Here is a 260174-nt window from a genome sequence, read left to right as displayed (position 1 = left end):
TGGCAACGATGGCGACCCACTGTGCGCCGGCTGCGGCGGCGACAAACAAATTGATTCGAATTAAAATTACGCTCAAAGCTCCGAAGCGCTGATTTACGCGACGAGCGAGCAAATTTCCGAGCGAAACTCTTTGAGGAGTGTGAGCGAAAGAGAGAGAGAGAGAGTGTGAGAGAAAGAGAGAGAGAGAGCAAGAGAGAGAGAGCGATAGAGCGAGAAAGGAGGCGCGACGATGCTTCAAAGTTGATGTCCAAATGAAAATGGCAAAAGCGGCAACCGCAGACGATGTTGACAACAAACGGCGGCGTTGCGACGCTCGCTTTGCGCCACTTATGTATGTGTGTGTGTCGGTGTGTGTGTGTGTCTATTTGTTTAATAATTGCATGCATACACAAGCTATGCATTTATGTATGTGTGCAACAATAACAATAACGACAATAACAACAGCAGCAGCAGCAGCAGAAAGAAATGTCGCCGCTTTGGTCGTTTTGCTTGGCATTGGTGGGTTGGTGTCCATGCTAAAAAGTGAGATGGCTAGCGACACCTGCAAAACACCAGCAATAATACAACAACAGCAACAACAACGACACTTGTGAGCAGCTGGTGTTGTTGTTGTTGTTGCGCGACTGCAAGCAAAAATCATTAACGTTCAAAATTTATGTGCGCCAAAGCGAGAAATAACAAAACGAAGGCAGCCACAGCAAAAGCGAACGCAGCAACAGCAACAGCAACAGCAACGGCAACAGCAGCAGCAGCAGCAGCGGCAGCGATGCCGTCGTTGCAATAAAAAGAAAAATGGTTTCACTTAACAAAAACACGGCAAGGCGCTGCGCTCTCCCGCTCTCCCGCTCTTCCGCTCTCTCGCCACTCACACACATGCAGCGCAATAATGGTATTTTTCTGGCTCAGTGCGCGCATGCTAAAATGAGAGGGCTAAAGCGCCAAAGCGAAGAAGAGCAAAAGAGAGAGGCGCAACAGACAACGACAACGCCAACGACAACGACGACGACGACGACGACGACGACGACAACGTCGTGAAAATGAAATGAAAAACGCCAAAAAAATTGATTTAAAGTGAATTTGTGTGTGCGTGTGTGTTGAGTGCTTGACTCTGTGTGTGTGTGCGTGTGTGTGCGTGTGTGTGTGTGTGTGTGTGTGTGTGTTTGCTTATTTCTCTGCACCAAGACAGAGAGAGAGAGAGAGAGAGAGAGCGCGCGAGCGAGACAGGGAGTGCACAGCGCATTGCAATCGGCTAGATATGTGCAGCCGAGTGAGCAAGAGCGAGACAGCGCTATTTGACACAGGCGTGGCCAAAGAATAGTGGGAAATTGTTCGTTTCACACCGCTCGTTATGATTATGGGCAATTTGAGCGAAAGCAGCAACATCAACAGCAGCAGCAGCAGCAGCGGCATCGGCATCGGCAGCGCTGCCAGCGAGAACAGTAAGCGTTCTGCTTGGCGCTGCCAGCAGACATTTTATTGATTGTTTTATGCGATTATAATGTAATAATGTCTTAAATATGCAGCAGCCTGGGCACCAGAGCAGACCTCTTCCCCATCCACCCACCACTTACTGCCTTAGCTGTTGCACACTGCGCAGCTGCGACTTTTGCTTCTTTTAAATGAATTATGCACACACACACACACACACATACAGAGCTGTGTGTGGGGGAGTGAGTGAAAATTGCCGCTCTCGCTGACCATTTGCTGGGCTGCAGCGAGTTTCAGTCTTGTGATTGGCAAAACAAAACAAAAACAAAAACAAAAACAAAAAAAAGGAAAAAGGAGGCAAAAAGAAATCACACAGACAAGAAGAAGACAGGCAAATACACAAGCCCGTTACACTCTGCACTCTTCTTCTTCTTCTTCTTCTCCTTCTGCTTGTTCTTCTTCATCTTTGGCTGCTTTTGCTGCCTCTCCTTCTCCACATCTTGTCCTGTGTTTTTATCGGCACGCAAAAATCTATAAACGGGCAGCGGCCGCCGCACTCAACTCAATTCAATTAATTTTCACTTGATTTTTCCACACACAAACAAATTTTCATTTAATTTGCTGCGGGGCGTTTTTCTCTCACTCCCCCTCTCTCTCTCTCTCTCACTCTCTCGCTCTCTCTCTCTCGCTCTCTCTCTCTCTCGCTCTGCTATTTCTTTATTATTTGTCTTATTATTCCTCTTCTTCTTCAGCGTCGTCTTCTTATCGTGCGCCATTTTCTTGCGCTTGATTTTCTATTAGGTTTCTCGCTTCTGTCTCGCTGCCAGGCCACAAAAGTTTTACCACCCCCCTCCCACACACACATACACACACCACACATAGTACTGATACACACACAGATACACACTCGCCCCATCCACAATTCGCGTGCAACGTTGACATTTTTGGCATTGGCTCGCTGTCATTATATATTATTAAAATATAACTTATTTACGCATTGTCATTATAATGTTGATGAGTATTCATTTGTTCGCATATTATGATTAAACTTGTATTTGCGTTTCCATTTTCATTTTCATTTTGGGTTTTGGGTTTTGGGTTTTGGCTTCTCGATTTCATTTACATTTTGCCTTCCGTTTTCGTCTCTGCTGATAAAAACGTTATTATAAATTAATCAGGAATATCATTTGTGCAAATTATTGTTCATTTCGAATTATTCACGCCTGGATCATTTTGAATTGTTTCTGTATTAAAGGTAGTTAAATTCTTAAATTGCTACAGCTCACAATTTTCAAAATAAATTGCAGACTTTAGCAAAAAGCATATTGTAAGCTGACAACATATAATAATATTCATATTTTATATTTATAGTTACACAAATTATCGAAATATAATTCAACTTAAGACGAAATCCTTTTTCGAAATTCAACTAACTTTTCTGTACAAAACTATTCGTGGGAGTTATTAAATGTTGTTCCATTAAAAGTTGATTTACTGCTTTTTGTTGGCTAATTTTAATTGTCTCATTTCAACATTGTAATGTTTACAAAGCGAGTAATATACAAAGATATAATATATTCAATGTCTTATCAATAGATCTATAATTATTCTATAAAAGTTCCATTGTTGATCGAGTTCATTTGAACATGCGTTCATTTTTCGGTTTTTTTTTTTGTTTGTTTAATTTGGGTTTGGTTTATCAAATAGCTGCAATCATGAATCAATTATTATTAAAGACGCATTAGAAACAATAAAATTGTCATTAAAAGTAAAAAGTGTAAGAGCAACAAATAGAAACAACAAATAATACACATATAAAATTAATAGTAAATCAACGAAATGAATACAATTTTGTAATCATTTGCCATATACGATTTGTACAAATCAAGTTGCGAGTGCTTATCAATTGATGGCTCCATATCCCCAACCCTCCCATCGCCCCTCTTCAACCATCTACACGACCGCAATCCCAGCTGACAGCAGTCCCCCTGCTCTGATGACTGTGATTTTTATTACACTTTATTATTATTTACCTACTGTCGACTAATTTGTTTTTAATTTGTGCTGATAAAATTTATGAATAAATAAAACGACCGTCGAGTAAATAATGAAATTAATAACTGACTACGTGGGCGTGTGTGTACCTTTGCACCCAGCTCGGGGTACGTGTGGGTGGCGGGGTCGTTTGGCTGTTTGGTTGATGAATAAAATAAGCCCCCCAAATAAACAACTAAACGACAGAACATGCCACAATAATAATTACAATAACAAATACCCATACTCATAGTCACACTCACACTCACACTCATATCAACATTCATATTCACCGACCGACATATAATGACATTATTTGCCCCCGATTGATTTGTCAATTTGGATATTATTTGATATTTCCAATTGGAATTTGGAGCGCGTTGCGATATGCCAAAGTTTGGAGCATTTAGGGGGGAGGGAGGTGCGACTAGGAGAGGCAGGCGGAGGGAGAAAGTGATTTCAAATGGGGCCTAATAGACCGCAACGCGACGCTGCAAATCGAAACACATAAGTAAAAACGCTACCAACTAATATGGAGACAGAAAGAGACAGATAGCGGTTGAGTGAGTGAGAGAGAAAGATATATATATATATATATAGATATATAAGAGAATACTAAACATTTTAAAGTTGTGTATAGCTGAAACTTATTGCCAAATACCAAACTGTTATATTTTATTAATGTTTTATTCCACAAAAATTGAGTATTCCAATTTCATCAATATGGCTAACTTATAAGAGAATAAACAAATCGGACAATATTAAAATCATAATTTAAATGGCTTATGTTCAATTTGCATGTTGAATATTAAGTTTATGTCGATTCTTCATTCATTCACATGTTTGCTAAGAATAACCATAAAGTTCTGATGATGAAGTTGCTCGAGCAGAACTTAAATGCCTCCCACTAATTGTGTAGGGTGCTTATGTCCTATTCTTAATACCTAGTCGTATATTAACTGCTTTCTAGAATGAAATAATGCGTCTGATTGCTATCAATGAAGTCTGGAAAATATCTGTGGATGGGGCAAGGATGGGGGCATGGATTGAGGTATCTGTAGCCGGTGGGTGGGTGGGTGGCAGTTGGCGGGTTGCGGTTGGCGTTTGATGATTAAAGTAATGACTTTATTAGCTAAGCACAACTCATAAATGTACTGGTCGAAAGGCAGCGGACAGGAGATGGACAACGGGAGTGAAAGTAGAAAAACGAAGGCAGACAGCACAGATAGCAGATATATACAAATATATATATATATATATATATATATATATATACTGATATACAGCAGACATGTCTGCTCTAAAAGAGTTGCCTCGAATTCGAAAAGCGGGCAAAAAAAAACGAAATAAATAAATGAAACCAAAAACCAAATACCATCATCAGGTGTGTCAAGTTAAGGGGTATAGCTGTCACATTTTGTTGATTTGTTTTAGGCGATAAGCACTTAAATTAAGTCTTAATTCCTAATGCCTCTTGTGGCACACGTGTCGCTGCTGCTGTTGCTACTGCCACAGGGGGAGGCAGGCAGCCAGGCAGCCAGGCAGGCAATTTGACGTCGCTCTGTGAAATGGACATTTAATTATTTGCTGTGATTAAACACACACACACACACACACACACAGACACACACACACACACACACACACACACATACATAGAGCATAACACACCAAACGCCACCAGCCCTGCACAGCGCTACGTCACACGTCGTGTGTCAATTTTAGTTGTTTTGGGCAAGGGTAAGGGTGAGGGTAAGGGTAAGGGTAAGGGTAAGTGTAAGTGTATGGGAATTGCGGATAGCGACTGCTTTGCCAGCTTCATATTCCAATTATTTATCTTATCAGCGTATCTAGTTTTGATTTTCATGTTCAGCTATTGCCCGCAAATAGTAGTTGAACAAACGCCCCAGTTCAGGCCCACAACTCGCACCCTGCCCGATTCTCTTTCTCTCTCTCTCTCTCGCTGTCTTTCACTGTGTGCCTCTCTTTGTCTTTTGACAGTTGACAGTTGCATCAGAGTGGCGTCGATGGGGTGGGGTGGGGTAGGGTGGGAGAGGGGTGGTGAATAGCGTTTTGATATCTTTTTGGCATCTTTGGCGGCTATTGTGGCCCTACTTTAGCTACTATCTATGTATCTGTATCTGCATGTGTATGTGTATGTGTATCTATCACTCTCTCTCTCTCTCTCTCTCTCTCTCTGTCTCTATCTTTTGTATTATGAAAATATTTATCTTTCCCAGCAGCGAATGAATAGAAATTTGAGCAGCCCTCCCCCGCCCATTGGCAGCCTCTTGCGCATCTAAACACCACTTGCCGAATGAAGTGCAAAGTGTGATGAAGTGGTCTGTGGTGTGTGTGTGTGTGTGTGTGTGTGTGTGTGTGTGTGTGTGTGTGTGTGTGTGTGTGGTGTGGTGTGTGTTGTGCGCAATGCTTGTCAAATTAATGAGATTTACAGTTTTGATTTCTGATCGATCGATGTAGATAAGAATGCGGAACCGTAATGGGAGTAAGTTGATGATTAAAGACGCCTAACTCGAGTAGAGCAGGGAAAGCTCGAAAGCTACGAAAACAAAGCTAAAGGAATGAGAAAATGAGGAAAGAGATGGGGTCAGAGAGAGAGAGATAGATAGAGTTAAAAATGCTATTAAAACTAATAGCCTGTTTCTGCTTTATTATAATAGTTGGAGCTTAAAGGAAATTGTTTTGGGAAAACAAGTTTCATTAAGATTTTGATATTTAACGCCGAAAGAGTTTAAATTACATTCATTTGTGGCCATCGAATATTTGTAAGGACTTTGAAGGAGACTTCCGAATAATTCTCACAAATGGAATAATAGCGTATTCATTTGAAATTCACTTTATTACATAGTTGTTATAGCAACTATTGGTTTTGACATTTGGGTACGGTTCCAAACTACAAGTCTGTCACAACTTGGTCAAAAGTGAAGCAATTGTTTAAGGCAATAACTTATCGGTCATGGTTTGGCATCCAGATTAAAACTACATTCCAGCTTGCAAACACATCGAATTATCATGGAGAGGCTCTCTCTTCACAAGCCAATGTGAAGAGTTAGTCAACTATATAAATAGATAGATGGAAGTCGACTAAAGATGAGCATAAATTGATAAATAGCTTATAATTTCAAAGGCATCCAAAGGAACATATAGGTGGACGAAGATCTTAAGCTATAAAACAACTTAGAACAAGAGACTAAAGTAGCGATGCACTCATTTAGTATATAAAGATACAAGATACATAGATACAAAGTGGGATAATGTAAATTTTTCTTCTTTTTTTCTGTTTAAGCAAATGTAAAAATTCAAAGTTGAGAACAGATTTGCCTAATAGTGCATCCGTTTGCCCAATGGCCCTGAAGTAATCAAAGTGGCTCGCTCCTTTTTAGCCATATTAAGCCTTTGCCCGAAACCCGTTCGCATAGCACTTGGTCCGTCTCAAATGCAATCATTCTCTCAATGGAGTGTGTGGCTGGTGTGCGGGGAGGTGTGTAACTTGTAAATATGCAAATGCATATGTTAAATAGATGACCTTTTATTGTATTGGTAAGCAAAATAGACAATCATAACAGAAAAGTGTAAAAGTTGCCACATTGAGTCAAGAACCCAATGAAATACAAATTTATATATATATATATGTATATATATTAGGGCACGCGAGGGAGTGAAGGGTGGCAGGGCTGAGGGTTTAGGGTTGAGGGCTCGGGGAGAAGCAACTCAAATTGACTTCTAAAAGCAGCAAAATCAGCAAAAAATTTGCATTTCAATAAACGATTATCGTAACTTTGCTTACGGTTTTTGGTTACGGTTTACGGTTTACGGCATTTTTCTGATTTTCTGTTGTTTCCCATACCCACAAGCGCCTCCCCTCCTTTCCACACCCGTCAACTGCTCCCCAATCTACACCTATTGGGTTAGAGGTCGCCATTTTGAGTGTGTGTGTCTGTGTGTGTGTGTGTGTGTGTGTGTGTGCTTGGGGGTCGCAAAAAGGTTGCCATAGGCAGAACAATGGGTAAAGCGGGGGCATGAAGGGAGTGCATCGTCGGTTTACGACAGTCAACGGGCAAATTGTCGTTGTAAAAGTCAAATGTGGAAAATTTATTTTATATTTTTAGCTTTTAAATTAAATAAAGTTTTTGTCGCCGTCGCTTTATTTGCATTCGAATTTTGTCACCTTTTTCGCTAACACGACCGCATCCCACCAACAACAACACCAAACCAATCCCCCTCCCCCCCATCCCTCCCACCCCATTACCCGTTTCACCGCCGCTTAAAAAACTGTTCCAAATTTCCGCTCACGTTCGCTGTCGCCATCTCTCTTTTGGTCTATATGGATATATATATAGATATATATACATACATACATCTGTTTTGGTGTGTGTGTTTATTGTTTAGGCTTTTTACAGTACCAGAGGGTGTTGTGGTGCGAGATGCGGGAAGTGTTGGGGAGTGTGGAGCATTCAGACTGCTGCTCCTGCTTCTGCTGCTGCTGCTGGCATCACACAAATCACAGGCTCACGTACGACGCTTAAATATGGCGCTCGTTTTCATGTCCGTGTCCAGCAAAGCAGAAAAATAACAATAATAATAACAGCAGAAGCAAAAGAAAGAGCAAGAGAGAGCGAGAGAGAGAGAGAGAGAGAGCGAGAGAGAGAGAGAGAGCGAGTAGAGCAAGAGAAACGGAAACGGAAATGGCCAAAAACCCGTCCATTCTCTGTCCATTCTGCATGCAAACGCAATTTGATAACGAGCGAACGTATTAATATCATTGAGCCCCATTATTTGAGTAACAGCCCCATCAGCCACCCCTCAAAACCAAACCCAAACTCAGCCCCAATCTCAGCTAGAGCCATTCCCAATGCTTTCCGACAAAAAATGACGTTCATTTTGCTGGCGCAACCAAAACAAAAAATAAATCAGAAGATGCTCATCTGGCACAAGTCGCTCAGATGAATATACTACATGCAATGCACTATCAGATTTCTAGTTGGAATTGAAATTTTATGTACCCAAAAAAGAGAATAAAAATTATAATCAATAAATAAAAGATTGCCTTAACTTATGGAATGAATTATTTTAACTTACGATATTCTTATCAATAAGTTAAACGTAATGGATTAAAACAATATTAATATTATATTCATAAGCGAAATAATTTTGATTTATTAATTGCAAATGTAACTAAAAAAAACATACAAAGAAACTTGGTTGAAAGAACTTTCAAACAAATTTTAGATTTGATAACTTATTTATTTATGCATTTTTGGATTTATACTTACGTATAATAACTATAACTCTTATTGATTTAGTAACTATTGTTGGAAAAACCAAAGAGTTCACAATTTTTCGATTTTTTTGAAAGTGTTTGCATATATTTAAAATATTTTCCAGAAAAGAAAGAAGAAAGGCTTTTAAGGGCAATAAATGAGTGTATTTTGGATCTTATTTTTATCAAGAAATGCAGCTTTTTCGTAACTAGATAAGTTGAGAAATCTAATTTCTTTAACAGTCAAAAGTCTTACAGAAAATAGTCTATACATTTTTATAGAAAATCTTATTTTTAAGAGAATAGATGAATGTGGTTATATGCGCTAAAGAGATATAAGGACACAGAGAGAGAGAGACAGAGAGAGAGAGAGAGAGAGAGAGAGTCCCGAATGACTCATGAATATCTTTCAGCTAAGATTGGTGAGTGTCCCAACTGGAGACTGTGACTCTTGTATCCCCAACAAGAAGGATCTTGAAAGATAACGAGCAAATATATCAGACGGACAGCTGTGGATGACTGAAATGCAATGTTGCAAGCACGTCCAGCAATTTCAAGTCCGGGGCAGGGTGGACGAACGGGTGGCTAGATGCCATAGTCAGGATATGAATACTGGACATGGGCAACGTTGCCAGATCTGTGTGTGTGTGTGAGAGCTGCCACTCTTCTTCTTTATGCCGTTTGCCTTTTGGTTTGGTGGGGCTTATCGGGGCGCGTGTGCAACATATTGCCACCATTGGTTGCCACACTCGCGTTGGCAATTGTGACTGATGGCCAATAAATTTTTACAATCATGCACTACACACGGCCGTAGACACCAGAGAGGAGTGCAACGAACGTGGCAGCCAAGGGGGAGGGGGATGATGGCAGGCAGGCAACCAGGCAGGCAACCAGGCAGGCAGGCAGTACTGGGTGCAACATGTCGATTTCTTTATGTGCTCGCGCGCTCCGAAGCTTATTAAATAAATCACAAAATAAAAAAGAAAATGTGACTACCGAGGAGAGGCAATGGTTTGGGGTGCGAGGGGTCAAGGGGTAACAGGTTACATTGGGGTTGGCCACTTGTCATTGCTGGAGCGTTGCAGTCAACGGTGGCGCCATAAATTCATGCGCCCAATTATCTCATTTGTCCGCATAACGGAAATGTGAGACGAGCCAACTGATAGATAGACAGATAGATGAGCAGATAGAGTCTGGTTGGCTGGCTGGCTGGCTGAGTGGAGGGCCATAGCCAAATCCAAATCCAAATCCCGATTCCGATCCCGATCCCAGCGATCCTCACAGACATTTTAATTCATTGAATGTCATTTCAATTTCTCAGTTGACTCGAGTTCAAAGTTGGCCCACTCCAACTGCTCCCATGGGTCCAGCTCAACCAGCAGCAACAACAACAACAACAAAACAAAAAGCAACGCTTGTTCTCATCCAGCTAAAACTTCAGCTTCCCTGCCTCTGTCTCTGCCTCTGCCTCTGCCTCTGGCTGTGGCTGTGGCTCTGCTATCAGCGTCTACCGCTGCTCGCGTTATCAACACAAATGCCAACCAAGCATAAAATATAGTATAACAAACTCAAAAAACAAGACACAAAAAAGAAGAGGAGCATGGTGCAGAGGGTGAGCTGGGCTGAGGGGGGGCGGGGTCACGGCGGGGGCGCAACGCGTCTCGTTTCATTCTCAGCTCGACTCTTGCTGCCTTCAATAATAATTTGTGCATGACTAATTGGATTTATTGGAATCGAATTTATTATTATGTTATGCTTATTTAATATTAAATTTATGCGCTGTTTATTTTGTCTTTAGACATTTTTCTTTTCTTTTTTTTCATATTTTTATTAGCTGTGTTTTGCTTTGCCGCATTCAGCAGTCGTTGCTTAGTAATGGCTTAAAGTGGGCGGGGCTGTGAGGGGAGTGAGGGTTGGCGTAGGATCAACTGCCTTGAGCCATTATTACTATCAAATCAAAACTCGTCTAAGCCTCGACAAAGGCTCAATGGAATTGATCGAACAAATAATATAGAAAATAAAAAAATTATGGGTAAAATGAAAGGCTTCACTGAATAATTGTCTGGCTTAGCTGGAATACTTTGCCAGGGCATTCCCTGATACTTGGGAAGCAGCCATGCAGTAAAACATATCAGTTCCGCAGTTGAAAGCTTTGATTTATCCGACTTTTGGCTGCATCAAGGCAGAACATTTTGGAAACTTACAATTAATAATAATAAATAAAATGTTGTATGTATTATTTATATGATATAGACTCTTTCTTATATAAGCTTTCAGGATTTAAATATAAAGCCAATAAAATACATCACATTATTCAGTGACTATGTGTCGGGATCGGGACATCAGGATAATAAATCTATAAATATTATACAGAAAGCCATACAGATAAATCGAATCCGATTTGAATGCCGATTAAGAATATATATGTATATACTTCTATTCATCACAAAACTTCCTGATTTATAGTGCATTCATAATGAGTATAAGTTAGGTGTTAAATAAACGATTAATGAAAAATAAGGTACGCAATAATTAGATAAATGTTTCAAGCTGACATTGAGATTTCTCAAGATTGTCGCCGACATAATACGGTCACACTGTAATACTCATTGTGACCTCATTGTATGTTAAATCTCTGGCAGCAATGATGATCTATTAGCGCATTTAGAGATGATAAAGTTGCCTTTGAGGGCTGCCCCTGCCAAATGAATGGCTCGACTAAGAAGGACAACACCTGCTCACTCCGAGCACAATCCAAGGCAGGTCCTGTGAGCTCCTTGCTGCTACTAGCTGCTCCTTGAAGGGCTGAGAAGGCTCGTTGGCTCGACGAAGGCCGAGCTCAGAGGCGCCGCTAATGACCCTAATAAACAGTTTTGTGGGCGCTACGCATACTAATGAGCATCCGGACTAGTGGCAGTTATAGCACCACCAAACAATCCCCAGCACCGCCAGAGTCAAAGAGACACAAACAGCAGCAACAACAGTACAAAATGTGCCACAAAGTGCAGGACGTCAACACCTTGCACAGCTTTAGCTTGCTCTCTCTCGCCCCCTCTCTCTCTCTCTCTATCTCTCTCTCTCTATCTCTCTCTCTTTGTTTCTTTGTCTCTCTTTCTATGTTTCTCTCTGGCCAAGTCTAGGTCTGTTCCTCCTGCTAGTCGCTGTCTCTTGGCAAGTACATAATGAGCAATCCATCTGCACAACACCCGCACGTAGTTTAGTGAAATTTGTTGATTTACATGACTTGAACCACACAAACAACAGCAACCAGCAGCAGCAGGAGCAGCAGCACCCCTACATATACCCACAGACAGCCACAACTTGCCACTCCGCCTCTCAACGCTCCGCGTCCTTGGCTCAGCATGTGTGAGTCCTTCTTGCAGCTTAATAAATTGTTTGCCATTAATAACAATAAAAATAGATAATCTCCGTATAACAAATTAATGATGTGCGCAGAGAGAAAAACCAGAGAAAAACGGAGATAGAGACAGAGCGCCAGAGAGAGAGAGAGAGAGAGAGCGAAAGAGAGAAGTGCAGTATTATGTTGGCAAATATGAAAACTTCAGTTGCTTATTGCACTGCCCAACAAAAATTGAAATCGGCAGGAAAACTTTCAAGCTAAAACTTTTTTTCTCAATTAATTAAGTTTTATTTGCTCAAATCTTTATTTAATCAAAATAAATAAAGCACCAATCTTGATAATTCGAGTGAATTCTCAAATCAAATTTGCGTATTAGTTGAATGTCTGCCTGGAATTGCGGCGACTTGTTCATGATCAAGCGACGAATATTTTGAAAATTTCAAAGATATACAAATGCATGTATTATTTACTATAATAGAACATATAATATATATATATATACACATATATATATATATATACCACAAGCTTGTATGTTGCGAAACACTTGTGTTCCCCAGTGGTTTCCCAGTGTTTTCCACAACTATTTATTTAACATGGAAGGCTGACAATTAGAATTGAAAGAACATTCTGATTTGTCATTCTAATTCATTTAATTAAATTTTAAGTAATTGTAATTAAGTAAAAGTAATTAATTTTTTAGTAATTGCAAATAAATACACAAATAATAATAATAAATTAAATGTCATTAAAGAAGACCCAAAGTCTTCCACATTTGTGTTATTTAGTGTTGTTTGCTGGGCTAACGGTGTTTTGGTCCGTCGTCGGTGGTTGCACGTTGGGCCTGCCGCGGCGACCCGTTGGCCAAAGTCAAAACTCGCGCCAAGGTGTGTCTGTGTGTGTGTGTGTGTGTGTGTGTTATGCGGACGTGCCACTTGCCACAGGAACAACTCCCCCGGGTGCCATGTAGTTGAGTACGGATTTGAAGTAAATTAAAAGTCACTCACACCCTGTACGCGCACAGGGCACAGGGGTCGAGGGTTGTCTCCCTGCTCTCTCCACAGTCCTGCGTCCCTTAACTAACCCCCCCACCATTCCCGCTCGGCTACGCACTTGAGTTCATTATTATGATATTTGGTGTCAGCGCCATCCCCGGGACCTGCTGCCTGATTGCCTGACTACCCCAACCACTGAGTACCACTCAGTGCATCTCTGGTCTGTTTGTGGCTGCTGCTGTTGTTGTTGTTGTGGGCGAAAACTCAATTATAACAATATGCTCAGATTTATTTCAGCCCAACTAGGTTTTTAGCCTAATTTTGTTGTTGTTGCCCTTTTGGTGTTTTTCAAATTCAATTTGTTTGAAGCTACCTGGTCGACGCACCACATCGCACCACCGCAAACAATGCAGCGGATGAGGCAGCCCATTAAAAAATATGATATGAAAATCGAGTCGGCCATAAACTACTCGTTGGCCATAACTATGAGCTAATAAGCCGACTCAGTTCGCTGCTGCTGCTGCTGTTGCTGTTGCTGCTACGAAAATCAAATTCCAAATCAAAACAATGAAAGTGGAGCACAGCCAACAACGTCTTCATCAGACTCAGACTCCGACTCCGACTCTGCCCCTCTGCATACATCTCAATCACAAACTCAATCTTCATTTTTTTTCATCTATTTTTTTTTGGTTAAAGAAATGCCTGCTAATCATCGCACAATGAAATAAATTACAAACATTGTTCGCTTTTGTGGCCATAGTCAGCTCTGATCATGAGCTCCATTCTCCCCTCATCCCTCACCCGTCCCCCTGCTAGCTGCCTATCCTCGCCCTTTCTCGTACCCGCTGTGAAAATTGAAAAGCGCTCGAAAGTAAATAGAAAACGTTCAGATTCAAAACACTGAGGCGCAAAGATTAACACCAGCCTCTGGGCCAAGTTTCAAGCAATGATTCCAAAGAGTGTGAATAAATTAAGGCATCAAGATCATAATACCAAACGATCGGCCACGATAAACACTTTGATTAGCAATGTATGTGTATATGTGTGTGTGTGTGTGTGTATGTGTGTGTGTGAGTGTGTGTGTGTGAATGGCAACTCCCGCTGCGAAATTGAAATGGAAGCGGCAGCAAAACGAGCCAACAACAATAAGAGCAACAACAACGAACCAAAAAACCAAAACTTGAACCGAACCATACAAAAAAATAAAAGAAAATGACAAGAGTGTTGCAGTCAGCACAGCACGGCTAAGAGATACCCAGTACCCATTCCCAAAATACTTTAAGCCTGCTTCTATTCCAAAATCTCAATCATTTTGATGCTCTTCAAGTAACTTGTTCTTAATACAGAAATTGGATCGTTGATACCCTTTTATGGATTTGAAATGGGTGCAGGGTATGAAAGCCAAATAACAACAAGAAAAACAACAGCAACAACGGCAACAACAACAACAAAAAGACAAATTATGAAGGTTGCGGCTCAAGAGAGCGGCAAACACCAAAATGCCCCATAATTATGACAATCAGTTGTTGTTGCTGTTTATGATGAAGCGTTAATCCGCATTGTTGTTGCGCTGTTATTCAGTTGTTGGCTTAAGAATCTGTTACAGAAAACTTAAAAGCGTCGCTTTAATAACTTTATTGATTTCGATTAAGCGCTATAACGTAGCGTGCACATCATCTCGGCTCGAGCATATCAATATTTATGTTCAGTTTGGGAAATGGTCTAATCTTAATGCTTGGCATGCTACTTTTGGGTAATACACAATATACAATATAGATATAAATATTCATATATGTATATACATATATATATATAGATACATATATCATATAGAAGGTCACATACCTTCTGGTACATGGTATTCTTCTTTGGGAATTCGCATGGCCAACCTGGCAAATTTGATGGGGTACATAGACCAAGGCACATAAGAGTTATGTTTTCAACTTATCGAGTTTCGAGAACGCAGAGTATAATAGTGACAATAATTAGCTTAAGGTGTTTGTAAGCATTATGATATCGTATGTAGGTAGTCCGGTGAGTCGAGGCTGGCAGACGCATCGCCATACAGCGCTAAGCCCAATAAACAACAATTCATGAACAATAAGGCAAACAAAAATATCTTTTCAACTCAATAAAACCCCATTTACAATTCTCAGATACACAGGCAGTCCAGATACGGATACAGATACAGATACAGATGCAGATACAGCTACAGAAATACATGCTACATAAAAGGTGAATCCGTAAAATTATGAGTCAAAGCAGAGAGTTGTGTTGTTGTTGTTGTTTTTTGGTTTTTTTTTTTTTTGTAAGGAGGCAGTTGTGGAAAATATTTAATGAAAAACGTGTGAAGAATAGTTAAAAGGCGACCAATTTGATTTGCATCGAAAAGTAATTGAGCCACAAAAGTTATGGACGCTCGACGGGGGCACACGACCACGAGCACCAACCACACGAAAAGGCCCAAATACTCGAGGATCGCATCAAAGGGTTGCGGGGGGGGGCAGTGGGGTGAAGGGGGAGCTAGCCGAATGTTAAGATCTGGCAGCTGTAAGCTGTGCTCAAGCTGCCCAAGAAACCACACTCACACAGAAACACAGAGAAAAGGAGAGACAGATAGAGATAGAGAGAGAAAGAGAGAGAGAGAGAGAGAGAGGAAATCTTTCAAATCATGCACAATTATTAAAATACATAAACGTAATAATCATATCAACAGGGCAGCATCGACAACCACAAAGGGGGGCAGCAACACGCGGAATCATTAACAGCATGCAACAGCAACGGCAACAGCAAAAGCAGCAACAACAACAGCAACAATAACAACAACAATAACAAGCAAAGCGCGAACACTGAAAAATTAATAAGCAATAAAATTGCCATGAAATGAACTCCACAAATTCCCATGAAAGCGGCCGCAGTTGCCGTCAACGTCGACGTCACGCTGTGCAGCAGCAGCGGCAGCAGCAGCAGCAGCAGCAGCAGCAGCAGCACAAGCAGCAACAACAACAACAATAACAACGACGACAGCAACCAGTTAAACTTATCGGGCTTAAAGTTTAAACGGTTAATTGTAGTGTACCGCAAACTTGTGCCCCCAAAAAACTGAATGCAAATTCAATTGACACATTTCGTGGCATGCAACGTCGACTTCGGTTCGGTGTGTGGCAATAGGAGAATGGGAAGTTGGTGCTCAGGAGCTTGTTGATCAGCTGCTCCGCCAGCACGCCACCAATTAGTTTTAGATCCAAAATGTTACTTTAGCCACAGGATATTGGTCCTCTATAGGTAGTAGCAATTTTATCCCCATTGTTTAGATACAAGTAACTGTATAACGTATAAAATACTCCCTATATTCGGCCTCCCGACGAAACCATTTAAATCAGCTCTTTCTAAGGTTCGAAGAGGTGGGAGCAATTTGGGAGACATTGCCAGACTGAAATCGATCCAAATATGCTAAATTTTATGCTGATCTCACACTGACTATATCTAAATATCAATATCAGTAAATTAAGCTATACATATATGCATATATATATATAAAGGCAGGCTCCATCTGCATCTGGTCGAGGCAGTTAAGGCATAAGCCTAAAAGGTTGTCTTTAAGGGCTACGTTATAAAATCGTTTCAACGTTATTAAATCGTTTTTCTCACCATTTTTATGGCTATTGGGTATATATATATTTGATAGCGATTTGATTTTGCGGCCTAGATGAGCAGGTCTCTCACAATTTCGCCCTCCTTTCTCTCATTCTCCAGCGGGAACTTCATTTGGAGTTGCTTTGTGTGTGTCGAGTAATGTGGCATTTTTACAACTGGCAATTGATTTGTTTATACCATATTTATATGTGACAACTGACAATTCGATTTTTAATACGTTGCATAAAAATCACGACTCTATTAACGGCACATTCCGCTGAAATATTGGAAAAGTCTAACAGAAAAAATAAAAACACTTTGGTTTCATTTATGCGTATTTCTCATGACATTTTTATAATGTTTTTTTTTTCTTTTTATTTTATTTTATTGAATTCTCTGCCAATTTTATTTGGCAAAAAAAAATAATTTTTAAGTGATTTCTTTTATTTGTTTTGTTTTTACAATTGATTTTATATTTTTGTTGGACAATAATTTTTGTTGTTTTTTAAATACAATATATGTACTTTGCATTCTATTTGTAATATTTTGTTGGGTGTCTCATATGTGTTATATGTACTTCTTCATCTTCATCTTCATCTACTTCTCCTTCTCCTTCCACGAACTCATCAGTTTGCATTTCTTCTTGGTTTTTACAGCATAGTCGTTTAATTGGGACAAAAAAATTCATTTATTTTAATTTTTTTCCTCTTTGCTACCATATAGTTTAAATTACATTTTTACAGACACACTCACACACTAGCACACACACACACACACTCGCTCAGGCATACAGACAAAAAAAAAACTTATTTTCATATAGTTATTAAATATGTATATATTTTATATTTATCGTAAATATTACCATTTCATCTTATAAGCATTGCTTAGCCACACGACAAAAAAATACAAATAAAATAATAAAATAATAATAATGAAAAGAATACAATTGTTGCTTTTATTTTAACTTAAAAATATTATAAAATGCGCGCTACGAAGCTAATTTTAGTCTCTCTTGGAACATTACAAAGTACGAAAAAAAAATAACTTGGAATAAATAAAATCACTTAGCAATATTTAAGCTCGGAGCCCAGAACTGGAGTGCAAGTGGAAGATAAAAGAAATGAGCAAAAATAAACTCCTAGTCGATAGTCGATCGATTATGCATAGATTAAAGATTAAAGAACCCGAGAAAAACAAAAGCACGAAATGAGCAAAAAACACATTTAGGAACTCATAATTCAAATGACAAGGAAATATTTATAGTATCTTCATCTTCTTCTTCTTTTTTTTTTTGTTCTTTTTTTTTTTGTTTTCTTCATGTTTAAATTAAAAGACAGCTTCAACTGCGCCACCCGGCCAAGTTAAGATTGAGGCGAGCCCAGCTGCAGTCCCAGTCCCAATCCCAGTCGCAGTCCCAAACCCAGTCCCAGTCCCAGTCCCAGTCCCAGTCCCAGTTCCAGTTCCATAACCAAACCCAGTCTAGTTGCGGGAGTGCCTCACGTGTTGTTAAAGAGCAGCGATTCAATGCTGAACGGATTGCTCCGTCGCATACTGATGGGCGAGGTCTGGTGGACGAGATTGGCCGCTGCCGCAACTGCTGCCGCCGTTGCCGTTGCTGCCGCCGCCGCCGCTGCGCTGTGGTGCTGTGTGTTTTGCAGGTTAAGTTGATGGAACGCCTTGGCGGGGAACAGCAGCGATTTGGGTGATGCCGATTCCTGAGCCGACAACGAATCCCGCTCCTCTGGCTCGCCAGCCTCCGACGTCTCCGAGTGCATGTAACCACCACCACCACCTCCACAACCACCACCACCAGCAGCACCAGCACCACCACCTCCAACGCCACCTGCTCCATTACTGCTGTTGTGCAGCGTTGGTGGTGCTGCGGAACTGGGACTGCCCAAACTGCCGCCGCCACCAATATAGCTGCCGGCACGCGAACTATCCCCATCGGCATCGAGGCCGCCACAGTGGAGCAGACCATGATGGCCGGCGCCCAATCTAGGTGGACTGACGGCATCGCTGTCCAGTTCATCGTCGCTATCGGTGCCGCCAACCACATCGATCTGTATGCCATCATCCTCCAGATCGGAATCGGAGAACGTTCCATTCGCCTTATGCTGTGATATGTATTCGGCCTTAAGCGCCTCCAAATCCACCGTTATGCCCTTGGCCTGCAGCTTGCGCGCCTGCCTATCGATCGCCTTGGCCAGCTTCTTGCGCCGTCGCGCGCTGCAAATACAACACGGGAGAGAGAGGGAGAAAGAGAGAGTGGTAGAGAGAGATAGAGAAAGGCATAACTTTAGAATCAACCACAAATGAATCACAACAATTATATAATTATTATTTCTTAAATTCAAAACCTTTTCTAAAAAAAATAATATGGAAAACCAAAAAAATCATAAAAAAAATAACAATTCGATTTTGGATTGCTTCATCTGCCAAATTGTTTGGAAACATTTGTTTATTACTATGACAATAAATGATAACAATTAAAAGGTACTCAAAATCAAATTTGACAAATATCATTGTGTGAGAAGGAGTCAACTCTATAAACAAAATATGACTACAAAAATGATGAGATCAACATTGAATATTCACTAAGACTTTTGTCCCCATCTCAAGTCGAAATTTAGATGATATGTGTGTGTAGAAACTTACCGCTCCTTGGCCTTAAGCTCGTTGGGAGGAATTGGTTCGCCGCTGCATGTCTGCGGCTGTGCATTGTGGGCGGGTCGTCCTGGACCCTTTTTGGTGTGCTCACGCTTACGCACCTTGGCACGTCGATTCTGGAACCATACCTATCTGGAACAAAGCGTATAATCTCAGCAAAGATGCTCGCCAAATCAACCAATCAATCAATCAATCCATCAATCCATCAATTCAAACCAACGACAATTGCCCAACGGCTTTTCATACGTTTCATAATGTTTGGAATTGGCATTGGCATTGGAATTGGAACTGAACTCACCGCAACTCGCGACTCCTTGAGATCGAGTCGCATGGCGAGCGCCTCGCGCATAAAGATGTCCGGATAGTGGCTGGCGGAGAAGGCGCGCTCCAGTTCCTCCAGCTGCCACGAGTTGAAGTTGGTGCGCGAGCGTCGACGTTTTGCGGCGCTGCTGTCGTCATCGCCATCGCCTGGAAAGCCTGCAAGGATTCAATATTGGGCTAATTAATTAAAACTAATTGCGGTAGTCCAAACTAATAACTATGCACATCGAGTCCGAGATTCCCAAATGTGGGTTGGGCTGATAAACCGAAATTCGGGTTGTGTTTTGTGTTCTTTTAACATTAACCCTAATGGCAAACGCTTTGTTATCGCACCAAATAGCCCCCTAATTAAGTGTTGGAAAATTATTTAAATTAACTAAGACAACATACACACAACACAATACACACAACATACACACACAAACACACTCACACACACACACACACACAGATTGAAATATAGAAATACACATAAAATGCATAAATATTCATAATCATATATTTCAATTACAAACGCCCAGCATTGCCAGCAGTCCGAAGCGAGAGCTAATATATATATATATATATATGTACCAACACCCCTCGACGGTCCCCTCCCACTACCTACCAACCCCTCCCCTGTGCATTAACCCTTTATCCCATTTGGCCATATCCTGGCTGCAGTTCCCTTTGCCGTCGGCGGCTCGCAATAAAAACCAAACAATTTAATTACGTTTCTATTTCGCTCTTTCCCTTTGCCTCGCATAGTTTCCATTCATATATGCACATATATCTACCAAAACAGGGGGCGTGGAGCACACACACACACACACACATACACACACATACATACAAACACACACACACATGGAGACACACTCGCAGTTAAAGGTCCAAGCATGCAAAAGCTTGGCAATTTATCAAATTAACTGCGATCGGGCCAAGAGAATCGCTCGAAAGCCGACAAAAGCCAAAAGGTGTTGCTTTCCGAGACGATTTCGGACTGGCCAAAAAAATATATATAAAAAAAAAAACAAGAACAGCACAGGTCAGCTGCATAGAGATGCTGTGTGTCCCTTTTCAATAGTAGATGCAACAAAACAAAGAAAATAAATGTTCAATTCTATAATTTGTGACACAAAAACGTTTTTTTTTTTAACAAATGAATCCCAAGTATTCATTTAGTTTGAGTGTGAGTTCTACGTATTCATTTAGCCTGTGTTCAAGTTAAGTTTAGTTTTTGTTGTTGTTTCCAATGCAAAAGTTTTAAATATTTCTGAGACTTGATTCCAAGTTCCAGATGGGTTTCTCTCTACTATTCAATAGAGAAAGAGTTGCATTGCTTGCATAATGATTTAAATGCTACTCAATTGTGAATACACTCACTGTTTTTGGACACTATTCAGAGCGCGTGCCAACTTTCCCCAGGGCTAACAAATGAATGCACACAAATTCGATGCGATGATTCAAACGCATTCTGTTGAGACTGATTAATGTGCATATATAATGCATAAATACCGTTTGATATAAAATGCCAATAAATGCACTCATTATATTCATCTCAGTATGCACAATCATGTTGTATGCATACAACTTTTAATTATTCACACACACACACACGCATACACACGCATACACGCACACACTATGAATACGCCCGACTCATGCAATTTTGCCACTTTGTAAACATATCCTTAACTAATGCCAGAACCTCAATCTATACACACAGACATGCTCCCTACGTATAACATATACCCCCTGCCTCTGGGGCACGCCCCTAATGAATGGTTCTGTGCCGTTTGCTGTTAAGTGTATCTAATTATGCGCAAGGCGCTGTTACGTTTTGCCGCGCTTTGCAAAAGCGACAAAAAACTCGTTTGTTTTAATCGACGCGACGCGACGGTCAGCTTGAGTTTGTTGTGTGTGTGTGTGTGTGTGTGTGTGTGTGTGTGTATGTGTGTGTGTGTGTTAATAACTCAATAACAACACCAAATACACAACAATAATAGAGACATTAAAAGCAAAGCGACAAACGGCAAGCAAAACGTTTCGGGCCAACCGAAAGGGCGCAGCGTTGCCACATTTCACGAGTGTTTCGAGTGCGAGTGTGAGTGACTCGCATGCACACAAAGTGCATTCAAATGACTTAATAATAACCAGTCGGAGAGTTTAGTCTGACTATGTGAGTGCACATAAAGGGGATGTGTGGCTTGTTGGTTGGTTGGTTGGTTGGTTGGTGTGGGTGGGGTGGGGTGCGGGGGTCACGCCTCATTTGTGTGACTCGTGCTGAAAAAAGATAATTGATTTTGATTATGATTATTGCGCCCACCGTGCACCAAGGGCCAAGTGCCATGTGCAACGACCAATATGCAACGATGGAATGGCCACAATTTGCCACCATCATCATCTCTTGTGCAATTTGGCAACGCTGCTGCAAACTGAGAGACCTGAGAAATGGGAGCGAAACGAGTTGTGTATGTTTCGGTGTGTGTGTTGTGTGCATGCCACAAACACATTCCGTGGCATGCTACCTTCGTTTACAGCGCGCGTCAGCCAAGCAATATAACAGTTACACACCCCTAACCGACCTCACTCCACCCCACACCCCCCACGGACAAGACGCGCGGGCCACTTAAGTCATAAAAATTAAGGCAACTACAACAAAAACCAAAGCAAAACGGAAAGAAGGAAAATAAAAACAACAAAAAAAACGAAACTCTTTGGCCCTGTCCACATTGAAGTTAAACGCAACAACAACAACAACAACAACAATTTGAGGAAAGGGTGTGCCAACTTAAATGGGGATAGCGATAGGGATGGAGGTTGGGAGGTTTCGGGTTGGGAATGGTGGCGGCTTCCTGGTATTCGTAAGAGGCTTAAACTTAAATGTAGGCGAAAAGCAAATGATTATTGACCAAATTGTTGTTGTTAGAATTTTGAGCTTGCGGCAAGCTTATCAGAGCATGCCAATTGAATGGGCAACGAAGCGGGTACTCACTTCTATTCACTCAATTTTTGAATGAATGTGTTTTCTTAGTTTGCATCTGACTTATCTGAGCTGTCTAATAATTCTCTTAACTCCTTTATCCCAATTTTTGCATGTATTTCATGCATTTGAGTTCGCTTTATCAATTCTTCTTTGTTTGTTTCGTAAACGTTTCCACATTATGCTGAGTGACTCTTATGCATAGATCATATAAGCAGCTCTTAGCCCGCTTTTACAGTTTCTATCTATATTTGCTTATGTTTTCGTCATCAAACTCTTCTCAATCTCTACCAATCTCTTAGTTGTGGAGCATTTGCTTTGCTTTTTCTCAGGATTCAATACATCTCTGTGTCGCATCCGTACAAGTTTCTATCCGAAACCGATCGAACGAAAGCATTCTTGCATGCATAATATATAATTAATATAGTAAATTGTATTGCAGGTAAACTTGACTTCCGTCCAGTTGGGGGGGGGGGACCCTTCGCTTGACCCAAAAACCTCATTACGAGACGGAAATACTTTAAAAATTGAAATCAAATCTATTTGCCAGCAGCGATTCATCATCTGTCAGTCGTCGGTCGGCAGTCGTCAGTCGTCAGTGTTCAGTTCACAAGGCGGAAGTGCTTCTGCTTCTGCTGCTGCTGCTGCTGTTGCTGTTGCCAACTCCTTCAACTCATTTTGAATTCATTACGAGCGAAAAAAAAAACAACAATGAAAAGCAAACAGTGGCTGGGGCACAACAAGAAGACGAGGAAGAAACAAAATGGCGGCGCCAAACGAAAAATCGCATGATAAATGATTTCGATCGTTTTATGACAGTTTCTTCATTTCCGGCATGAAATGAGCAAAAGCAACCCAAAAAGAAAACCGGAGCATGGCCATGTGACTGATGGTGATGTGTGTGTGTGTGTTGTCGTCGTCACTACACCAACTCCGCCCCCCTCCCTCTCCCCCCTTCCCACTCCCTGCACCACCTACCGTATTTTAGTTAGTGTTTTTTTTCTTTATTTTTTTTTTAGCTGAGCAAAATGATTAATGAGCATTGGCAACGGCACAAAAGTGAAGCGAACCCCTGCACCACAATGCCGAACCGATCCCAACACCCACCCAACGGCAGCCACACCACACCACGCCCACAGACGTGTGTGCGCCCACGTCTGCGGCGCCGACTTGGAGTCCCACCAAGCGGGACTGACTATCTTCTGCCATCGCGCGTTGGCTAATCAAATTGAATCAAATCAAATTAATAATTGCTTTTTAAAATGGCGACGCAGGAAGTAGGCGCTGTCTGTCCCCAACACATGTCCCCCCCTCTCCAACCAATCTCTCTTCCCCTCTCTCTCTCTCTCTCTCTCTCTCGCTCTCTCTCTCTCTCTGTCTGTGTGTGATTCTATGTGGTGAGTGGTGCTTGGCTTGGCAATTAATTAAACATTCCCCCACAACCGTCGCGGCAAAGTGCAGTTAATAACCAGCAAAAAGCTGCTCACTTCAAGAGCGCACCTTGGAGGCCACGCCCACAGGCAAACGCCCCCCGTCGATGGCATTGGGCTTACACGACGTCGTATCAACGCATTGGATATGTGCATTACGACCATAATTACACCAACTAGCCATCATTTGTTAATGCTAATTGGCCAATGAGCCGCGGCTCTTGCTTTTGCTGTGGCTCTGACTTAAGGACGCCTCTTGGCCAGGCTTATTTGGCCCGCTGAGTGTTTGAGTTGGCAATCAAAACGCAACTAACTCAATTGTCGGGCCTGAGCTCATCAATTTGGCTCAGTGATTACTGTCCAGCAAATGAAATGCGTTCTTGAAGCCATGGCAAATCAGAGAAAGAAAATTGGTTTTCATTTCCCCACAACGAGACTTGGACGGGAAAACATTTGTTATGATTCAATAAATAATTAACCGATTATTAATGAATAACGATAATGATCATTTTTCACATTAAGCAACATCATTATTATAGAAATAACAAAGTTCAAGCTTATAATAACAGGTGTAAATAAGTCGAGGAATATCCAAAGTAAGGATTAAGCTAACCGAAGATGATTGAATTTATCACGAAATAATAACATAGAGTGGCAAAAGTCCAAATGTATATTGTAATTATGTATTTTATATTCATTATGGTGCACTCTAGCTAAAGCTTCCCAATCGATAGACTTAGATTGGATTCAAGGCGATAAAATATAAAAAATAGTCCAATGGCTATTCTTGGCAATCAATTTTCAAATTGGACTGATTGTTCCTATGAAAGCTGTGTAATATAGTGGTCACCTTACATGCAAGAAATCATATCATATCAGAATATAGGAAATGTGCTTAAGTCCTCAAATGTTTACAGTCTAACAAGAGATCCAAGATATTAAAAAGTTGACTGCAAAGAATATAGCAATAATTTTAAAGTTAAAGATCTCTAGTTGTCTAGTCTATAAAGTTGAGGGTATTCATTATAAACTGACCTAATTTGACATTTGATGATAGAGCTTAATTTTGAATATTGTAATAAATTCAACAATTCAGTATGAATCATTAATAATAATACTATTATAGACTGTCGCATATTATTTAAAGAATTCGAGATTCTTTGTGATTGTGAATGAGAAATGCTTGTAGACACTATACTTAAAATTTGGCTACCTCAGATGTGACCATTTCTATTATTGTCATTCATTCAGATGGCGATTCGATTTCCAATTCCAATTCCAATTTGAATTCGAATACCAATCTCGAATGAGTTTCAATCGCTCCGACCTTCAGCTCTCACAGCAGGCATCGAGGCATCGAGTCGGGCAGCGATATTCAGATCATGTAATAGTTCCCCGGGCCAAAGCTACTTTGTATGCAAAAATCAATCGGATTTTACATAATAAGCGCTCGCTGATTAGCTAAATCAATAAATATGTTTTGTAGGTAGCAAAAGTCAAGCGACTGGCAAAACTGACAATCCAAATACATTTAGCGCACCGACTAATTGAATGAATTAGCATATTGCGTCTCGCTATTGATAACGACGACCAGGAATAGTCTCAATCACAAATACAAATCTGTCTCTCTCTTTTTTTCGCTCTCTCTGTCTCTTTCTCTCTCTAGACTTCGCAATAAATTATAATGCGTTAGCCAAAAAGATTTGTGAATCGAACAAAAAATCCGCAAAAAATGAGCTCAAATAAATTTGGCACATTTTTTAATTAGGAGTTTGTCGTCGCTTGACCATGAATAGATACATAAATTGATTTCTTGCGAATCCGAAATATGATCAAAATCTGGGCGTGCTTCACTTTTGTCTAACTATATTTCTCAAGAATTAAATTGGATAATAATGAGCTATATTAAATTGATAAATTTCTATAGAAGAATTTCACTTAATTTTCTGATTCTAGTCTACTTTTGAACAGGTTCAATTTTTGAAAGTACTTTTTACGAGCATCTACATATAATCTTAATGTAGGATATATTGATTATTATGATGGAAATAGTTCATTATGATTATAATTGTGGAAATAGTTTACCAAAAATGTTGTAAAGGACCTGCGATTTGAAGTTGATCAGGCTGATTTCTAAGAAGAAAAAGAAAGATAAGAAGAATTCTTAAGGTCTTTTTGAATGATCATCATCATATTGGTATACATATGAGCATTTAAGGACATATGTATACATAGGATGTATAGAATGAAAACGGGATTTTATATGACGATCATAACATCTTAATTACAATTTGTCTTTCGACCTTTTTCTGCACCCAAGATCTCAAGCTAATAGAACACAATCTTGGGCTCTGTCAATGATCCTGTATGCAAATACAAATTCAATAATAAATAAATGCTAATACAAAGTTGCAAATATTTATTGAGAATCTAAACCTTAATCTTAATCATAATCGTAATGTTAACCTCAATTTAAGATCCGCAATCTCAACACAACAGTGTGCTCTTCAAAATGGAACTACAATTGAGAATATAAATCGATCGCACTTGATTGACTTGATTCTTCATTCTAGAATAAACGGACTCAATCTACGACTACGACTACGACTATATTCTTGGCTTAAGAGTGTTAACTTTGAATGGTGTTTTGCACTCGAAGCAGGAATACATTCTTCTGTCTCTCTCTCTTTGTCTCTCTCTCTCTCTCTATCTCTCTCCTTCTCTCTCTCTCTCTGTGTGTTTTTTTTTTTTTGGGAACTTACCGCCATCCTCGTTGGAACCCTCGCTGGGCGGTCCCGCCGGCGGCAAGCTCTGCCTATTACCGATCATGAGTCGATGTTGTATGGTTGCCACGGTGCTGGCAACGGCGGCAACCGCTGTCGTTTGGGCGGCGCTTACGTTGCGCAACGCTGCGGCACTGAGCCCGGTGAGATTTGCAAAGGCATTGCTGGCATTAACCGCTGCCATTTGGGTGGCAGCCGCTGCAGCAGCGGCTGTGGTGGGATGTCCGCCGGCGGCGGCCTCAAAACGCGGGCGGCCCAAAAACGGTCCGTTTGGTCCAAAGACGCCGGGCACCCCAAACTGCAGGAATGGTCCCCAGGGTGGTACGCGTACGCCGCCGGGCGCCAATTGTGCGGCGGCAGCATAGAGCTGCAGTGCAGCCGTCGGATGCAGTCCCTCCGATGGCATGGTGACGGCACTGCTGCTGCTACTGCTGCTGCTCGAGGCGCCGCTCAAACGTTGCTGCAGCTGTGGCGGCGTCGCTGCCAAATGGCTGTGATGCAGGAGGCTATGACTGTGATTCGAACTGTGACTCGAGCTGTGACTCGAGCTGTGACTCGAACTGTGACTTGTTCTTTGGCGCTTGACTTCCGGTGATGTGTTGTTGTCGCTGCTATTGTTGTCCTCCTGCTTCAAGCTAAAGTTGCTGCTGCTGCTGCTGCGGCTATTTTTGTTGCTATTGTTGTTGCTGTTGTTGTTGTTGTTGATGTTAGTGTTGTTGTTATTGTTATTAATATTGCTGAGCTTTTTGCTCTCCGTTGCGGCTGGTGTTGTTGTTGGCTGCTGTTGTTGTTGCTCTAGTACCATTATGGCCCAAATCTGCGGCAGCTGTTTAGGCCATGGAATGCCTTCAAGTTTTCAAAACGATAACAACAACAACAAAAAGAAGAAGAAGAACAACAACAACAACAACACAATTGAGACAGACACTCGCGAACTAAAAACCACGCACTAAACACTTAACACACACATACATGCATCAGTTGTGTGTATGTATGTGGATATGCACTTGTCGCACACTGGCGCCGCTTTACCGTTTACTTTCAGTTTTACGTGCTCAAAAAAAAATAAACAATGATGATGTGCAAGTTTTGCCGTTTGCCGTTTTTGCCGCTTGCCGTTTGCCGTTTGCCGTCGGCCGGCGTTCGCCCAAGGAATGCAAAAAACAAATAACACACACACGATGAATGCACTCCAACTAGTCCAACATAGTCTCAGAGCGCGCCTCTCAACTAAAAGCTTTAATAGTTGTCTCTGTGTGTGTGTGTGTGTGTGTGCCTGCCTGCCTGCCTGACTGCCTTCGAATGTGTATTAATGTGTGTGTGTGTGTGGGTGTTTATTTTTTTTGAGGAGAGAGAGAGAGAGAGTGCGGGGCAGCAGCAACAAGCAGCGGACGACGCAAGCGCTCGCAATGAAAATTCAATTTGAACTGAGCGCCGCTGACGACGCGCCAAGCGAGGAAACCAAAAAGGCGCACACACTTAGAGACCAGGCGTCAGCGTCAACGTCAACGTCAACGGCTGCGCGCGCCAAGCGCAGAGAGCGACACACGAAACGAGAGCAACAGCAAACAGCGAGAGCGAGAACGAGAGCGAAAGAGCGAGAGCGTGCAGAACAGAGCGAGTCAGACAGACAGCTGGGTATGCAATACGACAACCACCACCGAACCAACGAACCAACGAACCACCAACACCAACCCAAGGCAAGCAGCGGCAGAGATTGTTGCCATGTTGTTGCGGTCGCATTTAACTGTGTGCGTGTGCGTGTGCGTGCGTGTGTGTGTGTGTGTGCATGTGTGCGAGTGAGCTGGAAATTCATCAAAAAGCAACAACCACTTAATTTTTATATGCGCAGCGTCGCCTGTTTCAATTTTGATCAACTTGGCCACTGCTGCTGATGTTGCTGGCGTCGCTGCCGACGCTGCTGCTATTGTTGTTATTGTCCCTGGGTAATTCATTTCAAAGAATTGCTGCTATAACTGTATGCGTGTGCGTGTGTGTTGTGTGTTGTGTGTTGTGTGCTTGTGCGTCGCCATTTTCAATATGGAGTCACCAGTGGCTGGCGGCTGCAGTGAGAGCGAGACAAACAGCTGTTGTCTGAACACTTTCATTGGCTGTCGAAAGCTTTATGAATACTGGGAATTTTTCGCCAGCAACAGCGGCTAAGGCGCCATTGCCAAAAACGACTTGAAGAGTTTTCAATTTTCTTTGCATGTGAGTGTGCGCGCACATTTGTCTGTGTGTGTGTGTGTGTTTGTGTGTGTGTGTGTGTGTGTATGAGCAACTTTTCCAAGGGCGGAGTTATGCAGCATTTTTCAATTTGCGGCACATCAAATTATTATGCTCCACTCTGCTGCCGCTGCCAGCGTCGACGCAACGCAAAGCAACATTCAACTCCCAATCTGCTGCTACTGTTGTCCCCACACCCACCCATAAGCCCCCAACCCCACCCACCCCACGCTCCACCAGCTCGAACGGCAGCGCTTCGTTCGCTGCTCCCAATAACCATAAATGGCAATTTCGCAGCGCCAAATAGAAAATGAAAATTCGTTAACAATTAATTAGCAAACGATATTTTGAACTCAATTCCCCTGCCCCCAGCTGCCCCGTACTCCTCGCCCAAAAAACGCTGCCTTTCCCAGCATTTTTGGGGAGCGTTTAACGGGGGGCGTTTGTGATTCTTTTATTCATTTCAATTATATTGCGTGGAGACCTGCAGCTTGCATATACTAATATTATTATTATTTTTATTATTATTATTATTAACGTTTGTTTGCTTTTGCGCTCGAGAGCGAGCGAGATGGCAATAACTCGACACGAGGAGCAGACACAACGGCGACCAATTTGCTTTTAATTTGTTAACATAAACGCCTCGCACGGATCCCCATCCACCCACAGGCCCCCGGCCCTCCCTCGTCTACCCTTACTCCTGCTCTGCTGCTCGCCGGCAACTACAACTTCGGCTCCAGCTTCAAGTCGTGTGTGTGCCTGTGTCTGTGTGTGTGTGCGGCCTGCGCATGAATCATTCATTTTATAGCGCAGCTAACTGCGACGCCGACTGCAACATCAACAGAGCCGCTTCACTTAACCCATTTGGTGTACAGCAAGCCAACAGCATTCCCTCATCTCCAATTCCCCCACAACTACCCCCCCCCCCCACCGGATCCCTCCCCCTTCTGTCAGAAACGGTCAGTCGACCATCCAGCAAAGCTGGCTAAAAGCTGAGCAATCAATGTCATTGCTGCGGGGGTGTCTATAAAGCATATATTTTTTTCGTTTTGCCCCCAAATCTCTCGATAGCCACCCCCAAAAATAGCAGTGGTGCCACTCCCCAAACACACATAAAAATACATATATATATATATATATATATCTATAAAAACAGAAAAGAAAGCACATCGTGCAGCATCCCCTAAGCCTCCGCTCCGTTGCAGCACAGCCCACTGCAGTGTCAACTGTTTTGTTGGCAGGTTACTTAATTGCTCTGCTCTTTGCTCTGCTTCTCCACTGTCTCCCTCACTCCCTCTCTCCCTCTCTCTCTCCCTCTCTCTCTCGCACTCTCTCTCTCTCTCTCTCTCGATCCAGCTCTCCCACTCTCTCGCTGTGTATCTCTGTCGCTGTCAAGGTACGTTCCTTGTCACATGTGCGCCGTTGTCTGCTGGTGTTAATTTTATTAATGACATACAACGCCAGTGGTCCCCAACTCTCCACCTACACCCGCACTCACACACACACACACACAATCTTTTACCCACTTGCCTCACCTGGCAGTCCCTGTTTACGTTGTTAATACAATTTTCATGCGTACGAAAACTTAATTAATTCTGCTACAGTTTGTTGCAAAAGTTATTCCTTCCTTTTTTTTTGCCCGCAACTTTTCCCTTCTTTTTTTTGCAACCAAAATGGCAGCCGTCAGTTGCAATACCTTCCACTCGTCCACCCCTCCCCACGTCAAGTCGTCCAGCTCTTGTAGCAACGCCTTCGCCAAATCAAATGAATGAATTTTAATTATCTTTTGTGGTTGCCCTATCCTCACTGCCACCCCACAGCTCCCCCCCAAAAAACCTACAAAGCAAAAAAAAGAAGCCAAAAAAAAGAAGTGAAAAAGAAGAAAAGTTTTTGGTTAAGCGAAAAGTTTTTGGAGCAGGTAGCTGGCAAAGTTTTTCTGACTAGCCGGAAACAGGAACATAAGCCCTCGGGAAAGCTGCCTGCAAGAGCGGAAATAGTATGAAAAACAAGCAACAACATTAAAACATCAGAGTCGAGGACAACAGCAACAACAATAACAACAAAAAAATTAGCAGCAAAGGACAAGTTTCTTATAGCTTAAACCATATATATAAAAATACATATACATATATGTGAATTCTTACCTTATATATGACAAATATATGATGGGATACTGCTATTGGATAAGAAAGCATATGAGCTAATTTTAGGGACAGGGTTTCTTTTTAACTTTTTTAACTGGGCATAAGCAATTGTAAGATCTTCTTGGATTTAAGACAAAGATTAAGCGCATATACGATTTAAAATATATTTAAAAAATGAATATTTTATTATTATCTTTAAAAAGTGCGACATAAATCAGGAAAATATTCATTGAGTAGCTACAAACCTAATATATATTGTACATATCCATACAATAGACGTGCTCAACTAAAATACTGGGATATAAATGCCATGATATACTGGGAATTTGATGTTGCTCATAGTGGGACATTTGCCACAGCTAAGCACTGACTGCTAGCCTTGGCCAACTTGAGAGTGTTTGAACGAATTGCGGTTTGATTGTCACATCAAGTGTTCACAAGGGACGCCTAAGACAATGCTGATATATATATACACATATATATATATATATGTCTTCATGTATACATGTATATACAAATAAATATAAAGAAGAAGATGCTGATGCTGATGCCGATGCTGATAAGTCTACAGAGTACATGAAATTACAGAAACCATCAAGTTTTTGAACACAATTAGGATTAAGCATAGCCGCCTAATGGGGTGCCAAACAATGATGAGTTGATAAAAATAATAAGAGATTTTAATTGTTTTTGCATCCCAGCTGTACGAAATTTACAAAACTATTTAGAGCAGTATTCAGTCGAACATTCAAAAGATATTGGCTATTTGCATTTGTACTTTCAGTAGAAAAATCTATCTAAATTTTAGAAAAATGCCTTGAAAACTAGACAAATTTTCTTGCTTTTAGAAATAATTTCTAAATATACGAAAACAACAAATTTCCGCAAATCAGAAATATATTTCTTAATAATAGAAACTATTTCCAAAATGAAGAAATGCAAACCATTCATTTTATAATATAAAATTTGTGAAATTCAGAAAATAAAGTTTAGCTTCTGTCTGATCCGTGTAGATCAGTGGGAACTCTCTCAAACCACGAAAGAATGGTAGGGTTTTTATTTTAATTAAATTTATATGAATTTTGAAACTATCTAAAATGTTTGTATATGTGAAACATTAAAATACTAATGTTTAATATTAATATAAGTACACAAATAAAAAAAACACCTTAAAAATTAGACATATTTCTTCGGAATTTGAGAAATACCGACCATAGATTTAAGAAAAATAAACCTTGATTTATAGAAAAACTCAACATTTTATTTTCGAAATACATTTTTGAATAAAAATGTGAGTAACTCTTGGCGCCAAAACTATGGCGATATTCAAAAAACTTTTTCAGAGCGTATTTTCATGTATATGTAATTGATTTTTATAACAGAACTTTGGTTGTACTTGAAAATAATAAAGTTAATGATTTCATTTACAATATACGTATATTTTAATATTGCAATTGTTATACTTATAGAATTAGAAATAGGTATTTGACGATAATTTCGCGGATTGGCAATTTGAATTTTTGACTTGGAAAAATATGGAAATCAGAATTCGGAGGCAACTTATAATTGCAACAGTTGTGGTTTCAATTAAATATCACAGTTAAACGAGCGTGTTAATTGCTCATCAATGTGACAGAGAACAGATAAGCCATAACCATAATGTGACCGCAGCATATCAAAAGTCAATGCCACGCCCACTTGCCACAGAATGAGGCAGCCAAACAGGATCAACAGATGCAGCGCAAAATTTTTGTGTGTTATTTATATTATTATTATGTGGTGCTGCTTTCGAAAAACAAAACACATGTGTCGCTAATTTGCTACGGGATCTGGGCCACGCCCACTGGCCGACAATAACAACAACAACAGCAGCAACAACAACAACAGCAACAACAACAACAACAGCAACAACCACAAAAAGAAGGCAATTCTATGTTGCTGATGCTTCTGCAGTTGCTTGTAAAAAAAAATCGTTTGAATGCAGGCCAGGACAACCCCTCAGTGACTGTGCCCATGCTCTCCTCCTCTCCCCTCCCCACCGACATTCTTCCTCTTCTGCTGCTTCTTATTATTCTTGTGGTTATTGTTGCTGTTGCCAGTGTTGCCTGAATCCACCAGGCAAAAGTCAAGTCACACGAAATTATGGCAATTACGTTAAGCAGCCATTTATTTTTATGAGCCCACGAATTATGAATAATTGCGGCAACAACAATACAGTTAGTAACAACTATTAAGGGCGCTATTTAGCTTGAGTTTGGCATTGGAGCTGTAAAATATAAGCTAGAATAGATGCGATGAACTAGTTGCCACATGCATACAAGCATACATAAATCCACACATACATCAATGTATCGATGCATGTCAACCAAATCGTTAACACACAAGTTGGAAAATCCATTTGACACTCGACGTTCACATAATGAACAATTGGCATTGTATTTTCGCAAATGAACGACCATTTAATACCCTGTAAGCGTGAAAACTTCATCTTTTTCAGCACTTTTCCTGACCTTAATCACAAATGTAAGCATTGACTTCAAATTAGTTGAATTAAATTCAAATATGCACACATGTTGAGTATTTATAATTGTTTTTTGTTGTAGATATCTTTTATATTTTGGAGTTAAAATAGATGCACCAATATAGCCCTTATAATCGAATCGAGGGTGCGTGAATGAAAATTCGTCATTAGGCCCATAAAATTGGAATGACTTGGCATACATCAACACAAAATCTAAGCCACAGCGAAAAAGAAGAAAATAGAAAAAGTAACCAAAAAGAAAGCAAACGAAAAGCTTAAACTAGCCGAAATTTGAATACCCTAGCCAAGAATTATTTGGGAAACTGTGTGTTTCTATTGCCAAACTTGAATCGAGTTTTAATAATCATCGGTTCAGCGAGTAAAAGAGACAGAGCGAGAGAGAGAGAGATAGAGCAAGAGAAAGAGTATTTGAACTGAAAGTATCTATAGTCGAAAGCATGAAAATTGATGTCCTTTACAAACTACAAATGATAACGAACAAGCTCGACTCGAATGAAGGGCAAAACAACATTTGCCAGATAGATGGCCGGGCCAATTCCATAAGATGGTTTCTGGTTGCTTGGCTTGGCTTGCAGACGACAACAATTGACATTCATTGGCCAGTTTCATGGTCCTGCTACCACACAACTTGCCCCGTCCCCCCACCCCACCCTCACCCGCAAAAAAAAAGCTTTCTCGATATTGTCATTCTCGTTCTTCGTCTCCTGCACCTTCTCCGTGTCCGTGTCCGTCTCCGTTGCCTTCTCGTTCGTCTGCTCATTGTGGCTCTCATCGTTGTCTACTTAGCTGTCGCGATTGATTTTCTCTAACGCCAACATCAGTGGCATCCTTCTGCCCCTGCCTCTGCCGCTGCTGCTGCTACTGCTGCTGCCTCTTCCTCTGCCTTCGGCTGCTGCAGGACGGCCTTATCCTTGGCTGCGTCTCCTCGCAACGCTGGCGGCAAATAAATTACATTGTAATTTGTTTGTCCTCGTCGTGATTGTTGTTGTTGCTGTTGTTGTTGCTGTTGTTGTTGGCCGGCTAGACCATCCAACCCTCAGTTTGGGGGCGTCGACAGAGCTTCCTTGTTGCTGTTGTTGTTAGCTCGTAATTTGATTTCGAGTGCCTTTTGCCCAACGCCCAACGCCCACCGCCCACCGTTTTGGCATTGCTCATTTTTAGCTTGGCGACGTGCCCAGCAGCCCTCTAATGCTATCTCTTTCGCTCTCTCCCTCTCTATCTCTCTCTCACTCTCTCTCGGGCGCGCTCTGCCCTTGTGCTGCCATCACCCATCACCCATCACCTCCCGCAGCGAGAGCTCATTTAAAGTTGATGGTGTGTGAAAAAATGTGAACAGATTGTTATGTAATTGAGTTTTTAGGCAGCCGTTTTGAGGTCGCCTTTTGTGGCTGTGGCTGTGACTCGCTGTTTGGCTGTCTGCCTGCCAGCCAGCCAGCCAGCCAGCCAGCCAGCCTGCCTGATGTCCTTACTGTCTGTCCTTTATGTCCTTGCTGTTGTTTCGTTTCTCTGCTCTGTGGGTGTTGTTGTCGTATTTGTTACATTTATTTGTCGCTTGATTTGATTTCGTTCCCCAGCCGCTCGTTGCCGGCACGTTTTCCTTTTCATTTCAGCCCCTTTGCGGTTTATTATTGGCCATCACAACTCTTGGCTGCATTAGTTGGCCAATTTGTGGTCCGAATTTTAACTTGTTTCGCTGTTAAGTGATTGTACATTAACCTTATTATAAACTCTTACTTAAACACTTCAAGTAATGCATGTTTCTTCTGTACTCGTAGGACTTACATCGGTACATGGCTTACATGAATACCCCTATGCTTCTTTGACTTTCTTAAAACTTAGCTAAGAGAATATATTAAGAATAATTGAATGTTATTCAACAGATTTATAATAATGAATACATGCACATATATTAAAATATATGAATATTTCAAATAGCATTTAAATTTCACAGCTCTTTGTTCTGAATTTACTTGCTAATTAAATTAAAGTAAGAAAAAAAAACTTCAAAATATTATTAAATTAAAGTCAATTCTTGCTCTTTGTTTTTATCACTTTATGAAGTATTTCGCGAAAAGAAATTAAATCTGTTTAATAAGGAAATTAATTAAATTTCAAATGTTTAATGTTCCCAAGTCAAGCTTAATAAATAATCTATGCATACATATATGAAAAATATCTTAATATAAACAATAATAAATCATAAATGAAACTGATAAATTCAAATTGAATTTCGTTTGAATTAAACTTCGCTATAAATAAATATTGCAATCGATATGATGAATTTTATTAGACTAACATGTCGAAAATCCGTTTTTGAGTAAATTAGATGAGCTTGAACGCTGATTAAATCAAAAAAATTCACTTTGTATATTTGTATGCAGATACTTTGTATCCGCTGAACAATAAAACATGAGTATTCATTATGCTTAACGCTGTTGGGGTTTTTGTTTGAGCATTTCGGAACCAGTCATAAACATAAAAATGCATTTTGGCATCGACAACGATCCACACATTGGCTATGCTTGTCTGTTGGCCCGTTGTCCCGTTGTCCGTTGCCCGTTGTCTGTTGTCTGTTGTCTTTTTGGATGTTGCTTGTTGTTTGTTGCTTGTCGGTCGCTTGTAACGATCACGAACAACACCTTGAGAGATCTGGACTCGTTTCATGTTCATGTTTCGTACCCACAGTACCCCTATCTCTGCTCCTCCTCCTCCTCCTCCTTCGCCTCCTCTATCTCCTCCTACTCCTACTCCTTCTCCTCCATTCCCTGCCCCACCCACTGCTCCGTTCGTTGTCGTTCTCGTTCTTATTAGCTTGCATTTAAAACGCAGCAGGGTTTTCACACCTTTTGCACCCCACTGCGTCTGTCTACCTATCTCTCTCTATCTCTACTCCCATCTCTCTCTCTCTCTCTCTCTATATATATATATATATATTTTCTTCGCAGTCTCTGTGTGCCGACAATGAGTAGAGGCAGAGAGAGGGGGGCGCGGAGGCGAGAAGAGCGCACGCGCGGCACAATCAAATTCAAATCACTTTGCATCTTTGAGATCTCAATAAAAATCTTGTTCTTCTCTCGTCTTTTCGTTGCTTTGTTGGTTGTTATTGTTGTTGCTGTTGTTGCTGCTGTTGTTGCTGCTGTTGTTGCTGGTGTTGCTTTTGTGGTTTGTTGTTGCCGTTGACTTTAATTGTTGCCGCAGGAGCATTGCTCAAATATTAATTGGTTTTTGTCTGTATGCCATGCTGGAGGATTTCTGGCTAAAGATGCTGACGTCGATGTGAACGCAACAGCCTCTGCCTATGCCTCTGCCTCTGTCTCTGCCGCTGCCGCTGCCGCTGCTGACGCCTGACGCTTGACGCAGCTGCCTTTTGAGTTTTGTGTGTTGCGGCTGCAAAAATTAATTACGATATCATGATTTACAAAATTAGCCGCAAATGGCGCGGCCTTTTTTTTCTTCTTCTCTCTCTCTCTCTCTCTCTCTCTCTTTCCCTCTGTATGTGGCCAATTTGGAATTGGGCGTGGCAGTGTGGGCATGGCTCTTCTTCAATTCCTATGCCCTGTAGCCCTAAAATGCTAACATAAATATGTAGATAGATATATATTTGTATGTTTGCATGTGTGCAGCGTGTTGCAAGTGGCAAATGAATACGTCAGTTTGAACAGTAAGGGAAGTCTTTAAATCCTAGAGTCCTGTAGGTTTCCTGGCATGCAGAACCAATGCCTCAACAAAGTCTTCATTTTAGCTGAGCTTAAACTTCAATTATTTGATAATCTATAAAACATGCTTTATGTTAAAGAACATGTAAAATAAATACAAAAAACTAGTATTCTTTCTAGAGGTAAATCTTAGACTAATGCTAGGATTACCATAACTTTGGCAAAAGTGAAGCAATTTTCCATTTGAACTTCGGATTCGCTGTTATATTTTATGAAACAAAAGCATCCAAGTAACTAGATGAATAGAAAATCCATTCAAAAATTTCCCTGGAAGTATCATTTTGCTTATTATATGTGTGAAATATGTAAACAAAAAAGTTAAAAAGACTGATAAAAATGAAAAAAAATGTTCAGTGCCAATTGAAAACTTGTGTTGATTCCAAAACTCTTTTGAGGTTAAATCAGTGTAATAGATGCCATTGTTATTATTATTATGATTATTATTATTATTATTTTTATGGCAAGAATGGCTGCTTCTGTTGCTGTTCAACTCTATCAACCTTGCATCGCTGGCAACTCATCAAGCATTATATGATGGGTTTTGGGGTGGGTTGTTTTGCCACGCCCAAAGCCCACAAATCGCAACACTTGCCAAATTGCTGGCCCGATTTTGTGGCACAAATCATTTGGCGTCCAGCCGTATAGAGTCTACAATAAACCCCCTTGCCGCTTGCCGCTTGCCACTTGCCGCTTGCCACTTGCCGCTTGCCACTTGCCACTTGCCCCTTACCACTTGCTCCCGCCACTGTCCCTCACACGCTCCCATGCTCTCTCTCTCTTCAAGCAGCTTTTGATGGACACGTAGAAGTCATCAGTGGCTTTCATTATGGCTGCTTTAGTGAGAACGGGAGTGGGGGTGGTTGGTTAGTTGGTTGGTTGGTTGGTTGGTTGGTTGGTTGGTTGATTGTTTGGGTGACGCGGCTGCTGCCACAAATTGTGGTCTCATTCATTTTCATAAGCACTAAGCTACAACAACACACTCAATGGGTGAGTAGGGTGGGGATAGTATGTAGGAATAGGAAGGGAGTCACTCAATCGCTGTGCCGCGCTTTGCACTCTGAGCTGCAGCTTCTTTTTGTTGTGTTTATTGGCTCTCGACTTTTGGCTCTTGGACCAAGGGGCGGATGGCAATTAATGCTCGAACGTAGCAACTGATCGGCCTTGGGCCGTATTTTGCTGCTGCTCTACATCCAGATCCACTTCCATTTCACATTCATATTGCGGCGGCAGATGCCCAGTTTTGTGCAGTGCAGCCACGCCCATTTTGGGATGCCGCTGGCGTTGCCACTGTTACAATTTTGTCGCTTTGGCTTTGGTAATTAACATTGTTTCAGTTGCAGTTGCAACTTTGCCGCTGGTTTTTGTTGTTTTGTTTTTATTCATTCTTTTTGCATATGCGCATTGCGTTTATTAATGTCATCAACGCCCCAGATGCCACGCCCCGTCCCGCCCCACCGTCAGCCCCAATGGTTGACAACTCAATTGTTTGGTGCCCCGTTGCGATGTCATTAAAATGATTTCTGCGATCGGCAAAAAAAAATACAGAAACAACAACTCAGCAATAAACAAAAAAAAAACTTCGCCTAAGCCAAAGGCGAATGCAACAAAAAAAATTGGAGCTAATTTGATTAATATGCAACGCAATGCACCGTTCAATCTGCCTCTCTTTCTCTTTATCTCTCTCTCTCTCCATCTCTCTCTCTTTCCCTTAGCCAGGCAGCCTAATGATGGGAAGTGCGAACGCATTTTGGCTCCCAAGCCAACTTGGATGCGGACGCGGATTCACAATTCGCACGAAGCGTAATTGCAATTGTAATTAGTGCAAGTGTTCAATGCAGCGCAGGTCTAGCAATCAACTGCCCGCCACACGGCACCCTGCACCACACACTCTTCACCCTGGCACCCTACACTGTCGCACCGTACACCCTACCACACCCATAAGCTGCAACCTACATCCCAAAACACGCTACAATCGGCACCGCATAACAAACACTGAAGCCCTACCACATGTTATATCCATTTTATACCAAATATTAAATGTGGAACTGGATCTTTTAATGTCAAGTAGATTTATCTAAAATTTAGAAAAAAAAAAATACATTTTTTTGTGGGTATTTTACATATTATACAAACACTTCGAAAAACAAAGTACAATTTTGAGACTATAAACTGAGCTACGCCAACTCTTAATTATATAGCAGCTAAACTTTAATAAAGCAGCCAATTTTATGAATCTCAGAAAGGATTTCTTCTATTTGTTTCCGAGTTTTTACATCTACTTTTTAAATATGTGTTTCTTAATAAAACAAAGCACACACAATATAAAAAACACCATATTTTTGAGGGCAAGCTTTTCCAATATTAAGAAAAACATTTTCTTATACTTGGAAATTATTGAAAAATACAAAAAAAAAAACTTTTTAATTTTTAATTTTCCGATTTTTATTCTGATTATACAGCCTCGCATATTCCCTATCTGCAATTGCCTACAACGTGTGCCTTACCAGCTGCATTCTAGAGCCAACTTTATACATCCTATATCCTTTATCCTGCACCCCTTGCATACCTTATACGTTGCAGCCTACACTCAATGGTTTAGTGCTGGGCTAAGCTTCGCCCGCATACACAGCTCAAATTTGCGTAATCCTGAACGCATGCAGCGATTTCACGGCCAGCCACCGCAGTTGTTTAGTGGTGCTCCACTGGGACCAGGTCGTGCCACAAGAAACCTGGCTGGCAAATCCTTGCACGGCACACACGTCGAGGCTTTGCTGCTTCGACACGGCAACGGGCGTATTTCACGCCTCCTTTAGTCGGGCATCGCTGAAATATGTTAGGCAAACAACCACCAGATGCCCAGATGCGTATTCGGATAAGGATATGACAAATTTCATGGCAAGAGTTCCTTTAGGACACATACAGGAGTCGAGCTTGCCCCATGTTGCGAGCCTCGAGCGCGGCTAAGGTGGACGTCGCCAGCGGCTTAACTTTGCGACCCGCTTGAACGTTGGCCAGATTTGAAATTTTCCAAAAATTTCCAAAAGCCGATAATGAAGTCAAGATTACAATCCGTTCAACATGGGGGCGCAGAGTTAGCCGATTAGGTGAGGTGGCGGTGACGGTGGCGGTGGCGGTTGGTTCTTCTAGACAGGACACACTTTAATCAATCGCAACCGATTTGTCGGCTTAACATGTACAACATGACGTAAATAGTGAACCCGGCAATGGGTATGGGAATGGTAATGGGAATGTGCTTCGAAATGGCAAAAGCAATGGCAAACAAACACGAGCGCAAAATAGATGGGAAAGGGGATGCGAAGAACAGGACAGGGAAACAGGGGAAACTTTGCAGGGTGTCGCGCATTAAAGTGAGCAATCGACAAGGATTTGGGTCTCTGGAGTCGGCTCGGCATCGGCATTGGTTGCGGCCGCGTTTGTTGGTGGCTTGTCGGGATTAGCGCCAGTTGTCTGCCCAAAGTGGCCAGCTAATAGTTGTTGCTGTTGTGTTTTTGTTATTGCTGCTTTTATTATTATTGTTGTTAGCACAGCGTGAGAAGATGAAATGGCAGTTGAAAACTTAAGACTGAGTCCGGTGAGGCAGTAAGACACTTGAATAGTACAGATACAAGTTGAGTCAAATCAAGAAAATTATGACAAACTTAATTAGTATAACGATCTAGGATATATAGATACATATAGGCATATATATACTGAGAGGAATACGCAAAGGTTGAAGCTGAATAAATCGAAGAAATGATTAAAGATAAAACATATATAATGAATAAATTATACATCCTACATATGTCGAAATAAAAAAGCTACTCGATATTGATTAAAACTCAATATAAAAGTCCAAATCAAAGTTTAAAAAATAGGTAAAAATAAAGACCAGATGGCGACAATTAAGAAGAATAATCAAGGATTATTACGAGTAGCTTCGTCTAATCCCAATTGATGAGAAAATTTAGCCACATTTAAATGACAGGCTATGAAAACAAACTGGAAAAAGTTGAAGCAAATAAGAATCCAACTATAATATTTTAATAATAGATTAGAGTCTTTAGTAAAAACACCAGTTGAAGAGAAAATATAGCTCAATTTAAGTGATAATTATGCCAATGAAGACAAGCTGGAAATATGTACATACAAAATATACATCTAAGATACATTAATAAAAGATTAGATACATTAGTAAAACTAACGCTTAAGATACTATATACAAATAAAGTCGACGAAGAATAACATCTTATAATGCTACATAATTTTCTATACATTTATAATATATGTATATCGATTCTGGAGCTCAAAACATTATCAAAATGAATTGAAAATCGAATCGCATTTAACAAAGTTCTTCAGCTGGAAAGTTTTGAGCTGTCAACACTTTCGAAGTGTTTTTGTGTGCTTACATTTGGCAAGGCTTGATTTATAGAGAGAGAGAGAGAGAGAGAGAGAGAGAGAGAAACTAAGTGCATAACCATCAGCTTTAAATAGATGTTCGACATTTAATATCAGAGAATAGTTGGTGTCAACCTTAGAGGCGATATCAACTGGTTAAGAGATAGAAGATTTAATTTGACAGCCGAATAAAACAAATGAATGAATGACACTCGAAATTTATAATGGCTTAAATGCGACTATAATAACAACTAATCGAGGCTTAGCATCAGATCAGCTGCCTTTTGTTCTGCTGACTTTGCACATAGCTACAAAAATAAAAACAACCCCCAAGACAAACGACAGCCACCCATTTGCCACATTCCGCACAGCCAGCCACAGTTCTAGGATGGACCCTTGACAATGGCTCAATTTTTATGCGATTTACTTGTTTTGATAAACATTCGTCGTCGGCTGTCTTCTCGTCTCATCTCGTCTCGTCTCATCTCGTGTCGTGTCGTGTTGTGTCGTGTCAAACGACACCCTGGACAAGTTGAAATCAGAATGGGAAATCAAATTCCATTGGCAACCCCAAAGCTGCTGGAAATAATTTGAAAATTACTTTTGTTCAAAGGGCAACATTTTTATGAAGGTCGCGTGCGGTTTGAGTTTTGATCGCACCGATAAGCCAAAACCAAAATTGTATATAAATCAAGCAAATCTACATACAAACACACACACACACACATACATGCACATTACAGAGGGAGAGACTAGCGGCACGAGGCCTAACGCCTAACCCCAATGCCAACCCAAAATACCCAATACTCAAAAACACCCAAAACACCCGAATACCCCCCGCAGCACCAACAGCAGCAGCAGCAACCGCAGCAGCAGCAACAACAGCAGCAGTCGCCTATCTGCGCGTAAGTTTGCTTTATTGTTTGATAAGTATTTTGATAATATTTTGAGTGCTGTGCGAAAACAATGGACAAGAAATGCTTAAAGCAGCGCAACATTTAACACCCCGCCGACGCGTCGAGTTGCCTTTTAATACCCTATACCCATTAGATATGGGTCGAATGAACCCCAAGAATATATTCGATAGTTCGGTTAACTCAACCAACCAGTCTCTCTCTCTCTCTCTCTCTCTCTCTCTCTCTCTCTCTCTCTCTCTCTCTCTCTTAGGTTTGATATTATTGAACCCAGATTATGTTTAAGAGCTGCTTCTTCGAGACTTTAACTGTATTTAACAGTTTAACTTTAGTCTAACAATTCATGGCCCAAAATCATAGTGGTCACAGGGTATCTGTCAGTCGAGCACTCCCGACTTTAACCAAGCAGCTAGTCGAGCTGACAAACTGCTTGGGGGGAGGGAAGGGCAAACGGGTTTCTTTTCGTAAATTCAATTGAGATTTATGACTGGTTAGGCAACACTTAACTGCATGCGTAATTTACCAACACTGGTCCACTCCAATCAGATCCAGATTGAGGTGCACTCCTCTGCTTGGACAGTAATGAGCACCTTGGCACGCCAAAATGACAACCTTGCTCGCAAATTGGATTACTTCATTGCAATGCGGTCAGATAAGAGCAACCAACAACCAGCATCCAGCAACAACAGGCAACAACCAGCAACCCAGCAACCAGTCGGCTAAGATCAAGCGGGGCAGAAGCGAAGCGCAAGGATCTCTGCGAAAAGCAAAATACAAAGCACAAAACCCAAAATACCATAAGCGATATAAAATAAATACAATTTTGCGGCCAAGCATTTGGCCGATTGATTTCTCCGGCCGCACGAAAAATGCCAACTGCCAGCAACAGCAACAACAGCAACAACAGCAACAACAGCAACAACAGCAGCAACAGCAGCAGCAGCAGAAGCAGCAGCAACAGCAACAGCGAGGAGCTAAAGGCTTCTCTTGCTGGCTTACTCTCGCTTGAAGGCTTCGCAAATTGCCGCATATTTGTTGAGTAATTACGCTTTAACTTGTAATAAAGAAGACAAACAATAAAACGAGGATACGAACTCAACCCAACCCTACGCAACCCAAGCAACCCAAGCACTAAGGATGAAGTTTCTCTCTCTAGAGCTGTACCAAAACTTAGCCAGCACCTGGTGCCACAGTAAGGTTGATGATGGTAGGGGGCTGATGGCTGGGTAGGGGGGAGGGAGCGAGGGAGGATTGAGAGGTTAGCCGGGGTAGACATCTGTGCGGCGCGTTCTCAATTGAAAAGCGTGAATAACAAACGTGAACGGGCCGCAAACGCGCAAATTGGCTAAGAAGTCAGTCAGTCAAGAGACGAAGTCGATGTTTATAGCAACAAATTTGGATCATCAACATCGCTGTTTATGCGTATCTTTTTCGTTTAGTTGTGATTTGGCATATCGTAATAAGTAGCATAAGGATCAATCGGAAGCAGTAAGTTTAACTAGATTAATTTTCTTGTTTTTTTTTTAAAGAAAATACAACTGGCTAAGGAAAATGTACGGAAATGTTTATGGAAAAGTGCGATTTATACATTTTCAATAAAATTATAAAAATATGGTAGAAATGAATATTTTATTCATAAAACGACTACTTCTGAAGAAATTCTAAAGCTTTTTGGTTTCATTTGTCCCTTAAAAGCCTTAAGCTGAAGTGGAAATTAATTGTTGTCTATTTGGTTGGCAAAAAGAAAGTAATTGTAACAATCCAGGCTGCTGTATGAAGGAATTCAGCTGGGAAGCATGCTCTGCTATTAACTATTAGACGAACAGATAAATTGATGGCTCCGCACGAGTTTCTACACAGCTTGCTTTGAGTCGTGTTAACCTGCAATAATTGATTTGATCATCATAATAATACTGTACGCATAAACGTAATTCAGCTGGTTGGCTGCTCGCTCTCAACTGTTTTGGCTGCCATCTTCTCTTCTCGCGGTTAGCCACAAAACAAATCTTTGCACTAAGCAGGCACTCAAAGCCAAAAGAGCCAAACGTAGCATCGCTTAATTTACTGTTGAGACGAAGACGAAGACGAAGACGGAAACGAAGATGGAAATGGAAATGGAGCTGCGAGATGAGGCAGATGAGGCAGCTGGAAGACTGGAGACCAAAACTGGACGCAACGTGGCAGAGATTGGGCTAGCCAGCAGAGCAGAGCAGAGCAGAGCTGAACAGTGCAGAGCAGAGCAGAGTTAAGCTATATAGCTGTAGCTGTAGCTGTAGCTGGTTTGGACTCTGGCAGACCATAAAATGCATTATTATGCTAAATGACTATAAAAATCACGTTTACAATCCATTTATGCCTGGGATAATAACCCATCTCTTTTGAACAGCATCGCAGGGAAGAAGCTGGAGCTGCGTCTCGAGCTCTTTGGTGTTGGAGCTGTTGCTGCTTGCTTGCTGCAGTTCAAGCTGCAGTTGAAGTTGAAGTTAAAGTTGTAGTTGTAGTTGGCTAAAACCCTGAGAGGCAGCATTTGTTTACGCCGCGAATAATTGAGTTATCTGATCCCTGCTAGCCACAAGACAGGCACGAAAAAAGGCAACAGACCAAACGAGACGCTCGCCTAGGCAATGCCACAACTGGAGGGGGAGTGCGGCGTTCGAGGGGTGTATGGGGCGTTCGTGTTGCATGTTTGGCAGCAGGTAGGTGTGGCCGGCCTACGTAGCAAATTGCTGGGGCGCATTAGAAGACAACGCCGCCCAGGCCCCAAAACGCAGTCCCCTAATCTCCTCCCCCTTCCCCCGCTACCGCTACCCCTAACCATAAGACTCCACACTTGCAACCTCCAACCCCTCCCTTGCCTTGGCCCGGCCTGGCCTGGCCCGGCCTGGCCTGGCCCGGCCTGGCCTGGCCCGGCCTGGTCTGGGCTGCCAGTTGGTAATGACTTTATTTGGTTGCTGCGTTAATGGGCCGCTGTCGCAGCCGGCGCAATTGCCGACGCCGACGTCGACGTCAACGTTGACGTTGAAGCAGGCGCAGGCAGCGCAAATTGAAAGCGCATTTCAAAATTTTTCACACCTGAAAATTGTTTCGTTTCAAGAAGGTTGACTGACGCGCGCACAGCGGGACTGTGCTGAGGTGGGGGAAGGAGCGGGCAGGGCAGGGGCAAGTGCGGATTGTTCAGTTGTTGTTGTTTTTTTCTTATTTTGTTGTTGTTTTTCTTTTTTGTTGTTTATGGCAAGTGCAGCGAATTTGTGGCGGCCTGGAAACACTTTTCACGTAGCGCCGACCAAAGACTGCAGTGTTAAAGCCAAAAAGGTGCCGACCGGCGGCTGCAATTAATCAAAATTTAATTTCAAATAGCGACGTCGACAGCGACAGAGACAGCGACGTTAACTGCGGCGACGACGTTCGTTCGAAGCAGCCGAAAAAATTGAAAAGGCTAAAGAGAAAACTGGCTAAAAAGAAAATGTAATTAATCACAAGGCGGTTGCTGTTTGCTGTTTGCTGCCTGTTGTTGTTGTTGTTTTTGTTGTAAATTTCAGTGGTATCTCTCGCAGTTGGTGTTGCCACAAGAGAGGCAGCGAAAAGCGAAAAACAATATAAGAAACACAATACAACAACAATAAAAGCAGCAGCCTGCATAGGGCGCCCCTCTATCTATCTCTCTCTCTCTCTCTGTCTTTCTGTCTCTCTGTCTCTGTATCTCTCCCATCCGACAGCCCCGCCCACCTTTCTCACCATTAAAACCGTTACAGATTGTTATAATACTTATGATAATATTGGCTTTAAATTCATTGGATCCATTGTGAGCATAACTCCCGGCACAAAGGCAGTTAGGTGCATACTTATGCACTGATGGGTTACCATTTGTTTGCGCCTAATGATGAGCTAGTTTATGGCATTGATATTATTATTATATTGCTTTATAGTTAGTTGATTAGCTGCAAGTGGAAACTAGTCGTGTTCATGTATCATTATAATGGATCAGCTCTGTTGTTTTTCTCCATGAAAATTTTCTCTGAGTCATGTATTATGCTTTTATATCAACTTTCATAACTCTAGCTTTTTTTATCATTGATGTCGCTTAAATATCCCAATATAATCGTGAATATATTAAAGTGATCGTCAGCTCAATCAAATGTCCACCTATTTTTCAATTCTTCTTTAACAACTTCAAAGCGATTTAAGATGTAACTTACTGCATACGACTCCTAGATGGCGCCACTTGAAGGACAAAAATTGATTGTTAAGACGGCTTGTGTCAATTGCTCCTAGATGGCGCTAGACATATGTTCAATATACAATTATATTATATAATTAATTTGGATGCAAATGCTTAAAGCATTTATGATGCGTCAGCAGGCTATAACATTTAATTACCAGAAGAATTATCCTGGCAGAAGGACACGGTGTATTCGAATGATAAGGAGCAACTCAGGACCTGCAATATGGCCGAGCTACGAGCAATTATCTGTTTAAAGAAAAGTCCTTCAATATCTTCAAATTTACGGTAGATTTTCCGAATTTTCTCATTTAATTTGATGTAATTTTAAGCCAACATTTTCACGAGAATTATGGAATGTTCTGAACACGCAAAGTTGCGTCCTTTCGATATCGATCAAGGAAATGGGCAAGATATGGCTACAAAAATTGCCCTTTTTATAAAGACAGCTAACTGTCCAGTAAAACAGAAGCGTAACAACAATTTCGTTTAATTTTTATTATTAAAAAATTTGTTATATTGCCTTTTTTATTGCTCATTTTGCGTGTGACCATTCCACTTGTCGTTGCCACTTTGCTGGTCGTTTTTTATAAATTTCTTTTTTGTTTTGGGAAATTTGTTAATTTTATTTTGTTTTCTTTTATTGTATTTTTATTTCTTTTATTGTATTTGTTATATTGCTTACGTAATTTCCATCGACAAGTAACACTATGCAACAAGTTTTTAACAGCAACCTAAAAGTTTCTAAATTCCCTTTCGATTTCCTTAACAAACCAAAATATATATTACAAATCAAATGTAATTAAATAATCTTGTAAATAAACTATTTAATGAATGTGTTGCATAGTGTAATTGGAGTTTTGTTATTGTTGTCCCTGTGTTACTGTTTAAAAGGAAACATAATTTGACTTGTTTGTTTTTTGTCTGTGTGTGTGTATTATATATAATAATAATAATAAGAAAAATAAAAATAAATATATATACAAAGTTTAGTTCGATATAATAAAATTAAAAACAAATAATATACAATAGTAAATAAAATAGTTATAGAAATGAGCTTAAAACATAAATAACAAATAAGTACAAAAACAAATATGAATTAACAATCAATCAAATTTACATATTGCATTTGGGCTAGCGAATTAACGCTCGCAACTCCTCAACTCATTAAATACATAATAATCATAATAATATTAATATTAATAATACATTATTCATTACCATCAACATTATCAAATGTTTACATTGATCTAATTTGACATATTTTCATGCAAATTTTCGTTACATTTCATTTCCTTACTCATTTGGATTTTTAGGGGCCTTTCATTTATTTCTTTGTTTGGGATTTGCCAAGACACTGAACTCTGGGCACGATTTTGAAAGCGATTCGTTGAATACACTGGCGCCCAATGAACAAAATAGGAGCTAAAGTTCCAACAGTCTCTACAGATATGCACAAATATATGAGAGTATCGAATGAAAACTATATATATATATATATATATATATATATATATATATATTAAAGAAACTTTAGATTAAAGCGACTGACATTTGAGCAATTTTCGACATTTTCGAGTATATCTCTAACTATCTCTCTTTCTGTGTTTGATCGTAAATTTGCTAAAGATTTGTATACATACTTACATATGCCTATTTCTTCTACATATAATCAGTTTCAAATGTAACATAACCTCAAATATGTGAAGCAAATTGTATATCGATTATTTATTGATCGTTTATCGATCTCATTACATCGCTTGAACGAACACTTGAGCAAATTTACAATTTTAACATTTCGAATTGAAGCAACATTTGCGCTGGCCAATAAATCAATCAATCCATCAATCAATCAATTCAATTCTTGGAAACATCTTATACAATACGTATACATACAATATAGCTTATAATAACACATCTCCGAATGTTGCATATCATAACAATTGGGGAAAATAATCACAGCTAAAAGGCAAGCATTAAAGTTTTACACAGATTTGTAGAAGAATTCAAGAATTCAACTCACTCTCTCTCTCTCTCTCTCTCTCTCTCCCTCTCTAGCAGCAAAATGCATCGTGCACAAAGTTTGGAGCCGGCTGTGTTCGTTGTTATTATAATAATTACTGTTATATGTTATCTATTATCAGTTATAGTTATGCATAATTATATACATCGGTTTGTTTCTCTTGTCGCTGTAGATATTGCCGTTTTTCTTATTGTTGTTTTTCTTGACTACGCATAATTATATCAATTTGTATAATATGTTTGTGTTTTTGTTTTGTTTTGTTTTGTTTTGCTTTTACATTTCATTAATTAGTTTATATTTATAGTATAGCACCGAGTACAAAAAATGATCAATAAACAGAGTTTTTTTTAATGTCTTCTTATTTTTTTCTTTCTCTTATCAACAATTTGCATTTATGTTTGTTTTGTGTTTGTTCTTTTTTCTCATTTTTCGTTTTTGCACTTGTTCACTTCTTTTTATAACGTTTTTAAATGCCTTGGCTCTTGCTTTGCTTATTTTTTGATTTTTTAAATTCTACTACTTATATAATGTAATAATTTCTGTTGCTTTCGCTTTCGTTTTCATTTCATTCAATTTTCTTCGTCGTCATTTACCTTCCCAAAAATTTTACATCGAACCTTCGCCGGATATCTAAAGGGAAAATCAAATTAATTTTGATTAGATTTGGCACTTTTTTAAAAATATAATTGTTGTTACATACCTGCGAATGCGAACTGTCGCTCTCCACCTGCTCGGAGTAGCAATGCTTATAGTTAAGATAGTCTAGAAGTCTTCTTGGTAATGGCAATGTCTGTATTAGATCCTTTCGTATAACCGCCTTTAGTATAACAAATCTGCAAGCGAGCCGAGCGACAAACTCAGAGTCAAATAAAACAGATATAATTATTAATATGGAGCTCACCTGCACATATGCTGCAAGCTTTGTACATGCTTAAATCTAGATACTGGATTGGTTAATTGCACTCGCATTGGTCCATGTTCCGGCCGACGATGCAGAAAGAACAAATATCTGTGTGCCAATATGAATATATATATATATATATATATATTAATATAATCATATAAGTGTACATTGTCCATTATATATTAATATAATCATATAAGTGTACATTGTCCATTGAGTTTTAATATGTACCTGCCGCTGCGTGAATGCTCGACTGCCTTCTCAATGAACTCGGTTATAGTTTGGGATTTGAACTTGGCATACGAGCCAAACGAGAATGTGCCTAAACATTTGAGAAGAGAGAGAGAGGGAGAGAAAGATAATAATAACGTAAAACACAAATGGATAAACACATTAACTTACCCTGATCCTGTTCGATGCGTACGTGACGCACGCAGTTGTTTAGCTTGAAGCTCAACGAGAATATATAATGATCATCGGAGCTGTCGCGCACTATAAACGAGCCATCCGGCTCATTGGAGAGCACCTTCTCGGCTGCCTCGCTGGACAGGGGGCCCCAATACCAGCCATACTGTTGAAATCGATACGATATTTAATATAATAAAAGAATAAAAAAGTAAAATTGCAGCAAGTGCGCAACTTACGTCTTTGACTTTCTCAATGCTTGAGGTAAACTGCAGCGCACGAGGCTCTTGAGCTGCGGCACTCTTCTTCTGCTCCTGCTCCGGCTCCGTTTCGGCGGCATCAATGGCATAAGCTGGCGAGTGTACAAATCGGATCAGATTAAATGGGTTTTGGGGTATTCGGTGGCATTTTTGATATATTTTTGACTCACCCTTTTTTGGCAATGGCGGCAACGCTCGAGATTGAAATTTCTTACGCAGATCGGCACTCGGCTCGATACGATTGAGACAATTGTTCATCACCTCCTCCACATCCGTTGCAGCATTCACCGCACAACTGGCTGCTGTTGTTGTTGCCGTTACAGCATTGCCATTGACATTGGTATTGGCATTGGTGGCAGCCGACGCCGCCGCTGCAGTGACAGCTGCTGCTGTTGCCGCTTGCGCATTACTACGACAGCGATTGCTGTGATTGTTGCTGCGACGAAAGCGAAAAATGCTGCAGAACTTTTGCTTGAGATTTAGCGAGAATTGTGACTTCTTTTCCGTTTGCAGCAGTTGCTTGTTGTTTGGCGGTTGCAGCTGCAGCTGTTGCTGCTGCTGTTGTTGGTGTTGCTCCGGCAGCAACTTGTCCGATGAGGTGGCTGCTCCAGAGCCTTGCCCTGATCCCGCTGATGTTGCAGCTGGCTGCTGTTGTTGTTGCTGTTGCTGTGCATAGTTGCTGGCATTGTTGATGTTGTTGATGTTATTGTTGTTATTATTGTTAAGCTTATCATTGTCGATATTGTGTTTGTTTTGTTTGCTCAGATATTTTGAGGCGCTATCCCCACCAACGCCAGCACCATAGCCACTTGCTCGCGTACTGCTGCGCGTCCTTGCCGTTGTTGTTGTTGTATTTGTTGTGTTTGTTGTATTTGTTGTATTGGTGGTATTTGTCGAGACGCTCCAAATTGTCTCATTGCTCGATTTGACGCCCAAAGCTTTTGGTGCCGAGGCGATGCTTGTTGCTGCTGTCGCTGCTGATGTTGTTATTGTTGTTGCTGTTGTTGTTGCAAGCAATTTGTTGGCGCCGCTGCTCCACGACGTCTTGCCGGCATCGGAGTAGAGCGTGTGATAGAATTGCTTCACTTCGTCGAGCGTCATATGCAACGGTTCCGCTTCGCCACTGTGGACCACCGGCGTCCGATATTTGCCATGCTTGCCACTCGCCTTATCGCCCCCATCGTCGCTGGTTTCCGCTGCTGCAGCGCCCGCTGCATAGCGCTGTTTACGCTTATTGCGTTTATTCCGTCTGCTGCTGGCTGCCTTGTGATATGACGTTGCAGTCTGCTTGCTGGACACATCCGTTTGCTGTTGCTTCTCGAGCAGCTGCTGCTGTTGCTGTTGCTTCTCCAGTTGCTGCTGCTGCTGCTGCTGTTGCTCCAGCTGTTGTTGCTTCTCCAGTTGCTGTTCGATCATGTCGACGGGAAATGCATAAATATCCGAATCGATGGGCACATTGTAGAAATCGGAGATTTCTCGTGTGAAGAGCGCATCATGCGACATCGCCTGAGTGATGAATATCGAATCATCCGGCTTATTGGCCGACGAGACGTTCAGCGAGTTGTGCGAGCTGCTCAGACGACTGTTTAGCGAGTTGCGCGAATTGGGACGCTGACCGTGCTGATAATGCTGATGGTGCTGATGTGGAGGAGGATGATGACTATGATGATGATTATGATTATGATGATGATGATGGTGTGGATGATGATAGTGCGATGCATGGTGCGCATGATGATAATGACAGTGGCTGGTATGTCCCAATGGGCTATACAACAATTGACGTCGCTGCAAACTGCTGTTATCCTGTGACGATTGCTGTTGCTGCTGCTGTTGCTGCTGCTGTGGCAGCTGCTGCTGCGTCTGCGTCGATTGCATTGCTGGCTGTCTGCTCCGTGCACCATAGTACAAATCATAGTCGTGTATCTCGGAGAGACCGGCACTGTTGAAGCGCTGCTGTGCCGCTGCCGCCTTGGCGCTGGCAATGCTATCCTGTTCCGTGGGTATTGCCTTAAAGTAGCGCGTATGATCGTGATAATAGGGACATAGTGTTTGCTTGATTTTGATTATTGAGACGGGCGGCGGTGGCGATGGCAGCGATGGCGAACAGCTGCTCGGCTCTGACGGCGCCTCATCATCTTCATCATCATCATCATCATCATCATCATCATCGTTGTCGTTGTCATCGTCGTCATCGTCCTCATCGAGCAGATCGATGCTGTTGCCCAGCGAGCTGCTGATAATATTATTGGGCTCATCATATATGTTGTCCGTATGACTGTTTAATATGGAATCACTGGAATACAGATGCTTATTGATTGCATACGAATCCTTGAGCGTGCGCTCCTGATGCTCCGCATGTGTGCTGTTGTGTTGGCTGACAACGAGAGCAGCGGCAGCGGTTACAGCAGCCGTTGCATCGCCGCTGCCCAACAATTTGCTGTGCGTCTCCACCACCATTGGTTTGGCGAGCAGCAGGACCAGCTCCTGATTGGCTGTGCCGCTCGCAACAGCCGCACTAACCATGGTCACATCATCCTTGAGATGCTCGAACGATGACTGCGATGAGGTCCAGCGACGCAGACTGTTTACAATATTTTTCGAAATGGAGCGCACAAGTGTTGTTTGGGGCGAGTCCTGGAATTCCGGTGGCGGATCAATCGGTGCCAGTGGCCCCTTTTTTAACGTATTAAAATTCTCCGCACTCATGCCGCCCTCCGAGCAATTATCCAGTGAATCAAATTGCGACACCTCGCCATCGCTCTCCACCATCTGCGGGGAATCACAGAACAACAACAATAACAAGAAGGAAACAAAAAGAGAGAAAAGATAAAGTGAGAAACGTAGCAAACGCTGAAGAAGAAGACTCTCACCTCAATCTCAAACTTGCACATGCCAATCCGATAGGAATCACCGCTGGATATGGAGCTGTTGGTGGTAAGTGGAACGCCACTGTCATCGCTCAGCGATGCGGCCGCATTCAATTCAATGCTATTGGCACTGACCAACTCATGATCACGCTGTGTTCCCGGCTGCGTTGGTGGCATCATGCTGCTAAAGCTATCGCTGCTGCAAATGCTAACAGCCACGGCGTTGCTGGTGATGATGCTGCTGCTGCTGTTGTTGCTGTTGTTGGTGGTGTTGGTGGTGCTGTTGCTGTGACTGCTGCTGTTGCTGTTGCCATTGCACATTTGATTGTGATTGAGACTTTGATTTTGGTTACCGTTTGAGTTGTTGCTCTCCTTAAGCTTAATGGACGATTCCATGTTCTGTATATGCGCGTCTGTGTGTGTGTGAGTGTGTGTGTGTGTGTATGTGTGTGTGTGTGTATGTGTGTGTGTGTGTGTGTGCGAGATGAAGAGAGAGATAGATAGAGAGAGCGAAGAGACAGAGAGAAACAGACAGACAGACCGACAGACCGACAGAGATAGAGAAAGGGAGAGAGGGAAAGAGAGGGAAAGAGAGAGAAAGAGAGAGAGAGAGTGTGTGTGTGTGTCTGTGTGCGTGTGCTGCAAGTAAAATTAATTGATTATTAGTTAAATATATAAGTGATGGATCAGCTGAGCATAGCTGCAAAGCTTCTCAATCAAAAATAGATAATCAAAAAAAAACCCAAACAAAAACCGAATAGATTCACACATTATTTAAATAGCTTCTGTGTGACATTTTTAAGCTGATCCTATTCACCTTTCAGGAATTGCAATTTTCTGATTGAACATAGAATTTGAAAAAATATCACCTGCCTTAAATCATCGTTTTGATCTTTTTATTACTGATTTTGTTTTAAAATGCAACTGTTGATTATTTGAAATATTCAATTATTAAAAAAAATATATATATATATAAATATTAGATATATTTATATAATTAGTTTGTTGTATAGAAAATCACATCTAATAATAGAGCACAATATGCCGGTTCACGCATAGATTGAACCGGTCTGGTTGGGGATTCGGTTTAGTTCGGTTCGGGGTTCGGTTCGGAGTTCGGTTCGGGTTGATGTATGTTTTGTTGGTGTCGTCGTTAGTTGTGTATTGACAATCATTGCTTTGATGATTAATTGATAAATTGATTAATTGATGACACACTGCGCATCGCGGCACACATCACATGACCTTTAGGGTGCGGCGACGTTGTTGTTGCTGCTGCTGCTGTTGTTGTTATTGCTGCTGCTGCTGCTGCGAATGCACCGATTTGAAGGTCAATGACAGTTGCGTGCGCCTTAATTTCACATAACGCCCACCACCCACCGCCCACCTCAAGCATAAGCGTTTTGCCAGCATTTGCTTGTGCGCAGAAATTGTCGCCAATTTAGTAGTAGATTTTGGGCGTAGATTTTTGCTACCTTTTTTTTATTATATTTGTGCTAGGAAATACGCTGATACCGTTGCAAGCAATTTAAAAGTGCGCACACACACACACACACACATACATGCTTGCATGCAAATCCACCCACACGTATATTAACAGAATACCAAAACATTTGAGTGCGTAAAAAATGATGCGCTGTGTGTACTACACACACATACACACACACCCACACATAGGTACACACATACACACACATAGGCACACACGCAAACACATACACAGGCGTAGCACCGCCCAGCAGTATCAGACCCAAAGGAGTAGCCGGAAAATGCGACGCTACTGCGCTGCCGCTGTCGACGTCAACGCCTCGTCGTCGTTGTTGTTTTCGTAGTAAGTCGTGCGCTGTAGTAATTTTTTTATGATAGCTAAATGCCGCTGCCGCTATTTTAATGCGAATGCACTTTGCTTGTGTATTTTGGAAGAGTGAACTCACTCACTGAGAGAGAGCGAGATAGAGATAACAAATATTCTTATTAGAATTTTTGTCACTTTGTATATACACAACTGGCCACACACACATACAGATACGCAACGACGCAGCAGCAGCAGTTTACATATACGTAACACCTTTGCTTAATTCAATTATTGCTCTCCTAACGACACACACACACTAATACACATACGCACATTAGTATATTTATACGTGTGTCGCACAAATACACACACACACACATAGAGAGACGCACGCACACAAGCAAAATGCATTAGCATTCATTACAATTCGACGGCGCATACAATTTTCATTGCACTTGCCTTGCTCTGGGCTCTCTCTGGCCTGGCCTGGCTGCGATTGCTCTCTCCAACGCCTACAGATCGCACTTTTTGTTTAACACGCGCACTTTGTTAATGAACACATATTGATTGCTTGCATTTGCACACATTGCAATTGTTTTTCGGCTGCTGCTTTCAATTTCAGCATTATTTAATTCGTCCCAAAACTCCGACGTCGTTTCAGCGTCGTTTCCACTGTGCCCAGCGCACAAATGCCAAAAATCCCAAACATAATTCACTGCAACGAAATACTAAAAACGAAAAATACCAAATGATATCGATTTGTGGGTCCCATATTTATCGTAAACGGGTTGATTTCGACATTTTTGTTGTTATCGATAGCTACCGGCACTGCTTGCATTGCTCTAAAATTCAAATATAAAATATTGAAATAATTTAAGACACGAGCATACTTTTAGTTTTGCAATCTATACTTTATCGACTTTTCAAAATTCACACCAATCAAAAATAGATCCTTTTTAGCTTATGTGTTAGAAGAAACCAAATAAAAAAAAAATGAGCTAATTGGCTCCTATAAATGCAAACTGATCTCAAGTGGAGTGTCTGTCGTCTGCCTGTTTAGGGCATCATGCGGAGGGCACCATCCAGACGAATGACCTCGCCGTTGAGCAACGGATTCTCGTAGATGGCCTGCACTAGATGGGCGTACTCGCTGGGCTCGCCCAGACGCTGTGGGAACGGTATCGACTTGGCCAAAAATGTGCGCACTTTGTCTGGCAGTGCCGCCAACATTGGCGTATTGAATAGGCCCGGCGCAATCGTACAGATCCTGATGCCCTGCGTGCTCAAATCGCGTGCAATGGGCAGCGTCATGCCAACAACGGCGGCCTTCGACGCCGAATATGCCGCCTGACCAATCTGGCCATCGAATGCGGCCACCGATGCTGTATTCACAATGACGCCACGCTGCCCATCCTTATTGGGTGCATTGGCGCCCATCAGTCCAGCGGACAGGCGGATCACATTGAACGAGCCAACGGTATTCACATTGATCACCCGCTGGAAATCCTCCAGCTTATGCGCCACATTCTTGTTGAAGTTGTAGGTCTTCACGGCGGTCGCTGTGCCGGCACAGTTAACTGTCAGATCGAGACGTCCGAACTTCTGTTTGGCCAATTCGAGAGCGGCGGTCACATCCTCCTCGGAGGTAACATTAACCGGGGCAAACACGACATTGTCGCCCAGCTCCTTGGCCACATCGTTGCCCTTGGACGATGGCAGATCGGCGAGCACAACGCTGGCGCCCTGCTTGGCCAAACGCTCGACGGTGGCACGGCCCAAACCGGAGGCGCCACCGGTCACCAGGGAGACAACGTTCTGCAAAACAATAAACGATAATCAATGATTATCTCTCTCTCTTTCTATCTGTCTCTGTGCAAATGCCTATTTATATCTGACTAAAGGGTATCTCAAAAGTAAGACACTATCGACTGGTGCATACACAAATTTATATATATATTTATTTATTTTTATTTTTTCTTATTACTTGTTAATTATTGTGTAACGATAACGCGGCGCGTGAAAACTTTGAATAGTGCAAAGTACACCTATCATGTATACCGTATACGGTATACTGTATACAATTATTCTTAGCAGACAATGATCGGTCCCAATTGGACTTTGTACCCGGGCACAGACAGATCACAGACAAAAAATGCACAGTGCACATTATAAGCAAATGTGTTGCTTACTGTATGTTGTTATTTATTATTATGTGTGTAGCTTACCTTGAGCATATTGAAGTTTTTCGGAAAACTGATTAAGCAACTGCAACGATATCGGGAAGACTGGCGCCTGGCAGCTGGTTCAGAGGTAGAAAACACCGGTTGCTGCTCTGACGACGAGGGCCGTTGAATAACTATCGATAGATAACTATGCAACAATATATCGATGCGTTAGCAATAATGCACAATAGATTCGATTTGAATTTCATTTTCATTTTTTATAACTGTGTATACATATTAATTGCAATTAGCGCAAAGTCAGAAGAGGAGTGGAAAATGCAATCGACCATTATTGCGATTTCTAAATTCAAATAATGTATAATAAATAACATTATAAGGCATTCGTGTAATTTATTTAGGACGTTGAAATCACTTTTTGGTAAGGAAGAAGTGATGCTCTTTGCCGGTCTGTCTGAATCCAAAATAAGCAGAACATTTCCTCATACTAATTAATTGATTATTATATAAATTTCGGATGTATTATTGAGCTGTGTTATAAGCTGCAAACCTAGCTCGAGCTATTTTCATTTTAATTTAATCGATTGTGTAATTTCCTACAACCATGTGGTGGATGCATATCTGGTCACATCTAAACCAACAACAGGCAGCAAGCGAGTTTTAAAAAACGTGCTCAAGAAGTTGATTCTGTGAACTATAAACTTGGCTACAAAAAAATGGGCAAAAAGGTGGCCGTAGTGGCCAATGTGACTAAAAAACCAAAGATGTCGCCAAAACCAAATAAAAGGGAAGGTTCTCCGATCAAAAATCCGAAGAAGAACCGCAAGGAACAGGCCAAAATCCAGCGCCAAAATGGAACAGATGAAAAAGAAAATGTTGAAAATGTTGCGACGCCGGCCAAGAAACGAAAACTGACTGGGAATGATGAGAATCAGAAAGATGAGAAAGATGATGAGCTTAATAAAAAACTGCAGACATCCAGTATCAATAAGGCGATCTTTGGCATTTTCAAAAAGTTGCAAGAACCGAACGTAAATAAAAATGCAGCAAGGCCCATTAACGAAATGATTGCTCTGCTCACAGACGAGAGCAATGCGGACATGGTGAGTAAAGTTGCTATTTTAAGAATAATCAATTAATAAAATATTACTTTTATTTTTGCACACACAGCGTACGGCAACCTGTGCATATGCGCTTAAGCGTTTGGTGCGCTGCACTGGCGCCGATGACATGGATGCCGTCGCCTTAAATGCCAGTTATATCAATGGCATTGTTAGCCAGGTGTCTGGCCTCAAGCCTATCGAGCTGCTCGATGTGCTGAAGCGCGAGCTGAAGGTAAACAGCCAGCAAAAGGGCAAAGAGGAATCGTTGGCCGGTGTCGGTCATTTGATCACATCGTATGCCATAATTAAGAGTCCATATTTTGAGCCACCAGCGCCAGAGTTAGTCGATGCCATTTATCCCATACTCGTGGCACATTTGAAGGGACGCGACTATCTGGTAGCCATGTCCATCGACATTATGGCCGAATCCTTCAAGCAGGTACGCCCACAACTACTATATCCAATAAAAATGTGCATATATCAAATGTGGAATTGTATATTTAAAACAGGTTGACGCTGACATCTTTGAGTCGCATGTGTGGCCGTTGCTGCAGCCGAAACTGAGTGCATCCATCGCTAAGCAGACCCTGCATAGCTGCGATCTTTTGTTGGCCGTACACTTGAACTATTCGGCGGTGCTGACGCTCAAGAAGTTGAAGTCGATCCTGTGGCAGACGCAGCAGTCGCAATATGCACAGCTCTTTGAGCTCTATCTGAACAGCGCCAGCATGCAAAGCGATGGCGTCTACGAACGTCTGGGCAAGTTTCTGGCAAGCAACGCTAATGGCGGCGAGCAGCTGCTCACCGCCTGGCAGCAACATATTGTGGCACAGCTGCCGGTAAAGCGTATCGGCGCCAAGTGCTACATTGTGCAAACGCTCACGCATATTCTGCTGCACTACGATGATGATGATGGCGGCAAGCGCAACGATGCGCAGTTGGAGCAGCTGTTTGGCACGGAACCCTTGGTTAGCATGCTGCTGCAGGAGCTGGCGTCGGCAAAGCAACGCCCAAAGAAATCGAAAATATGCAAGTCGGCCGAGCTGCAGCTACGTGGCATTTGCCACAAATTTGAGAAGGCATTGCTCATCAGCTTCAAGCACAAGTTGAAGCAGCAGTCGAACAAGTTGCACATACTGCGTGCGCTACTGCAGCAGCAACTACAACTGGACAATGTGACGCAAACGCCGCGATTCACCCAGCAACTGCTCGGCCAGCTGGACGAGGCCGGACGGACGATGATGTACGAGTTCTATCGCGAGCAGCTCATCAGTCAGGCAGAGAATTTGGGTAAATCGCATCGGGAGTACTGCCTCAACCAGATGCACCAGCTGCAGCTGGAGTTTAGCAAGCGTAGCGATCAGCTCGATTTTCTGCTTCACGCCGCCGTCTTCCACTTGGATGCCGAGCAGAAGCCGTGCGATGGCGGGCAGCTGGCAGCACAGTTCAGTCGCCAGACGGCGTCTCGCTGTGAGGAGGTGCTGTTCAGCTGCGTAATGCATAAACTGGGCTCCGGCTCCGAACAGTTGGCCACGCTGAATGGACTACTGCGAGGGCTGCTACGACAGCTGGCGAAGCATATGTCAAAACCGGACTTTGAGTCGAAGTTGCGCTCGAAACTAGTGCCGGACTTTCAACAGGTGTGGCCAGCGATTAGTGTCGTTGTGAATGCAAAGGCCGCCGCCAAAGATATGACAACGCTTGCCCTTGTATTCGATGCGCTAGTCCTGTCCCTGGCACTGGCCATGTTCATGCCCAGTTGCAGCATTACTCCCGAACTTGTCACCGACATTTTAATCTGCAAGCAAAATGCGCTCGATCCGAAGCCATGCAAGGAGAACAAGAATAATTCATTGGTAAGTCTGCCAGCAAACAGCAATTTCTTTATTATTTATCAACATTAATAAATAAACATTTTTATTTTGTTTTATATTGCAGTCGGAATCGGAGCCCTGCTGGCAGGAAGTTCTCACAGATGTGCTGCTGCAGTTGTTGCTGCAAACGGGTCACTTTTGGCGTTCATTTGTGAATAACATATTCGGTGCACTGATGCCCCATCTTGGCAGCGACAATCTTGGCCAGATGCTGGACAATCTGGATATGACACAGAATCCGCTGGGCATCAAAGACGGCGAGCAGGACGATGTTGAAGACGAAGATGAAGATGAGGAGATGGAGACCGATGAGGATGAGGACAATGAACCAGCAAGCGCTGAGAAGCAGGATAAGGATGAAAAAGATGAGGACGAGGAAGAGGACGACGATGAAGATAATGATGATGAGGAGAACGAGGACGCGGATGATGCGGATGATGATGAGTACGATGATGCAACAAATTTGGATCAGATACGTGAAAATGTTCGCCTCGCACTGCTCAACGATGACAACGATGAGGATAACGATGCGAGCAGCGTCGATTGGAACGATGTGAGCGAAGAGCAGGGCGATCGTCTGAATCGGGCACTGGAAACCGCCTTTCACGCCTTCAAACCGAAGGGTCAAAGCAAATCCAAGTCCAAACGCCAAACCAAATCGGAGCGCATCAACAGCACTACACTGCTGCACTTTCGCATCCGGGTGCTTGATCTGGTCGAACAGTTTGTGATCGCTCGACCGCAGCTGGAGTTTGTCGTGGACGCACTGAGCCGTGTCTATCATGTCTATCACATTAGCTGCACCGATGACAAGCTAAAATCATTGTCGCAGACCAGCATCAAGTTGCTGCAACGCCTGATCACCATCAAGACAACTGGCTCGCCAGCGAACAAGTCAACCATTGTGGACAGCATTGAGACGTTGATGGTTCTGAAATCGCCGAAAAACGCCGAACATGCGCCAAACGAATCGAACCTGTGGCGCAACAAATGCATCGCCTATCTCTTCACCCAGTTCGATGGGACAGAACTGAGCAGCGCCGCCGTCGAACCGCTACTGCAAAAATATCTAAATAACTCGCTGGTGGCCAGCTTTGGTACGTTGTTCGGCACGCAGTGGGATGGCATTGCTTCAGTTGCCATAAGCATCAGCAGACTGATGCTGACAAATGAGCTGAGCAATGTGCGACGCAAACAATATTTAGATCTGCTGCTCAAACACATCCGTCGCATTCAGAACGCTTTGGCCAATGACAGCAAGGCAGCCAAAGAGTTGACCACCAAATTGAACGAATACCAGCCAACTGGCGCATCTGATCGCAAACTGCATAAGAAGCTGCTCGCTAAGCTGCAAAAGTATTCTTAAGGGGTGCAGTATGTGTGGGAGGGGGTTCCAATTGTGTCTACTGTTCAGAAGTAAATGCAGTGAAAAAATAAACAAACAAAAAATTCAGAAATAAAACCACAAGTTGCCTTCAATTGTTGTTCATTCTTTTATTTTTATTTATCCAATTCCTCGCTATAACTATTTGCAAATGAATATTACTGCATAATATAGTTTCATATAAATATATAAATTCAAATTGTTCGCAACGAGTTAGACAGAGAGAGAATGAGAGCAGCATATTTTTCTTCCATTCTTCCACTTGTTTAGGTGTATATGTATAACTCAGCTTATAAAATATTAATTTGAAAAGGATACGGAAAGTAACAAGAAATTAAAACCTATAATATAGACATAGAACTGGTTTTTACAGATAATACATAACATTAAATGTTACATTTGCATCACATTAGTTTAAGATATATCAACCAATACTGAAGATAAGCAAAAATTTAACATTTGCATGTTTTTCAAATTAGTTAGCATAAAAACAAAAAAAATTCTTAAATCTAATAGTTTTTATATTTATTTTATTTTTATCTTATCTCAACTGTATATAGAAATCCATGAACTGCATATACACATATGTACATATATCGGAGCGGACTCAATTATCCGAAAAGTAGACTTTCTGCTTCAGCGTGTTGGCAACAATGGGCACCATCATCTGTTTATTGTCGCCTCGTTGCGTGCTCACTTTCCCGATGACATAGGTCAGAATGTCCAGCAAATGTTCGCTGCAATAGATGGGATTTTAATCGAGATACGATTGATGACTGATTAACTGATTGATTGATTGATTGACTTACGTGGCGGCCTTCCGTTCAACCGTATCGCATAACGTTTGAATGAACCAACTGCCCTTAACGCTGTGACGCAGCGCAACAAAGCGCGCCACTGTTGACATGGCCAACACCATATTGGCTTGTTGGATGGGTGACTCCGTTCTCGCATTCACTATACACTACAAAATGAGGGGAGCATAGAATTAGAATACATCTCTGAAAATGTGTGTCTGTAATAAGTGATCCTCAATTTTTGAGTAGAGTAGGTTAATATGTAAATAAACATATGAATAGTCGAAGAGAAGTCGGGAAGAGGTCTATGACCGAATCATGCGAATATTATTACCGTTTGATTCAAATCTTCTTTTTGCTGGCAGGCCTGAATGATGAGCAACTTGGGCTTGTCGTGCAGATCCCGGTTGCCACAGAGTACATTCTGTATATCAACGATGCTCAGTGCAATGCTGTTCGCACCATAGACGGCACCCTCGAATCCGTGCGACAATATGCAGACAATTACCGAGTCGCGCAGCTGCGAACGCGAGCACGCGCTGCGAATGTGATCGAGCAGCTCCCAATGGTCGACGTTGTCGTGCGCCTCCACTTGGTAGCCGAGTCCCGAAAATACGTCGGTCAGCCGCTCCTTATCCTTGTCGGTGCCATTGCGATCGCTTAGCTTTACGGTTGGCAGCAGGTGCTGCAAACAAAAATATCGCTTTAATATATTTGACATTCTTATTATACATCGATATCGATTCGTGATACTTACGCGCACATCCTCGCCGACATCGCGATGGAATCTCTGCTGATTGATTATGAGCATAATGCCGGCATTTTTGCGTCGCACCTGAAGCGCATTTGGGCAGCGATCCAACGCAGCAGTGGGAGCATTAGCAGCGGCATCACTTTCAACAGCAACTGCATCTTTTTCTTCCTTTGCGACTGCTTCCACTGGAAGTGTATTGTCTGCTGCCTGCGTCGCTGCACCGCTGTTGACCGTTTCGATGAGCAGCGTGGCAAGGGACTTCAGATCATTGAATTTAAAGTATTCGATGAGCAGTTGGACATCGCTGCCCACCGCATTGATGTCGCCCAGTCGCAAATGGCGATGCGTCAGCCAGTCAAGCAGAAAGATCTCCAAATAGTCAGCATCATAGAAGTGCAGTGGCTCATTGTTCTGTTTATGGCGCGTCAGTTTCTCATTCAAGTCGAGAATGAGTCGTCCGCTTTGGGTGATCGTTAGCTGTTCGCAGATGTGATACATGGCCTTGAGCAGCGGATGTATATGGAGCGCCAGTTCGCGGACGTGTGGCAAATAGTGAAGACGCAACTCCGGCCAATTGAGGCCTAATTTACGCAACGCCTGGCGTGCATCGATGATGCAGAGCGCCTCAATCAGATGGCCGCGCCAATGTGTGGGATTCGCATTCAGGGCATATTGATGCAACAGATCGCTGTGCATCTGCTCCGATTGGGGCGAACGCATCAGAGCCAGCAGCTTCTGCAATATGTATGTCGCGTGTCCATGCGAATCGCCAAACAGCAGAAATGCCAGCGACACCTACGAATCAAAAATGATAATTCGAATTTCAACCAGTTCACGTTTGGACCAGACCTTTTGGGCAATGTGAAGATCGCGTTCCAAATAGGGCAGATCATCGATATGTATGTTTTTCAGCACATCCTCCATTTTCGTGCCCGGAGAGTTCCAATAAAAATAAATGCAAAAAAACTAACTAATCGACAACTATATTACACACTCACACAGACACAACTTTGGTACACAAAAAAAAATTTAATTATTAAGAAGCGTAAATTTTATTTAGTTGTCAGCATTATTAAAAAAACCTGAGCAAAAACAATATCAATATTTACACAAGATCAGCACAATGTGAACTTTCCCTAAATAATCATCACAGCATCAGGTCACACTATTTATCGATAGCATTTATTCATTGCACGGTATTTTCTATAAGCTTAAAAGAAATTAACATCGCGAATGCACACGTGCGTTGTAGCAGGACAAATTTTCCAAAAAGCAAATTGACATACTTAAATTTGTTGAAAAGGAGCTCACCAATTTTCTCGAGAAATGAAAATAAAGTTTGGTGAAGTATTATGTACAAGGTAATATAATTAAGTGCTTTTGCTGCCCACCCATATATATATCAATTCGAAAACATATTTTGTAGATAGATACAAAAATTCCCGATTAAATTTTTATTCGTTCAAAGGGCGACGCAAATCGAATTTTGAGCTTTTCATATGATGAAATTGGGCATTTATTGATTTGGTTGGAAAATATATACAAGGTTGTTATTAACAAATGGTAGAAAAGGAAAAATTTTATTTTGGCGGCATTAATGGAGATGACGAAAATTATGAATAACTCAATTTTTTATCGCGATTGTTGTGTCCGCAACAACTCTGCCATCAATCGACAACTTCACCACACTTGCGCGATGCAGCAACAGTTGAGTGCACAACATATTCACAAATTGCAAACTGGATTTGGTAATGAATATATATAATTTAATTAATGTATATTTGCACTTATACAAAAGAAAGAAAAAAAGAAACAAAAACATGCACTGCCGAAGGCAGTTCTAAATATATATATAAAAATTGCTTTAAAGAATTACTACCGGCAGCAATAAACCTAAAGCTAACTCACCACACGTGCACGCATCCCTGGTTTCAGTTCAGGTCATACGGTTGCAATTTTCACAAATCATTCAAGTAGATATTGTTGAATTGTTAACAACGCTCATGTTGAGTTTTTAATTATTTAATGTATTTGTTATTCTGTCTATGAGCAAAAGAGAGAGAAAGGGACAGACATACAGAGGCCAGGGCCACAGAGTCAGAGAGCGACAGCTTGCATATATTGTATAAAAAAAACCAAAGAAATTATATTTCTTATACATATGTACATATATACTGCACATACATACGGTATAATACATATATATATACATATATGTATATATGCATAGATAAATGTTAAATGTATATGTGCTTTTTGTGTGTTCGCACATATTGCGCTATAGTCATGTATATGTGTATGCCTGTATATGTATATGTATGTGTATATATGCCTTCACATATCTGAAATACATATGTATATGCATATCTATTCACCTACTGTACCACTTCATTATGTAAGCCAGCGGGAACTCTACGACGCCAAACAAGCAAAGCAAAACAAAAAAAAACCAAAAAAAAAAAAAATTAAAAACAAATGCAAAACGAAAAGAAAAATAACCAACGACAAACCAAAAATATAACCAAGAAATCAAAATTGAACAGAAATGTTATAAATCATTAATAACTGTAATTTGTAATGTTCCGTAACCACAAACCACGCCCACACGCTGAAACGTAAGAGAAATTGTTCCAAATGCCTAGCACAAAAAACAAATTTTTTCCAAATTCTTCAAAACGAAATCCATGTTATCGTTTTCGTTTTTTTAGTCACACGAGAACTGCTCGTGCATTCGACTGCCACGCCCACCTCCCAAATGCAAAAGCAAAAAAAAAAAAACAATTATTGCACAGCAATGACAAAAAGAAAGCAAATCTAAAAAATAACATGGATTTATTTTTTCCCGACAAAACCAACAAAAGGGTTATGTACATACTACAAACATGCGTATGCATGTTTTTCTCTCACACAAACACACACTCACATTTGTATATACAGTGCACTTATGCATAGTAAATACCCTGCACAGCGGCCATTTGCTGAACCATTGGTTCTTTTTGTTTTTCTTAATTGTCGCTCGTGTGTCATGCGGGGCGTCGCATTTCACACATACACTCGTATAAATACAGACAATTTATATATAGACAATAACTTTCGCCCAGCGTGGCCCAACAGTTTTAAAGCTAACAACGAGAACAACAGAGGCAAAGTGTAATTTCATAAAATAACATCATTTCTAATGTACATATGTAAATTTTCATTGTTTTTTCTTTTTTGATGTACATTCTTAGCAAATGCCCGTCACACGCACACGCATGCTTACGCATACATGTCGGCCTGTACACATGTTTGCTTGCATTTGTGTATGGATGTGTGTGTGTGTATGTCACACACTTGCGTCCTATGCTCAGCCAATGCGCGCAAGCGAGACAACATGACAGGTTAGCCACACTTAAAACGCTCGACAGCGTCGCATTCAGCCTTCTCTTTTGAGTATGTGTGTGTCTGTGTGTGTGTGTGCCTGTTTGCATGCGTGCGAGTGAACGTTGGTAAGGCTAACGAATTTTTGCGAATTATGTTATGTACAACAACAGTAAATTGTGTTAAACGTGCAATGTGGAAGTACATACATGTATAATACATACATACATACGTATACATACACACAAATACAAACTGACGTTTATTGTACAGACATAACATCGTACGTTAACATTTCGCTGTTATATGCACACATATAAAGCATTCAATGATAAACAAAATATAGCGATATGATTTCAAAAAGCAGCACAATAAATGTATGTGTGTGTGTACGTATGTCTGTTTTATGCATTTAATGCACATTTACAATTTTATGCTTGCCAGGCCATCGACAGCAACAAGTGTGTGCATTAAATGTTGCTCGCAACATTTTCGGTGCGCTGCTTTGCTGTTAACAGCGCTCTGTTATGAGCCAAGTGAAAGGAAATTGAGAATCGTGTATAGATATATATGTATATATACATGCCTCTATATACGTATGATGCATGCGTGTGCGTGTTTGTTTTTACAGAGCCTTCGATTGTTTTGTTTTGTTTTTATTTCGTATATAAAATGGCCCACCCACTCTCAGCAACATGCTGCACGCGATATGATATGTTAGCAACATGTAACTATGCCGCACTGTGGTTAACAGTCGTGTGAATCTTTATGCATATGTGTTCGTTCAGTTCATATACCATATATATATATATATATATATATATATGTATTTACATATGTGTGAAATATGACCCCAGTCTTTGGCTAAAACCCAACGAAATCTTTTTCCAGCATTTTTGGTTCGTTTCGAGTAAGAAACTCAAAATGTCCTCTGTGGTTAGCGAAACGCCGCTAATTAACTTAGCGGAGGACCTTGAAGATGGCGAGATCGACGACAAAGATGATGATGATGTTGAGGAGCAGCAACAACAACAAACGCCACAAAAGCCATCGGGTTTAGTAGCTGGCGTTTCTACTAATGATGAAGTCCAATTTGTTGGCATTGAGCAGCCGCCAATTCACGACGATGGCGTCATATTCCTGGGCATGTCCAGCGAAACGGCAACCGGCGGCCCATCATCAAATGCTAACAGCAACAATAACAAATCGAAGAAACCTCGGCCACTCGAAGGTAAACAATTACATCAGCAGCAATTACCAACAGCAATTTCCACTTGGATACGTTATTTACTCATCTCTCATTTCTACTCCTCCAACTGATTCCTTTGTCTGCCATACGCACACACACACACACGCACATACAGATGATCATGCGGTGAGCATTGAGAATGCCATTGCCAAGGCGCTCAAAAAGGGTGGAATTGAGCCGCCGCTGCCCAAACTGAACACAAGCAACAACAGTGACGCAGACAGCGCTGCTAACGTCGCTATAATCGGTGACAACAGCAGTGCCACTGTCACAAGCAGCGATGCGGCATTACAGCCGGCTCCAAGCCGCAGCAGTCGTCGACGCAAGCGCAAAAAGGAACGCGAACGCGAGCAAAAGAAAGATAAGGAGCATCAGGTCAGTTATGATCCTCCCCTCTGCTTGAGCTGGACAGTGAAGAAAGCTTGAATTTTTCTATTGATTTTGTTTGCTAAAGTTAAGATTTGATTATATATTCATAAAGACTTAACTTAGCCATCCAATAATTTTAAATGGGCCAAGGACATCAGTATAGGGCTGAGGATAGAAGATAGAAGAGCGTAAGCTCTAAGATCAAGGAACAAATTAACAATTGCATAGCTATATCAATTGGACGGTCTCAGAACTTCCATCTTCCTTCAGTCAATATAGTTAGTAGAATATTCAGTAAAGTTCCTTTCGCATTGGTTTATTAGGACTGCCACGGACCGTGTCAAATGGTTAACTACATTTTCTGGAATCATTCAAATCAGCTCAATTTGATTGCTAAAAGAATCCATATTAAATGAACTTAAAAAGCAGTTATTGTCTTCACAACTATTTTACTGTCCACATAAATACTCAAAAATATACAAAATGCATATAGAATGTGTTTAGTATTTGGTAATTACTCATGGATGGAATCATTCTCTAATCGAGCCAAGATTTTAAAATTCATGATGATATTGGATATAATAGAAATAGAGCTGCATTATATGCCATATGGCTTTGCCTACAAATATGATTTGATATCAATAGAATGCGATTGTTTTGTCTATCAACTGGTTATATATATTTTATGGATATTTATATTATTTTTATAGAAACGTGCACGACGCGATTCAATGGACGACATTGATGGCGCTGCCGGCAGCAATGAGCTTGATATGGATGAGTATGAAATGATGAATGTGCGTGGCGGCAGTCCGCCGCCGGGTGGTGTTGCTGCCACCACTGCCGCAACGGTGAATAGTGTTGGTGGCAATCGTTATGGGATCGGCGATTGGCGGGGAATGGGATTGGGTAAGGATGCTGGCGTTGGCGTTCTCGGCGGCTATGATGCGCAGCCGGATATATACAGTAGCCATGATTCGTATTCGGAGGAGGAGTCACAGAATGCGAACGTCATCGCTGCCGTCGACGCTGCCCAGCGACATCGCCAGCGGCGCGAACGCGAGAAGGAGACGCGTGCCGGACGCAAGCGACGCGATCGTGATCGCGACAGAGATCGCGAACGGGATCGTGACATGGATCGACGTCACGATGGTGGTGGTGGATTAGGAGGCGGCGGTGGAGGTGGAGGAGGAGGCAACAGCGGCAGCAACAAGCGCAATCGACGCGATTCAATTGATGAGAAGATGCGCGAACCGCGCAAATTGGAATTGTGCAAATTCTATTTGAAGGATTGCTGTGCGAAGCGGGACAAGTGCAGCTATATGCACAAGGAGTTCCCATGCAAATACTACTATCTGGGCATGGAGTGCTATGACGGCGACGATTGTCTCTTCCATCACGGCGAACCGTTGACCGAGCAGCTGCATAACATTCTGCTCAAGCACATGGAGACAGCGCCCAAGGAGATCCTTGGCGATTTCAAGCGCATCTCGCGCGACGTCGCGCTCACCCAGATGACGCGACGCCACGAACAGCTGTGCGAACAGTATAAAGTGGATAGCAGCTGGACAACGTTGCCCGGCGCTGGCGTTAATCGCCTGCAGGAGCAACAGCATGCGGCAGCAGCGAAAGCAGCCGTCCAGGCGGCCAATCAAGTGGCCGCCATTGCCGCGGCAAATGCGGCTGCTGTTGCTGCTGCTGCAGCTGCAGCTGGTGTTAATGCGACGGCGATACCATCGCTGCTGGACATCGTCATCAAGCCGCCAACGAATCTGGCGGCGCTGGGCGATGCCAAGCCTGAGAAAAAGCGCAAATCGCGCTGGGCGGAAAAAGCGGCAGCGGCGGCGGGTAAAGCAACAAATGCTACGACTCCGATTGGAGCAGCAGCTGTCCCACCAACAGCAATAGCTGCCACATCAAATCCGAGTCCGGTTGGAGTTACTAACACTGCCACTAAGCCGCTGCCCGCCCACTTGGATCTGCTGAATCTGACGCGGGTTCTGAGCGTGGAGCACATGGCCAAGCTGAATAAGCTGGGCATCACTAATCTGGAGCAGATGCAGCAGGTGCCATTCGGCCAGCTAACCAAAGTGGGTCTCACACTGCTCGAAATTGGTGAGATCCAGCGCAAGGTCGAGGAGGCCAAGCCGCAGGACCAAGCAGCACAAGCAACTGGTGCATGTGCAAGTGGAGCAGCAAAAGGAGCAGCAGTTGCAGCCAGCAGCACAGCTGAGACGACAGTCAAGTAAGCATTGCATTTATATCTTTCTTCCATTTTCTAACTGGGCATTTGCACTCCTCTCAGAGCTGCTGCTACTTTGGAAAAGGAGGCAGTGTCGACTGTGGGCGGCGCCAGCATCAACTCAAATAGCAACAGCAGCAGTAATCACGGCATGGTCCTCATGGTCGACTACACGCAATATCTAAAGGATGCCCAATGCAATCTCCTGCACGGTAACGATCCCCGTAAGTCTACAACTTATTTAGAATCTTTCAGAGTACAGATGAGTCTTAATTAATCCGGCCTCGAATTTTAAAAGTATTCCAGTGCAATTTAGTGTGAGTCTGTTTATTGTTTGGTCAACTTGGTTCAGTTGTGATTAATTAATGTTAATCCGTAAAAACTATACATTTAAATTGTCAAATGGATATTTTGGGTTACTTTCTAATTTCTTAATTTGTAAGTATTCAACTTGAAATTAATCTCCGAAAACAATCCAATATATCACACAATATTCGTTGCATATATATATGTGCATAGTTCGTTTTACGATTATAGTTCTATTGTTCGGCTTGTTTTTCCTCTAAGCAAACTTTCGAGTTCAGTTAACAGTGCCATGTTATTTGGCATTTAACATAATCGTGCGCTGTTAAGCATATATAACATAAGTGTTAATAGCTAATCTGTTAACTAAATGTTAATGAACCATTAATTTTACAGTAGACGATGATCGGGAGGAGGATGATGAGCAGCTGGTCATCGATGATGGCAACGATGAGGATGAGGAGGATTCCGATGCGGATGCGAAGGCAAAGAAGTCATCGAAACGTCCCAATGAAAACGATGAGGACGCGGAGGAGGAGGGGGAGAACCAGTCTGACCAGGAGGATACTAAGCATAAAGTTAAGGAGGAGGAGACGCCGCCACTGCCGTCCGTTTTCGATTTACCCACCTTTATGAGCAATATGCAGGGCCAAAAGCCAGCAACAACAACACCAACCGTTTCTGGAGGCGGAATCGAAACGAGTTCGAGTGCTGGATCCTTCAGTAAGCTGCTGTTTGGTGATAAAAACGAAACGGATATCATACGCAATCCGTTCAAGGCTGAAGCCGATGACAGCAGCGACGATTACAATAATTACACGAACAATCACAATCCCAGCAGCAACAACAACAGCAGCACCAACATCAGCAATGGGCCGCATTCAAATTCCGATTCGCGTTCCTTGACGCCAATACCAACGCCGGAACCGGGCTCACAGTCACCCAAGGGATTCGACCTTGACGACGACCAACTGCAACTGCTGGAACTGCAACTAAAGCAGGAGCCAATAGCCATCCAACGATCGGGTGAATCGATCTATGTACGCAGCACCATGTACGACTACGATGCGGACAAGGCGGCCATGGAGGATGAGCGTTGCAGTGAGGCGAAACGTAAACGGGATCGCGACATCGATATGCGTCTGCTCCTCGAGCCGATGAAGCATTATTTGCCAGCGAGGGAGATCGATGCGGCGATATTCTCGCACGTACCGATCCGTTGGCGTATGGACGAGGTGCTCGTCGAACCGGCCTGCTATGCCCAGTTGCGTCAGGGTGCCTCGCACAAACAACAGCACGAGTTGCGTGATCCTCGACTGCGTCGCATTCTCGGCATCGCCGAACTATCGACTACAGATGACCCAGTGGCTGCTGCCGGCGGCAGTAGTCAGAGTAGCCAGAGCGGCGCCGCTGGCAGCGGCAGCAGCACCCAATTGAGTAGCAGTAGTGGCTCAGGCTATGCAAGGGAGCGAGGCGAACGCAAGACAAGTAACTGCATCTCATCGCCGGATGCACACAACATGATGCATGAGTCCACGCCCAGTTCACCACCGCCACCACCAATGCAGTCGGTGGCAGCAGAAGCAGCAGCAACAACAACAGTAGCAGTAGCATCCACAGCAGCAGTAGGAGCAGCTGCCTCGAAGGATCCCCGTCGCACGGATCCGCGACGTGATCCGCGACGTGCTCATTTAAATGTTGTTGCCAGCAGCACTGTTAACAGCAGCGCTAACAGTTCCACAACAGCAGCAGCAACTGGCACTGTTAACGATAGCAGCCGTCAAATAGCAGAGATCCGAAATCTGTTGCAGATCTCCAATTGGTACAAGAATTTGGGGAGCAACAATAAGATCATGGTGAATCAACAGCTGGCACTGGTATTCACCGAACTTAAGAAATTCCACCAGCAGCAAGAGTCGCCCAACAAGATATTCGATGTGAATTTCATTGTCAGCAATCAGACGCTGCAACAGATCTTTGCGAAGCTGCACATCTACATCGATGACAATGGCCTCGTCGTCCAGCTGCCCGAGGAACCGCCCCAGAATGTTGTTGGCAATGTTGGCAACGTTGGCGTTGGCCCCATCGTTGTGCCCATGCTGCCGAATATGTCGCAACCGCCGCCAAATTTGGTGCAAATGCAACTGTTACGTCAGCCGCCGCCAAATGTGAATCGCATGATGGCCATGGGGATGGGCATGGCCTCGTTTAATCAACCGCCTCCTCAACAGTTGCAACAACAGCAGCAGCAACAACAACAACTACGCGCAAATAGCATTTTGGGGATGCCGCCAAATGTGGGCAATATGAATGTTATGGGCGTGATGAATAATAATCCATTTAATCCGTTCGCTGGCGCCAATAATCTGAATAACATGAGCAATCTTAATCAGATGAATAATCTTAATATGAATAACATGAACAATATGAATAACATGAGTAACATGAATAACATGAATAACATGAATAACATGAACAACATGAACAACATGAATAACATGAATAACATGAATAACAACATGAATAACATGAACAACATGAATAACATGAATATGAATAATATGGGCGTACCATTCAATGGCGGCGGACCGCCCGGCTTTAAGAATTTTGGTGGGCCAAATGGTAATAATGGCGGCAACCAGAATCATGGCCGTCATTTTGTTGGCGGTAATAATCGCAATCGCGGCGGCGGCATTAATCGCAATCGTAACAACAACTAATAAACAACCACAAAACTGAAGAAATTAATGCTCCACATAGATGTAAATGAATGCGCCTCACCCGCCCCCCGACCCCTAAATTATCGCCCGGCACCCCCCTTCACCTCTACCCACCCCTCCGTTTCTACACTCAAAGACTGTAGCAATCTATTTTATGACAAGTGTCGAGCGGAATCCTCAGTCCCCAGCGCCCCCCTCCCCCCCAACATTAAAAAAATAAAACAAAAAGAAAATATGAATAGGACACAAATGTTACATTTGTAAAGCTTTATCGGTTTTTTGCTATTTGAGCTACTTGAGAAAATCGGATTTTGACTGCTATGTAACTGTAATTATATATAATTGTTTTTTTTTTCTTATATCTATATATATATTTAAGAATACATATTTAAATATTCATATATCTATTAAACACATATAGGCTACTTTCTTTCTCATTTAGCGCCTATGTACTGATACAAAATTTAGTTGTAATTGGAACTCAATATATATATATATATATTATTTTTTTTATTTTTTTTTCATTTATGATGTAATTATAGTCGTAATTGTAGTATTCAAAACATTTTAGACATATGAAATAAACGACAAGTTTTAAGTATTATTACAAGAAGGACAATTGGGGCTAAATGCGAGCTGTCACATTTAATGCAAGCTAATTATGTATGTATTTATGTGCGTGTGAATCTTAAGCTGCCGCATTTAATGCAAGTTAAATATGAATATACATACATGTATATTGATATGCATGTGAGTCTTAAGCATGTTCAAAATGTTTCCAAGCAGCGCCAACGGCTGATCGATCAGTGTTGGTAGCTGACCAAACATGACAGTCTGGCAGTATATTTCATGAGCTCAACGCTGCGTTAACAGGAGTCATATAGGGCGTTGCTGCCACGCTAAGTGAATAAATACATTATATACAAATTTTCTTGTTTTTCACTTACACTGGACACATTCTGAACAATATAATGTCATCTGCTTAAAGTCGAATTATTTGTTAATAACCTGGATAGACCCGGGCAGGAACTTACAAGCTTTAACTTCAAGTTTAACGTGCTATCGATAATTAACAGTATCAGTTGAGCATAACTTGAGCAGTGTGACCGCTTTTCGTAAGCTGCTCTGGCAATCGCTGTGTTTTTTTTGGCAATGCTCTAGTCGTCACGCTTTCAGTATCATTTTGTCGGCTGTGAACTGTGAAGGGAATTTGTAGCGCCGCGCGCAGTGCATTTTTTTCTGGTAATTTTTTTTTCTCCACTTTGTACTGTTTTTATTTTTTTTTTTTATAACAAAATATACAATGCAATATTTTCGTATGCGTTAAATCGTCTAACCAACCAGCATTGACGTGTAATCGAAGCTTAAAGTCTGCCCAAAAACAATATAATATACATACACACACGTATGCAGACACATGCGTGTGCATGTACATATATGTATTTATATATATATATGTATATATATTTATGTGTGTTGTACGCTTGTATGTATGTATGTACGAGGGCCCACAATGGGTTTTAGCGTGACGTGAAGTGTATATAAAGAAGCTGAAAAAAATGAATCGAAACGAAAAGAGAAAATGGGAAAAGAAAACACGCAGAGACATATGTGAAATATACGCAAACATATATTTCGTATAAATAATAATGTTTTTCACAAATCTATCATATCAGAATACATGCGTAGTTATTTGCATTCCATATATCAAAAACGAAATGCTTGAATATTGTATTTATTTGTATTATTTTATTTTTTTGTATAACATACACATCCATTCACCACCACTACACGTATATGTGTGTGTATATTTGTTTGTATGCGGCGAGAAGGCAGCGAGTAGTAGCAGGGCAGCATTTTCGAGTAACTGTAGCAGTTACTCGCTGTATTGTTTTTCTTGTTTTTTTTTTTCGTTTATTTTTTTATTTTGTTTTTCTCCGTTGTTGTTTGTTGGTGTGTAAAACGCGCTGGTAATCAAATGAATTAAACGAAATGCAAAAAATGTCATTATAAGTGCATCGACAACGCTGACGGTGGTGTTTACGATTGAGCCGTATATACACATAATTTATATATATATAAATGTGTGTTGTGTGCCTGCATACACATACGATACTTATACATACATGTATATAAAATAAGCAAACTCCGTTACAGTGCGTACAAAAAGTGTACGCCGCATTTCTGCAGCAACAACAAATTGAATTTATTATTCAAGTAAATTCTTTTAATACACGTATGTATGTATATATGTGTAAAATTCATATACGCATTTATAAAGGTCAGCATAATTTTGCAATGTACTGTTGTATATAGCTAACAACAGTAGCAGCAGCAGCAACACAAGAACAGCAGAACCAAAGCAAAATGGCAACGAGCCGTTGAAAACGTACGCGCGCACTCACATATATATACACACACATACATATTCACATACAGACACATTCACAACGTCCTCGTTCAGTGAGGCCGCCGTTGCCGCCACTCGCTGTTAGCGTCGATGCCGATGACGAATGCGTGTGAGTGAACGTAGCGCGTATGTATGCGAGCGAGTGTGTATATGCGTGTATGTGCTGCTGCTGGCTCTGTTAGACGCGCCGGTTGTGAACCCCACCGTCCCCTTCCCTAAGCTGTCTTTTGCATCATTTCGTTATTTTTCTCCAATTTGTTGGTTTTTTTTGTATTTAGTTCTCCGTTAGCATTTGGCGAGTGTTTTGACGAAGCTCAGCAACAAACAACAATACTATTTAAAAAAAAAAGAAGAAAAAAGCAAGCGGTTAACAGCAAGCATATAAAAGTATAACAGTAGTTTGGGAAATACAAATGTCCATGGCAATAACAATAATAATAACATATTACATATATTTTTGTTTTATTTTGTATGTATAAAGTGCAATTTTTATGTATGTTTGTAACAGCATATGCTACCAAAGGGGTTGTGTAAAGAGGGGTGGGGGAACACTTGCAAGCTGCTGCAGTAACAGCAAACAAAATAATGATTGATCTAATACAGTCGCGTCCGGAAAAAGTGTACTACTTCAGGTAGCAAACTTTCTTGGCGGGCGGCAGATAAACAGGGTGTTTCAATTCGTTGTTCCGCTGCACACAAATGCAAACTGCAAAAATGCATATGCCCTGTTCCGTCTACCTAAGTGAACCAAACCTTTTTACATGCCTTGTCTGCTTCTTGTGTTTCCGGTTTTCAATGTTTCGAAGGCAAGCGTGTAACAAACACAATAAATACGGTGATCGTCACTAGGTTTCAAACTTGATGCTAGTTTTCTAAAACCACAAAAAAAAAAACCAAATTTGTTCATATTGAAAATGTAACCACTATATAGGAAACCAATATATAAGAAAACGGCGCACGCGCGCCCGCTTTTAATTATGCTGATTTTGTCATTTTATGGCCGTTATTTTTCCATTGAAGAAAAGGTGCAAATGTACAACTGTGCATAGATGTGTGTGTGTGTGTAAGCTTTACATTTTGTCTTCACGCAGGTAGTCGTCGTCTCAAGCTGCAAGCTGCATTCTTCTCTTCCATTTGCTCCGTTCCCGTTTCAACATGGCCAGCAGCTGCCCGACTTTGATCGGCAGAAGGAGAGGAAGAGAGAGCGAAAAAGAGAATGAGAGACTCAAAAAATGTTTTTTTTTTTTTAATGTCACAGCAGCTGCTGTCGCATTCTTCACTGTTTTTTTTGTTTCTCTCATTTACTCTGCGACTACCACTTCCTGTGGCGGGGTACGCCATTTTTCCACTTGCGAGAGCAGAGCAGCGGTCAACAACGATCAACAATCGTTGATTTGAAAGACAGGTAGTCTTTTTGTGGCTGCAATTTAACTCGTTGCTTATATGGGAGCAGCACTTGGATACATACACATACGCGCACATACGCGCACACACTTGGCCCTTTACTTGTTATGCTAAATAACTTAATAATATATCTGAGCAAACAACAACAAAAAATGACAATGACGATAAACAATCAGCTGGATTGACGACCTTGTGATCTTTTTGTTACACTGTTGTTTGTTTATCGATCACATCTGGCAACGCTCGCCTATGGTTTGTTTTTTCCCCCTTTTTTTTTACATGTGATTCATGCTCACAGCTGTGGCTCCACAATTGCTTCTTGCACTCTCTCCCGCTCTGTTTCTCTATTGTTTCCTTGACTGAGTTTTGCCGTCTGCTGTTATCAGCAGCACACATACACAGAGAGAGAGAGAGAGAGGGCGAGAAAATCGTACGCACGAAGAATTTGTATTGGGTGTTTGTATGCGATTGTTGTTCAAAGCTCTCCAAGCTTTCGTCTTTTGTTTCTGCTTTGTCATTGAATTTGCTTGTTTTTTTTTCTTATGCTCGTCAAGATCTCTTGCTCTTTGTCGAGCTCGTGCTCATAGTGTGCCCAGACGTGTGGCTTTCTTTTGTATACTGTTTTGGTATTTGTGCTGGCCATGCTCTTATCGCTTGCTTTCACCATAATACATCTTGTTTTACATATGTATATATATATGTATGTATGAATGTATTCGCATTGTAGTCGTTGGTACTTTTGGTTGTTTTTTTTTTGCTTTTTATTTCCTCATGATTTACATGAGCACCAGCAGCAGCAGAACTAGCAACAACCACAACCCACCCCCACCCCAACATTTACCAATGAGCACTTTGCTCGCCAAATTATCGTTGTACCTTTTTTCTTCTCTATTTCTCGGCTCTCCATTTCCGCCTCTTTTGGCTATATACTTGCCGAGCTGCGAGCTCTTATATACGTTTTCGGCAAAATGTACCGTTATAAGTATTTATGTGTGTGTGTGTGCTCGTAATAACATTTTGTAGCCATAGCACAGAGAGCGGCACTTGCCCAGCTACGCATTTTTGTGCTGCGAGGGTGGTTGGGCTTGCCTGCGGTGGGTGGCTGGTTTCCTCAATCCACCAATTGTGTTCCCACTTTCTGGATTTATCTTTTTTTTCTTCTTTTTTTTGGAGTGGAACATGCGCCGAGTAACTATTCCCCAGCCACTCCCTCTCCCACTCGTCACTTTTGCAATATTGGCTTTGACTTTGGCATAATCCTGAAAACCGATCTTGTTTGGAATATCAAAGCAGTATTAATAGCAATTTTCGATAGTTGTAATTAATAAGGACATATCTATTTTATAATTTCGGACAAAAACATAAACCAATACATTGCTCCATTGTGTATGGTTCAAAATGTTTTTTCGAAAATTCCACTAAAACAGACCTGGATGCATTTCTTGGTGTCATCGAGTTGGCATTTTCCAACTATTCCAGCTGAATTTGGCCATCACCTGCTCTCGGTGCTCGCATTCAGGCAGCTGCATCAATGATCTATGTAATTTAGGTATATTTCATCGATGATGATTTTAGATTGTGATTATCTATGTGTGTTGTATGGAAATTCAAATTCAAACATATCGCACGCATTTAATATTATATGTGCAATTTTCCAGTTTACTTGCTGTTCATCATAAAAATTTGCAATTGCATAAATCAAATAAGCTTAAATTTTTAATTAAGAATCAATTTATTTGGAATAAACTACTCTCTTAAAAATGCACTCCTTATTTATCGCAAATGGTTCACGAGAGACCCAAAACAGTTTTAATACAACATAAAACATACAAAAATGATTAAGTTTTAATATGAAAATTTGAATGCAGTTAATAAATATTTTTGATTTGATTTGAACTATCAATCGCTCAAATTGTCTTTGCAATTATTCCCGATACTTTTTTTTATATGAAATTATTAAATGAGGTAATTAATGACTTAATTGATTTCCTTTAAATCTTCCTAGAGGAGTAACAACTGCAAATGATTTTTTTTTTCAACATTTGCAGCTTGCTTCCAAGTAAATGCAGTTTGCAGCTTGCAGCTTGTCATGTTCCACCTTTCGCGATCATAATCGTAATTTGCCAGCTTGCCACACACGCAGCACCTTCTTAGCTAGTAGCACCTTGCCAGAATATAGCGTAGAAGAGAGCTTCCGAGAAGACAAAACATCTGCCTGCCTTGCCTGTCTGCCTGCAGCCGGCCTAGAGAAAAGTCCGACTGGCACGCTTCCTGGTAGCTCGGATCGGCGGGTGGGTGGTTGGGTCGAGATGATGTCGTCAGGTAGCGCACGCTTCTGGCACGCGCACACCTTGCGCCCAGCGTGTCTATGAGGAAGAGGTGGCAGGTAGAGCGCCATCCTCCCACTGGGCGAAGAAGATGATCCTTTTTGTTGTTGTCGATCGTCGTTTAAATAGCTCGAGCCTGTGCACTCTGACTTCAGTCGAGTTCCACTCGTGTCAAGTCTAACTTGTGCCTTAATTGTGATTTTCTTTTTTCCTGTGTGTGTTATTAACAACAAAAAAACATATCCTTCAAAATGGATTTCAATTTCGATAATGTGGCCCCCTCGACGACCATGTCGTCATATTATAACTTCAAAATTGCAAGGTATGTGGCGAAAACTAGTTCTAAATACCCTAAAACAGCGAAATTTTCAACATTTTGGTTTTCGAAATATATTCGTATTAATTTAATATTATATAATAATATATATATGTATATTTTGTAATAGACTCTAAGCTGTTTTACTACGATTTATTTAGGTTGACAAAACGGGTTCCATTTTTTCGAAGATAAATTAGGGCAACAACTCGTTTTTTCTTATATTATGGTATATAGGGGAGAGAGTGACAACTCTGGTTACTCTCTTCAGCCATATTGGTGAACAACGTTTGAATTGTGGTCGCTGTATTTAATATTTATTTTGTTTATACACACACACATATACACATATAAAAGAAGATCCCCTACTTTAAGCAAAGTGGGTGATATATATATATATATATATGCTTGCTGTTGAAGCCTGTTTTAGTAATTAGCATTTATTTTTAATAGCAGTGTTTAGCTACTCGCTCACACACACACACGCACACACTCAAGCGCACATAAAATAAGAGAAAAAATAAGTCTCTTTAATCATATGTTAATTTCCTTACAAATTTTTCACCTCTCACTTCCAATAACAACTACAACAACAACCAACTACAACAACCAACAACGACAACAACCTTAGTAACAACAACAACAACACAGCTGGGCGCGCCAACAACAACAACAACAACAACAATTGCTACAAAGAAGAGAGAGACACCCAGGAGAAACGAAAGAATCTACAAAACAACATAGCCACATCTCTAATATATATACATATATATATTTGATATTTTATAATAAAAGAGATACAAAAGAGACAAGATTGACTAATACCCGTAATATTACAGTGGCTGGAAGAAAAGAAACACAATTTACAAGATACGCAACTTCTTCCGTTTCCGTTTTCCGTGTTACGGCCATTGTTGTCTACGAGGCTCTCTCGTAAAGCTCACGTCGAGCAACACGCCTACACACACACACCCACACATACAGAGACAGCAACTACTACAACTACTGCATACACTCCCACACTCACTTCACTTTCACACCACTCTCCTCACACTTACACTCACAGCAGCAAAACAAAAGAAATATTAAAAAAGGAAATTCAAGAATAAAGCATAACAACAACAACAGCATCAACAACAACAACGTGACATTAACAGCAGCTGGCAGCTGAGAGCGCTGAGCGCCAACAACTTTAAAAAGAGACAGAGAGAGCGAGAGAGAGAATAACATAGACTAAGAAAGAGATCTCTCTTCTGATCACGTTAAGTGAGAGCCAAGTGTGAGAGAAATAGAAAAGGAAAGAAAGAAAGACAGAAAGAAACATAGCGATACCTGCACACAAGCGGCACTTAAAGAGTATTTTGCAAAAAATACTCGTGCACACACACTCTCAGGATATGTACGGCAACAATAACCCGGGTAGTAACAATAATAACGGTGGTTACCCTCCATACGGTTACAACAACAAGTCGAGGTAAATTTTAACTTCAGTTTCTTCATCTTCAAGCATTACAACAGCAACTACAATAACAACAAAAGGAACAACTACAAAAGCTAACTTTTACCCCCTCCCCCCACAAAAATAAATCCCGACAATTTCCCTAATTCCACAAAATATTTGCCTACTTACATATCTGAACACACGCACACATACGAACACACACACACACATACGAACACACACACACATACGAACACACACACACATACGAACACACACACACAACTGAAATATAACGTGCAACGTTTTTCTTCTAGTATTTTTTTTATCTCCCAGTCTGCCCTTAACTAACAGTTAAATTACAAAAATAAAAATAAAAGAATTTGCTGCATGCTTTGCAGCTAACCTTAGACATACACAGAGAACAAACTTTTTTTTTGCTAGGCTCGATAATAAATGTGGCAACCTCGCGATATGCATTGGGACATATAAGTCTGAATATATATGAACAAAGATATATATATATATTTGAGATGTGGCACGTGTCGCACGTGGCAAGAGCGACTGTCAAAATGTGCTAGTAGAATATAAATATATTTTGTTAGCAACTTGCGTCCTTTTGCTGCCAGTGTGTCACATGTGCACTTGATAAGAGGTGGAGGAGGATCCAACATAGCTGACCACATACCCCATCCTCCATCAATATACGTGCATCATCAAAAGCCCCAACAACAATCAATCCTACACACACACACACATACACATACACATTTTCTTTATTTTATCTTGAAATATTGCGAATACAGCAGAAACGAAATTGTCTTCAACAACAATGGAAAATCTTGAGTGTGCTACGACAACAACAACCGCAACAACAACAACAGCAATTGCAACCACAACAACAACAATTGCAGCAAGCAGATCATAAGTAATATTTATCTTATATGTACTAGATTGTACAGCTGTAAAAACTAAATTAAGCAACCAAAAGGCTTAACCTAAAACTAAAACCAATAATGAGTGTGCCGCACAGAGAAAAGCAGTCTCGTTTTAAGACAGGGTTTTCAACAACAACAACTGTCTGTAATAGACAAATACAAATACGACACTCTATCCCTTAATTAAGAGTCGGTATTCTTTTTTTTAATGATTTTTTTATATTTTTATTTAAGCTCATTAAGCATAAAACTCTCATACGACAGACACACATATCTCGAAACATGCTGTAGTTGATTGCGCCCTTCCCCCCGCCCGCTTTCTCTTAGCTGATCATCTTCAAATCCCATTTGGCTGTTAATTTCTTACGTTAGATTCTGTCGTTCGATCACGCTCACGCTCATAATAGTGTATTCGCATTAGCTTACTACTGTTTGTTCATATCAAAATAAGTACGTAACAGATACTGATTCTCTGCAGCGCTCTTCTGCGTCACAGCCGTGTGTATGTGTCTCTAACGTCACGTAACGCCATGTAACGTAGCGCGTCACGTCATGCCACGTAACGCATCGCGTCGCGTTTTGTTCGCAGTGTCTTGCAGTATCTTGCAATGTGATAAATACATCAATGAATGTTAACATTAATAAACTTAACGTAACGTAAGGCAAGTCAACGTAACGTAACGTAACGTCACGTCACATAACGCAAGTTCTTCCACACTCAAGTAACTTAACTGTAATACTGCATTTAAACCGAAACAAAACCAAACAAAAACAAAATGAAAAAACGCGCAATTGCGAAATCCAACGAGATTTGAGAAATCAAACCATTTCTTTTCGTTTCTGGCCCCGAGGAAAAGCGTAACGGCCTAACAACGTTTTCGTGCTGCCTGTGCAACCTAAACAGTCTCACAATGTACCGGTAAATGTTGTAAAAAGCTTAAAAAAAAAAAACAAAAAAAATTCATTATTCTACTACTACTACTACTACAAACTCATTGTTATTTCTGTTTTATAAATACTTGCTTTGCGTTTTTGCTTAAATATCATTTCCTTTTCTGTTCGAACGCCCCTCGCTAATTCAGAATCGAACTCAACATCGCCCAATAAAAAATAAAGAAAAACCTAAAAAATCACGGAAACTCATGTTCACTCGCACACATACACATTGTAGCTATAAGCTATACATATTATATATATATATATATATATAGATGATATATGTATAGATAGATGTAAGTTTAAACGGATTTATACTTGACTGCTTTTCGCTGTCGCGTGCACGCGACCCTCGCTGACCTATAAACCCCCAGCACGTTCTACTTTGGTCTGTGCCAAATCTTTGCGGCGCCACAAATCGCCATTGTTTATGGATGCTGTGATACTTGGCATGAACTTTGCGCCTAATGATTTAACTTCCTCTTGTGCCTTTCGAAAATGCATAAGATTTTTCGGCGCTGTTGCCGCACTTCACAAGAGTAACAAAGAGAGAGAGGGAGAGAACAAGATAGTGAATGAGTTCGCTCCAAATGTCGCAGCCATTGAACTTTGTGCTGGCGTCATCGTGCAAGGTTTCTTATTCTTATTTTTTTTTTTATTCCTTCCAATATTCGTTATTGCAAGCTTTGGCATATTGCTCGCTGATTTGCTGTGCATGCGTTCAAATGTAAACAAACGACCGCAACAGCGAGAGGCAGAGAGAGACAGATAGAAACAGTGCGAGAGCGTGTGCACACGAACAAATCACGTGCTGCTGAGCGGTCACAAAATGGTTTCGGGACCTTGACACATTGAATATATCTGCTGAGCAGCAGCAGCAGCACCAGTTAACAGCGCTGTTAATCATAAGTTATGTATTTTGTATATACCATGTAAGTTAACAGTTAATAGTTAGCCTGTAAGCCAAACAAGGCAGCAGCAACAGTTGTTGTTGTTGTTGTAGTAGTTCAACACACACTCACACACAGCCACACACACACACACACGACACACGCACACGAAGCCAGAATAAATAAACGTCTCCATATATGTCCAATGCATGTCTGACGAATCCGCCTATCAGATGCAAATGCATCTATTCTCTCATTCTAAAGCGCTGCTTTTGTCAACGGCAACAGCAGCAGCTGCTCTTATAAGCAAAAATACGAAAATTTGTGCAAAAGGCAAACGAGTTTGGTATTTACACTTTTGCATCCAAGAAAAGGTCTTGAGTGGCAGCAACCTTCATCAATCAGCAGCAACAGCAGCAACAACAGCAGCAACAACAGCAGCAACAGCAGCAACAACAGCAGCAACAGCAGCAACAGCAGCAACAACAGCAGCATCATCAATTTCAACAATCAACAGCATAGCAAACATAGCTACAATCAACAAGCAACAGCAAAAACAACAACAGCAACAACAAGAACAACAACAGCAGCAGCATCATCAGCAGCAGCAGCAGTCACTTCCGTTAACAGTCAACAATCATAACGACAGCAGTGTGACCAGCTGCCAGATATATGGCAAATTGCCATTATTTTTTGTTGTTTTTTTTCCTGTGCTTACCAAAGGTTTTTTTTTTGTTTACTAAAATGAAGAATACCAAATCTATGATAATCCACACCACATATCTATATACGTATTTCTGACAATTACCGTTAACTCATACACACAAACACACTTACACCTACACCAACACCAACACCAACAAACACACACTTCCCCCGAAAAAAGCCCATCTACAGCGAGACTGAAATCCATTCATGATGTCGACACCGAAACAAGCAAGATTACCCGATATTTGCCAGTTGATTTAATTGTGTAGATATCATTTCTTTTCACAGCAACCAAACAGCATTATCAAGCGATCTCAACAGCGAAACCGAGAGACACAAACATTTAGATAGTATGTAGTGAGGTTGTTATTCGTTATTATTATTTTTATTTGAAAACTGGTGTGATAGACTCTGTGACGCAACAACAAAATGTTCCTTAAGCGAAGACGCCGGCAACGCCTGTAAGTAAAGACTGACGTTATTATCATTGCTAAAAAATAAAACAATAACAAAAAAAAAATACTTAGAATCATGCATTCTTAAGCTAAACTATACACTTAAAATACACTACGACCAACAAATGTCCATAATACAACTACAAAATGCACAGTTTTTTTAACTGTCTTCGCGGGAATCTTAAATATTTATTTATTTATTTTTTTTTTTTTTTACATTTTTTTCAAGTGAAAACCATTTTTCAGTTATTTTTTTCAAGTGCTCAACAAGAATTTATCAATATAGTCAAATAATATTTCCGTAAGGAAACACGCAGGCAAATTTCCCGTTTTCTTGAGTGTATTCAACACAAGATCACAAATTTTTTTCTATTTTTTTTCAAGTGCTGAAAATTAAGTTTACAAAAATTTGCGTTTGAAGGGCTTTTAGCTCAAATTGAATTGTTTTAGTGTGAAGAATACATTGAATATATATTTTTTTTATATTTTGTTGAAGTGCATTAAAAATGAAAATCCAAAGGGGTCATTAAAAAATTAATTAAATATTGAATACATTTTTTTTTATATTTTGTTGAAGTGAAAATAAAAATGTACAAGGAATCTTGTATTCGTAAAAGGGTTTTCAAATTTGCTCTAATTTTTTTCCAGTGAAAAGCAATTGTGCTGTTTTTTTTATGTGCCAATATTTATAAGTTCATGCTGTTTAACCGTTAATTCATTTTCGGTCACGCAAGTGTGCATTTTTTTAAGGTGCCAATATCCAAAATCCATTTTATTGGCTGAGGTTCCTTTTTTTTTTTACGGTGTTTTTTATTGTTGCGCAGAGCAAGCTCCGTTTTTTCTTATAGATTCGTGAATGCGAATTTCTGAAAAAAACGGTTCTTCTTTGCTGCTATTTCTCACAGGCAAATTGTTTGCTTTCTCTCTCTACACTAAGCGCCCAAAAGGCCGCCACGATTATTACTCAATTATTAGTCTTTAATATCCCTAAGTATAGTATGATATAGCTTGACGATCATTGATGCTGTTTCGTGATCAAACAGCAGCAATCAATCTCATGCTTTAAGTATATTTTTAAAGTGAAATTAAGTTAGTGTTATAAGAATAATTCATTCATACATTTTAACATTACGTGCTCATATTTCGAAAAAAAAAACCAAAAGTAAATTGCGCTTTATTAATTATGATTTAGTTATTTGATTGTTATGATTTTATATAAATTTTCGACTTATTTACCAATCAATACAAAATGCTAATATGGGATATTTTCCTCTCTTCAATCAACGAATCACACGGTCAATCAACAGCGGTGGGCGTGTATTTGGCATGTCCCATTCACTGCCATCCGGAATGGTACGTATTGTTATTGTTACTGCTATTTACCTAATTTATATGCAATAAATTTTTATATTTTATTTGAACATAAAGTTCGGAATCAATCGAAACTCAAATTTCATTGCATGAGCAAAAAAAAAAAAAAAAATACAAAATGATCATTTTGAAAATAATAATAATAATAATAATACAAATATAAATAAAATTTGCAATTTGCAATTTGCATTGATAATTGAATTGTTTGTTTTCGGTTTTGTATGTTTATTCAAAATATATTTAAATTTATTCTAGTTGAATGTTATTGAGTTTGTCTCATTGAACGCTCCTGGGGCACACGCTTTTAATCAAATTCCAATAACCCAAAATAAAATCGTTTTTGTGGATGCTCAACATTTGATTGATTTATACAAAATACTCAAAGCTTAAAAATCAATAAATAAAAAAGAAAAGAATTTACTAATAAATAAACTTACAACTAGAAATAAACATTATGCTACAAACAAAAGAAAACTAAACAAAAGTTACAACAACAACAAGAACCACCACTAAACCAAATAGGCAACTAGTACAACAACAGCAACAACACAATAACAGCAACAATATACAACAGACAAAAAACATTGCATACTTTGTGGCTGCATTAGCAGTAGCAGCAGCAGCAGCAACAACACGATGAACAACCTTGCGCTGTCCGTTCTCATTTCCGTTTTCTCTACCCACAACCTTCCGGTAACCCTGCCACACCGCTTCACCTAACCCCACCCACACCAACAACAATTACAAATTTAGCTCTCTTTGCTGTATAGCAATTCAAAATCAATGACATTTTCTGCTGCGCACCCAAAGTCACATATGACACACTTACACACACACTCACACACATATATATATATATATATTTATAAACATATATATACGATAATATAAACATAACACACACACACAGAGATATCTGGCCCGTTAGCGGCTTTATGGAGCATTCGTTCGTTTTGCATTTCCTTGCATTTCCTTGACAGTTTCTCTTTAATTGTTTTATTTATTTCTTTTACGCTTTTGCCCACCCAACATTCCGTTAGTCTTTACATAAATGCAACGCTGAATGCCGTTAACTGTTTGCAGTTACATACAAACATACACAGCTCCCCACACACACACACAAACACATTTATATAAACATGAAATAGACACTCACTCAACAGCAGCAGCAGCCGCTGGAAACGTTTTGCACCAGCGCTGGTCGCTGTTAAAAGTTAACATGCGACTATTCAATAGCATCTCTGTTAAGTACTTCGCACGTTACATTCTGCAGTTTTTTATGCATTTTCTACAAATACTTAATTATGCATTTAACAATTTGTAGCAATTAAAATGTGTGTGTGTGTGTGTGTGTGTGTGTGCGTGCGTGCGTGCGAGCGAGTGTGTATGTATGTGTTGTTGTTGATGCTGCCGCGATGACAAATAGTTAAAGTGTATGTATATTGATAACAGCGATGCTACCAATAATCGAAGTTGAATCTCAAGTCAAACCGAATCCAATCGAATTGAATCGAATCGAATCCCCAACAGTACAGCGTTTTATGAGGCGTGCTCTCAACATTAGAATATCTTTGTATGGTTAATTTGATTACAGTCACGTTATGCGTTCTCACCACAGGACACAGAATTTACATTTCCAAGTTCCTCGTCGCGTCGCGGCTACAATGAGTTCGCAGGTGTTAATGGCGGCAGCGCCAATTCACTCGGCGGACTCTGCAACATGCCGATGGCCAGCAACAATTCGCTGAACAATCTGTGCGGCCTATCGATAGGCAGCGGGGGCAGCGATGATCTTATGAACGATCCACGCAACAGCAACACCAATTTGATAGTCAACTATTTGCCTCAGGATATGACTGATCGCGAGCTGTATGCGCTATTCAGGTCCATTGGAACCATCAATACGTGCAGAATCATGAGAGACTATAAGGTAAGTTATATTCAAATTTAATCAGTGAGTTGAAATATTATATTCATAAATAGATAAGCTATACACACGTAACTTTTTTCCTTTTTTGTGAATCTCTGCAGACTGGTTACAGTTTTGGCTATGCTTTCGTGGACTTCACTTCGGAAATGGATTCGCAGCGTGCTATTAAAGTGCTGAATGGCATCACAGTGCGTAATAAGCGGCTAAAGGTATGTTTTTGTCATATGTTATCCAAATGTAATCCAAATAATCTTTCATAATCAATATGTATGAATAATGAATATTTTGTTTGTATTCTATTAGGTTTCATATGCGCGTCCTGGCGGTGAATCGATCAAGGACACCAATCTGTATGTGACCAATCTGCCGCGCACGATAACCGATGATCAGCTGGACACGATCTTTGGCAAATACGGTTCCATAGTGCAGAAGAATATATTGCGTGATAAGCTCACCGGTCGGCCAAGGGGCGTGGCATTTGTACGGTAAGTTTGTCCGGTACCAAAAGCGTATACATATTCCACACACACTATTTTTATTATTTATATTTGTTGCGAATTTGAATCGATGATAAACCAAAACAAATTATACACACTTGCCTCACTCCACTCCTCATCTCCACATCTCAACCACCTCTCACATTAAATCATGCATTTCTCTTCTCACTTTTACGCCACGCCACGCCCACACCGTGCCACACCACTTCACTTCGATCATCATCCATCCAACCATACAAACATACATGCGTACATAAAAAAACAGCTATAACAAACGCGAGGAGGCACAGGAGGCAATCTCGGCGCTGAACAATGTCATCCCCGAGGGTGGATCACAGCCGCTGTCGGTACGCCTGGCCGAGGAGCATGGCAAGGCCAAGGCGGCGCACTTTATGACGCAGATGGGCATGGGACCGCCGCAGGTGCCACCACCACCGCCGCCACCACCGCCACACATGGCCAGCTTCAACATGGTTCACAGAGGTAGATCATTAAAAACACAACAGCGCTTCCAAAAAACGCATCCCTACTTTGATGCACAAAAGTTTATCTAAAACAAAAATACAAAAAAAAACAACAACAAAAAACAAGGAAAAAAAAATGCAATCGTAAGATTAAACAAAAACAAACAACAAACCAGTTATACATACAATCTTATGTATATATAATATATAAATTTTTTTGACAAACAACAACAACAACAAACAAACAGATACAAAATCATAACTCTAACCATATAGAAAAGAAAAAAAAAACAAAAAAAATATATAAAAAAAAAGAATTAATAAGCAAACTTAATTATAATAATTTTTAGTTCTCTTTTATTAATACAAACTTAGGAATATATATTTTCTAACTTATTAAAACACAAATATTTTGTTGCAATTTCTTATTTGTTTTCGTTTTTTCTAATATTAATTTTCATGTAATTTACACAAAAATGTTTTTTATATATATATATATATTATAATAATATATATGTGAGCAAAAAACAACAAAAATTAAATTGTACATTTGCCTGTTTGTAGTATAAAACACTTTGTTTTTAACCGAACAAAAAACAAAGCAAAAAAGAAAACAAATAATTTCTAAAATAACTAACTATTTTTAAATGATAATTAACTTTAGATAATACTAACAAAAAATCTGGAGAAACAAAAAAAAAAGAAAAACGAAAATTTAATTAAGATACAATTTTTTTTTTGGTATAGCTTTTCCTCACTTAAGTTTAGTGCAGTCCAAAAACAAAAAAAAAAAACAACAGTAAATTAACTCAATTCAACTCAACACACACATACATACATACACACATACAAATGTAGCCTAAAATTGCATAAGCAAAAAAGGATCAGAAAAATGAAGAGAACGACTATGCAAATCCCCCCAAGTGCTATAGAAATGAGTCTTTTTATACTTAAACAACGATAATGTCACGCAGGAATCGCATAACAGCACATATACATATATATAAATATATATATATAAATGTATAAACAAACAGGATGGATATCGATAATTAACATTTATCGAAAGCAGTTCAATTTTAGCATTGTTTTGCGCTGCCCTTTTAGGCTAAGTGCAAATACATACATAGATATATCGAATTTTTTTTATACATATTTACTCGTATATACATAGAAATGTGCTAAAATAACAACCAATATAAATAATTGCTATAACACAAAATGTTCAGTGTGTGTGTGTGCAAATTTTGGAACGACGGACTGAGCTGAAAACCTAATCCAACAAAATACCCCACGTCAAATAACCTGAAAAAAAAACAAAAACATAAAAAAGAACACTAAAAAACCTGGTTGAAAAATGTGAATTTTTTTTTGTTGTGAAAACTACATGAAATGCTAAACGGAACAACCATCAAAACATCAAATGAATCAACTGAACTGAAGGAACTAACTCGAAAAAAAAAACTAAAAACAAAAGAACTGAAAAAAAGAAAAATCTAAATTAAGAAGCGTTGCCCTGTTTGTCACATTATCCATCCTCTCTGGCCTATAAGTAATACACAATCGCTTCATATTTATGATTTAATATCCACGAAACAACAACTACAACTACAACAAACCCCAACAACAACAAGAACAAATTTGTCTCAAAGCAGTTAAACATATGAAAAAAGTCAAATTTATAAAATGTATATAATTATATATAAATATATATATATATATATATATATATATATATATATTGACTATATACGTACCTATAACTGAATAGCGTTACCTTTAAATTTTTTAGTTTTAGTGCGTTACGAAAGCAGCGTCGAGCGACAGAAGCGAAAATAAATATATGTATATATCTATTATATATATATTTAGATATATATATCTATATATACATATATATATTATAAAAAAAAAAATAAAAGCCAACCGCAAAACAAAACAAAAAAAAACATTTTTTTTTATTTTTTTTGTTGTTAAAGTCAGCAAAAAAAGTTGCAGTTCAATAAAAATACAAAAAACAATTCAATTTTTTTTGTGTGGGCCGCAGAACAAACGGAAAACAACGTATACGTGTGTGCCTGTCCTCTGCGTGTGTGTGCGTGTGACTGCTGCGTGTCTGTCTGCGTGTGCGTGTGCGTGCGTGGGTGCGTGTGTATTTGTGCGCCAGGGGTGGCGCACGCGCATGAAGCAGGTTTTCGTTCACAGCTCACAGACGAGAATGTAAAAATAACAGAGAAAAAGACAGAGAGAGAGAGAGACAAAGACAGGGACTATTGACATGTAAAGAAAAGCAGGCGTGGCGCATGGTAAGTATGCGCGCACTGACGAATCGATAACGGGGTGCTTGTTCCACAAAGTGTTATCGATCGCAATGCGTATCGATCATCGATACGTTCTCATATGCAATTTTTGTATTTTTTTTTCATGTGCAACTTTACAACGTGCTCAACTGCATACATACATATATATATTTTTTTCATTTTTTTTCCAATGAAAACAATTATAGTTTTTTTTTTTTTTTTTTTTTTTGCATTCCAAGGGATCAAAGAAAAGAAAAAAAGAAAATAAGCGAAAACGTAAAGTAACTGAACGAGCAATGCTGCCACACCCCCTTATCGGTTCCAGTGCCAAAAGTTCCATAACGACTATGAAACGTATAAAACAAAATTAAAAAACAATATATATATGTTGTTCTTTTTTTTCATATTTTTTTCCAAGTGTATCATGCATAATGCGATCATACAAGGAAAAAAGAAAACTCAAGACTGGTTCTGTTCCATTTTTTTCCAACTCGACAAGTGACAAGTGTTTTACGAGCTCGCCTAAAGCTCCCTTCTCTAAATGTATATAATTTTTTTTTTTTTTGTTATTGTGCTAGCAGCTAAGAATGCATTTTATGGCATTTCATATTCATAATATTATATATAAAGTTATTTCCTTATATTCCAGTTGTTTTAATATTTTTTTTTGTGCCTGCTGTTTCAGTGTTATAAAAACAAGAAGAAAAACAATCAAAAAACCCTCCAAGAAAATCAATTTGACAAAATTTCATAACTCATTCCAATTATGCAGCTTTCTCTTTTTTTGAATCATCAGCAACAGACGTTTAGTTAAAAAATTTAATTACAGACAGTTCTTAAAAGTAAAAATTAAATGGCAACAAGAATTTTTAGGTTTTTTTAAACAATTTTTTTTTATGTTTGTGATTTTGTTTTTCATGTTTCTCAATTGATATTTTTTTGTAATGTTGTTGTTGTTTGTTCAACTTAAGTCTCTAAATTTGTTGTATGTATTATTTATTTGTCTACATTTTTTTTTAATATAGTTTATATACATATACATTTGCTTAGTTTACTTTAAATTAGAGCCGAAAAAAAACTACAACTGCAAGAAAATTTTGACACAAGTTTACTTAGTTTATTATCTTTAGTATTTCAAGTAGTTTGTGTTTTATATACATATATTAGTATATTCGTATCTATTTGTTTTGTTGCCATGGTACAAATATGAAGCACTAACCAGGCTGGGCATTCTCGATTTATATCACGCCCATTAGCCAAACTAACCCCCAGAACTCTCATGTCATCATATCTATCGTCTACTCTTCTGCCTTTGATTTTTCTTGGTTACAAAATATGTTTGTTGTTGAACCATCGACGACATATTATATATAAAAAAAAAAAAAATATGAAAAGAAAAACCAAATTATATATACAAATATATAACAAAATTAAAAATTAACTAAAAAAAAAATCAGTTGGCGCCCACAACTAATAAGTTGTCCAATTTGTTTATTTTTGTTCATTTTTTTTTTTAGACGGAGCAATGGAAAAATTACGCTCATTATTCGATGCTATTTGCGATGCTATCTTTGGTCTCGATAGTAATTATTCCTTTTATATTCTCTACTATGCCTAATGATAATCATAATCATAATTGATTTTTTTTTTTTTTTTTTGAGAGCACATAAGAAATTTTGAGTCTAAATATATGATTTAAGTAGTTTATGACAAAACGACACACACACACGCCATACAAAACATACACACCAGCCCCACACACAAACACACACATACACACATACACACATACACACACACACACACACACAGAGGCAATATTGTAGGCTGTCAAGGAAATCGGGTGCGAGAATCGAAGGGAGAATTTATACACGATTTTGTATGCTCTTTCTCTTTGCTGCTTCACATCCTTGTTCAATCTAGAAGCAAGAAGATGTCAAGCAATTTATTGTGTTTAGCACTTCTCTTAACGATTCTTGTGGCAATTTCAAAAGTCAGCTTTACATATATATACATTACACACGCACAAAAAGATACACACTTACATGAACATTGACATAATCCGACATAACCTCCTGACATACTATATATTCGACACAGCTCAAATCTATCAAATACAATATATTTTTATACTTTTTCAATATCAATGCGAGCTTCAAATTCCGCCTCATTGCTGCAAATTTGTCGAACAACAAAAAATCTTCAAAGCGTGCCATGTTTTATTCATTTTTCATTTCGATTTCTCATCTCATTCGACAACCACCATAATTCGCAATATTCGTACTTATTTGACTCTCTCTCTCTCTCAAAAAAAAAAAAAAAAAAAAAAGATGAAAATAATATTTTCCCAAAATTTTAAGTATTTTTTAAATGAAAATTTAGAGCGTTATTTGAAAAAGTTCCAATTCCAAAGAGGCAACTAAAATAATAATATTAATAATAATAATGATAATAATAATATTGATAAATATTGTACTTCATAATTGTAAAGATTCGCGCAAAAATCATAAATCATAAACATTTCGCTTGTCGATATCATCTCAGATTTATGTAATAACTCACTTTTTTTGCTACAGAATAGTTTGTTTGCGCTTTTCAAAAAACAAAAAAACGAAAAAAAAAAGAAAACAAAAACAATATTCTCTTTTGTTTTAGTTTAAAAAAAAACATATGTGTGCTTTAACATTTTCTATATATATCTGTATAGTGCGTATACCTACCCTCAAAAGTCTCTTAACCAAAAAAATGTTTCAGTTAGCACAGTTTTCTATTCACAATATTCGATACAAAACGCTCTTTGTCCGAGAAGTTCAGTAGAGAAGTTTTAGCTGTGCTTTGTTTAGAGCACATACATATAAATACATACATGCATAACTACTCAATCATCGTAACAATACCTCACATCCCCAACTTTCGAATGCGTCAAACTTTATGTTTTTAGATGGTTCGCGCTTATACATATCTCCTATGTATATGTGCATACAATTTTGATTTTGCCTGCTCGTTTTTTGAGATACACTGCAATCATTGTGTACACGTTCATTTTACTGACATTCTAACGTTCATCTCCTTCATATATTTCATATGGTATATTTTTTCGTTTTGTTTTTCTAACCTCACCTTTTCCCAAAAGTTTCCTTAAGTTTCCTATGTGAAACTATAGACATAAAAATACAAAAAAAAAAAAAAAACATGGCACGTTTAATGAATGAATGAAGGAATAATCGATCAATTTTCACGAAATCTTCCAATACTTTATAACGTCGTGTAATGCAAAACAAAATCGTATAAGAATCAATTTTTGATATTGCGCTTAAAAACACGTAACAAGCTAAATATAACTAAACAAATCTCGCAAAATCTTAAAAAAAAGTACCAAAAAAAAAAAAGAATCTAAATCCAATACAATATACCATATCAAATTAAAATTTTTAACGTAAACGAAACAAAACCCAAAAATACAAAACAAAACAAATATCAAGTACAACAATAAACACGTAACTCTAAACACTTCAAGACTCTATCCAAAAAATATAGATTAAATATATATGCAGTTCCTTAATTAACTTTCAACACACACCGCCTAAGTTATTTAAGTAAGGGCTTTTTGGTCTAGCAGCACTTTAAAACTTTAAAACAAAGCAATTTAAATTAAAATTACAAATAAATTAATTTTACGTCTAAATCTTGAAACACACACAAATTTAGCTTAAATTTAATATATTTACAATTGTACTTTTAAATCTTAATTAATTAATATGAATGCAACTTTTTCAAATAGACGCTAAAGCATATTTTACACAACTATTTACTAATATACATTTTTTGTATTTTTTTTTTTATTTTTTTCACCTATTTTGATGCATTTAAAAAAATTGTAGGCGACAACTTTGCCGATTTGCTCGATGGTCTGTACCGCAGGAAGTACCATTATCCTTACTTATAATTGTCACCGCAACAGCAGCAGCAACTGCAACTCTATCAGCAGGCGTGCGGCTTCAATACACTCGGTAACAACAACACCAACACCAGCAATAATAACAACAACAACAGCAGCAGCAACAACAACATCAGCAGCAACAACAGCAGTAACAACAGCAACCCCAATCCCAACAACATGTTACAATATCATCCACATTACCATCAGCAACAACAACAACAACATCAGCAACAACAACAGCTACAGGAACAATCAACGTCACATGGCCATAACAATAGCAATGGTCAGCCGCCACGTCTGAGCAGTGCTGCTGCTCACAGTAGCAATCATTATCAACATAACAATTGCAACAACAGCAACCCTAACAATAGTCACAGTGGTCACAGTGGTCACAGTGGTCACAGTGGCCACAACAATCACGGCAGCAATGTGCAGCGTCAGCAACAACAGAATCAACATAATGTTGCTCACATGCTCAATTCAGTTCGACAGCCACAGCACAGCAGCAACAGTCAGCTGCAGCATCACAACAGCAATAGCTTAAATACATCGCCACACGGCAGCAACGGTCAACTGCCACACTATAACAGCAATAGCTTAAATTTATCACCACACAGCAGTAACATCAACCTGCAACACACTCACAATATCAATCACCTCAGGAGCCTAAGCTTAGACACACAAACAAACAGCAGTCAGAACAACATGCAACAGCGCAATGGCAACAGCAATGGCCTGACCTTACACACACACGGCAACAGCAGCAGCAGCAGCAACAGCATGAACAACATGCAACACAACACAAACAATAGCAATGGTCAAAGCCATATGAATAGCTTTAGCTTATCCCCACACAGCCACACCTTATCACCTCAGCAGCAATTGCACGACTTTGGCTACAACATTGAGCAACAGCAACAGCAGCAGCAGCAGCAGCAGCAGCAGCATGCACATAAGCGGCTGAGCAACAGCAGTTTTGCAACAGCAACCACATCGGTTGCAGCTGCGACAGCAGCAACATCCACAACAGAAGCGGCAACAAATGCAAATGCAAATGGCGGCTTCTTGTGGCGTTCATAACCCCCAACTGACAATTAAGCTGACATACACACACAGACACACACACACACACAGACACACACACCCACACACACACACACACATCTACTAAAAAAAAAAAAAGAAAAAAAAGAAGTGAGAAGATGAGAAGAGAAGAAAAGAGAAGCGAAAAACTTAACTGATACTGAATTACAATAATTTATATAAATAATGTGGATCATCGATATGTTCTCAACAAATACCAATCATTTTAATTTTAATTAACTAATTAGCATTTTTTTTTCGGATACATTTCTATTCTTTTTTTTGTGTTTATCCTTAAATGTTCCTCATTTAACCCTTATGTTGTAGAGGGTATTATTAATTTTATTTTTTTGTGCTTTTTTTTGAGAAGTTTTTTTTTTTTCCTTTTTATGTTGTAGGCCAAAACTTATAGAAAAACAAACAACTATGAATAGAAATTAGATACACACACATACACATATACATATAATCCATATGTATGCATTGGCTATATGAAGTAAAACATACTTATATATTTGAATATATATTAAATACTATATTTTAACTAAATAGGAAAGCAAAGGTTTTTTTGTGCTTAACTTTAGGCAAAACGATAATTTTTTTTTTCGAACATATATATATATATATATATATAATTATTAATATTAATATCATACAATTAGGCGTGAAGGCATAAGCTCTGTTTTTTTTTCTGTTTCTGTGTCTCTAAACTGACTTATACGAGTACCGAAGTATATATGTATATTTATATAGCTGAAAGATCTGTTTATTTTTTTTCATAATTTATAAATGAATTTTTTTTTTATTATTATATATCTACATTCATACAAAATAATATAAATGTTAACATGCTCAAGTTCAGGCTGTTCTTACCAACTATACTTATAAATATATATGATGAACGAGTACGAGAAATGGAGGAATCTTGAGAAGGGTGTCCGTCTGCTGTCACAGCAGCAGCTACAAAATGTGCAGCTAATTGTGGGGGGGTATTGACCTTTCACCTCCCCGTAACCGGTTGTCGAGACAAAATTACGAAAGAGAATACGAAAAATAAAAGGGAAAGGAACCTGCTTTTTTTTCATAGTTTGTAAAAAGAATTTTTTTCATAACTATAAAGATACTTTTTTTTTTTGAAACAAATTTTTTTTGTATGCGTTTAAACAACTTGAGCATGTTACACACACACACACACGCAAACATACACACCCACACACTTACAGACACACACAAATACTTACAAATTGAAAACCTTAAAGAAACGAAACGAAAAGCACGTGATAAAAGCCTGTCAAAAGAAAAATAAAACACAAAAATATTGAAAGGAAAGAAAAATGTTAAGAAAAAGCACGAAAATCGATGAGGCGCCTATGTATGTTAGGGGGCGTGGCAGGTGAAAAATTTTAAATTTTATTTCCTTTGTAATTTTTAAGTCGGAATTTCGTTTGATTTTAAAAATATTTTGGCTAATTTGCCACGCCCACACACAGAAAAGAATGTGGGCATACCGAAGCGGAAAACGTAGGTGCTTCAAATATGTAAATGAAACTTTAACTGAATTAAAGTAATTTCAAAACAATTGTAATCAAATTATGTGTATGTTCAACTTCATATGAGATGATCTTCTTCATTATTTTTGGTTTTAGTTTTAACGAATATTCATAATCAACAAAAAACAAATGTGAATCATTTTATCTTGTCCAGAATTCCTGAAATACATATATCAAAAGTTTAAATTTGACTTTATCATTTAATCTGATCTAAAGCAACAAAAAAAATCTAAACGTATAATAAAAAATTTTCCAACAAACTTTATTTATTTTGTTTTACTTTAATTTTCTAGGTTTCAGTTTAAAAATTAATTCTTAATTATTTAAAACAAAAATCAGAGTCGAATTTGCAACAACGAATTACAAATTATAAAAAGCAAGTTCACACATCAAAAAAAAAAAACATTTAAATTTTAAGAATACATTAATGGCAAATTTATGCAAAATTATTGTTGAATATAGAACAATTAATAATTTTTGCATACAGCTTGGTTGTGCTGAGTACTAAACATTCTAAAAAAAAAACAAAAATGAAATAGGTAACAACACGATATGAAAAAAAACAAAATACCGGCAATATATGCCTATATACAAAAGTAATTTTTTTTTCTAATAACAATATACAGACAAAAATGCAGTGCTGATGGTGAGGCGATTATTGTTACAAGTAGCCGCCAGATGCGTTTTGAGAAGTAAAGTGATTCTGTACTCAATGATGCATAAGTAAAGAAATCGAGAAACGAAGCAGCAAATTGGCCAAGATTACAGATTAGCAAGATTACGCTTCTCAAGACCAGACGCCATTCACAATAAATAAAATACATAAAGCACATGGCATACATGCGTATGCCATTACATATTGCCACACATACATATGTGTATGTGTGTGGCTGTGTATGCATATGTGGTGTGTATATGCCGTCGAATAGTTACAAAATCAATACTCAACCAATCGTAGCCCTTAGCTTGTAAAGAATACCGATATTTAATAGCACTTAGCGTCTCGTCTCGAAACTAGTTCTAGTCAAAGCGTAATGCAAATTTTTTTCCATGTCCAATAATCGACAAACGATAATCGATAGCATTAATGCGTCTTATCAATTGTTCACAAATAACAAGTTAAGCGTCACTATTAAAAAAAAGTAAACGAAAAAAAAATTCAACAAAATCTTTTATAAGAAAGTAACATAAAAACATTTTTTTAACCAAATATGTTTTTTTGAGCAAGTGTAAAACTCGTTTTTTTTCGTAGTGCTGATGGTTTTTTTTTTTTTATTTATATTTTATACTAAAATGGAAGAGCATTTTTTTGTTGTTAGGCATAAGCAGCCAAGCTAATTTTGTTAAATGTGTTTTTTTTTTTAAAGAAGAGAAGCGCAATTATAAAGATTATATATTTTAACATAAAGTTAAAGGAAACCTCATTAGAAATACTTATATACATTCAAAATGTTGTTCAAAATAAATATATATATATACATATATATATACTTAAATATATATACACATACATTTTTTTTTACATATGTCAACAAAATGTTGAGTGGTCAAGAATGTTTTTATAATGCATCACAAACCGAAAGGCGCATACAATTTTTTGTGTTTAGCATAAGTAAAAAAAAAACGTAAAAACCAAAAACATTTTTTATATATTAAAAAGAAAAACAACAATAAGAATGAACCTCAATACGGATTAGAAAAAATGTTTTTTTTTTGTATAATCAATGCATGAATCAGGAAAACAATTTTTTTTGTCAGCTAGCAATTGAAATTAGTAAAAGACAAACGACTCATGTAATCATATATATAGAAAAATAAATTTAAAAAAACAACAACAATAATTAATTACTTGAGATTAGTATTAAAAGACAACAATTTCAAAGCAGGGCGCTATTTCCATAGATTAATTTTTTTTTTCGTGATTTCTATAATGTATGTAAATTTATTTTTAAGTGTCTTCTTCCTTTTCTAGTCATATGGCGTGACTTCCATCCTATAATTATAGCTCCTGTTGGCCGCTGCAAAAAAAAAAAAACACCGAAATTTTTTTTATATATACATAGATACACATTACTTATTTACGTACGCATATACATAAGTACATACATATTTATAACATACAGAATACATATAATGCAACAACATATATACTATTAAAGGATGATACATTTTTTTTTTGGCTTAGAAATTGTACTTGAACTACGTAGTGCATGAGAAATATATACATAGATACAAATATATACATTAAAATATAAGTAAAATAAAATGAACCCCGTCAAACAGCTGTCGATGTTTGTCTGTGGAACGTGAACTGCCCTTTGAAAGATTTTTAAATACAAGTAACACCAAATTAAACAAATAATTATAACATCAGAAACAAATACATAAATGCCTACGAAAACGAAAATCGCGGAACTACATAAGCAATATACTAATGCATAAATAATGAAATAAGCAAATAACACATATAATTCATACAAATTTAAAGAAATGAAAACAAGTAATATGGAAACATATGGGAAACGTATTCAATGAATGGCAACCGATAAAAAGCAAACAAACAAACAAACAAATTATATATGTAACTATATACCGTACGTATACAAAACAATGTTAAGCGAAAAAATACAAAATAAATAAAAGCGCTCACAATTTTTTTTTTTGGAAATACGATAAACTACACTACACACACATAATTGTAATGTTAGTAGTTTACATTACCTATATACATTATATGAAAGAGAAATGAACAACTTGAATTTTAATTCGTTTATACAAATATATATACATCAATATATATATACATATATATATAATAATAGCAGCAGCTAATTGTTGTACTAAGAAGTCACATTAAACCCAAAAAACAAACAAATAAACGAAAATATTTAAAATTCGAAACCAAACAAGAGCTGGCAGCTTTTGCTATGTTATTGTTCCAGACAAATGCTCATTGCTATGGTGGCCTGCATTAACCCTGAGTTGGGCGCGTATTTTGTACGGATTTTTTTACTACATACACTTACCTATATATTATGTATGTATATTGCTGCTGAGAACTTCCCCCTTACTCAACTTAGGTCATTAAATCATTATTCCAATTTGGCAAAAATTGCAGGTGAGTGCTGGTTTAAGTAGTTTGGTTTGCTAACAAGCGACGAGCTATCTTCAAACTGATATAATTGCCATATAAATGCATTGTCAAGTGCATACATACATAGATATATATGTATGTAAGTATGTATGTATATATGTAGGTGTGTGCTTGCATACATTCTCGAGTGGTAAACAAAGCGCTCAATTGACGCTGTTATAACCAATTGATTAACTAACTGATAAATGCCGCACGTTTCTCAATCAATTGCAATTTGTACTGTGTTTTTTTCTATTGTTATTAAAGGTGTTATTGCTTGTTGCATTTCTTTCTGCACTTGTTTTCTTTCCTCAGCTGCGGCTGGCTTCCTTGTGAGTGTTTCCATTTGTTTATTTATTAAGATAGCTTTAAGTTTTTCTAATAGGAACCACCTTTAAAAGGTCATTAACTTCAACAAGCCTTGGAGGGCGCTGTAAGCTTGAGTGACCAAGCTTTCCACAGCTACAAAATATAGAAAATGTGATATAATGCCATGATGAGGTCTTGTGCGAGGTATCTAGATCTTTTTACTACTACACAATCGCCAAGGTTAACTCACCTTATTATATCAGAAAGTACATTTCCAAAAAGGGAATTGTGTCTTTCGAAAAACCTACGTTTTCCCCATCATTCAGCTATCAGTGAAGGTCGGGTCCGTTTAGTGCAATCTCTCTCACTCACTTGGTCTATCAGCTTGGTGCAGTTTGAGGGCTACTCATTAATCTTATCAGATATTTCGCTTGTTCGCTATTGGAATTTAAAGTGGATTGAAGCTGACTCAATCACTTCAGATGTCTTCGATAATCGATACTTAGCTCGCAAACTTAGAGCAGGAGAGCTTAACGTAACGTCCAGCCAATGGAGATATCGCTTAGATTTGTTTTGGTCAATTGAATTTTAGACTTAAAGTATATTTGTATATTGTATATTTATTCTCTTGGTTCCTGTGGGAAGAACAAGGTCAATTACTGACCCTGACTAATAACATTTAAAAGCCTTACGTCACGCTGCTCAAGCGTTATAAATGACACTCTTGAACACGAAAGCCCTTCAAATTACAGTATTCATGACTGTTTTTTTGTTTGTTTTATTGTTATTGAGAGTTCCATGACACAGAAACACCCCAGAAAAAAGCATGACCTTGAACTGGCTTAAGTGTCCAATAATGAGAAATGGGTTTGCTAGAGCTAATATTATATATTATGGTATTTATATAGCGTGTTGCTGCCTGCTAATCTCCAATATTTGTAGGGAAAAGAGCAGCTAAGTAAATGCAGCAGAGCCTTGGATGTGAATCATATTTCGTATCTTCTTTGGTAATTCCACAATCAATTTAGACCTCAGACTTTTTAAGTAGAAAATGCATGTTTGTATTTATTTATATAGTATATTTATTAGTTAACTTCTTTTCTTGTTGTTGTTTGCCCATGAAAAGGCCGCATTCCTTTTGACTAAGGCTAAGTACTTCACACATCACAGATTGCATTCGCACGAGCAGCGTCGTATTCATTTCTTCAGGAAGACCTCGTGCAACTCCACATCCTTCAGATTGTTAACCGCAACAGCGGACGCCCGTTGCGCCCGTTGCGCTCGCCTGCCCCGCCTACCCATGCGCCAGTGCTCCTCGATTTCGATAAGCGTGCGTCCGCGCGTCTCCGGCACAAAGCTGTAGATGAAGGCGGCGGCCAGAAATGAGACCATGGCATAGAAGGCGAACAGATTGGCAGTGCCCAGCAGCGCATCCAAGTTCGGGTAGATCTTCAAGCAGATGAATGCCAATATCATGCCAAAGAACACGGAAATTCCCGATGCACTGCCACGCACACTCTGCGGAAACACCTCCGATATCATGATAAACGGTAGCGTCAACATGCCCATCGTCGAGAACACAATGTGCGCTACAATGCACACCACTGGCAGCCACGACCAGGTGCCCACTGTTGCTGGCCACCAGCCGCCGGCGGCTAGTAGCACCATGCAAACAGCCATTCCCGTTGCGGACAAGAGGCCCGCCGGCCGGCGGCCCCATCTCTCAAAGATGCTGGTCATGAGGAGGGTGGTGATAATGCGGGCGACACCCAGCATGACGGCAACCAGCACGGGATCGATGGTAACGCCAGCCGTTTGGGCAATCTGCACCGCATACACAATGATAACAACGACGCCACAGGCCTGCTGAAACCCAAAGAAACCAATCATCATGAGCAGCGGCTTGTAGACCTCCGGGCGGCGAATGGCCTGGAAAATGGATTCACTGGCCGCCGTATCGCGGCTGTTGTCCGCCGTCATTTTCATTTGTATCAGCTCCGCCTCGAACTCCGGCACGCAGTCGTCATCTATGGAATTAAAGAGGGATTAACACGGGCACTCCAATCGAAGGTCCTTGCTCTCTAACTAACCCTTGCTCCGCAGTCCGCGAAAGTAGCGCAACGATCGGCGCGCCAACTCGATGCGACCCTTCTGCAGGAGCCAGCTGGGCGACTCCGGCATGGGCATCACAAGCAGTGTGGCGGCCAGCTGATAGACACAGCTGATGCTCGCGATGAGCACTACGTTTTGGCGTATAAAGTAGCCCAGTATATACATTAGCAGTATGCCGGAGGCCAAGCCAATCGAGGTGCCCAATATCAGTCGTCCCCGAATGCTGGGCAAGCTGATCTCGGCGGAGTAGACGCCCACCGGTGAGACAAACATGCCAATCATGATCCCGCCAAATGCGCGACCCAATAGCATCTGTGCGTATACGTAATCTCGATTGCAGTACAGAAAACTCGTCGCCAGCAGCAGCCAGCCAAGCAGGCCAATCAGATTCGTCAGCAGAATTGTGTACTTGCGCCCAATGCGATCCAGGAAGAAGCCAACCATGAGCCCGCCCAACGGACAGGCCATGTTATTGATGGACGCTGATGGAAATATTGTTCAATTGGAAGTAAACATTCATTAAACTGTATGAATATTTCCTTCTTAGTTAGCTAGCCTAAGACCACTAACTAATATGTAGAAGAAGATTATTCATTTGTAATCTCCTCGCAGGCACAATCCAAACAATATACAGTATATATATTTTCTGCTAACACATCAACCAATAAAGATTTGGGATGAGCCGCATCACTATCTGATTCAATCCAATCAATCAATTTAGAAAACGTTTAATATGTTAAGGGATAGCATTTCTAGCTAGTCCAGAGATGGACCTATGGACAACTTACCGAACCAGCTAGCCTCATCCTTGTCCAGCCAGAAAGGTTGCGTATCGTCGCGCAGCTGATTGAGGGTAACGCTGGGCATGCTGATGACCATGCCTGCGCCAAGGACACCGCTGTTTCCCAGGAATACCATCAGCTCCTGCCGAAGAACGGCCAAATGACGTTCACCCAGCGGCAGACTGCTCTCTTTGCGCTTATGCGATTTGCTATGGATCTTATTATTATCATTGTTATTGTTGCTGTTGCTGTTGCTGCTTATGTTGTGCTTGGCACTGTTGCTGTCGGTGGTCTGAAGATTGGTCTTGCCCAGATCCTTGCAGATGATGGCCATGTCGGGCAACGGCACGAGCTCCTTCTGCTCCAGTGCCATGTTGTCTCTGAGCGACTGTGTGTCTTGGAGTGTCTGTGTGTGTCCTTTATCAATTGGGTTAATGCTGGACAATTAATAATATTGGCAACGTTGCGGCAGCGTCGACTGCGACCCGACTGTGGCTATGTTGCGTGCTGCTCGTTGACTTTGTAGTGTTGACTTTGTTGTTGTTGTTGTTGTTGTTGTAAGACACTTGTCTAATTGATAATGACAAGTGGAAACTTCCGCGAATTGGTATCAATTTCACAAGGGCAACAAATGCAGAACACAAAAATGCAAAAAAAAAGAATTCGTTTTAAAAAATAAATTCAATTTCGAGAAATCTGTTTTTCTATATTCTCTTTTTTGATGACGTTGCGTCTTTTGGCACTGCCCTCTGGGGTCTACAGTCTCTGGTGTCGTGCACCAAGTTCGTCTACAGTTTCGATTAGGCGTCTGTTCTTGGCTGTGTTTTACCGTTATCTTTTATGTCGTTTTCAAAGACTCGTTAATTGAGATGGGCGCGTGCGATGCGAGTTGCGTGCTTTTCCAACGTGACACGATGACCAGCAGCAGCAGTGACATTGTGCAATATGGATATGTTTTTTTATGTATACATTATGTAATTGTGTGTGTATGTGTGCTAAAATGTACATACGTAGCAGATCTGTACATAAATAGGGCGTGGCACCACTTCACAATTAAAACAATAAAGAATACTCCAGTTGAGCTGACTCGACCAGGAGATACCCAGTCTTTACGCAATTCGAACGCTTCTTCGATATTCATTCATCATAAACACATCAACACCATATGCTTGTGCATGTCACACACACGTTTGCACAATATTTTAGAGTATACAAAAGAAAAATATTTATGTTACGCACAATTATTATAGAATTTCACGTGTCTCCGAAATTCGCTCGTGCTTTCTTTAAGATTTCCTTCCGCGACACGCGCTCATCTCTAGCAGTGTTCATTTGCGCGCGCCGTGTTATTGATTTGGCTATCGATTTGACGGCCGTTCAATGCGAACCTTTCTTCAGACCACATTCCTAAACACACAAAAGCACACACGCCCACAGGCAGACACACGCACACACAGACACAGTCTGGCGAATTTATCTGATTGCCGTTTGTTAACTGAAGCATCTGTTCTTCATCTGCTAATTACCGTTATTGCTGTTCTTATAACTTATTTGGATAACGTGTTTGGCTTGCCTTAGGCCGCGCCAAATAACCGCTTGCGGCAACGTCTCCCCAGCAACTGAAACCGTTGTCGGCAAAATGCTGCAGCAACAAGCTGCTCCTCTTGGGAACAAAAGCAACTGGTGATGCCCTCTGGCATACCCTGCACACACTGATGACAATTTGTATATGCTCGTTTTTGTTGTCACATTTTTTATGGCACACCTTCTAACGTCGATTTTGCTTGTTTTCTAAATCACAACGCTCGGATTTTAAACGTTTCTCACACGCCAAGCAGAGCATCTCTTATTCGAGCCAATAGCACACACATTCATGTGTAATTAATGCCATTTATTTAGCAAATCGATTTTGCGATTAATGCGGAGTATGATAATCGTTGTTATTACGTATACAATCCGCATACCAAATACATACACGCATATTTACAGATATACTACTGGTAGCAGCTGGGTTGGTATTTCGCTTGTTTATATTTTTGTTTAATCGGTGATTGCAACAATTTTCTGACAGGTGTGTTGGTTGGATTAGTACGCAATCAAGTGCATTCCCAGACCCCTCTACTCTCCCATTGCCAACTCTTCTCGAGCGGTACCTTCCGGTCCCACTCCTTGTTTCCACAAACGAACGACATTGGCAACGAACTTGCCGGCAAATGGGGTAAGGATGGAAGTTTGTGGCTGCACAATGTTGATGTTTTATGCTCTTTCGATGAGCTTGCCATCCAAAATATGGTATGTTAAATATATATTTGTCCAAATAAAACTATTCTTTAAATAAACAAACAAATAATATATATACAATTGTATCAATTGAATCCCAAACTGCTTCAAATAAAACTATTTGATATAAAAGATAGATGCCAAAGGCACAATATTTGTTAGAGTATTTTGGCGTCAATGTGGCTAGTGTATTTATAACTGCAGCTGGCTCATAGCCAGCAGGCGAACAGTTCTCACACTGCTGCTTATCTCGCTCTTATCTTTATCTCTGTCTCTGTCGCTCTCTTTATTCAAATCGGAAGAGTGGCATAAATTAAGCCGTGCGGTCAGAGATGCGATATGCGGAATCTTGATCAAATAGGGCGTCCTCCTGACTGCCCGCTTATCAGCTAGAACACCCATAGCGCCCTAAGCAAACATATCGTTTGTTTATATTAATTTACTATGTTTATCGTGCGCGCAGACTTTAGGTAATTAGCAAGCTCAACAACTCAAATAAAAATTTATGAAAATACAAGTAACTCTAAATAAAATAAATTTTCAATTTATTTAGATGAGACGGAGACGGAAAACGGCAATTGCACAACAACAAAGTACGATAAATGAACACTGTGAGTGTCTGGGCCAAAGTTACAGATAACAGCAAACATCACCGGACTTAATTTATTCTTGACGAGCACACACATACCTCAATTAATTGATTCGTTTCACATTTTGTTAACAAAAAAAAAAAAAACATCCACAGCAACAGAAACTTACTTTGCCTCATATATGATTTATTTTTGTGATTGCAATTGTAGTGTTGTCATTTGTGTTTGATTGAGTGTCTATATTTCTATTTGATATTTACTATTGCATCAATTAGTAATGAAAATAAATTGCAGCACAACGTTTCTGTAAACGAGCAATTAAAAGTCAAGTATATTGCAATTGGCAAGGCACCGAGTTAATACAAAAAAATGTTATTCGTTTTTGCATACATACTTAATTAATTGCAAAACACACATGCAAATATTTACATAAGAATCGTTCGTACACAGCTGTTCAAATATTTTTGAATATGTAAAGGTGTCTGGTGTCTACAAAAAAACTGGTTTGGCATCCAGCTATATATTTGGTATGCAGTTATCTGTTTGTCTGCATTGATTGCGCTGCAAAATACAAACAAAGAAAATTATAATGTTCAAATGATAACAGCAGATGTGCATAACAGTCATATTCAATTGCATTATGGTGTTTAGTCACTTGAATGAAATTTAAAAAGCCGTTAGGTAAGTCAAATGCATGTCATAAAGCTAACTGGCTTATAACGCAAGTAAACATTACATTTAAGTATCGTGAAGTTGGCTTCAATTTTGTCGTTAAATTTGCCTTTCTATAAAACCCCAAATCTAGAAAGTATGGAACTATTCGGGTTCTAAAGTTATTTACAAATTTTGTGAGTAAGCTGTTATTAACCGTGAGTAAATCTTTCTTTGGTCATCGATAGTTCGAAAAGACGCCGCATGCCTAACACAGCTTTAACATTTGAGTCGCATGAAGTTGGCTGCATGCTATTGACATGACTTTGTTATGTTAAAATATCGTATGTTAATTTGAGAATAATTGCGAGACAACAATCAAAATAATACAAGCTTTATTTGTCAAACTAAGCAACAATATTAACTTCCATAATACAAAAGAAAAAATACAATAAATTAAAAACAAAATAAATATTTAAAATAAATAAATAAACTGAATATGGTTTTCTACTTCAAAAGCAATGTGGTGCAGCCGACGGCGATGCTTTACATGGGTCGTGACAAGCACGAGAACGAAGAGCTGATTCGCTGGGGCTGGCCGGAAGATGTGTGGTTCCATGTGCACAACTTATCCTCGGCGCATGTCTATCTGCGCCTACGGAAAGGACAGACCATCGATGATATACCCACTGATGTACTGGTGGATGCTGCACAACTATGCAAGGCCAACAGCATCCAGGGCAACAAGGTAAACAATCTGGAAGTAGTCTACACGATGTGGGAGAATCTTAAGAAAACGCCGGAAATGGAGCCGGGCCAGGTGGCCTATCACGACGAGAAGGCTGTGCGCAAAATTCGTTTGGAGAAGCGTGTTAATGAGATTATCAATCGCCTGAATCGTACCAAAACCGAGGAGGAGCATCCCGATTTTCGGGGTCAGCGTGAGGCACGCGATGCCGCTGATCGACAGGATCAGAAGCGATTGCAACGCGAGAAGCGGGAACAGGAAAAGGAGGCGGCCAAGCTGCGTGAACTGGAGGCCGAGCTGCGCAGCTATTCCTCACTGCAAAAGACGGAAAACATGCGCACCAACTACGATGCTGGCAATGAATCTGATGACTTTATGTAGTAGCGGTAGAGATTTGCCTACTTACACCCTCCCTCACCCTATCTATTGACAGACGGTTGCTGCATTTCAAAATTTGTTTACTTATCAAACATACACATACACCTATATAAAACATTATTATTTTTATATTAAAACCTGTACAACACGTTGTTCAGCAATTGTAAATTGGCTGCTAAAGGAACACAGAAAAGCTAACATTTTAACAGCCGTGGAGTGATGCTTTCTCAAGTGAGGAGCAATTCTGTGAATATTTGTAGACGTAAGATGTCTGGCAACGCTTTGCACAATTTCAAAATTTGTGCGCAAATATAATAAATTAAACACAACATAATATTGATGGTTGGCCAGTTATCATATATTCTCATATATATGTACAATAATAACAGTAATAACCTCAGCATATAGAAATTGTCGAGTTGTTAATGAACTACACAAGGACATAAATCCATTTCCGAATAAACAAACACTTCGTGTACAAAAAACAAAGAAAATCTGCATTCAAAAATTATGGAGTCCCCCATGAACCCAAAAAATTTTAAGATTTCACCTGTAGATCGAGCGTAAATTCGATAAGTTCGATAAATTATGAGCTTAAGGGTCTTTCGTATATTTTATTGTTTAATTAGAATCAGCAGGCTAAGGATTATCCACGGTTCAAATTAAATATTGATTGTCTATTTTCTAATTGGTGTGGTTTTTTCTTGGATAAGGTACATACTCGTATTTATTTTGATTAAAACGCATTTTAGACTTACAGATAATATATAAATATAATATTGGTATTATTATTATAATGTCTCTAGATATGTACATATGCATACATATATTGTTCTAAAAGTACTTTTTGATTTTCCACATATGTACGTACATGTGCACCATTTATAATATATAATTATTTAGTACAGTAAAAAGTGCTTAGTAAATTAGTTTTAAAATCGTGCATTCCTATAGCTACATACATATATATGCTTGTGTATAGAAATTCAAAGGGGTGCAAACGCTCAATATAATATCAAATATTGAAAGCTATGAGCTTCATAATTATATGCTATAAATATACAGATATGCCATATATATATATATAAAGATATAGTAGGTATATAGACTATAAATAGTCTGATCGATTTTTTGTAAAGCTGCAGATGCCAATAAACAATTGACATGGAATGTTTCTCTATTATCATGCTTGTTTTCATTATTGCTTAAGTACACAGTATATTTTGTATATATATATATATATATGTGATATATGTATGCATCTTTAAATCTTTTTTTTTTTGTTAATTTTTTTTTAAGGCTCAGTCTTAAAAGTAATTGCAGATACGTTGTTGGGCAATAAGGGCTTACATAGAGATTCGCGAAAACATTGTATCGCATATCGTATATATGAAGCTGTAGATCGTCTATGCATATTCAATTGTAAATATATATGTAAGTATGTATGTATGTACATAGCAAAGTAGCAAAAACAAAAAAAAAATATATATATATATGAGTACATATATATATATGGAAAAAATGAATAGATTATGTTATATAAGAAAAAGAGCGCCTGGTTTTTGAAAACGTTTAAATCACAGTTATGTTGTGTGTGTGTTTTTGTGTGTGAGTGTTGTTGTTGCCATCGTTGTAGTCCTACTGCTTGTGTCGATTATGATGATGCAACATAACAATCTCATCGCCGCTCTCATCGGCTTCATCCAGTTCTGGTTCTATTTCAAAATCCTGTTCCTCATCCTCATCATCGGTGTGGAGGATACGCTCCAGATGCTCCTCATCAAAGTACGGCTGAATGGTCATTCCACCTGTGAAATGTGTTATAAGATTGGGTAAATGGCTCAAGTATGTTGGCGAAGAAAACCAATAAATAAAATCGCACTCACGTTTAATGGGGGAACGAAACAGTTCGGTTTCGCCATCGTCGCCGGCATCGTCGTCCAGACCGAACTGCTCCTTGCTCTTCTGTGGTAGCAGCGAGAAATTGTAGTAGGGCATCTTACCGCGATGTCGGCGATAGAACCAGAATTGGGCGCACAATACACAAATGACCACGCCCACAATGATCAGCACGCTGGCGACAATGATGAAGATGAAACGAGGCAGGCCAAAAACGTGCGCATTGAACTTGAGATGGAACACAACGTTCTCGGTGGGCTGGCCAGCTTGGGGCAGGCGCAGATCGCGTGTCGCCTCAAAATGACGCGGCGCCTCCACCTTCAAAGTGATGGCACCCAAAGGCACTGCCGCCAAGCGGTATTCTCCCATGCTGTTGGTAAAGTTGCGCAAGTGTGTCAAACCCGGCGGCTGAATGACAGAGATTTTGGCATTGCGTATGGGATGATTGCTATTGTCCAGAACAATGCCTGCATTTAGAGTCAAACAATTAGTAAAGATAGAAAATTTGTATAAATGTATATGATGTACCCCACCTGTAATGCTGGTGGTGCTTCCGCTGCCACTTGATGCCTTGCCAGTCAGTTCGGTCACCTCGCCCTTAATCAGTGTGAAGCTGTGCAGCTTGATGACACCGAGATCGTTGATGATGCCATGCTGGACGTGCGTCTTGATTATCTGCGACTCGTGGTTGGGTGCACTCACCTCCAACCCATAGAGGCCCTTCGGCAGCATCAATTGGAAGCGTGCCGCATTCCTCGTCACATTGTAGACCGAGGAATGTTCCAGCATCTTAACGAATGCCTCACGCAATGGCTGACCCTTGTCGTTCTGCACCAGTCCACTGATGCCCGTCTGGACGAGACCGAAGAAATTCTTGATCTTCTCCATGTTGGTGCGCCACACGGAGGCAATGTGTGCGTTCCCTGGCATGCGGCAGCACGACAATCCCAACGTATACATCGGTATTTTGTACATTTTATGGAGCAGGTTTGTCAGTCGTTCCGTTGTCTCGCTATGCAGCTGCCGAGTCGCCGAGCTGCTGCACTGCAGCGGCGAATAGTTGAACTCCGTTTGCCGTATGCTGTGCGCGAATTTCTCTAATATCGAATCACCTCGTGGGTAGCTAAGATCGGAACTGCCCGCCGAGAAGGTCAGCATTAAATCGAAACGTTCGTTCTGTAGGAACTGCAGCAACAAATCTCTCGTGGTCTCCGTCTCCGGGCTGAGTAAGCGCTCGGCCAGCTCATCCGGCATCATCGGATCACAGATCGAGTTGCTATGGAAACGAATTTAGCATGTGGTTTATTTTTTGAGAAATTCATGAGTTTTGGGAATGATTCGAACATACTTGGCATTGTACATGGTGAAGATATCGTTAAATTTCTCCATGTGCGGCAGAAAGTAGATAACACTTCGCCGAAGCAACTGCACCACGGATACATCCTGCAGTTTATGGCCCTCGATCAGATGACGCACCAGATTCAACATTATCTCCCGCCCCAATGGCGCAGTTGTGTCGAACATCGAACTAATCACCAGCAGCTTATACTTGTGCTCCTCCGGTTCGCCAATCTATGGAGAGAATGAAAAGAAGGATACATGATGAAGGTATACAGATTAGATAGATTAAATGAAAGAAGTCGCAAGTCGGAAGTGAGGTATTCAAAATAGTAGATGAAATTTAGTAAATAATCCATGTTTACTCACATTGGAGGTAAGCTTGAGGTAATTGAAGTGCTGACTGAACTCGTTGTCCGCATAACCAAAACTGGCGATTTGGGCATTCTGAGTCTCCAGTTCGGCGAACCGCTGGCGCACCTCGGCATTTGTGTGATATCTGGTATTGACCACATTCTCGATGATGCGAAAATCATTGGCAGAGGCCCAATGCTGGGGATCATCGCGCATCAGGGTGACTGGGTTTCGCTTGCCAAATGGCTCCGCATCGGGAACCTCGACCTCCACCCGCAATGGTGCAAAGCCATCGGCCAAGACGGTAAGATTGTGGCGTCCAGGCAGCGCCAGTTTATAATAGTCGCCGAATGTGCCACTAAACGTTGTATGATTGCCGCCATCCAATCCGATAGCGGCGCCCGCTATCGGTGTGCCAATCGAGCTGCGAACGAAGCCATAGATGCCATGATGCACCTGCTCGATGAGCTGCAGCATTGGCTCGCGATTGTCACGCCAATAGTCAGGCAGCTCCTTGGCCATTGGATACTTGTCGCAGCCCATTTCAATGGTCAGCTCCATGCAGCCGGCACGTACATAATTCCAATCCTGCATGCCACCCGTCACACTATACCACTGGGCGCCATTCGTAATGCCATCGACGAAATGCTCGTTCTGGAATAGGGGACACGGCTTGCCCTGATGCATAGTGGGATGGGCGCGTGAATAGGTCAGTGCCAAATGGCGGAACAGTTCATTGTCCTCGGTGGGATTCAGTTTGCGTCCACTGATGCTGGCATCTCGCAGACGCGAATACGGATCATTAAAGTCATTCTCGTTGTCATCGAATGGATAATTGGCCACCAGGGAGCCGCCGTGCAGATTCGCCGATAGCACAAATGGCAATGAGAGCGTCCAGTTCATGACGGCAGCCACCTCCGGTTCGGTAACCTTATTGAACTTATCCGTGCCATATTGATCCGGAAAATTTCGATTCAAATCAACCAGATGGGCATTGGGGCGACCCAGACCACTGGTCCGATCACCCTCCCGGGATACCTCATAACCATCCGGATTCATGCTGTAGAGCATATGGATCCGAGTACCATTTACCAGCCGTGTGATGCGCTCATCGTTGCCATAACGCTCCAGCATATATTTGGTGAGCAGGAGCAGCATCTCCTTGCCAACGACCTCATTGCCATGCATATTGGCCACATACTTGAACTCCGGCACACCCGGCACATGTGCACCTGGTGTGGTCGATATCTCCAGCACCCACAAATCCCTGCCCTCCACGCTCTTCCCAATGCTGTAGAGGTTTGTCAATGTCGGGTAACTGGCACGCATATTCCTCAGATAACTAAAACAAGAAATGAATGAATTATATGAATGCTCCAGTCTAAACATAGATAGAGAAAAAGATCTCGACCAGGATGTACTTCACTCAAGTACGAAACGTGAGTCGAGAATATATGTTTGAATCTAAATGTATTCTAATTATAAAGAATACATTCTTGATGGTTACTTTAACTCACCTCTCCATTGCGGCATAATTGTGATGCTCGAATTTGGTGGGTGTTAAAAAGCCATCGTAATCCTCCTTTAGCTTCTCGGGCGGCTCAGCGCGCTCCACTTTCTGTTTGCGAAAGTTGCCTGCACAAGAGAAAATAGTTCTTATATGTTAAATACAACCTTGGGAAAACCAAAAAAGAAACCGAAAATAAAATGGGCGAAGTAGCGGATCAATAAGCAAAGCCAAAACCAAAATAAAAATGAAGCGATAAAACTTATTGATGAAGGCAACCAGGATTTAAGCAAAAAACCATACAAAATAAATATAAAAAATAGGTAAAAGAAAATAATAAATCTAGAAAAAATCAAAGCCAATTAAATGTATATCTCGACATGCTTAAGAGTAACAATTTGAGCCAGGCGCCGCAGCAATGAATTAATTAAAATGGGTTTGCTTTCAATGAATATTTATTTTATTTGATTTTATATATTTATTTAAACGAGAGAGAGAGCAGAAATAAATTTGTACTTAGTTTGAGATAAAACGTTAGACCGAGTTCACAAGCAAATCAGACACAAGCCCTGAGTTATAATTGTCTTGTTCATACACATATTATTTAAAACTTAATTTATATTAAAATATCTTTTTTGTTCCATATAAACATAACTTCAACTTCAGTGATAAAGCAATATTAATTGAATATATTGTAAATATATGTATACAGTCTATACAGTGAAGGCTTGAACATTTAAAAGAGCTTCAAATTTGCATTTCTGATCGAAATTTAATATTAATATTTTTTTTAGCGACAATACATATATATATATTTTTTTATATTTAATTTAAACCCTTTAGAAAAGAATTTTTAATAATTGTTTAATTGAAATCATTGGAGCATAGAAAATATGACTCAAATAGGACGCGTTCCTGCTGGCCAGCGTCCACCGTACATCAAATATGGTACATATCGTAAGGGAATTGACATCAATTACGAAATATATATATATATATATATATAATACTATATTCGCAGGATCACTAAAAAACGGATAACAAACACCAGGTTTTTGTGTATTAACTATATTTTTGAGAAAGTGAATTGGGTTTATTATAAACATGAATGCTCTTCAATAAAAATAAAACGCACTACACAAAAATAATAACTTTTATTTTGCAAAGTTAGCAAAGATAATTTTCTTTTTTTTGTTTTGATTCAGTTTTTCTCTATGCCATTATTAATTATATTTGTGTTCATGTTTATTACTATTTTGTTCGATTTTGTGCTTTTGTCATTATTTGTCATTCTTTATAATTATATTTATATATGTATTATTTGTTAACAATGTTTCAGACGTTCGTTCTTGGACACGCTGGCGGGAAACAAAAAAATGTTTAACAATCTTCAGTTACCATATGGTACATATATATATATATATATAGATATATGTATATATATATATTTATATATATGTGTGTCTATTTATATATATGTATATAGATATATGGTTATATATAGTAGTTTGTTAGTTTATATAGTTGCGATTATATATAATTTTTACACATGGTTTTTGCCGTCATCTAAGTAAGCCGCTAAATATATCTATGCATATGTATATAAAGTTGAGATAAAGCCAGAGAGAGAGGGAGATATCCAGAGAGGGAGAAGGATGGAGAGAGAGAGAGAGGAGAGAAGGGGACGCGTGTGCGTGTTTAGGTCATTGAAGGCTCGTGAAGTAGAACACTCCTTTGAGATACCTAGTTGTAAGTATGTACAAATTAAATTTGATTCTTTCTCCATCAATCAATATTCAATTTGAGGGGGTGTCAGACCATGTCGGAGACATAGAGATAATTAGAGTGAGAGAGTGATTAACTTAAAATGCTGCTGGCAGTCGAGCAAAGTGCATGTTCTACAAAATGAGTGGATGAGTTAATAATTAAAACTAACAATGCATAAGAAAACGAAATGTACAATAAACAAAACCACAAAATAACAAATGTGTGTATGCAATGTATGAGTATGAGGGAGAGAGCATGAGTGAGAGCATGAAGTCAAAAACAGAATAAATTGATGAAAAATATACAATCAAAATATATATGTAAAAATGAAAATAGCAAAAGTGTGCTGCGTGTGTTGAAGTGTTAGAATATGTAGGCGTAAGATGCATTTGGCGTGGCACAAGATGTGTTAGTTGCGGAGAGCTAAACTATGCTTCAACTTGTTTTGTTGACAATAAAACCGATGGGTGGTGGTGGTGCTGGTGGTGGTTGCAGTGGTTGCATTGGTTGCATTGCTTGCAGTGGTTGCAGTGGTTGTAATGCGCCCGTTTAATGCCTAAAAAAGTATGGATTGTAATAACTGCTAATACCATCAAAATTGCTTTCGACGGGCGATAGTTTGAAGTCGACTCGCATCGCCTCCGCATTCTCATTGGTTACATGCAACTCCAGCGGGGCGTTCGATTGGTAACTAAAAACCGTACAAAGAGAGATAGTTATTTAGTTTGATTGGTCTTGTGCTATTTGTGTATTAATCTCGCAGTGCTCTGCGTCTCACCCAAAGGCCGCCGCAGTAACGCTGTAAATGCCGGGCGTGAGCAGGCGCCAGTACTCGCCACGCTTTGAGGTGCGTATGGGCTTATCCTCCAGTCCGGAGACAATGATGGTTGCATCCGGTATCGGATAGCCGCTGGCATCCTGCACCAGACCCTTGATGCCAATGTGCGCCTGCTTGAGCAACTGCATCAGCGGCCGCTTATTGCGCGCCCATTCGTCTGGCAAGCTGCTCGCTGGCGGATATTTGCAGCAGGACAATTCGATGGTCAGCTCGAAGCAATTGCTGAATGCATAATTAAAATCTTGCATGCCACCCGACAGCTCATACCAGTTGGCCCCGTTGGTAATGCCGCCAGCGAAGGTGTCATTGCAATTGTTGCCACGTCGCATTATCGGATGATTGTCGGAATATGTGTGTGCCAGCTGCTTGAAGACGAGATCGTCCGGCGTAAGACTCTCCTCGCAGCAATCGTTGTGGGATCTGCAATCAACATTAATGATCAGGATTTGACTCGATTAGAACCTAGCCAGCGGTAAGTATATAAAAATCAAGCAAAACTACAAAATGTTTCCAAAGTATTTCATAAAAAGACAAAGTAGCAACAAAATATGAAAAAGATTAATTATTTTTTTTCTTTTTTAATTCTAAAAATGCTACTTATTACAAATATAACAAATATCTGCATGAACATTTCCATATCCATCTGAACAAATAAATTTCATGGAATACATTCATGAATAACTCAATAAAATTTTCAAATTAAGGCATTTTCATAGACCAAAGAAAGTGAGGTTGCAAGTGTGTGTTGGTGTTGCACAAATTGAAAGTACTTACACTGAATTATCATAGGGATAGCTGGCAACGACGGCGCCGCCATGAAAATTGGCCGAGAGCACAAACGGCTTACTCACAATCCATTCGGCGAGGGCTGCCGTTTCCGGTTGACGCGACTGCGCGCGCAGCTGATTCACATGCTGCTGCTCGAGGCGGTCCGGAAAGTCGCGATTTAGGTCGATGCCAGCCGCATTGCCGCGTCCCACATAATGTGGCAGCGATTCGCAGTTGCCCTCCTGCAGCAGAGAGAGAGAGAGAGAGAAAGAGAGACAGAGTTAATTTGAGGGTTGCCACATTATATTTCAATGATTACGTGAATTATTACTGTCGAGCAATTTAGCATTCAGACAGCGCCCGCGGTTTAAAGAGTTTACCAAATATGTCTTTAATATGACAGTCAGGTAATCACCTGTTGTGTTGCAACAGCTTATGGATTATCAACACAATATGCTCATAGATAGACATGGGCAAAATACAGCAGAAGAGTGAGGCAGGGAGCAGTCGCAGTATGGCGCGAGTGAAATCAGGTTACAACAATTACAGCAAGTTCTACTCCAATGCGAATCAAACTGGATCAGCTTACAATCAGTGGACATATGCCAAAAGTCAACTGTTATTAAAATGATGGGGGAGAGACAGAGAGAGAGAATTGGCGCAGCTCTGTTGCATAAATAAACAGTTTAATTACATGTGCTCATACAGAATAAATCCACAGACGCACACACACACATGCACATGCGTGTGTGTTTAGTCACAATGGTCGATCACGTAAAGTGGCGCTCTCAAAAGCAAAAGCAAAACAAAAAATTCCCTGCTCAGGCGGTGTCAGGGGAAATTCCATTACATTCACACATTGCGAAGCTGTTAATCGCTGCTGACATTCTGCAGAGTCGAGATTTCAGTTGCAAAACAATATGTTGTTTTTTTTTTTAGTTGGTCAAACTGCAATGCATTTTTAAAAGTTGGTGGGATTTCGTTTAAGTCTGCACTCAAAATGCGAAATGATTATGGGAATACTGCGCAGCTGGTTAATGAATCCTGAGCTTGATCAAAATTAACTGCTCGACTTGTTTAAATATGGCAGTCTGCTGAAGCAAAAATATAATTAAACATTCAATGGATGCGTGTAATGAGTTTTTGGATTATTGCAAATGTTAGAAGAGAGAATGAAGAATATCAATGGGCACAGTGTGCTTCGCTAATTGAGTGGAAGGCAATTCGATTGAAAATACTAAATGAACAGAATGAATATCGAAAGCGTAATCACAGAACTTACACATACATATAAACTTCAGTTACGCCTGTGTGTGTGTGTGTGTTTACTAGAGCTCAACGGGTAATAAAAAAAAAAACAAGCAAAAAAGCAACAAGCTTTGCAATATGTCAACAACAATCAGGCGCGCCCGTGGGGAAAGAGGGAGATAGTGATGGAGATAGGGAGAGAGTGAACGAGAGTGCAAGTGTGGAGAGAGAGAGAAAGAGAGGGAGAGGCAATTGTGCCTAACGCAATCAGAACGCAAGTGCGCAGCAGCAGGCATCGAAAATTCTGTAAACGCAGTCTGAAATTGCAAAGCATATCGATTTTTCTACCAAAAAAAAAAAAACAAACAAAAAAAACACCAACTAAAACCAAAATAACACAAACACTCAACGCAAACAGGTGACGGACGAAGAGACGGACGCTTGGATGGATGGACATACCTGTGACAGAGCATACCCATCGGGATTCATGGTGGGCATTAGATAAATGTCGGTGGCATTGACAAGCTGGCCCACTTCGAAGCTGCGCTCATAATTGCCCAGCAGATATTGGGCCAAATAGACGAGCAGCTGTCGGCCGACAGTCTCATCGCCATGCATGTTGGCAACGTATTTGACGGGCGGCGTCAACAGCGGACGTTCGCGCGTGTTGCGCGTTATTTGCAGTGCCAACAGATTGCGACCGTTCAGCGAGCGGCCGAGCGTATGCACCCGCGCCTGTTCCGGATACGCTTTGGCCAGTCGGGCGAACAGATCCTCCAGCTGCTCCTGGCTGGTGTAGTGCGGCTGCTGCAGGAAGCTTTCATCCTCCTTGATGATATAGCCATTGACGGCGACAATTAGCGACAGTGGCACGACCAGACAACAAAGCGTCCATATTCCATGCATTTTGGATCGCTACTGATGGTTGGTTGGTTAACCGTTAACCTGGATGGTTGTCGCTGTTAGTTATCACTGGCGTGCAAATTGATGCGAGATGCGAGCTTAGGCTTTGAGGGCCGCGTGCCTCAGCGTTCGTTTGTTGGCGTTGTGCAGCAGGCACCAGAGCTCCCCACTTGCTGCGCTGCGCTTCGGTTCGGTTCGGTTCAGCTTCAAAATATGTACTGTTTGAAAATTTGTTTCGTTGATTGGCCTTAAGCGCGTGCTGCCCGCCCGCTGTCCCGAATGCTGCTGTCGGCGTCGCTGCTGCCGTCGCCGCTCTTGAGAGCGACGACGTGCGTTTATTGTGGGGAAATTACACATCCGAGAGAGACAGTGTGCGTGTGAGAGAGAGAGAGAGAGAGAGCGAACGAGTGATATCGCTCATGCTTTTGCTTTGGCTTCGTCAGTCACGACTTTTTTTTTGTATATTTTTATTATGATTATTTGTTATAATTTTAGCTCAAATACAAATTAATAGTTATCAATTTGGTTTAATTTCGTTTATCTTTATTGTTGGCATTACACATTATTCGCAACAATATGTTTCTGTTATCGCCCAGTCGGCGTGCGGTGTGCGGTGCGAGGGCGGCATTGCCAGATGCAAATCACGCGCCTGCGCAAGCCAGTCAAGGAGAGCGCGCCACCACTGCACATAGCCAGCAGAAGATAGCCGCTGAGAGTACGCAAGCCAGCAGCGCTGCGCTGCGCTCTGTTTGAAGCGTCGTTAATGCCCACGCACGCGTCACAAATGTCAGCACTTGCAAAAAGGACACACAAACATTTATATAAAAATCGATACGTTGTACATACGTCTAGTGACGTCACAGCGACGTAATGCGTGGGCCGCACACAAAAACACACAAGGCAGAGATAGAGAGAGCGAGTGGGAGAGAGAGAGAGTGTGGGAGAGGGAGCTGGAAAGAGCGGGCTTTGCGTTCTTATCAAGTGCACTGCTGTTGCTTTGAATCGACACGTCGAAAACGTCGCAGCTGTTTGTGTTTTCCAGCAGTAATAATGCCAAAGTTTATCGTTATCAATTTTACACGGCGAAATCAACTTGCTGACCCAAAATGTCAGCTTTTCAGCTCATAACGAGATGAGTTCGAGCTGTCATTAGCTGGAAATCAATGGTCGTTCTAATAGTAAACCAATTTGCGCAAAATTCATATTTCTGTGTTAATGTTTGCCTTCTACTCAAGCAATTCTTTTGGTCGCAGCACAATTCAAATATCAACACAGATACCATGCCCCATTGTGCTAAACTCTTAACTCTTGACCTACATTTCTATGTACATAAGTCATTTACGTCATTTACGATCAGAAAATCAGTTAATAGGAAACCAGCAAAGATACTATATGGATTTGTATATGTGCACATATGGTATTTTAATAAATACTTTATAGATGATTTCCAATTGTCATGTTAGATATGCATTATAAGCTCCAAAATATTATCAAGATTAGCTCTAGAAAATAGCAGGAATTATTGTTAAATGTAGGTTAACAGTTGAATTATATTTTTCTACGCATTCTTGGACACTTGAAGAAATAAAACCGGTTCATGATTTGTTTTTTATGTTTAATTAGTCAGAAACAGTTATCGAGATATCGTCATCAGCATTGACGTATATATGTATGTATGGATATATATACATATGTACTAGCGGCGCTGCTGTTGCCACCTAAACCAGTTTCGCATAAATGCATACACATACATACATATATACATATGTATCAGTTTATGTGTAGTACATGTAATTATCGATACTTGCAACACGTCATGACGTCAGCGGCAACGAGATTACCACACACCCAATATGAAGTAATATTGAAGCCTTTATAGACGCGGCTGTCATAAAACTGCCAAGACAACAAATCGTTATGGCCAATTTGTGTAGGCACAGCGCACTGGCGCTAATCTAATCAGGCAGCCATTGAAAGGTCATGACGCCAACCGAAACACTTCCCTCTCTTCAAGCGAAAGTCGGGGGAGCAGAGAATGCTCCGGCGAGCATAAGGTTTAAGACCGTAATCCAATTCGATATTGCGATAAGATATGGCAGCTGCGATTGAAAGCCACTAGCGAAGCCTTAATGGCCCCGCTATTAGTGGTCCATAAATAAAACACTTCTATTATAAGTATAAAAAAGTATGATATGAACTGCAAACAGAAGCTGAAATACTCTAATAAAGTTCAACAATTCTCTCTACTTAAACTTGTAGTTGTTTTGTTAGATAACGATATGAATATAGTATTTAATTGATATACATGTGTAAGAGCGGATAAGTTGTCCGTACACATTAACACATTTACCACTCAATCAATTAATCAGTCAGTCAATCAATCAGTCCAAAGAAAGCTACTTGATATGGTAATCACCAAAGCGTAACACATTTCATGACAATATCAAAACAAAATCAGTCAAGCATAGGGTAAGCATAAAACACAAACAGCCACAAAGACCAAAATGCGATATGGCCGAGAGGCGACAATGTTTGGGTGTGCTGTGTTCTGGGATCAGCCGAGTAACGAACATAGAGTATGGCAACATATGTCAAGGATGAGATGAGTCTGTGAGTGGCAATAACATAGATCATACATATTTGATTATAAATTTGAACGATGCCAAGTGAATTCGACTGGAACTTTATTATTATGCAGTGTTTGGTTTGGTTTTGGATTACGTTTAATGCGTTGTTATTGATATTGGGTGTACGAGTGAGTGAAACTGTATGATGAAAGTAAATTGCGAATGGATTAAGTGTCTCGTTGTGTTACGTACGTGTTAAACAAGACAGAAACACAATCTGTGCAACGTTCAACATAACGAATCATATTCCAGTTCGTGCCCTGGCATTTTATCCATAGCTTGATATTGGTGATAGTATTTCCAATCATTCACACGAAATTTAAATTTGAATTCAGAGCTAATTCATGAATTGCAAACGACGCTGGCAACTTAATTGCTTACTGAAATCTAGTCGGACAACTCTGGTCCATTAAATCACTTGCAACAATTAAAAAAAATCAGACTTTTCTGAATGAATTGCAATTGGAATCGTCAGTCGAAGTCAACAACCAATCGCATTGAACGTATATTGAGAGAGAACATTGTTTCATTAGAAATATGTAAATTTTAGATTCGAATTAAATGCAAATAAGAATTAAGCCCGAAGCCCGTTCTTGCTGTCATAACAATAAAACTGTGACCAAGTAGTTAGTTGAGGCAATGATTTCGCAACTTTATCTCAATATTTTCAAGGAGCCAATTTTGATTTCAAAGTGTTTGGAAAACGTATTAAAGAGTACTTCTCGTAATTGTTGCTTATCAAAATGAAGAGCTCTCAAGTGGATCACTCGGAGATCACTTGATTCATAAATATGTACAATAATATGTACATAAGCACTTAGCTGTGTGGTGATCTTTAGATGTTAATTAGTTGATCGTGTTGCGCTGACCTAAAACAAGTTACACAAAAAAAAACTGCGCGAAATATTTATTTAGTTCAGCTGTTAACTCATTTTACCACTGATCTCTCCACGCAGCTACGAATGCCGCCAGTTGGTTTTCAGTGTGATTTCCGAGTCGGTTGTGAAAGGGAATCAGAAGGTGACGACTCCTCAAAACGCTCACAATATGATTGAGGAGAAGACAACAGAAGCAACAACAACAACAACAACAACAATGACAGCAGCACAGCCGTCCACAGTGGATTCATAAGATTCAGACAACAACAGAGTGAGAAAAATGAATTTCTCTCACACACACACAGACACAGACACACAGAGCACAAATATGAAATCATTTATTTAAAAAAGGGGGAAAGTTTTCTACAGCGATTCTAATTCGATAGCAATTCTCATTCGATCTAGTCCAACCAGAGATGGGAGTGTTTCAGCTCATTGGAGTAACAAAACTATATCTAAATATATATATATGACTGATATGCTGACTCACCTTTGCGGCGGCAAATCCATCCGGATTGCAGCTGGGCAAAAAATGTATTTCCGTTGTATTTAACAGTTTCTGCACCTCCGGATTCGCCTCATAGCTGCTGGCCAAATACTCAGCCATATAGAGTACTATTTGTCGGCCCAACGTCTCGTCGCCTTGTATGTTAGCCACCAATTTGACCATGGGACGCAGGAGATCACCATCGTTCCCGCTGATGCCATGACTGCCATCGCTTGTGGGCGTTGGCGTGGCCGTGGGCGCATTTAGAGCGAGGGCGTGCAGCGGACGACCCTGTATGGTGCGGCCTATGGTATAGGTTTGGGCGAGCGTCGGATAATCCCTGGCAAGACTCTGGAAGAGTTCGCCGATCTCCTCATTATTCTGATAATGTGCATTATCCAGAAAGCTCTCCGCTTCAGCGACAACTTCGACGTGGGCGGTAGCGGGGCGGGATGTGGATATGGGTGTGGAAGTGGGACTGGGAGTGGGAGTGGCTGCAGTAAGGCACATAAATGCAACAGCAAATACGTAAGCAGAGACGTACATTTTGCGACGCGACACGTAAGCAACGTAAATAACGTAAGAACGAATAAAAGAAAGGCGGATGCGCAGGCGCGCGCGCCGTGTGTGTGAGCGAGATCGCAAGCACTTGTTGCACTACTCGATAATTGCAATGTGGACACTTTTTCCCCGATTCCGATACGCAAAAGCAACAACACCAAATGGCAATTTCCGATGGCAATTTCGTGTTATTTAAACAGGTGATGCGAAATTCAGCAATGTTGTTATCTCGTTTTATTCTTCCTATTTTATTTTTTTGTTGTTATTTGAGTGATTTCTTTTGCACTGGCTTGATGATGACGTGCACCCGAGAGCCGCTCTTAACTTACCCGTAAGAGGCTCACACTGCACACACACACTCACACACACGCGGGTACACTGCACTAATTAATATCACTAGCTGGCAAATTATCGGAAAGGACACCAAGTTAAATGCAACTGAATCAAATAAAAACACAACCTTTACGATATGTATAAAGCCAAAGTGCGAAACGACCGCGACGTAGTGCCTATAAAGAATTCCCAAGACTATCGATACTATTGTTGTCGTTTGCTAGTGTTGCTTGCTGCGCCTATCGACTGAGCAGGCAATATATCGAAGTATCGTGTGTATCGAAATGTCTATTGACTGTTGGCGCGAATTTAAACGATTTAAATTGTTGTTGTTCAATGTGCTGTCTTTTTATATTTTGATTACTTATACAATTTAATAACAACAAATATATAAAATATAAAAACGAAAAAGATTGCGTTTGTTTATCATTGTAATACAAATGATAAGCGAAAAGTTCTATATTAAAATGTGTATATATCAAAAATTGGTATAATATGGTTATTATGTTAAGGCAAATTTTGTTTTTTTTTTGTGAAAAAGTGCACTCTTTTCAAAATGGTATCAGACATTTGGATTTGCTTCATAAAGTATTTAGAGTTTCAGTGTAAAATGCATTTACTACGAATATGTACGAGTTTGTAGAGTATAATTACGAGTATAGGTATGTTTTCATTTAGGATTTTCGCATTGAGTATAAAAAGCTTTGGTGTTACTTTTGATATTGTTGTTGGTAGTCCACTCTTATTTGATTGCTTAGACATATTTGATGGTATAAATACAAAAAAAAAACAATATTGGTTTCCACAATTTTCACAATTTGACACGATTTCAAGTTAAGTGCCTAAGTTAAATTAGGTTTTAGGTCGGTTTGTTTGTTCGATTTCCACTCAGAATACTTTCACTCATTAACTATTTATGCAGCAATTAAGTGCAATTATCTTAAGCAACGCATGCAAATTCAATTGAAACCATAACAAACAATAATTGCTGTTCGGAATAGCGATTTTTGAATACCCTTCCTCGCATAATTCTATAATTATAATTCACAATTCAATTTTCGGGCGATTTTTCGAGAATGTGACCAGAATTTCGACAAGCCTTTGGTAAATCTATGCATTTTCTAATTTCTATGCATTCTATATCTATGTTTTAGTAGTTCGATTGTGGTAAGTTGTTGTCAAAAGTAGTATTTGGAAAAACCAAAACAATTTTCTATTAAATCACTCAATTGTTGACCTCCCGTTATATTACATTACATTTGTATAATAGAAAAATCTGGCCGATTTCGACAAAAGTACTAATCTGTACAGAACTATGAAACTAATACCAAAAAGGAGCGAAATTTGACTGATCTACAAAATATATATATGGAACACAAATTTGATTGCCAAACTTATATGCTCTCTGTGACTGTTTGCTAAATTAAATCATAAAAAATGCATAAGTTGCCTGCTGGAATCAGCTAATGCCCTACTCCCTCACACACACACACTCACACACACACATATACAACTATACACTACACTACACTACACAATCTAGCATTTGAGTTGAGTTTTCAGTGCTCCTCAGGCTGGGCTACCGTTTTGTTCCTTTGTCGTCGCTGCTGGGAGCTGGCGATGCGTTTTTTTAACATTTGAAATGTTTGCTGCATGCTGCTCATCTGGTAGCGTATTGAAGTGCTGACGTCACGCTGCAACTGCTGCACCTCCTGTATGTCCTTGCGCAGATTCTGATATTCGTGCGTTACCTCGGTCATGGACTCGAGCAGCTCCATCACCTCCATGTCATCCATTTCCTCCATTGCCGTTCGATCCAAGCTACGCTCCACGGCATGCAGCTTGTGGGTCATCGTATAAAGCTGCGTGCCAGCATTGGCCACCTAAATTCAAGAAAAAAAATCAGCCAACTTGCCAATTTCCTTTCAGTTAAGTACATAGACTTTTCTTGCTTACCGATTTTTCCAGGGCACTAATATCCTGATAGCCCGACATATCCATATTGTGCTCCCTGTCCTATTGGCTTCGCATTTCTTTTTATATATATGTATGTATGTGTATAAATATATATAAATATATATGCGTGTTTTTTAAGTGGGGTCAAGAACGAAAACAACTCTGAACTGTTAACTTTTATAAACTGATTTGCAAAGCTGCGTAATTTTTATAGCCAAATATTATTTATCGTCCTGCGTAGCCGAGACGCACAACTGCGAAGCAAAACCCGCAATGTTGGCGAATCCTGAGGACCGCTCGTCTATTTATATACTCACACAAGGACTTCCTCATACACACAAACACACACACACACACACGTACATGGAATTTCTCTTCCGCTTGCAAATGGACGAGAGCAACAACGAAGTCGCAGCTGCGAGCAACCTATTGAATGTCAACGCGTATAAAAGGAACGCAAGTTCAAGTGGCGAGCCTCGGCTGGAATACTCTTGCTACATAGAAATAAGTTCGCTAGATTTTCACAAATAAAATACCAATCACCTAAAATAGGTTCAAAGAAACAAATTATGCTACTGAGGGAAACTAAACTTTTTCCAGTAAATTTCAGCAAATGCCAAGGATTTCCGGTAAATATTTTCATATGGCTATCAAAAATGATATATAAAAAGAAGGAGATTCTAATTTGCACGCGGAGAGCCTTTTTTAAACGAATGATAAAGCTATTATGCCCGGAAGTGTAAGGGATGACGCAAACTCACCACCAATCTGTCCTCCTGTCTGTCCGCGTTTTCCGGTGAATGGCAACTTTGAGCAGTGAAAGTATTTTAATTATGATTGTGTACACATGTTGACCAGGAAGCGGAAGCCGGCTGAAAAGTTTCTTTTTTACCCGGTCGACAATGTGTGGCAGTTTCTTTTTTCCATTCATGCATTACATTTTCAATTTGCCTCATTTCACATTTCTCATTTGTCACATAAATTGAAAGCAAGTATTTTCCTGGAAAATAGGGAGCTACACTCTGCCTGAATGGATGAGCACGGAGCCGGTGGCGGACAGGCTGATAAGGATACAGAAGGTGACATTTTGCCGCGCTTCAAGGGATTGCCAAATATCGTCGAGGGCGTCAATGATATCTATGCGCATTTGGTGCAACGCCATGTTCAAAACTATCCCCCCGATGGCAGCTTTACGAAATGGGTAGACCCGCAAATAATCATACTATTCGAGACGGGCAATATTAATCAGGTGATTGAAGCGGCTGTCAGGGATCTTAAGCATCCCATTGGCACGGGCCTTGTGGCCAGCATACTGGTGCAGGAGCCATTGAGTCAGACATTGATATACAAAATCCGTGCCCGAATGGAGCTGATGGATGAGCGCATTGCTGCACATCCAAATTTTTTGAACACACTGAAAATGATTGAGCGAATGAATTGCAAGACTATCAAAATTGAGGAATATGATCCGGCGGATAAGCAAAAGCTATATGGTCGAATGAAACCGAGATCACCAATTGTCGTTTTGGACTTTCCACAAATCTATTTTGGCAACAAGCCATCGGCTGTTATAACGATAAATACGTTTCGGAATTTAAAAGAAGCCGTTAAGCTTTGTCGTCGAGAGGGTCTCGAGTTCGATACGGTTTCCGTGTGGACAAGCAAATTAACGGAGGGCTATGATCTGCTCTATGGTCTCTCAAGATACCCAAATTTCAGATTCAATTGTATAAATGTGCCCTTCAAGGCCCATGCCATGGTAACGATCAAAAACGGGTATCACTATGAAGTGATTGCAGTTGACGGCGAGTTGAAGACCATTGTTTTTCCACTACAAGACGACTCCTAACTAGCTCCCAACTACAAATATGCTGTGTACATTTTCAAAATCGAATTAAAAAAAGACAATTATTTGTGGTTAGTAATAAAAGTCAAATTGATCAAACTTTGCAACAGTTTAAATAAACATTTAGCTCGGCAATAATGGCATTTTTAGTACTTTTTCCATAAGTAACTCGAAATGTTGGCGGTTGGTCGATTAAACAGTGACTCAATCCGATATATCGATTAAGTGAGTCAAGTCGAGTCAGTTCTAGTCGAGTCATTCATCGCTTATTTGGCATTTACTATTTCCACATGTGGTACAAATGTACCAAAAACTGATCCTTGTTTAAGTTTAGATTTGTATTTACATAGACATATACATATACCTTCTGATCCCTTAAGTCCCGGCGCAAAATTGCAGATCAAACAACCGATTCTGAGCATTTAAGTCACTCAATCAATTTTCTATCGTTTTTCTCATAAGAATCAAGATTTAAAAAAAAAACAATTGGATTTATGTAATATTGATGTTTTATAAATATGCATTTATTATATTATTAATTTGTTTTGCAGGTTTTGTTTTTATTCATTTTTGGCAACATGTTAACAAAAATATTTTGTTAAGATAAACATGTATGTATATGGTATTAATATCGTGTAAGATGTGTGTATTGAATGGAATGCTTGGGTTATATTCATGTTAAATATGTATTTTCATTTTGGTGGGTTTTCATAATGCGGGCTTTAATTGTTTTTGCAGTTGCTTGACAGTTACCGTTGTGCATTTGATATGGTTAGTTTAATTTTAGTTTTAGCGAGTTTGTTTTTTTTTTTTTGATACTTTCACTGCAAACGTTCCATTAGAGATACTACATATATATATATATATATATAGTATTATGTTGTTGGCTGTATTTGTGGATAAGCATTGTGGAATGTGTTGTGGTTGTGGTTGTGTGCTGTACCAGCGAGTAAATGGACGACTCTATGAGTACCGATCTAAATATATAAGTACATACGTACATACATACATACATACATACATACATACATACATACATACGTACATACATACACGGCTATGAAAAGGATCAAGGATCTTATCGTATTGCAATAATGCTGCTCCTGCTGCCTCACAAACCAATTGAATTTTGTATTGTATGTTTTTTCGCTCATATTTAGTTGTTTTATTGTTTACAAAAATTGTAAATGCATTTTTTGTTTGCTTCTGATTTACACTCAGTTGTAAAATAATTTTCACAAAATGGGGGCTTTGTTGTTGTTGTTTTTTGTTGTTTTTTTGGAAATATTCAATTACTACTTTTTGCCTGCCTTCGTCGCATATGCAAATGTGTACAATGTACAGTTAAATATATTCATTTTTTTTTTTTTGTTTGTTTTCCATTAATAATTAGATTATATACATTTAAGGGTATACAAATAAAAAAAAAGTTTGTTTATAATTAAGCAACAAATACAAGCGTACAACAATAAATTAATTAACTTTTGCCGTTACTTGGGGGTTCTTTCCCATCTTTACTTCTTTTCAATGTATTTTATAGTGTATTTATATACATATATATATATATATATATATATATATATATATATGGTATATATATATATGTTTGTGTATATATATATATATAGTAAATAGGTAAGCATATAGTATGTAGATAGTTTTAGTTGCATATTGATTACTTTACTTTCAAGTTTGCCGCTTTCTGTGCGTCTCGTTCGCCAACACGTTAACATTGTATCTGTTTTCCTTTTTTCTTTTGAATACAATATATATATATATATATATATATATTGCTTGGAGCTGTAGCTATGATTCGTAACGATTTCCTTTGTTGTTTGTTTGTTTTGTTTGCTGTTGTTATTGGTTGCAGTACATTACTAAAGTAAACTGGTGGCTTTTATGGCTTAGACTTAACACTTCACATAAGGCTTACGACTACAGTTAAAATTAAAAATAAGAATAAGCAATATGTATATATAGATATATATATGTATGCACATATACATACATATTTATATCCACTTATGAATTAGTTTTATTTGCGCCGCTGTTGCGTTTTCCTCTCTCAGTTTCAGTTTCAGTTTTATACAATTTTACAGTTGCGAATTTTGGATGGCGCTCTATGAACTACACATGTAGAGCCCTAGGCTAATGCGACTTACACAACTAGGCTAAACGCAGTTATGGGGAAAGAGTGTGTGTGTGTGTGTGTGTGTGTATGTGCTCTGTGGAGAGGGAATTGTGTGGAGCGGCAAACAGCTATGCTATGTGGTATGCTCTAGTGGTATGGCTTTAGATGCTCCACATAATTCGCGGGTATCAGACCCGTCTTGCCATTCAGCGTGCCCTGCAGCCAGCCCGGCTCGTGTGAGAAGCGCACTGCAATTGTGAACGAGACATTAATAAGCATATTGAAACAATCAATCAATCAATCAGTGTGTGTGTGTGTGTGTGTGGCACACTTACCATTTGTTATTATCTGATTTGGCTCAAAGGATAGCTCGCCCTCGCTTTCGCCCATGCAGGCATATAAAGTGCGGACGCGTCTGCAATGAAAAGACAACAAATCAGTATCAATCTGAGCATAAATCAATCAATCAATCAATCACATGTTGTGAGCAGTTAAATCATACAAAAATAAACATATATATTTATATATATATATATATATAGTTGATCGATTCATTGTCACTTAATTGCTTGTTACTTACGCCGTGCCCGCGGATAGATCCCGCTTGATTTGGGTGATGTCGCGATTGCGATGCATTTTGGTTGGGGCATAGTCGGCGCTCTCGTTGGTGGAGCCACTGCCGCTGAGGCTGCCCAGGCCGCCAGTGCCGCCGATCATCGATGGCGCCGCGGTGGCCGTAACAATATCATCACAGGTGGACCCAAGCAGCGTGGACAGTGACGATGCCTGCGATGTGATTGGCGGATAATCGATCGAGCTGCGAGCGTTTAACATTCGCGTCACATTTGCACTGCTGCCGCCACTTATTAGGCCAGCGCCGCCAACACCACCACCACCCCCACCACCGCCACCAACTCCACCACCACCACCACCACCTCCAGCACCAACAGCAGCCCCACCACCACCGGCACCCAGGCCATTGTTGGAGGAGAGTGAATCGCAGACGCTCTCATTGGAGCTGGATGTGGAAGCGGCTGCCACCGGAGAATAATGCTTAGCCTGGCCATAGCCATAGGGGCTGCGCTGCACAGGCGGATGCTGTTGTGGGCCGCTCGCAGAAACGGCGCTGCTGCTGCCCGATGTGTGCAGCTGGCGCTCCTTGCGCATGGCAGCCGTGGGCGGGGATACATTGTTCAAACTGAGGCGATTGCTGCTGGCATTCGTATAGATGTGGCTGCTTGAGGCAGACTGTGCCACCGGCGTTGCCGTGGCCATTAGAAAATCTGCATGCCGCAGATTGCTGCTCGCCGTTGCCGGCGTTGCATGATGGGCCTGCAATACGGCGCCACCATTTGTGTTTGTGCCGGTGCCATTGCCACTGCCACTGCCGCCGCCACCACCACCACCGCTGCCACCGCCCAGTATGCCATAAACAGCAGCTGCCGCATCTGTGTCAGCTCCAGTGCGACGTCCACTGATGTCGCTCTGCGTCATCGCGTGCAGGTTCTTCATGCTGCCCATTTGAACGGGCCGAGCACCGTTAGTCGCATGCGATAGCACTGTCAAGGTGGCGCCACCATTTGTGCTGCTATTGGTGGCACCAGCGCTACCACCACCCGGTGGTGTGCTGCTGCTTGCGCTGGCTGGCCCATGCGCATAGATCATGCCATTTGGAATATTCTGCAAGCTGGATGAGATGGTCGACTCCGGGTAAGTGGATTTCGTCAATACGCGGTACACCTTCTGTTGCGGCGAATACATTGAGCTGCGGCCGACACTGCCACCGCCACCGCCACCCGTCGAGGCAGCCTTGCCCACCTGGGAGGCGCGTGGCATTCTCGTCGGCGGACTAGTGCTGCTGGGATGCAGATTAGCAGCGGTGACAGCCGCATTCACTGCCGCCGCCACGCCGCTGCTGGGATCATTCTTGAAGATGCGCTCATAGTTCTCGATGAGTATGTTAATGACAATGTTGTTGAACTTGATGTCCAGTATGGCGGCAACCGTCTCCTCCAGCGGACGCAACAGTGTTGGCCCAAACACCACACCCAAATTGAACACAGACATTTTGTTCTTCTCGTACTTGCGCGAGACTCTGCAAAACGTTGAAAGTGATTATGATTCAAAAAATTACAATAATGCTCTATAAAAGGTGTCGATCTTCGATTGGAGATCGAATCGAGATACTCTGCACAGAGAGACAGACAGACAGACAGACAGACAGAGAGACAGGGCCAACACTCACTCAGTCAAATGCCTGATGACCATGTCCAGCATTTCAAAGTTTGGCTGCGGCAGTTTGTAGACCAACTTGTGCACCTCGTTGACGCGCTGATTGAGGCTCTCTTTCTCTGTGAGGAGGAGCAGGCAGTAATTGATATTGGTTAGCTTAACTCAGAGAATTGTGTTGTGGTTTGTGGACTTACTGGCTGCCTCGATGAAGCCGCTGTGATAGTGATAGGTCATCAGCGGCTCGTTTAGATTGCGCAGATACATTTTGAGGGCGCTGGCAATGGTGTTGCTCTCCATGAGATCCCGATACTTGTCATCGGTGAAGACATCCTCCGTTTCCTTGCGCTCCATGCCAAGCGAAAGCAGTTTGTTGATTTTGGTGCCGACGCCGCTCTTGCGATAAATGCCCTCATCCTCGAGACCGCGACCCTCCAATATTTGTATACAGCGGCGCACAAACATGAAGCCAGTCTCATCCAATTGATAGGCCTCATTGGCCTTCATTTTGCCCGGCACCAGATACGTCTGTAATGATTGATTGATTGATGATGTTTAGTTATTGTATTGTATGTATTTATTCGATGCTTACCGGCTCCGTGCCATCCATGGCGCTCAGCCAGGAGCGATGATCCTTCTCGCTAAGCGCCTGAAATGTGTAGACAATGCCCGGCTTCTCCTTGAACGTCAGATCGAAACAGAATCTCTTCTCGAACTCGGAGGCGCGACGCTGGCATGAGAATAATGTTAGCTTCTCGTCCTCACGGGCCTCGGGTCGCGTGAAACTGTGATTCATCTGATTGAACTGGAGCATTGTGAACTCGCGCTTTTGTTTCTTGAATGTGCAATAGTATTTCGTCCATGTTGCTTTGAAAGGCTCTAAAAGTGAGATTTTCAGAAGGGAACCTAAGAATTCGGTTTGCAGTTGACAGGCAGGTTGGTTGGTTTGGTTTGGTTTGGTTGATTTGGTTGGTTGGAGATCAGTGTTGTGGTATTTTTTTTTTTTTTGATTGTGGATGGATTGGTTGGTTGGTGGTATTTGTAGTTTGGCAGTTTAGCAGTTTAGCAGTTTGGGTGGTTCAATTTGGTTGCACAGTCACATGTTGCAGTTGACACCAAAAGCACACGGTAGATATCACAGAATTGCCCAAATACGAAGTAGATATTATGTTTTTTCGATTTGTTTTTTGATATTTTTTATTTATTTTTGTTAGGACGGGATAGAGAAATAGATAAAAAACAAAAATACACACAATAAGAGCGGACCCATCAAAATATTGGCAATGTGTTAGTGCAGGAAAAATGTGTGAAAAGTGTATTTTTTTATATTAATTTTTTGGTTTTTTTTGATGTATATAGAGATAGTTTTGATAGTTTTGACAGTTGGGTGAACGTGGAGAGAGCAAAACATTCAACGTTAGATTTGAGTAAGCATCAAGCATAAGACAACATTCATTTAGACAACATTTAATAGACACTAGGCTAATATCCCATTGGCAATGAGCTAGCTGGTGAGCAGTGTGTGTGATCAATGAACAAACATTCTTAGATATTTGATGAAAATGAATCTGTTGGCTTCATTTATATGCTGTTTGTCATTGCCAATGAATTAATCTATTGTCACGATCATCTGGTTAACACAAATCATCCACACACACACACACACACAAACTTACTCTTTTCCATCAAAAACAGATAGCCACGTTTGGTGAAAATCTCCTCGGACTTCTGGAATTGTCGAAACAAAACAATTATTATTACTAATATTCGCATTGAAATTGTTATATATATATATTCATTTGTTAGATATATTTACCGTACGCTTTTCCATGTACTTGGTCTTTAGTTCGGTGACCTTTTCGCGAGCTTCCTCAAAATTTTCACGAGTCTGTTGTTGTGGCGGACAAACAAACAAAAGCAAAAAGAAAATAGTAAAAATGAAATGAATTAAATTAATCGAATAATGATTTACCTTTTGGACCTTATGCCTCAGATCCTGCAGATAGTCGCGATGATCCTCGGCCTGCTCGTGCGCGGTGTGATAGAAAACTAGCCAGCCGGATATAAAAGCCAAGAGTATCTCAACAAACTCAAACTTGATGCGCTCCTGCACCTCCTGGATGCGCAGTACATAGCTCAGCGACTCCTGTATGTATTCCCGCTCATGCATGCCCAAACTTGCATCGGCCTGCATGCGACAAACGATTTGGCAAAATGCCATCAATAATATATAATAATGTACGCCAAATCACTTGTTACACAGATGTATCTATATATATATATATATATAGATATATATATATGTGTGTTTATGTGGCTATGAACTATATAATTGGTAATGCTGCAGGCTGACCTTTGGCCATGTTTATGTGCAGAGGAGTTCACCTACGCGCTGCCAAACAAACACAACCCCAACCAGCACACACACACACACACACACACATGCACACATGAGATACGCATGTATATACATACATACATACGCTGGTCAAACATTTCACCTGCTAAAATTCAAACAAACAACAAGTGCAAAAAATGGCGCTCCAAATGTGCGCTTTACTCGCTTTTAGCATTTTGCAGCACTCTGATTTAATCTATATATATCTATATATATATGGGCAAGTGCGTACAGCTTCGATTTATATATATATATATATATATGTGTGTGTGTGTGTGTGTGGGAGTGCGTGCAGCTTCGATTTAGTTGAACTTTGATATTTTGTATGCAGCCTGCGGCACATTAATGCAATGCTTCAATGCAACCTGAATCTGCAATTAATGTTATATATATATACAGATATATATATATATATACATATATTATCAAATTGATTTAATTTATATGATATTTTAATCTATATATTTCATTTAGCTGCATGACCAAATTGAATTTGTTTTAAGCCTCTCGTTTTGGCCAAGATGGCAATGCTGTCAGCTTGTCATGCTGCCCAAGCTTGTGGTTAACCAAAAGTGACTCCTTGAGCTGTGTGAGCTCCACACAAACACCTGTTAGTGGCAAACACACACACACACACACACACACAAATTTTGATAAGATGTTGGGCTTACCGCAAATGCAAATTGCTGGCGCGCAATGCATTTTATCCATTTTTGTATTTGTTTAAAACTGTTTGCTGCACTGCCAAATATATCTCTAACTCACACGACAACAACAACAACAGCAACTGAACGTGCTTGGAGTGCCCCAAATATTGGGCAAAGGTGGTCACAGCAAGGGGCGGGGGGAGGTGGAGGTGGAGGCGGGAGGCGACGAGTCGCCTTGAAGCACTCGCTTGTGTTTTTCGGGAGCTGCGAATTTTTTATAGCATGCTTTTAGGCGGACACTCAAATTGATTCACTTTTGGCCTTTATTTTGCTTGCTGCTCAGCACTAATTTAAGCGTAAGCCCGTAATTGTTTTTAATTAATTAATTAAGCCTTTGATTGTTTTGATTTTTGGTTAATCTGTTGTTGGCGCTGCTGCTGCTGCTGCTGCGTGGCGATTAAATTTAGTTTTTAGTTGTGCTGCACGCATTTTTGACATTTGCTAAACACGCACACACACGCACACACACACACGCACACACACGCACACCAACAACACACCCGCACACACGCACACACGCACACACACAACACACACTTACAGGGGAAGCTGAGCGTGTGTTGCGCACACGAAAATGCTGCGCAAATTTGTTTGGCTACTGTTGTTGTTGCTTCTGCTGCTGCTGCTGCTGTTGAGCATTTCGCATTTGGTTGCCAAACACAAAAAATAAGGACAAGGCCGCAACGGGAACGAAGATAGCCGCTCCAGCTCCAGCTCCGGCTCCGGCTCCGTCTCCATTCCCAGCAGCACAAACAACAACAGTGGCAGCTGTGTCCCCAAAGTGACTCTGAGTCTGAGTCCGAGTCCGAGTCTGAGTCTGAGAGAGCGCCTGCGCTTTTCCCAGCTGCACTTTATACCCACTTTGGGATGCTAGCAGCGGGTTTAATACGCTTCTATCTGGAGCATATTTGAATAAAGGATTCCTTATTGGAATATATACCAAATTGGCAATAAATTCGTCAAATATTTCAATTGTTTTGCGAGCAAGTCAGTTGGCAGTTGGCTGGGCGGGTTAAGTTACTTACAGGAAATTACTTTGTTACCAAAAATGCACATAACAAATGTGCAACCTGAGCAACGAAGCAACATTTGTGCAACACTCGTCGGGCACTTGATGAAGTGGCCAATTACATGCCAAGTGTTGCGAGTGCTGTGCTTCCTGCCAAACGCCGTGGTAATTGCAACAAACGACTTTTAAGGGTCGTTTGTGTCAACAATAACAAACAGCTACTGTCACACACACACAGATACACACACACACACACACACGCACACACACACCACACACACACAACAGCTGCACAAACCTTACATGTAGCATACTTTCGAGTGGGCGCTCTCGCTGTCTCTCTCTCTCGCTCTCTCTCTCTCTACTCTCGTCTCTCTCTCTCTCTCTCTCTGTCTCCTCTCTCCTCTCTCTTCTCTCCTCTCCCTCTCTCCCTTCTCTCCTCTCATGCACAACGCTCTCTTGGGCTATACTTGCCTGAAAACTTACAAAAGCTTTGTGAGTTCAGCAAGTTATCGAACTATCGATTATTGTGCACTTATCGAATTATGTGTTTTAATACGCATTTATTCATAAAGCATGCGGATGTACAGTTAGCTGTACAGTACAGTTACAGTTAGCAAAGGCAATCATTTCATTTTTATTGTTTCTTTTCAATGTTTGCAAAAACAAATAAATCGATAGATTTATGATAGATATCGAAAGCAAACTATCGCCGCATGTTGTGCTTAAAAGCTATTCTGTTTCAAATAGCTTTACAGGTATATGAGTATATATCTATACATATATATATATATAGATATGTGGGTGGAAACCATCCTGAAACCCACATCAGGAGAAGCGCATCGCTTGAATTATTTGCGTGGGCCAAAACTTTTTGTTGTCGGCCATATTTTGGCGGCCGGCAATTCAAGCGAGGCCGCTACTAAATATAGATGATGGCTTTCATTGTTGTTGCACATACAGATACACAGATACAGATAAAGATACACAGATACATATACAGAAACAGATACAGATACAAATAGAAATAGAATGGATATAAGAAAATGTATCCTCGCTGGTGGGCGTATTATTAGCATGCGCCCAATGTTTACCATCAGATGCTGCCATGGACCCATAAAAAGGCACCCTTAAAGCCCACACATCTTCCATCCCCCTCCTCCACATACAACATTAATTTTCGTTTCATTTTGCGTGGTTGGCAAAATGGAAATTGTGCTTTTGATGCTTGCACCTGCAGCACTTTAAGAAAATTGTATTTTATTTGGAAAAAATGACTTCAACCCAACCCTCAACGGGTGCCAAGCCAAAGCGTATTTTCACACCCTGCCTGGGTTAGCTGGCTAACGATTGAATAAAAGCCGGCAAGCCAAGAAAACTGCAACAGTGAAATTTGATAAGGCACAGCTAAGCCAAGATGATTTCCATTCCCGTTCTCAGGCCAAGTGCACAAACTGACATCCTTAGCTCAATGGGTGGGGCACAACATTGAAAAGGGTTTTTTTTTCCTAAATGCAGTAATCTTTAAATCTGAAAAATTAACGCAACTTATCACATATAGTTGTGGCATTAAAAATTAAAAATTGTTTTTGAGTTCATCTGCAGTCGGAATCAGAAGTTTGTCCACGAATTTCAGAGATTTGTCAAGCCATAATCCGAAAAGCTCATAAATAACTGTAAGCCTGTGGAGCTGTCGCTGTAGCTGGCTCAGTCAATAGCCCATAATAGGATTTGCTGTACATACTGAACCCATCTTGGCCAACTTGGAAGCGGACGAAGTGCTCAAATGCAAAAGCAGCCACGGAAAACAACGCAGCTTAAAGGGAAAAAACAATGAGATGCGCCTTGCCTGCCTGCCAGTTGTGCTACAGATTAGGGGTGGTCTTGCAGGTGGGTGGTTAGGGGTGTGTTGCAACAGCCACAACGACAACGACAACGACGCGTGACTGATAACAAATTGTGGTGATTATGCTGGCCAAGTCTGGATGGAAACAATGGGCCCAGGATATGGAAAGGAAAAAGAAACAGGTACATGTGTCTGGCCAGCTTCGAGGCATAAGACTGGTTGGGGTGGGGTTGGGGGACAAGCTGCGTGACACGCATGCCAATGAATGTAGAAAATCAATAGTACACAGCTTGTCGCCAATTGCAGCACAGAGAGCACAACCATCAACCATCAACCACCAACCTTCAACATTCAGCCTTTAACCTCGAACCAACGAACAACTCCAACTCGGAAATAACTCAAATGCCAACTGCAGCCATTTATTGGTTGTGATGTGCAAGCCTGGTCAAATTGTTGGCCATCAAATGATGGCCGGCAATTGGGCAGCCGACAAGACATTTGATTGATTTCAGTTTCAGTTTCAGTTAGTTGCTTTACCCCTTTTGTTGTTGTTGTTGTGGGGCACGTTAGGCGCACATTAGGCCTATAAATTCTTGATGAGCCAGGGAAATGCCCACTACAACTCGTATCGGTCAGTCCATAAATGTGGTTTGCATTATTGATAATGTGGCATTGCTGGCCGCCTTCACATCATCTTCGATGTGATTAAATACAAATTGATTTATTGATGTGCGTCCAATGACAATGAAGGACTTCAATCTTTCCAACTTGATAAGCAAGCATTTCATTTGGCTACTTAACTCGTGTGGCATCCACAACTGCTCATTAGCATCGATATATTGATTTGATTTGATTGAAATCGTGTGCAGAACAAGGTGCTTTATAAAAGTAGAAAATTAAGAGAAATTAGCAAGAGAGCAGTTCATCTTATTATTCCTCTACGAAATGCATTCAAAGGCAAATAAAATAAATCTTTTTGTTAATTGAAGTGAATTGAAAATGAATCAGCAGCTGCCGTGAATCAACTCAAATATCTTTTCATGAATAATGCAGAATATGGCATACACCAAAAATCAACGACCCAATTCCGAATCCGAATCCGAATCCAATTCCAATTCCGATTGCGATTCCGATTGCGATTGCATCTGGCCACCTTTTCCAGGAACACGTGCCAATTGGCCGGCAATTACATTGATATGCAATAATTAGCTGCCGGCCAGATTCTCGGATGCCGTCAATGCCACCGGCTGCGTGTGGCGCTAGTTGGCGGTAGTAGTTGGTTTGTGGCAGTAGCAAGTAGTTCATATCATGGAATTGGCTACACTGGGCTCAATTGGATCAATGCATTCATCATTCGTTTACACAGTCAACACGGGGTGGCCGTCATGTTTACATACATTGGCCGCATTCCGTGTGCGTGCGGTGTTGCAAGCGAGGGGCAATAATTTAACAATGTTTACGTTGCCGCTTGTGGCATGGGACCACATCATTGGAAAGCTCAAAAGCAACTTACGGCTGGACCAGATCGCATCGAATTGGCGGCCAAACGACAGACACAACCACACAGCCAGCTACAGTTTACACACACACACACACATAATACACACACACGCCTACCCTTTACCACCCCAAAGAAAAGGTCAGTGACACTTGACCCTGCCAGTCCTGAATGCAATTAAAATGATTACATTTTATTTTTCAAATTTTAAATTGCTGATTAATTTTGCCAATGCTTGGCTAATGCGCAGCTTCCAAGTAATTGTGGCTCAGAGGACTTAGAGCACTCAGAGCAGTTCATGTTCAGTTCGCCTCTTTATAGACTGGAAAATGCATGACCGGAAACGTGTTGGCCACAAAATGGCGTCTCAGTGCGCGCATTTCTGTGGCCTGTGGCAACATGTAACAGCCATTCGGGCTGGACCAGGCGCAGGACAGGTCAGGCACGTTACGTTACGGACGTGGCCAATATTTGGCAAGCAAAACTTTTCTATTATGCATGTACATACATACATATACATCTATACATATATATATATATATGCCCCCCTATATATATGTATGTATATGGCGCGTATAGCAACGCAAACGACGCCCACACACACATGCCAAACAGGAAGACATTATGCATATATATATATATATATATCTGTATATATATCTGTATATATATCTGTATATATGCTGTGCCAGTTAGAGCAACCGCAAAAGTCCGGGCCAACAACAGTCAGCCCGGGTAGCCAAGCCGAGTAAATAGTAGTAAATGCAACGCTTGCATGCCACCATTTTTTGTTTCTATGTATTAGTTGCGCTGTACAGTGGAGACTGCCCATGTTGTAAATTATATACACAGTCTGTAGCTACTTTGCTGTTTGAATTTATTAAGCATTTAGTGTAAGTAATATGCCACAAATAAAGTCTCAGCTCGATTTGCATTCTTGTTGAAAGGTTTTTCAAATTTCAAACTGCATGCAATCGATTCGTTACTGAATTGAATGCTTCAAGGGTTCTTTCTGGCGAGTGTACACTGTACAGCCTAATACTGATGCAATTTGACGTAGGTCATGGAACTTTGAAACGCTTTTTTCCCCAATAGAAGAAGTCTTCTATGTATATATGGATTTGTGCAGGCAACGAAAAATAGCTTCTGGGCGCCAAACAAGGATGGGGCGGGGCCGTGGATTGGGTGTTGCATTTGGGGTGTGCACTGAAGCCATGACTTGTGCTTGTGCTTGTGCTTGCAGATGGACACGCTAGGATCAAGTGCAGACTGGGTGGTGGGCGATGAGTTTTACATTTTTTGGGCATAGTAGAAAATTCAGTAGAAAATTACGTAAACCAAAATAAAAATGTTGCACGCTGAGCGCAATTTGATTGCATTTGTCTGTGCTGGCAGTGCTGGCTGTGCTGGCTGTGCTGGCTCTGCTGGCTGGCTGGCTGTGCTGGCAGTTACCCAACCCAACTGAATATATGATTGCGATTTGGGAGTTCAAGTTGAGGCTTACCTCTTGTATCGTGTTTTCTGGCTTTTTGGTTGACATGTTTAAGAAGCGCTCCTGCGATTGACAGAACTTCTCAGTCTTCTTGTCAAACTTCTTTTTGTTCTCCTTGACGCCGCCGATTTGTTTCTTGCGAAAGTCCTCCAGCGATTCAATAATATGCTTATCCGCAAGAGTTAACTGCATATGAAAATTGTATATATATTTTATCATCTTTTTTTTTATATTTTTATTACTATTATTTGCATTTTACCATTTTCTCGCGTTCATCCTCAATGGTGCCAATGATGGCACCGAAGCGTTTTAAGCTCTCACAGATGACATTCTCGTCATCGGTCTGGGCGGTGCCAATGCACTCAAAATTAAAATCATTTAGCAGAATGGCCAACTGTTTCATCCGAGTGGAGAGTACTGCAAGTAAAATTCAAATCAAATAATCAATTTCAGAAACTCTGTTAATTTGCAAACCAATTTCCAAATTACACAAAATGCAGTTTATTTTAGTTACTATTTGAATTTATTAAATAATTTTGGACAGTTTCTCAATGCTCAATATGTAATACTAGCGATATATATATATATATATATATATATATATTGTGTGAGCAGTTAGCTTGATCAATGTTTAACAACACATACGTTTTGGGCACCATCCTCTTAATGGCGTTATTCCTTTCCATTGTTCCCTGCCACAACTTTCACTTACATAAATTACACATATTATTTTTAGTCAACGCTTTTGCTGATTGGCCTTATGTGCACTTTCTTTTTTAATCATGCGCAGCAATTGTTTTCACACAATATTATCCTCTTTGCAATATGATCATTAAGGATCTGTGCGATTAGCCAATAATCGTTAACATTAGTCATATGCACACGGTAGAACGAAGAGATTTGCTAGCTAGCTGGCTGGCTGGCTGGGTGGAAAGCAGCCGCAAGTCGTCTCTTTAAGCCACCGCTAAATCCACCGCAAAAACCACAAATGTGTAAAGCCGGGAATGCCAGGTCGTATAGCTTGTCAGCTTTGATGGGTATACAATTTTTAATAGCTTGTCTTTTGATTAAAAGCCATAAAAAAAAGTTTAATAAGCCATAAACTAAATGAGTGGGCCGCCCAGCTCAGAATGGTTGTTGTTGTTGTTGCTTTGCTTTTTTTCTTTTTTTTTTTTGTTGTCTTCTCAATTTTTTCTCTTATTCTTTCTTACGTTTTTTTTTTTTTTGTTTTTTTTTTTTTTGGTTGTTGCTTCTGCTGCCGATTAAAACTTCTAAACTTTCTTTGGAGTTTGTTTTTTTTTTTTCTTCTTTTTTATACGAATTCATTTAGTGTCCGATTTGTAGGTGAAAGTTTTATCGTTCGGAACATTTACACATTTGATGAAAAAAAGCAACACCAAAAACAAAAACCATTTCACGTTAACTCTCAGCCTAGCGAAACATATTTCATGCATATTTATTAGCATTATTATAATTATAACGATTATAATTATGAACCTTTCTGATCGTTTCACATTTCGATTCTTACATTTGTCAGTGATTAATCTCATTTGTCTTTCATCTCGTGTATGTATGTATATCGTATGGAATAAATGCGGGTATTACAGCTATTATCTATACCCAGTATCGGAGCATTGTCATGTAAATAAATTCAAGGTCATAGAAAATTGAAACCGCAAATACGTCTATAAAAACTATTGTTAGCAGCTCTCTATTTTTTTTTTTTTTTTTTTTTTTTGTATTTCATTTGAGGTTGCATCTGTTTATCCGAGTGCCGAGCGCAGTCAAGCATTGCTATTGTTGGGAAACTTTAGATGTACTTATGTACCATTTGATGTATAAATATAAACACCTTTCAAAAATGTTATTCGCATAAAAATCAATTCAGTTCTCACAAACTTATGGATCAATATCTTTGTATACTAATAACCGGCAATCGATTGAAAATGAATATGAATGATTTGCTCGCTTTGAGAGGAGAGTTCTTACGAACCGAGTGGATACTAATTCGTTGGTAACGATTTTCCTAAGCCAACAACTATATTATAATCCGTTAATTTAACTTTTTTACATAAGTGTGTTAATCAACATGTGCATGTGCTCCACTTATTTATCTATCCAAAATGTGTTGTTATTTTTTGTAAAATCACTCATCGGCTGGCGTTTAATTTCTATGACTGTGACTCACAATAATCACGACATTTTAATTGTAATGCCAACTAAGTTGAAATAATATATGTATTTTCGAGAATTATCTACAGTATACAGGATATTTATATAAATAGGGCACGGCAAGGGTAAGAAAGGACCTCAGATTGGAACGTTATTTTCCATATGTTTCAATGTGAGTTTTAATTGATTGGCTGACCCCAATGAATGTCTTGAAAGGCATGGAACTAAAGATCAAGAGAAGAGAGCTCAACCATTTAAATGGGTCAGGCACACACAGACGCACACACACACACACATGTTTACGGTTAAGGTTGAAATTCACATTTTAGCATACGCAGCATCTGAAACGCAGCACAAAAAAAGCAAAAGAGAGACAAAAATACATATATATGTATATAAATATATATATATATATATATAATATACCTACACACACACACACACACGCATACAAAACAATAACAGCAAATAGGAAACGTAAGATTCTGAAGAAAATAAGAAGAAAAAAATTACAAACAAAGCGTATGCATAGAGTTCGACTGTAAGATACCCTACTAAGATTGTAATCTATGCGGTGCAATTCCACTTAAACAATGTGGGTGGGGTTTTAACTTCATGGTGCAATTATCTTCAAGGGAATCGTCCCAGTTTTTTTGCTCGGAGTAAAACGGGCATTTTCGATCATAGAATAGCCGAGACATGAGCAGACATATATTAATCTAGATATTTCTTATGATACAATCGATTCAAGACTGGCATACCCGTAATGAAACATACTGTATGCTATGCATGATATACTTCTTGTAACTGTGACACAGGGTATTGAACTGATGCAAAGAACATGTCGAAGAAATCACTCGCTGCCTTTGGCTCTGCTTCCGACGCCTTTCTCAGTTTTAGCAACTGCGCCTGCGCAGCGTTAGCGACAGCGACAGCGCGGCTCTGGCGTTGGCGTCGTGCACAGACAGTTACTGATGTGCGTGCGTGTGCGTGTGTGTCTGTTAGCGAGTTTTTTTGTTTGCTGTCGTTGTTTTTGGCATGGTACAAATCTTTCGACATGGCTAAGGTCATTTCTCTTATTTTGGCCTACATTTTGCAGATATTTTTCGTGTTGGGGGTTTACTCGTTATTTTTATTTTTTTATGCACTCTTCTTCTGGGATTCATAATAATAACAACAACAACAACAACAAGAACAACAACAGCAACTTTAACAACCACTGACAGAGTGGGTTCAGTTCCTTTATGGTAGTTTTTATGACATCAGGCAGCGGAGATGGCTGAACTGCTGTTGCTCTGGCCAAACTCTGGCCCTCTTCCCGTCAACGACCCGAACTGTTGATTAATTGCATAATTTCAGCTTAAATTAAACCAATATTCATAAAGCTAAATTATTTGTTTACACACTCACTCACACACACCCAACGAGGAGTTGTACATGTGTTTTTTATTGACTGCTCCTATTAATCTCAGCTTATTTATTAAGCACACACATTCAGTGAGTGTCACTTAATCGTTGGCATTTTCCGATCAGCACACTTAGAGTGTAGTAAGAGAATATTATATTTAATTATATGTTTCGATTGTTCAAGTTATCCATGATAAAAATAAAAAACCCAAGCGCACACTTATCGTTTAGATAATTAACATTTTGATCAGCATCACCATTGGCATTCGCATTGGCACTTAAGCGCAATTTATTTTACATAACCAATAGAGAAAAGTACATAGGATAGACTAATAAGAGACTAATTGGAGAATGTGGCCAGACGCACATATACTTGGCCATGACGATGACGATGACGATGACGCTGACGATTATAAGAATTAAGTCGAAGAAGAACAGATACATTGTATTTAATTAATACTTCCCGTTTATATGACAAACTGGTCAGTAAGTGGTTTTAGTTCTTGTTCTTGTTCTTTAATTATAAACTTGAGTCATCTGTGGCTGTGGCTGCTGCTGATAAGCAGCGCAGCCATATGCAAAACGTATTAACAACAATAATGACTAAGATGTGCTGATGATGGGAGACATAAAATTGATAAGTCACGCAATGGCAAATAGTTTAGATATTTGAGTGGAGCGAAAGTGAATGGTTGTGACATATCTGCAACTGTTTATGTTTCAAATTGCCTAAAGTTGGATATATATACATATACATACATAAAGCATACGATAAAAAAAAACAGTAATCAAAGCAGTTTGAGCAAGTCAATGCACTGGCTTAACTCTCAGTCACAGTCTCAGTTTTACGCTCCAAGTTTTGGCAAACAATCCAACAATACAAAAAATTCCCGACATTATTGCGCTTTGCATGCAAATTTTGAAGTCGGCTATGGTTCCAGTTCCAGTTCCAGTTTCAGTGCCAGACAACAGTCAGCGAACAGTAGAAAAAGCATATACTGAGATACTTGATCAGAGTACTCAAATTCATAAGTAACCTGAAAATAATGTTTCGACTCGGATATCGCTGATATATCTTTATGGAATATAACTAACCTCAACTATTGATGCTCATATGTGTGTGTGTATGTATAAACAAATATATGTGCACGTATAATGCCAGAGTTGACGTTGAAGTTAAGGTCGATTAGTCGCTCTCCTCTGTCTCTGTCTCTGTCTCTGCCTCTGTCGCTGTCTCTGTCGCCACTCCCACTCCCACTACCACCCCCATCCAAAACCCCACACATTTACTGTGCATTATGCACACTTTGTTTATTTGTTGATTCTCATTTCTTACTTGTTTTCGTATGTTTTGCTATGCTCCTTTGCATTGCTTTCATACCCTATACGACGCAATTAGTAAGGAAGTGTATAAGACTATGCAAAGTACAAAATACTTTTTTTTTGACACACGAAATTCGTCAAACAACCTGAATTGTGTCCAAGAGAATTCACTGATATATCTATCGGGACTGGATTGGTACAGGGTATCTGCTCGTGAGCACTCTTTCGATTAGAGCAGTCTTGTGCTCTTTTCTTTGTGCTTTGCGGCTGCTTAACGCATCGCTGCATTGCATTGCCGTCGTCATTGTCATGCTGTCGTCTGTCTGATAAACCGTTAGGCCGACTCTGGCTCTTAACTCTGTGTACGTTGCTGCTGCTGTAGCTGTTGTTGTTGTTACTGGTGTTGCTGCTGCCGTCTCAACTCTTTGCGTAGTCATTGCGAAAGTGCAACCGCCCTCGGGCTGGGTCCAACTTTCTGCAACGCCAGCCAAGTCCAACCGTCAACCGTCATTGTCATTTGTCAAACGCCACGCGCAGTTTTATGGAATGCAAGCACACACACGCACACACACACACACGCACACACTCACAACCTTAAAAAATATAACAGCAAAACAAACCAACAATAACTTTAGCGGTACCTTAATGCAAAAAGGGGCGTTCCTTCCAAAGTGAATATGAAAAATGCACACAGCGCGCAACGAGCCGTAATCAGCATCAACAACAACAACAAATATAGCATCAACAACAACAACAACGACAACAACAAGATCAGTTTTAACGTAAACAACAAGATTAATAATGAAGCCAAGACATGGTCAAAAAGGCAACGAAGTGCGGAAAAGCAAATAACCCTTTGATCGATCTGAATACTTTGGCTAAATGTCAACTCAGATTGCTTAACAAATAATTCAATATCATTTGAATTGATGATGCGCCGCACACAAACCAACCATTAAATGCAATTAAGAACAAAAACCAAAAAAAAAAAGAGATCCATAAAATATGTGTATTATAAAAAGCATTCAAAACATTTGAAATATGCATTTTGTATTTGCTTATCTTATCTAACTTTCAGACACATCATCAATGAACCAAGAATGGAAGGCTATCGATGGCGAGCCAAAGAACAAAGAGTCTGTGCAGCAGCTGGATGACATCTCAATTTCATTTTTAATAATTTAGAAATATATATATATATATATATATATATATATAAATATATATATATATGTGTGTGTATATCTATAACTATGCCCACAATCTAGATTTGAATACAATTCGAAACGCAGTTATGGCAAAATATTTCTATGCACACGCCTCGCTTATAATAAAGCCCACACTCTCCAGTTCCAGGGCGATGTATAACAACACCAACAACAGCAGCAACAACAGCAACAACAGCAACAACAGCAACAACAGCAACAAGAACAACAATAACAATTGTAAAGTTTCATTGAACTTCTGTTTGAGATATTTCGCTTGAATGTTTCGGTCAAACGAAGACTATCTTTAGATTCCGTTTGCCGGCACACCACATTCCGTGTGTGTGTGTGTGTGTGTGTGTGTGTGTCTCAGTGTGTGTGTGTGTGTGTGTGTAAATCACAAGTGCACAACATGTCAAAATAATAAACGAAAATAACTTGTCACTTCTTGGCTAGGCGCAGAGTGAAAGAGCGACAGTTAAGACAGTTTAGACAAATGGACAGATAGACAACACATAGACGTATTGAGCGTACCGCATATGGGCAGGCGGCAGGCGGCAGGGGCATGGGCAGTGACAGTAGTTGGTAGTGTTGCGGATAGGCCAAAGGGAGGTGGACGGAGGGGCTACAGCCCAGCATGATGTCCATATGTCATTGCTCCCGGTATTATTATATTATGGTGACTTTCTGACTTGCCCGATGATATTGTCGGCGGCGCTTGTAAAATTGTAGCCTACATTTGGATTTTTGATTTTTTTTTTTTTATTATTTTTTTTTTGTTTGTTGGTTTATTATTTGATTTTTGTTTTTCCTTCGATTTTATGATGTTTGACACCAAAAATTAGACAGCATTGAATGTGTTTGTGGAGATGGAATGAGAATGAGCATGAGGCATGTGGCATGAGGCATGAGGCATGCGGCATGAGCACTCACTTGTTTGCTTGTGTCACTTGCTTAACCATTATACAATCTTTCTTCTTTTTTTTTATATATATGTATGTACATACATACGTACATACATACATACTTACATACGTACATACTTACGTACATACATAATTATCATTATGAAAGAGCACTAACGAATCAACGGTTCTTTTGTAATCTACTTACATTAGCGGTAATTTTTGGGTTCATCATACAATTTGCTCCCCATCTATACATATATATACATACATACATATATATATATATATATATATATATATATATTTTAGTGTAGCCAAATTAAATGAACTTTTCATTTTCTTGCAGCGCCTTTGCAGCAGCTGCCGCTGCTGTTGCTGCTTTTGCTGTTCTTTTTTATTTTTAAGAACTTTTAATTGGATTTACCTATTAAACGTAAAGCGCCGCAACCCGCGTACAATTGATGAAAATTGTTAAGCTGTGCTCTAATTGGTTTCGGCTACCTCCATTCCAGGCCAACCGGACTGTGGGGCGGAGGGGGGGATGGGTCTGGCCGGAGGCATAGCTAATTAGGCGTAATTAAGTACGGCACGACGCTGTGGCACAATAAGCTTATGCCTATGCCGATGCTTGCCGAGCCGCGCCGCGCCGCGCACACAAACCAACCAACCAACCAACTTGCAACCGATAAAGGCCAAGCCGAAACCGAAAACGTACCCATACCAAACCAACAGCATTCAGTTGAGGATCTAATTGAAAGATAGAGACAAAATGTAGCTAGATACAAAATTGGCTGGCCATTAGAGGAATGCATTCGTTGGTCCTCTTTGCGGGCATGAAATATTCACAGCACTGCGATCGTTGTTGGCTACTCTGACAAGCATAAATTCATTAATGTTGAAGAGTTCTGGAAACAACACAAAAATGGTTTTCAAACTCTAACAGAAAAATTGAAAACCAGAAATCGCCTAATAATGCTTTCAAGATTTGTGTTTTGCAGTCGATTCAGCTGAGAAGCAAAAAAGATCTGCTTTGCAAGAGATATAAATGAATTTCTACAATAATAAATCGAAATAAAATAATTGACTAACCTCTGTGACTTGCGCTAATGAAAGTGATTACCTCAGAGTTCTTAAGTCATATAAACACACACACACACACACACACACACACACACCAGTAAATATAAGCAACTGTTAAATCACAAAACACTCAAAACAAAATTCAACATTTCAAACAAACTATTTGTGGATACACAGTTTTTACTTTCCTCAGTTGTTTGGTAAAAATTACCCCAATAATTTCTTGATTGCGCTCTCCAAACACAAACACTTTATATATATATACATATGTATATATATATTTGTATATAGGCATACGTACATATATGTTTACATACATTTGTGTATAGATGTTTGCACTGACGGTTCGATGGTGCGTATACGTTTTATTTATTGGTTCCGGATAAATACATTTCTCGACTTGGCGGCTACTTAATTTTTGTAATTGCCCTGCACTGACAATGACGCCAGCAGCAGCCGCAGCAGCAGCAGCAGCCGCAGCAGCCGCAGCAGCAGCAGCAGCAGCAAATTTCATCAGGGAGCGTCGCTAAGCTGCCCACGGAACCAGAAGATTGGATGGTTGTTGATCCACTTTCTGTTCCGTTTCGCTTTTTTTTATTATTGTTGTTGTGGTTTCTGCTGCTGCTGCTGCTGCTGTTGATTTGAGAGAGCTTTTGCAGTCGTTGGCATCTCGTCATCAGTGTCAGACTAAGTGACAGCCAAGAGTGACATACACACACAGTGATAGAGAGAGAGATGGAGAGAGAGAGAGAGAGAGCGAGAGCGAGAGAGATGCAAGTCATCCAGTGTTGTCAGTGGGGTTGTCAACGGTTGACAGCAGCAGCAACAATCGCTTACTTTGGTCATCTACCTTGACTTTTATATAGGGCATTGCAATATTTCCCATGCCAAACAATTTCAAAGGAACGAAACAATAAACAATTATCAATTATCAAATTGACACATAATCAAATACTCGTCAGTTGCCTACTTGGCTACGTGGCAATCTTCCACGGAGTATCATCTACCAGTGAGTACCGAATTAGGCATATCACTGAAGAGAACTTCTATGCTGCATTCATGTTTATGGATAAATATAAATGTATTCAAAAATTTAGGATAGATACTTAATGATCTGTGTTATGCCTCATTAGCACAGCTTAGGCAGATGACATTAAAGGATTAAATTGATTTAGATCATATTTGTTTGCATATTTTTCATTTGATTTACTGCCTGCTACTTAGAAGTGCCATAAGAACATAATTGAAGGAATTAGCAGGGCGTATGAGTGCCAGTGTGAATAGTAGTCTTGAGTATACTCATTGCATCCTTTTCAGTATTCAAACATCTGCTTGTTTGTAAGCTCGAGTGTGTGTGTGGTGTGTGTGGGGTGTGTGTGGTGTGTGTGGTGTGTGTGGGGTGTGTGTGGGGTGTGTGTGTTGTGATGGCAGTCATAAAATGGCTTTCTTTCTTTTTGTTATTAGCTTTTGAACTGCGAGTGTGGCATGCATCTCTGTGTGTGTGTGTGTGTGCATACATATATTGTATAGCATATTATTGCCTGTTTCCGTTATGAGGTGCTCTGAACTGGAGGTTGAAGGTGTAGGCAGAAGAAGGCAGCTGCCAGACTTGGCTTGCAAACAAGAAGATATATATATATATATATATATATATATGTACTGAAATTAAAAAAATATATACACCCATACACACATACATATGAATGCACACCAAGTTGATTGGGGGCAGACACCGATGACGATGACGATGACGTTGACGATGATGATGCGGATGATTGTGTTGATGTTGATTTTGATGTTGATGATGTTGATGATGGTGACGATGTGAAGTGCAACTTATACAGTTGGGCGTAGGTCGAGGGCACACCTCTCTTTACCATCGTTGGTTGATGATGTTGCCTTTTTATGCTCAACCCAATTAAAATGTGTCATGTATGAGTATATCTATATGTATATATATATGTATATATCTCAGAGACTATTGCAATAATACTGATGACAATTATGGCAAATAGTGGAGTGCGGATTAGGTCATGCATGGCAAAATGGCCAACGACTTTAACGGCGTTTTACCAACAACCAACAAACAACTATTATTGCTGTTGCTGCCAATGACCCAGACCGTTCAATGAACGTACGCAACAGCAAATCATTGAGCAACTGGGGGTAAAAACTGAACAACAACAAAAAAAAAACAAACAGAAAAACAGAAAAGAAAAAAAAAACCGGCAGCCATTGACATTGGCAGAGTCGCCACATTGCGTAAAAGCTACACAAAAACTGCAACTGCGAATTTTTCAAGCGCTGCCTCAGACTGTGCACAATTTTCAGTTGCAAAACAGCGAATGTCACAGCCAGTGTTGTGCCCCACCCAACACATACAGCAAGCAACCCCCCAGCACCACCACTCCCCCAACCTCAAACCCCCGCAGCACACTTCAATCTCCTCCTCCGCCTCCTCCTCACCCACACGCTCCGACTCCGAGCAAACCATTGAAGCGGCCAGCCGCTTGCCTCTTTATGTATCTGTATCTGTATCTGTATCTACACTTCTGTTTTATATATATTGTTGTTGTTGTTGTTGTTTTTTTGCCGGGCTGTGCAAAATGCGCCAATGTGGAAAATCGTTTTCGATTACAAAGTGATAAACGCGGCTTGGAAATGGGTTTTGTGCAAGGGAGGTAAGTTGTTATGGTTGGTGCTGTTGGAACTGGGAAAGGCACTTTTGTATCCCATACCATCCGCCAATATCCATCATGGTAACTGTGATCTACGACATAGGCATAAATAATAAATCGACTGGCAATCTTGGGTAACCCACTGTCAATGTCAAATCCAACAGCTAATCTTGTCCAGCCCTAAATTAGTTGATCTTAAAATGCTCGCAATTCGAAAGAATCGCTAACTTATTTCCCGACCAGAAACAAATATTAAATAAATATATTTAAAAGTCATATTTAACCCATATGCATATTTAATCTTATGCCAGAAGACATCGATCATTGCGCCCATAATAACAATTCCCCAATATTTTTTTTTCTTCTCAATAATAAATCATTGCAAACAATTAAGCTCAGCTCTCTGTCCCTGTCTGTGTTGCTGTTGCTGTTGCTGTCTCTTTCAGTCTTTCAGGCAAAAGTGAAATTGGACAAACAAACAATTTCAATAGAAAAACCGAGCAAACAACAATAAAAATTGTCAACGCTTCTAAGCGCCCCACAAACAAATAAAAGTGAAAATATTACAAGCCATGTTGTTGTTGTTGTTGTTGTTGTTGTTGTTGTTGTTGTTATTGTTGTCACTAATTTGAATAATGAACAAAGAGCCGCAACGGCACCAAAACAAAAATACTTTTTAAAATGCAACTAAAACAAAACAACACAAAAAAAATATTCAAAAATAAAATACAAAAAAAAAAAAACTTAAGCTAAAAATAACAACAATAAGAAACTATGCGATCCGCATAAAATTAACTTGCGCTTTTTATTCGCCCATTGGCTTTCTCGACGATGACGACGAAGAGTCGCCGTTGGCTCCATTGACGGGTCGCGCGGCACTTTGACATTTGCACACATGACCGCACCGAACCGACTATACCCCCACCTACTTCCCCCCTCCCCCTTGTGTGCAAACTCGGCCAAGCCAAATAGGCTGCGCCCCCCTCACTCAGCTCGCATTCATATTTTGTTACACGCATCTTGCAGATACTTTTTTTTTCTTTTTTATTTCTTTTTAAAATTTTTATTTTATTTTACTTTTTTTTGCCGCTTTTCCTCCTTCATTTTTGCTTTTTCGCTATGCTGTTGCTGGTGATGCTTCTTCTTGAACGCTTGACTATTTCACTTCGCAATTAGTCGGCCATTTTCATTCATAATTGCCACATGACACGCATAAGTAGCTGCCTCAAATGGCAGCGTCGCGCCATCGAAGCGTCCCATCTGCCATCAACCATCTACTGCCACCGAATCTTCCATCTCTGATGTGCGATCTCCGATCTGCGATCTACCATTGCCAATCTCCAATTCAACTCAGTTCATCTCATCTGCACCTCATCATGTCCGATACCGCCGCCGCCACCGCCGCCGCCGACAAACCTCATTATGATCATTAGCAGCTCTAACGCCAACGGTCTATGGTCTATCTATCTGACTGACTGTCTGTCTGTCTGTCTGTCTGTCTGTCCAGCCTGTCATTCAGTTGTTTCGAATGTATCTGTATCTGTATCCGAATATCTCTAAGCGCTGCTGCACTCTTGCTTTTGTTTAGTGTTTCCCATTTGATATCTTCCTGATACCCTTTACCAGCAGCAGAAAGCAGCTCTGTACACATTCATCCAGATATGTAAATAAATATATATATATATATATATTCTTGACGATTGTTTCCATATCCATATTGATGTCCGAGTTTGCGGCAGATTAAGACTTGGTTACAGGGTAGCGTTATAGTCGAGCTCATGCAATTAGAATCCTCTTACATGGTGTTTGTTTTAATTTGTTGTATTTTTGTTTAGCTTATTATCATAATTATTTCGATTGCATTTGTTGTGCTCATTTTAACAAATTGATTTTGTTTTTTTTTCTTCCGAGTATTTATTTTTTTTTTTGAGTCTGTTCTTCGTTAATTCTTTGTTTTTTGCTGCCTTTGGCGATCATCGTGGCCCAAAGTGTCGAAACAACAAATGTATGAATAGCAGGCAGCCAAGGTCTATGGCTCAATTATACCAAAATCATGGCAAATAGAAAACAGAAAAACGAACGAACAAACAAACAAACAACAACAAAAAGGGGAAACAGTTTGCAACAAAAAAAAAAAAAAACAACAAATTATTGATGCCTAAATAATACCCTTCCTAAAGATGTAAGTCTATTGTGATCTATAAACAAAATTATGCTAATCTTGTGTATTTAAGTTAATAAGGGAAAAAAGTTTACAGACATTTCCTTTGATGGCTATTATAATTGATATCAATTTTGATCGGTAAGAAGTTTTCGTGTATTTAAGACTTTTTTTAGCTAGAGATTGTAAAATGTTAATTATGGCTTAATTATATTTAGAATTGAATTCATAATTGCTTTTGTTTAAACAATTTGTATACCAATTTCAATTGTTTTGCTTCATTTGGAATTTGTAAAAGTTTTCAAACTGCGATTGCGACAATTGTCGACGGTTTTGATCAAGTCGAAAGGTTAATCGATGGCGAGTGGTAGACCGAGGGTCGAAATGAGCGCCCTTTCCAGCTTTATCCCTCATCATCTACGTACAAGATTCATTGTCAATCCCAAACCAAATCCCAATTGCCAGTCGCCAGTCGCCAGTTTTCTTAATGATGAAAGCACGCAGGCAACAACAATAAAAACAACACGCTTGCAAAATTAATTGCCCATTTTTGCAATTGCGACTAAAGAGAAAGAGTGACAGAGAGAGAGAGTGACAGAGAGAGAGAGAGAGAGAGGGTCATCTATACATAGGTAGATGCATATATAGATTATAGCAAAATTTATAAAGATCAACTTTTGTTTTAGTGCAGGATATTAATTAGTTTTGTAGTTTAGCACAATTAATGCAAGAAAAATCTTTACTTTAGATATGTAATGTATATTAAAGTAGGAAAAGCAAGCTTTACAAAGCTTACTAATAATTTATGTTATTTGAGTCTCTTTTGATTTTTTTAAGTGCATTCGTTCACAGCTCGGCTCCCTTTGGGGGCCTTTTATTGACATTGTATTGTGGGAAACTGAAATCTAAGCCTGGCCAATGTTTTCTATTGTTCGCTGTTGCTGCTGCTGCATTTTAATTAACAATTGCAACTCACACGACAGCTTCACACTAATACAAACATACATACATATATATATATATTTACATATATATACAGTGAGTTGTGTACGCATACAAATAGCAAGATAAATGCTCACAAACATCAGCAGAGTTTTAGCCACAAAACGCAGTTGGCAATTGTTGTTGTACATTGAACTTTAAAATTGCTTGGCACGAAAATTTCAACGCACGTAGGACCGTCAAATGTTGCGGCCGGCGCTTACAACATGTTGCCTTCCATCTGGCAAGCAACATTCGCAACGAGTTGTGCAAAAGCAACAACAACAACAACAACAACAAAAGGCAGCAGCAGCAGCGGCAGCAGCAACAATGAAAAAGAAATTGTAAATGGTAAGTGGTAAAATGTAAATGAAAATGAGTTTGTAATTTTCAAGCAGGAAAACAATTGCAGCAATGCAGGCAACAGGCAGGCAGGCAGGCAAGCAGGCAGGCAACTAAACGCAGTGGCAACAATTACAACAACTGCAACAGCAACAACACAAAGCAAACAGCAACGTCAAAATCAATTAAAAAAATTGCGTAAAAGCTTTGTTGCAACCAAAAACAAAAAATGAAGTGCAACCTGGCAACCTGGCAGCCAGCCAGGCCAGCCAGGCCAGGCCAGTCACTCAATCACCTAATCAGCGACCCAAATTGGGTTGTGCAGTGTTTTCCATCTCCACACTCACGGCCCCATACAAATCAATTTCACTTAGTCAAAAATTACAATATCTCTGAAAACTACACACAATAAAACGATTACAATAAAACCACACACTAAATTGGAACCCAACAAACAAAACAAATAAAATAAATTAGAAAAACAATTGTTGTTTTTTTTTTTTTATTTAGCTAGTTACGTTGCCATTTAAATCATATATATAGAGTCACTTCAACTTTAATGTTTAGTTGGAAGGAAAACACAGAATTTTCACATCAAATTTACATTGTAAGAATTAGACGATCTTTTTGTTCTTTCTTGGCAACGCCACAAATGTTAATAATTGTGTAACTACATCAACTATAAGCATTGCTGTTATATCATATATATATATATATATTATTATTATTTTCTATACACATTTTTTAATGTCATACTATTAAGTTGAGAAATTTATTGCATTTGCGGTTTACGTCAGAGCTTCCAAGCTGCAATCACAGCGACATATCCATATATAAACCTAAATATATGTAGATAAAAAAAAAAGTATATATATATACATACGGTCTCTGTCTAGTATATAGTATATGGCATATTCTATAGAATACAGAATAGAAGTGTGACCAGAGTAGCGTCTACTGGAGAGAACTCTCGGCATTTGCATGCAAAGCGCAATAATGTCTGGAATTTGTATTGTTGGCGCGGCGAATGGGAGCAGGATCGTTTTTGGATCGTTTTTGGATTGTTTTGGATTGTTAGCCGAGACGCACCGATCATCTGAACGCATTGAGTGCATTGACCTTATCAGTATTTAAGCTGTTGCTAACCTGATGATTTTAGTAACCATTTTACATACACACAAAATTCCTGTCTCTGTTTTGTCTGTCTGCCTGTCTGTCTGTCCCCTCCCTTCCATGTACACTGTAATATCTAAGTATTTTGTGCTCCATCCGTGAATAGATTTGACAAAGCATGCGGCTAAGTGATTATTGTTAATATATTTAGCATTTGCCTTCTTATCAGCAGCTGCCACAGCAGACGCAACAGTTGACGCAAAGTCAAGTATTTAATTTCAGTTATGCTTTAAGCATTGTGCTACAAGCGATTATAGTTTTAATCGACTTCAAGGATACTCTTTGCAAGCTTGCTTTAGACGATTTTTATTTAAGTGCATCTCTATATATGTACACATATCTATAATCCCATAAGGCAATACACAACTCTTCTTCTTCATCTTCTTCGACTTTTTCTTCTTCTTATTGACTCTGATTGCTGAAAAATTTGTTGATTTCATTGTTGATCAGCGTACACAGGGTATTTAATCTTCGGCATTCCGTACGCAGACAGCTGTTCTTAGCTTGTTTTGCTTTGTGCTCTGTCCGTCGTCCGTCGTCCGTCTTGACATTCCGACAGCGAGTCGCATTACGCAGATAAATAAACACACACAAATAAGAGCAACAGCAGCTACAACAATAACAACAACAACAACAAGAGCGTAATGAAAACGCAACTTGAACGCAGTACGAGTGATGATCAAGTCAACAAGAGCTGCACTATACATACATACATACATATACATACATACATCTGTGTATATTTATGTAAATGCTCTTTACCCATAATACGTAAAAGAAATCAATGGAATTTAGAGGCATACATACATACATACATCCATATATCATTGTCTTCTTTATCAAGGGTATATCGTATGTAAATATACAAATCAGTTCTTAATCAGCTTGAAACCATTTTCACTTCAAGGAGTTAGCATTGACGATAACAGTTCTTGCATATGTAGATATCCGACTCGATAACAATTCGCTGACAATAATCGATAAGTCCGATACGTAATCGAGCTGTTCTGTAACCATTTGAAGCAACTATTTTGGTGAATAGTTAGTTGGGCACAGTCCACCCAAACAAACGAATATGACTACTCATTAATCACTTTGAATAATTAAAAGCAAAAAATATTTAAAAAAAAAAACAGCAATTAATTTCGAGTTAATTACAAGTTGTAATTCACTAAGCAAACAATTTAAGGTAAAAAAAAAATCCAAATCTTCAAAGCGAGAGAGAGAGAAAGAAAGTGACATAGAAAGAGGCAGAACAAGAGAGAGAGAGGGAGTGGGAGAGAGCTGGAGCATGAAAATAACTAAAGACACGAAAAAAGGCAATGGCAGACACTTGACTGACAACCTGTTGATCTTTTGTAGTATTTGGCGCAGCGCAAAACAACACACACACACACACATACACACAGTTGGGCGGACATGTGGCATGCTAATTACAATGTTTTTTGTTGTGCTGTGCTTGTTGTTGCCGTTGCAAAAGTCTCAATAGCAAAAGTCATTCAAATGTCAAGGGTTTCATTTTTTTTTTTGTTTTTTTTTAATGACAAATTTCATTTATTAGTGTAAACATAAGTCAATTGTGCAAATAATTTATTTTTGAATGAAAAGAGTTTTATAAAGAAACAATAATGATAAGACACAATATGGAGGAGAGCAATAAGGCCAACTGAATTAAAAATTAAATTACTCTGTACTTGCTTGCTTGTTGTCACAATATATATATATATTCTATGGGGTTGTCATCATCTTACCTGAAATTCAAAGAAATAAATCTATTAGTGATGAATTAGAAATAATTTAAGTGAATGCGCATTTTGGAATTTAACTTAAATTTAGAGCAGAATTCGTACAGTTGTGCGAAAATAGATGGAAATACCAACCCATTATCAAACAGGCATTTCTTTGACAATTTTGTTGTTTTAAGAAAGATAAATATATATATATAGTAAATGTCGGAGAAGCTTCCTGTTGCACACACACATACAGCTTTAAGATGCCCATGTTATAGAGTATAAAATGATAATATATGAAACTCTATTAAGAATTTAATTTAAGCTTAATATCAGTTTGAGCGGAAATGCTTTGTTTTTTGTTTTTAAGTAATCTAAAGTTAAGCGACAATTTTGATGTTGACATTAAACATGACTCAATGAGAGAGCTAATTTGTCAAATAGTATCCCAATTTGCTCTCCCTTTCACACTTGCTCTCCCTCTCTCTCTCGCAATCTCCCTAGCCAGCTGGCAATACAGAACGACCTTGACAATGCCGTTTTTATACCTTTATATGCATGGCTTATATTTTTTAAGGCAACAGTTCATTTTTTATATTTTTTTTTTACTTTGTCAAAGTATTGTTTAATGTATTTTTCTTCTTTTTTGCTGACGATTATCGCAAAAACACAAAGTAAAGCCAAAAAGAAACAAATAAAAACAATTGATGTAGATATGTGTGTGTGTGTGTGTGTGTGTATGTGTATGTGTGTGTTTCTGATTGTGTCTTAATGACTGCGTCACCGGATGTCAAACACAAAAAGTTGCCAAGTGCTAACTGCTGATATTGATGCCTTCATATAGAAATTGAACGGCAATTATTAAAACAGCCAAATGAAAATGAAAACGAAATGAAATTAGTAAGCATGACGGCATGTCACTGTATGTGTGTGTGTGCTAGTGCGAGAAGAGGAAGGTACAGCTCAGGGTCATTATTTGCTTGCTGCATATTGGCATTATCATGGCCATGTACATACACATACGCACACACAAAAACACACATGCGTATGTATGTTTATTCACTTATGTACTCTAGTTGTCTACATTGCCTTATCGGCTGTCCAGTGCGCCACCATTCAGAACAGCTTCCAACAACACAAACAGCTGCAATACACAATAACAACAACAAAAACAAGAATAGCAGCAACAACAAACACGAAAATCAGAAACCGATCAAAAGAAAGTAAGAAATCACAAATTTATGGCGCGCTCATTGTCATTGCTCGGCGTCTGTTTTCATGCATTTCAAGTCTCGCCTCGTCTCCTTTCGTCTTGCCTTGTCTCGTTTCGTCTCTCTTTATCGCTCTCTCTCTCTCTCTCTTTCGATCGATCTACCCAGCATCAGCGCAGTTTGTTTGAGTCTTCACGGTTTGGTTTCATTCGAATGACTCACTGCAATAGCAACAGGAAAACAACTACTACAACAACAACAACAACGGCAACAACTACTGCAGCAAATACAAATAACACAACAAACAATTTACAACTGCTTGTAACGTTGGCCAAGAGTCGTATTTTTGATTATTTTGTTGTACCCTGTTGTTTATTACAAACGTTCTTGATCAGCAGCCACAAGTTGTTACAGAAATCGCCTATTGCGAAGCAGCCAAATTATCGATTAAAATTTAATACTCATAATTGCTCAACACCGATCGATTTCACTTATTGACGCATATCGAAACAATCGTCGATCGAACTGGTACGGGGTATCTGCAGTTCCGAACCACATTCAAAGAGATTCTTCTGACTTGTTTTCTTATTTTATTTTTTTTGTTTGTTTTTTTTTTTGGTTTTTGTTGTTGCTGTTTTTGTAGGCAATTGCCGTAGCCGTTCGATCAACCTTTGCAAATGACCCAAATTTGGCGCGATATTCACAATCGCTTCGGTTTTTGGCTTCGACTTCCAGTTCGACTTCAGTTTCGACTTCGACTGGCGACTGCGAGTTGGAACTTGGCACTTGGCGCACTTGTCGTGCACCAGCAGCAGTTGAGCATTGCTTGGTATTTGGGTTTATTGGCGGGTGTCTCTGTGTGAGTGTGTGTGTGTATGTATGTGTATGTGTGTATGTATGTGTGTGCTTGCATCGTGTATGCCCAGCAGACACAGTCTCATATAAAATTCTGTTATAGTTTCCCTGTTGTTGTAACTAATTGAAAGTTAATTTGCACATGGTAGGTAAATGCAACTGTGAAACTTAAAGGTACACTTTGAATGCTAAGTTTGTGCTGTTTGTCTCCGACTGGCGACTGACTGACTGACTGACTGGTTTCTTGTTTCTCTGCTTCTCTGTTTGCTTAGCACTTTTACTTTTTCAATTTGTTTTGCAATTATTTTGGTCAACTACCTGGCCTGCCTGCCCTTCACCCAATCGAAGGTTGTGCCTCTAAGCCCTCCATTTCCCCCTTTCTCCACAGCACACACACACACACAACATCGATGTGCCTGTTGATTGTTGTTGTTGTGTTGCGTGTATTTACAAAATTTCACCTTTCTTGCATTTGACTCGATTTCGTATGCAGCTGCTGAAAGAGCTATACATATATACATATATCTATATACATAATGTATATATACATGCATCGATAGATACATTCTGTGGCACTTGAAAGAAAACAAATCTAAGATGACAAAAACAATGCCAAAACTGAAATTTATATATATATTTACATAATTTCAATATAAACATTATTAAGCATTTATTGCCAGAGTTTAGGATTTGTTGATTGCGTTGCTGGGCTGCCATTGAATTAGGCAAAACAGGTAGCTGGTTAATAGTCAAATTTTAGGCCAAAACCAAAAGTGGTAAGACATGCCGATGACATTATCAACTGCTACAAAAAATAATATAAATAAAAAACAATACAGATAGGAAGAGATACATTTTCTCTTATATTTTTGCAAAGCAAAACTCGATTTTTTTTTTTCATTTGCAGTTGGTTAATTGAGTTTGTCTTTATTTGGCAAAGATTGAATATCTACGTTGACATTAACTATGCGATTCCGTTTCAGATGCAGCGTAGAGGCAGACAAATGTTGCAAGTGTGCATGTATGTGAGTAGGTATATATATATATATATATGTATTGCTTTTGGCGAACCAAACAATCTACGCCCATACAAAAAGAGTGTGTGCTTTTTCATGCCCCTGATGAGGGTATTATAATTATATATTAAAGTTTGTAAGGTCTTATATATATATATGTGTATTCTTATTCAGCATCATTAGTGGAGTCGATATAGTCATGTCCGTTTGCAGACAATTGCCCAATTTCTTAAAGATATAATGCAATTTGGATATCAGCAGTTGGACTCGTTCCGGTCTGCAAGTGTATATAATCTTCGTAGTGACTAAGTTAGCCAATATATCTTGTGTTGTCAAGGATTTGCCTAATTCAGCTCGACTTATACATAAACTATCCATGCCAAAATCAAAGAGATTATCGCCAACAAATATACGAACATTAATCATTATTTAATTTGCTTTTAATATTTATATATATATATATATATACATTCACTATTTACTGGAAATGAGAACAAAGACATAAATTGTAGACAGCTTTTGAGTGTGATTTATTTGATATTGAGAAAAAGAAGCTGAGGCATAAAAATCACGTGTGTAGTTATATAGTATAGATAGTATTTGGAACAAGCATTGCTATCTTTTAATTGCAACTCTCACTTTTCGCATTTACAATTAATATCTGTGCGTAACTCTCGTAGTTCATTTTATAATCTCTATATTTGGTACTATAAAAGTCATGGACATTTTGATGCCGTGACATCAGCGACATGCCCAAACTAGGGCAATCTTTTGTGATCGTTTGTGACACTGTTATTGTTGTTACTATGACTGTGTGCAGCCAACCAAAAGTGGTAATGTTCACAAATATATATATATATATATATATATACACACACATGTGCCATAAGCTGTTGGTTTGCGCATATTTAAAAGATATGCGATTCTTTTGGCCCGACTCTGATATGAGAGCATGAGCTATGAGCTCATAATAATAATAATAATTCTAAAAAAAAATAAAAAATTATCGCTTATGATTAATATATTCCATAGAAAGAACTTGCAGCTTTGTTTATATATGTATAAATATGTATCCATAAAAGTGAAACCGCAAAAGAAAAGCTGAGCGCGTAATTCTCAGAATGAATCGAAAGTGATAAGGGAAGCCTGATTTATTTATTGAGAGTTATATTCTAGTCAATCATTAAGTACTTATCACGACGTATCTAGTATCTAACTGGCAAATGCATGCGTACAAGAAGAAACTGGCTCAAAACGATGTGTGTGAAAAATGAATTGTACTAAAAATAGCCAGACGAAAACTGACCAAAATGCTCACCTGGATACCAAAGTAGCAAGTGGCAAGTACTCGCTACCCGCTACCCGTTAGCTGCTATGCCCCAATAGCGAACAAATGCACAGATCTATATATATATATATATATATATATATATATATATATATGTGTGTGTGTGTGTGTGTTGTGTGTATACACACATTTTGTATTTTATTTTGGCTCAATGTGTGATAAAAGAATGCCGCCAAACAGCAACAAAAGAGATGAACGCCGGGCGCTGCGTGATGGAGGGGGGGAGATGTGTGTTGGGCGGCAACTGAGCAAGGGGCGATGGCAAAGTGCTTCTATATCATATCGTGGTATATCACTAAACGCTGCTGTGGTGGGGCGGATGGGATGGGATGGGAGGGGATAGTATGGGTAGGAGAGGGGGGTAAAGTGTATGCGGACGAGAACTGAAAAGAATTTCACGTCTGCTGAAAACCATTTGGTCAAAAGGCGGCTGCTGCTGCTGCTGCTGCTGCTGGCATCGCCTTTGGGGCAGACCCGGAGACGGCTGCTTGTTAAACGGCATCAGATCGTGCTGTTAGTTGTAGTTCTTGTTGCTGATTTTATTATTATTATTATTATTATTATTGTTGTTGTTGTTGTTGTTGCCACACACTTTGCGCCAAATTTGAGTCAGAACACATGCATCCAAAACGCGCCCCGCTCGCAGCACATTTAAATTTAGTTTCGATTTGTTAGTCTTTGTTTCGGATACCCCTTAACACAAGTGGCTAACTGCAATTGATTTAGGTATATATATATTAAATGTATTCGCTATATAAACAAACGATATATATATATATATATATGTATATATATATAATAAATGATCAATATTATATAGCCTAAAATAAAATATTGTATATATATTTATGAATATTATTCGGCATTACAGGGTATGCGTTGTTCGTTGTAATTTCGATTTGGCATTCTGGGAAATTGTTTAACAAAACAAAATCAAATATCTATAAAAAAAATGATTTCAAAAATTCATTTTTTTAAATTTGTTTTTTTTCTTTCTTTCTTTTTTTTTGTTGAATATTTTGCCTGTCAGCATTATGAGACAAGTTCATATACTGTTGTAGTCCGTTGGTCTAGATGTGTATATATGTCTCTATATCTGATTCTGTGGAAATCCAACTTTCACTGATTGAAGTTGATGATGCAACTTTGAACACTATATCAAACAGGCTTTATAGGAACAATCGGTCAGTTTGCCAGAACAAGATGCGTGATCGGGTCAGATCAAAGTTTGGTATGCAAGGGTATCCAAGCATCGGTGTGAACACGATATCGGTTCTTTGTTCCGAATTCTACGAATGCATGCAAATATAAAGAAATGGGCAAATTTTTGCTGATTTAGTTTTTTCTTCTGTGTTTGTTGTCTCTCTTATAAACGGTTTGTGTGCGTTTGTTGTGGTTCTTGCTATTGAACGGAAATATGGCCATTGAATATATTTATATACATATACATTTGTTATATATATATATATATATATAATGTTGGTGGTGGGGAGAAGGCGAAGGCCAAGCAAAAGCACCGCTCACAATCGCAAACGTAACTTAAATTAAGTGCTAATTGTTAAAACACTTGAGGAAATTTATATTGTTTTATTTTGCACAAATACAAATATTTGTCAGTGTGTGTGTGTGTGTGTGTGTGTGTGAATGCCTTGGGAGCGATTTTCCCCACTGACGTCAATTTCGTGAAGGCAGTTTTAGTTGTTGTAGTTGTTGTTGTTGTTGTATTTACATACAAATACAAATTGTGTTATTTTTTGCTTGCATCTTGGACATTATCGTTGGCCTTATTACAATGTAATGATGAAGTCAAGTGGAATACGTCGCAAGTCGTAGCCAAGTCGATATATATATTGACATCCGACTAATACATTATCAAACTTGCACATTCAGTGCGAACAGGTGGAATATATTGATAATTAGACGATATACGACGATTTAGAATTCATGTTTACTCAATTCAGAATTCAATTACATTTTGCGACATTACATTTCCTAAGAATATATATATATATATATATATATAGTTCTTATGAGGAAAAAAGTAGAGATTGAATCACGCAGCAATGTTTTGCGACACAATTTTACAGAGAATACTTATGGCTAAGTTTGCTTGTAGTTGGCTGTTTACGAAACCAGATAAGACGACAAAGTCCAAAAGATGATGATAACAAGTTGACGACGGAGGAGGAAGCAGCACACACGTTAATATCGCAAAGATGATAAAATCCGCGATTCGAATGCGGCGACATTAACAAGTAAAAATATAGAAAATATGGAGAGAAAAAAAAAAAATGACTGAAATATACAAAAGAAAAATATGATGAAAAGAAAAAACAAATCATAAAAAAAAAAAAATAAAGAAATCGGTGAAAACTTTGCATTTTGTGCAATGGCACGTATTGGGGTACAAAAAGTGTGGCTCTAAGGTGCGAGGGGGAGGGGGTGGGGCGAATGGGGCAGGGTTATGTGTACGGCTGTGTGCGTGTGTGTGTGTGTGTGTGTGTAGATGCCGCACCCACGTCGATGCTGCGACTCTGACATGTTTGTGTGTAAGCAACTGCACTTGCGATTATCAGGCACACACACACAAACACACACAAACACACACACAAACACACACACACACATTGAGTATGTGTTGCTGAAGTTCGTGATGAAAACAAGCTGAGAAATAAATAAATACGCGACAAAATATAAATGCCCACAAACCAGAGGCTGCACACACACACACACACACACACATACACATGTATGTATGTTTGTACATATGTATATATGTACTCTATGTACATACTTATGACTACAAATAAAAAAAAACCAGACTTATACTATTTGTAGCAACTGTAAATATTATGAGTTAAATTGCAAAATGCATTCGCTGCTGATATTCAAATACGCACATATGTATGTATGTAAGTATATAAGTACATATGTATGTATGTAGTATGTACATGTATACAGCATATATATATATATATATATATATATATGTAATCAGAATCAGAGAATCGGCTCAGTGGGCGGCGTTGCAAGCATCAGTAAAACCGGCAATAAAATTAATTAGTTTTATGCGCTATTATTAATACATATTAGTATTATTTTAATAGGGCGTTACTGAACGAGTGCCAAGCAAATTGCTCTTTTGTAGCTGTTTGCATTCCACTTCAACCATATCCATTTTGTATGCCCAGATACCCAGTGTGCACCAAAGTATATTCGATTTGGCCAGAGACTTCAAACTTTGACTATATATAATTGTATTGTATTTGAATGCAGACAAAGTATTACAAAATTGCTTCCACTTTGTGGGCTGGGAAATCGATATTATTACCAAAATTGTGAAGAAATCCCTTCCGAAGTGCGGAGATATTGCTATAACTTAAATTTGGCACAGTTTTGAAGCTAGTTTCGACCACAATCGATTGATATTGATAAGATATATCAGTCGATAGACCCGATCCTCTGCTGACACTTTTAGCCATCTTACAGTCGATTTAGATGAGTCACTTCATCAATCTAACTCAACGTTATCGATCTATCAAGCTAATTATCAACTTATCGCTTCCAATGAAAATTAATTAAACGATCCACATATAAAACGTAGTTCTTTAAATATAACAATAAGTATAAGCAATATCAATTATATATATATATATCGCCATACTTTACAATTGAAAAATCAGCAATCAGCACACACTCAACACTGCAGCTACTGTCCTCGATTTGTTAGCGTTTTTCAACACTACCAAATGTATTTTGTAATGCCCCCGCCTGTAGCTGCTATTTTGGCCAATATAACTATAAATATATATATATACATATATATAGTTTGGTTCTTAAATTCAACAATAGTTTTCATATGGCTTTAGCTGTTTTCTTTGCATAAAAATGTGATTTATTTATACAATTTATTCGACATTCGATTGCATTTGCGTCATTTGCGCCCTTTATCGGCATTTTTGGAATTCATTGTGGTTGTTTTAACAAATGATTTTTTGTATACTTTTATACACATACATACATACATATATACATACATACATACATACGTACTTACATACATAGACACATACATATTGGTGCTGTTCTGCTGTTGGTGTTTTCACCGTTCGATTTTGTTGGTTTGATTTCAAGTGCTGAAACATTCATTTGTTGTGGCACGAACTGCACGCATCTGTTGCTCATTGTTGTAGCCATATCATATTATTTACCACTGAATGATTGCCAATACAAATATTTCTGCTCGCCCACAAAAAGAAATATTGCATGATTCCTAATTTTGTACAAAAAAATCTACAACTTAAATTCCCCAAATGCCAATGCAACTCATCAGGCCCCAAAATTATAATTGACAATAACAATATTATTAACAGCAAACAACCAAAACGTTTAACTTACAACCAACAACATGAAGCCAAATGTTTCTTAGTACAAATTCCCAGAGATCTGATGTGTGTGTGTGTGTGTGTGTGTGTGTGTGTGTGTGTGTGTGTGTGTGTGTGTGTGTGTGTGTGTGTGTGGTGAGTGTGTGTTGTATGTGTGTATCCCATGCGGAAATGTTGTTGCTTGTTTACAAGAAAATTGTTTTAACATTTTCTTATTGTTGTTTTTGTGTACATCTTACTTTTTACCGTCAGCATACAACAAATACAAAATGGTTAACAAAGGGTATGATGAAGTTGCGCAAATGTATGTAACAGACGAAGAAGAAGAAAGCGGCAACAAGTCGAGTCTGCCTGTCTGCTGCCTGTCTGCTTGAGCCATCAAATTTGATTTATAAGTTCTTGTTTCAGTATAATTTATAACTTCTTTCGTTTGCAAAATATCAATCCATATCGATTACCGATGGCCACAATTTTAATCGATAATTAAGATACTAACGATCATCTACAAAAGTGAAGATCGGCTGGGAAACACGGCACGGAAAATATCTGTATATATTTACCAAAAACCACTGCAGCAATTAGGGTATCTTCTAGACGAGCTCTCTCGACTAGAGTACTCTGATTTTTTGTTGTTAACATGTACATGCCCTTTTTGGTGGTTGTAGGTCATTCCGTCCGTTCGTAAAAAAAAAGAAAAAGAAACTTGAGATTACAACATTCAAGCTAGTTATTCACAGTAATAACTGCTATCGATACAAACACAGCTGTGGCCACACAATTAACAGCTGTTACTCAAAAACACAAAGTGCTTGTTTCAGAAATTTCTATTCAAATCACATATGAACAAAGAAACTGAATCTTAAATGATTATAGAGTAAGTATATGGGTAGAGTAACAGACTATCTTTGTAATATATATAGACGTATTTAATTTTTATTTATTCTAGTTACAAATCAAATTAAAGTCAAGTTGAAATTGAAAAACAAAACTAGTGAAATAAATGTGCAGAGCAAAAATTATCTAGTATTATTGCTTATATATATATATAGAGAGTATGTCCGCGTCGACTCGACGACCAGTTGGTCTCAGTCAGCTTAGCTAATCGTATGCTTTAAGCCTTTTGTTCTTCTACTAACTGACTAACTGGATGACAGTTGTATGCCATAATTAGCTCAAAAATAAAAATAAACTCAGCAGTTAGTTAGTTAGTCGGTTGGTTTAGCTAACTGTTTGCTTGATTGCTTGGCTGCTGCTTGTTTGCTTAGCTGATTAGACTTTTCAATAATTTGTAATTGCTGTTGGCCCGAGGCCACTCTAAAACCAACAGCAACACAACAAATGAAAAGCACAATAGCAAGACGAATAACAACTGTGCTTCAATCTAAATACGAGTAAAGTTCAATATTTATCAATATAATAACTGAATATTTCAACAATTTCTGGCCACTTTTAAAGAATGTATGTTTTCATTTAATTTGGTTTGGTTTGGTGTGTGTGTGCAAGTTGACACGCCCCAAAAGCCTTTTAAATCACGGATAAACAAATATTTTATGCGTTTTAATTGCAACAAATCGGCTTAAGACAACTCGACTCTGGACTCCAAGGACAAGGCAAAGGGTTGTCATTGTTGTTGTTGTTGTCGATGTTATTGACATCGGAGGAAGGTTTTATCATTCGAACTGTTTGAGATTGCTGCTCTTCTAGTATATGTATATATATATATATATATACATCTTGTTGTTATTTGTTTTCGTTGTCTCTTTTATCATTTCTCTTTGGCCATTGTTCGTCGCGTGGCCGCCACAGATTGTGGACTGTGGAGTCACATATGGTTTTTCATTTTATTTGGCTCTTAATATTTATGAGCCAAAGGCTAAAGATGATGACGATCATCATCATTATCATTCTGGGATTGGTTTTCGGATGACGATGACTAACACAACATCAGCATCATCATGATCATTTTGATGCTGATGCTGATGATGACGTTGATCGTGATTGGCATTCATCACGTAGCAGGTGAAGCTAAACTATGCCGGCTATCGCCTATCTACGCCTCTTTCTCCACTCTCCTCCCCCCTCAGTTTCTCTATTTTTTTGTCTGTCTGTCTGTCTGTTTGTCTGTCTGTGTCTGTCTGTCCAAAGCATTTGTCACTTTCACATTAAGAAGTTATTGTTGTCGCTCTCAGTTTTGATTAGCTTTTACTGAGGCAAGGCGAGAGCCCTTTGATTTTATGCTTCTTGCGAATAGAGCGCATTACACTAACAATGTGCTGCTGATGAGAGTCTAGCAGAAAAGAAGAAGAATATCAACAACAACAACAACAAGAACAGAATTTGCCATCAACTTAGCAAAGGCGTAATGATTAAAACTCGACAATATTGTTGATAATAATGCCTTTTTTACAATGCATTATCTGTAATTTGTTATTTCTGGAATGCGTCAGTTGCTGAACCAAAAACTACAAATAAAAAAAACACCAGTTTAATTTGTGTTGAATTAAAATGAAAAGCTTTAATTGAATTATCCATTAATGATAATTATATAAAGATCGATTCATAATAAGCTAAGAACACAATGAATGCTTTTGACACTTCTCCGACTCCACAAATTATATATATTCTTGATCTTGCCCGTCTGTTGCTATGCAAAGTATTCCCCCAGTTATATATATATAGCATATAGCTCCAAATCAAACTCGTCTGCCAGGCCTTTGACATACCAAAACAAATAACATTCATTCAAATTGATAGTAAAATTGGCGACATTATTCGAGAAGGGTGTGTAATATTCGGCATGCCAAAGATAAATGTATTTTTTGCTTGGTTTTTCATTGATCTCATTGCGCAATCGCTGAGCATCTTTTACAGAGTTCTTGGATTGTGTACAGTTCCCAGTAGTAACAAAGTGCTGGCAACCGCTTCAAAGGCATGGAAGAAGATACATTTTTATCGTTTCGCAGAAGCGACTTCTTTTCAGTTGTTGTCTTTTTGATGTTGTTGTTGTTGTTAATGTTGTTGTTGTTAATGTTGTTGTTGTCGTTGTTGTTGTGTTGCTGGGTGGTGACCAAAACGATGAGCTAGTGCTTCCACGTTCAATGGAATTCTTTTGGCTACATTTTGCTGTCGGAACTTTGTTTTTGTTGGTTAGTGTCTAGCGAAGAACTTTGTCGGGGATTGTTAGATTGTAATTATCTAATCTTTTAAATGAGAATACATTTAACCGGCATACAAACATATATACCTATATTTATTTGGCTTTTCTTACCGCTTTTTGTAAGGCCATTTGGCCATTTGTATATTTAACCGTGTGTGTGTGTGTGTGTGTGCATAGTAGATGGTTGTATTTGTTATAAACACAACAACAGCGACTATTTTAGCCAACAAGCTTTTGCTTGCCTGTCATATGAGTTAAGAGCATTTCGTTATGACAGAATCATAAATAATGCTGCCGTAAACCAAATGAAACTTTAAGCTCAACTGATACTAGATACTACTTCGCGAAAGTGCGAAATTCGATAAGTGCAAAAATTGAATACACATATAGACACAGTCATCCATATATATATATACAAATATATATATATATATGTATGCACATGTATATAGATCAAATCGTTTGTGTAAATATTTAACTTGAATTTTATTTCAGTCAACGGCTCTGCCATTCGATTCTACTGCTGCGATCCGGGTGGGTTAGAACCAATATCGATAACAGCAAACACTGTTGACACCGGTGATAAGTGCAATTATATGAGGAGATCGAGATACTGTTGCTTGATACCAATTTGTCAACAACAACAACAAAAAAAAGAAGGTATACAAAACAAATCAAGTACAAATGCATTAAGCTAATGATAAAAATGGTCGATTAATATCGGAATTATTCAGATAGAGATTTAAATTAGTCAAGTCACGAAAACTATACTTAATTATCGAAATTCATGCAGTCATCTTGTGCTTGTCTGACAAGCTGCACTTAAACACACACTTTCTATTGACACGAATCGGCAGTCCCCAAATCTCCCAAATGCCAAATCTCCCAATGCAATGCGCGAAACTCCAACTCCAACTGAAAATCAAATAAAGTACGGATTGTACTAGCACAACACTTGTATGCACATCTAACTGTGTGTATAAAAAATTAACCAATTCAAAAAGTAGACACCGACCAGCGAAGCAAACAATCGGTTTGCGTGTCTGTCGCACACTCTAAATAGCTGTTCCCCAAAAACAAACCAAGAAGGGGGGCAAAGAAAGAAACGCCATATATGTACATACATACTACATACATAGATACATACATACATGCATACGCTGTATTGTCAGGTGTGGGCAGTAACTTAATAAACAACAGGAAAAAAAAAAGTATTTCTTTTTTGTTTTAAATCTAGCATAAATTGCTAAATAAGTACAAAAAAGTAAAGAACTTGTTCACGTGTTTGGTTATACGCTCACTGAGCCACTTCTTGCGGTCACTTTCATTGCTTTTGCTGCCTGTTAACGAACTGGGTTTCTATGCAAAGCTCCTGCTACATACATACATACATAGATGTATAGATGTATGTATCTACTCACTAACCACACACACTTGACAAATCTGTCAAAAAAAAAAGGCAGAAAGCAGATGAGCGCAGCAACGGCAAAATACAAAATGCCGCAGTGACTGACTCAAAACGTTCAGGGGGAAAAAAAAAACAAAAACAATAAATAAGGTCGACTAAGAGATACACTGAACCAACTAATATTCTTTAGCTCTCTTGTCTCAAGTCGCTGCGACACACAAGCAAACATGGCATGATCAAGTATATATATCTAGATATTTTATGGGATCGGACATAATTCGCATAATTCTGCAGAAATGCATTATAATCTTTTAATACCATTTGTAATGGATTTGTGTTAAAAGCAATATAAATCAAAGACTAAATTTTATTAAATTTAAAATAAAGCTTCGTCATAATTAAAGTGCACACAATTCCTAGGAAAAATGAAATGTTCTTGATAATCATTCATAAAGATCGTATTTTTAGCATGATTTTTTCATGAAATGATAAATGAAAAAAAATCAAAGTTTGCGGAACAGGTTTTATGGTTGTTGTCCTTTTTTTTCCAGTGTAGTCCACATGGTGAACTGAAACATGGAAATGGGAAAAGCCAAGTTGTAATGGTTAATCGACAAATGCGCTGATTAGCTTGGCCAACGTGTTTCTTGTTGTTGTTGTAGTATCCATGGGGGTCCAAAATGACGATCGATGTGCGAACGCCTGAAAGCGACCCGCAGTCAGACAAACTGACGGGCTGCCTCTGCCTGTATTGTGGGTGCGTCATAAACTGCTGTTGGTGGGCAAAGGGGAGGCAGTGTGGAGGAGGGTTGGGGGGGAATGGTTGTGCTTGTCAATCAACAAGCAACGCCACTTCTATGGCTTATCTAAAGTAACTAACGCACCGCTAATCGATCATTCTGTATCTTTGGCTGTCTTTCATTCAGTCTCTCTTCTGTCTGTCCATTCGCCTATCACTCTCTTCCACACTCTCTCTCTCTCTCTATCCCTCTCTCTCTCTCTCTCTCTCTCTGTGTGCTGTTCTGCGCCAGCAAAAGGAACGCTAGAGCGAGGGAGAGAGGTGAAGAATGTGGCTGATAAGGCGCGCTGCTTTTGAGAGCAAAACTGGTTTCTGGCCCATGTGCCGCAAGACTGGCAAAGGTGGGAGAGAGGGGCGCGGGCGGCAAAAATAAAAACCGATTTCTCAAGCCAAAAGCCAAAAGCCAAAAAAAAAACCAAAACAAAAATCAAATGTGATTCATACCAAATTCAAACGTAAAAACGATGCGTTGTTTAGTTCAGCTCCACAAGCACGCCGGATACACACACACACACACACACATATATATATATATATATTTAGATATATACATACATGTGCATACACACAGACTTAAATATTGGCCGCTGCTGGCCAAAAGATTGATCGCATTTCAAAACAAGCAGGCGATCAAATTTTATGCACACAAAACCTCTGCGCTGAAAAGCCGTTAACATTTTGCATATACATCGCACACACACACAACCACACACACACACACACACACACACACAACCACACACACACACACACACACACACACACACACATGTATTTGAAAATAATGTTTACATTTATATTGGGTTTGGGTTGCTCAGCGTCAGCATTAAATATTTTAAGGGGTTTTCAGTTTCGCTTTGGGCTTGGATTTGGATTTGGATTTTGAACTTTTTGGGCTTTGGCTTGGAATTTAATGTGTGTACTTTTTTAAGAATTTGGCATACTTGAATTGAAATTGCTGTTTGTGTATGCAGAACACCGTATCGAAAATAATCTCCATCCTCCCCCCACTACCCCTATACCACACTACCAATCCATGCATTAGAACAACACTTGCTCATCGATGGAAATCGCGCCAAACAACAAGCAAAAAGAAAGCAGATCTGTCTTTTGTTTGTTCAACAGATTGTCTTGTATTTATTTATTTATTTAAAACAATAAATAAATTGCAACAATTCATAATACAATATATGAAATGGCAGAACAGTCCAATGTCCTCAACTGACACTGTTGTCAGTCGATCAGAATGTATTTCTTATAATGAAGAAGAGTTTTACATGCCCAAAATGTACTGTCAACAACCAGGAAGCCAGCCACCAACGCTGACACGAACAGAGCACGCAGCTGCTGTTTGTGGCAAGTGTGGAGGAAAATCAAGCTTGCCCTATCTCTGCCATGACAACTAAGTCTACTTTAAAGCCTGATTTGGATATACAATGCTAAAACTGAAATGTCTGCGGGGCAAATAAGAAGCCGAAGATGAGATAACAGAAAATATACAATAAACTAGAATAATACTATTTATTCATATGCAAATATCACTTGTTCTAGCTCGATTCTCAATAAAGTAGAACACTTTCGAGAACTGGCATTTGGAAGTGGCAGCCACGCCTAATCTCACACAACAACAACACTCAAAAGACAAACAAACAGGCAGGCAGACAGACAGACAGGCGGACGGACGGACGGACAGATCAACAGTTTTTGAAGGTCGTTTTGAACGATTTTTTTTTATTGTTTTTTTTTTGAGCATTTGCATTTGAATCTAGCCTCGCACTTTGATAACTAATTATATAACTGCCTCGTCGGTTTATTATTGCTAATGTTGTTGAGGTTGTTGTTGCTGTTGTTGCTTTAATTAAATTTGTCACATTGACCCATATAAGAAGAGTCGCAGCGCATCAACGAACTAGCCCAGATTTCTAGAGGAAAAAAGCAAACATTTTGATTGAAAATCAAAACTACACCAAAATAAACACGAGTCGAGTTGTTCTCGTGTGATTTGGAATCGATTCCAAATATATTTACTCTACAACAGATATGGAAATTTATAGATAAGTTAATGTTTAGTTTCTTATTAAGGATGTTTAAGATAATCAGTAAACAGTTAACAGAAATCAATAAACAATCTTATTTACAATTAATATTCCTAGTTTCTATATTTATACACGATTAAAACAAGTGAAAAGTGTATTCAGCATTCGATATCAATTTGTCAACGTGTAATTTCATATTTTGCTGAGCTTTCTGGTCTGTGTCTGGGGTCTGTGTCTGTGTCAGTCTGTCTGGTCTGTTTGGAGAGATGACAAACCTTATGAAGCTAATGAATTGAGCTGCAACTATACGAAACGCCAAAGACAACATGACGAGTACGTAGCCGGTGCATAAAAACCTGAATGAGTCGGCCACAACACAAATGAAGTGTGAGTTTGCTGTTTTTAGTGTCTTTCGAGTCTAACTCAAACTTGGACTTGCGACTGAGATTTTGATTTTGATTTTGATTTTGACAGTGACAACGCTACATTTTTGGTGAATGCGTTCAATGGCATCCAGATGTCTGAGTTGCTGATGTACATACGCATAAGCATACATACACATATATGTACATTGTATATATTTATGTACATATTATATTTGCACCACTTTAGTTGCATTCCTTCAGTGACTACGACTTGTCAATCGATGATAGTGAGAATATTAAATATAATTAATAGTGCGGCACAACTAAAACATACCCTGTACAGACAAGGTTCATAGAAAGACCAAAAACAGCATATCAAATGAAGTGATTTTTTATTAGCTCTCCAGCAGCTACTCCAAAAAATTGTGCTGCAAATGGATAATCAATAGTTATCGTTATCACGTTAGCTATCGAAATATATATACATATACATGTATATATATATATGTTTATGGCACTTTTCACAGCTTTTGTCCGTTGTTATTCAATTTGCACAACCATTTTACAGTTTTCGCGTTCATTCGTAGTGCTTAAGGGGTATAATTACATATTACAGCTGAGCCAACGACTATTTATGGCTTGTACACAATGCGACTTGCTGTTGCCTTTTGCGACATCGACATCGACATCGAAATTGAAATCCAAATCCAAATCGGCACAAAACACAGCAAACACACACAAACACACACCCAACCAACCCACCTTCTTTGCCTCACCTTACATAATCAGCCGATGTCGCCAAGGTTAACGTAACGTTGACGTTGACGTTAACTAAATGATCAAGTGCGCACTGCGGCCGATCTTATCGCCCCCTTTTTCGATTCAATTTGATTTGATTTGATTCAATTCAATGCGATTCCATTCGATGACTTATTTTAATAAGCACTCAGTAGTAAGGTACTCGTAGTAGATCAAACTGTACTCGTATCCACTCGCGCAATCGTAAGCAAAAGTTATTCTGGTCATCGATAAGATTGCACCGACTATCGATACACATAGATTTACATGTTTGTTTGTGAAACTGAACCATGTTAATCAACTTGAACTTGACTTGGGTGTGTTCAGTGGGCCATAAATTAACTTGTGAATCACTGAATATATATATATATATATATATATATATATACATATATATATACATACACACTTGTATATATGTATGCCTGTGCGTTTATATGAGAACCGTGATTTAACAAGAAATCAGCAACAGTTATAAAAAGGACTAAAATGGTATGGGTTTTCTTTGTTTTAAATTTCAGATGAAGATCTCCATATTTATATAAACTCACTCAGAGTCAGTCAGAATGAAATTTGAGCAGACACGTCACTATATATAGTATTAATACCTACTGCTCAATATATGGGCCTTAAAAGGCAGCTTAGCGTGATCCATGGGTCTAAGTAGGTTTTACGTAAAGCTGATCACAATTAGCAAATTCATTCTAATAATACCTAATAGAGAATGTATTTATATATAATATATATATTGGAAATAATTTAGCTTTTGCTGTCATATAGCAACTTTCGTTTCTCTAAATTGTGAGAGAAGCTAAAAAGAGAGAGAAAGAGTAAATTTCGTTTCACTCTCGCCAACTTAAGCGACTATCAATTAGTAAATAAACACAATATTCACTATGAGGAGACATCGCCTCGACAAAGTTGCAGTAACTACACTGATATACTCCAATTACCACTAGAAATATTACAAAATAAGTAATAAAAGATACTCAGCGAGTAATTTCGGAACACCATCTTCCGATTTCTGATAATGAGGCATTTTGTGCACAAAATAAAACTTAAAAATAATAAAGACTTCTTTTTAGTTAGAATAGTATCAATTTCAGTTATCAACGTCAAGGGCAACATCGATTTGTTGGACTCAAATCATTGAGGTGATATTTTATATAAAACTATAGAGATATGGGATCTGGGTCTGTCTACCACTAGGTGTGTCCGAACTTTAGCCCCCCTTTGAAGAAACTTATATTTTATCGATAGTGTTTAGTTTACCATTTGTTAGTTTACTAGCAAAATTCGAGTTCAATTAACCAAAAATCAAGCAAATCACTCTCTTGCTCTCTCTCTCTCTCTCTCTACCTCATATTATTAGTTGTATGCTTGCTGCAATAAAATTGTAGCACAAAATCTTTGCCAAAAATCAAGAACAAATGACTTTAATTACCCCATATTTTTTGCTGTGTATTTAGTTAAGTATGTACATACATACATACATACTTATATGCATACATACTAGAAATATATGTATGCATGTTTGTAAAAAAAATAAACAAGGTGCCTGCACCTGTTGCATTACTATTTGTATTTCGTTTGTATTGCTGCTGCAGTGCCAGTGGCAGTAGCAGCAGCAGCAGCAGCAGCAGCAGCAGCAGCAGCAGCAGCAGCAGCAACAAACAATAAACATGCAATATGTTCTCGACTAATACTTTATAAATACTGTGTATATATTATATACTGTGTATTTAATGTAATTGCATGCGATTGTTGTTGTTGCTGTACTTAGTGACAACGAGCAGCACAAACGAACAACAATAACAGCAATAGGCAGCAGAGCAAGAAGAAGAACGGGTGTACGTATGTATGTATGTATGTATGTATGTATGTGTGTATGAATGTTGTTGTTGCCGTTAAAAGGTGTATGTTGAAATTAAGGCTACGTACGCTCTCCCTCTCTCTGTGTCTCTCTTTCTAACTAACTACTCAGGAATTGTTGCTCGTGTATTGTATTTGTTGGGTTTATTTGTGCTACTGGTTGACCTTGACAGGCATACACACACACACACACATATATATATATATAGAGTGATAAAGAGAGAGAGAGAGAGAGGGTGAACGAGCACGATCTCATGCACGAAAGAGCGTGCGTCCGCTTGACTAACAGAGAAGCAGAAGCACACACACACACACACACACACACACACACACACACACAGAGTGTGTTAGAGAGAGAGAGAGGGGGCGAGTGAGAGAGAGTGAGTAAAATTAACATTTGCTTTTGTGTTTCGTACTCACCTTTTGCGGCACTCATTAGATCTTTAACCTCTTTGATAATGCGCTTGATCTGCTGACTAGTGTGATCCAATTCCTTCTCGTGACGATTTAAATTGTCACGAAATTCGGGACTATCGACGATGCATTCCTCAAATTCTAATGGCTCCAGGCCGCGGCGAATATCTTTGCCGCCGCCCATTTTTCTTGTTTTTGTTTTTGATGCTGCTGCGGCTGCTGCTGCTGCTGCTGCTGCCGGCGTTGTTGCTGTTGCTGTGCTGCTGAAATTTGTTTTATGCTTAATCTTATTGTTGATGTTGATGTTGCTGTTGATATTGATTTGGGAGGCGTTCGAATTGTTCCGCCGAAAGCGACGACGCACAAAGTAAATGTGTTTGTTTTTTAATTTGCCTTTTGCTGCAGCTGTGGCTGATGATGATGATGTTGATGCTGCTGCTGCTGCTGTTGTTGTTGCGGCAGATGTTGTTGCTGTTGTCGCCGATTCGTTGTAGCTTTGCTGCTGTTGTTGTTTGTTATTAGCTGTTGCGTTATAATTGTTGTTGTAATATTTCTTTTTATTAGTATTTGCTGTCTGCGGCTCATTAGTAGTTGTATTGGTGTTGAAATTAATATTATTAATATTGTTATTATTATTGTAATTATTATTTTTGTGTTGCGTCTGCTTCATAATTTTAGGCAAAACAAAATGATCAAACAAAATATATATTTTATTATATTTATTTAGTTGCACAATTTATTGTGTTTCTCTTTTGTTATGTGTAATTATTTTTCATTTATTTTTATTTTTTTATATTATTTTTAGTTGTGTGATGACACTTTCTTTGAGCACTTTTTGTCAAACAAAACAAATGCAAAAAAAAAAAACAAAACCAAATGCGGCACTGCAAAAACAAAAGGGAATTTCAATTAATGCACACACGAAAAATGCAAAACATAAACAAATATTATGTGTACATACATATGTGAGACAATAAAAACATAAAAAACAAGATGATCACAAATAATAACATTTCTCCCTATTATTATTATTATTATTTTTTCTTTTTATAATCGCACAGCCAAAACGAAATGAGTATTATGAAAAACACGGTTAAGAGAGACATATTAAAAAAAAAAAAGGACACATGGATTTAAAAACAGATTTACAAGCTCACATATGCGTGTAGATAATTAATTATGTACTGTGTAAACAATTACAATGGCTGACAAATAACATTAATAAACGGGGCTGCAGTCTTTAATTCTTATTCATAATAAACCGAACAAACACACATTAAAAAGCAGGCAAAGCGAAGACAAAAAAAAACACACACACACACATGTGCGCACACGCACACGCAAAAGCAAGCTGTATATGTATATAAGATTACTGTAGTACTAACTTTTTTTTCAAATGCATATTCTGAATATTGAGGAGTGAGTGCAGCAGCAGCAGCAGCAGCAGCAAAAACAACAAACAGTCACAGCAGCATTAGCAGCAGCAGTAACAGCGCAAGAGCGAGAGAGTGCGCTGGCTCGTGCATTCACTTGCTCACTCAGTCGCACACACGCACTGATGCTGCAGCAGCTGCCGAAAAAGTCAAGGCATAAACAAGTACGTTTGTGCATTGCACGCAATCATGATAACTCGACAGTGTTCGCTAACAGTATGATTTTGATATATGAATTTGAAATTTGTCCGATTTTTTTTGTTGCTAAATTATTGTACATTTCATGCGTTAATTAACTTCGATTCAAAAAAACTCGTAAAAGAATTGAAAGGTCATAGTTCTTGCTGTCAGCTACTGCATAAACGCAAATATTTACAGCGAAATTCATTTGCCGCTGTTGCTGCCCTGCTTTCAATGTTGTTTTTGCTGATGCTGCTGCTGCTGTTGGCGTTGTTGTTGTTGTAGTTTTTGCTATTGCGGCTGCTTGCAATTTGACTTTGGTTTGCAGTTACTTTTTGGTTTCCGTTTGCTGCAACTAATTTCATTTTGCTAAAAATCAAATTTCGCTCAGCTACAAATGCACACACACACACACACACAAAATACTGAGGCACACACAAATATATATCTATATATATAAATACACACACACATGCATGCATTCGCCGTCGTTTTTAGCAGAAACTTGTTGAATATGTACGTAAAAAAAACTGGTTGCGCGACATCAACTATAAAGGCGCGTTCAGTTCGGCACATACACATTACACACTTACACTAAAATACACACACACACATACACACGTACAGAGTGTACAGCTAAAACTGCACTGCATATTTGCGTTGTTTATATTTATATATTTTATTATGATTTAGGCTCCGTTTTGTTTTTTTTTCTTCGTTCTGCAAATTTGCACACACACACTCACACACATGCAAGCACACACGCTCAGTCGAAAAGTGCGACATGAACTTTATTTTTCCCACATGTCTACTTCAACAAAAAAAAAAACAGGAGAAAAAATGCAAAAAAAATAAGAAAATAAATATAAAGATGGAGAGAATTGAAACAACAAAATTACACACTTCATTGCATAATTTCAGCTGCGGCGGCTACTGCGGCGGCTGCTGCTGCCATTTTGATACGCGCGATCAAGTAAAATACGCGTATTTCTTTGAACGCAACACCGCGGCACACACGAAAAAAAAAACACAACAAAATGCAATTGTTAGCCGTCGGTCGCGCGACGTCGTAGTCCGTTCACGGCAAAAATCCAACAAGACACAAGCCGAAAAAACAAAAAAAATAACATCACACGTCAATGTAGTCAAAGATATCGCCATGCGCCAAGCCGTTCGTCTCGTGCTCTGAGAGCATATAAATATGGGTATGTGACGTCACGTACGATTATTTTAAAAAGCGCGCTTAACAGCATTTAAAAATACATTTAGCCTTATTAGCAAAATACACTTTGAATCGCTTCCCAAAAGCATAAACCAACGTAATAATAATACAATTTGACTTTCATACAGATATTTTATAATTCAACGAACAACTTAAACAGTTGATGTGCATGTGTGACGTCACGTTCATATCTGTTACTCTCCTGTAATTATTCTGTTGCGTTGCTAGTCTGCTGTTATTTGTCGTAATGCGTCGTTTTGTGGTTTCACTGCATACAAATTGTGGTCTGCAACGTCATTATAGTCAATGGCATTCTTAAAAGCTAAGCCATAGTTAAATAAATTCAATCCGATGAGACTTGAGAGAGTCTGTTTACCTAACAGACGATTTTCAGACATGTTGCTTTGGAGAATTATCGACATACGCTATGTACTCATACGTGAACAGCGCTCACCTTGCGTTCACATTCCTTTGGTGAGCATGACTTGATTTTTGTAATCGCCGCCAGATGGCGCTCGAGTCAGTTTGCTCAGCAACGGGTTTTTACTCACTCGACGAACTCGTTACTAGTGTTCAAATTGGGACTGTTATCGAATGTCTTTGAATCCAAGTGATGCGCTCTTCCCACCCTTTCATCGAATATTTTTAAATATATTAGTAAATAATTCGAGCTTTAAATGTAATTTATATTTTGTATATTTTCAATATGTATATAATAATAGCAATTACACAAAATAATATTAATAGACAATAATAATAATAATAATAATAATAATAATAATAATCATAATAGTACAATAATGATCGGTATATATTTATTTATTCATATAATCATTACATCGCTCCTCAACGATAGCAAAATGAAGACATACATTCAACATGCAAACATACAAAAAAATAATAATAATAAGATGGAAAAATATTGTATTTAGATTTAAGTATGTATAATTTCGGATAAACAAAAAAAAAATAATATAGTGATACGCTTTATGTTTTGATTTAAATCATATAATTATTATGAGTTATTCAGTTAGAAATACAAGGTAATAAATATATAAACGTATGCCTTGGGACCTCCTTTTGAGTGAGGCGCTCGCATTGTAATCGGCAAAATATACATATATATATATATATATGTATATGTTTAAATAATAAGATACATACACATAAATGATACACATATATGCTTGCAGTGGCATGTTTTGAATATTTTCTATATATGATTATATACCGTTAGCATATAATAGTTCGAATTGAATTGAATTTCACTTCAATATGTTTCTGGTTGATTCGTTATGCGAATTGGAAAGTTTACTAGTTTGCTTGTTTGTTTGTGTGTGGATCGTGGATCGTGTTTGTGGAACGCAAAAAATGTCTAAATTTAAAATTATCTGTTAACGTTGCATTTATATTTTATATATAATGTACTTTTAAATTATTTTTTAACGTGCTACGTTAATGGTTTTTTCGTTTGTTTTTTTGTTGTTTGTTTTCTTTTCTTTTTTTTAAATTTGTTTATCATTTTTCGCTTATTATTTTTTAGATTTCTTCACATAAATTTAATATAATTTGCTTTAAGTTAAAATCTTTACTTCTTTAAGTAGTAGAATGTTTCGTGAGTTTTTCGTTTTTTTTTTTTCATTTTCTTCTTTTTTATACAAACAATTACAATTTCATTAATTTTTTTCTCTCAGCCGTAATAATTGGTGTGTGTGTGTGTGTTTGTGTGTGTGCGGGTGTGTTTGTGTGTGTGTTATGTGAGTGGTGAGAGTTGGCAAACTGGCAAAAACTAAGCAAGCGCATACAACACGATGGTGAATTTAACGAAGGTGAATTCGCATGGATCTCTCCCTCTCTCTCTCTCCGTCTCCTCTCCTCTCCTAACTCTCTCTTCGTCTTCCTTTCGCTGCTGCCAAATTTGCGTATTTAATTAAATACAATTTGAAACATTAACTGTGCCTGCTGTATGCATTATTTATTTGTAATTTAATTTTTAAAGTTTCCTTCAGTTGTTGTTTTATGGATTGTTACGTGTATATAATCCTTCGGTCTTGTTATTTATTAATAATTAATTAATAAATTGTATTTATTTAATTCGTATTTATATTTGCATTATTTATATATATTTATATATTTATACGTGTGTATGTGTGGTTGTTGTTGTGGGTGTGTGTTGTTTTGTGTGTGTGTTTTTTTCAATGATTTCTTTTGTTTGATTTGTATGCTTAAACTGTAATAATTTTAATTATAATAATAAACTACGACCATTTTTCGCTGAACACTATCTTCTTCTTTCTTTCTTTCTCTTTTTTCCTCTTCTTCCTCTTCTTCTTCGTTTGTTTTCTTTCTGTTAGCGTAAAAGTTTCTTTGTTCTGTTTATTTCATTTTTATTTTACGGTTATTATATTGTTGTTCTTCTTCCTCTTCTTCTTGTTTTTGTTGTTGTTGCTCTATATGAGTTGTTGTTGTTGTTGTTGTAGTTCGAGCTATTTGTGGGCATTCGCTTAGTTGTTTTTGTACCTGTTGTGTTCGGCAGAGAAAGAGAAAAGGCATGTATTAGAAAGAGATAGCTTGCTTGTGTGCATGTGCATAATAATAATAATTAAATAAAATACGAAAAGCACGCAAAACTAACCGCATTATTGTTTCTGTCAAATTACTGAACATTACGAACAACAAAAAAAAAACAATGGAAGAAATATTTTGATATTTCACTACGAGTGTTGTTTTTGTTGTTTAGGTGTTGTTTTTGTTGTTCTTGCTTTTATTGTAGTTTGTATTGGTCGTTTTTTGTTTTTTTTTTTTTGGCGCTCATGCAAAAATGTTGTGTTGGGCATTTTGTTGTTTGTTGTTGTTGTTGTTGTTGTTGTTGTCGCTGCTACTGCTGCTACTACTTCTGATGTTGTTGGTGTTGTGATTCTTGTTGTTGTTGTTGTTGTTGTGATTGTTGTTGTTGTATGCAATGCAATGCCTACATATACGGATAGCCCATGTTGCGACCGGCCGCTGCTGCTGCTGCTGCTGCCGCAGCGCCAGGTGGATAATTGGGGGCATATTGTGGTGGTATGCCGCCCATAGCTGGTCCAGCTGTTATCATCAACTGTGGCTCCATCTGTATGATGTTTTTATGCTCCGTAGTATCATCCTCCTTCTCGCGCTGCGCCTCATTCAGCTCCAGTTTATCCACCTTGGTGGTGTATTCGCGCAGCACCTAGTCAAAATACAAATATATATATAAGATATATATACATATATATATATATATATATGTATATCAGTTGGTAATTACCTGTATCAAGTAGGGCATGGCAAAGTCCATGATTTTGTGTTTCCATGCCAGTTCCAGGATGACATCCGGACGCAGCAAATCGTAGCACTGCAAAACAAAACAATCGGTAAAATGCAAAAAATAAATATAGAAGTCATAAACTAGTTCAAGGAATCAAAAGGATTCATTTTATGAAGCAGCAGCTGCAGCATTATTATTATTTTTGTCGAGAGTCGCCACAACGCACCTGATATAGACATGCCGCAAAGCAATCGTGTGCGTTGCGCTCCAGGAACCAGCCCAACAGCTCCTCGGCAATCTCCTGCTTGCCAGATTCGGCGGCATACTCCATAGCATCCTTGTACAGCTTGTCCTTTTTGCACAGCTCAACGCTCTGTTTCCAGCGATTGTTGCCTGGCCAAAGAGTTGACAAAATGTTCAAAATCAATCAAAATTTTGCAGGTTGCATGTGGCATGTTGCATGTTGCATGTGGCATGTGACATGTTGTGCTTACCCTTGTAGAGATAGGCTGCAATGCGACGGAATTCGGTGAGCTCGTGCTTCTCGAGCTTCTGTGCCAGCGCAATGGTATCAAAGTTATCGAAACCATCAATCGAATTGCGCAATCCCTGGTAATCCTCCTCATCGATCAGGAGGCCATTGAGCGCCTCGTTGATGGCCTTGTTGTTCAGCGATTGTACGGAGCGCAGATATGGTTTAACCAGCGGCAGATAGCCCGTCTTCGAGAAATAGCTGACGGCCCGTGTGTGATCCATGCGCGGTGCAAGGACGAGCAGCATATCGTTCAGCAGCAGCGGCTTAAAGTCCAAATAGAATTCGATTGCCTTGTAGTAGAGCTCAATGTTGGCCACCTTGGTGATGATGTCCTTGAAGTGGCCCTCACGCCACGCCTCTGTCGGATGGGCCATCATCGCCAGCACAGCATTATCATATTCCTCATATTTATCATAGAGGAAGACCAGCTCCGACCATAGATGCGCCGATTCGGCGGCACGCAACACTTTCGGTATATTGACACGCGACCAGAACAGCTCCAAATGTTCACGCATCTTTGATGGCTTAAACTTGGAATAGAGTATTGCCAATTCACTGAACATGCCCATGTGGGCACGCTCCAAGCCGAGTGCCGATTCCAGCAGTGCAATCAACTCATCAAAATAACCACGATTCTGGTAATAGTTTATCAAATCCTCCAGCTCATCGGCATGGACAACTATGTGCAGGCCGCACATTTGTGCCAAACGAAACTCTTCGGCATCCACACAGGCGAAGCAGACCTCCTTCCAGGTGCGCGTCGAATTTGCTTTCCGTGCCGAATCGACAGCGCCCTGGAACTCCTTCAGATACACCAGCGTAATGGCCAAGCGTGCAAAGTTGCTAACATTATTGTAGAGCAATTTGGCGGCATCGTACATGCCATCGGTGAAGCAGCGATCGCCAATCTTTTGGATATCCGCATGATTCGGACCGGAGATGAACTCCTCGAGATCGGCGAGTCGTCCGGTTCGTGCATAGGCATAGATCAATTCGCTTTCAATGTACGATTCACGTGCCTTCTTGCGTGCCATTTGCAGATAGCGGACAAGATCATCCCATGATTCCACTTTGCTGGCAACATCAACGACATCCATATAGGCGCTGGGATCATCCGCTTTGATATACGAATCGATTGCCTCCTTGACGAGTCCCTGTTGCAATTGTGCCTTGGCCAATTGAGACCATACAGCCGGCTCATTGCAACGTTCGGCAAACTCATTGGCACGCTCCAAATTGTTGACCTGATCGATCAGCACCTGAATCGCCGAGGTGTTCACATCGAACTTTTTGAATATGGCGAATGCCTCCTCGTACAATTGATTACTGATCGCAATGTTGGCAATATCAGGTGCATCATAGTTGTCCAGTCGATTGATGTAGTCCATGACACGTGTACGATCCGCTTTGATCGCCGTCAATATCAATAGATTCTGTAGATTGCGATGATCACTGAACACGGACGAGTCGAGTATGATTTTCTCAAGCAGCTCAATCAGTTCGTTGGGCAAATCGGCGGTCATGAATGCCTTGACCGTCACAGAGATATCATCCGGATCCTGTGTCTCGGACAGTGCCGTCTGCACCACCTGATCGATCAGTTGACGCTTATACGGATTGGCCTCCGACAGCACCTCGGCCCACAGTTCGGCATCGCGTCGTCCAACCAAATAGCGTGCCTCGCTCTTGAACAGCGAATTCTCGTTGCAGACGGCAATCAGTTCCCGATCGCATTGGCCCCGCTCGTAGGCGACACAGGCCAGGTGGGGATCACGCTTCTCACAGTAGCGACCAACGACGCGACTATCATAATATTGATTCTCTTTGAGGAAGCGCTCCGGATTGTTATTGGAATCGATGTAGATCTTGGCCAAGGCATTGTGGGTCGCCGGCTCAACGCAGCCCTCGTGGACGCGTGACTCGAGCCATGGTAGCAATAGTTTCAAACGATTACGTTTCTCCACCTCCTCGACGAGCTCGTCCGTTGAGAATTGACCCTTGACAACCAATATGAGGTTCTTGATAATGTCCTCGCTGCAATCGACATCGAGCAGACCGCCAACAACCACGGGCAAACGGGATGGATTCACTTTCTGCACATAGATCTCAATATATTTTTGCAAATTGTTGCGATACAGATATAGGACGAGATCGTGCACAAAATCGAAACGATCACAGACAATGATCAGCGGCAGCTGATCCGTCAATTTGGCCTCCTTCAAAAAGTTCTTGACACGTTCGGGACTATAGCAATTGGATTCGCGACAGATGCGCTCCACTTCCTTGATCTGATTGGTTTTGCACGCCGCCTGTATATATTTGAAATGCACCTCCGGATCCTGTGAGAAGTTGACAATGCTGCTCAAGAAATAGAACAGACCGTCGTAGCTCTTGAAACTCTCGAATAGATCGATTAGTGCCTTGGTGGTCAACTGTTCATGATATTTCGTTGCGATCTGCACACAGATCTGTAGATTTTGTCGCAAATTAGCGGTTAGCATCGCCTTCAAACACTCCAGCGAATCCTCCACAGAGAGTGTGCCAAAGAAACTGACCAGCCATTCGGCGTTCAGCATATGGGTGTGTACAACGGCCCGCTTAATGTCATACAGATCCGTATAGTGCTCCAATGCGCGCTGCAATAGGCCAGCCTTCTCGCACAGCTGGGCGATGTGGGCGCGATCATAGTGGGTGAACATTGCATTGCCCAATATGGCATCGGCCACTTGGGGTGCCGACAACAGATTCATTTCGAGCAGACGTGTCTGCAACGCACCCTCCGTTGGCCGATTGTGCTTGAGGGCATCGAGCAGAAAGGCTGTGCACTGCTGCACCATTGAGTGTTCCATGAAAATGTCAACGATTTGATTGATATCCGCCAGCGGTTCCTCCTCGGCAACCAGCATCGATGCAAAGCCAGCGCCCTGCTCCGGATTGCTGCGCATCACCGAACGCAACAGAAAGATATAGTCGGGTGTATAATTCACTTTCTTTGCATAGAGCACAATCTTTTGGAATTGGCCCGTTTCGGCAAAGCATTGGATCACCTTGTTGGGCACATTGGCGCGCAGATAGATGGACAGGGCGAGGGTTAGATCCGAAGTCTTAACAAGATCGCCCAGCTCCTCGCTGCACTCGAGCTTCTCCTCCTTCAGCCATTTCTCGCACAGCTGTTTCTTGCCCTGCACCAGCACGGGTCGGCACAATTCGAGTGATTCAAACTTGTTCAGCTTGCCCTGATCGAGCAGTATGCCAAAGTATTGCAATAGGGGCGGCGTTGTTGTGCCAGCCGGTGTCTGAACCTGTTGGAAACGTTGAATCGTTTGCGGTGTACGAAGTATGGCCTTCGGTGCCAGTGCGGCAACCTTGGCCGCCTCGGCATATTGGCCGGCGGTGAAGAGTTTATTGAATTTACGCACAAATAGATCCTCGGCGCCGGCCAAATTGTTGCGTACAGCCATGCGTAAAGCGAGATCGGCATTCTGGAGCACTGTATTGATATAGGGTATAATTTGCTCCTCATCGACGGTAACGGACAGTACTTGTCCCTTGCGATTGACGCCAATAATGCCGCCGCTGGCCTCGTGCGGTGCGGTCACAAAAATCGTATCGGCCGATATGCGATTCATGTAGATGCACGTGGCCGTTTCCATGTCGTACAAATGGATATATCCATATTTGGTTATCAAATAGATGGTATCATATTTGGCGGAAACCTGCATGGCAACCGGAAAATCATTTTGTGCCTCGGGCGGAAAGAATACATCGACGGCCTTCTTCGGGAACGGCTGATTGCCATTGGGCGGTGTGCCCACCTCAATGATGTGCAGCTTGCCACCGGTTGCGGTGCGTACAGCGAAACAGAATAGCGTTGTCGGCTCCTTGTTGCCCTCGATTTTGAATGTGGCAAAACTGGCCGCATGGCCCTCAATTGCCTGGGACACCTTACGCTCAACCGAATACAGTTGCATGGCGCCAGCGACACGGCTCGGAAGCGCTGAGATGCCAACAAGGAGGAGCCATTGTTGGGATGCATTGCAGCGATAATTGATTATCTGACAGCCGTTGAGCGAGGAATGTCTATCGAACATTTTCTGTGGCATCGAATCACCCTCCATGGACCAATGGAATACGCTCGTCTCGGTGACCAGGGCCAGTGTATTGAGCGATATCCATTTCCAGAATACCACATCCTCGCTCATCGTGTGCGCCTTCATTTTTGATTTCATCTCAATGTTGAAGATCTGCAGCGTCTTTTGCGCTAAACAATCAAAATATCAAATTATTCAAAATAAATATATATAATTTGACATATATATATGTGTAGAGGATATTGTACTGATTGCATACCTTTAAGCGCAATCACCTTGCTGGCCGGATTCATAATGGCCGAGTCCGCCGATATGGGACGTCGCGTCGGATTTGCCGAATCGTTCATATCGATGATGACCACCTGGGCGGTATCATTGGTCTTCTCGCGCACACAGATGAACTTGTCCGACTCCATGGTGAGCGTGCTGAAGGAGAACGAATTCGGATTGATGCCGACATTTGTGAGCTGCAAGGATATGTGCAAGAGGCAAGGACAAACATGAGTACAAGCAAATCAAATTGTAATATATATATAGAACGGTTATCTTAGACTCGTCGAATATAATGACAATTACAGTCAATAAGCTCACAACTCAATTAAATGATTAATTTAAAAAAATTACAAAAACTCGGTTGTCGACCCAGAAATAACCTCAAAAATCAGAAACTGAGTCTATCGACATATGCATGTATATATAATCTATATATATATATAGTCACGTTTCACGGTTACGTCTAGACGTACTGAACCTGAACCCGCAAACGATCAGTTTGCTGATCGTTATCAGTAATCATCATCTCCCATAAACGATTCCACCCTCTGAAAAAAAAGAAACAAAAACAAATGCAAAATCTGACAACGAAATCAGCAAAAATATAAGACGCAGTAGTCAAACACAACAAGAACCCTTTACGACACCCACCCACTCCACCCCACCTCACCCCACCCCACTCAATCCAAAAGCTGATCGTCTGATCAAAAACAAACTTATGCTAAATAGACTCAGAAAGTTCAAGGTTTTGCAATCGATTAAGTACTCTCTCTCTCTCTCTCTTTCACTTGTACTCATAATGCACTCGTGCCTTCTTCTTTCTTTCGCTCTTTCGTCTGTTTTGAAGAACGAGTAAATTGATCAAGCCAAATTTTAATTTTTGGCGTCTGCCATAAGAATGAATAACATAGCAGCAATGTGTGAATGTGTTTGTGTGTGTGTGTGCGAGTATAATTGTATTTGTACTACAAATGCAATGCACTTGAACAAAGAATAATGAAACAAAGAGAAAACATGAAGAAAGCATTTGTCTTGATACATCTGTGTGTATATATGTGTGTGTGTGTGTGTGTGTATAGATATACGTAAGCATCAACCAAAATGGCGTGCTGCAATTTAATTTAATTTTGATTGTTAAACAACAACAATTGATAATACAGTTAATACAGTAGCTATTTTCTCTCTCTTTCTAACATATGCAGCAAAGCATAAGTTGCTCTCCGATTTGGATAACAATTGATGAAAAGTTTTCGATAATAACTTAATTAACTTTAAATTACTTGAAATTATTGTTAAGGTTCACTTGATCATATTTTGAGCTTTGAAAGTATTGGACCAACAATGTTTGCATGTATCAGAGGGCTGCTTTGTTGATGATAAACAAAAATAAAAATATTACTTATCAGTTCAACAATTGTATTTGTTGTTGTTTATTGCTTGGTGATGGAGTGAAGCTTTAGTGTGGTGACTGGTACGCATGTACACACCCCATAAAAATACACACCAAAAACATGTTCGAAAAATAATGAAAATAAAGATTTAATATTTATGAAAGAAGCAACAGCATTTATCAATTGTCGGACACATTCTCAAATACATTTTTGTGATAGGAGCAATCAAACACACAAACATACAAATATACAAACATACATATATACTTACAATACATATTTAGCTATGCATGTCTATTATGCATTCACACAACAATTAGTAATGTGTTTTTTATAGTCTAACCTCAATAAAAAATTAGCTGCTCGCTGAATCATCAATTATAGATTTGCAGTTGTCAGATAAAGGCGCACAAGCAAATGAATTTTAAATATTCCAATAAGAATCAAATTGAACATATGCCTATGTACATTCATACATACATAAACACATGTGTATACATCATTTATATATATGAACTTTAATAAAGTTACACAGAAAGAAACAAAGTGGGGGGCGTTAATATATATGTATGTATGTATGTGTATATGTATGTACGCATGCATATATACATAATAAAATATGTAACTGAATATGTGCACATTTATTGGAGTTTTTTTTTATTATTATAATATTTGATGTTTATATTTGTATCAGGCTACAAATGCAATTTAAGGAATGAATAAACATTCAGCACAATGCAAACTTAGAATGCGTTCAGGGAAAAGCTAAACAAAACACTGGAAGCAACATCAAATCAAATGTGACAACAACAACAACAACAGCAACTACAACAACAGCAACTACAACAACAGCAACAACAATTGGTTGCAACAATGATTTTCTGTTTCGACACTTTTCGTTGCGTTTTCACGTTATTTATTTATGTCAATTGCAAATTAACACATTGTCGTTTCGCACTTGCTGTCAGAGACGACTCACACACACATTCACACACACACACACACATACTAATAAAAGACGCTACACAGTGCGTGCTCCATAATCAAATTTAGTCTACACGCCTTGCTTAGCACTTGGGCTGCGAGCAGGCGACCGACCACGATTTGGAGTAGGGTGTCTCAGTATTTATGAAAGTATAAAATCACTTCTCAAGAAGACCATAAGAAAAGATTTCAACTTGTCAATTGATATTCAAACGCATTATTTTCGATTCTTCTTCTTGGCTTAATGAAAAAAGTAAATAAATTAGTAAATGTATACACTGTAATTTCCATCTATATATATATTTGGACAGTTTCATGATACCCTCTGTTTGTTTGTCTATTCATATTGGTAAAGGGCATATTATTCAATCAAAACGACGACGACAACAGTAACAACAACAGCAGCAAGCGATGTTAAGCTTAAGTTACAACATACTAAAAACTGTGGTGAATTTGCTGAACACATGCGATCTGTTCATGTGGTGTCTGTATGCATGACGTTTCTGATTTTTTCACCACAGCTCAGCAAGAGCGGGAGTAGGAGAGGAAGAAAAAACTTAACATGTTGCTATTGTTGCTGGCAGGCAGGCAATGAACTCCCACTTGCAGAATATGTAAAAAAGCATCTGAAATGACGGCAATGACAATTATGAAACTTAAAAACCAAAAATCTACAATGCACCGAGTGTGTGTAAGAGAAACGGAAAGAAAAAACTCGCTGCTCGTAATTACAGAGAAACCGGTTTAACAATACACACTAATACCACTAACGTATGCAGGTGTGTGTGTAGATGTATGGGAATGTGTGTGTGTGAGCCGTGCTGAGCCGGCATTTGTCACCGCTAGCGGGGGGTGCGTGCTGATTCTTCTTCTTATGCATACATATGTACAATATGCATGTATGAGTACTTTTATTAATAACTGTTGGATTTGGCTTGCATCTGCACAGCAACTACAAAACAACAGCAATCACACAATAGATAAAAATAAAGCGAAACAAGCGAGTGAGAAGGAAAGAGAGACAAGTCTTCTAATTGGAGTAACTGTTGCCATTTCGACAACTGTTTCGAATACTTGCCATGGACGAGTTTATCAGCAACATTCACCAGCTCAACGAAATGGCGATAAACTATGAGAGCGTGAGAGAAGCACCAATATTGACAGCAGGCAGGCGCAGAGGCAGAGGCGTCTACCGGCTTGTGTGAGTGACTCATTGGCAATATTTCGTAAGCCAGAAAAATGGTCAAACGTTTTGACTAGTTTTGTTAGCAACATTTAACGGTGTTGAATTTTGCTACTCGATTTTGTCCAAAACACAATTTGATTGTCATGTTTAATGTTTGACATGGCAAATTTAACCACGGTGCAGCGATTCTTATAAGAATCCAATGGCATATGGTGAGTGGCGGGGGGGTCAACAAGTGGTTTTATACACGCATACACACATATGCACAATGCAAACGGAATCTTACTCGACCCGTTACTCAAATTAGATAGGCAAACAAATACTCTCTCTCTCTCTATAGTAGAAGTAGTAGTAGTAGTAGTACAAATTGAACTCACCTGTAAATGCTCTTGAAAGCGAATAGGAAGCGGTTGCGTCATCTTCACTGACTGCTATTTTAGCTCTCTGCTGGAAGTTGCGGCTTGTTATTGTTGTTGCTGCTGCTCCTGTTAAAGAGTTCTGCTTGACTACGCTCTTCTTCTTATTGTTGTAGTTGATTTTTGGAGAGATTACACACGCACTTTTGTTATTGTAGATCGTTATTATACATGGGTAAAAAAAATATGGGAGAGAATACGAATACTGCTGTTGTTGTCTGCGTGTCAACGTTGAAAGACGTTGACTTTTGTTGTAGTTGTTGTTGGATATTTTTTCTTTTTTTGTATGCTAGTTGCTTGATCTGCTTTTCTTTTAATCGTGATCGTTCGTTGTTTTTTTTTTCTGTTTGTTTTCTTTAGTTGTTGCTGCTTCGTCTCGGTTTAGATTTGAAGCAATTTCGTTTTGCGTTTGCTTTGTGAAGAGAGACACCAAAAAAACTGCGCAAAGGAGAGAAAAAAAAAGAAAAATGTTTAATGAATGCATTAAATTGCGCTGCAAAGTATTTGTTTGTATTTTTTTGATCTTATTAAAAAGTAAGCGGCACAGCGTCACCGCCTCTTAAAAAAAACACACACAGAAAAACCCTTTAGTAATGATGGAAATATTGCCCCTTTCAAAAACACACAAGCACGCACACACACACACACACACACAGGGAGCTCACATATAAACACAATCAAATTTAGCGGAAAATTTTCTTTTTGTGTGTGTTTGTTGTCGTTTTCTAACTAACAATTCATATTTAATATTTTGGCTTATGTACAATTTGTATATTTGATTCACTTGAAATTTCACATAATACGTGCAGTACACGGGCCGATTGTCGGCAAATCTAAAAAAAATTGAATGAATCAACGACACGGGCGGCAACACTGACAGACAGACAGACACAATAACAAGTACGAAAGTACGAGTCAGTGACAGTGACGGCCCCTATGGTGTGTTTACAGCGAAATACACCACAGCAGCGCTGCTTGTGTAAAACTGCTATGTGCGCTTGTATTGGTGCATGACAAAGTCAAATATTGAAATGTCAAAATGCGCGCCGTACAAGTGTGCCCAGACACATTTATAAAATAAAATAAATTTAAAAAAAAAACGTAATAAAATTAATAATAGTGCAAAATTTCCAGTTTATCGGCAGTGTAAAAAAACATTTTTCATGGGTATACTGATTTATTAAGTTAATGTTTAAAATGAGGCAACACTGCCGCTTGCTTCCTCATAGCTCACCACACTGTCAGCCATGTTGAGTTGCGCTCCGACACACTTACACACACACTTGCATGCCTGTCGAACTCATGCACACACACATACTCTTGCATTAACATATGTACATGTGAGCAGTGAAAAAAAATTGCTTTGCGATGTACACACATACATACATACTTAGAAAGATATGCATAAAAACACTGACTGCATTGATTTTTGCCACGCAGTAATTAATATTTACAAGAACAACTCCAATGCTAAAATATGGTCAACATTAAAAGTTAGATGCCCCCCAAAATGCGCGCATTCGCTTTGAACACGTATGCCACATAAACAAAAAAACGAAAATGTTAACATGAAAAAAACACCGCCCACTAACACTTTGACACAGGCATAGGGGCAAAAAAAAAGATGCAGTTTTCTCTGTGCTCCGTTCGTCTGTGTTTTCGCATCGGTTTTGGAATTGTGGTGTCTGTTGCGATCATGGATATTTTCTATATAATTTTTTTTTATTTAATGCCAAACGACATCAAAGTTGGTATTTTTGTGTCAATTTTTTGGGGGAGGAGGTGAAAGCGTACCAGTTTTTATTGCTGTAGTTTAACAATTGCACGTCTGCACGAACACACGACGATACGATATTCACATTGAACTCTTAACACATTATTCTTATTCGTTAATAAATACACGATAGAGCAAAATTTACATCGAAAAAAAATTATGAATGAGACGACTTCGGTCACTGCAAGTTAGGGATGCATGGAAAAGACTCATCGATATCAAGCAGTTATTTTTGAGCAGTAATCGAAGGTCTTGCACTTAATAGAGTTGCCCCTTTTAAAGCATGTTTGCTTTACGCAATAAATACAATAACTTAGTCATTTAATAAAAAGTAATCACAATTTCTTTATTTATAAATAAAATAAATCATAATTACCCAGCAGATGCAGAATAAATTGATTCTTATTGTGAGGTAAACTCTTAACAGAACTGCTCCACACACATAATTGAGTTGACTCCTCAGCTCAGCAGCAGTAAAACTCGCTACTTTGAAATGTGCAAAAACTATCGCCCATCTCTAAACTCTGCAAGCCGAACAGTACATAAAGTTGGCAGTGCGCAAAGTAAATTCTACTTCAATTTTCAATTTCGAAACGCATTTCCAGAACAATTCCGAATGAAAGCCGTGCACGCGGTGGCCATGCAAAACGGTTAATTATTTTTTGTTATTCCCATGTTATTGTTGACGGCGAGCATTAATGCTAGCATTGCTATTCCGCCTAATTCGTTGAATGTTTAAAAAAAAAACACGCGCGTTGCGCGTCGCACGAAGCATATTCAAAAGTTGTTTGCTGCATCTGCTGTTTGTGTATGTGTTTATGTGTATATATATGTGTATGTGTGAGTGTGTGTATGCTTATATTAAACATTAACATTGCGAAAAATCAATACACATAAGTTTCGCTCGTGTGTGTGTTTTGTGTCTGCTTGTTGTTGCTGTGTGTGTGTTTTGTGTTTGTGTATTGCGTACCAAACGCCATTTGTGCAAAAAAAATTCAAGTTAAACAAAAGCGGGCTAACAGGGATAACGCCGTCAGCAAAGGGAGGGAGAGGAGCGAGGGGCAACTGGAGAGCATCAAAGGTAAAAAAAAGGAAAAAAACAAACATTGCAAATACAAAACACACACATACACCTATGCATATACGTATGTTTGTGTGTGTGTGTGTTTGTACATCCTTGCAACTAAATATAAATAGTAGGCGATGTCGGCGTTGCCAGAAATAATTAAATCACTCATCAAACAGAACCAAATACATATGTTTATAAACTTATATCTATATATATATAATATATAAATTAATATACATAACTTCCTATGTGCATTATTTATTTGTTTGTTATTTAATTGATGCATTCGCTTGTCGATTCACTTTAACTTCATTTCGACAAATAAATTGTTTCGCCTGACGCTCGCCCGGCTTCTTATTTATTTAGTTTTTCATTTTGTTTTGTGTTTTTTTTTTTTTGCAGCATCAGCAGCAATTCTTGTGATTTATTTTGTTCACACAGACACACGCGCAGCAAGCGAGAGAGACACACACACACACACAGACTGCTTCCTTTTTGTGCTTCAGCTTTGTTGTTGCTGTTTTTTTTTTTTTTTTGTTTATTTCAGCATGTTCGCTCCTTTAACAAACGCACAGTACAGCCAGACACTGTGTGTGTGTGTGTGCGAGAGAGAGAGAGAAAGGGAGATGGTGTGCGATATGCCGCTCTCTTCGCCTTTTTGTATTTACTACTCGCTCTCCTGCAGCGTTTTTGCATGAACATTTCTTATTGGGATACGTTTTGAGTGCAGCAGCATCATCAGAAGCAGAACGAAAACTATTTTGTGATATTCCTGCAATATAATAATACATTTTCCAAACATGAAAGACCAAAATATGTTAACTATATTCCCATATTTATTTACGATTAGATGAATTTTGATCGCGTTTTCTGTTAATTTGCCCAAATTTCAAATTAATGTCTTTTAGCAGCAGCAGTTGGAAGCTGACTGCTATGACAACGTTCCCGTTGCAATATATCGATAATTTATAACACGCATAATTGTCAGTCAATCGTGATTTTGATTTGTCCCCCGCTGCGGCGACTTAATTCCCGTTACACAATGTATATGTTCAATGTGTGTGTGTAAATATATATAAATATAATAATTACAGTTGAAAATCAACAACGAATGACGAGCAGGTTGTCATTAAAATTTTAGTAGTAAGATATTTCCAGTTGGATTTAGTTAGACAACTGATAAAGCTTCTGGAATTTCTGTTTCCAGTCGATTGGCAGCACCAGCAGCGAGCGCGCGTGTTTGAATAATTAAATAACCCGAATATATTCCACTGCACACTAAATAATAAAACTCAGCTATTTACATAGATTTGCACTAAATACATGTATATATGTTTGTATGCACGTACATTTATACATTCCGAAATTAAAACAAGTTTTCAACCCCCAATTATTAAAATTGTGCTGCAAATATTACAACTTCTTTCTGCACTGTTCAACTTGCTGCGCTTTTTATTTTTTGTTTTTGCTGTCAACTTTTGCGCATTGTTGTTGTTGCATTTAATGCTATTTTTGTGTTACAGTCTTCTTTGTGTTGCCGCCTTGGCGTGGTCTTCTCCAGAGCATATGTGTCTATGTGTATGTATGTTTGTATGTGTGCACATACACACTGAAATAGTATTTTTTTATTTTTTGTTGTTTCCTTTTTCTGTAAAATTTGTTGCGTTTGTTAGTGCTGGCAATTTCGCTTTTGCTTGCTTTGAGCACGCAGGGGCTGTTCGTGTGTGTTTGTGTGTGCTTATGCTCAATGCTCTCTCTCTCTCTCTCGCTCGCTCTCTTTAAGAAACAAGGAGTTTGTTTTTGGTTTTTGTTTTGTCAGCGCACCATTTTCGCAGCAGTTGCGAATTTTGCAGAGGGCCGCCAGTGTTGAAAACCAACATTTATCTATGGCGGTGGATATGAAAGAAAGTGCATAAATACTATATATTTATTGGGGGCGGGGGGAATTTCAACAGCGTCTCTTTCGAATGCAGCCAAAAACAGAATGTTGGCTCTGCTCTCGTTTCTCTCTTTGTTTAATTTGTACTTGTTTGTATTTCAGCATAAACAGGTGTAGCAACATATTACACATTTTGCACATTACATGTGTGATTTTGATTAATTTAGACCAGAGTGTTTTTAATATTGCCGAAGCGTCTATCTATTTATAAATAGATTAACATATTCGAATTTTTATTAATTTTTTTTTCATTTTGACACACTGTGCCGCTTTATTTAACTTCCTTGGCTCGTTTCCTTTGCCTACTGCGCAGACGTCTTCTCTCTCTCTCTCTCTCTCTCTCACACACACGCTTTGGGCTCTGTGCGTGTGTGTGTGTGATGCTCCCTTGTTTTTTGTTGTTCCTGCTTTCCACGCTGCTTCCTTTGCTGCCTTTGTATAATTCGCAAAATGCTAAAGTAAAGTGCTCAAAATTGCTGTGCTCTGTAGCATCAGCATATTTCTGCGCCTCTCCCTGTCTCTCTCTCTCTCTTTCACTCTCTCTCTTGCTGTCTGCAGAAAACAGCAGTGCTGCTGCCAACCGCAGCGCAGCAACAGCAGCTAAACAGCAACAACAATAATAATAAGCGGCAGCCTGTGTGCTTTCCTGGGCTCGCTTCATCGTCTTCCTCGTCTTCCTTGTCTTCATCGTCTTCATCGTCGTCGTTGTCGACTTCATCGTCGTCGTCGTCGGTTGTTGTTATGCTTGATTTTTATTACTTTACTTTTTCAGTATAATTCTTTGTCTTTTGACGTTTGTTTAAATGCAAAAAGGGAAAAATGAAAAAAGCCAAGACAAGAACCAGCGCACACACACACAACCGCAATAACTGAGATACCAAAAAGGAAGAAGCACAAACTACATTTTGTTTTTGTTGTTGTTGTTTTTTATTTTTTTATTTTATGTTAAGCACGGACAGGAGTCTGTACAAAATACAATTTTTGCGCAACGGAACGCAACGCAAGGCAAGGCAAGGCGCTGTCACAAATTATTGGCGAACAACAGCAGCAGCAGCAGCAGAGAAGAAGGCGCATTTAACAAAAATCGCTCAAACTGAAACAAGTAAAACCAACCAAATTTTGTAAATTGTTGTGCGCAGCAGTCGCCACAAAGTTTAGCAAAAGAAAAATCAATTTATTTGAATTAATTCGCTACTCAATTTTTGTGTTTATTTGCCAACAACATTTTTGTGTCTGGCATTATTTTTTATTTATTTATTTATTTATTTTTTGATTATAAAAGTTGTGTTTTAATTTGCATTTGGCGCTCGTTGCAAAAAAAAAAAAATGTGCAAAGCAAGTTGCCTGCATAATAATAACAACAACAACAACAACAGTTATAAAAATTATAATAATAAGGCAACTCTGTTTTCTTCTTCTTTTTGTTATTTTTGAGTTGCTGAATGTCCTTGATAAACGCGGCTTGAGCAGCGTCTGAATTGAAATGAATGCAAAAGCAACACAATGAATGATGAATATGAATATGAATATATATAGATATATATATGTATAAGATTTCTTGTACAATCAGCTCCAATTCGACTCATGCTTACCAACTTATTGTTTTGCAGTTAAGGAAACGCATCCGCAACATTTGAGCTGGAAGAGAACACAAAGAAGAACAACAATAGCAACAAATTTGAGCAACAGCAACAGCGACAAGGAGAAGAACGATGAGCGCTTCCACACAGGAGTTCTGCGTGAGATGGAACAGCCATTTGGGGAGCATTGGAGCCGCCTTTCCGCAGCTGTTGGCCGGCCAAAGGTTCGTGGATGTGACACTGGCGTGCGAGGGCCATCAGGTGCACTGCCATCGTCTGGTGTTGGCCGCCTGTTCGACATACTTTGAGGCGATACTCGCCGAGAATCCGTGCAAGCATCCGGTCATCATATTGCCCAGCGAGATCAAATTGTGGGAAATACAGGCACTGGTCGACTTCATGTACAAAGGTGAGGTGAATGTGACGCAGGCGGGTCTTGGCCAGCTTTTGCGCTGTGCCGAACAGTTGCGCATCCGTGGCCTATACGGTTCCGAGGCGGCAATCAACTACAATCAGCTGCAACAGATGCGGCACGATGCACTTGCCCAGGAGACGGCAACGACGGCGACAACAGCAACAGCAGCAGCAGCAGCAACAACAACAACAGCAGCCGCAGCAGCAACGGGAACAGCAGCAGCGAATCTGAAGCAGGAGGCGACAGTGTTGCTGCCAGCCAAACAGGAATCTCATCAACAGCAGCAGCAAAAGCAGCAGCAGTTGCATTTGGAGAACACAGAAATCGAGGACACGATCACAAACTCAACAGCAACGACGACGAGCACAACCGCCAAGCAGCAACAACAGCAGCAACAGTTGCTGCTGCAACAGCAACAGCAATTGCAACAGAAGGAGCAAAGACAGCGCCAGCAGACAAACGGCAACAATACGCTGCAATTGCAATTGCTACAGCAGCAGCAACAACATTTAATTCAAGCCAATGCTGGTGGCTCCTCGGCAGCAGCCTCCAACAATTCAAATGCACCCACCGAGGATGACTCGGCGGATGATGCGAACAGCAATTGGATATCATACAACGAGCCGTTCGATGACTTTCTGCTGGCCAACGACAACAAGCTGAATGTGCAGCTATTCCAGCAGCAACAGCAACAACAGCACCAGCAGCAGCAGCAACAACAGCAGCTGCAGCAGCATCAGCAGCAGCAGCAACAACAATTGCAAATGCAGATGCAACATCATTTGGACTCGACGATTGAGGACGATCACAATTATGTGGCCGCCCACGATGAGGACAACGATAGCAGCGGCTTTGTTGCCGCCAACATTGTGGGCAGCACCAGCGGCGCCCTCGGCGTGCTCTCGCTGAGCATGGACGCCGATTTGGATACGTCGGCGAATACGTCCGGGTCGTCATCATCGCTGATGCACAGCTCGATCGATGGCTACACATCGTACAAGCGGGTGCGACGCTCGGAGGCATCGCTCGCCCAGGCGGCCAAGTGTGTGTCGAAGGGGGAAACCTTTCAAACGGTCAGCAACATGTTCAACATACCCGTCTCCACCATACGCTTCTATATGGCACGCAAGGGCATCTTGCCGAAGCGTAAACGCGGACGTGGCGCCTCCCATGCGGGCAGCACAATAACAACAACAACATCATCATCATCGGCATCGGCATCATCAGCGGGCAGTGGCAGTGCTGCAGCAGCAGCAGCAGCGGCGGCAGCTGCAGCAGCAGCAACAATGGCAGCTGCCACAACACTGGGCAGCCTGTCGACGGCCGGCGCCCATCATTTAAGCGCACATCATCATTTGCCACTGGATGCCATGCAATTGAAGCGACTGGCAAATGCCACAGGCAGCACCATCAGCAGCAGCAGCAGCAGCAACATTGGCAGCAGCAGTGTTGCCACCGCCACCACCAACACCAGCCCCACAGCAACAGGAACAGCGGCAGCCGCAGCAATCACAGCAGCGGCAGCAACAGCAGCGGCAGCAGCAGCAGCAGCTGCCTCATCAAATAGCAACGCTGCTGCTGCCAATGTTGCTGCAGCCGCCTCGCCCCGCTTTGAGGTGGCAACGGCGTCCGGTGTACCGTTCCATCTGCTCAGCGATGCGGCGGCCTTCAAGCTGAGCGAGCAGCAGCAGCAGGCGCACATAATCTAACCGTGAGGTTGGGCAACGCTTGCATTTAACGCATCCTATTTGTGAAACGAGAGCGAGAGCGAGAGCGGGAGAGAAAGAGCGAGAGCGAGAGCGGGAGAGAAAGAGCGAGAGCGACAGAGAGAGCGAGAGCGAGTGAGAAAGAGAGAGCAAGAGTGAGCGAGTGAGCGAGAGTGAGCGAGTGAGCGAGTGAGCGAGTGAGCGAGAGTGAGCCAAAAGTTTTGAAGCAAGCAGCTTCTGTCTGTCTGTCTGTCGGTGTGTCTGTGTGTGTGTGTGTGTGTTACGTGAGTGTGTGTGTGTGCGTATGTGTGTGTGCGTGCGTATGTGTGTGTATGTGTGTGTGTGCCCGCCATACGGACAATCCAAGCTCTTGTGCTTATAGCCAGGCCAGGAATCCTTCCCATTTGCTTAAGTACTTTTTAAATCACAACACACACACACACACCTCTACACATACACACACACACACACCCATACACCTACACACACACACACGCATCATCGCTTTAAAAGCAGTTCGTTTTACTCAACTTCCTTCAAATGCTGACATTGAACAATGAAATGAGCTGCAACAGTTGTAAGCTATGCATATATATATATATATATATATATATATATATATATATAGATATATGTAACAATATATATATATATTTTAATTTAATGTTTTGCCTTTAGTCAGCTATATATTAATTATGAAATATTTGAACCAAGAACCCCTTAATTATATGTATCGCTTATAAGATTTAGCATTAGTTTTACACTGTATTATAAAACATGACTTTTTTCATGTAGCGCCCAAAATCATAAAGCCCGGCAAAAACAAAAAAAAAAACAAAAAACAAAAAAAAAACAAACCAAACTCATTTTGCTCATTCAAAAAACAAAAAGAAAAAGAAAGAAAAAAACAGAAGAAAAGAAAAAAGGAAGCTTTGTGCAGTTAACAGACAGTACAATAACAATAAGATTAAAAAGTCAGTTAATATCTATATAGAATATCTATAATTTTGGCCATCAATCGGAGAATGCTGTATGTTTATTTGATAGTTTACCATTAACCATTAACCATTAACCAACTACAGCTGAAAGTGTGTAAAAGTCATAATTTTAGAATGCAATCTGTGTGTGGATGAGAAAAGCGAACAAACATTTTTATTTGTATGTGAAACAACATAACAACAACAACAACAACAACAACAATCATTAGCGCTTAAGGCAGCATTTTAGCTGCGTTATTACAAGACACAAAAAAAAAAACACAAATCGATCAACAAAAAAAACAAAAACAAAAAGCAAAAAGAAAAAAAGAAAAAACATTTGATATACTTTATAAGTAATTAGAAATGCCAACATCGACATCGAAACCGACATCAACAAACATTTGATATATATACATGCGTACATCATCTACTCGACGATATTCATCATTTTAAGCAATTTCATTACATCCTACATCATAATATGTATGTATGTATGTTTCTATTACTTGCGATAATTGTTTGTATTCGTAAGATAAGCATCGACTTGAAAATGCAAACAAACAAACAAACAAAGAAACAAAATTATTATTATTATTATTATTATTATTATTATTATTACGATTACGATTACTACTATTACTATTACTATGATTATTATAATCGGAGTAGCTTCTGCAAGCCCAGTTGGGGTTTATGCCCAACTGGTTATTATGGGCATTTAAGCTGTGTAAAGACTTGTGCAAAAGACTATTTTGATTAAGTTGCTTTAATATTCAACAAACATAAGACTTGTATCCTTTTTCCTTTTAAAGACATTTGTATTCAGTTCAGTATATGCATATAAACACACACATTAATCTATATATATATATATATATATCGATATATATTTAATTTTTTTTTTAAGCCAAACACGTTTGTCATTTCATTTTACATTTTATAAAAAAAAAAAACAAAAAAAACAGACACTGTCTCAATTAAATGTTTGCCATACTCGTAATTGTAAATGTATTCATTTTATTATTATTATTTTTTATCTATTGTAAGACGAAAATTTGAGAAATTCATATTTCGAACGCAATCAAAACAAACACAAAAACAAAAACGAAAGAGCAGCTTTCCTAGGTACGCCGACGATCAAATACCCTTGAAGACATTTGCATTTTAGTCAGCAGTTTGAAATATTTACATGGTTTTTTTTTAAATATGTTTTAAACTGGATATTGCTGCACATTTGTGCAGTTAGAATATGGTGTGAGAAGGTATGTCATGTCTGCCACAATTTTAAACTCATCTTTCGACCGATTGTTCCTATGGCAGCTATATATAATATGTGGGTTCGATTCGATCGCCAATGACAAGTTTCAAGATATCGAACATGACTAGTTGTGCTGTTCAAGTATATATACAGAGATGTCTCGTTCAATTTGAATAATGGGTATAAGGGTATAAGAGCCGAGCGATTGTTCCTATGAAAGCTACATGATATGGTTATCCGATGTTGGTAATATCTTAGAAGCGTACCAAACTAGAGATTTTGGTAAACGAAAACGTTTTTGCAAACAGCAACTCATCTTTCCATCGATCGTTCCTATGGCAGCTATATATAGTGATCCGATCCAACATGATAATTAGATGATAAAATGATCAGAAGCTTCTATCAGCTCTCTTTACTTAGGAAGATAGAGCAGCTTTTGTCCCTCCTCTAGGAAGCATTCGCGGCGATCAAAAGATCTTTTCCAAATCAATGTCAAATTGCCGCTTTAAACAATATATATATTAAAATCGAATCGGAGAAGTCTCGTTCACTTTCGAAACTTTCGAATATATAATATACCCTCTGCATGGGTATAATTAAAAGCAATTGGAAAACTATTTCAAGCAACAAAATGTTGCGAATTAAGAAGAATTTAAGAATTTGAAATTTAATTTGAATTTGTGTTGAATTTTCGTTATGATCTCTCGAAAGTCGTATATATATATATATGTATATATATACGAATGTATGTATGTTTGCATATGTTTGGAAATGTTTATAGGTCGACTCATATGCAGCATATATGATTTTCAAAAGCAAAACAAAACAAATACCTCGTATACATTGAGCATAAATAAATAAATAATAATAAGCCATATATACACATAAACAACAACAACAACAACAACAGAGAAGAAGCAGAGCAGAGTTGTGCACAGCAAACAAATGAAGAATAAAGAGCAAAAAACAAGAGCGAATAACCCTTATTTTACACAAAACAAACACAGCTGCAATTGGACACTATTCGATTGTAATTTATAAAATAATAAACCGAATGTTGTTACAATAGTCACAAAAAATCTGAAAACAAAATAAAAACAAATGATGATAGAACAGATAAAACCCATAGCAACGAAAAATATATATTTTTTTTAAAAAATCAACTGTAAGATATGAAAAAAAGAAAACAAACAAATACAAAAAGTTGTGCTACAGCTTACTATTAAAGAAATGTATCTATTTTTTATTAAAAAAATCAAATTTTTCTTTTTGTCTTGTAAAAAAATATAATAAAAAAATCACGTTGAAATCTACTAATGCATAAGCCGAATATGAAAATGGCAACAAAAACTGTAGGCAGCTCACACATGGAAATGAAATGCAAGTATTATGAATATATACATGTGTATATATATATGTGTGTATGTATATATGTATACATACTATATTAAAGTACATACATATAAAGAATGTATACATAAAAGAGATAATTAAACACAATAAGCCAGCAAGCGCGAATTATGTTATGATGCAACGGCGAAAAAGAAAAAAAAAACAAAAGCAAAAAAAAAAACAGTTAAATTTATGTAAAAATTATAAAATGCGAAAGAAAACAGATAAACAGATGCAGATGCAGATGGTATTTTAAATAAAAATTGGAGAATTATATTGCATATTGTATTTTTTTTTATTGGATATAGCATGGACTTCGCAGAGGTTCATCAGATTATTGCTATCGGCAATCGATTTATTTCGATATTTTGGCTACACAGCAAATTATCGATGAACTGGGTAAAGTATACAAAAGTATTCCAAATTGCAGGGAAGTCTTCAGAATCGAGTCGACTGTTGATGTGGGTCAAGTTTATACATACTTTATAGGAATATGCTTCCTTTTTCCGGTTTGATTTGATTTGGATTTGATTGACTTTTGAACAGCATCCGCTTGTCGTTTGTTTGCTGCAGCTACTTACCCAAAATGGATTAAGCCAAAAGAAAAACAATTGAAAGGCAAGATTTGTTTAAAAGTGTTTGTTTAATTACATAGATATCATTCGCTTTTTAAACATACTCACACATAGTTATGAGTCTGTCTGTTTTTTATGTATGTATTTAGGTTTGCCCAAAAAGTTATAATTTTTGCGAATATGCATTTCAGACCATCTCTATAATTACGGCTAGGGCTAGGGCTAGGGCTAGGGGTGCAGGTCCTTGGGTGGCTGGGGCGAGAGAGAGAGACGGGCGAGGGGCGAGAGGGGGCGGTTTGGGGTTAGGCGCTTAAGGGTTCGTTGAAGGAGTGGTGGTCGTGGTGTGCACGTGTGTGTGTGTTTCTGTGTGTGTGTGTTGGTGTGTGCCTGCGTGTGTCTGTGTGTGTGTTGCTTAATATACATAAGATAAATTGGTTACATTTAGTTTGCTTCATTTTCTTGTTGCATAATATGATGATGAACTCGAACTCGAACTCCAACTTGAATCCGAAATCGAAATTGAAATTCCTCAATTAAACATTCACGTGTATGTGTTTACATATGTATGCATATATGTGTAGACATATATATATATATATATATACATACATACATGCATACATTTGTAAACACATACACGTGTATGTTTAATTGAAGAATTTCGATTTCGAATTCAAATTCAATTTGGAGTTCGAACTCGAGTTCATATTTATATATTGTGTGTGCATTTTGTTGGGTTTACTTAAGCTCTAAACATTTCATTTAAATAAGTATGTTTTCTTTAGCTTGTTTTCATCAAATTGTTTGCTTCTTTCTTCTTTAATTATATTTAATTTTCTTTTGTTTTGTTTGTTTGTTTGGTTTCTTCAAATTACATTTTGACCACGGCGTACATTATTATTTCCAGCGTGTTTCATTCGTTTTTGTCGTTAGTTCCAATTCTTTCTCATTTGTTGCCTTGTTTAAATCTTAATCATACTACATAATTTATGTATATATATGTACGTATGTATGTAAGTATGTATGTATGTATGTGTATATGTATGTCTAAATGCACGCTCGTTCGAAATGGCTAAGAATCTGCATCTGCTTACACAAATTGTATTTGTTTTTTGTTTTACTTTTCTCATTTCTTTGTTTTTTTTTTTTTTTTTTTTTTTTTTGTTTGCTAACACAACAAATATAAAAATTAAGAAAATTTCTCGTGTTTTTTCCCCATCCAAATTAACCGAATAGCTTACACATGTGATTAGAAGCTTATAAGTGTGTGTGTGTGTGTGTATGTATGTATGTATGTGTTTCTCTGTGTGTGTGTGTGTCTTTGAGTGTTAAGGTGAGTTTTTAAAAACTAGATTGTATAAATTGTTGGCTTGCTTTTTAATATTATACGTTTTTATATATTTAGTATGTTCATATTTTGGGAGTTTTCATTTGAACGTTTCTTGCGCACATATTTGCTGCTGTCGAAATACAATCGTGACAATAATAATAATTCTTCATCTGCGTTGTCAAATGCCATTGCCGATATAAGTATGCATTGCATGCATGTCATGCTTGCTGCTTGCTTGCTTGTATGTATGTATGTATGTACGTGTGTACGTATGTATGCATACATATACATATGTACTTATGTATATTGATACGAGCAATGTTAACATTTAACGTATGTTTCTACGTATTTCTACACATTCATTTTTTATTATTTTGTAACTGTATCACAATGGGGTTTCACGTTTTCTATCGCATTCTCAACTTTCTTTCTTACTGGTTTTTTTTTTTGTTTTTTTGTTTTCCTATATACCTTCTTTTCAGACCATTTTAGCTACATTTCGGCCAAAATCTCAAAAATTTTGCTTATCACTTACAATGCTGCATTCGTTTATTTTTTGTTTTGCTTTGTCTTTTATTTAGAACATTTTCACTTGGCCAATTGATTTTGCTGTAATTGCTTCTTCTTTCTTTTGTTTTTGTTTTCGCTGCTGTCTTTGCTTAATTTGCTTGTGTAAAGTTTTTCCTGATGTTTCAAAAACTGCTTCTTACTTTGGCGCTTAAAAGTATGTGTATGCGTGTGGTGTGTTTGTGTGTGGTGTGTTTATGTGTGGTGTGTTTGTGTGGGGTGTTTGTGTGTGTGTGTGTGCATTTTGGCAATTGTGCGAACGACGCTGGGCGCTCTCAATTTGTTTTGCGACCAGCACTGTTTTTTTTTTTCATTTTCTTTTTTTTGTTTTGTTTTTTTTTTTTCGTTTTAAATGCATTTTCACTCACTTCATAACCAGCGGCTGGCTTTTGATAAATGTATGCAGTAGGATGTACATATGTATGTATGTATTGTATTGTATTGTATGTGGTTGTAGGTCTATATACATATGCTGGCATGTATGTATATATTAGGTATATATAAAAAACAAAATGAATGATTAAACATAAGATACGCTTGAAGCAAAGTAATACACACAAAAATCATCATTTACAGAAAAATTATCGCTTGATTATCAAAATACATATATATATATGTTTTTTTGCTTTTTTAATAACGGCATATATAATTTCATCTCATTTTTTGGCTGCTTTTTGCGTTTTCTAAACAATCACGAAACGAAACAACGTTAGCAAATACGTTGCATTTGTTTTTGTTACGTTAACGGTTAATGATTAACGGTTAACGTTACGTTACGTTGCATTGCGTTGCGTATGTTTTCTTGGTTACGTTTTTTGTTTTTGTTGGTTTTTTCAAAAGTTGCATTCTTCATACTTTCAAAAATATATGTTCTATATCATCTTTGTATATGTACATATATATATTTGTAAAAATATATACATATATATATAGCTAAATATATATAGAGAGAGATAAAGAGAGACTGAGACAGACACAGTAAGTTGAATAGTTTGAGAGACAGTCAGTGTGAAGGAGACAGAGAGATAGAGAGAATTACTGTGTAAAGGTTTAGCAAAATGATTGCCTCAACTTTACAAGTTGCAGTTCCAGTTGAATTTCATAAACTTTTTCAATTTTTTTTGTTTGTTTTTAGTTTTTAGTTTTTTTCGTTTTTCGTTGCATCTTTTCAGATTGTTACGCTTAAAATTTATCAGTTTCAGTTTCAACTTCTTTTTCTCTTTTTTTTTTGTTGTTTTTGTTTTGTTTTTGCTTATGTTTCGTTTAACTCTGTATGTGTATGCGTGTGTGTGTGGTGTGTGTGTGGTGTGTGTGTGTGTGTGTGTGTGGTGTGTAGGGGGTGTGTGTGTGGGTGTTCACAACAACTTATAGGTAATACAATACAAATATCGCGCTTTATAGGTTTTACTTCTTAAAAAAAAGAATGTGTGCCTCATGTCATCCATAATACATATTAATAGCCATAAAGCTTTGGCTTTGGCATAGCCATCAGACATTGTCTATATATATATACATATAGTATATAGTGTAATATACATATATAGATATATATACACGACAATAATACAAATACATAACATATATATTCAGCCATTGTCGGCTTGGGCTGTTACTTCGTTTGTTTTTTGTTTTTCATGTTTTTTTTTTCGTTTTTTCTTTTTTGTTTTTCATTTTTAATTGGTATTTAATTAGTATTTTTTATAAGTCTATCACATCATCACAATTCGGTTGCATAAAAAAACGCCCAGACAGCGGGCGGGGTGGGGGCGGCGAGGATGTCGTCATCAGCGATCCGATCCGATCCACCAAACCACCAACACCAACACCGGCACAAAGCCTGGATCGATTTTTTCACTTAGTAACATTGTGTATACATATACATATAAAAAATAATATAGTATTTAGTTTTCAGCTTCTAAAACAAACAGAGAATTTTTTAAGCGTATGAGAGAGATTAATTAACAAACAAAATGAAAAGAGAAATAATAATAATAAAAACAAAAACAAAATAATAATAAACAATGTCTTCCACTTATGGTATTCGTATGTATGTATGTATGTATGTATACATATATATATACATATAAATAAATAAATATCTATATATATATATGTACGCATCCATTTATGTATGTATGTATTTTCTTTTCTTTTCTCTTCATCATTTAAATGTAGTTTTTTGTTACAAGGAGATCCATGTGGTGTGTTGTTCCTTCATTTAGCTGCTAAGGACATACAGATGTATGCAAATATGTCAATGTAAAATTATATCATCATCGATATATGTTGTGTAAAAGAAATGTTGCTGTTTAACATACTCTACGTGTTTTTTTTTGTTTCCTGTCTCTTTACTGCTTAACATGTTTGTTTTATTTTCTTTCCTTTCTTTCTTTCTTCCTTTTTTTTTCTTTTGCTTTTTGGGTTTACTTTCTTAAATTTCCTCTTCTTTTGCTGGCTTTGTACTGCTTTTCCTTTAAGCTTTGTTCTTTTCGTTTTGTTTTTCTTTTTATAACATAAATCAATTATGTGGCATGTTCTTTGGAGATACAATTAAGTGAAAATACTTGAATATTGAAGGATAGATGGGGGGTGTATTAAGGATGAACTTAGAAAATTGTTTAATACTAAAGGTTCTAGGCAACAGGTTGGGCAGGCAACAACTTGGACCAAGACAGCTAACCTATCAACTGGCTTATATATATATGTATATATATATATATATATGTGTGGGGAAAATAGCTACAAATCTCCAATATCTTTGATATCAAAATTTTCAGGCTATCAATCTAGAAAGTTTCGTACACACACATATGTATGTATGTATATGTATTTATGTATGTATGTATAATTTAAAACTGATGACAAATGATGAAAATGAAACCTCGGCTACTACACTAAAAAAAAAAAACAAAAATAATAATTTGATTTATATATATATAAATATATATATATATACCTTTGTTTCTATATATGTATATATATATATGAATATATATTTATATATATATATATGTATATGCATTCCTGTTCTGTATTATTATTATTATTTTTGTGTGTTTTTGGCTCTTGGTTGTGTTCTGTTCTGCTTTGCATTTGAATTAATTTGTTCTTGTTTTTATGGATGAATGTGGCGTATTTTCTTTTTCATTTCCTTTCATTATTTTTTAATCAATTTTGTTGTTTTTTATTGTTTCAAATAAATAAATTAAACTTGATGCTTTTCATTTTTTCCAGTATTTGCATTGAACTTTTGAAAAAAACATTCTGCTTTTCGAATGTGAATATCTATACAGTTACACACAGATTCAGATTTAAAAAAAAAAAAAAAAAAAACAAGAATTAAATTTCAGTATAATTATTTCCTATTTTACGCATATGGAAAATTGGATGTAAATGTAATTAAATAAAATAAAATCGGTTTTTGCCTTTCCGTTTTTGTTTTTTGTTTAACTTTAAGATACGCAAGATCAAGCAAATATATGCAAGACTATATATATATCTACATATAAATACATATATAGTAAAAAACAAATAAACAAAAATATATATTTATATATTACTCGAACATTTAAGTGTTTTTTCCAATACATATTTCATTGTTTCTTTGATTCGTTTACATACTTCTACCAAAGCAGCGCTGCTTTTTTGTCCGCCCCCTTTCGGGGGTTTTTTCTTTTGTGAAAAATTACAAATTTCTAAATATGTGTTTTCAATTTTCAGTTCATTTGGTTTTTCTTTTTGTGTATAGCAATTTTACTCTCGTCGAAAAACGATTAGCTGCATTTCTGTGTGTGTATGTGTGTGTCTGTGTAAGTGTGTGTGTGTGTGTATGTATGTGTGTGTGTGTTTGTTTGTGGGTGTTTTCTTTGTTTTTCTTTCTTTTGTTTTATAGAATTTTGGTATTCATATTCTCAGTTCGGAGTATTATTAGCATAGTTTTGTTATTATGAAAATATTTTTTGTGTTAATCATTTTTGTATATATATTATATAAGCAAACCGTTAATTTCATACCAACCAAGTTAGTGAAAAGGTTTTAAACATCTTATTTTTTTGTTGTTTTCTTTTTCATTTTTCATACAATTTTCATGTGTGCTGGTGTATGTGTGTGTGTCTGTGTGTGTTTCTATAACAAATTACTGAAATATCCGATTTGTTGTCGTTTTAGTGGTTTTCTTGTCGGTATTTATGTATACGCTTTGTGGGTATATCACTTAAAAATACGTTTTGACAGAATGCTTAACAAATTGTGTGAAATGTGTACAAATTATGTGTGTGTATGGATGTGTGTGTGCGTGTGTGTGTGTGTGTGTGTGTGTATGGATGTGTATTTGTGTGTGTTTGTCTGTGTGTAAATTAACAAAACACTTTTTAGCATATTTTGAAAATCAAACGAAAAAAAGGAAAGTAGAGTGTATCATAATATCTAACTAACTCTTAAACATACGAAGAACATGCAATCGCTGCTCGCGCCGAAGAATGCTTACAAAACTATTATTAGTTATTTCAATAGTTAATTGTTATTGCTTTCTTTTACCGAGCGTTTCGTTCAAATTTGTTGTTGTTGTTTAACATCAAGACGGCAGTTTTTGGCGGCACTGTTGCTGTTGTTGTTGCTGTTGTTTGTGATTTCTGCTGTTTCCTGTTGTATTCGTTGCATGGAAAGAGATGGCACGAGTTAATAAACAATGCTCACAAATTATAAATATTATAAATAAAGAAAAAAAACAACCACAACAAATAATTGCAACTACTGTCACTTGCCACTCACCCATACGTTTTGTTGTTGTTGTTGTTGCTTCTGCTGCCGCCAAAGGAATAACTCAAAAAGTTTGTCTGTCTATCTGTCTGTCTGTCTGTGTGTGTGTGTGTTGTGTGTGTGTTGTGTGTGTTCTCCGTTTAGCAGAAAAATAATAAATATCAATGAAAATGAAGATACATACATATGTGTGTATATACGCGATATATAAATAATATATATATATATATTTATATATATATATAAAAAAAAGAAGGAAGTTGTGCTTCTGCAATTTTTTTTTGTTTTTGATTTTTTTTTTTTTTTTTTTTTTTACTTTTTATACTTTGATTTTTTTTTTGTTTTGTTTTTCGTTTGTTTGGTTTTTGGTTAGCCAACTCGTATAAATTGTAGCCAGTTGTGTCCGTGTTGTTGCATGTTGCTTGCCCATGTTGCAAAGTTTGGCTGTTGTAAGCGACAACAGTTGTTGGTGTTTTTTGTTAATGATCATCGATCGAATTACATTATTATCCTATATACACAACATACATATAGATATGTATGCAATGTGCTGTGTACATCATGCTGCTTCCTTCGCTTAATGGGTGGAGGAGGGGCTTTTATGATGGTTGATGGATATTTTTTGTGTGTTCATTTTTCGTTTTTTTTTTTTCCGATTCGAACACGAATCGAGCAGAGTCGAATTTACAATTATTCATTTATTTACTACGCGTGTTCTTCTCGTGTTTGTGTGTGTGTGTGTGTCTTTAGATGTTTGTCAGTAGTAGAATGTGTGTGTGTGTGTGTGTTGTGTGTGTGTGTGTGTGTGTGTGTGTGTTGTGTGTTGCGTGTGTGTGCCTGATTTATCTTCTTCATGCTCTCTGTTGCATCTCTTTGTTATATGTTTGTTAATTGGGATTGTTGTTGCACTTCTTGTTGGAGTTGAGAGAAAGAGACAGGATTTTCTTCTTTTTTTTTGTTTTTGTTTTTGTTTCTGTTTTTTTGTTTTGTATTGGGGTGGTTGAGTAGGCGTGGCCATCTTAATGCTGACCCGTCTGCTCAATGGTGGCGCCCGGTCCGGGTCCGGCCACTGCTGGGGCAAACTGATGATGCTGTGTGGTATAGTATGCGGCCGGCATACTGAATTGGCTGGCATATGGATTGGTACCGGGTGCCGCTGTTGGTGCCAGCACACCGGATGCGTCATACATGTAGGCGGTGGCCGGTGGTGCAGCCGCAACCGGTGCACGTCCAGCGCCACCGGCAACAGCAGTTGCTACGGCCGTTATCGGTGGCGAATTAGCTGGCGTATAGTGAACCATCGGTGTGCTGACACCAGCCGATGCATATTCCTTGAAATTCTTATCATCGCCGCCTTTGGGCTTTTGTTGTTGCTGCTGCTGCTGCTGTTGTTGTTGCTGCTGCTGTTGTTGTTGCTGCTGCTGTTGCTGCTGCTGCTGTTGTTGCGGTTGATAGTGCTGTGGAGTCTGTTGCTGCTGTTGTTGCTGCTGCTGTTGCTGTTGATAATCACGCTTGGGATACTGCTGGAAACGTGGCATGCCACTGCCAGCGGCAACCGTATTTGGCTGCACAAACTGTCCACGTCCGCGATAATTTGGCTGCATAAACGCGCCAGCCTGTTGGCTCAAATGGGGCTGTCCAGCATTATGGGCGCCAGCCGCGCCGCCAACAGCAGCACCACCGGCCCCATTGTGTCCCATTATGGCACGCGGACCGCCATTGTTGAACGGTGCACGTGGGCGATAGGTGGCACCGCCGCTGACGCTGCGATTGCCAACATCGATGCCCGGCTGCTGGTTAAGTGCAGCGCCAGCGCCGCCGCGATTCCAATTGCCAACGCCTCCGCCTCCGCCGCCATTGGACTGATAACTGTTGGCCCCACCACCGCCAGCATATTGCTGCTGATAACTGGTGCGATTGTTGTAGCCATTGTTGGCGCCATTGCCGCCGCCCGCCTGATAGTTGAGCGGATTGCTGCGCTGCTGCTGATAGATGCCGCTATTGCCGTTGCCGCCGCCATTGTTATTCCAGCGCTTGTTGCCACGATAATTGCCCGAATTGGGCATGGCCCGGGCCAAATCGAGCAGCTCCTGCGACGGCGTCTGCTCGGCCTCCTCCAGCACCGAGATCAATTCGCGTGCCTGCTTGGCATTGTCGGGCGTAAAGAATGTGTACGCAGTGCCCAATTGCTGGCAGCGTCCGGTGCGTCCAATGCGATGCACATAGTTCTCCGACGAGTTGGGATAATCATAGTTAATCACATACTGCAAATCCTCAACGTCCAAGCCGCGCGATGCCACATCGGTGGCAATCAATATATTCGATTTGCCATTGCGGAAATCCCTCAACACCGAATCACGTTCACTCTGCGACTTGTCGCCATGTATCGATGTCGCTGTATATCCCTCGTTGCGTATTATCTGCAATATGTCCTCCACCTGCAAATAGATTGTGCGCTTTTAGTTAATCGCCATATCGCTAAATCGGTTATCATTTTACAGCCATTTCCCTTTCCCTCTTGGAATTCAAATCTTAAGATATATCGGCCCTAAGAAAACTCCACTTCCCACCTCATCAATGATCAACAAAAAAAAAAACTACGGCTTGTGACTTGAGAATCATAAAACTGGATTCATAAACCAAAAAAATAACCAAGGAGGATTCTTATCGAGACGATATGTAAAGACGTGAACAGACACAGTACGCGGCGCCAGTCGTGACCGTAATAAAACCTCCCTCGATAAAAGTTCTCCGAACTGATAGGATAATGGATCTAGACGCATTTGCAGCAGTAAATATGTACCTAGACAAAGTCCTAAGTAGGATAAGAACAATTGTATATAACTGTAAGATAATTTAGAAGTTTTCAATAAACCTGCCGAGGCAATTCGGCAGAAGTCTATGTTCGATACTTATTATTATTATTGGGGAAGCTGCACCGCGACCTATTTGATCTATTGTGCCCCCTTCTGAGCTTACAGCTCCTCCATCAGTGCCTCCCTATGCCACAATACTCTGGTCCTGTTAGGGGCCTTCCTGCCCCCATTCTTGCTTGCTTGTCAGCCGCCTCGTTTCCCGCTATGTCCCTGTGGCCCGGGGCCCATCGTAGGGTGAGCCTGTTGTGAGTCCCGAGTAGGTCTAGCTTTCAACGAACTTCATGGAATACCTTCGATGTTATCTTATCTCTCCCCATTATAGTTTTCAATGCTGCTTGACTATCGGATAGGATGGATATATCCGTATTCCGATAGTTACGTTCTATGTATGTTCGATACTTAAACAACGTCGTTGTGTTCTAAATTGGCTCTTGGGATCACCTTTCAATTGTAATTCACACCTTCATTAAATACAAAAGCCCATTTTAAATACGACTTTTCAAACATTAAGGATATCTATTATTTATATATTATCTTGCTTATGATCTGTGCGCTAATTCGATTATTGGATAGAGATTCTCTGACAAAGCTAGACTTTCTAACGCATATCTAAATAAATATATCTATATATGTCTTCTATATGTGTGTTGGGAACATTGTTTCGAGCTAACCTTGATCTTGGTCTCCACAAATATGATGATCTTGTTGCCTGCGTTGGCCGCATTGTTGCTGGGCGTTATCTCCTTGAGCAGTCGCATCATGCGCTGCGGCTTCTCGTTCTCATTGCAGATCTCGACGATCTGTCTGATGTTGTGGTTGGCCGACAGATTCATCGAACCGATGTTGATCTGTATGTAATCGTTGAGAAAATCGCCGGCAAGCGCCTGCACCTCCTTCGGCCAGGTGGCCGACCACATAACAACCTGACGATCCGGACGGATCTGTTCGATGATTTTGCGTATCTGCGGCTCGAAGCCCATGTCGAGCATGCGATCGGCCTCGTCCAGTACGAGATATGTGCAACGCTGCAAATTGGTATTGCGATTCTCGAGGAAATCAATTAGACGGCCGGGTGTCGCAATGATCACCTCAACGCCGCGCTCCAAATCGCGCACCTGTGGCACCTTTGAGGAGCCACCAAAAATGCATGTATGACGTATTTCAGGCTTGCACAAATGGCCATAGTCCCGCACCACCGACTGGATCTGCTGGGCCAATTCGCGTGTGGGCGCCAGCACCAGGGCGATGGGTCCCTCGCCGCGCATAATTGGCGGCTGGTTGCCAATGTGGACAATTGCTGGCAGCATGTAGGCCAGCGTTTTGCCGGAGCCCGTTTGGGCGATGCCGACAAGATCACGTCCGCTCAATGCAATTGGCCAGCCCTGGGATTGGATGGCGGTCGGTTTGGTGAAACCCTGACGTTTCATCTCATCGATAACGTGCGTGGGCAGTGATGACTCCTCGAAATTGGCAACCGGATGCGGTAGATCATTGCCCGATACGGTTATCTCCAATTCGTGACGCATTTCGGCCACTGCCTGTTCGCTGCGATTCAATGTATTCGGATGCATTATGTAGAAATCCTTGAGGAACGGCTGCAAATTCTCCCAATGCGGCTTAACCAGATTCCGTCCCGGATTCTTGGCCTTCTCACGCTGCAATTCGGCGCGCTCCTCCTTCGATAGCATGCCCAATGCGGCCGCATTATAATTGGCACTGCCGCCACTGCCCTGATAGCCACCGCCGCCGCCGCCATTTCCCATGCCATTGTGGGGCTTCTGATAGCGTTGCGTATAATTGGGATTCTTGACACGCGGTCCCTGAAAGGCGATGCCATTGGCACCAGCGAATGCGCCATTTTGCATCGCACCACCGCCGCCGCGATACGGATTGCCGCCGGCGGCACCCATGCTAATGCCATTCTGTATGCCATAGGTCATCACACCGTACGGTTGACTAAAATGCATACCGCCAGCAGCAGCGCCGCCGCCTGCGCCATTTAAAGCAGCAGCAGCTGCCGCATTGCCGGCAGCGCTGGCATAATTATTGCGCGGATAGTAGGGACGTTCGTGGCGCGGTCCATTGCCGCCGCCAGCGGCTGCGCCGCCACCACCATTGCCATAGTAGCCGCCTGTATGCTGCTGCTGGACACCGCCTGCGTTCGGTGCATATGCGCCTGCGTACATTTTATTTGATTTGTATTTATATTTATATTTATGTTGCTGTAGCTGTCGATGTTGCTGTCGCTGTTGCCTTTGCTGCCGCCTTTGCTGTTGCTGTTGCTGTGGTTGCTGTTGTTGCAATCAATTTGTTTGTCTTTGCTGCTTTCGACGCTTTCCGCTGCTGCCGCCGCCGCTTCTATGGCCTGGTTGAGGTGCATACAAATACAAAATATAATAATAATTAATACAAATAAATTGAAAACTAATTAAATACATAATACAGTCGACTTTTCTAAATTTTCTATGAATCAAGCACTCACTAATAGTGAACACTTAACCCCAACCCCAAGCAAAGTCCTCTTGGAGCCGCAAACAGAAGCAGACTTTTTTTTCTTGTTAGTAATAGAAATACTCTGTAGCAGGGTTTGTTAGTGTATTTACCAAATATATACATAAATGCATACAACTAGGTAGGTAGATAATGCCTGCATTCAAAACTGGGATCAAGACTTTATATGTACATAGATAAAGCACAGTCATCGAAGATGTCGCGTAACAAAATTAACCTTTGCAAAGGGCCCTTTTTATATGGATCTAATATGAGGAGCATTAACACACTGTAATAAATGGCAGATGTTACACGATGCTATTTAAACATGTGACCTGGAAAATTACACTTGCATACATACACAAATACACACACAACACGCACACACACCGAGAGTGGTGAACAAGAAACATAAATATGTTTATTAAATAAATGCAATTGGTTCTTTATTTATTTATTTGTTTTTTTTGTTTCGTTCTTTTATTTTCATTATTTATTTAGAATGAACCAAGCGAGCTTCAGAGAACAAGTCTTGCGGGAGCCGGTTCACAAGCCGAGCAAGCTCATGCGGGGACTGACTTTTGAGACAGCATTGATAAATACGAATGCATGTGTGTATGAACATATATATATATACATATGTACATACATACATGTATGTGCATGTTCATATGTACATTGTGTACAACGGTACCTTTGTATGTAAAAATTGCACTTGAGTGTTGATTAGTTTAGTAGTTGCGCATGCAATTGAACCACACAATGACACGAGAATTCTTTTCTACAGCTTAATTCCATAAAGCTAACTGCATAAGTGAAATATGCCAAAACAGCGCACCGTCGTCTCGTATCAACCTATCAACAGACAAGGCGCCGCACCGTTCGCGCAAAAAAAAAATCAATACAGCATCGCCAGCGGCCGACCAAAAGGGAAGAAAAAACAGAACAGAACAGAAACAGAAAGAGAGCAACACGCAGAACGGCACGCACACAAACACACCACACTGTATACATGTATATATGTATGTATGCTTGTACGTATGTATGTATGCATGTATATGTATGTGCACATGCAGAGACACATCGTAGCAGATTTACTTACCCTTTATTTTATTTTCGTTAGTGGTTGACTTTAAGTAATTTTGATCTACTTTGGAACGTTGCACAAAATATCCTTTTCGTTTACTAATCGTACTTGATGCGGTCGCGTATAAATCTTATTTGCGGATTTTAAGTGAAATTTGTTTTTTTTTTGTGTCGATTTTTTTTTTGTCGTCACGCCTAGTGTAAGAAAACTAGAGCTAGAGCTTGAAATCAATTTCTTTTAACACTGAAAACTATCTTTAAAGCTAACTAAAAGTGTACTTGGTTTTACACTATTTTATGAAAAACTAATGCCTATTACTTTTCTTGTGTATTTGTATATGTATTTTTACAACAAAAAAAGTTTTGCAAGATGGTAATTTCAGCAATTACCACCAATGTGAGAAGAGAGTTGCAAGCGCATTGTGTTATCGTATTTGCACGCGATATTAATCGATTGCACCAGTGCGATACCTCATTGCACACCATTCGCTGACAATTGTGACCGCAATTTGCAATTAGCCTGGCAACCCAGGCAGACAGGTAAGTGCTACCTTTGATTTTGAAGTCACGGTGACAAGTGACAGTAATTCGTGATATTCAAAATAAATAAATAATTTCAAGTAACCATTTAATTACAGCATATGCATTTTTTATATTATTGATAGCAAGCTCGACATTAGTACCCGTTATTTTAAATATATATGCCACTAGCAGTAACAGGTACGCTTAACTTGTGTGTTGTTATGTTAAATTTAATTTATTTCCCTATCACAACAATTAACATGCATTTATTATTAACTAACAATTTTTGGCCGCATATTAATTGGAAGCCAGACTAATAAGCAATTTCCGCCGATTTGCGTCCAATTTGAGCAGAAATTTCTGAACACGCAAACTGTAGAACTCACTGGATTTGGCCAGATGAACGCTATGCAATCGCTCCTGTCGCCTGAATGCCTCCAGGCGGCATCTGTCCCGCTGATAGGCAACTATGCTGGCCAAGAAATTCCAAATAGTTATCTGCGGCCACAGCACGTCCGTGAAGTACAACACCGATGTGCTCAGCTGAATGTGACAAGATTAATATTATCATTATTAATGTTTATTTAGATTTATATATATATATATATGTATACCTGCCACATCATAAAGTCACTTAGTCGCGTCTCGCCCGATGTGCGAAAAACCAGATCTGGCGGCGGCGAATGACGCGTATAGAGGCACGCCTCCAGCAGACGCTCATTAATATCCGTGGGTTGCAGTGCATCCTGGCCCTCATCATCATCGTCATCATTATTATTCTTGAGGACAGCCTCAACTGCCTGGGTGATCTCATCACGTGATGTGTACGCAAAGGCGACATTCAAAAACAGTTTATCATTGCGCTCGGTGCGCAACATCGCTGTGGCAACCAATCGCTGCAGATCTTTTGGCAACAGTTCAATATTGCCAATCACACGTATTTGTATGCCGTGTTCATCCAAGCGACTCGTCTCCGCCAGCAATGTGGAGAATTTCTCGCGTGCCAAATTGAAGAGGCCCTCGACCTCTTCGCTGGATCGCTTGAAATTCTCGATGCTGAACGCAAATGTGGTCACCTCACGTATACCCATGTCCAGGCACCAGCGCAGCACATCAGCCAGCTTGGCAAAGCCAAGCGAATGCCCCTCAATCTTGTCAATGTGCTTGGACCGTGCGAACCTTCGATTGCCATCCATGACGAATGCAATGTGATGCGGCACGTAGCCGGTCAGTTGAAGCGTTTGGAACGCCAACTTTTGCAGACACGTATACTGGTAGTCGGAGACCCACGACATCTCTCCCACTTCTCTCCGTTTGCCGCAACCAAAAACAAAATCAACAAAAAAACAACACCTTGTGACAGTCGCCCAAATTGAAAATAAATAAAAAAGTAGAGACAACACCTATCGCGAGCAAGCACCAGTTGCAGTGCTTGCCAACTATCGAATGTAACGAATAACGAATGGTGCAACGATTGTTCACGTGTCGTTTGGTTCATCAGCAGTAACGGCGTTTAGAAAGTCAAATAGAAATATTATGCAAGCATTCAAAGGTTAAACACTCCTTTGCTTTAGTTCTTCGAAAACAAAACAACTTTTTTCTCAAGCTATTTATTCAAACAACTCGATTATTGTTATTATTATTATTATTATCGAAAGGAGTCAACTATATATATATATATATCAAACTCGACAACGCTGACGTCACAATCTCTTATCGAATGGTACGAGGTGTGCAATCTTCTATGATTATGTTATGCTTGTATTGCAACCGTGGGCGCAACTTGACAGCTCGCATGACCATTGTGAACGCTGTGGCAACTCTCCTCTGACAGCTGCTATACAGCCTTCTTTTTTAATATCCGGTTCAAGCAGTTGGTTCGTGCCGTAAATTTCCTCGTTATTTTGTACAATAAAATACGTTTTAATGTTATAACTTCTAAACAAAAACATGAATCGCACTCACGACAACAAGCGCAATATGTTAAGCGCCGATTTAAGCAATATTTTCGTGTTTTTGTTTCGTTGTTCCGCAAATGGCAATTGCACATTTGTTTTGTTTTTCCTCTCGTCTTTTTTTTTAATATTTTATTATTGTGCCAATGTGAAGCTGCCATGTGCCTAATACATACATAGCACGTATATATGTACATAAGTATGTGAAATGAATAATTGTTGAACTGTGTGCGTTGCATGCGTGCTTGCTTCTTCCTCCCAAAACAGTTGCTGATCGTCGCTTATTTGTTGCATTATGGCACCCAGGAAAGCTAAGGTTCAGAAAGAGGAAGTCCAGGTCTCGCTGGGCCCCCAGGTGCGCGATGGCGAGAACGTTTTCGGTGTTGCTCACATCTATGCCAGTTTCAACGACACCTTCGTCCATGTTACCGATTTGTCCGGTCGCGAAACCATCGCACGTGTCACCGGCGGCATGAAGGTCAAGGCCGATCGTGATGAGGCTTCCCCCTACGCCGCCATGTTGGCCGCTCAGGTTCGTTATTATTTTGGTGTTTGTTTTTGGCTTTTATTTTGGATATATGTTGATGATTTTGTTGTTGTACTCAGGATGTGGCTGAAAGGTGCAAGGTGCTCGGCATCACTGCTCTGCACATCAAGCTGCGTGCAACTGGCGGTAACAAGACGAAGACACCCGGACCCGGTGCCCAATCCGCACTGCGTGCTTTGGCTCGTTCCTCCATGAAAATTGGCCGCATCGAGGATGTGACACCCATTCCATCCGATTCCACACGCAGGAAGGGCGGTCGTCGTGGTCGCCGTCTATAAACGGTGTCCTTTACATATATAAATATATATACTTGCGCATCTGAAAAATCAGCCTTGTCTTTTCACATATTTGTATCCAATTAAATTTCGGTGAAAATAGTTTCCAATAAACTTACCGTGTGCAACTACTTAAATCTCTATAATAATTATCATAAATAATATTAGATGTTTGCAAGCTTCTGCAGTATTTGTATGACCATTTGGAATGGCTTGTATAATGTATAAGACAAGCGGTAGGCCGCATCCTAGAAACCCCATTAGGTATATCCATAGATATTCTTGCTCAGCTTTTTTTTTTTTGAGTGTGGATTATTCAAAAACAATTGATGTATGTAAAATCTCGTATCTACATAGATACATTAATATGTATATATATATGTATGTATTGCTGACTCTATTCCTGGTCAAAAAATATGCAGTGAGACCAGCTTTAGAAGCCTTGACTTAAGTGCAGGCAGTGCGAGCGAGATGTATATACATATATGTGTATATATATATGTGTGCAGTCTAAGCAGCACAACAATAAGACAACTTTAGGACTTGGTGTTGGTGAACAGCGCTGTTGGCACGATAGAATTTTACAGTTACTCTTCTCATTGCTTTTCACATTTCATCAACATTCTTGTTGATGTGTTGGTGAACATTGTTGTTGCTGGCTCGACTAGTGTTGAGCGTTTTTACGAGGCAAATGTGAATGAGTGGCAAGCAGCAAGCAGCAACATGGAAACAGCAAAAACAATTATGTGAGTACATAATTATGCACTAATCATATATACATATTTGCACATGTTGAATAAACACTTTTGTATGCATAGCACACATCAGTTACACCAACCTAATCCCTCTATAAATATATATATATAATAATTTTTGTAAATATTTACAAAAATATTTTCCCATCAGTTCATTATTATTATTAATTTTGCTGTTTCTTTTAGTGATGATTATATGTATTTGGAGATACTGTTCCACATTAGCCTCATGTCCGAGTGGGAAGTGAAGCTGGACAGGAAGTTAGGCCAAGAATGAGCCACAATCAGATACTTCTCGAGCTGATGCGCTTCGCCATTGAGGCACATCTGCAACACCATTGATGCAATGCGTCACATTTTAGCCAATGTTTTGCAGCAGCTGCTGCAGCATGCCAAGACGAGCGGGGAGAAGACGACCATAAAGGAGTTATGTGAACATTACAAACGTTCCCGGTACGTGCCCCATGTTGCGACAGTTCGTCGATATTTATGGCACTAACCAATTGCACCCGCAGGTGTTCAATTGCTTGGATAACTGTTTGTATGGTAACTGCGAGCATAACAAGGCACAAGCTGTCTACGTCTTGGGCAAATTATAGAAATGCATTGGCCAAAAAAGTAACCAAATGCTAATCGCCTTGATTGTCTGCATCTTTGGCAATGATACAAATGATGATAATGGTGGACAGCTGCAGATGCGCAATCGCATTTTCTTTACATGCTTTCCCAAACTGTTTGACTACAGGGGGCTGTTGCTTCCGCCTCCCAATGCTACTCAGTCGACTCTGGACAACATCAAGTCCAATTTAAATGTGAGTAGTCTATCTATTTGCAACTAATTGCTCGATTAACAGCTCGACAAATTTGTGCCTTGCCTCAACAGAATGTGTCCCGTTCGTGACAAGGGGTTGCATCAAAATCTTGGCCAATATTTTGAGGCCCAACAAGGCGAAGCTCAAGCATAATCTCAACCAGGTGTGACAAATGAATTTGTTTACAGATTAGTTGAATATGCTATGTAGAATCTTAAAGACAGACCCAAATCGTTCCAAATGAGTGTAAATGTTTAAATTGTAAACATTTTGTGCGAATCTATCCATCTATCTCTTAACCCACAGGGTATACATATATTGTATCTATATTTGTAGTTTCCTTAGTAATCGCCCAATCGTTTTATATATCAAAATCAGCCGAGTCTCATTTAGCTGGCACAGGATCCATCGCTTTAACTATAACTGTATCATCATATAGCTGACATAGCAGCAATCTGTCGAAAGTTGATGCACAAATGTGGAATGTTGAATGAATGAAGCAGAGCTAAAACACAGACATATCCAGTCTGGTAGAGTATATTTTCGGCATGCCTAAAATATCTGCTGTTCCTTGTTTATCGATGCTTTCTGCTATCTCTCTCTCTCTCTCCCTCATCTCACTCTTTCATTTGAACTGAAAATGTAATTCAAGTCTTGTTTGCAGGCCAATCCATTCGGTCAGTTGCTGCAGGCCGTGGAACTGTCTCGCATCATAGGCTGGGAGGAGCCATAGTTGGTACTCGTACTGACCTCGCTGGCTGTGCAGATCTATAATGTCAATGCGGATGATATATGTTTATTTAACTCCATTCTACATGTGCTGGTTAGCATTACACAGGATACGCAAGGCTACTTTGTTGACGAGCAGGCTGACCTTAGCTCGCGCCAAGATCTATCAGCTGGCTCACCGGGACATCTGCGAGGGCTTTGTGATGGCTGGCATACCGCCGAGACTGCATTTGGAAACTGAAACTGGAAAACCTATTGTTTTGATGATGCGGATGCTGGTGCAGCCGTGGGACATGTGTGCAAATCGCGACTAGAGATGCTCAGCAACCTCTACATGCTACTGGCGTTCCTCAGCGAATTGGAGCTGACCCCGTTGAGCAGCTGGTCGAACGCAACATGTTCGTGCTGAGCCGGATAGGGGCCAACTGTCTGTTGCGCCAGATCACGCATAACTGCAGGTGGCAGCTAATTCGGCCGATATGCTTAACAACATTAAGCAAGTGATCGATGCTTTAAATGTGTTGATCGAATTTAGAGTGATATTCCAATTTAATGCTTAAGTCATAAATAGCGTTAAGCTATACAACTTTAGCACTGAATAAATGCATTCACCAACCGATTTGTTTGTTGTCTGTTTTTATTTATTCCTCAATTACAAATTTGTTCAGATTAGCCAATAAGAAGTATAACAGAATGTTATGCTCGATAGTATGAATAAGTTAACATCGATTGTAAGTTAATATCGATAGGTGCACACCACTATCACACATATCAGGCTCATACAATTGGCGATATATCGATATGATTGGCCATCCCTATAGAGAGCGCCAGTCTGATAAGATGCTCGTGAGCGTGTGTGACGAGCGTCCGTGCTGAAATATATTTTTTCGCTGCGAGTGCGTGTGCTTTGGCAACGGCAGCTGCTGCTGCTGTTGTTCATTTTTGTTGTTTTTGTCTTGTTTTGTTGTTTCTGAATGTGAATCTGTATTAACATTAAAATTGCACTCAGATCGTCTGTGTTGCACTCAACTTCCAATAGGAGCGCCCCTCCAGCTACAAGCGGGCGGGCGTTCGCCCCAAATGCTATATATGTGTGTGTGTGTGTGTTGTTGTTGTTGTCAACTTTCTTGGGGCAAAACATAAATCGAATTTCATTAATTTTATAAATGGGGGAAGAAAACGTGCAGTTTTTCATAGAGCCCCTTTGGCAGTAGCAGTGTGTTTATTCTTTTGTTAATTTCATTTTTCTTTTGTTGATGTTTTTAGCAATGTGAGCAGTGACCAGTGTGTGTGCCTCTGTGTGTTTTCAATGTGTGTGTATATGTGTATGTATACGTGAGCAAACTACGCACAGTGTTGCCATATCGTCGCAATTTAGTGAGCGTAAACAAATGTCTTGTAATATATTTTTTTTTAACTTACATGCATACCTAAGTGCGTGTGTGTATGTGTGTGTGTGTGTGTGTATAAGTGGTTGTGTGTACGTGAGTGTTGGCGCATCTGCAATGCATAAATTATGATGAAATCTGTATGCCTGCATACCGTATATTTGTTTATGTTTATGAATGACGACAAAAATGTGTTGCATATTTTATAGGCTACAAAAAAAGGCACTAAAACCACACAGCGTCCACAACAACAACAACAACAGCAGCAACAATAATAACAAATCAAAAGACAATTTATACCATCAGTGAAAAAAAAAACAATAACAATAACGAAACGGTAAACAACGCAACGGTACTTTAGGCCAGGCGTCAGGCCCATTGACCAAATGGCGCTGCTGCTGCCAATGCCGAGGAATGGCTTTGGCTTGAACTTTTACTGGTATTCCCAGCTTACCTAAAAAGTACACTGCGACTGCGAGCGAGAGCGAGAGCGTCAGGTATTTATATGTCTATCTATGTGTGTATGTATGTATATATATATATACATATATATATATATATATATATATATGTATGTGTGTGTATACATATGTAACACACAATTTCAAAGCTTGACTTCGTGTTTGTTGTAATAGCAATCGCAGAGATTGTTTTATTAGAGAGAGACGGCGAGAGAGAGAGTGAGACACACAGACAGACAGTCGGACAGAGTCAAAATGCCGCCTAATTTCCGGCCCCTTGGCTTTATGGTCACTTTTGCCAAAAATCACGTAAATCATTTCGGTTTTGTTAGGGTTAATTTTTTAAAATTGGTTCATTTAATTAACGCATCAGATTAGCGAGAATCCAACGATTTTTTCAACGATAATTCCGCTCCAGGTTTTTTTTTTTTTTTTTTTCGTTTTTAATGAGGGTAGAAACTTCAACGAACATTTTCATTGTTTGGCACGTGCCGACACTTGAACCAAAAAAAAAAAATTAAATTAAGAAAAAAAAGTAAAGTGGAAAGCGACTTTCCACTGACTCAGCTGCTTCTTCTTCTGCTTCTGACATACATTCTAGTGCATTTATTGAGCAGAATATAATTGAATAAAATGCATATTTTTTTTTTAAAATATTTGGATAAATATTTTCTTTTTTTTTGGTAATGATAAAGTCTCTTTATGAACATGTTGGTTTCATTGGTTTGTCATTAAACCAGATTTGATTAACATCGCTTGATCATAATTGTTTGCCTAACGGAATTATCCGGCTTGGTTTTGGCCATATTTAAACTAATAATTTCTCACAGGCATTCGAAATATATCGGAGCATATAAACCATTATAACAAAGAAAACATTTATCTATCAAACCATAAACAAAATGTTTCGGAAGCAGCTCAATTTTTGCACCAGATTCGACTGGATTTTTGATAAGTGGTACGGTTCACAGTTTTGGGTTCGGAGTGGCTTAAGATCCGCATTCCAACCGGTTTGTTGTGCAGCCTTGAACTCCAAAACTTTTGTTTACTGCTCTCTCTCTCTCTCTGTCTCACTTTCTTTGTTTCTCTCACACATTATATATTTCTCTCTCTCTCTCTCTCTCTCTTACACTCTCTTACCCTCTTTCGATCTGTATCTGTATTTGGAATTTCCATAGTCTCTTGGCAGCTGGGCAACGCACAAAACATGGGGCCGAAGAAGCGTGCCAGCGTCGCTGAGCGACTCCAGCGCTCCGCAACAGCTGCTCCAACGACGACGACGACGACGACGTCAGCATCGGCGGCGATGGTCTCGTCCGGAGCGCCGACGACGTCAACGGCTAAGAAACGCAGCGGCGGCAAGCAGCAAAAGCTAACGGATGAGCCGGATGAGAAGAAGTGCGCCAAATCCGAGGCAATAACAACAACAACAGCAGCAACAACAACAACGAAGCGCCAGCAGCAGCAGCAGCAGCAGCAAGCAACAACTGCAGTTGCAACAACAACAACAACAACAGCAACAACAACTGGCAGCACTGACAAACAGGAGAAAGCTGGTGCTGCTGCTGCTGATACTGCTGCTGTTGCAGCTGCTGCTGCTGGTGCTGGTGCTGGTGCTGGTGCTGGTGCTGGTGCTGGGTGCAATCAGTTGAAGCTATCGCCGGAGGAGCGTCAGGAGGATGGCAAAGCGCGTGCAATAAATAAAATGCTCAAAAGTTTGGACATTAAAATCCATGGCTTTGACAATCTGCTGCCGAGCGGTGAGGAGCGCATGAGCGAGGGTCTCAAGTCATCCATATCGGAGAACGTGAAGACCAAATCTCGTGCCGCTGCGGTCAAGGTCATAGCTAGCCTCAATCCTGGCAAGCCGATTGCCGTCAAGCGACAGCGGACGGACGCACAAGAGACCACAGGCAAGTCCGATAAGGATAAGGACAAGGACAAGGACAGAGATAAGGACAAGGACAGGGACAAGGAGAAAGAGGAAGCGCATTGCGATAGCAAAGAATCAAGTGGCACCAAAGCTGGCAAGTCGTCAGCCAAAAAGGCCAAATTGGAGGCGCCACCAACGAATGCGGGCAAGGTCAACAAATTGGCGACTAAGAAAACAACAGCAACAGTTGCTGTCGAGCAGCAGTCGCAACCGGCCAAGAAAGACAAAACCAGGGCTGGCAAAAAGACGCAAACAGCAACAACAACAACAACAACCGCAACCGGAACAACAACAACAACAGCAATAAATGAATCGGAACCGGAGAAATGCAAAACGCGTGCACAGCTCGACTCCAACACGGAGCTGGTGCAAATGGAACTGGAGGAGATTAATAGCACGCCAGTGCCAACATCTACGTCGACGACGGCGACGCCAACGGCAGCAGCGACACCCACCACGCCGACGCCAACGCCAACGCCCGCCATGCCACACATGGAGGCAACGCCGACGGGCTGCGGCATTGCAACAACAGCCATCGGTTCGACAGCGGCGCCCGCCAAACAGCGACCCAAAAACAAATATAGTAAAACATCCGCGGCAAAGGCGCGACTGCAGCAGGCCTGCAGTAAAACGGCGCTCAGCTGCCTCAAGGATGCCAGCAGCAAGGATGATATATACGATTTCAAGTCCGGTTCCGAGGATGAGGGCCCCATCAAAATGGTGCTGCCCATGCTGAAGGAGTTGCGTGACTTTTCCGACGAGGACAACAAGCCGCTGAAGCTGCTGGAGCAACATCTAAGCACCAACAACGAAAACCTAATTGTTAAACAGGAGCAAACAGCAGCAACAGCAACAGCAGCAACAACAATAGCAGCAGCAACAGTTGATATCGTGGAGCAAAAGCCCGAAATGCAAACAAAAGCTGTTGGCAAGAAGCAAGCCAAGCTTAAGATAAACACGCCAACGCCAGCAGCAGCAGCAGCAGCAGCAACAACAGCAGCAGCAGCAACAACAACAACTGTTGCTGCCAGCAGCAGCAGCAGCAGCAAGAGCAAAAAACAAACGGCAGCAAAATTAAAACAACAACAGCAGCAACAGCTGCCGCCAAGCGATAGTTCGCATGCGGATAGCAGCGACTCCGAGGATGAGAAGAAGCTGAGCATCATGTATGGAGCGAAGCGTCATCGGATGGCCTCACTGAATGCACTGGCCAAGGTGCAGTGCCTCTATGAGAATGAATCGCGCACCGCCCACGAATTGGGACTGTCGAAGGCGACGCAGCAGCCGCCGCGGATACGGACGCTCGATGGCAGCGATGATGACAACAATCGTGGCGATCTGCCGCCGGACAAGGAGCGTGACAAGGATAGGGACAGGGATAGGGATAGAGATAAGGATAAGGAGCGTGACAAGGACAGAGATAAGGAGAAGGAGAAAAGTGAGGCGGATAAATCGAGTGTGGCGGAACCGAGACGCGAACTGCGCTATGTGCCGGGTGGACGGGGTGTGGGCAAGCATTGGGAATTCGATAGCGATAGCGAGGCGGAGGAGCTGCAACTGCATCGACTCCAGCAACAGAAGCAGAAGAAGAAGCTGCCCAAGAAAACGCCGGCGAAGAAACAACAACAGCTCAACGAGACCGAGTCCAAAAAGAAGAGTCAGAAGAAAGTGCAAGCGGCCGAGGATAGTGGCGATGATGCAACCGATGCCCACCAACACCATCAGCATCCTCATCATCATCAGCAACAACAACATCAACAACAACAGCAGACGGACGAGACAAAGGAGAAACAGACAAAGACATCGGCGCCCAAACAGCTGCCCAAGAAGCGCAAAAGCGTCTTCACCGAGGAGCTCATCGGTGACTACAAGGGCATCTTGGCACGCAAACGGATGGCCAGCCTAAATGCCAGCGCCATTGTGGCGGCCACTTACGAGGTGGAACGGCATCTGGACAAGAATCTCGACAGCGATTGCAGCAGTTTCGAGAGCTACGATGAGCTGGACATGTTCCCCAACAATAGCAAGGCAATAACAGCAAGTTCCACGTCGTCAACGATGCCGTCAACGTCAGCGTCGGCGTCAACGAAGGCGACTTCAAGCAAGGCACAGGCGGCGGCTAAAGCGGCACATGCCGCTGAGCTGTTGCACCTCAAAAGGGAGGCCAAGGAGACGAAGGAGCGGGAGGCGAGGGAGGCCAAAGAACTGAAGGAGCTCAAGGATAAGCCGCAGAGTAATATGATCGAGGAGAGCAACGATTCCAAATACTCCAAGGAGACAAAGGAGACGAATACGGATACAACGATCACAACGACAACCGGGTATCGTGGCGGTGACTCCAGCAGCGCCAAGGATACCAAGGAGACGAGTCGACCGACATCGTCCAGTGTGGTCATCGTACAGGATACGGATGTCACCATTACCGGTGTCTATGTGAATGCCAGCAACGGTGCCGCCCAGGAGGCATACTGTAAAATGCAATATCGTGTTCAGTCCAGCGTCACCGAGGAGCGTGTCCTGCGGCCCAGCTCGGTGGAGCCACCCAAATCCTATACACCACTCAGCGCTCTATCCAGCATGTTGCCACCCGGCGCTAATTCTGGCCACAGCGAGGGTAAGTCTCCATTCAACTTAATAGTCAAAACATTTTTGCCAACATTTTTCAAATATCGAAAGTAATTTGGAGCTCAGCTTTAAATTTGTCTTCAGAAATTTCAAGTCAAATTTGTTTGTTGTTTTTCTTGTCGAAGATTTCACATATTTATATAAAAAACGTTTCCACTGATTGAATGACATTTTCTGTCTCGCATTTGATTTATTACACTTAATTTAATTTGCTTTTATTATTTATTTGTTTATAAAAGAGAAGTTGCTATTTGTTTAAAGTTATTCAAAAATTTGGTATTGTTTAACATTTAAAATGTGTACTTAATACAGAAACCCAACTGATGAATAGCGCTTCCTGGAAACCAGGACATTAAAGTCTCGATGAAAATCGATTAATATCGATTAATATGCTTGTCTGAAAATATTTATGCTAATGGCTATCGCGGCCTCCGTTATCTATACAAATATTTGAAGTTCGTTTTGTTACACACCAATAATTATAGAATAATATGACACGCAATTTTTGTTGCAACATTTTCAATTTAAAGATCAATATTTAAAATATTTACTGTTTCCATTTTTTTTTTTAATTGATTTTTTTATAGTAATTGAAAATTGAGAAATACTTGAGAACTTGAGAATATGCTCGAAAATGCGATCTGATGAATTGAAAGTGGAATGAATTCTGGCTTAGACGATAATCGTTATTGATTGAATATTTGAATATTTGTTTCCCACAGCACACAGCTCACCGCCGCTGCCGGTGCAACCGCCGCCGCCACATATGCCACATGTGCTGCTGCCGTGTGAACCGCTCAGTGCGGGCATGTATCATGCACCGGATTTGGGTCTGCATACGGAGCATATGCCGCCGGATCATCATGGTCCACCGCCGCCATCTTATGCAGCCGCTGCGGCAGCAGCTGCAGCGGCCGCTGCCGCTTACCATGCACATCAGCTGGCGCCCGCTGGCAACGGTGTGTTGCATATGCATCATCAGCATCAGTATGCGGCCGCCCATGCAGCGCACGCCGCACACGCCCATCATTATCAGCAGGCGGCCGAGTATCATGGCGGTCCGCCGCCGCCACCGCCGCCCCATCACTATGGCGGACCACCGCCACAGGGACACTATGGCCCGCCGCCGGTTGGATCGCTGCCCGTTGGTCCGCCAACGGTGCCGCCGGACCGTTGTGATGTTGGCTCGCCGCCGCCATCGTATAGGGCCAGCGCATATCCGCCACCGCCGCCCGTTGGCCCACCACCAACGATGGGCGGTGGTGCGAGTGCATTTTGTGCACCCAATCCGCATCATCATCATCACCAGCATCAGCATCAGCCGCAGCCACAGCAGACGGGTCCGCCGCTACCACATCATGATCCCAGCGGTAAGTTACGGGTCCACAAGAGACCAAAGTATTTTACAAAATAAACTTTTTGGCTTGGTTTTTTTGGTTCACAAATTGATTTTGACATTTGCTATATGCTCCCCAACCAGGAGCAGGGTATCGGGAGGTATCTATGTACATATATCCATCCATTGTGAAATGTATCTGTCTTCGATTGTATTTCCTTGTTGAATGCCACTGGCAAAGATTCGAAAAATATTTGAAAGCAGTTGACTTTTATTAAAAAAGAAAATCTTCTTTAAAATGGGATTATTTTTGATTATTCATATAATTGTCAATATTTATAAATATACTTAAATAACTCAAATTTGGAGCTAAACCAATTGAAATTTGTGCAATATCATAAGAAACTGTAGTATGCTGCAGTATTATATTATTTTATCTACAAACAAAATGTTTTCAAATAAGTATTCAAAACTGAGCATGACAAAAAAAAACAAGAAAAGAAACGATTCAAATAGAGTATCTCGCTTGCAATATTCAATTTGAGTTCAGGAAAACTGAAAACAGCTTGAGGCCGTGTGCCTTTTGTCACGCCCCCCCGTCCTCCCGTCGCAGCACCATTATTGATTTTGGTTATCAGCAAACAATAAGCGACAATTTCTAGTATCGAAAAAGTTTTCAACGCATATAGCAACTTGGCCTGAGGCAATGCTCCATTCTGATTAGTTATTAAAGATGTTCCCAAAGCTGCAAACTTCAAGAATTTATAAATGTGTGTGTGTGTGTATGTGTGTGTATGTGTGTGTGTGTGTGTGTGTGTGTGTGTGTGTGTGTGTGTGTATGTATGTGCATGTGTGCGTCTGTCTGCTGCCTGCAGCCTGCAGCCTGCTCAGTTTGTAGCAATTGCTTAAAGAGGATGTAAAAAATGCATTGCATATATTTAGGCGCGCGCATTGAAACTCAGTCGCTGTCTGTGTGTGTGTTTTATGTGTGTGTGTGTGTGTGTGTGTTTTATGAGTGTGTGTGAGTGTTTGGCTTAAGCCGGAAACTGTAAGCAGGCAAGCAGCAAACGGAAACCGAGACCGAGACCAGAGAATGCAAGCAAAAAGTAAACATGCTGCACTCACTCTCGCTGTCGCTGTCGCGGTCGCAGTCGCAGCCGCAGTCAGCGCCAGCGTCAGCCTTAGTTACGCGCAGCGAGCAACTGAGGAGCCAGCCAACCTCCATTGATGTCATTTACCTCTTGGTACAGACACACACACACACACACACACACACATCTATACGTATATTTATGAATATATGTATGTGTGTATGTATTTATTTATAGACGCGGACGGACGTGTTACACACAGACAGACAAACTAATACGACTGACTGCATGTGGCAGAAAGTTGCGTTAACAGGCGCCTGAACGTGTGCTACATATTTTTTTTGGCTACATATAACCAAGCACAAGGTTAACAATAGAGTCGCTCAGTCAACGCCGCCTATCGATAATATTGCCAATCATCGGGCATTTATTGACTTACATTTTGTTATTAGGTGCTATATTTATGCATATGCATATATAAATGCATAAAGTTTTTGTATGTGTTCAGAGCAGGTTAAACCTTTAAATTCGTCTACACTTAATCGATCATTTTATTTTCAAGCATCGATTAGTTATCGATAGATATTTATGGCTAGTTATATCATTTCTATCGAGATGCTTAGCTGCATCAGCTATTTAAATCTGTCTATATATTTATATATATTTGCATTGTTAATATCTAGGAAGTACAGATCTGTACTTAAAGTAAATATACTATATTATTTGCATTTAGCATTGCATAAGTATGCAACTCAACTTATTTATTCATATTCATTCGGCTGACTTTAGGACATATAAGCTGTCTGCACTTATGGTGTCAATCAGCTTAAGCGCTGATTCACGACACCTTTACACTCATTCAGTGTGACTGCATTCATTCATTAAGCTGTTATTCATATGCTATATGTTATATGCTATATGCCATTTACCATTTGCCGTTGATTGCACAGTAGCTTGCCATAATAAGTAGGCTACCATTTAGGAGTGCTCCACATCCAGTTCTATGCATGTGTGTGTGTGTGTCTGTACTAGTTATATATATTTCAATTGTATTGTCCCTCATCCATTCATTTATCCTTGTCCATGCGTCCACGGTGTCCGCCGTGAGTGTTTGCATTTTACGCTGTGTCGACAGTGGATAATTCATTAGCACATGTTCTATTTGACGTTCGTTCATCCATGTTAAATTACACACCCACACACACACACACACAAACACACACACACAAACACACACACACAGAAGCTAAAATGAGAGCTTGCTGCGCTGCGTTCGTCCTGTTACCCCTGTTCCCTCTGCTCTGCTGCTACTGCTGCTGCTGCGTCTCTGTTACAAGCTGCTGATAAGCGCCAGCAGCGATATATATATGAACAGAGAGTGAGAGAGAGCGAGAGAGAGAGAGAGCACATTTATAGCGAGAGTGCAGTAAGGATAGTGTGTTATTTTTCTTCATTTTTTGTTGCTTTCCATATTGTTGTTGGTTTTTTTTTCTTCTTTTTTTTTTGAGTGTTGATTTCTTCTTTTTTTTTTGCACACTGCCGGCTGGCCGGCATCGTTGTCGTCATCGTTGTCGTCGACGTCGTCGTCGACGTCGAGTTACGTTTTAGTGCTCATTTAGACGTCGGGACGACAACGTAACGTAACGAATCGATGGCGATGGCAACGATGCCAACGACGTTTGTGGTTAGAACACGAGGATCATAATGTGTATGCTGATGATGATGATGATGATGATGAAGATGGTTTGATGATTTGATGATTATGTCGTTTAAAGTTCGAACGGCGAGCGCTCGCCATGCATCGCATTGCGTATACGTAACGTGTAACGTGTAACGTGAATCGCGCGTGCTGTTGATGGATAATTTGTTGTTATTGTTGTTATTGTCGTCGCTTTTTTTTCCGTATTTTTTTTATTGTTATTATTGTGCTGTGTCGTGTTTGTTGTTGGCGTCATCGTCGCGTTGTTATTGTCGGCATTTGGCATGTTGTCAGCAGTCAGCAGTCAGCAGTAAACAACAACAGCAACAACAACAACTAGCAATTATTGTCTCGTGCCTTGTTCGCAACGTTTTCGGTTGATATTGCTATTGCTACTGCTGCTATTATTGTTATGGCTATAATTTTAATTGTTATTAAACAAATCAAAAAGCAAAAGCAAAAACAAAAACAAAAAGAAAACAACGCACGGTTTGTTGATGCACATTGCGATTGAGAAATGTGTTTTGAAAAACCCCGCCGAGAACGCACCGCCCCGCCCAAGTTGCAGTCAAGTGCCGGCTCCGGCTCCGGCTCCGGTTTCGTGCTTCGTATTCCGTGTTTTGTCGTACAATCATGCAGTCGCAGACATCCCAGCATGCCCCAAGCTCGGTGCTGACCATAGATCTAATTAGCGTTGCATTTTCCAGTTAATTTTAATTGAAACTGATTTATGAACAACGCAATTTTTTTTTAACTGCGCCGAGTTATTTTCATTCTTTGTACCTCTCTCTCTTTCTCTCTCTCTATCTCTCTCTCCTTTTCTCTTTGCGTTTCTCTGTGCATTCATTTGTTTTGTTGCTGCTGACGGCGGTTTTTGTTGTTGTTGTTGTTTTGCCTCTGTTCTTTTATTCTATTGAGAAAAAGCTAGAAAAGCATCCGGCTAGCGACGCTCAAAATTCTCTTCGTGTACATGCACAGGCGACAAATCTGTCGCTAATAAGTCGTTTTTTGTTTTATTTTATTTTATTTTAAAATTTATGTCAATTGCACAAATTATTTCTTTCTTTAAAAGATTTTGATTTTTTAAATATTGTCTTAATGTTTCTGTTTTTGTATCTGTAATACTTTTTGAAAAGTATTTATGTCAATAATAATATTGACAGAAAATGATTCATTTTTCTTATTTATAATATGTATTTGAAAAAGTTGCCTGTTGCCAGTGAGAAATATTTGTTTCAGTTGGAAAAATGTATCAATACTGCTTTAAAGCTAATATTTTTTTGTTATGTAAACAAATAAACAATAATTGAAGAAAAGTAATTTGTTGGTGAAAACGTAGCTGCTCAGAGAGTCGCACAAAGTGTGGCGAAAATCAAATCGCTTGCGACGCGTTTGTCGGTTGGCATTGTGCGCTGCATTCTGTCTTCTTTGGGAAGCGCTGCAGCAGAAGCAGAAGCAGCAGCAAAAGCAGAAGTAGTGAGCGCCAAGTCGCGCCTCTCCATACCATGACGCGCGCTCTTTCTCGTTCTCTCTCTCTCCATGTATATATATGTATACATATATATATATGTATTTCATATACGCTCTCTTCATCTTGCACTCTCTGAATCCGCTGTGGCTCTCGAGACGTTTAGCTTTGCGCTGCGCGCCACATAAAAAGCTAACGGCAGAAAATCGCATCGCTGTCGTCGTCGTTTGTTTTAGTTTTAGTTTTTGTTATTGCTGCTGCTGCTGCCTGTCTTTGTTTTTTTCTTTATGTTGTTTTTTTTTTTTTGCTAATTTCTTATAAGAATTTTCTTGAACAATTTTCCTGGTGCGTTGCGCCGCTTTCGTTGTTGCCGTCCCGGTTTTTGACTAGAAGTTGTTGGCAGCGCCGGCAACTCGTTCTTTTTTTTGTTGCGCTTATTGCTGTTGCTGCTGCTTGCAACTGCTTCTTTTTTTTTTGCTGAGTCTGTCACCGTTTAACGGTGCTTTTCGGTCAAGCATGTGTGTGTGTGTGAGTGAGAATCACTTGCAAGCTGGCAACAAAAAAGTACCCTCCAGTGGGCGGTGGCTGTTGCCTGCCTTCTGTCTGTGTCTCTGCTCCTTTTGCATCGCTCTTCTTTTTTGTTGGTCCTCGTCTCGCTGTTAGCTCTTATCTGTTATCAGCTATCAGCCCAAGCCGCACACACACACACACACACACATACATAAATAGAAGCACATTGTGCAACATTTGTGTGGCATGTGCTGTATACAAATCGACATACAATGCTCTACATTTAACTAGCGACAGACAGAGACAGAGTGCATATGATAAACAGAGACAGACAGCGACGTAAAGAGTGTGTGAGAGAGAGAGAGAGAGAGATCGGCAGAGAGAGAGCAAGAGTGAGACAGAGATATCAAAAAATGGAAAATGTAAACAGATTCATTGGGGCAACTGGCGCTGACACATTGCAACGAGCAGCCCTTCGACTCATCAGCAGCCACCCCTCCCCTTCCCTTCCCTTCCCTTCCCTTCCCTTCAACGACCCGCTTGCTAGCGGTGTGCATTTAGGCCACAAAAATGCCATCGCTGACAATGTCCAAAAAAGCCAAGCACAAACAGAACATACAAAATAAGAACAACAAAAAACTGAAACCAAACCAAACCAAACCAAACCAAAAAAAAAACAAAAAACAGAAACAAAAACAAATACAAAAAATAAACTCGTATGCAAAGAACAAGAAAAGCAGCGTCAGAAGAATGTGAATGCGAACGGGAATGCATATATCGAGAAAAAATATATAAATCGTACACCCTTCCCTTCCCACTTTTCACTCTCCTCATTCAAAGCCCCCCAAAGTTCGAACAGACTCTCCCCCAACACACCACACCACAACACACCCTCTGCCTGCGGTGCGCCAATGTTCGACAAATAAATTTCGAAAATTCGCGTTGAAAATAAGTCGACGTGAGTGACACATAAAAAAAAGTGAGTGTGCAGAAGTCAGCGGAGGGGGTGGAGCGGTTGGTGTGGGTGGAGTGACTTATCCCAGTTGCGTACTGGAATACATTGAGCAGAACTAATATTACCTGGCCACCATTCCAAACATGACCTGTTCCCAGATGATACGATGTCGACTTATCCAGCTGACACAATGATTAGCTTCTCCAGTTTTCAGCGACATAAACACATAAATACTCATATGTCTGTGTATGTATGTGTGTGTGTGTGTGTATGTGCACACACACATACACATAGGCATGTGCATAAATAGATGCCATGTGTGTATTCGTACTTAACCCATTAAAAGCCAAGACCCACAAAACAATGGAATTTTTATGTTTTTATGTTTTATTGTTTCATTTTTTGTACTTTAGACTATCATAATCGAATGCATATATATGTATATATATATATGTATATGTATGTGTGTGACCTGTTTGTTCAGGGAAACTATGGCAGCTATATGCACTCGTCTTGCACGGATTTTGGATTAAAGTATTACATACATGTGCAGATTAACATTTTTTTTAAGAAAAAATAATAATAATAATACTATTTCAGTCCCCCTATCCCCATTCCTGATTAGATATTAGTCCATTTTTATGGGTTTTTTCGATTTCGTTTGAATCAAAACAATTTTTGACAATTTTTCGATTAAATCCGTTGAGAGGATTTTTCATAGGCTCCTTTTTGTACGAGGCTATATCGACTAGCGCTGAGAGCGGAGTATCAATTCGAACGGACGTTTCCAATTGAATATGCTGGGCCACAAACAATTCCATCGAGCATGGTATTCCCGTCATGTGGCAATGTGCCTGCGGGGCAAATGCAACCGACTGCCACCTTCAATCGTGTTGATAATGGCGTCGACAGCAACTGCGGCAGCTGTAGCATTATCCGACCTTTCGTCACTCTGTCCTGTCAGACACATACATATATATGCAAAGTACACTTGGAAAAAATTCTTTTTTTTTTTTTTGGTTTTTTCTTTTAGCAACAATTTTTGAATATAAGTAAAAATTGACCAATAATATGTTTTTTTTTTTAAATAAAAAAAAACTCTGGTTTTTAGAAATATATATTAACTGAATAATAAGAAAATAAGATTACGCTTTTTATCCGAGTGTACTAATTGGCCCAGTGGCTCACCTCATGCCACCGATTGCCACTTGCCAACTTGCCGCGCTCTGTGCGAAAAAGCAATTTCGTTGCACGCACATTTCCATATTTTGGTGTTGATGGGTTCGTTTCCTTTTCCGGCGGCGGCCATTTTGTTCTAGTTTGCACTGCACCTGTTTGATTTGACAGTCAGTGTGCAATTTTCGGTGAATTTCCTTGCAACGCTTGGGGGCAGGTAGGCGGCGTGGTTTACCATTTGAATGACAGATTTATTTTAACATTTTGCTGTCACACGCCTCCATTGCAAATGAGTGTGTGTGTGCGTGTGAGTGTGTGCCTGTGTGTGTGTGTGTTGTTTGTGTTATATATATATATATATATATATATATATATATATATATATGTTTGCCTCCCTGTTTGCCTGCTTGCCTGAACTTGCATGTTAACTCAGTGAGCAATTAACAGGCCATTTGCGAGTGCTGCCAGCGTTTATAATTCTCGACTAACAACACAAACACAAACACACACACACACACACATACACCCACACACAGACGCACATACAAAAAGGTGTCAAAGCCAAAAGAATTGTGTACAGGAGCATTGTAACTACAAACACAGAAATCATAAAATCTGATTTGACACGCAAAGTTACAGCCAAAAGCTGCTGCTGCCAACAGCCACAGCAGAGCAGCGCATAGAAAGAGACAGACAGAGAGAGAGAGAGACAGAGAGAGAGATAGTGAGTGAGTGGGCGAGATGGGATTAGTGGACGCCATGCACAACCTGTTAGGATAAGAATTGGCGTGAAAATGTTGCAGGCAACATTGTGACGAAGATTATTGTCCGAAGCGTTTTGCTGCAACACAATTAAGATGCAACTGACAGCAACAACAACAACAACAATAACAAACGAAGCAACAGGCTTAAGCCACACACTTCATGGTGTTAGCCAAGTACTTAAAAAAAGAGCAGTAAATAAAAATTTCTTTCAGTTTCGCCAAGGAAATATAATTAATTTGCATATAAACATTATCTGTTAATTGACATAATCAATCACATGTGAAAAAAAAGAGGCAATTTAAAAATAATTCTAAATATATATGTATATAATTTATTTATGACGCCTCTTGACAAGGCCCACAAATGCTAAATAAGCGAAGCGAATTTCAAAACACATCGAAAGTTAAGTCAATTAATAAAGTGGAAGAAAGATAAATCATTTCGATCCCATTGATAGCATGAGGCGCTCAATTGCGGCGATTATCAGGTTTTAGCCAGTGGCTGTCAACCTTGACACACAATGCAGAACACGGAACGCGAGCTGAGAAGGATTTTGACAAGGACATAATAATCCAAGTACATTCAATGCATAAATACAGACAGGCAGGACAGGCAACTGAACACAAACCAGTCCAGTTTATTGTGGCAATTTCGACACGGCATTGCTGCTGGCCAACAGCTAAGCTGGGCTGAGCTGAGCTTGCCTACCTCTTTCTCTCTATCTATCTGTAGCTGTCTCCCGCTCTCTCTCTCTCTTTCACTCTCTCTCTCTTACGTTTTACGTGGTACTCATTTGCCTAATAGAACCATTATCGACGCCTACACGTACGCTGAATAATAACCCAACTGCGGGGGGCGTTATGTATACCTTAGACTCGCCTATGCTGCTGATGATAATGATAATTGTAATGATGATGTCGATGTTGATGTCGATGTTGATGTTGATGGTGATAATGATGATGGGCAGCAATAAGCTGAATAACCACAACAGAAACAACAGGTTCACACTGCCGCCAGCCACAAGCCAACTCATCGGGGGCACTGCGGTCTGTGCATGTGTGTGTGTGTGTGTGTCAGTCAGTCAGATATTTAGAGTGTAAAAAAAGAGGCATTTTAATCAGTTGTGATAGCCGACTGGTAACTAGTAAATGAGTAGATGAGACCTCCCTTCGATTATGCCCATGGGGGCAATTAAATGCCTGGTGAAAGGAAGGATCACAGACAAAGACACGATGGATACAAAATAAAAATAAAAAGCAACAACATGTTCCGGTTTAACTATTGACTTGGTCAGACAGACGCAACGAATATCTGGAAAAGAATCTGCACTCAGAAAAAATATGTTCCCGAAAGCTACAAAGTCTCTCTTGTTTATAGAAATAATTTCTGAATTTATGAAATGAAAATTTGTTAAAATCAAATTTGGGGTTTTTATCTATTTTGCTATATACTTCTTAATTATAGAATATATTTCTAAAAAATCGAAATGCAAATGGAAAAAAAACCTTTCGGCTCCATTTTATTTTAATTCTTTTTTTTAGCGCTTTATAATATTATTATTATTTATATCAACAACTTTATTTACTGTAGCCACCCGAAAAGAAGAGAGCTCAAATTTAGAGTTAGAATACAAATATTTCCTCATTTTGAGTCGAGTTGAAAATGCAGTATTCTAGTTTTAAATTAAAGAACTTAAGAACTTAAATTCTTAGTTTAAGCTTATGTTCAGATGGCTTTAAACGAACCTAAGTAAATAAAATAACAACTAAATAACTTTCACTTAAAGTATTTGTGCAACTTAACTTTGCGTAAGATTCCAATGAAGTGTGTACATAATTATCGCGTGAGTGTTTTCCATCAACTTTTCAGCAAAAAAGGTAAAAACTTTGTTTAAAAGTTATGTGAACACACACACAAGTTGTAACTTGTGCACTTAAAGCTTAAAGGCATCGAGAGGTCTAAGATTTGGTGACATTTTTGCGGCTTTAGTGGCTTTTCAAAGTATTTTCCCTAGCAGACTGCATTTGACAATGAGCCCCGATGGATGAGTAATCGTGGGTGGTGGCATGGTATCAGCAATGTGGCAAACATGCCACAAAGCAAAAGCCACTGAATGCCACATATTCAGCAACCAACCAATCAACCAACCAAGGGACGAGTGCATTTTTTGGGGGGAGGGTCAGGGACTACAAGGACGAGACAGGCGAAACGCGAGAAATGCTCACGAGGCCAACTGGTAGGGGGTGTTATGAATGGCGTGGAGGGGAAGGGGTGTATGTGTGTGTGTGTGTGTGTAGGTGCTCAAATATGTCAAGGCAATTTGGTTTTGGTGGTGTCCTGGCAACCCCTTTCGATTTTTTGCTTTGTCAAACGTCTACAAGGACAATAACAATCCAGTTAAAAGTCGACGGCAATCTGCTGTACAACAAGGCCTCGCTTTTACAAGAAAATTCATTGCATTTCAAATTTCCACGAAAATTGGCTGAAAGCAGTCGTCTTCATGCCAATGAAAAGTTCGAATTTTCATATACTAATTGGCTTACCAGCTTCAATCAATGCTTGCATTTCTCTATAAGCCCGGCTAACATTATATTTAAAACATGTGCTTTGCATTGTTAATTATATCATAATAAAAATAATAATAAATAGTTGAAATATATTAGTTGAGATTTTAACTGGTTCCAGAGGGGCAACAACTCGTAGCAGGCTCAGGCTCCATATTCTTTAACAGCATCACCAGAAGAATCGATATAGCCAAGTCCATCGGTTTGTCTCTCTTAAAGTTTTAAAGCTATCCTCATGAAACTTGGTATATATGCGTCTTTTTGCTTCAGCAAACGGATCGACTACATATATATTTTATATTGTGGGATTGAGTTAGTCGTAGACTACATGTCAACTTTTCTGATATCATTTTTCTTGCGCTTTTCTTTATTCATTTGCAGCATTTGCGGCAGTCGACAATACTGATTATCACAACACTTAATCATTTCGAATGGGCCCCTCTTCTCTGCTCGACTTGCTCTCTCTCTCTCTCTCTCTCTTGCTGTCTCACTCTCGCTCTCTCTGCCTGTCTCGCTGTCTGTCTGTCTGTCTGGTGATCTTCATAGTTAGCCTTTGCACGCTTGGACGCTTCTTCATTTTTGTTTTTACTGTTGTTTGTTGTTGTTGTTGTCCCTAGAGGCTTTCGTTCTCACGACGCTCCTCTGCTCACAATTTTCTTGCCATGTGCAAGTAAGCGTGACCATTTTGACATTATTATCCCCAACCATTGTCCCTCTCCTCCCCTCTCCTCTCCTCTCCCACCCTCCATACTTATGCACATTATACGCTTTACATATCTATCTCTCTCTCTGTCCCCCTCTGTCTCTCTCTCTCTGCTATTTCTCTTTTTGTGTCTTTCTTTCTGTTGGTTTCTTTGGTTGTACGCTGTTCGCTTCGTGTGCGTCCACTTTTCATTTCCGTTCTGCTTTGCATTTTGTGGGCAGACACATGTGTGCCAAAAATCTCACGATGCCCTCGCGTAGAGTATCCATCGCCGTTACAGCTCTCAGCTGAGTGTATCTGCTGTTGTCTGTTGTCTGCTGTCTGCTGTCTGTTGTATCTGTGGCTACACATTCTTTTTGTTAGACAATGACGGGACGCGGTGTCGCGTGTAGGCTTTCAAACAAGTTTGCCAGCATGGTCAAGAGCATTAAAAAAAAATACAAAAAAAAATCAAGAAAAAAAAAAACTATATATACAAATTTGGCTCACAAAACGTGAGCCAACATGGAAAACTACAAAAAATAGAAAAGAAATTAAACGTAAGCAACATGCGCCCCAGTGAGTACAGCCAAAAGTACAGCTCCCCCCCTCCCCTCGCTCCCCTCTTGCAAATGGGCAATTACAGGCATATAAGGTTGGGGGGGGGGGGGCTTACAAGTTTCGGGTGTAAGCATTTTCACACAGGCGACTTTCACCATTGCATTTGGGAGCCTGCCCTTAATATATCCGAGATGTAAAGATACACATGGAAACATGCACGCAAACGTATCTGGCGAATATGCAATAATGGGTCAAGGGTGCTCGCTGCTCACTGCTCTCCCCTCACACGGCCCCACGTCACCCACCACCCAAAATGGAGAAATGAGCGATGTATGCGCTACTTGAATGATTCACCTTTAATGGACTTGCTGTATTCATTGCCGTATTCATGAGTCACACAATGCGCCTGGTTGAGCGACTCCCCCCTCCCCCCCACAGTGTTATTCCCGCATTTCAAAAAGTATTCAGCTTTTCAATTTATATGGCTTCTCCTCTCGGTAGTATTGTTAGAACCACCACCATCAACATTAGGTCTTATCTTATCACCGAAAAGTGTGCAAAAATAAAACACCACAAAAAGAAAAAAAAAAAAAAAAAACTTAGACACTAAGAACTAAACAAATTTCAACGAAAACAGCAACAGATTCGCAGTTCGACAAAAAAAAAAAAAAAAAACCAAATCGCAGTTTATCTTTATCAACAGCAACAACAAATGAAATACAAATAAATTTTTTGCTTTGTGACAAAAAAAAGTCCCTGAAACAAAAACAAAGCAACAAAAACTATCAAATATATATTTAAAAAAAAAAGATACACCAGCTGTCTAAGGCACGACGAAGATTACATACCCTATATAACATATATATATATATATACTTATATAGCTCTATAATATTGTAGTCGTAATTAAGTAAGAATAACATTGAAGAACAGACAAACACGGCTTCATCAACTGTCCTTATCTTTATGCTGAACAAGAATGTATATACATATATTTACTTAATGATTTTTGAGACTTTTGTCTTATTGCGACACTTCACGACAAAGTCTCAAAGGTATATAAAAAAAAAAAAACAAAAACAAAAACAAAAAAAAACGGCAAAACAAAAACAATTCAAATGCTTTATCGCTAATTGCCGTCTGGATTTTTGTAGTAGTTGTTGTTGTCATTGGTATTGGCATTCAGAGTATTTGATATAAGGCAGATACCTGTATAAAGGCGTCGATATTAACATCGATATTGGATCGCATTTACTTTCTATTAACTTGAAATGGCAGAGTTTGGCATTGGGATTTTCCAAGTTGCAGGTCTTTAATTTGATACTAATTTTTATTAGCACGTGTCAATGTGTTGGTATTGTGAAATATGTATTATGCATGAATAATGCCGAATCGAATTTAGAAAATGAATATGTAAATATGTTTGTATATTGTATAAGACATAAGCTTCAAAATGTATCTTCATCAAAACTAAGTAGAACAAATATGTTTTAATTTTGTTTAGTATTTGTGTGTCTTCGATTTTGACCATATTTGTCTTGGCATTGCAAAATATATGAAAACCAGAGACGTTAGGTGTCGATTTAGAAAATTCGTATCGAAAGTGGCTTAAACAAAATAACAAAACTTTATGACAAATAAAATAAACAAACAAAAAAATTGCGAACAAAGACCAGACGACCGGAAAACGATCACAAATCCTTTCCAAACGGATCTTTATGTCGATGTCGATAAATTCGATAACGATGACAACCACTCGATAATATTTTGTCATGTCACATGACGACTTGCGACTAAAGCGACAACAATGTCGCTTCCTTCCTCATAGCAACTAGCCGCCCACAGCCACAGCCGCAGCCACAGCCACAGTCACAGTCACAGCGGCTGCTGGCTATTTTTTACGCTCAATTGCTTGACCACGATAGAAGAGCGGCTAGCGCGCTGCTTGTTTCTTGTGCGGTGTGAGAGAGGGAGAGTGTGTGCGTTCGGCTGGGTTCGGCATGGCTCGGTTAGTTCGGGTGCACGTCCTGCAACCAATCAGAATCGTTCGTCTGTCGCTGTCGCTGTTGCATAACGCGGGCAACATTTTCAGTTGCCTGCACGACGACTACTACTAGTGGACCACACAATGTAAAACGTATTACAAAAACCAGCAACTCTAGCCAGCTGCTCGCTCTCGCATATCCGAGTCTCTTTTTGTGTTGTTCGGTCTCTCAGTCAAACGTGTTGTTTCGGGTCGCATACTGCTTACCCTGCTCTCTTCAAGCCACAGCACTGTTGCTGCCGTCGTAGTCGTCGTCGTTGTTGTCGTCGTTTTCGTCGTCGTCGTCGTCGTTGTTGTTGTCGCGACGCGGCGTTTTTAGTCGATGCGCTCAGCGCGAACGTTTTCAGTGCTGCTCTACCTGTCGACTCGCTTACAACGCGCGGATACCGCATTAAAACGCGACGACGACGACGACGCCGCCGCGGCCGCAGCAGCAGCAGCGACGTCAGTGTAAAGTTTTGCGCGTTACTTTGACGTGTTGTTTTTCTTTTTGTTTTTTTTTTTTTTGCGCGTTTTGTCGCTTTTGTTTTTGTTTTGTATTTTGCGCAGACAACAGCAACGCAACAAAGTGGCAAAGTTTTCGCCTCAGCCGTTGCTCATACGCCCCATCGCACACACACACACACACACACACACACACACATATATATATATATATATATAGTATACGTATATGCATATGTGTGACGACGGTGACGTGCAAATTCATTTCGATCGCGCATAAAAAAAAGTTTGTTTTTGTTTTCTGTGTTTGCTTTTGAGTTTTGGTGAAAAGTGCGCAACAAATGAAAATGCGCTTGCAATGAGAAATTCATAAATAATAATAATAGTAATAATAATAATAATAATAGTAATAATAACAACGACAGCAAATCAACACGAATTAATCAATTAATAAAAGTAAGCCTTCACACAAACACACACTGACAGCAAACGCACACATAAAACATCAGTCACACACACACACATTCACGCACACAGATGCAGTGCAACAAGTTTGCGCCTGACAAAATTTACATTGCTTATTTGGCAATTTTATTTTGTTGGTTGCTGCAACAAACAACAACAACAGCAGCAGCAGCAGCAGCAGCAACATATTTTCTGTTATGAATAACAACACTATTTTAAGCAAAGAAGCAACAAGTTTTTTTGCTTGGCATCCTGGACTACATGCAACATCAGCAACATCAACAACAAGTAGCTAAAAATTGAAATGTGCCTTAACCAGAACGAGAAATTACTCGAAATTATATATGTATATGTACACATATATATGTATGTACAAATAAATTATGTGCACACACACACACACACACACACACACACACACACAAACACAGACACACACAATTGTAGATTTGTGTGCTGCTTTCTGATAATGAATGGAATTTCAGTTTTATTTCTTTTTTTCCCGCTAAATTTGCAGCGATATCAGCAACAACAACATAACAACAACAACAACAAAAGAGTAACAAATTCCAAAGCGTCGGCGAAATATGAATAGCGTTTAGTTAAGTTTAGTTGAAGATAGTTTTCAATATATGTATGCAATAATACAACACATTTATAGAGAGCCACTTGGAGATATTCATAAATGTTTACATTAAAATTGAATTAAAATTGACTCTTGCTTTATGTGCAGAGGCACATATAATTCTATAGTCACTTTCGCTCATTGTTAATGTCTGCTTATTGTTGGTAATCCAATTGGATTATACATATATTATATATACATATATATGTACATATAGGATTTAATCAGAACGTTGCGAAATGAAAGAGAGAAGCTCAACACGTGATGATGAAATCGTATTTGATTATTGAAATTCAACAAGAGAATTGAGAATTGCAATCGCATTTCAAATTAAACATATATATATGTATATATATATATATATATCTATATAAGTGGATATGTAGATATGGGATCACTTTCAATTTTTGCATTCATGCGGCAAGTTTTAAGCTTAGATTAGATCTTATCGATCGCTGTTGACAGTATATGAATAATGATTCTTTTCATTTCGTCAAATCTACAAATTGTTCTTCTACAGTTAATGATTTCTGCTTTATTATAACACATCTATTAGTTATCCTGATCCTTGTGAGCTTTATTCAAAAACATTTAATTCGTTTTTCATATGCACTCACATTAAAAAGCATGCTTCAAAACATGCTTACTTTATATCAATGCACATTTTCATGTGCATGTTTTTGTATATAAATACTCTTCATAATGCATTCGCTTATGCTGGGTATTTGTATATTTGTTGCTGACTCGTATCCTGGCATTGTGAGTCCACTAAGTACTCTATATATACATATATATATATATAATGCTCAAAACTCCTGCTGTCTACTTCAGTCTTCGTTTTGCTGTTGTTCCTGTTGTTGTTATTGTTGTTACCGTTGTTGTCGAACACCTTTGACAGGGCGTTGTTGTTGTTGCTGTTGTTGTTGCTGTTGTTGCTGTTGTTGCTGCTTCTACTGTTTCTGCTGCTTGTGCCTTTGCACTTTAATTCCTGCTTCTTATTTAGCATCTGCGCCGGGTGTTACTCGACGCACGGCACGGCAAGGCCTCGAATGTCAATAAGAAGCGGCTGTTGTTGCCACTCACTCACTCAGTCAGTCAGTCAGGCGGTCCGTCCGTCCGTCTGTCTCTCTGTCCTTCGGTGCGCCTGTGCCTGTGCACGCGCGCAGGACGTGCACACACACACACGCACACACACATGCACATACACTCAAGCGCCAGAAAATATACACACTTCCACATGCGAGTGAGAGAGGAAGGCAGCAAGGAAGCAACATGCATTCTCATTCTTCTGCTCATTCCCATTCTGGCACTCATACTCATACTCGCACTCATACTCGTACTCGTACTCACACTCATACTGAGACTCGTACTGAGACTCATCCTTGTGTCCCATTCCCATTCCCCTTTGCCTTCGCCTTCGCCTTCACCTTTCCACTCGTATTGTGCGGCGCTTATCCGTTTCAGTTTGTGCGCTCCTCATGAATGGATTGCACTTAAGCCGGTCGCTAATATGTTTGCCAGCCGTTTTACCGTTGCTTCCTACCTGCCCTGCTCTATCTCTCTCTCTCTCTCTCTCTTTCGCTCTCTGTCTCCGTTTCTCTTTTGCGCTGCTGCTACCCTTTTTGATGTTGTTTTTGTTGCTTGCGTAAGTCGAATGCGTAATCGAGAAGCAGCAAAAAAGCTGTTGCTTCAATTTCATAAGCTATGACGCAGCAGCCTAGATTGTTGATATCATCATCATCATCGTCATCATCCTCACCATCCTCACTATTGTAATCATCACAATTATATTTAATCATTGAGTAACACTAGACATCGATATACACTAAATCAATGATAGCGCAATAGTCTACCAGAGATAAGTAACCCTGTCATCAAGTCAACTACTCAAGCAGCTCCAGTTTCGAATCTGCATGTTATTTTTGCATTTAAGCATTTGGCTTAAACGAGACACAAAAAAGACAGTCGGAAGTTATGCACATTTAATATCAACTTTAAAGCTAACCGAATTTTTAAACTGCTGCTTAGAAAATCTTTCAATTCTAGTTCGATTAAAGTCAGATGCATTTGTTGAATCACAATAACTATTCAAGTAGATTTAATTGTTCATTTGTATTTTATGATGTGTACATCAATATATATATATATATATGTATTTATGTACTAAAGTACCAACTAATGTTGCAGACAGAGAAATGGCAAACTATATTCAATTTATAATTTTAAGTCAGTTTGACACAGAAATCTCTTCCAACTAAATGCCAACCCAATTCCAGCTCTTTAATGCCACCGAAAAACTATTTTGGTCTTTAAATCATTTTAATTTTCGCAAAAGATCTGCATAAATATGCCTTATAAGTAATTTTTTAAAATATTTATTTTATTCCATATTTATATTTATATATTATATATATATTTTTTGCATTTTTAGTTCAGTTCTCTGAATCACATAATTTTACGCAAATTTAGCAACAGTTGTTAATATGTTTTCGCCAAGAAGACAAATAAAACTGAATAAATACTGAATCAAATTATTTTGCTGCATGTGGCAAGTGTATAAAAAGAAGCCAGCTGACTTGCTGCTTCGATTTATAATTCGAGAAAAACCAAATATTTAAATCTGCGGAGACATTTGTGTCGCCTCCGCTAACGAAATTAAATCAACAAATAACAAAATGTAGCTGAAAAAAACCAATTACTGCAAGTGCACAACCTATGTACACTGACAATGCTATACTATATATATATATATATATATATATATATATATATATATATATATGTGCACATATTTAGATAGATATATATGTATATATAGTTGTGCGTATATTGGCTTTTTGGTTTGGGCTTTCGAGGTTTATCAGTAAATGGAAAGTTTCGCAATGCTTTGAAATTAAGGGTTGTCCCGTTCGATGCTCAGTTATTCAGACGAATACTCATGCACACACTCACACACTCACACACTCATACACTCACATCTGTCAGCTGGTCTTTAGGGTTATGTTTGTACTTCTTTTCATTTAAATTTTTTTTTAATTTTTTTTTTTTGGGTCTTTTGCATGGCATTTGAAACTCGTTTCTCGTGCGACGTATTTTAAAAACGTCCTTGAGCGAAAATTTGCTATCGCTGTTGTTCTTGGTAGTTGCTAGTTACTGTTTCCTGGCACTGTCCCTAAGCACACATTTTCTCTGCCTTTTCATATTTGTATTTTTGTATTTTTATTTCGTATTTTTTTTCTTGTCTTTTGCTATGGGAACTGTTGGCAAATTTGCATTTGAAGCGCAGCAAACGCAACTAAGCGGCCTACTCATAGGTTCCCGTCGATATGTATATACATGTACATATGTAGATCTGTCTGTATATGTATGTCGCAGACTCGAAGTCGACTCGCATCGACTCATAAATAAACATGCAGCCCAAGCCATTCAGATCCGACTCCGACATATCTGTGGCAACACTGGAAATGCAATTAAACCGTTGCTGCTTGCATTTATTTTTTTTTCTTCGTTTTTGCTATGACTATTGTTGTTGTTGTTGTTGTTTTTGTTATTGTTTTCTTTTTGTGTGCTGCGCAATTGCACGGCAATGCCAGAGCTGCAAGTTGGATTCCGCTTTACCAACACACCCAACGCCCCCAACAGACCCACCTTCCCCTTGCCACGGCTGCCATATTTATATATGTATATATAGGGGCTTATAGTACTTAGATATGATCGGTAGTCGTTAAAACTATTTGGTTAGCTCGTAAACTTAAATGATAAACACCTGCAGTAAATGACAGTTTTTAAAGGAGACCGGCATAACCGACTGCGGCATGCTCTGCTATCACAGATGTGGTCTGAATGTCATTATGTCTATCTTTAACGAAACTCGTCATCATCAATATACATTCCACATTTGGTGATTTAATACTTAATTCTTTATAAACGAGAATTGCCATCGGATTATTGTGCATTTGCTTCCAATGTTTGCAATTTGAATGCGTGTCAAATGTGTTTGAAAATATATTTAAATATAAGATCAGTTTTTTGTTTGTTTTGTTTATTTAATTATTATTGTTGCAAGTGTTAATTTTACGTAGTTCATTTAGTTGCTACTATTTATTCAATTAGCTTTCATGACTGCCTTGAGTACTCGAACTGCTTTAGTGTATGCATACATATATAACAATCTGAGATAATACACAATTATGGCGGTGCTTTGTTGTGAATAGTGAATATTCACTTGCATTCATTCATGGTTCACGTCGATGGTATTCTTTTGAGCTACTCACTGGTAGCCATATGAATGCAGGAAGCACATTTGCTTAAACGGAATCAAACAAATAAACGTTTAAATCTTGGTGTGAATAATTTAATACGCATTCTGAGTGTGCGTGCATTTAATTCAGCAAGTCAATCAAATTTTTAAAGTGGTTTATCATGAATACATTCGTCGCTCATATCCCTCAGAAGTGACTACATACTATATTCAACATTCGTGAGTGTTCTTATTACGCTCACTTGAATATAAGTTGGATTTTTCTTACATTTGCATTTTCATACAGCCCCCCAAAGTTCACACACACACACACACACACACACACACACACACACACACTCGCTGCCTATTATCTGCAGGCATCTGCCTTTTGCATAGCTCTGTTGACAAATTTTTGCACAGAGGAATGCAAATTAACTCTCTTTCTCTCTCGGTGCTCAGTTCTCCGTTGAGCATTTTGTGAGCGCCTTCGTCTTCAACTCCACCCACGTCGCACGCCTCCCTCCCCACCACCACCGCCCACCTCTGGCCAACAATCACCACTGGGCAGACACAGTTGTTGTTGTGATTGTTGTTGTTGTTGTTGTTATTGCCGGCTGTTGCTGGTGTGTGACCTTCGCATAGCAGCGCGTCTATGAACATATTACACTGAGCGAAAAGCCTGCTTCATTGCATAGTTAGTCACGACATACTCGTAATAACAATAATTAGTAATTAGGAGTATTATATTTATTAAAGTAACAGTAATATTTATGAATAACTTGTAATTGAAACTAGAAACAAGAATTTCTTTATATTTTTATATATTTTTTTTTATTATTTATGCATATGTTTTTCTAGTGCAACAAGCTTACTCAAGGCGCTAGTCACCCACCCATGAGCAATCTGGTTCTTATCTATATGAAATAAATATAAACATTCGATTTTGTTTCATATCTTTTGGTATTTAAATAAAGCCTCAGTGTTATTTTGGGATGAAAATGAAAATAATATGAATGCGAAAGCCACGTCAATTGTCATAGAATTGTTTATGTTTAAAGCAATGTTGCTTACTCCAAATACTCAAAATGATATCGAGATATATGCCGATGCGACTTATGTTATTAGTTTCATACACTTGTTTTCTGGCAGTGGAGAGTGTGGTATTTCGCGACTGCTATCGAGCTAAGCAGGTCCACGCTTGCTTTATCGCATAGTTTCATAGTATGTTAATTCGCTTACAGTCAGTCGCATTCGTATTCGGATTCGTATTCGTCAAATGCTACTTGGCGCTGTGAGCCACAATAATGTGAGCACATGTCAACAACAACAACACCAACAGCAACAGCAAGAACAAAAACAACAACAACAGCAGCAGAAAACCGGAAGTCGGCGCTGAAAGAGTCGATCGGCGACCCAAACATGTTTTCCGTAAGCTCGAACATTTCACCTCCCCCTCCACCCGACCTCTAGCTGTCTCTCTCTCTCTCACACGCTCTCTCTCACTCTTTGCGCCCCCGCTCGCTGACACCCTCCCTAGAAAGTAGCTCGCTTTAAGTGAGTGGTCGGTTAGCAGACAGAGATTTGTATACATGTATGTAATGTGTCTGAGTGTATCTTCAAAATGAGGAGTGTTATTTAGAAACTTGGATCGTTTAAAAATGCACGCCCATTTTTATATATATATATATATAAACTCGTCTAAATTATCATTGACAATTTGCCTTGTTAATTGTTTTGCATGTGATTTGATTCCGGCGACCACAAAAGATTCCTCTCCTTATGCAATTGTTAATTGAAGTGTTCCTTGGCAGACTTCAAGCTTGGTATTAAATTTCTGGGACTTATCGACACTGGTTAATTATCGCTGAGACGTCTGCCAACCAGCGTGTAAAATCGTAATTGGAACTGAAACACAATCGCATTTTAACCGATTGATATTCAGAATCGGAATCCGAAAGCTGGAATCTCTCGAATCCTATTCTTCATACAGACAGATCAAGTATAAATATACCTTATGGGGTCAGAGGCTTGCGCATTTTGAATGGGCTTAGAAGGAACCCTTGCAGGCATCAGTTCTCCTGCTGATATATCAATTTCATTATATTTGCTGTATCTAACCGAGATATAGACAGACTTGACGTGTCCGAATCGGAATTCAACTTCGTTGCAGTTTGACACCCTGCTGCCAACAGTTTCAACATTTGCTGGCACAATGCAAGTGCTTTGTATGTACATATAGTAAAATCGAAGTATATATTTCATAGGTTAGACTCAACAGATATGGGTATATATATTGGAATCTGCTTTGAAATGAATGCTCGCCTTTCAACTGCACAATGTTTGTTGAGTAACCCTTGAATGAACACCTCCTATTTGGCATGCACTTAAGCAAGTTGAAAATGTAATATTTATTATTATTATTTTGTACACTGTTAGGACACATTATGTAAAATGATCGATGATCGAATGCATTGAAGAGTCTAAGAAAGGGTAAACAAAATCTAGATTATACATTTTATGAGGCAGCACTACTACTATTGTCTTGACCGTTGCTGTATGTCATTATGTGTGTATACGTAAACCATATACATATAAGCAGCATGTTAATGTACGTATTATGTACACAATTCAGATTGAAATGCTAATGAAGTTATTTGAAGATATATAGATACACAGTTGCAGATACACTTTACAGATACAGATACAGATACAGATACAGATACAGCAGCAACAGCAGCAGTAGCAGCAGATTGACAGCCTAATTTGATTTATGCACAAATTGTCGCCACACGGCCAGACATGATGACTTTGTCTCATTTTCCAAGTCGTTGTCACTGATGTTGTTGTTGTTGGTGTTGTTTTTATTGTTGTTGTTGTTGTTTAGGTTGTTGCTGCGAGTGGTAAAAGTGATTTCTTGCTGTCTGTTTATTGTTTAAATGGTTTTTTGTACAGCATCTATTTTGGTTTTGGGTGTCTTGGAATTGAGTGAGTGCTCAAGCGACAACAACAACAACAACAACAAAGAACAACAGCAACAGCAACAACAACATTAACAACAATACTGACAACAAGAACCACACACTTAACAGCTACCAAAACAACGATAACAATAGAAAACGCAACATGTGATAACAAAAACAAATCAAGAAATAAATAAATAAATAAATAAAGTAAGCAGTAATGCAAATGATCGAAATAAACAAAACGAAACTACAAATTAAACTCAAACCAAATCGTGGGCAACCAACAACAACAACAACAGCAACAGTAACAACAACAACAACTAAAACAACTAAAACAACGAGCACAAATCATTTTTGTTGCGACGCCCAAAAATGCACGAACATTTTACCATGTGGATTAATTTTGGATTGCCATTTTTTAAATGTTTGTACACTTATTATAATTATAATTATATTTTTAGTTTTTTTCTCTTTTTTTTTTTTTGGTTTTTACATTTATTTTCTTCCTTTTTTTTTAAATTTTCTTAAGTTCTCTGAATTTTCTTAGTTTTTTTTTTTAGTTAATTTTTCTATTTGTGGTTGTTTGTTGTTGTTGGTGCGGTTTGCTTCAGCCAGGCCATAAAAAACATTAATAAATATATGTATATAGTTGAGCGTCAACTTGCCATTAAAAATATTGCGTGTTTTTTCGCATCCCAATGAAAAAAAACTAACCTTGCAAATTTTGTCAATAAAAACTAAACAACAACTTAAACAAAGTGAGAGCGTTGCAGTCGCCCATAACCGAATGCGGAATACGCTGATAACAGGGAGATACCTGCTGATAATATGTGCCACATAAGCTTCGGGTGGGGCAGTGGGAGGGGTAATGGATGAGCGGGCCTCGCCCAATCAAAAATCATTAACATAACTTTCAACAAAAATCGAACTATAAATTTTGTTTTCGCTTTTTGAAGGAAAAATATCTATAGAAATACATCTATATGTACCACTTAACCAATAATCTACCCACAATAATAATCGAATATAATGATCTGGTGGAAAAATGGGCATTGAGATATAGATATATATAGATATTTGCCGATGTAAGTCGATCTTAGGCGCAAGTCCTCAGCAATATACCCTCTAAATTGGGTGACTCTAGCTTTGATTTATTTGATCGATGTTATCGATTTCCCAGCCTCCCAATTTGAACAGTTTATCCGATGCCGGGTATGGGCGAATATATGTTGCAAGTTTTAAGACTCTGGCTAACTAGTATCTATCTTCAGGAACAGAGTCGGATAAATAATAATTTGAATACTTTCTAAAAGTCTTAAGAAGCACACAGTCCCTTTGGTTGACACAATCAAGGGCACACGCTTATGTCCACTTAGTAAATGGCTGGAAGCATTGCATAATATTGAACCAGTTTGCTCACTTCAATAATACACTCTCCTGTTGCACACACAATCGATTAAATGCAATGATATTAAGTTATATATTACAGACATACATATATATATTTATGTGTGTTTGTATGTATATGGCAAATTTAATATTCATAAACGATCATTTGGTTTTACTACTGTGATCGCATTTGACTATCGAAAACTTTAGCAACTGGAAACGGCGTTTTGAGACAACTTTAAAACGTTTTTGTCGAACATTGTTGCCAGGCCAAAATCTTTGAGCAAGTTGCTCTGGCCTAAAAGCTTGCATCAATTCAATTATGTAAGTTTGCCCGCGTATGTGTATGTGTGTGTGTGTGTGTGCCAGTGTGAGTGTGTGTGTGTGTCTGTGCAAAATGCTAATTGGAATGTGTTAATTTGATTGGCAGACGGTTGATGATTTGAGCGAAGTGACTTTTTTAGACGATTTCAAGTCGACGACACCTTTTACATTTGTCTTTTTTTCTTCTTCATTTTTTTCTTTTTTATATCGATATTTTGGTCTTTGGCATTGTATTAGTACTAGTATAAAGCACATGAAATGACTAAAAGTGACGACAGAGCTAATGAATAAATATGAGCCATAAGCGGTCAGCAATAATAATAGCAACAACAACTAGTCCATTAAAAAAAATAAAATAAAAATGCTGAAAGCCATAAAAAAGTGCGCATCGAAATGGGCAACATTTGAAGATACACTCTAATCGGAGCTGTGCGGGCATGTGCGACTCTCGGCTCGCCTTGACCAGCATCAGTAGTTTTATTACCATTCTTGTATTATTATTATTATTATTATTATTATTTCGATTGTTGTGCAAAACACATTTTAATTTATTTCTCGTATATTATTTTATTTGCTTATTGTTGTTTTTTCTTCTGTTTTTTTCTGCTTCTGTTATAGCTATAGCGTATCTTCTAGTCGATCACTCGTGACTGGATCATTTTTTATTGTTTTCTATTTGCTTTTGAATTTGCGTGCGGTTTTTACTTGGCCTACAAGTCACACACACACACGCACACACGCACACACACAATCACACACACAAAGGCAAACACAGAAGCACATTAATCTCTAAACTACTTTTGCGGCTTAAAAACTTAACAAACAAAAAAAAATAAAAAAAAATTAAATATTCCATAAGTGAAAAATCGTGTGTGCGAACAAAAAAAATCTCATAGAGCATGAGAAATAAAAAGAGAGAAGGAGAGAAAGAGTAGAAGAGACTTCGCAGACAGAGAAAGAGTGAGGAATAAAGAGAAAAAAAAGAGGGAGTGAGAGGGTGAAAGAGAAAGAGAGAGAGAAAAAGAAAGAGAGACGGCTGCAGTGTGAGTATTTTGGTTGAACGTACAACAATTCTTCGTCTTCTGTCTCTCTGTGTGTTGTTGTTGTTCTTGTTGTTGTTGTAACTGTTATAGATGTTTGTTGTCTTGTTTTGTTTGTGTTTGCAACTGTCATTTCATTGTTTGTTATTGTTCGCGCTATATATATAAATATATGTATCTATGTGTGTATGTTTATATGCACCTTATCTATCTAATACATCTCTTAGCTGTTTACTCATCCATTCATAATATAAATATATAAATATATATATATATATATATATATATATATATATGTATTTGCTCACTTATCCTGCCGTTCAGGCACGCCCTTTTCCCCCCCTCCGCCTCTTGTTCCCACGATTTGGTTTATTTTCACGACATTTTTTAATATGCTTCGCTCGTTTGCCAAATTGTTTCTGTTTGGGCCAACAACAATTTTGCACCTGTCCGCTTGAATGCGTTAGGAAGCAGCAGGCGATAAGGCGAAAAGAAACTAAACCGATTATTATCATGTTAACGTCTACTTTCATCCGATTGCCAAACGCACAATGAATGAGATGGATTCCCTGCGTTTATTAAATTGCAGCAACTATTTGATAACATTTTAACATTTTCCTCAAACTGTCATCTTTATAATTGTGTCTGCACTGCATTTGATCAATTCTTTGCCTGTTTGTATTTTATTATCCCCTAAATAATATATATATAAAAATTTATATGTTTACAGAATTTGTTTTTTGTATCAACAAACTAAGAAAAGCAAGCCAAGCTTTTGTTTACAATATGAAAAATATTATTCATGTTAAATATGGCTGCACTTTCAACTTTATATATCGGCTGATACAACGGATCAACCTTGTTGATACATTTGTCTATTTTAGAGTGTATAGATAGCGTATATCTATTGAAAATGGGTAATAAGTTTATAATACTCAGAGAATGGCATCTCCGATCCAGCATTGGTTAATAAAAACTGGCGCGGATCAGAGGGTTGCCAAAAAAATACGATCAATTTGTTTGGTCAAACGATGCCAAAGGAAACGTTAGCCGATCAAAATGGAAACAATCCTATATTAAATTCTGAAAAGTTGGTAAGGATACAGCATTTCCAATTACGGTGCGGCAATCGCTTTTAATGACTTGAGAGGATCACGTTTAGCCAATAACAATATGCGATTATCGGCAATCATAACTTATGAGTAATTTTAAAGAAGTTTTGAGACCATCCAATTGATTTGGCAATGCTTTATAATGACAATCAAAAGCAAAGTATAATTTCAAGTTTGTGCATATATTGCTGATCTTCGAGAGTATTAAAGCCATTGTCTGCAATGTAACGTTAACTTAACGTTAAGCGAAATTGCCAACTTTGGTTTGTAGTTAGTTTTCTATCTGCTGATTGTCCGTCGGCTTGTGTTGCATTTACTGTTGGCTACTACTCAATGAATGCTCATTTGCTGATCAAGTGAATAATGATGCCAGACACGCCCACTTTTTACCCTTGTTTTTTTTTTTGTTTTTTTTTGGGTGCCCCAATCGCAGCTGCCTGATGACGATAATGATGATGATGATAATGATGATTGTTGTGATGAAGCAGCCGCTGCTGTTTTTATATATACATATATATATATATATATATTATTTTTTTGGCTCCGGGCTAGTTTTGTCGGATCCTCGCGCGTGTTTCAGCCGGACCAGCTGACAATGTTGGCTTGTGGCAGGTGCCATAAAAACAAAAGAAAAAACAGGAAGAAGAGGGAGAAGAAAACCGCAAGTAAGGCTGACGGATGGTATTCATCTGGACTTTTTACCTGCCATAGCTGTTAGCTGTTGTAGCTGTTAGCTGTTGTTGTTACCTGTTGACCGACGGAGCGTTGCGGTCGGCCCGTTTGCAATTTAATTGAATTTTATTTCAGTTGCTTGAGCGGCATTTGGGCAACGCCTCAGTTGCCCCGTGCCCCGTGCCCCATGCTCCGTGCCCCTTCTGTTGC

The 260174-nt window shown here is 39.5% G+C and overlaps 22 protein-coding genes and 2 long non-coding RNA genes across 41 annotated transcripts in view; 12 read left to right on the top strand and 12 right to left on the bottom strand.

Moving 5' to 3' along the window:
• Positions 1-18164: 18164 nt before the first annotated feature.
• On the bottom strand, positions 18165-27553 carry LOC6565881 (homeobox protein unc-4). The gene is made up of 5 exons (XM_043216163.1): positions 26884-27553; positions 26207-26254; positions 19704-19882; positions 19394-19533; positions 18165-18964 (listed from the first exon to the last, which is right to left on the bottom strand). The coding sequence occupies exons 1-5, from the start codon at positions 27308-27310 to the stop codon at positions 18232-18234; spliced, it is 1527 nt and encodes a 508-aa protein (XP_043072098.1). The 5' UTR covers positions 27311-27553; the 3' UTR covers positions 18165-18231.
• A 21788-nt stretch (positions 27554-49341) lies between these two features.
• Positions 49342-53984, bottom strand: LOC6565879 (myosin-G heavy chain). The gene is made up of 8 exons (XM_043216160.1): positions 53526-53984; positions 50826-53424; positions 50635-50747; positions 50393-50561; positions 50222-50312; positions 49988-50095; positions 49787-49919; positions 49342-49716 (listed from the first exon to the last, which is right to left on the bottom strand). The coding sequence occupies exons 1-8, from the start codon at positions 53916-53918 to the stop codon at positions 49693-49695; spliced, it is 3630 nt and encodes a 1209-aa protein (XP_043072095.1). The 5' UTR covers positions 53919-53984; the 3' UTR covers positions 49342-49692.
• Positions 53985-56207: 2223 nt separating this feature from the next.
• Positions 56208-57663, bottom strand: LOC6565878 (3-hydroxyacyl-CoA dehydrogenase type-2). The gene is made up of 2 exons (XM_001992461.2): positions 57543-57663; positions 56208-57132 (listed from the first exon to the last, which is right to left on the bottom strand). Exons 1-2 carry the CDS (start codon positions 57549-57551, stop codon positions 56374-56376), a joined length of 768 nt encoding a protein of 255 aa, XP_001992497.1. The 5' UTR covers positions 57552-57663; the 3' UTR covers positions 56208-56373.
• A 457-nt stretch (positions 57664-58120) lies between these two features.
• Positions 58121-61953, top strand: LOC6565877 (myb-binding protein 1A). The gene is made up of 4 exons (XM_001992460.2): positions 58121-58600; positions 58668-59039; positions 59110-60456; positions 60539-61953. The coding sequence occupies exons 1-4, from the start codon at positions 58214-58216 to the stop codon at positions 61838-61840; spliced, it is 3408 nt and encodes a 1135-aa protein (XP_001992496.1). The 5' UTR covers positions 58121-58213; the 3' UTR covers positions 61841-61953.
• LOC6565876 (caspase-8) lies at positions 61949-64554 on the bottom strand. Its single transcript, XM_001992459.2, has 5 exons — positions 64259-64554; positions 63413-64204; positions 62990-63340; positions 62668-62822; positions 61949-62595 (listed from the first exon to the last, which is right to left on the bottom strand). The coding sequence occupies exons 1-5, from the start codon at positions 64331-64333 to the stop codon at positions 62466-62468; spliced, it is 1503 nt and encodes a 500-aa protein (XP_001992495.1). The 5' UTR covers positions 64334-64554; the 3' UTR covers positions 61949-62465.
• An 858-nt stretch (positions 64555-65412) lies between these two features.
• LOC6565851 (protein suppressor of sable) lies at positions 65413-73652 on the top strand. The gene is made up of 6 exons (XM_001992458.3): positions 65413-65532; positions 67661-68000; positions 68134-68393; positions 69098-70632; positions 70693-70853; positions 71329-73652. The coding sequence occupies exons 1-6, from the start codon at positions 65455-65457 to the stop codon at positions 73650-73652; spliced, it is 4698 nt and encodes a 1565-aa protein (XP_001992494.3). The 5' UTR covers positions 65413-65454.
• A 1179-nt stretch (positions 73653-74831) lies between these two features.
• Positions 74832-96104, top strand: LOC6565850 (protein sex-lethal). 11 transcript variants are annotated; one of them, XM_032738590.2, is made up of 9 exons: positions 74832-74894; positions 80741-81583; positions 86785-86830; positions 88467-88778; positions 88880-88987; positions 89082-89263; positions 89541-89758; positions 93557-93622; positions 95921-96104. In XM_032738590.2, the coding sequence occupies exons 2-9, from the start codon at positions 81507-81509 to the stop codon at positions 95983-95985; spliced, it is 1074 nt and encodes a 357-aa protein (XP_032594481.1). In that variant the 5' UTR covers positions 74832-74894; positions 80741-81506; the 3' UTR covers positions 95986-96104. The 11 variants fall into 11 exon arrangements, with proteins under 11 accessions (XP_032594481.1, XP_032594480.1, XP_032594488.1 ...); XM_032738589.2 differs by having other exon boundaries at positions 88443-88778; XM_032738595.2 differs by lacking the exon at positions 74832-74894 and adding an exon at positions 85311-85483 and having other exon boundaries at positions 81519-81583; positions 95921-96102.
• Positions 96105-96156: 52 nt separating this feature from the next.
• LOC122322830 (nuclear transcription factor Y subunit gamma-like) lies at positions 96157-96649 on the top strand. Its single transcript, XM_043216047.1, has 2 exons — positions 96157-96547; positions 96600-96649. Exons 1-2 carry the CDS (start codon positions 96157-96159, stop codon positions 96647-96649), a joined length of 441 nt encoding a protein of 146 aa, XP_043071982.1.
• Positions 96650-103112: 6463 nt separating this feature from the next.
• LOC6565848 (facilitated trehalose transporter Tret1) lies at positions 103113-106564 on the bottom strand. Its single transcript, XM_001992455.2, has 3 exons — positions 104955-106564; positions 104145-104648; positions 103113-104081 (listed from the first exon to the last, which is right to left on the bottom strand). Exons 1-3 carry the CDS (start codon positions 105319-105321, stop codon positions 103252-103254), a joined length of 1701 nt encoding a protein of 566 aa, XP_001992491.1. The 5' UTR covers positions 105322-106564; the 3' UTR covers positions 103113-103251.
• Positions 106565-106802: 238 nt separating this feature from the next.
• On the top strand, positions 106803-107930 carry LOC122322838. The gene is made up of 3 exons (XR_006246882.1): positions 106803-106959; positions 107020-107240; positions 107782-107930. It is a non-coding gene; the product is annotated as an uncharacterized LOC122322838 (long non-coding RNA).
• An 888-nt stretch (positions 107931-108818) lies between these two features.
• LOC6565847 (coiled-coil domain-containing protein 25) lies at positions 108819-110769 on the top strand. Its single transcript, XM_032738603.1, has one exon. The coding sequence runs from the start codon at positions 108969-108971 to the stop codon at positions 109596-109598; it is 630 nt and encodes a 209-aa protein (XP_032594494.1). The 5' UTR covers positions 108819-108968; the 3' UTR covers positions 109599-110769.
• A 385-nt stretch (positions 110770-111154) lies between these two features.
• On the bottom strand, positions 111155-125210 carry LOC6565846 (carboxypeptidase D). 2 transcript variants are annotated; one of them, XM_032738587.2, is made up of 10 exons: positions 124213-125210; positions 118073-118308; positions 117239-117718; positions 117051-117151; positions 114704-114821; positions 113202-114528; positions 112843-113066; positions 112028-112770; positions 111482-111961; positions 111155-111403 (listed from the first exon to the last, which is right to left on the bottom strand). In XM_032738587.2, the coding sequence occupies exons 1-10, from the start codon at positions 124753-124755 to the stop codon at positions 111234-111236; spliced, it is 4422 nt and encodes a 1473-aa protein (XP_032594478.1). In that variant the 5' UTR covers positions 124756-125210; the 3' UTR covers positions 111155-111233. The 2 variants fall into 2 exon arrangements, with proteins under 2 accessions (XP_032594478.1, XP_001992489.1); XM_001992453.2 differs by lacking the exon at positions 124213-125210 and adding an exon at positions 119774-120731.
• A 218-nt stretch (positions 125211-125428) lies between these two features.
• LOC6565844 lies at positions 125429-127406 on the bottom strand. Its single transcript, XM_001992451.2, has 2 exons — positions 127060-127406; positions 125429-126986 (listed from the first exon to the last, which is right to left on the bottom strand). Exons 1-2 carry the CDS (start codon positions 127102-127104, stop codon positions 126663-126665), a joined length of 369 nt encoding a protein of 122 aa, XP_001992487.1. The 5' UTR covers positions 127105-127406; the 3' UTR covers positions 125429-126662.
• Positions 127407-128042: 636 nt separating this feature from the next.
• Positions 128043-129018, top strand: LOC6565700. Its single transcript, XM_001992450.3, has one exon. The coding sequence runs from the start codon at positions 128090-128092 to the stop codon at positions 128906-128908; it is 819 nt and encodes a 272-aa protein (XP_001992486.1). The 5' UTR covers positions 128043-128089; the 3' UTR covers positions 128909-129018.
• Positions 129019-130896: 1878 nt separating this feature from the next.
• On the bottom strand, positions 130897-179265 carry LOC6565699 (rho GTPase-activating protein 26). Of its 2 annotated transcripts, none has more exons than XM_032738609.2 (13): positions 179046-179265; positions 142475-142632; positions 142228-142401; positions 135238-135453; positions 135082-135153; positions 134942-134993; positions 133858-134171; positions 133463-133793; positions 133282-133387; positions 131996-133131; positions 131617-131905; positions 131372-131451; positions 130897-131284 (listed from the first exon to the last, which is right to left on the bottom strand). In XM_032738609.2, the coding sequence occupies exons 1-13, from the start codon at positions 179221-179223 to the stop codon at positions 131184-131186; spliced, it is 3207 nt and encodes a 1068-aa protein (XP_032594500.1). In that variant the 5' UTR covers positions 179224-179265; the 3' UTR covers positions 130897-131183. The 2 variants fall into 2 exon arrangements, with proteins under 2 accessions (XP_032594500.1, XP_032594501.1); XM_032738610.2 differs by having other exon boundaries at positions 133858-134144.
• Positions 179266-183883: 4618 nt separating this feature from the next.
• Positions 183884-194335, bottom strand: LOC6565698 (clathrin heavy chain). Of its 2 annotated transcripts, XM_001992448.2 has the most exons (7): positions 194001-194335; positions 190049-190256; positions 185658-189959; positions 185390-185556; positions 185164-185250; positions 184850-185085; positions 183884-184394 (listed from the first exon to the last, which is right to left on the bottom strand). In XM_001992448.2, the coding sequence occupies exons 1-7, from the start codon at positions 194040-194042 to the stop codon at positions 184379-184381; spliced, it is 5058 nt and encodes a 1685-aa protein (XP_001992484.2). In that variant the 5' UTR covers positions 194043-194335; the 3' UTR covers positions 183884-184378. The 2 variants fall into 2 exon arrangements, with proteins under 2 accessions (XP_001992484.2, XP_043072092.1); XM_043216157.1 differs by lacking the exon at positions 183884-184394 and having other exon boundaries at positions 184625-185085.
• A 6096-nt stretch (positions 194336-200431) lies between these two features.
• LOC6565697 (protein jim lovell) lies at positions 200432-202624 on the top strand. Its single transcript, XM_043216044.1, has 2 exons — positions 200432-202048; positions 202352-202624. The coding sequence occupies exons 1-2, from the start codon at positions 200534-200536 to the stop codon at positions 202523-202525; spliced, it is 1689 nt and encodes a 562-aa protein (XP_043071979.1). The 5' UTR covers positions 200432-200533; the 3' UTR covers positions 202526-202624.
• Positions 202625-213679: 11055 nt separating this feature from the next.
• On the bottom strand, positions 213680-220235 carry LOC6565696 (ATP-dependent RNA helicase dbp2). Of its 2 annotated transcripts, none has more exons than XM_001992446.2 (3): positions 219851-220235; positions 216930-218623; positions 213680-215820 (listed from the first exon to the last, which is right to left on the bottom strand). In XM_001992446.2, the coding sequence occupies exons 2-3, from the start codon at positions 218442-218444 to the stop codon at positions 214402-214404; spliced, it is 2934 nt and encodes a 977-aa protein (XP_001992482.1). In that variant the 5' UTR covers positions 218445-218623; positions 219851-220235; the 3' UTR covers positions 213680-214401. The 2 variants fall into 2 exon arrangements, with proteins under 2 accessions (XP_001992482.1, XP_043072097.1); XM_043216162.1 differs by lacking the exon at positions 219851-220235 and adding an exon at positions 219443-219678.
• Positions 220236-220573: 338 nt separating this feature from the next.
• On the bottom strand, positions 220574-221815 carry LOC6565695 (dehydrodolichyl diphosphate synthase complex subunit Dhdds). Its single transcript, XM_001992445.2, has 2 exons — positions 220971-221815; positions 220574-220899 (listed from the first exon to the last, which is right to left on the bottom strand). Exons 1-2 carry the CDS (start codon positions 221649-221651, stop codon positions 220654-220656), a joined length of 927 nt encoding a protein of 308 aa, XP_001992481.1. The 5' UTR covers positions 221652-221815; the 3' UTR covers positions 220574-220653.
• Positions 221816-222174: 359 nt separating this feature from the next.
• On the top strand, positions 222175-223264 carry LOC6565694 (40S ribosomal protein S14a). Of its 2 annotated transcripts, none has more exons than XM_001992444.3 (3): positions 222175-222233; positions 222579-222843; positions 222918-223264. In XM_001992444.3, exons 2-3 carry the CDS (start codon positions 222607-222609, stop codon positions 223134-223136), a joined length of 456 nt encoding a protein of 151 aa, XP_001992480.1. In that variant the 5' UTR covers positions 222175-222233; positions 222579-222606; the 3' UTR covers positions 223137-223264. The 2 variants fall into 2 exon arrangements, with proteins under 2 accessions (XP_001992480.1, XP_043072106.1); XM_043216171.1 differs by having other exon boundaries at positions 222210-222242.
• Positions 223265-226270: 3006 nt separating this feature from the next.
• LOC116805618 lies at positions 226271-228735 on the top strand. The gene is made up of 3 exons (XR_004365291.1): positions 226271-226325; positions 227027-227314; positions 228457-228735. It is a non-coding gene; the product is annotated as an uncharacterized LOC116805618 (long non-coding RNA).
• Positions 228736-228983: 248 nt separating this feature from the next.
• On the top strand, positions 228984-232192 carry LOC122322829 (zinc finger CCCH domain-containing protein 13-like). Its single transcript, XM_043216043.1, has 5 exons — positions 228984-229361; positions 229557-230033; positions 230301-230879; positions 230979-231825; positions 232149-232192. The coding sequence occupies exons 1-5, from the start codon at positions 228984-228986 to the stop codon at positions 232190-232192; spliced, it is 2325 nt and encodes a 774-aa protein (XP_043071978.1).
• A 200-nt stretch (positions 232193-232392) lies between these two features.
• On the bottom strand, positions 232393-236678 carry LOC116805617. 3 transcript variants are annotated; one of them, XM_032738605.1, is made up of 3 exons: positions 236451-236678; positions 235193-235386; positions 232393-233404 (listed from the first exon to the last, which is right to left on the bottom strand). In XM_032738605.1, exon 3 carries the CDS (start codon positions 233152-233154, stop codon positions 232567-232569), a length of 588 nt encoding a protein of 195 aa, XP_032594496.1. In that variant the 5' UTR covers positions 233155-233404; positions 235193-235386; positions 236451-236678; the 3' UTR covers positions 232393-232566. The 3 variants fall into 3 exon arrangements, with proteins under 3 accessions (XP_032594496.1, XP_032594497.1, XP_032594498.1); XM_032738606.1 differs by lacking the exon at positions 235193-235386; XM_032738607.1 differs by lacking the exon at positions 236451-236678 and having other exon boundaries at positions 235193-235610.
• Positions 236679-255640: 18962 nt separating this feature from the next.
• Positions 255641-260174, top strand: part of LOC6565560 (AF4/FMR2 family member lilli) — a 15567-nt gene continuing 11033 nt past the window's right edge. Inside the window, exon 1 of the mRNA XM_032738584.1 lies at positions 255641-255851. Coding sequence (XP_032594475.1) covers positions 255800-255851 — 52 coding nt within the window. The 5' untranslated portion in view covers positions 255641-255799. The remainder of the gene's footprint in view (positions 255852-260174) is intronic.

Source organism: Drosophila grimshawi, unplaced genomic scaffold (assembly GCF_018153295.1).
Source record: "Drosophila grimshawi isolate 15287-2541.00 unplaced genomic scaffold, ASM1815329v1 contig_848, whole genome shotgun sequence".
Lineage (NCBI taxonomy): Eukaryota > Metazoa > Arthropoda > Insecta > Diptera > Drosophilidae > Drosophila > Drosophila grimshawi.
The sequence above is the reverse complement of the archived record's forward strand: the minus strand, read 5'-3'. Positions and strand labels throughout refer to the sequence as shown.

Coding starts and splice junctions, on each gene's coding strand:
- LOC6565699 (XM_032738609.2), bottom strand. CDS start 179,223: ATGGGCGGCGGCAAAGATATTCGCCGCGGCCTGGAGCCATTAGAATTT. Junction 135,154..135,237: donor TGAGGCATAAGGTCCAAAAG/GTAAATCATTAT, acceptor CCACAACAACAG/ACTCGTGAAAATTTTGAGGA. Junction 133,132..133,281: donor GTCATCAGGCATTTGACTGA/GTGAGTGTTGGC, acceptor AACGTTTTGCAG/AGTCTCGCGCAAGTACGAGA.
- LOC6565877 (XM_001992460.2), top strand. CDS start 58,214: ATGGGCAAAAAGGTGGCCGTAGTGGCCAATGTGACTAAAAAACCAAAG. Junction 58,601..58,667: donor ACGAGAGCAATGCGGACATG/GTGAGTAAAGTT, acceptor TTGCACACACAG/CGTACGGCAACCTGTGCATA. Junction 60,457..60,538: donor AGAACAAGAATAATTCATTG/GTAAGTCTGCCA, acceptor TTTATATTGCAG/TCGGAATCGGAGCCCTGCTG.
- LOC6565851 (XM_001992458.3), top strand. CDS start 65,455: ATGAGCAAAAGAGAGAGAAAGGGACAGACATACAGAGGCCAGGGCCAC. Junction 65,533..67,660: donor AGCGACAGCTTGCATATATT/GTATAAAAAAAA, acceptor ATCTTTTTCCAG/CATTTTTGGTTCGTTTCGAG. Junction 70,854..71,328: donor CCTGCACGGTAACGATCCCC/GTAAGTCTACAA, acceptor TTAATTTTACAG/TAGACGATGATCGGGAGGAG.
- LOC6565846 (XM_032738587.2), bottom strand. CDS start 124,755: ATGTACGTCTCTGCTTACGTATTTGCTGTTGCATTTATGTGCCTTACT. Junction 114,822..117,050: donor CGTCGAAAGCAATTTTGATG/GTATTAGCAGTT, acceptor TCTCTTGTGCAG/GCAACTTTCGCAAACAGAAA. Junction 111,404..111,481: donor GTTTCGTTCCCCCATTAAAC/GTGAGTGCGATT, acceptor CACATTTCACAG/GTGGAATGACCATTCAGCCG.
- LOC6565700 (XM_001992450.3), top strand. CDS start 128,090: ATGGATGAGCACGGAGCCGGTGGCGGACAGGCTGATAAGGATACAGAA.
- LOC6565695 (XM_001992445.2), bottom strand. CDS start 221,651: ATGTCGTGGGTCTCCGACTACCAGTATACGTGTCTGCAAAAGTTGGCG. Junction 220,900..220,970: donor GTGACTTTATGATGTGGCAG/GTATACATATAT, acceptor TGTCACATTCAG/CTGAGCACATCGGTGTTGTA.
- LOC6565879 (XM_043216160.1), bottom strand. CDS start 53,918: ATGGAATCGTCCATTAAGCTTAAGGAGAGCAACAACTCAAACGGTAAC. Junction 53,425..53,525: donor TGTGCAAGTTTGAGATTGAG/GTGAGAGTCTTC, acceptor GATTCCCCGCAG/ATGGTGGAGAGCGATGGCGA. Junction 50,096..50,221: donor GAGCATTCACGCAGCGGCAG/GTACATATTAAA, acceptor ATTGGCACACAG/ATATTTGTTCTTTCTGCATC.
- LOC6565697 (XM_043216044.1), top strand. CDS start 200,534: ATGAGCGCTTCCACACAGGAGTTCTGCGTGAGATGGAACAGCCATTTG. Junction 202,049..202,351: donor CATCGGCATCATCAGCGGGC/AGTGGCAGTGCT, acceptor GCAACAGCAGCG/GCAGCAGCAGCAGCAGCTGC.
- LOC6565694 (XM_001992444.3), top strand. CDS start 222,607: ATGGCACCCAGGAAAGCTAAGGTTCAGAAAGAGGAAGTCCAGGTCTCG. Junction 222,844..222,917: donor CCGCCATGTTGGCCGCTCAG/GTTCGTTATTAT, acceptor TGTTGTACTCAG/GATGTGGCTGAAAGGTGCAA.
- LOC122322829 (XM_043216043.1), top strand. CDS start 228,984: ATGCTCAAAAGTTTGGACATTAAAATCCATGGCTTTGACAATCTGCTG. Junction 230,034..230,300: donor CCAACAACGAAAACCTAATT/GTTAAACAGGAG, acceptor AAACAACAACAG/CAGCAACAGCTGCCGCCAAG. Junction 230,880..230,978: donor AAAAGAAGAGTCAGAAGAAA/GTGCAAGCGGCC, acceptor CAACAACAACAG/CAGACGGACGAGACAAAGGA.
- LOC6565844 (XM_001992451.2), bottom strand. CDS start 127,104: ATGGATATGTCGGGCTATCAGGATATTAGTGCCCTGGAAAAATCG. Junction 126,987..127,059: donor TTAGTGCCCTGGAAAAATCG/GTAAGCAAGAAA, acceptor TCTTGAATTTAG/GTGGCCAATGCTGGCACGCA.
- LOC6565696 (XM_001992446.2), bottom strand. CDS start 218,444: ATGTACGCAGGCGCATATGCACCGAACGCAGGCGGTGTCCAGCAGCAG. Junction 215,821..216,929: donor TTGTGGAGACCAAGATCAAG/GTTAGCTCGAAA, acceptor ATCTATTTGCAG/GTGGAGGACATATTGCAGAT.
- LOC6565876 (XM_001992459.2), bottom strand. CDS start 64,333: ATGGAGGATGTGCTGAAAAACATACATATCGATGATCTGCCCTATTTG. Junction 63,341..63,412: donor ATGTCGGCGAGGATGTGCGC/GTAAGTATCACG, acceptor TTTTGTTTGCAG/CACCTGCTGCCAACCGTAAA. Junction 62,596..62,667: donor GTTGAACGGAAGGCCGCCAC/GTAAGTCAATCA, acceptor CATCTATTGCAG/CGAACATTTGCTGGACATTC.
- LOC6565881 (XM_043216163.1), bottom strand. CDS start 27,310: ATGCCATCGGAGGGACTGCATCCGACGGCTGCACTGCAGCTCTATGCT. Junction 19,883..26,206: donor GGTCCTTTACAACATTTTTG/GTAAACTATTTC, acceptor GAATCCTTGCAG/GCTTTCCAGGCGATGGCGAT. Junction 18,965..19,393: donor GAGCTTAAGGCCAAGGAGCG/GTAAGTTTCTAC, acceptor TTGTATTTGCAG/CGCGCGACGGCGCAAGAAGC.
- LOC6565848 (XM_001992455.2), bottom strand. CDS start 105,321: ATGGCACTGGAGCAGAAGGAGCTCGTGCCGTTGCCCGACATGGCCATC. Junction 104,649..104,954: donor GGATGAGGCTAGCTGGTTCG/GTAAGTTGTCCA, acceptor TATTTCCATCAG/CGTCCATCAATAACATGGCC. Junction 104,082..104,144: donor TCGCGGACTGCGGAGCAAGG/GTTAGTTAGAGA, acceptor TTAATTCCATAG/ATGACGACTGCGTGCCGGAG.
- LOC6565698 (XM_001992448.2), bottom strand. CDS start 194,042: ATGACGCAACCGCTTCCTATTCGCTTTCAAGAGCATTTACAG. Junction 190,257..194,000: donor GCTTTCAAGAGCATTTACAG/GTGAGTTCAATT, acceptor ATATCCTTGCAG/CTCACAAATGTCGGCATCAA. Junction 185,086..185,163: donor CCATGCCCTACTTGATACAG/GTAATTACCAAC, acceptor TATTTTGACTAG/GTGCTGCGCGAATACACCAC.
- LOC122322830 (XM_043216047.1), top strand. CDS start 96,157: ATGTTACAATATCATCCACATTACCATCAGCAACAACAACAACAACAT. Junction 96,548..96,599: donor ATCGCCACACGGCAGCAACG/GTCAACTGCCAC, acceptor ACCACACAGCAG/TAACATCAACCTGCAACACA.
- LOC6565850 (XM_032738589.2), top strand. CDS start 81,507: ATGTACGGCAACAATAACCCGGGTAGTAACAATAATAACGGTGGTTAC. Junction 89,264..89,540: donor AGGGGCGTGGCATTTGTACG/GTAAGTTTGTCC, acceptor ATAAAAAAACAG/CTATAACAAACGCGAGGAGG. Junction 89,759..93,556: donor CTTCAACATGGTTCACAGAG/GTAGATCATTAA, acceptor TTTTTTTTTTAG/ACGGAGCAATGGAAAAATTA.
- LOC6565847 (XM_032738603.1), top strand. CDS start 108,969: ATGGTTTTCTACTTCAAAAGCAATGTGGTGCAGCCGACGGCGATGCTT.
- LOC116805617 (XM_032738605.1), bottom strand. CDS start 233,154: ATGCTGATGCTGGTGATGATGATGATGCGGATTGGGTGCACAAAATGC.